This window comes from Filicampus tigris, chromosome 5 (assembly GCF_054856515.1).
Source record: "Filicampus tigris isolate MCC_2025a chromosome 5, RoL_Ftig_1.0, whole genome shotgun sequence".
Taxonomy (NCBI): Eukaryota; Metazoa; Chordata; class Actinopteri; order Syngnathiformes; family Syngnathidae; genus Filicampus; species Filicampus tigris.
In genome coordinates, this window is record NC_141221.1 from 19685607 (window position 1) to 19973964 (window position 288358).

The 288358-nt window shown below is 41.1% G+C and overlaps 7 protein-coding genes and 1 long non-coding RNA gene across 24 annotated transcripts in view; 4 read left to right on the forward strand and 4 right to left on the reverse strand.

The window, feature by feature from the left end:
• LOC147147696 (transmembrane protein 132D) overlaps positions 1-38565 on the reverse strand; it is a 39315-nt gene extending 750 nt beyond the window's left edge. The window contains exons 1-10 of one of the 3 annotated variants that reach the window (XM_086029768.1): positions 38397-38565; positions 34624-35308; positions 26849-27725; positions 19577-19714; positions 14330-14516; positions 10701-10844; positions 5185-5390; positions 4744-5008; positions 1528-1719; positions 1-1439 (exon numbers count right to left, since the gene is read on the reverse strand). The exon at positions 1-1439 is cut by the window's left edge and continues 750 nt beyond it. In XM_086029768.1, coding sequence (XP_085885894.1) covers positions 120-1439; positions 1528-1719; positions 4744-5008; positions 5185-5390; positions 10701-10844; positions 14330-14516; positions 19577-19714; positions 26849-27725; positions 34624-34696 — 3402 coding nt within the window. In that variant the 5' untranslated portion in view covers positions 34697-35308; positions 38397-38565 and the 3' untranslated portion in view covers positions 1-119. Of the gene's footprint in view, positions 1440-1527; positions 1720-4743; positions 5009-5184; positions 5391-10700; positions 10845-14329; positions 14517-19576; positions 19715-26848; positions 27726-34623; positions 35328-38396 lie in introns of all 3 variants that reach the window. The other 2 variants (XM_086029769.1, XM_086029771.1) reach the window with 2 other exon arrangements.
• A 27532-nt stretch (positions 38566-66097) lies between these two features.
• On the reverse strand, positions 66098-83160 carry LOC147147697 (uncharacterized). The gene is made up of 3 exons (XR_015086928.1): positions 82773-83160; positions 82599-82635; positions 66098-66519 (listed from the first exon to the last, which is right to left on the reverse strand). It is a non-coding gene; the product is annotated as an uncharacterized LOC147147697 (long non-coding RNA).
• Positions 83161-92494: 9334 nt separating this feature from the next.
• Positions 92495-95565, forward strand: fzd10 (frizzled class receptor 10). Its single transcript, XM_086031700.1, has one exon. It carries the CDS (start codon positions 93131-93133, stop codon positions 94880-94882), a length of 1752 nt encoding a protein of 583 aa, XP_085887826.1. The 5' UTR covers positions 92495-93130; the 3' UTR covers positions 94883-95565.
• Positions 95566-122519: 26954 nt separating this feature from the next.
• Positions 122520-140506, forward strand: piwil1 (piwi-like RNA-mediated gene silencing 1). 2 transcript variants are annotated; one of them, XM_086029820.1, is made up of 21 exons: positions 122520-122686; positions 123129-123237; positions 124925-125027; positions 126555-126683; positions 129204-129418; positions 129505-129626; positions 130027-130107; positions 130388-130585; positions 130706-130814; positions 131763-131886; positions 132042-132159; positions 135853-135967; positions 136033-136220; positions 136305-136377; positions 136516-136716; positions 137701-137804; positions 137876-137946; positions 138027-138180; positions 138262-138387; positions 138496-138643; positions 139895-140506. In XM_086029820.1, the coding sequence occupies exons 2-21, from the start codon at positions 123154-123156 to the stop codon at positions 140009-140011; spliced, it is 2580 nt and encodes an 859-aa protein (XP_085885946.1). In that variant the 5' UTR covers positions 122520-122686; positions 123129-123153; the 3' UTR covers positions 140012-140506. The 2 variants fall into 2 exon arrangements, with proteins under 2 accessions (XP_085885946.1, XP_085885945.1); XM_086029819.1 differs by lacking the exons at positions 122520-122686; positions 123129-123237 and having other exon boundaries at positions 124830-125027.
• A 35-nt stretch (positions 140507-140541) lies between these two features.
• rimbp2b (RIMS binding protein 2b) lies at positions 140542-242741 on the reverse strand. Of its 2 annotated transcripts, XM_086029816.1 has the most exons (29): positions 242691-242741; positions 242474-242605; positions 220285-220422; positions 187258-187341; positions 182155-182244; positions 179788-179910; positions 178007-178111; positions 174279-174329; positions 174013-174033; positions 172582-172783; positions 171091-171239; positions 170636-170715; positions 169368-169477; positions 168412-169284; positions 163312-163463; positions 159263-159928; positions 158833-158982; positions 157953-158120; positions 155744-156490; positions 154643-154751; positions 154003-154128; positions 152236-152417; positions 151710-151878; positions 151526-151588; positions 149634-149737; positions 148003-148029; positions 147437-147508; positions 144526-144660; positions 140542-141862 (listed from the first exon to the last, which is right to left on the reverse strand). In XM_086029816.1, exons 1-29 carry the CDS (start codon positions 242691-242693, stop codon positions 141704-141706), a joined length of 5190 nt encoding a protein of 1729 aa, XP_085885942.1. In that variant the 5' UTR covers positions 242694-242741; the 3' UTR covers positions 140542-141703. The 2 variants fall into 2 exon arrangements, with proteins under 2 accessions (XP_085885942.1, XP_085885943.1); XM_086029817.1 differs by lacking the exon at positions 174013-174033.
• A 1891-nt stretch (positions 242742-244632) lies between these two features.
• Positions 244633-252304, reverse strand: stx2b (syntaxin 2b). Of its 4 annotated transcripts, XM_086031235.1 has the most exons (11): positions 251901-252300; positions 251756-251830; positions 251590-251689; positions 250636-250710; positions 250467-250543; positions 250169-250277; positions 247075-247148; positions 246812-246949; positions 246444-246554; positions 246100-246213; positions 244633-245968 (listed from the first exon to the last, which is right to left on the reverse strand). In XM_086031235.1, exons 1-10 carry the CDS (start codon positions 251928-251930, stop codon positions 246118-246120), a joined length of 885 nt encoding a protein of 294 aa, XP_085887361.1. In that variant the 5' UTR covers positions 251931-252300; the 3' UTR covers positions 244633-245968; positions 246100-246117. The 4 variants fall into 4 exon arrangements, with proteins under 4 accessions (XP_085887361.1, XP_085887362.1, XP_085887360.1 ...); XM_086031236.1 differs by lacking the exon at positions 246100-246213; XM_086031234.1 differs by lacking the exon at positions 246100-246213 and having other exon boundaries at positions 246444-246949; positions 251901-252304.
• Positions 252305-252811: 507 nt separating this feature from the next.
• adgrd1 (adhesion G protein-coupled receptor D1) lies at positions 252812-287001 on the forward strand. Of its 3 annotated transcripts, none has more exons than XM_086032007.1 (25): positions 252812-253184; positions 253286-253322; positions 254598-254714; positions 257277-257399; positions 257504-257680; positions 259390-259647; positions 261928-261995; positions 263061-263210; positions 263301-263351; positions 264365-264488; positions 264748-264855; positions 265715-265790; positions 266789-266930; positions 278165-278238; positions 278826-278949; positions 281271-281374; positions 282772-282883; positions 283017-283170; positions 284160-284226; positions 284434-284500; positions 284667-284758; positions 284861-284987; positions 285056-285097; positions 285245-285337; positions 285426-287001. In XM_086032007.1, the coding sequence occupies exons 1-25, from the start codon at positions 253131-253133 to the stop codon at positions 285519-285521; spliced, it is 2637 nt and encodes an 878-aa protein (XP_085888133.1). In that variant the 5' UTR covers positions 252812-253130; the 3' UTR covers positions 285522-287001. The 3 variants fall into 3 exon arrangements, with proteins under 3 accessions (XP_085888133.1, XP_085888134.1, XP_085888135.1); XM_086032008.1 differs by having other exon boundaries at positions 254598-254690; XM_086032009.1 differs by lacking the exons at positions 252812-253184; positions 253286-253322; positions 254598-254714 and having other exon boundaries at positions 257278-257399; positions 259390-259434; positions 259548-259647.
• Positions 287002-287650: 649 nt separating this feature from the next.
• ulk1a (unc-51 like autophagy activating kinase 1a) overlaps positions 287651-288358 on the forward strand; it is a 16549-nt gene continuing 15841 nt past the window's right edge. For 5 of the 8 annotated variants that reach the window (XR_015086887.1, XM_086031362.1, XM_086031363.1 and 2 more), the window contains exon 1: positions 287921-288358. This exon is cut by the window's right edge and continues 34 nt beyond it. Coding sequence is in view for 7 of the 8 variants with exons in the window: in XM_086031362.1 (XP_085887488.1) it covers positions 288303-288358 (56 nt within the window). In the remaining variant the exon portion in view is untranslated. The other 3 variants (XM_086031358.1, XM_086031360.1, XM_086031357.1) reach the window with 3 other exon arrangements.

Here is a 288358-nt window from a genome sequence, read left to right on the forward strand (position 1 = left end):
CAGGTAATGAAGAGAGTTGCTGTTTATTTCCATCCCATGTTTGTGACAGTGAGTCAACAAAGGCATTGCGGTGATCAAAGCCACATTTCCCGCAATGTGAGGTCTGATCAGACTCACTATTATACGCCGTCCCTTGGCTCTGCAATGGGTACTTGGGGTCCCTCCTCACAACAGTCTTCCTTCCCAACCCAGTGGATGCCATGTCCATTCTCCCTTTGCGGGAGGTGCGGCGAATGCTGGTGCTCCAGTGTGGAAAAGGTGGTGAAGTGGACTCGCTTCCTCTTGCTGGTTGGTGAGTGGAGGGACTCTGTGGGCAATGCTTTGCTCCTGAAGGCGCCCACACAGCTAATTGGAGAGTCTGTGACTGATGTTAGGCAACTAGGCCTTCTGGACAGTGGAGTAGTTTTCTCAGGCCCAATGTCTATCACAGTGGTCATAGTTTGCGAGTCTTGTTGAACAGGACTTCCCGGGACACTCATCACTAGTTCAGCGTCTGTACCAAGCCACACCCAGTCATGCCTGTGACCGGTGGGCTCCTGGCCATGTGACGGAGACTTCTTATGTCTGAACTTAACAACATATGATATACAATTTACAAGAAATACCACAATGGCCAAGCAAAAGACCCCCAAAAGAGCATACATGCCAATCTCTAAGTCTGAAAGGGGTCTGTTTGTCAACATATCTTCCTCACCACTGATCTCGATCTCCACTGACTCTTGTCCAGGCACAACAATTTTAGTGGGAAAATTATTGGAGTTGACCAGGTTACCAGGAGCTTTCACAGTACTTGTCAAACGAACACTGTCCACTATCATATTGTCAGAGCCATATGCTTTACTGCTGTCACCGGGGCCGCTCATCATACTGATATTGACCATGCTGGTGGGACTGCTTCCCGAAATGCTTGGTTTCCCCACTCCCCCGAGGCTGCCGCTGGTCATGAACGTCCCTTCTGTCGATTTGATCGTGGTCTTTGCCAAGGGCCTCTCATCTTTCGTCGATGTCGTGATGCGTGATGAAGGAACCTGTGGTCTCCTTTGCTTCCTGTCACTCTCCATCTCTTCCCCATCGTTTCTGAAGTCCCCGCCGTTATTCTTTTTTTCTGTGGTTTTGCTGACAGTGCTGGTGTCAGAACTTGGGCCATTGCCGTCTGGTCGTCGACTTTTCACCTGAAACTTGACCTTAAGACTGCCGTTGCCCACAGCTACAGTGCTTTTACGTTTGGACTTCTGGCAGGCCTCACAGATAGACATTTCCACCCGGACAAGAACTCCTTCGCCCTCTCCCTCTGCCACCACAGCTGGAGGGGTGCCACGCACTGACACCACGCCCCGATCCAGGGATGACACTGTCACACGGTAAAAGGCGGGATCATAAATGTCAAGCGGTGTCTGGCTGCCATCACTGAACTGGACCCATGCGCTGACCATGGCTTCCTAATGCGAGAGAAAACAAAAGAAATTGTCATTGTGTTTTGGAGCAACCATTCAATTATGGTGGAGTTAAGTCGACTGAGAATGTTACCTGTTTGGGCAACTTCAGAACTTCCTGTGTAGTTGTGGTTGCCAAAATTGCCCTGTTGCTTCCTGGGCTGAGCTGGAGGGACATTGAGAGACCTGCAACCATCTGGACCCCCAGTTCAGTAATGGTCACTTTTTCATCCGTGACTTTTACTGTTGTTTTTGCCAAGATTGTGTCAGAGAGTGGAGAAAACACCTGTCGCAAAACAAAACAGAGTCACCAAAAAAAAAAGTTTAATGACCAGTGTGTTTCATCAGACTCAAAATGTGGTGTGGTGTAAGTTCTATTCAAGGAATTTTATATTGTCATACCAAAACATGTTTACACATGATAAGGCATGAAATCTGATACCCACTTTAGCCCAGTTAAGTCCCAAGACTTGTGAAATATCAGTAAAATAATAAAGATAAAAAAAAAAAAGATACTTATCTAAATGCGTGTGTGCAAAGATGCAAATGTAGCAAGGATGTGGATGCAGTTGTATGTGGTACAGCCAGGATCGAGCTTTACAGTTTGTAAACTTTTAAACAGAATGAGGATTACGTCAGTTCAGGCAATATACAGTTGCTTACTTCATGTTTAGTCAGTGAGATGCCTTTGAAATGAATAGTATCCTCAACCATGAACGCAGGACTGTATTTTCACCGCCTCTTCTAGGAATGAGCAACTATTTGGTATGCATAATCCCAACTTTGTAATTGACTTTACATGGTCTTGTCTGCTCTCAGCGTCCCCTTTTAATACCATTTGCATAAGCCACTTTGACAGCTGTTCAGGCTGGGAATGCCGCCCTACTAGTGAGCTTACTTTTGCTTTCGCCATTATGTAAAATATATTGGTATAGGCCTACCCTAATTGACGGTTTTCTTTGTCCAGTTTAAAAAAGACGCCAGAATTCCTCTGTTTGAAAATGTTTCTCAATAGGCCCCACAGTGCTTCAAACCATGTTTTCTCTTGAATGTGCTTGGTCAGAAGTATTCAGGCCCTTAGCAGTGATCTTTATATGACATTTCAATTTTTCTTTTTCCATAAATTCGCAAACATTTCTACATTTGTTTTTGTCAAGATGGGGTGCTGAGTGTACATTAATGAGAAATCAAATTAACTTTTTTGATTTGGGCAAATGGCTGAAATGACACAAAGTGAAAAATTTCAAGGGGTCTGAATACTTTCCGTACCCACTGTAACTTTTTAACTTTGCGTCACAATGCTAAAGTCAGTTGGTAAGTCAGGGTAGCATTTCACCCTGCTTGGCCGTTGTCGCGCATTGCTACAATGTCCACCGGATTCAGCTGCTTTAGCCAGGGCTGGGAAGGTGCATGAGAAGGGTGCAGGACGAAAAATCCCACACACACCTGTTCCACGGACAGGCCGTGTGGGGGGCCATGTCCGCCCACCAAGATGCCATAAAATCGGCAAATAATATTCATAAAATGGAGTTCGAATGACATAGTACAATAACACAACGGTTCCACATGAATACAGTGAGTTGTGGCTTGATGATTTATCTTCAAAGAGCAAGTGAGCAAGACATCTTCACAAACTGTTTCACTTTGCCACATCCAATATGGCAGCGCCGTCGACTCAAATGGCGTCTATGTTTATGTACTGTCAATGTTGTCTAATACTTATCGGCGGTTGTTGCAAAAGGTGTCATTCAAGACTGGGATGGCAGTGCTGCGCGAATACAGTACAATAGCTATAGTAGGGTTGAACGATTTATCGTTTTGGGGTCAAAATCGCGATCTCAAACAACGCGATTTCAAGATCGTCAAACCTGCGTTTTTTCTAAAGGGCTGTTATCCCTCCGCTCACCAATCAGCGGCATGCTACTGTGGACGCGTCACACTACCAGCTTCAAAGTGGTTTAAAAAAAAATAAAAGCGCTGCGTCCACGTCCCACTCCCGTTGTCACCCATACTCCCGAAACTCATCTCTTTCGCAGCTGCTTGGCAGTGCTAGTGCTACCTTGCCTGCTCCGCAGCAGCGCGGACTTCATAAATATCTTATGCAAGTCCTTGCGCAGCAGCATCAAGGACCTGCTTGATGCTGATCCTTTCCTCCGTGGTTACAAATAAACTACACAACTAAAAAGTAGCGATTTTGCCGAGGACGCGCTAAGTATGCTAATTGCAGAGTCGGGAAAAACCCAAAATAAATGCTTAGGTGTACAGTAGACTTTTCAAAGTAGTCTGGTTAGAACTGAATTTGGGCGGGGATCCATCAGCTATGAACAGAAAATGTGTATTACAGTTAATATGTATCCAGACAGTGCTACATTAAGCAATTGAGCACATGCTCGAATACCAAAAGACGCTTACAGGTGACGTCAGCCATGACAAAGAGCTCGATGTAAAAATAATATTTTTTGTGTCAGCAATGGTATTTCTTTATATTTATATTTGTAAAATACGGTGTAGTTGTTTTAATTTGTTGAATAGTGTAGCATATTTACATGAAAATGCAAAATGTATATATTATGACACATAATTGCATATTTATACATGATGGAAAGTAGTACAGTAGGTCTTGCCTTGAACCATTTTAAAAACCTTGAAAAAGGACAGCCTCCTCACAAAACCTCTTTAGTGTATTTGCATTATTAAATTAATAGTTTTAATGTATTTGATGGTATGATGTCATTTTCTGTCACATTTGTAAATGTTAATGTATGTTGTGAATATTGCGCTGAAGCTTGATTTCAAGAAAATCACACATCGAATGGAAATCGCAGTATCTGTCAGAAAAATTTTAATCCAATTTTTTTCCTAAAATCGTTCAGCCATAAGCTATCGGATGATCACAAATATGGAGCAAAATACCTGTCGGTACGGCCTGTAGGGTCTTCATGATACAACAGTTTAAGGCTGAGGTCTGGGGCTGGGTCTGATCCCACCAAACGCATCCGCTTTTTGAAACTAAAAATAACTCTCCATAATTCGAAATCCATCCAGTACCTCATGATTTTAATCTGCATGTTTTTATTAAAGAAAGTCACTTAAAAAGAAGTAAAATCAACCAATAAGAATCAAGGTTTATTTGAATAAATGAATCCCTTGCCTTGCTGCATTACCCCGACAACAATATTGAAATGTAGTTTACACTGGTTTCGCTGGCCTAACAGACAAGTCAACCACAATGCTCACGCAGTGCTCATGTGTTCTATTTTCCCTTACCAGGAATTCACATTTTTTTGGTTTGATGCTCAAGCATAGTTACCTGGATGGCAGTGGTCCCAATGTCTCGGCCTGATAGCACCCTCCCCGCCTGCAGCCTTGCCACACGAGGATCTTCCACCTTCATAAAGTATCTAACAAGTCTTGTTACATCCACCTGCCAGTCAGAGCCTAGGAAATAGGCCTTCGAGTCCCGAGGGTCCCCCTGCTCGGCCACAAAGTGGGTTAGCACACGCACCAGGGCGTGCTGAAACTGCAATGTGCAGCCCCTTCCCTTCTTTTCATCAACTTGACTGTTCCAGCCAGATCTGAGACAGAGAAACACACCATCTATGAGATAATTGACTCATAAGTTCTCATCAGTCAACCTCACTGTTCTTTGCTGGGTCAGAGGGCAAGCAAAAGCAAAGCATATCACAATGATTATTTACATCGGGGAAAGGAATGGTTGGAGGGCAAATCGAAAAACAAATGTGCAACCCACCTCTTGGAAGATAGTATCGGGACCCTCCAGCTTTTGATTTGGCTCAGCTCTGTGTCTGACACCTCTATTTGCAGGGGGAGTCGGGGCATCCAAACATTCAGCTCAAGTTGAGCACTGAGGTAGCTGTAGGTAAAGTTTACTACCATCTTGACTTTGCCTTTTGTTTCCTTGCCATTTACAAAAACATAGTCACACCTGTCAGAGACCTGGAGAGGAAGAGAAATTGGGATGCGTTGTCATTTTCGTGTCCTAGATTATATCAACAAGTTCGCCCAGGTACATTTTTGTGAACTAACTGCATCCACAGTCAATTAGGCTGTCAATGAGGGTTATGTTAGTCATGAGACGAAATAGTCTCATAAATGTCAATATTTGAACAAATGGTCGATGCTCCCCACACCAAATGTCCTCGTAGTAGTTTCACACTGCATGTGTTACGGTAGCGATGTCAGTTAGCTGCAATAAACTACTGTGATGATCACTGCTCCAAAGATTTAGGAATATGCGGCATTGCAATTTGATGTTAATCAAAATATCATGTGATAAAGCGCTCAACATCAGTCCTTCACAGCCAAGTGCATTCATTACACAAACATTTCAAAAGTGACCTTGGAGAGTTTAAGCTACTACAGAAAGATCACATGGACAATCTAAGACATGAATCAGCTTTCCGCTGGTCCTCTCAACAGCCACCGCTCACAACAAACAGGATAATTATAACGCCGCATTTAAATTCAGTCACCAGCCTCTGGAAATGCACACAGGAGTGGAAAAAATAATGTGACTTTGACTGATCGCCTAAGGACGAATACAAATAGCAAATCTCGCTCTTATTTGCACGAATCCGGCACTTGGCGACACGATGTGCTGCCATGTGCACATGTTATTTTTGAGAGGATCATCAGTGCATTTCAGAATCATCCTGCGCCCGTGTCCACAGCTAAAGCTTTTAAATGACCACGTCACCCTGCCATGGCCTAACTTCCTGACAAATAATCTCATGCATGAATTCCATCCAAACAGTGCATTTACCGTGTGGCAGTGATGGAGAATTCCTAATGCACGCATGGATCAATAGACAAGAACTGAATTGTTTTCAAGTGTTTCAAGCTGTATGGAGTCTTCATATTTGAATTAATTGTGAGTGCAGTTCATCCATATTCGAGACACTGTGTTAATTTCTTCTTTTCAATGAGAACATCATCCAAAGCGTCACGCTTAAACTGAACTTCGAGCCATGTCCAAATAACACTTCAAAACATCATTTGAAATGGGATATATTTCAATGTGGCAGCCGCCCACTCTTCTTAGTCACAATCTCATTCTGTCAACAATAATAGCACCCAATGGGTTTTTCTGTCATAAATTGAAATTTGTTTTTACATTGTATTTTATTTTAACTAACACTGTAAAGTATCATAATGTGTGTTCAATGTTGCCCACTCGGCATTCACTGCAGCCTGATCATCCTGGAAGGGGGATTCCCCCATCTGTGGTCCCTTCTCAAGGTTTCTCATGTTTCCCCAGATGTTTTTTTTTTTTTTTAGTTTTTGAGTTTTTCCTTGCCCTCCTGGGGGTTAAGATCAGTCGTTTATATGCTGTCAGCTATGGGCATGTGAAGCCCTTTGAGACTTTCCTGTGATTAAGGGCTATAGACATAAATTTGACTTGACATATTTTCAGGAATCCCGGCTCCGGCCACCCTGTGTGGAGTTTGCATGTCCTCCCCGTGCCTGCATGGGTTTTCTTCGGGTACTTCGGTTTCCTCCCACATTCCAAAAACATGCTTGGTAGGTTGATTGGACTCTCTAAATTGCCCCTAGGTGTGATTGTGAGTGTGGATGTTTGTCTCTGTGTACCCTGTGATTGGCTGGCAACCAATTCAGGGTGTCCCCCTCCTACTGCCCAAAGACAGCTGGGATAGGCTCCGGCACGCCCCGCGACCCTTCTGAGGATAAGCGGTATTGATAACGGATGGATGGATGGGTATTTTCACGAGGCAGTACAGACAGACTGAAAGGCATGCTTTCAATGATAATTATAACTCTAGTTTTTACTGAAAAGAGACAAAGGTTACATTTGAAACCTTTAAAATGATGTTCTATTATTCTGCTGTCTGTAGCAATTGGGCAAATTCACCTCAACCCTGATAAATTGATGAGTCACACCATAAAGATCTTGACTAGTCACAAGTCAAGAAGATTTTACTGAAGTGTAACACATGATTTAGTTGCCAGTTGATATTTTCATTGTTGTATATTAATTTGGGGATTGCATATATTGATTTGTATTTATCATTTTTTAACATGCTGCAATAATGTGTTGTGAGTATATATTTATTTTTATCCTGCTTAAATACCTGTTCCTTTTTGAGTTGTTTTGTTACGGCGTATTTCATGAGCAGAGAAGAAAAGAGAGCTGAATTAGAGCGAGGCCATTCATGTCTGAATAAAAGACACAACGAAATATTGTCCTGCCATGTCGGTTCTCTTTAGCAAGGAAGACGCCAGAAGAAATGCATATACCGATGTAGGGGTGACAGATCAGGTTATATAAGAGCTACAAAGCAACTAAATAATCCACAGGTACACAGATATTGTCAAAAGAAAAAGTGTGTGTTTTATATTACGCAATAATGCAACACTGACAGAAACAGCGGAACTAAACACAGCCAGTGGGGGAACATTATGGTGGTTGTTGCGGGACGCTATCGCGAAGCTAGCGTCATGTAACAATGATAATATCTGCAGTAGGGAAATATTTTAATGTGGAAAGCGGAAACAGTGCAAACGCCACTGAATAACAATTATTACAATTCCTCATGGCTCTGGTAACAACCAATCACGAATCACCTGTTTTCTGAAGCTGAGCCGTGATTGGTTGTTATCTGCCCTGAGCAACTGTGATGTCATTTTAGGTCAACAGCAAGTGACACCCCACCGAGATGGATAAAAACAGGCGGATTTTGCTGCGTAGTTCGTATTCCACAAACCCAATATTAATCAGAATGTCAAGTTTAGACAAGCTACATAGAACATATTATTGTAAAGAAGCTGTTGGGGTTGACTTCCACTTGAATACACTGCCGAGGTATCGGAACAATACTCTGTATATCAGCAGATCCTCAAAATCAGGTGACTCGTACTCAGGTGCAAAAAATTGTGATTGGGACATCCCTAAACACAACACTCTTAAGACTTGACGGACACAAAATGCCTATTTCTCTCAAATACAGTGTTTACAAATAAATCTAAGCCCTTCTCTTGTGCTGAGATAATCCATCCACTTTGCATATATCATATCAAGATGTGCATATCAAAATGTGATTAGACGGCATGATTATTGCACAGGATGGGCCAATCTGTTTCATCACACAGACCAATGCCACAAGTTTAGAGGGAGTGTGCAACTGGCATGCTGCCGTAGGAATGTTCACCAGAGGTGTTGCCCCCAAACGGAATGTTCATTTATTTTTGCCATAAGCCGTCTCATAATGTAGTCCGGCACTTAACCGTTTTGCTCATCTGCATGCTTATCATCCTTATCGGGGTCTCGAAACTGCAGCTTGTTGTCATAACCAACTTGAGTGGGCACACACTCAGATACTAACTTTGGATAAGTGCTCCCTTCATGGATGAATCCCCGTTTTCACTGTACTGGGTAGATGGCAGACAGCCTGTATGGCGTCGCGTTCACTGACGTCAATATTTGGATGTGGCCGCCCGTGGTATTGGAGGGGTTACGGTAAGGGAAGGCGTATGTTATGCACGACGAACACAGGTGCATTTCAATGATGGCATTTAAATGCAGAGATACTGTGATGAGATCTTGAGGCTCATTGATGTGCCATTCTTCAACAACCATCACGCCCCCATGTCGCAAGGATCTGTACACAAATCCTCGAAGATGAAAAAGCTAATCTCAGTTTCTGCATGGCCAGTGTACTCAATTGACATGTCTCCCGTTGAGCATGTTCCACATGCCAAAGTCAACAACCTGAACTCTTTGTAGCTGACGCGTTGCCTTGTGTTAGGCAAAAAGTAGTAGTCATATGATGTAACCCGCCTGACCCCTCCCCCTCCCCCCACACCAGCAGAATACAACTACACGTTTTAGTGTGGCCTTTTATTGTGGTTAGTGAGGTATATTTTAAGACAGACTAATACAGTTAGTGTTCGATTGCTCTTATCTTAAAATGCAGTGTCCGCGGCTGTTGCTGACTAAGGGGGAGAACAGGAGGCCCACAAGGGCGGGTGAATATTTATATAAGCATTGTAAACTTTCCTTGGTCTTATTTGATTCTTCCCAAGGTGATAAACCCCAAGGGGGGCAAGCTTGGGCAGACTTTGTGACACCAACAGGACATGGGGGGTAGTTTATTTCCCCTGGAGACTTTGAGGGGAGACAACAAAGGAATTTGCCATTTGGAGGTAACCAATGTATATGTAATAACTTAGTTTGAATATTCATCCCGCTCCCTACAAGAAGGGAGACGCAAGAAGGGGCACGAGCGCGTGCGGCAACTTCTTTGACATCAGCTGTATTGGGCTTAATAAAATCTTTTTCCAATCAACTGATTGTTGGAGAAGTCTTTTCCTCATCAACTCAGCCTGGCTTTGTGTCCTCTCCGGAGGGACGCATCGACGGACCTGCTCTTCAAAAATAAAATACACGACAGTAGCATGCGGCACAACTGTTCGATAATCATTCTGTCCAATCAGCATCTTGATATATCACACCTGTGAGGTGGTTGGATTATCTCGGCAAAGGAGAAGTGCTCACTAACACAGAGAGAGACAGACATGTGGTCAATAATTGAGAGAAATTGGCCTTCTGTGTAAATACAGTAGAGAAAGACTTAGATCTTTGAGTTCAGCCCATGAAAACCTGGGAGCAATCACAAAAGTGTTGCATGTATAATATTGTATAATAATATATCTTTTGTGTGTACGATATATTTAATTCTGTTGAGGGAGACAGTCAACATTTGCCTAAGGTCTGTAACGCATTTTTATCATCAAAAATGTACAGTATGTATGCCTTAGGCTGGAGTCTATTGTACTTCTTTAATGTAATTTTTTGACATTCTGTGACCCCGCAGTCATGGGCCCTGACTTTCAATTCCATCAGTCAAAAAAGCTGGCTTTTGGCAGTCAGCCATGCCCAGGTTTCACAGGATAAGAGGGAAAAGTCACAGGATGAGTGCAGTGTGGCAGACTGCAAGGTAATTTGTGCTGAGCGATTTAGCTCAGCGCCTGTTCATTGTGGACGAGATTGATGGGTGAGGCTGTTGAAGCCCAACTAACAGTTTGTTTTACTGAGTGGAAAAGAGATGGAGAGAAGAAGGTGACTTTGGTAGAACATATTTGTCTACTGTTGTCCTTGCTGTCACACACATGGCCCACCACTCCCGTGAGTTTTGTGTCAGCGAAGAAATACATTAAACCATAGCTCTGATTAACACCAAATAGTTTTTATATTTCAAGTGATATTCCATGCGTGTGAGTGACACATACCTTGAGAACGTCTTCATCAGTAGAGCTGCATTCTGTATATTCAGAAACATCGGTGAGCAGGCCATCCTCCTCCACAGCGACCGTTCTTACAGGCATCACCAACTTTTTTCCGGTCAGGATTGCAGTGTTCAGGATCTCAGTGTCCTGCAGTTGAAACAATACAATAGGTCTGATTTTAGTTGAGAAAAAAAGGGAACACTGTCTGGTACAATAAAGCTGAGGTTTGTCATGTTCAGCCTGCATTGTCATTGTCCACCCATCCATTATCGATACCGCTTATCCTCACAAGGGTCGCGGGCGTGCTGGAGCCTATCCCAGCTGGCTTCGGGCAGTAGGCGGGGACACCCTTAAGCGGTTGCCAGCCAATCGCAGGGCACACAGAGACAAACATCCGCACTCGCAATCACACCTAGGGGCAATTCAGTGTCCAATCAACCTACCAAGCATGTTTTTGGAATGTGGGAGGAAACAGGAGTACCCGGAGAAAACCCATGCAGGCACGGGGAGAACATGCAAACTCCACACAGGGAGGCCGGAGCCGGGATTCCTGAAAATATGTCAAGTCAAATTTATGTCTATAGCCCTTAATCACAGGAAAGTCTCAAAGGGCTTCACATGCCCATAGCTGACCTCTGTACTGTGAGGCGGGCGTGCCAACCAGTCGACCACCGTGCCGCCGCATTGTCATTGTATTGTGAATTAAAAAATAGATGTACAGTACACCCTCCAAAGTCAAATGCTAAATTTGACTAATTTAATGTAAAGGATGGTGCAAAAGCTGTTAAAAAAATGAGCAATGTCATCTCGTGTTTCCAGAATATGGGGGAGGATCTTAGCGTACCACTTTATGATTGAGAGAAACAGTTAAAGAAAATATCAAATGATCAACATGTGTTTTGCTTTTTCTTTGACTTTTTTTCTGACCCGCACTCCAAAAGAGTAAGTCTAAATGAGGTGTGTTAAGAAGAAGAAAAACAGTAAGAATATAAACCAGAAATTACATAATGTAAGCAAACTGATGTTCAGAGCAGAATGACTCCAGTTCTGCTTTGTTAGGTATACATCGCCTTCCAAATTATGATGCAAATTATGTTTTTCACACGGTGGTTGACTGGTTAGCATGCCGCCTCACAGTTCAGAGGCCATGGGTTTGAATATGGCCCCGGCCTTCTTGTGTGGAGTTTACATTTTCTGCCCGTTCCTGCGTGGGTTTTCTCTGGGTACTCCGGTTTCCTCCCACATTCCAAAAACATGCACGGTAGGTTAATTGATTGCGCTAAATTGCCCCTAGGTATTGTTAGTATGTGAGTTTGTTTCTCTCTGTGTGCCCTGCGATTGGCTGGCAACCAGTTCAGGGTGTAACCCGCCTACTGCCCGAAATAGCTGGGAAAGGCTCCAGCACACCCATGACCCTTGTGAGGATAAGCAGCTTGGATAATGGATGGACGTTTTTCTCAGACTTTTATGGTCTGTGCAAATGACACTCAGCATAATTTTCAAGTCATAAACAGTTCAAGAATTATTTTAATGTTTGACAAAAGAACTCCCAATGATAACTGTCCAAAAAAAACAACTGTTTGTTAAAACTGTTCCAAATTTGTATGCACAGCAGGGTTTCAAGACATGTTATGGGTTATAAAGAACTGAAAATAGTCATTTGTTTTATTTTTGAGCCGGAGTTCAAAACATGACTCTGCTACCTCCCTTGCTGATGTTACAGCCTTGTAAGGTTGCAAGGCACTCATCAGTGAACAATCTCATGCTGCAAGGAATACCTCTGCATCATTAGCTGCTGTGGGCATAAAAGGGGAGAATTTTAAGTCAGTTTAAGTTTTGACTGAAATAACTTTGAATTTCAGCAAATACAACCTCCTAATGCTGCAAATTCAACAAAGTACTATTTTCAGTTCTTCACACCATATGTCTTAATCACTGCTGTGGATATTAATTTGGAACAGTGCATTCTAATAAAAACTATCATTTTATTTTCTGGAAAAAAAACAACTAATGCCGGTATCATTGGGAGGTTTAAGTGTTGACGATGCAATGTTGTTGGCTCGACAAGCATGCTGTTTTTTGGGTTTTCCTGAAAAGTCATGGTTTTGGAAATGCGGTGATTCCGTCCAGAAGCAATATTGACATCATATTGGGAGATGTTATGATAGGCTGTGATGTAATAACAACCCATTCTATATTGTCCAATTCATGTTTGTCTTTCAAGCAATATTGACATCATATTGGGAGATGTTATGATAGGCTGTGATGTAATAACAACCCATACTATATTGTCCAATTCATGTTTGTCTTTCAAGCAATATTGACATCATATTGGGAGATGTTATGATAGGCTGTGATGTAATAACAACCCATTCTATATTGTCCAATTCATGTTTGTCTTTCAAGCAATATTGACATCATATTGGGAGATGTTATGATAGGCTGTGATGTAATAACAACCCATTCTATATTGTCCAATTCATGTTTGTCTTTCACACTTCCACTTGGCAATAGTATCTTTCAGCACATTCAATCATAGCAGTAATAGGGATAGGGAATATGAATATTTGGAGTTAAAGGGCACATTCGTTTGGCGGTAATACATCTTGTTATTATCTCACTGAATTAATGCCTGACACACATGCTTGTGTGCAGTCATGAATAATCAAATTGAAGCAGATGGATGTGTGTCTTTCCTGTGTAAAATCATGCTGTCTAAATGGAGTTGAAATAATTGTTTGGCGTGTGTGTGTGTGTGTAAGTGCGCACGTGCATGACAGTTTGAGAGTAGTGGAGCGTAGCTGGATCGGTCGGGTTCTATGAATGATCAGTGAAATTCCCCCAAAGGACGGAATAAAGCAGATGGATGCTTGTCTCTCAACTGTAAAACTGGTCTAAATGAGGCAGAAGTAACTTGTCTTTTTTTTTTTCTTTGACATTGCAATATAGTTCAAAAGCAGATGTAGAGCCTGTAACTGTGTGGCATTTGGCATTGTCAAGGATATTGAAGTACTGAAAGCAAATCACATGTTTGGTCCACCGCCTGAGGTCAAATTCTAATCCTTAATGGATAATATGGACTATGTCAAATTCACAAATAGGGATAACATCCTCATAACTTCAGGTCCCTCAGCACTATTACAGTAAAATGAAGCAGACGGCAATGTGAACGTGACCCACTATGGTCACTGGCCCAAATGACAAATAGAGCAGGTTCAATGCCACTGTCACTCAAAGTTGTGAAAATGCCATGTTATTCATTCAAAATTTTGAGATTTTATGGATTATTTATAAAGGTAGCACGATTGAAGCCGAGCACTAAAATAGAAGCACATGAAGCATCTACTGCACGGAGCGGATGACCACATTACTGCATGTCTGAACACAAGAAAGACATCAGCTAGCTGTCAGTCAACAACACAAGGTCATTCTTTGCTTAAAATAGAACCCATTTGCTGAACAGTCCAAAGCATAGTCAGTCAGACAGGATTGGATCAGAGCAAAGTGCATTTTATATTTTCATGTGCTGACACTCAAAGGATGCAATCCAAGCTTTGGAATTATTGCAAACGTTATCGCCAGTAATATCAACACCGGTTCATAATGTGACATGCAAGCTGATGCCGACTCACCATTATAAGAGGGGCCAGGCCAACAAAGTCTCTCTGAGTGGTGTAGATCCTCATTGCTCCTTCAGTCTTGGCTGTATTTTTGGATGGGAGCTCCAGCTTCCATATGATCACTTGACTGTTGACAGGGCTGTTCAGATCATCAACCTCAAAATCCATCTGAAGTACCTCCAGCAGACTGCCTTCAAGTCTGAGAGGGGAAGCACGGGTCTGGTTAGGTTAGCATATATTTTGACTGTAACTCAACAGAGCTCAGACCTCCACCCAAAAAAAACAAAAAAATCATATTTGTGCTGGTCCATCTGCTCATTACTTAGCAGGCTATTTGTAGTTAATGGAAGTTCCATTATGATTTTTGCAGGTGGGTGATTCCATTGATGCCAGAGTTATGTGAACTGGTCAAAATGAATTCCTGTATCCACACCTTAATACAACTCCTTACCAAAATGCAATGTGTCTTTCCTACCTTTATTGTTTTACTATGCCTATGGCAAAACATTTAAGTAATTTAAGCAACACGGCAAGTGGTTTTACACAGGACTTTCTTTTGGCGATTCACTTTGTTTCCTTAGTTGCGACTGTGTAGCAACAGAAAAGTGCCCACATCTATTTTGGATCCATTTATATTGTTTGACCACTGACGTGTTAGCAGAAATTCCTATAGGCGCATTCGAGTATAAGAGTATATTCTGCATGTTTAGCCTTTGGCTTTTTGCTCTGTCTGGATATGGATCTATGTTTTTTTTAGGTCGCTAACAGTCAAAGTAAAATGTACTGTATGTAATATTATTCATTGCCAAGTGGTTTTAGGTCATGATAAATGTATGTTTTTAATGTTCATAATAAATCACTGCCAGTTCTGTTCTTCATAAAGAATATAATGAATGTGTGAACAGTTCATAATGAAGGCTACTCTATCAATACCAGGTCCTGAGGAGGAAGCACATTCCTAATTTGGGTCTTAATTTTTTTTTTTTTTTTTAGCTTAAGTATGGTGGAATCTTGCAATATACAATCAATTACACCACTTTCAATGCATTTAAAATAACTCAATATAGTGAGCTATGTGACTAAAAGAATAAGCTTTAACAAAGAGCAAGAAACATGATAACTGAATACAGTAACATTAGAGCTCGGAAATCCACGTTCACTATACGTTTACCATTTCACCAATTCCAAATCAAATCGAATGGTTAATAATTTTACTTGTACAGGTTACGTCATCGTCCCTACGTCCTTCTACATAAAATAATCGTCCTCCGACCCCGTTCGTCCTTGTCTTTTTAAAGTCCTTCCGCCCTTACATTTCACCAGTCGCCCCCCCGACCCCCCCAAAAAAACGTCTGTGCATGACGCAGCGGGAGCAATGTGAGTTGATTGAATTGTTTACAACTGTAACTGTTAAGTGTCAAACAAGATTGCATTTTCCTGCCAACACGACCACCATTGGTCAAGACTCCAATTTGATCCTAATTATAAATAGAGTGCACTTATACAGCGCTTTATCTACACCACAGGTGTCAAACTCCGGCCCGCGACATCATTTTGTGGCCCGTTAAGGCAAATCTTGTGTGTTGACTTGACATGTTTCTTTCAAATTGAAGTTAACACTGCATTTGAGATATTGAACGCATTTGTTACCAATCCCTCCTTCAAAATATCTTGAAAATAGCTGAACAAACTATTCACTGGCTTCTGATTTCAGAACTAGTTATCCATCAATTTGTTTTGTATATGTGATAACATAAAGCGATCATACATTTCTATGGGTTACAGTGGCAACGACCCTCCGAGGGACACCATGAGTATGATGTGGCCCGCGACAAAAACGAGTTTGACAGCCCTGATCTACACCACATGTTGGCCAAAGCACTTTACCAAGCCTCATATTCAGTTTTCTTTTCAAATCGGCGAGTACACTGGCACGCTAACACAGCTGCGTCAACCTGCAGGAAGGTTTTCCATTTTCGTTGAAAATAACTTAACCTCCAGAATCCCTTGCCGTACACTTGCCAACGGCAGAACCAAATGTGTTTTTTGCTTTTGGTAAAGTTTTGAATCCATTCTTGTTCTGCCTTACCCACTAGCTAGCACTAAGCTAACCTGGGAATGTTCGTCTCTGCGGTCCAAGTTTGCAAACTCCCTTTGTGCTACGACACGTCAGAGGCCAACAGCAAAGTAAACGGCCTAAATGGGCTTTATTGACTGACGCAATTTAAGGCTCATTAGGATCCTCCAAAGGTAAAGACTTTGGCGATACAAGTTATTGGTGATCCATATAAACTGCAAAATGATGCTATTCTGTTGGCCCTTTGGATAGATTTTGTTACAGAGGAATATATGAGGACAGTAGCAAAGCATACTCTATGCCTTTGTGACCTTTGTATAATGGCTTCTCGTGGATGTCATCCTGAATGGTTACTTGCTATGGATTCAATTTTCTCGTGTGGCAAACTTCCCTATTGTCTGAGGCATTTCTGGACAAACAATGAAGATGAAAAATGTACTTATAATGGTTGATGAAAACATTGGCTGCATGCACAGAGCAAAGTCTCATGCAAATGTGGTCCAAGGTTGTTTGTGGGATGGGGGGTGATCACAGTAATTACTATTGAAAAATAAATATTGTGAGGCAGGGGGACACTTGACAAAAATGTTTTTTTAATTTCATGAATGCACATTAACCCCAACCCTGTAACTTTTCTTTCAAATTCTTAATAATCACAGGCAGACCCACAGCACTGTTGTTTTCACCAAATGAACTCTTGATGGGCTGGCCACCGGCCTACTTTAGAATAACAACATTATGATAAACACCAGTGATCATTTGTTAATCCTCCATTAGTTGCAAACTCAACAACAACAACTGCAAAGCTTTGGATCCCCATTTCTTCTCACTCTATGATCCATTGTATCTGCCTCTCGTAAAGGAAAAACATGCAGGGTCTTACTATAATTGAATAATGTCAACATATTGAACCAAGACCTGGTATTAAAAGATAATGTTGATACTACTGAAGTATCAAAACAAGAAAAGCTATTGACTTGACATAAGCATGCATCCATCCCCTTAAGTATGCATTAACACAGATGTGTATAACATGGGCTTGAGGCTGCTTTATTCACATTCTTTGAAGCTTGTAGCGGAGCGCAAAGCAGCCACAGCATCTTGTTTATGGTCGGTGAGTAGCTGTCCTTAACAATAAGATCAAACTACTGATGTGTGGGATGAATAAGCTTTAAATGCAAGCATACAGCAAATGCATTGAGAGACATAAACTCAAGGGAATTCCATCTGTGGTGTTAGTGACTGTGGATGAACTCTGCAGGGGATCTGTTGGTTTTATGACGGGATTAGTCACCATGAAATATATGTTAACCCATAAAGAAGTTGTGGTAAACAATGTCTTTATCCATGCCTAATGGAGAAAAAAACAGCGTAACGTAACGAGGTCAAATTGGCAGATAATATCTGTGAAAGCTTGCGGTTGCCTTGACCTGAAAAATGAGAGTTTGACAAACATGCATGAAAAAAAAAACTGCTCTAGCTGTCCATTTTCATAATCCTTTCAAGGTGTTGAATATTGCAATTTCTTATTCTTTTGGCTTCCTGCGCAACTTGTCTTTCCCCTTTGTGCCAATCCTTCATGCACAGATTAGACCTTCACTTTTGAAAGTATTTCTCAGAGACAGAATTAATCTTGCAGTTTCAGTTGAACCTCAGCAGATTTCTCTTGGGGGAATACTTGTAAGCTTGAATGAGCTCGCATGAATAAAAAATGTGAATACTGTACATACAGGGCAACGCCAGTAAGATCAACATGATTCACATTCAGGAGCATTTGGTGTGGAACAATTAGTTCATATTGTTCCGGATTTTTACCAAGACTGCCTCAAGGTTTGGCCACATATGAAAAAACAACAAATGTACATTTGAATAAACTTTCTGTTCAGGTAGCTAGAGCTGCACTCAACTGCTGTCTGCTTAAGTCAGAAAATGTGTGAATTGTGGGGGGCACACCTGGCCCATATACACTCACTGCGTGGCCAACGGCTGCAGATGCGTCCCTACTACAAGACGACAACGGCGGAATGTCGGCATATCATATTAATTAGTGGGAAAAATGAGATCAGCTCCAGTTTCTTCACCTGTGAGTTGCATTTCCACATGCTGGTGGGTTTGGAGTTGAAGCGCACAAACAATACAGTCATAATAATGGGCAGCGAGTTCGATTTTTTTGTTTTTGATCTTGCGTGTGCCACAAACATTGAGTTGCTTGGCAACCTGTTCAGCTTTCACTAGCTGTGCACCTTCTCCTAATCATTCAGTCATGAGCACAGTATTCTGTTTGCATTGCTTGCATTGGATTTATTAAAAAGTGAATGATAAACCACACGCTAGATGAGCCGCAGGCACGTCATTGGCGAGGATCAGTATAACTTCTGAATCCGCAAGTTAATTTCACATTTAAAGTGTGACACGTTTTCCAAATGGATCTCTATGGAATTCAGGAAAATTCCACGATCCAGAAATTAGGGCCATCCTCAGACTTCAGTGAATCATGCCTCTTCGTGCTTGTGCACAAATTTCCAGGTTAGGCATGGTGGGTATGTCTGAAGCCTAGATGGGAGAATCGCCGTACCTTGAAAAGCGCAAGAAAGGCGCTAAAGAAATTGAGCGCAAATGGGAGAATATGCCCCTGCGTGATGTTAAAATGCAAGTTAAGTACCGCTTGTAAGCTGTTCAAACAACCTCACGTACGTATCATTATTGCTCTTCATAGTAGACGGACTATACAAAAGCATTGGGGATTCGGAACAGTACTTGATTTCCCCTGAAATAGCACATAGGCATTTTGTGTTTTTGTAACTTTGAGGAGAGTTTCGAGAAGGCCGGGTGTTGTTGTAGCATGCCTGTGTACCGGTCCTCAAAGCAGGTTTTATAAAAGAGGCATGCTTGGACAAGTCTAGCGTGGAAGAACCTCATCAAACATCTTTGGAATGAACTACAAAATAGAACCTCCTGCGACAGTATGATTTTGTGCTTCGCCCATGTCAGGTGGGACAGGTGGTTTGTCTTCTCCACCACAGCTGCCAACAAGCAAACAGTGATATGCGCCGCAAGAGCTACAAGAACTGCTTTTATGCCTGACACAGCTCTTCACAGATTCCCTTTGGACTGCTGAAGTGTTTCTCTGTTGAAGCAGGTCATAGATATTCAGGCAGAGTGTGAAAAATAGACAGACTTGCCTTTTTCCAGGTATGGGAGCCTTCCTCTGACAAATAACAGAGATGGCTCCATCTGCACCCGTATCCAGTGTGATGTCCCACAGTAAAGAGTTACTTGGTGTTGCAGTACGAAAGGTCACACCGTTCTTTATTGTTGCTCTGTAAAAAAAAAATTAAAAAAAACAACAAAAATGGAAAGGTCAAGAATGGAGTAAATAACAATGTCCCACATTGAGAGCCAATGAAACACAGGCACCATTAGACTCTGTTTTTACATTAAAATGACACTTTTATCAATGCCATAAGCAACATTTAATACTATGTGACATCTGGAGTGGAAGTAGCAAAAATCACTTGGATGAGTATGATGTCCATTATGCTGTTTTTTTCTGCTAAAAATCTTTCCCCACTAAGCGGGAGTACCAATTTTACAATCAAGGCCAGGGGTTGTGTGCTCTAAAGCAGTGTTTTTCAAATTTTTTTGAGTCAAAACATATTTATTTCATTGAAAAAATCCCGCAGCACACCACCAGCTGAAGTGAAAAAAAGCTTATTTTAACAATCCATCCATCCATTATCTATACCGCTTCTCCTCACAAGGGTTGCAGGCGTGCTGGAGCCTATCCCAGCTGTCTCCGGGCAGTGGGCGGGGGACACCCTGAATTGGTTGCCAGCCAATCGCAGGGCACACAGAGACAAACAAACAACCACACCTAGGGGCAATTTAGAGTGTCCAATCAACTTACCATGCATGTTTTTGGAATGTGGGAGGAAACCGGAGTACCCGGAGAAAACCCACGCAGGCACGGGGAGAACATGCAAACTCCACACAGGGAGGCCAGAGCCGGGATCGAACCCACGACCTCTGAACTGTGAGGCAGACGTGCTAACCAGTCGACCACCGCGCCGCCTATTGTAACAATATAAGTGTTATATTGTTTATATAAGCATTTTTTTAACATTGAAGAATGACGTTATATTATAACGTATTGAATAGGAATTAAATAACTACAAAGAAAAAAGTATTTTATAATGTTTCGTATTGATACTTACTCAGTGTGAAACATGGGCCTCTTTGGATAACTGATTCTGGTTCTTCAGCCATTTTAGTGCTTTTAGACTAGCCTTGTCTTTCATCTACAGGCAAACCTATGTGGTTCAGCTCTGAATCTTTGAGATAATTACTAAGTGCTGATGATCGCATTATACCTCTCTAAGTAGGTGTAATCTATGCTAGGAGCAACAGCAATTATGGTTCAAGTATGGCTGTAACAAGTCCCGAAAAAGTAGAGACAGTGCTTCTTGAAAACACATTATCTCTCAATTTAAAATATTTAACGTAACCTGAAGATGTTTTTATGCTGAGTTTCTGTGCACAATTGCGAGTTTGTGTGTGACACCATCTGCATATTCAGCTTTACTGCACTCTAAAGGCGGTCCCAAGTGGCAAGTAATCTTGGCATGCAGGCGTCTGCTGTATCATCACACTGTGAAATGACGTTGCATGCTTTCATGCACTTCAGGAGAGCTACTCCTAAGGCTTCCCTTTTCTCAAAAAAAAAAACACTGTTGGCTGGCTTTGTTTGTATCTTCCAAAAGTTGTTATTAAGCAGCTCACAGGAAACTAGAAGCAGTATGTATTTCATATTTGATCGAAATGATTCAATTGTGAAATCAGAAGAAGTATGTTAACATCAATAATTGTATTACTGTAGTGATCATTTGTCAATACTTAAATATTTTCCGAATTAAATATATAGTATCATTTTGGGGATTACTGTAATCTCTTTGGTGTGTGTTCCTGACTAAAGTTCAACCCTCTGATACAAGCTTTCACATTGCAGGGTTAGAGAATATCAAGCATCACCACTGGGTATTATTATCACTAATCAAAACAAGCTCTGGCAGACAATGTGTGGTCTGCAGCCAGTGACAACACTGGCAATGTGTGTTTCTCACACAGTACGTTTTTATCTGTACACTGACCAAGTTGTATCAATAGTGTGAGTGTTGTTAATGTTGTTGTCAATGGTAGTTGTAAGAGCCAATTTAATTTAATTAAGATTTGAATCAAATTTATAATAGTTTAGACTTGACGATAATATTTAAGTGGGTATTTGGGTAAGTACTGTAAATAGAGCTTCCTGTGAGACAATTTACTTTACTCATCTGGCGTCATATTTTTTTTTTGTGTTAGCTTAAGAAAAAAATAAAGCATGCCATTTTCATAGGATGTTAGACTCGGTGTGTAAGAAAACCAAGGTGGCGTTCAAGCCAGGCCTAGCTGTGTATTAAGCCAAAAGGAACAGGATTTCATTAATAAAAAGCGACAGCAACAAGAAGACTTATCAGCCCTTTTTCCCACTTTCTCTCTCTCTGGGAAGAATAAAATCCCCTGTGATTTGAGGAGGGGTTTTTTTTATGAGCGGTGGGGAGTAGGAAGCAGTGTCCATGGCGTTGGTTAGTGGGCCCCGAGGAGGCGGCAAGCAGAGGGAGGCACCAGGGCAGGCAAGATGGATGGCCGTGGAGACTGAAGCTGACAGTGTGTGAGGAAAAACAGCTCTCAGGTGCTGCACCTGCCATCCATCTCACTTCTGACCAGGCAAGGCATGAGTGGCACCTTGTTTCACCTTCTATCTTCTCAAATACAGAATTTTGAAATAGTGTAATAATGTGCACGCTCACACACTTGATTTAAAATACAAATAATCTTTTACACATCCTAATGGTTTTTGACAACCGTTTGTTTTCCCTAATATACACTTGATGATAAATGTTATGTTATTTTAGATAAACAGTATTATGAAATGCTGATAAATAATTTGTTGTTGTGTAACATTTCAGATAAATAGAACAGCCCCACTGCGAATACATTTTTTTTTAAACATGACAGTTTGGCTAGCCAAATAAATAACTAGTCAATAAAAAATTTAATACAACTGAATACAACATGGATCGCTCTCATTGTACAAATGCTCAAAAAGCATTTTCATCACAATTTCAAGATGCTACAGTGGGTTTATAATTATTCTCACATCTACATAAATTATTTGTGGTCCCCATCTCTGGTTTTGTGAATGCATCACTGCAGGGCCAGTCATGTAGACAGTAAAGAACAGATGCAATTATTTATGCAGGCAAATGTCCAGTGTTTAGCCAGACTGATGGCCAGCTATCAGCATCGTGCTTATCGTTCTTATGGTGCAGTTTAGGGGGTTGAGTACCAGTTTATGCCAACATTGCTGCCAGATGGCAGCCACCACAGCACTAAAAATGGTTGTAAAAACCACATTTGTCACATAGATAAACGATTAGGCTTCCTGTAGGAACAGATCACTCACACAATGTCATGCCACTTGATCGCCATATATGACAATGATGCCTTATTTTAAGTAAAAGCCGAACGACCATTACTAATTAGTGACTAATAAAGGAGGACCAAACGTGCAGAGAAAGGACTGTGAGTGTCGATGACGTCATGACATATTAACGAAAAAACGTAGCAAGCAATTGACTGAATCTATTTTGAAGTTGTGAAAAAAAACGGAAAGGAAAATCTAAAATAAAATTTGTTTTTGTCATGGCTGTAGTATAGCTGTACTGTTATTGTCATTTCTTATTTTGCAATACAGTACAATACATGGACAAAAATTGATGGTATCCCTCTGTTCACGAAATACAATAGTAAAATAATAATAGTAATAATCAATAACATTTTAATGAAAGCGAACGACATTACTTTTGAATTGTGGTTCAACAGTATTATTTTAAAAAATAAAGCAGAAACAGGTCTGGAAAAAATGATGGTACCCCTAGAAAGGTTCAGAGCGACATGTTCAACCAAGGTGCTTCCTCTAATTAGCATCACAAGTGTCTTAAATCAGTTGCTCCTGATGCTGTGTCATCAGTAGGTGAATGGGGAGTCAGTGTGAATCACTTTGAGTGCCTTGTTGGTGGAAAAGCACCATGCAAGTGAAAACCCATTTACCATTTCAAACTTGTAAGCAGTCAGTCAGCCTAATGAAATGGTGACAGGCAGTCACTGTGCTCTTTGGTGACAAGGTATGTAAACACCAAACATGGACCAGAAGAAGCAAAGGAGAGTTGTCTCAGGAGATTAGAGAGAACATTTATAGACAAGCACTTAGGAGATAAAGGCTATAAGACCACCTCCAAGCAGCGTGATGTTCCTGTGACCACAGTTGCACATATTATTCCAAAATTTAAAATGCACGGGACTGTCGCCGACCTCCCTAGAAGTGGCCACAAGCATGGAATTGATGACAAATTGAAGCCACTGATAATACAAATGAAGAGTCCAGAACATCCTCCAAATAAAGGTGAACTCCAAGGTCAAGATACTTTGTATATCAGTGTCAGATCGCACCTTCTCTCATTGTCTGGGCTGGAGTGGACTTCATCGAATACGACCAAGAAGTGAGGAAAGAAGGACACCACTGTTAAAAATGAATGTCATGAAAAAATTGGCAACTGCATGTTGACAAGCCACAAAACGTCTGTGAGAATGTCCTCTGAAAAAAAGATACAAAACTGCAACATTTTGGCAAGGCATATCAGCTCTATGTTCACAGGTAAAAATGAAGCATACTAAGAAAAAGAACATGGTCCCTACTGAGAAACATGGAAAAGGCTCTGTTATGGTTCAGGAGCTGCTTTGCTACGTCTGGCACAGAGTGTCTTGAATATGTGCATGGTACTATGAAATCTCAAGACTACAAGGCATTCTAGAGAAAAATGTGTTGCCCGGTATCAGAAAGTTTGGCCTCAGTCGAACATCATGGGGTTTTACGACAGGAAAATGACCCAAATAAACATTTAAAGACAACCCAGAAGGTCTAGAAGCAAAACATTGGGTAAGTCGGAAGTGGCCTTCTTTTGAGTCCTGATCTAAATCCTATTGAGCATCTGTGGAAGGAGCAGAAACATGTCTGGAGAAAGCACCCTTTAAACCTGGGACAACTGGAGCAGTTTACTCATGAAGAGTGGGCCGAAATACCTCCTGAGAGGTGTTTAAGTTTCATTAAAAGGTAGCCTACTTATTGTGTCATCTTCCAAACCACTTATCCTATACAGCGTCGCGGGGATGTGCTGGAGCCTATCCCAGCCAGCCTACTTATTTCTTTTAGCATTATTTTTATTTCATTAACAGATGGATACCAACAATTTTGTCTACACGTCTAAAATTGTAAAATATTGTTGATACAGTGCAAATTAAGATACTTTTGCTTTAAAGCAGGGGCTTTGATACTGCTTCCATAGTCGTGTGTGTGTGTAATAAAACAAATGGATCAATACATGCTGCCATTCCCAATTGAATCAAGTTACTGACTACGCCAATAATTTGCAAGTGCAGGTGCAGATGAATAATCATACCCTCTTGACCTCTCACCTTCTCACCTCTCCTAAGCATGTGATCACACCGAGATGGTGGTAACTCAGAAATGATTTATCTTTGAGGATGTATTGATTGTTTCTTCCACTAACTGGTAGGACCCTGAAAATCATCCAGAAGCCAAAATAAACAGGCTTTGGGATCGCTATGGTCCCACCAATAATATCTGCAATAATCTGAGCGCTTACGGTTTACAACATCCTTTCTGAAGTAGCTCACAAGTAAAGACAACCCTTTATTATGCAGCCTCACATGATCCAAATGCATACATAAAATAAACCAGTAACAGAAAGCATAAGTGACTGAAACATAAAATTCCTTTCACACCACCTGACAGATCGTTATTCACTTAAACATGCAGATGGTGTTTGGAAGGATAATAGAAACGTCTTAGCAAGTTAGTGTTGGTGGCTTACAGTGTGATTTACTTTGATACGGACAACAAAAGGCATTACATTGCCAATGATAATTAGCGTCAAGGTTGTATCTATTTAAGCTAAAATGGGTACATCATCAAGTTGCATCATGCCACCTTTAAAAGTGCAACTTTGCGTAACTAAGGGTAGTAGTATCTACGAGCACTTTTGTGATGGTGGGCCATGATGACACTGTGCAAATTGTGACTCCATTGCACAAATTTAAACCCCAGTGGCCAGCAGTCAACCTTTTGATGTCAAATTGGCAAATAATAGATTTGGTAAACAGAAGATGACTTTAGCGTGAATTATGTCATATTTGGAATAGCCCAGATCTACATTAACACCATAGTCACATTTTTGTAAGGCTGTGTATTGTAGTACTTATCTCTTTTTAATTTTTGCCAACATTTTGACATTACAACAGTCCATGCTACACTTTGACAGCAACTATTTATGGACTGTTTGGATGTGTAATTGCTGTACCTGTAGATAAAGATTACTATATGCAAGAACACGCACTTCCAGGCTGAATGTCAAATATCCATCTATTTGCAAGACAACTTCAATGTCTAAGGTTTGCTGGAGCCTATCCTAGCTGCCTACGCGTGAGGAGGTGAGTACACCATGGACTGGTTCACCAGTTGATCACAGGGCACATATACACAAAGAACCTTTCAAAATCACATTCGTTCCTACGGACAATTTAGAGTCTTCAACTAACCTAAAATGTCTGATTTTTGGAATGTGGAAGGAAAACCCAGGTAAGCACAGGGAGAATACAAGTTTGACACACGAAGGTCTGCGCCAACATTCAAGACCAGAACTTCTGATTGTTGATTAATCATGTTGAAGCAACGAACAGAAAAATCGCTGTTGAGTAGCTTTTCAGTCTCAACTCGCTTGTGGCCTAAAGAAGAACAACATGATGTCTGCTATGGGAAGTTGATATACAGTAGACATAAGCAGACCTTCACACTGGCTTCTACTTTGACAGTGTTGTTGAAACAGGAGCCCAAGGCATTTTGAGAAAACATGAACTGATTATTTGTTGTTAAATTTTCCCCGTCGTTGATCAAAGAAATGCAGTCAATTCCAATAATATATGTCAAAGGGATAGCTTGTTTAATGCAGGGTAATGCAACCCATCACGAAAGAAATCCAGGTAGAATGTGGATTAAGGTTCTTAGTGGTTGATCGACACAACTAATTGCTAAGAAGTCTTGTGTGACACTGGACAATGTAAATCAGTTCCAGTTGTTTTTCTGCATTTGATTATCTGCCTGGTTTCCAGGAAGGAATCTGAATTTTTATTTTCCAAGAAATGCCTGATTTAATTTCCTCTAATGTTCCGTAGTTTTCAAAGCCCCCTGAGGCTTATAGATGAGCGCACATAATGACCGGCTCGCTTTTTTTGAACATTAGATGAGCTTTTGAAGTTTCAACAGAAACCACGGTTCTTACCTAAGAGTGAAGTTAGTCAGCTGAGCAGAGCTGGCCATGAGGATGTAGAAGGTGGCAATGTCAGTCTTCTTCAGTGGTTTGGAGGACGTCCGTATGACGATGGAATTGCCAAGTTTGAGTCGAGAGACTGTGGCCATTCCTTTGGGCACCTGCAGGAGACGCACGCTGCCGATCCTCTGCATGGGAGTGACGGGAACATATTCCGCCTGCTGTTGTGAGCTTCCCCAACGACTCCCTTCCAGCGTGTTGCACTTCCCGCTGACTTTGGGCTGTGCCTGGTAGTAGAGCTCTACAAGATTCCCAGCTGATGGGTCCTGTTTCTCCCTGCTGGTGCTTTCAGAACCCGGACCAAACCAGCCAGGCAAAGGTAGTAGCTCAGCCATGCAAGTTCCCCTCTCACCTCCCATGGCACAGGAACATCTCACCTCCTGGGTTTGCCAGAAGGCATAGACTGTCACACATGGTAGCTCATCCTCAGCTCCTTCCTCCCTGTTCCAGTCCCTTCCTGCTACGTAGAAGAGCACCCGCACTTTGGGCTTGGTGGAGAAGACCCGAGGCGTTAGCACAATGGCCTGAATCTTCCAGTTGAAGGTGAAGGCGTCAGGGGCATTGAAGAGCTGCACAGACTGGACCAGATCCAGAGGCACACGCTGCTCCGTGGACATGGGGCCGTAGCTTGCGTTGACAGCCGGCTGGCGGCTGGCTCTCAAAATAACAAAGGGCTGCGTGTTACTCTGCATGCTGAAATTCCTCATTAGGTCCTGCCCTGCTTCTTTTAAGAAGAGGAAGTCAGCTTCCCGAACCTCATAGCCGACTGGCAAAAAGATGGGGAAAGGCGCTGGGCTCTTTGTGTCAGTTAGCTCCTTATTGCTGAAGTCTAGAAGGTAAAGGAATAAATACTGTAAAAGTGTGTATCACAGCAAATTACATCTTAGCAAAAAAAAAAAAAAGACTATTCATCTAGTTCACAAAGGATACGGCCAGGACTTTATGATTGCAATTCCAAATAGCCTATAATTGCAATAATGTTCAAATGGATAGGGAATAAGAACATTTAGATTTGCCAAAAATGCCTTAAAATGTCTCCAAGTTAATGTTAGAACAAATCAAAACAAAGAAACTTTGTTTGGCTTCATGGACCAGCATTTTACAGGATCTTTGCTAAATATTACCAAGGGACCAATTGCCGTATATTACAGTGATAACAATGCGTACACAAAGTAATTCTGTTAGAATGTCATTTTCAAGTAGGCCTAAACATTTTTACTTAATGTCGAAATTGTATCCATCAAGTAGGCTTGTTTGCCTGTCATTTTGCTTATTTGTTCTTTCTTCTCTGCTGCCCTAGTTTCCTCTCACACAGACAGACGTTCTGCTTGCTCTTTGTGTTTGTGCGCGTGTGCGTGCGTGCGTGCGATAGGGTTTTGGGTGGGGCCGCTGGAGTAGGGGGTCGGTTGAAGGTGGGATCTGATACATCTGGCTCAAAGATGAACTTCATCATAAAGCTGGATTAAACAGCTTTTCAGATACAGTTAGAGGGCTGTGAATAGCCAGCAGATCAAAAGCAAGCAGTATCGTATGAAGGCCAAGCTTACGTGTAAATAGGAATAAAATATAAACGACAAATGAGCTGATAAAATACAATACATAGCACTACACGATATATTGTGAATTACACGCCCAGGTCACAACTAAGTATCTGGGTCACTGGGTCAGTATCGCTGTAAAGTGTCTTTGGTGTCCTCATCAAACTTAGGCAGTCTTCACGAAAACGTAGCAGAATAATGCTTGTGATTCTTCTCATTCATCCAGCTCATTTCATTCTCAGGGCATTGAATGGATTGCATTGGGACCGTTCTGGTTGTCTTTGAAAATGTTTCGCTTCTCAGCCAAGTAGGCTTCACCAGCTCATGCGACAAGGCTTGGTTAGGTTGGCACAGTCCTGAGAGTTTTTGAAAATATGTTTCATTCATATTATATAGCACTGCAAGACGTTGGAAAAACATGCGATACAGGTGTTGAATTTGCGGTATAGATATTATTGCAATAGTTAACATGTACCAAAAGGGATGACATTTTTATTATCTAATCGAAGAAATGTTTTTTTTTCATGACGAATGCCCCAAGAATCTGTTGGATGGCGATGTGCATTTAAGGTTGTAACTGATTGGTCAAAGTCAGATAAAAGCATACAATTCCATATGAAACTTAGTACATTTTCGATGTATTTCATACCTATATTTTTTTTTCATCGGATGTACCGGTACATGATTTTAGCATGTTACACACACTGCTCTGCTAACTACTGTGTGCATCACACTAAATCCAATTAAAAAAAAATCCATAGTTTTATTTTCCACAACAAGTTATTTAATAGAATTTTGAAAATGTGCATTATATTTTCCTAATCCTATTGAACATTTTGCATATGCTACTGAAATTGCTGTGTACCCTGTCATTATCAATAATTTGTCAATATTAATGTATAATTGCATAATTTGAAAAGTACAGCTTTGGTAATGGTTCTCGAGCACCTAATTAAATATGGGATATGTTCATGTTTTGTGGTGTACGGTACATGGAAATGTAAAATCTACCCAGATTTTCCATTTATTAAATAAGTAGGGATAACACAGGATTTTTAAAGCCAACCTTTTGAGTAAAAACAAATCAGTCAAGCAAATATATGATCTGTTATGTGATCTGCTTTTAGTGCTTAAGTGTACCCTACATTGCGCATTCTCACTCTACGTCTGTTCTGATAGAACCAGTGTGTGTTCAGTTGATCATTGGGGATGATTTCCTTACTTAGTGAATTAAGGACAAAAACACTGGTGTTTACTCTGTAGATTATCATAAAATGGACGAAGCAGCACGAGACATGGTATTGCATTTGAAACACAGTATTAGAGGCACTCACACCCAAATAAATCACAACGGCGCTGCATTTGAATGTATCACCTCTAAACGTTGCGCAAGGTGCATGAGTAGGATGTCGACCTATGAACAAAAGCGTGAATGAGCGCTCAGATCTTTTCTGTGTCAAACTCAGTCATCACGCCCCTCCAAGGAAGTTGACATTTAAGTAGTTCGTATTCCATAGTGTCCTCTGGTTTTCACCTCGACTCACCCAAAAAGCCTGCGACGGCGCTTGACAGTTCACAGGACACGCCAGCACTGTATGTGTCACCCTGGTGACAGCCCAGAAGCCTTTAGAAGAGCACAATGGCTTCTTTTCCCCATGCTTTCAACCTTGCTGTGTGTGCTTGACAAAGTGCAAGGAAACAGAGAAGGAAGCTAGAAACAAGGTTGTCCTGACTTAGCCCAACAGGCCCCCCAGTGACAGATGTGCAGTTTAATACCAGAGTTGGCAGCATCTCTGGCCAGAGGAATATAAACTGGATCGAGAATGCAGTGCAACAAGGTACTTAACATGCAACCTCGTCCCTTTACAGCCTGTACATGCCCTTCTCAGGACTTCAACTATTTTTAAATGCACGGAAATTACAATATTAATCTTATGACCATTTTCAAAGTCCCCCCAAAGAGGTATTTATCATAGGATATGTAAGATTAAAATGCACTATTCCTCATTGCCACTTTGTTGAAAATTTGGAGGGTGAGCAAATCTTTTCACTTTATCACCATGCGAGTGCTGCTTTCAGCTGACAAACCTGCGAGCAAATATGTTGCCCCAGCTGCTCCGATCTCTCATATCTGTCATATTCAGAAGCTTCCTCTTTTCCTTGGCCTAGTCAGAAAGAATCCGTGTTGCCAGTTACAGCAGCATCTGATAGATAGCCACCTCTCCCGTTTTGCACAGCATAACCTTCCCCTGGGGTGAAGAATATAAGCTGATACTTAGACCTGCATTCAACTTCTACAGATCCCAAATGAAAACGTGACATGGACAAAATCAAATGCAGAATCATGTAAATGTGAACTGGAGCAGACAGTGCAGAAACTGAGCTTCAGTTTGGTACTGTATCTGGAGCTTGTTTGTCCTGTAACAACTTGACTGCTACAGGAGTTTAAATCTCTCCCGTCCCCAAAATGGGCGTCCGTCCCAGGGATACCCATCTCTGGCAATAGTATTGCGTTATAAAGCAATCTTAAATATTCTCGTGATGTCCCCTGGAGGGCTCCGTAGTCAGGCGACCGACGTTGGCAGCTAAACGTTATCATGGTCGACATTTAAACAGTTGTAAATAATTCAAACCACTCATGATATTCCCAGCCGCTAAGTGGATGTGAATAGGATATTAGAGAGCTAATGAGCTTTAAATAATGTTTAGGAACTATGAAACCTCTGCTGTTAGCATCTCTCGCACCACGTCATGCATGGACACTTTTTTGGGGGGGAATGGACTGACGCAATGTAAGGACAGAAATGTTTTAAAAGGACGAGTATGGACGAGTCGGAGGATGATTGTTTTTATATAATAAGGATGGAGGGACAATGACGGAAGGGTGCCCAGGACTGAGGGTGGACCGGCAAAATAGGGTAAAGTCTAATCTAATCGATGATTGAATGATTAGATTTTTGTCATTTCTTAATGTTTTATTTCTCTTTCTGTAATGCTTTTGATGTTTTATGTAAAGCACTTTGAATTGTTTTGTGCATGAAATGTGCTATACAAATAAACTTGCCTTGCCTAAAGTGCCCTATTATTATAAAGTGACTATTGTGTTTTATTGCAAAACCTTTGCGGTATAACACATTAAGTTTTCCGTTTTTATTGTGTATTATTTTGCAATAAAATAATTATTGTTATGTTATTTTAGGAGGAAAACAAAAGACTTCCACTTCTGGGTCGTAACTTTTAAGTGTGCGGAGATGCTGGCGTGAGCATGAATGATGGTTTGGAGAGGTTTTTTTATGCCCTAGAGAAGTCCCACACAAGGACATACTTTTCACACAAAGGTATACGTTATGTACTAAATTTTAACAGTTCACAAAACAAAATTGCCATCCACCTTTTCCTACACCCCATATATACTTTATCCCGGATTGCACACGCAAGACAGGCTGGGCGTTTCTGTCAGTTGTCTGTGAAATGGGCGTCCTGTGGCGTAATCCATTGTATTACATGTGTTAAACCACTAGAGAGCAGTCTATGCCTGTGAGTACTATGTTACTTCAGGGAATGCACATGAAAAGAAAAAAAAAAAGGACTCTACAGTGTTGTGCGGGCTGTTAAAGGTAGCTTCGTGGTATCACAGAACTCTCTCCCTCTGTCCGTTCGTTCCGTCCCCAAAACGGAATGCCCATTTCTGTAAATAACATTCCACATTAACAGTAGAAACTAGTTTTGCATTTCAGTATAATTTGCCTTAGAGAGGAAAATATGTTAACATTTCAGTTTCCTTCTATACATTTTTTTCCTTCTTTTCATTAAGTAATTTTCACATTGCCATAATTCCGTTAGCCTGTTTGAATCTACAACCTTGAATCAGCATTGGGAATTCTAATGAGCCGTAATGGCTTTTAGCATATGTGGCAAACAGCTGGCACTCACCAATTGACTCCCAATTGCATCATTGAAGACGAAGGGAAATTTGTTTTCAAAGCTAATACAGTAGATAGATACAAATACGCCTTTTATGTTGTCAGTCAGTCATTTTGAGGACTTGCAAATCGTAATGCAAAGATGCTACAATTCTCCAAAGAACGTTTCTTCCGAACAGTGGTGGAGCCAGAACGTGGAAAGCCTTGAAAAATCATGGTGGGCCTGAATATTTCTCTCGCTGAGCACAATCCTCCTGTCCTGACATATCATGTTCTCAAAAAAAAATGGCAAACTGAATAATATGAAGTTCAGATCTTCCTTAGAAACCCACAATTATGCCATTCTTAATATTCAATAAAATATAAATCAGAATAAAACTCAAAGAATAATGTAATAATAATTTACTAAAAAAAGGTCAAACATATATTTTTTTCATGAATCTCACTGGGTGGGCAGTCTGTCAGTCAATCCAGATGGGCCTGTGCACACCCAAGAACAGGCAAAAACCATTTTGATTTGACGCTTTCTCACTCCACACATACTGGGCACACCCAGGCCCACCCATGGCTCCGCCCCTGTTACCGAACAAACAATTATGTTATTAATCAAATGTTCCTAGCAGATGACATATTATTTTAGATCATCCAGTTCTGAAATCTTTTCCTTGCTTTAGCTGCAAACTGAAGAAAATCATTATAAAGCAGTAGTCTCTCTCTGTATTATGTCATCCAATCCATTCTCCTCTCTAGACCACTGTCAAGCTGTTTGAATTTGGGAGACAACCGTATTGTCTGAATGCACATTACTCACTAAAGTACATAATTGTAATACACAGATCTTCATGCAGTATAAATGCAGCTGTATCACAAATTATTCCAGATTTTCATAGACATTTTCAGTTGACAGGGGCATTGTTTAATGTAGTAACTTACATAAACTGAGGGTTTTTTCTATTAATTACGACTACCTCACTTAACAACATAATTGCGGGAAAATATTGGAAACAGCTCTCAGTATGATGGAGTGCAGAAAACTAGATCACAACAATGAATAAAATATAATGATAAAATATTTTTGATATTATGACTGAACATCTACATCAAAAGTGATCATAATCATCCTAAAATCTCTTGTACTGGATCTAATCAGGTTGTGTATGTAACGTGGTTGTTTGGTGTTTATGGTCGTTTATATGAGCTATTGACATAACAAGTAGTTATTAAAAAAATCTTGGCCTGACTTTTGAAGTACTAAATTTTATCTGACTTGTTATTGCCATAAATTATGAATCATGCACTGACTGTCTTGATGTGTTCAAAAGAAAAATATTACAGAAAGACTTTGCAGCTGAGAAAATTAATGCAATAGGCTACAAGCCAAGTCCTCTAGAATCATCAAACGTCATTTGACAGCCTTATACACTCCACGTATTTATCTTTTTTACGTGCTCTAGCAGGTGCTTTATAAAATCATAAATAAGATGATGTACTGTATACGGTACTCACACAGCATGCACCCTTGGAGGCTGCAAAGTGAGAAGCTGGGGAAGATAAACACCAAGGGGGAGGGAGGCTGAGTGGGGCTTAAGCTTGCACACCGATTGGTGGAGATTGTCGTGCCCAATAAGATTGTTAAAGCTGATTTAGGACAGAAAATATGCAATTTTTCATTGCATTATTTTATGGCATTAAATCCATATAAATTAACCCAGATTGCACTGGAGAACTATCTTTTTGCATTAGCCTTTGACTTTGTGATTAGCCTTTTTTCCCATATGAAAGTGGGTATGGGTATGGGCACATGTTAAATACGACGATACAGTGGAAAGTATTACTACCCATGGGGAAACGGTGCATTATACATTAGGCGTGGTTTAAGTTGCAATACATTAAATCTTGCGCTCTTTTACTCATTCCATGCTAAATGTTTTATGTGCCATTATAGCTTTTGCTAACGTGTGACATGTGTAAGGTCGCTGAAATGCTGTATCACTGCAGAGAGATGTAAGTTTGTGTCACAAATGAGGACATTTATCTATTATTTAGACTTGTAGCGGAAGATGGTTTTCGGCTTGCATGGCAGATCGCTAGCTCCCCCTCATTCGCGAATGTGCACAAAATAAACAGTTCATTCACGCCGTTGCTATTATTTGTCTTTTTGCTCCATTTTCGAAACCCAGCCTGTAAACTGTTGGAGACTTAATGAATAGTGTCAACGGTTACTGGATAATATTTATTTGATAAAGTTTGCGCAAAGGAGTCTTACCTTGGGCGACAACTGTTGTCAAGGTGGCAAATATCAGGTGTAAGATCCTCCAGCGGAGACGGTTACAGATCATTTTGGCACCCGCGCCGGCTCTTTCTTCGACAGAACTTTCAAGCCTCGCTAGTTCGCTCCTGCTTCAGTAAATTGTGTTGCTTGTTTGCTCATCCATGTCTACATGCGATGCACTGAATGCCATCACACCTGTTGTGATCCTGCGTTGCGCAGGTGACGATAAAGGAACGTCGAGATGCGCTCATCCGTGGCTCCGCTGTGCGTAAAAGTTGCGTGGAACGAGACTTGCAAATGGCGCTCCTTGAAGTGTCAGACCAAGACTGACTAAATCCTTGGATTTAAAAAGAAATAAATACGATTGTTCCAACACTGATGTTAAACCTCGAAGACAGTTTCTTTCTCCTCAGGTGCTCCAGATTGGTCGGGACTCTGCGGAGCTGCTTGCAGATCAGCGAGTGTCTTGAACTCAAAGCCCGGGGCACTAATGTCATCATCATCTGTCACTGTTCATCCACCCGGGAATCCACGGCCACTGCGCAGCTGGTAGGATTAACCCTGCGTGGCTTGACTGCATGGCGAGCCAATCGTGACGTGGTTCTTTTCTTCTCTTGGGAGATCACACGTTAATGAGGCTCGCTCCCTCCAACCAAGCCGCTTCAGTTTAGCTTCCCCACTGACTCAAATAGAAGAGACTGATTAGAAATTGTTACGACAGGTCCTCTCGAATAGACATTCGGCTTGTTGAATTACTGTATTGCGGGCATGTTTGTTACATATAAAAAATGTTGTCCCCATCTTTACAGCAGGTCAGTAAATGTTCGTTGAAATTGTTTTAAATTCATGCTCATTTTTATTCATTCATTATCCATACCGCTTATCCTCACAAGGGTCGCGGACGTGCTGGAGCCTATCCCAGCTGGCTTCGGGCAGTAGGCGGGGGACACCCTGAATTGGTTGCCAGCCAATCGCAGGGCACACAGAGACAAACAACCGCGCTCACAATCATACCTAGGGGCAATTTAGAGTGTCCAATCAACTTACCATGCATGTTTTTGGAATGTGGGAGGAAACCGGAGTACCCGGAGGAAACCCACGCAGGCACGGGGAGAACATGCAAACTCCACACAGGGAGGCCGGAGCCGGGATCGAACCCACCTCTGAAATGTGAGGCGGACGTGCTAACCAGTCGACCACCGTGCTGCCGCTCATTTTTATGTTCTCGTCAATTCCGCAATTTGACTCAGAGATGCTCAGACTTTTTAAAGTTGAATTGATGGTCGGTTGTTTACATTTACAATTCCCACTGAACTCACTCTCTGACCATGAGCAACGTTTGGGTGTTACTTGGTAATAAATACATATCAAATAACTAATAATAATAAATATGATAAATACATTCCACGTTCTGAATACAATTTCATTTGTTTTCAATTAACTATATAAGAATGCCTGATTCGACAAATAATGGATTCGTATCAGGGCCGGCACAGGTCATTTGGGGGGCCCTATAAGCAAAATGATCCCAAGTGCCCCATATTTTTGGCATGCCATTTAGTCACAGCTACTGTACAACCCACACATGCAACCCATACAAAGATTTCACAGTCATATTTTGCTGCACTGCAGAAGAAAGTTCAAACTTCTCAACTCAACTGACTGCATTCGGTACTTAGAGTAGATGGTGCCTCATTCTCAACCATTCTCATTCTAAAATAAGAAAAGAAAAAAGATGAGATACTTTTTTTCTTTCAATTTTAAGCTTGTAATGAAGTATCAAAACTCACATAAAATAAGATGTTTTAAAGTCAAATAAAGGAAACTGTAATAAAATACAATATAAATGGAACTAGTTCACAGTCTCACAATGTACTGTGTAGTCACAATCACCGGTGCAGAGGGGCAAATAAGGGGTGAATAAAATTTAATAATTAAAATAAATATCACAGCAGTCATATAGTAAATAAACAAGGTATACATACTGTAAATGAGAACTTTAGTGCTTCTAAGAACTTCGCATTCTTTTGGTGCATATGGACTGGAACAAATATATTGTGGGTGATTTCAGAATTGGAGGACATTTTACGTCCCACCCATCCCGGCGGCCCTCGTGAGGATAGAGCGGTATAGAAAATGGAAAATTTTAAATAATCCACATCCAAAATACTTAAACATGCAGTTTTTGACTTCAGTTTTGGAGTAAATGTACTTGTCCTGAGACCAAAACTAGAAAAGAGAAAGAACGCTTGAAAATTGTTTAAAAAATACCAAATAAGTCTGGCCTAAAATGCCATTTTTCTCTTGCCCCACCAAGCTAATGACCAAATAGAATCTCAAATAAAACTGTTAAAATAAAATTAAAATTTCATTTTTGGGGTATATTTTGTTTAATTTCTGCATTTTGTAACTGAGAACATTTGTTTTAATAACTGAAATATTTCAAATAACCATTATTCAGGCGGCACGGTGGTCGACTGCTTAGCATGTCCACCTGAAAGTGCAGAGGACGTGGGTTTGAATATGGCCCCGGCGTTCCTGTGTGGAGTTTGCATGTTCTCCCTGCGCCTGCGTGTGTTTTCTCCGGGTACTCCGGTTTCCTCCCACATTCCAAAAACATGCATGGTAGGTTTGTTTGTCTGTGTGTGCCCCGTGATTGGCCGGCAACCAGTTCAGGGTGTATCCCACCTACTGACCATAGGCAGCTCGGATAGTCTCCAGCACGCGCGGGAAACCTCGTGAGGATAAGCGGTTTGGATGATAGAAAATTTAAAAATATATATCATTCATGGAACATGTGTCCCACAACATGCACGTTACCCTGTGACCATAACCTTTTTAGCATGGTAGAAGAAAGCAGTAAATCACACAATAGCTGGACTTGACATCATCAGTTTTTCAAAAGAATGGGTAGATCAAAGGTATGCCCTCTTTTCATTTTTTTGTAGCGTTAGCCTTGATTCAATGTCTCACTCTACCTCATGCAACCATGTTATGCATATGAGCAGAATAAAACAATTCTTATTTTTCTTTACTTATTTACATAATGTCAAAAACAGTTGTCTATTTTTAAAATTTTTCTTATATTTGCGTGAATGGTGTTTTCACGTTACAGACATGGCATTAACCAGATTTTTAATTTTTTTTAATTCCAAAATTCGACATACGTGTTTTTCACAAGACAGCGACGATAAGTAAGTTTGTCCTCTTGGTCAGCAGCAATAGCAAGCTAAACAGCTTGAGAGAAAGCTTTCACACCGATTTGCAACCCTTTTCCTGTGATTAGGGTTGCACTACAGGGTTGTTCTTATTATTATTGATGTATACGTAGCAGAAAATCTGAAAAGAATGTTTATTTTTCAAGAATTTTGCAGCCCAAATGTCCTCCAATTCTGGAACGACCTTTGTAGACTACAACTAGAAACTTGAAAACAGTGGCTTTCAGACCAAGCAGCCCAAAGAACTTATGAGTTCCTGGTAGCCTGGTTGTACAAGCACTTGTGTGTGATTCACTAGTTTGCATTCACACGGAGAGATAGGGGGCGGGGTAGTTTATTCAAATTGGATCACTTAAAAATGTTCCATGTACCAGACATGAATTTTGGTAGCAATTGGTCACCGTTTTCAGATGCTAAAGTTTTGTTAGAATCCGCAGACAGGCAGGCTGACAACTAGCTCCCGCAGCTAATACCACTGCAGCTGTCCAAGCAGCAAGTAGTGTTCGGCTGCTAAACAGACGAGTTTGCAAGGCAAAATCGGATTCTTACCTGCAGCCAGACACGGGGTGTCACGTGAGGAGCAGAATTTGGACACACAAAAATAGCAGGGCTGGATGCAGATGGCATGGGGGAAATGGCGAAAGTCTTGATGTTCTGACAAAGTGTCACTGAGCATGAGCCACTCAACTTCAAATTCTGAAAGACAGCAGGCCACGCCTGTATAACTGCCCAAACATGTGTGACACAATAAAGGATCATAGCAACTGCATTGAAACTGACAACATACAGTCACATCTAGTAACAACAGTTCACAGCAAATTCATAGGGTACATTTTACTCTCAAAAGACTGTGACAGTAAATGTTTAGAATAAATGTTATACTGAAAAGAACTTGGAGCATTATTTTCCTTGAAAAACTTAGCAAAGTGAAAAATTCACTTAGAAATATTACAAGGACAATGTGCAGAATTCATAGCGCCATTTAGTGGTCAAGGAATAGAATGCAACAACCTAAGATGGCACAGTGCACGCACTACGGTGCCTCCGAGAGACCACGCGTCATCACAAACGACTTCTACTATTCCCTCAAGTCATTAAGTTAGTGCATTGTGTTTGTTACACATGCGGTAGTCATGATGCTTCGGAACTACGTTCGCTAACTTTGTCTCCTTCGAGTATCCGTAGCACAAAGATGGCAGTGAAACATGGCAGCCTACTGTAGGGGAGGCGAGCCCTATGTAATATAATTAGAGATTACTTCATCTATGATTGTATAAAAATTACGTTGAGGTGATAAATCATATTTTTTGCATATTATTGAAATGAATAGTGGGTTTTGAAAATGAATGATCATTGAAAAGTCAAACCATTCTACACATTGTCACTTTAAGTAAATTTTACAAGGAGAGTTTTTGAGTAAATGTTACTTGCCTAGTATCAGTTTAAAAAAAAGTCACTCAAAGGTCAAGGAACGAACCTACAACCTTCAGGTGGTGAGAAAGAATACCGGTCAAATTGTATGCTTAATTTCTATAGGTGGAAACACCTTTTCAAACATATATGCCGTACATCGCGAATTTGTACGGCCAATTTCAATGTTATCCGTTCCTGTTTTTGTCGAAAGTCATCCATCGACAAGCACTTCACAACTGTATCGTTCCAATTACACGTGAAAAGTTTTGAAAGAAACATGCACTTTCTACAAATGCTCACGGAAGCGATGGAAGCGAGGTCTGTCAGGAAAACATAACGAATTAAGGTGAGAAAGTTACATAAAATGTATGTGAATAACATTTCTTAAGCCTAGACTTGGGCAGTATGCTGACGTAAATCAATCATTAAACCCGTATTTAAATGTGTTAATTGAAGATTAATCATCAGACAAATTTGAAATATGTGCAAAATTATCAACTGAAGAGGTTTCACTAACTCCCTTGTGTGGAAAATGTTACTTGCGTACAAAACCTCATTTGATCATAATCACACTAAAATGATTGTAAATGTACATTACATGTTTTCACATGCTCCTTCCAACATTATTTTGAAAATGTTATATAATTGCCACTTGTAGTTACTTCACAGTACAGGCTGATGATGTGAAATTACATTTTAACAAGGCATGCATTTGGGGAAAATGTCACGTGCTAAAGGTTTTCGCTTTCTTGTCAGATCTGTGAAGCTATCAACATCCCATCCCCGTTAGTGACCACCCAGCTATGCGAAGATCCCCGAGAAAGAAAGTCATCAATGGAGGAGCCATTCTGAGTGATTATCAGCTTCCCAAAAAATATTTAGCTGCAGTCTAACGGAAAGAAGAAGCACTGAGGAGCCACATTGAGAAAAAGACTGTTGCCATCATATTTGATTGAAATCTAGATGGTGAGAGATGTGTGCTATCCGTTTTGAATAAGAAAATACCCATTTGTAAATATCTGTTGAGTTTTCAAACATCTTTCGTAAATATCCACTTAAAATTTGTAGAAAACGTTAGTTTGATTGTAAGCAAAACAACCTTTGTAAGATTCAGTACACCCCGGGGTTGACAGGTATCTACGAAAATAGGGCCCCGGGTGTCAATGAATGTGAATAGCGACCAGTCCAGGGTGGATCCCGCCGCAAAGACAGTTAATGCTCGACCCTAATCAGGCTAAGCAACACAGAAAAAATATGAATGGACAATAATGAGAGTCCCAGAAATTGCTACGTGCTATCCTGTGTGCCTGTTTGATCTCCTCCCTCCCACTTGCAGCACTTTGATAAACTGCAGCAGCAGCCTTTGTGCGCTCAGGTTGCCCAGTGCTCTGAAGCACTTCTGTTGATTTACCTCTTACCTCCACACGGTGGCACATACACATATTTCTATCAATCCATTTTCCATCCACTTATCCTCAGAAGGGGTGAGCTGGAGGCCACCCTAGCTGACTTTGGGTCACAGGAGGGGTACACCTTCAACTGGAAGCCAGCCAATGGCAGGGCAAATATACAGTAGACAAACAGCATTCACAATCACACCTATAAGAAATGTTAAAAATCGCCAATCAACCTAAGAAGCTTGTTTAAAAATGTGTTAAAAGCTTGTTTACATGCCAATTTCACTCTGTGAGGTAGTCATAATAATCACTCATCCACAGTTTGGATATCGATCTGATTTTTTTTTTTGCAATGAGACTGTAGTCTGAACCGCCAGGTCGCATCTGACATTGACGTCAGGAGCCCAAAATGCGCTCCACGCGGGTGTGATAGCCTTACCTATAGCAAACAGGTACATTTTTCTTGCTACTGTGTGTAAGTAAGAAAGGTCCTAGTCATGGAATAATCTGTCAAGTGAATCATTTATGAAAGTGGTGAAGCTTAAGCTGTTTGTGTCACCTGATGTAGCACATGAGGCGAATCACTTACCAGGAGTGTCACGCATTCCTCCATCATTCTTCATTATGCAACACTGTGGAGGAGGGAAAAAAAAAAGTATTTTGTGACCTTCCTTCTTGGAAGAAACATCCACACTGACTTGCAAAGAAAACATGTTAAAAGCAGACTATGTTATCAACACAAGACAGCGAAGCAGACAGCCTCCGGATATGTGCAAGTTGGTGTGTTGACACAGATGGATGTCACAGGGGGGATGCGTAAGTGTAGGAAAAGTAGCCATAAACTGGTGATAGATGTGAGTGCCACACGGAAGGCAATGTGTTTTTTCAACGTGCATCATTCTTCTGTTTGATCCGTGGATGTAGCATCTGCTTCGGTGCATTTAGCCACACACAGCTCTCTAATGTGCTCATTGTCATTCTCCAGAAAGAAAACTCAAAGTCAGTTTGATAAAATATGCTCTGACCCTTCAATATAACGTGGTTGCTATAGCTGGATTAAAATGTTGCTTATTGATTGACCTTCATTGTTGTGGCTCAGTTCTTTTTCGATTAAATCTGCTAATTTGAAGTAATGCTTTCATTTTATTGCTCCAAGGTCTATTCGTACTTTAATCGTGATCCGACAAAGATTTTTTTCCTTAGACATAATGTTTAATACATTCAGATTCAGTGACTCATTTAACCACCATTCATTGTTGTATATGCATTTCTAAAAGTTGGCTTGCTCTCAAGCAAGACCTCTTTGAGAGCTTTTGTGCATGCAATTACATTTGCATGACTCTGCATCAAGGGCCTGCCCCGCCGGATAGAACAAATGGTGCTGTTTTTCTATTTTCTATGGTGGCCCGTTATGTTCAGTCATGTGCAGGGCATAACCCTAGATGACGTAATTCGTTTTTGTGAAAAATGGACTGCTCACCTGTTGTTCACTGAATGGGGCGTCAAGTGGGATGGTCTTCATATCGAGTGGCAAAAGTATGGAAACGTATTGCTGCCACTCCAGAAAAAAAGGTCAAGGTCACTTAATAATATTGTTTGTTTCACACTTGATGAGATAAGTTTCACATATTTACGTGATATTGAAATGTGATAAGATATGCCTTATAGGACGTGTTAAGTTTAGCTACCACATTCGGCAGAACAAAAAGCAATTTCTTCCAGTTCAGGGGCCTCATGCAATTTCCACACACGGACTGATGCTCCGGAAGCTGAGCGGAATCCAACGTGCCAATCAGCAACCCGAAAGGCTGACCAATGGAAGCGCTCCCTGGACCGGGCGTCTCCGCCCATCCGTTCAGAGACTGACCTCTCTCACGTCCGCTGCATTGACATATAAACAATGACCGCTGTTAAATAAAGCAATTACAGTACAACTCTCAACTCGCTCACTTTGTCTCGTTAAACACATACGTGTGCTGGCAAGCGGCTCGTCAAACCGTTAACCCAGAAGTGGGTGCCCATAAGGTAATCAGATTTGAATAGTAAATAAGCCAGCTAATGAGTTTTAAAGAAACCTCTGCCATTAGCATCTCAATTGTTCTGTAAATGCAGTAAATATAATTTTTTTCAATTTAGATCGGTGCGGCTTATATATGTTTTTTTTTTGTTTTTGTTTTTTTAAAAAAAATAGAGTGGGTGCGGCTTATAGTCCGGAAACTACGGTAACGCGAATGGCATTGTGTTAATATTAAACACTCACACTCGGTCTTCAGCTGCATTCTGGTTGCTAAATAAACTATGTACGCATTGCATTGTGAAAGAAGTAGGTGCTGGGTAGTGGCATACAGACGCATTCCTCACCAGATACCCAAATAAAACAAATAAGAATATAATAAGGATAAGAACAGCATTTGCCAAGTCACACTACACCCACTAAATCTTCAGATCAACCAGACTGCACAAAACTGTATTTGTGCTCGGCAATTAGATATGTGCCTCTATCTCCACAAGGATTTATTTGTTCTTTCTCACCCACTAAACCTTCAAAAAATGTATCTTCCTCAGCCTACAACGAATAATGAGCTCTCTGCTTATGTCACTTCTTTCTCTCTTTACTGGGAGACTATGTTCTTCCGTGGATCCAGCAGTGATAGACACATTTGATATGCGGGAAGCATTCTACCTATTATCTCCACAGAGTAAATGGCTTTTGCGTCCTTCACAGGCGGGAGGCAACTGGAGGTTTTTCTATTATAGCAGCCGCTGCAGGCAGCTCCCAAACATTAATGGCAAGTCTGGAAAGGTTTAAGGGGGCAAAGCAGAGGATTGAACTAACATAGCTGCTTTGAAGTACCCAAGAGCCTGATGGTCAAGGCTCCTCGGGGGAACATGTTGACTCTACACTAATATATCAATAACAATGTGTTTGTATCGGCTTTGAATTGGAAATCGTTCAAAATGTTGAGGGGTCACTGATGGTGTAGTGGTACACACGCCTGAGTTGTGTGCGGGCAGCGTGGGATCGGTTCCCGCTCAGTGGCGGTGTCTGTGTGTGTGCCCTGCGACTGCCTGGCGACCAGTTCGGGGTGTAGTCTGCCTTTCGCCCATTGTCAGCTGGGATAGGCTCCAGCACCGAGCGGTTAGGAAGATGACATGACATGACATGACATGGTAAAATGTTAAGCACCATATTATGTACTTGACTCTTTTCCAGCTTGCACAACCCTCTGCTGAAAGACACACAATCCACTCAAATGTATCTATGCAGCACAAATCAAGTCATTTTTCATATTCCAGGTTTGATGAGAGAAAATGTGAATGTTGACAGCTTTACCACGTCATGATAGCATACACAATGTTAAATGCCAGTGACCGACGCTGACGCGAAGAGATTCAGTGGTGAAGTATGGAGATTGTCAAAAACCTTCTTTGTAATCTGAAACTGGAACTACGGCAAATACTTGGTGTGTTTGGGGTTGCGCCGCCAGATTTTCCCGCCTGACATAGTTTTATCATCACCGCCAGTTTAGTTTGAGTGAATGTCGAGCTGAGTAAACTGACGGCATGCTATTCATTTCCCGTGTCAAAAGAGCATGCCGAAGCCATAAATCCAAGTAACAGATTGTGCAAGCGATCATAGACTTCTTAGTCAGATAACAGGAAAATAGACCATCCATTATAGCCTCACGGATTGGAAGTCAAACTGCATCAGTTTCCAAAAGAAACACTAAATGGTAAACTATGCTCATTTGCAAATTAAGGTAGTACGCAATGCTACATCTACATCAAGGGTCACCTACTCTGGTCCTCGAGTGCCCCTATCAAGCATGTTTTGGATGTTTCCCTCCTCCAACCCACCTGATTCAAATGATCAGGACCTTTATCAGGCTTATGAAGCGCTTGCTGATGATCATTTGAAATAGGTGTGTTGGAGGAGGGAAGCATCTAAAAAATGCAGGATAGTGCCCTCAAGGACCGCGATCTACATCTACCAATTAACTATTTGCGGCCCACCAGTGTTTTTTAGTGGCCCGCTGCATACCGGGTATATAAATATACTTTTGACATGGCCTTCAACCCGATTGGGTGTGGGCGTTGAAAAGGTGGGGGGTTTCCACACCCACATCCTTCATGGGTACGACACACCTGAAAACTACTACGACAACAACAAATGATCAATTTGACTTATAGGGGTTTTCTAGACATTAGGTCTGTTAAAGTTATAGTGTTAACCATGTAGATTAATTTAAATTTGAGAGAGACATTAAAAGAATCAACTCAGTTAACTCAGTTTTATTTACTTCCAGTGGCAGCTTCTTTCTGCTCACTTTGCAGCCAAACTTAGAGGAGATTCAATCACAAAGATGGACGTTTACATAGTTTTACTTGAAAAAGTTGCTTGATGGCTCATTGTAGAATATTGCAAAATAATTTGCGCACTTTTCAATTAGAAATTCCAATACCATATTAGTTGTACATCTTTGGTGTATCATTCAACAATTGTATTTTACAGGAAAAAAATTGTATTCAAGGATCAGAGAAAGCTATTAGAACAGACTTTGAATCAAAACATACTTTAATTTTTTTTCCATATTAATTGCAAGATTTTACTCAAGTAAATATTGGTTCCAAGCTTTGTAAAAAATTGTAGTAAATAGTCAAATATGATTAATTGAAATTAATTATGGAAAATCTGTGATTAATTAGTTTAAAAAATCATTTGACAGCACTACTAGATATGCAAAGAAACAATTTAAAACTAAAATGATAACATTTTTCATAACATAAATAGATATTTCAGTTTCAGAATGTTTTCCTCTAATGTTTTCCTCTTCTGCCGTCTGTGTCAAGGTCTGATTTGTCAACAGATAATGATTAAGAGCCTCAAGTAAACTGCTTTAAAAAGTGTTATCTTATTACAGATTGTGAAATTCTTCACTGGACCGGTGTGGATCTATTTTAGTGGGATACAGGGAATGCGAGCCACCACAAAGCCATGAAAAAAAAATCCAAGAACGTTTGCCTTATCACTTTAAAGTGTAAGTCAACCCCAAAATGTTCTTTACAATGATATGTTCTATGCACCTCCACGAGTCTAAACACAGCATTCTGATTAACGTTGTGTTTGTGGAATACTGTATGAGTTACGCAGCAAAATTCCCCCGTTTTTAGCCATCTCGGGGTGGCCATTTTGCCACTTTCTGCCAACTCAAAATGACAGTTGCTCAAGGCTCAGGTAACAACCAATCACGGCTCACCTGTTTTCTGAAGCTGAGCCAGGTTACCTGACCCTTGAGCAACTGTGATGTTATTTTCAGTCAACAGCAAGTGGCAAAATGGCTGCCCCCTGAGGTGAACAAAAAGAGGTGGATTTTACTGTGTAACTCATATTCTACAAACACAGTATTAATAAGAATTTAGACTAGCGGGACTGCATAGAACATATTATTGTAAAGAAACATTTGGGGTTGACTTTCTCTTTAGGAGAAAGTTAAAAATAACTAAAGAAAAAAAACCTGCTAGAATAAATAAAATGCATAATTGCTTGATTGATTGGTTTTAGCCAAGTGGCCCTTGCAGCCTTCGATTTTTCTGTATTCGGCCCTCGGAGGAACAAGTTTGGATACGCCTGAGTTTGGCTGATCTCCCTTCCAAGCAGTTCACCTCATGTGGAGCTTCTTCGTTTCGACTGGAGTGTTATTATGATTGTTGTTATTATGATGATGATGATGATGATGATGATTATTATTATTATTAAAACCTTATGTGCACAGAAAAATGAGGGCAGATTCGGAGTCAGTGCAAAAAAATAAATCGGGAAAAGTTTACTTGCTTTTTTTGTGAAATTTTGTTGACCAATGTTATCCTTTGGTTTGGTTTTGGAGTGTTCAATTCTCATTCCCTCAAGGCTTGATTGGATCCATTTATACACATTGATTTTGAAATTGATACATCCATCCATCCATTATCCAATCTACTTATCCTCACAAGGGTCGCGGGAGTCCTGGAGCCTATCCCAGCTGTCTATGGGAAGTAGGCGGGAAAACAATATGTTTGTGAGCCAAAAGAAAAAACAGTGCCATCTGGTGAAAAAGTGAAATTTCATTTCAGGCGGCCCCAAATCCCTTGCAGTGCCTTTGCTAATCCAGCCCAAAGTGGGCTAGGAGAGACACGTGTGAATACCTCTCCAGTGGGGGTCAGGACGAGTTAGCCAAATCTCCACCGGGCGATATGCGACTTCTTCGCCTGCTATCGTGTGCATATAATCGGCAGTTTGTGCCACTTTCTGACCAGGGACTAACGTGGGTTGAAGTGGGAAACAACATGATGGGAACTGTCATCTGTGTCCCATCAATGTGGGCTGCCAGCATCCTGATAATCCCTGGAGTAATACCACCACTACAACGGAGACATCAGATTCACCGAGGCAGGACAGGGATGTGCATGACACACACGAGAGCGTCTTGGCTCTTAACAGGGTGACAGCAGCCACTTCTCATGAAAATTGGTGCTCACGCTTGACTGGGTCTTGAATTGATGTTTACATGTCTTGACAAATAGGGAAAAAATGCATAAATCAACTCAGATGTTTAGAATTGAGAAGGGAATTGAGTCACCTCTTGTGATGTGTGTTTAATTCTTGTCATATGCCTATTAAGATGACAAGTGTTCAGAGCATCTCTGCAGGAAAAGTCTTTTCAGAAGAAAACATCAAAACGTTCAACTTTTCAAAGGAATTTTTCAATGTGTTTCACCTCTCTTCTCCCTCAGAGAAGGTAGGCAAAACAGGAAAAGTCTGATGTCACCTCTGTGTGTCTTCTTGGCGCTGTCTTAAAAGACACTTGCAGATTGTTAAAACATTAAAAAAGCTCCTCACTAGAATGTGAAAACTATAGTCTTTTTGGACCTAATGAGGACCATTTGACATTTCGGTTAAGCAAAGTTATAGAAACCTCTTTTACACCAAAAGCAGAAAATGTCTCAGGCAATTATTAATTTTAAAAAGTACATTGTTTCCTCACAATGATTATATTTCATTCATTATCATCTCGTTAATTTCAAGTCTAATTGTCTGGAGGGGGAAAAAAAATCAATGATGCAGTAGATCCGAATGAAGTAATGCAGCCCTAGAGATTATAATTGTTACTTCTCCCATTAATCTCAGTCATGCATCATTTATTTTTATACTATACAGTAATGTCCCAAAACAAGGCTTCCAATAGGGTTTCTCAAGGAAAATATTAATTTGGCATCTGTTCCCAAGAGGTACCAACACGTTTTTTATGGAAGTGTTATTAGTGATAACATCATGTGGCAATGGAATATAAAACAGTCTGGATACAATACAACAAACAATTGGGGATAAGACAAGGAGTTGCAAGCTGAAAGGCATAAAAATAAATGAACCCCAAATAATAAACAAAAGGACACTTACACAGGGTAATCAAGAGTTGTCATGCGGTGCACCTCTGCAGAACCAGAAATAAATGTAAAGTCAGCCTTGTCTGTTCAGTGAACTAAAGGGCAAAGATAACGGGTTATTTAAGTGCAAGGACAGTTAAGACGGGCAGCAAAGATATTAATCCACTGCCAGAGTGGCCTATAAAGGCCACCCAAAGAACCTATGAGGCTGATGAGGTTTATGGAGGGGTCACTGTAAGTGAATTGCAACACCCCATTGGTTAAACATTAAGGTCATCCTGGAACCAGACTGTCAAGTATGAGAGGTGCTAAGGGCAATGTTCAATAAAACATGAGAGTAATCTTCTCACCAGGAGTAAAAATGCTTTGCGGTTCAACTCCTAAGCAGCACAAACAGATTTCCCCTGTGAGCCAAAAGGAAGAGAAAAAAACATGGCTGCTCATTCACCACGGTTCGCCATCGGATTTACAGCCAATGCCAAAAGTAGTACTGGAAATTGGTCAAACCATCACATGGAATATGACCTCTGACAAAGCTTATCTTGCACACAAAAAATGTAGGAGTCAGAGATGATAGTGTGTCTGCTACAGCTTCTCGTTCTGCCTCATTAGCTGCGGATATTGGATGGGTTATCTCACTTTCAAAGACATTTTCAGGTTGGAGGCTCTCCTTCGAGGTTGCAATAGAAAACATTACATTTTTTTTTCTGGGGGAGACAATCATGCCTGAACATCCCTTTGAATAGAAGTAGCGAGTATATGCCTTTTTGCTTCCCTCTACTGTGCTGTAAGTCTGCTGTGTAGCAATGGAGGTGCGTCAATGACAGCTCCATCCCGATTTACTTCCGCGGGCCATGAAATGAGGAGACAGATGATAAGCTTCTCGTCCATGCTCCAGGAAGCACAAGAAAGCTGATGGAATGAATCCTGATGGGAAGCCCTTCTAAATACATAACATTATAATGTGCTGTAATATACACAGCGCACGGTCTGTTTATGGATCTGTATGAAAAGATTCAGTGTAGATGCACATGCATGCGCAGTTTGCGCACCATTGAATGTCTGCTTCTATGTGAAGCTAAAAAAATCGCCTAAGCAGAAACCGCATTGCACACTGTAAATCTCTTGGACCTCCAGTATTGCAGTATTCTTAAAAATAGTCTACAAGACCAGAGGGGCCTCATATCTTCCAGCTACATTCAACTTTGTTGATAGGGCCAAGTTGTTGGAATTTCCTGGCAAACGGTAATCAGGTCCAAAGGATTAAGAGGAATATTCTTGTTCCAAAAGTCCCTCTTCTTTCATCTCCAGAGGCTGGTTTAGTTGACGACCCACAACCAGAATTCAACTTTAATTTATGCATCTTTCTTTCTTCCAAGCTCACAACAGCATGACAAGCAGGCTGAGCAGTTAGTCAGCCGTGTTATTAGATTTTTTTCTTCTTACCAGGATGACGGTGAACACATGAGGAGTTTTTAGGGCAGGCACCATGGCAATCTAACAGTGCAGGTGAATGGACAGATATGACACGTGTGTAATCACGTTATGTCATACAAATAATCAGAGGAAACGTGGAGGATGTCTGAATAGTCACGAGGGAAGCAGCTGCAGTCAATGCCACTATGCTGCCATCTTGTGGTCGAGTAGCTACTTGTTCAGTCTGCGTTGGGAAATCAGGTGCGACGCAGTTGTCTGACCATGTTCATCTTGCGTGTCTATGTGTTCACAAATAGCCATGCACATTATTATACGTCAACATTTAGTCTTAACATTAATTTTCCACTACTTACCCTACTCAGGGTCTCGAGTGGGCTGGAGCTCCCAACTGAGTGTGGTGGAATGCTTATCAATTGAAACATATACGCATATAGAAAAAAACAACCTATAATACTTAGGCTTGTATGAGCAGTTTGGATTATTCAATGGAGGAGAAAACATCCACATACAAAGGACTGAGCCACGATTCAAATCCAGAACTTCTCGACTGTGAAACAGAACACAGACTTCACCACCTCCATGTTAAAGCTGTAGTGATATGAAAATATCACACACTGAGTGTGAATGCTGATAAATGCTGTGATGTCATACGATTGATACTCGTGTGGATTATTATCGTCATCTTTTGGACTTCACTGAATGAATCAGAAAACAAAGGTTTTGCCTTGTTTGGAGAATCTTTTTTACCATTTTATTATCCAGAGAACACAAATAAATGCAGATGTTACCTTTCTCTGCACATTGTCTTCCTCAACAATATGTGCCTCAACTGAGAGTGTAAGTACCTTATTTCAGTATTTAATTGCGTTCCCGCACTTCTGACCGTGAAGACCCGAGCCCTACCGTGAAAAGCATAAATGTGAGGTTTACAATTGGTTATAGATGCCATAATATGGCAGCAAAGCATATTTGCAACAATGCCATCCATTCATCGATTTTCTATCCCACTTACCTCAGCTGACTTTTGGAGAAAGGCAGGCAACACCCTGGATGGGTCAACAGTCAGTCAAAGTGCAAGGTTTTACAATGACCGAATTTCTGACTCCACATCAGATATTTGGGAAGTGTCTCATCAGCAAGCTCTGCAGGAGCCTGATAACGATCCTGATCATTTGAATCAAGTGTGCTGGAGTAGGGAAACATCTTAAGCATGCAGGATAGTGGTCAGAGGTGGCCATTCCGTCTGACCATCACTGATAGATGCCCGTTTTGCTGACGTTAGACAATAGATGGCAAACTTGGACGTCCGCCTCACAGTTCAGGGGTCGTGGGTTCGATCCCGACCCCGGCCTCCCTGTGTGGAGTTTGCATGTTCTCCCCATGCCTGCGTGGGTTTTCTCCGGGTACTCCGGTTTCCTCCTACATTCCAAAAACATGCTTGGTAGGTTAATTGGACACTATAAATTGCCCATAGGTGCGATTGTGCGTGCGGATGTTTGTTTGTCTCTGTGTGCCCTGCAATTGGCTGGCAACCAATTCAGGGCGTCCCCCGCCCACTCCCCAAAGACTGCTGGGATAGGCTCCAGCACTCCCCGCGACCCTTGTGAGGATAAGCGGTATAGATAATAGATGGATGGATGCATGGAATACACAGCCAATTTTACAGAGAAGGTCTTGTGAATTAACTCATTCTATCCCAATGACATTTCAATATGTCATTTCACAGAGAGTCTGAAAAAGTCTGGTACTGAATGAGTTAAGTTTTGCATTTGTATTTTGATTTTTGGAAAGAGTGATTTTAATAGGTTGTGAAATGGTATTTTGCCGGCACACACTCCATTTCAGAAGGTAGCAGACAGACAGTAATGCACCAAAAGTTGTTTGCCAACCGCTAAAACACAGAAGAAGAAGACTAATTTGAAGGGAAAAAAAGCATTCTTTTACTGTAATGGGTACTTTATTTCAGTTTGCAAAATGACGAGGAAATATTTTAATCACCAGGATTTTGCCTTTGGGCATTGTTGCGGGGCTGCCTCCCAAGCAGTTGCGTGTGTAGCTTCGGCGTGAGAGTGAGCTAAGACCTCATCGAACACCGGGGCTGTCTTGAACGTGCGCATCATCGCGGAGCAGCATGTGCTTTGTGTGGCTGCGTTGAAACGGACCATTTCGGCTGTCACGTTCCAAATTGGACGGCGTCCAATAGGTCGAAAAACTGGGGCCATTCCTCATCAAAATATATGTGCACGTCTCCTCATTCCCACTTCAGTGTCTGTAAATATCCTGACTGGTGTTAAATGCCTCGCTCATCCTAACCGTGATCAGCAAACAAGCAGTGTATTTTTGTATTTTTTTTTCAAGCAATGAAGCAGTGTGCGCTCATCCCAGCATAAATCTATGTAGCTCTGCTCACTTCCACATTTCCTCATTCTTGTATAAATCAGCCACGGAGAGGTTAATCCTTTTGATATGTTAAAGTGGTCATTAGTAAGGATGTCCACATAAATTTTGGTGCCAATAAATCACCGTTTTTGGACGTTATAAGCAATGAAAGTACAATGATTTCCAATGGAGGGTTTGTAATCGGTCCCTCCAGTGACTCCGACCGAACAAGGTTAGAATGTTTTTTGCCTCATTACCAAGAGGTGTTATTCATGGAGTCACTTATTTCCTAATTTCTCCCAAATTTATTGATAAAATAGAAAATGACAACTATTTTCATTTTCCAGATCAAAAAACATATAAAACGAACTTGCAATCCCGGCCCAACCATCCCTTTAAGGTAAGCAAAACTTTGAAGTAAACTTAAGAGTTAAAGCGGCAACAGGCTCCAAATCAACAGTTCAATAGATTGACAAATAAGTGTAGGCAATGTGAAATGTCAAATGTATGTGAGTGTAAAGTGTTGGAGCAACAAGCTGACACATTATGGCTAGGTTCACACCGCAGGTCTTAATGCTCAATTCGGATTTTTTAAAAAAAATCATTTATTTTTGGCAGGGTTCATATTACATGATAAATGCGACCTCGATCTTGTCTGCTGTATGAGCACATGCGTCACCAAGGTAAGTAAATGTGGTCCAGCGTGTCGGGGCACTTATACCTGTACAGTGAAGCAATTAGGTAGGATGTAGAAATAACTATACAGTATTTGGGGAAAATCACGAGGCGATGCTTTAATATCTCATTTCATGGAGACCTCACTAACTAGATTCGATCCCCTGCTGCCAGCACTTTCCCTCTGCCACTTTCGCATTGGAAAAGCTCGAATACGTATCCGATCTAGGACCACATATGAAAGCGACCCAGGTCGGATTTGAAAAAAATTCAGACTGTCATAAAAAAATCAGATACAGGTCGCATATGGGCAAAAAAATCCGATCTGGGTTGCATTTGCCTGCGGTGTGAATCTAGCCTATGATGTACATAGTACACTCCATTTACCATTTTAATCAAATTCAGATGATGGATGTCTGGATTTTTCATCTGTTGGACCTTTATTTTTTTTTTTACCGGATTGACGGACTGGCGGACCTTTGATTTTTACTGACAGAAGTGTGGTTAAAATTACATGACGGACTGACCGACAGATTATTACAGTTTGGATGGGCTTGGAAAATAGACGGCTTGACAGATGAAAGACGGGTGCCCAGGCTGCTGACGGATGACAAATAACGGACCGTGAAACTTTAGTAAAATGCCCACCTCTGATAGCGGCCCTCGAGGACTGGACTTTGACACTTGTGTCAAGTCAGTGTGAGGGAAAGAGGACTGTTGGAAGATGATGTTTGTGTACAACAAGTATAGCAATTGGGTAATGGGGGTAACGAGATGCAGGTGAGGGGAGACACTCGTGAGCAGGTGTGCACAAGACAGTGGGGAGGAACAGGGAACACACACACGACACACTCAAACATGAAAAGCTCAAGGTCAGGTTGAACCTTTTGTGGTTTCCAAATAAGACAGCTTGCTCTCGCAGTTGTGAGGTTTGGTTTCAAATCTGGGCTCTTCTGTGTTGGGTTAGCATGTTCTAGCTAAGCATGTTAGGTTAAATAAGGACTAATTGTCCAAAGGTCTTAATGGTTGTTTGTCTATATGTGCCCGACTACAACTGATTGGCTGTGTATCCCGCCTCTCGACTTAAGTCAACTGGGATAGGCTCCAGCTCACTTGCGACCTTAATGAAGACAAGCAGTGTTGAAAATGAATGCAAGGATGGTTTCCAAACAATCCTTGTTGGAAGCGTGTCTCAATGACTGTGTCAGGATGTTACAATATTTATATTTTAATCGTGCTACTTCTACGTTTGATCAAGACAGCAAACCAGCTGTGCGAGACTACAGACAGATTAACTCAAGATTAAACACAATTCTCAGTCAGCAGCCATATTGAGCATAATTGGATTTGAATAGGGTGCTCAGCAGTTATTGTTATAGATATTGAAATCAAAGCAGCACCAGAGATATTTTTGTTGAGAACAGCATCTTTAGGCAGGATTACAATCTCGAAAAAATAGACCCGTGATGGACAATTGCTGTTGATTATTTAGGCTATGTGAACTGAAATTTAAAAATAAACTTCTAAACCAGACTATGACCATTTTGCCAATGTAATGACTCACCTGTGATACTGTGACATCATTATTATGTCACTGTTAATGTCCATGATAACACCTTTGGTGTTCATCCATTTTCTAGAGCACTTGTCTTTATTAGGGTCATGGGTAAGGCTGGGTAACAAACAACAAACAAATAAATCCATCCATTATCTACACCGCTTGACCTCACAAGGGTCGCGGGCATGCTGGAGCCTATCCCAGCTGTCATCGGGCAGTAGGCAGGGGACACCCCGAATTGGTTGCCAGCCAATTGCAGGGCACACAGAGACAAACAAAGACACACACTCACAATCACACCTAGGGGCAATTTAGAGTGTCCAATCAACCTACCATGCATGTTTTTGGAATGTGGGACCCGGAGAAAACCCACACAGGCACGGGGAGAACATGCAAACTCCACACAGGAAGGCTGGGGCCGGGATCGAACCCACGACCCCTGAACTGTGAGGTAGACGTGCTAACCAGTAGATCACCGTGCTGCCCAAACAAATAAATGAGTCTTTATTTCAAACATATAAAACAATAATATAAATAATATTCAAATTAAAATAAAGTATACATTTATCTACAGGGGGCAGCACAGTGGTTGACTGGTTAGCACGTCCACCGCACAGTGCAGAGGTTGTGGGTTTGAATCCGGCCCCGGCCTTCCTGTGTGGAGTTTGCATGTTCTCCCCATGCCTCGTGAGGATAGAGAGGTATACAAAATGGAAAATTTTAAATAATCCACATACAAAATACTTAAACATGCAGTTTTTTATTTCAGTTTTAGAGTAAATGTAATTGTCCTGAAACCAAAACTAGAAAAGAGAAAGAATGCTTGAAAATTGATTAAAAAATACCAAATAAGTCCGGCGTATCCCCTAAAATGCCATTTTTCTCTTGTCCCACCCACCCAATGACCAAATTGAATCTCAAATAAAACAGTTAAAATAAAATTTAAATCTAATTTTGGGGTATTATTTGTTTAATTTCTGCCTTTTATAACTGAGAACATTTGTTTTAATAAATATAATAGTTCAAATGACGATTATTCAGATGGTCGACTGGTTAGCATGTCTGCCTCACAGTGCAGAGGACGTGGCTTTGAATCTGGCCCCGGCCTTCCTGTGTGGAATTTGCATGTTCTCCCCGTGCCAGCGTGGGTTTTCTCCGGGCACTCCGGTTTCCTTGCACATTCCAAAAACATGCATGCTAGGTTGATTGGACACTCTAAATTGCCCCTAGTTGTGATTGTGAGTGCGAATGTTTTTTTGTCTCTGTGTGCCCTGCGATTGCCTGGCAACCAATTCGGGGTGAGCCCCACCTACCGCCCGAAGACAGCTGGGATAGGCTCCAGCATGCCCCGCGACCCTTGTGAGGAGAAGCGGTACAGATAATGGATGGATGGATTTATCTATTGGTCAAACAAGGAAGAAAATAAACAGAAATAGAAATTAACAATATGGTAAGGCAAAGTAGACTTACATGCTCGAAAGGGGGTAGGATGAAGTATAAACTTATCTAGCAATACCCTTTACATAAGATTCTACTTTTCCTATAATATTCAGTACAGTATTCAAGAATAAATAAATAAGTACATAAATAAAAATAAACAAGCTATCATTACTACAATTATACAATACTAAATATGAGGTTATAAATAAAACCTATAACAGTTTTGAAAATTACAAAGAATTATACCAATAACTCTAAACAGCTGCTGGACATTTAACATTCTAAATACTATAGGACATTGTGTATAAATATCATTAAAAATGTCTTGCTATAATATAACAAAATGACATTACTTTTTAAACAATATTATATGAATAGGAATATACAGTACAAAGTACACATGTGCATGTTATGTTGGCTTTCCTAAATTTCTATAATTTGTGAAGATGATGTCTTTATATTTGTTTTTAAACTGTCTTATGTTAAGGCTTTTCTGTACATTTATTCTTCATGCATTGCAATGTTTAACTCCATAAATGCTAATACAAAAGCTCTTTTTTGTTATGCGTGTATAGCGAACCTTAAAATTTAGTTGTCCTCTCAACTTATAGCTTCCCTCCCTTTCAGGAAACATTGCCTGCATATTTTCCAGTAATAAATTATTTCTAACTTTGTAGATTATTTGGACAGCTTGAATTCAATTAGATCAATGAATTTAATAATTTTGGACCGCATTAATAAATTCTTAGTATGTTCATGAAAGGTTATATTGTGTGTTGTTCTGATGGCTCGTTTTTTAAGAATGCAAAAATGCACAATGGTTGTAAAGAACTCTTGTATATATTTCCCCTTAACAGTAATTCAAATATGGTAATAGAATATCATTGAATTATAAAGAATATGAAGTAATTTATAATTCAGGAAGTATTTCGCTTTGAATAGAACAGAAATGCTTCAGATAATTTGATTTGTGTGTGTTTTATATGTGGTTTCCAGCTAATTTTGTCGTCAATAATTACCCCTATTACCCTAAATGTATTTTCATATACCCTTTCTAAATGTATACCATATATCTGTACTTGGATTGATTCAGATTTTTCATAGTTTCCAAATATCAGGATTTTAGCTTTATTTACGTTCAGTGACAAACCACTTTTTCTAATTTACTCATCCCTACAGTCAACAGTGACAGTAGTTGCTACAGGCTATCCCCAGAAACCAGAATATTTGTTTCATCTGCAAAAAGGATGCATTTAATAGATTTTGAGACATTAATTACAAATGTCATTAATATATTTTAAATAACATTGGTGCCAGTATTGACCCCTGTGGGATGCCACACACAATGTCCAGGCATTGTGACTTAAAACCATCCATGTCCACAAACTGTTGCCTACTCTAGAAATAGCTCCTCACCCATTTCAGAACAACCCCTCAAATCCCATATTGTTCTAGTTTAGTTATTAATATTGTATGATGTATTGCATCAAATGCTTTTTAAAAAAATCAATAAACGTCCCAATCACATTTTTTTTCTTGTCTATTGAGTTAGTAATTTATTCTTTTAGTACTGTTAATGCTAGTGCTGTATATCGATTTGCTCTGAAACCATACTGACTATCACTGAGTAATTTGTTTTCTATAAAGATACTTTGTTTTGTCACTGCTAAGGTGAAAACTGTACTTATGTATATTAATTGTAAGGGAGCTGATAAAACTTCACCCTAGTTGGACAGATATTGTAGTGCTATTCTTCTTCTTCTTCTTCTTCTTCTTCTTCTTCTTCTTCTTCTTCTTCTTCTTCTTCTTCTTATCATTATTATTATTATTATTATTATTATTATTATTATTATTATTATTATGAGCTAGCTGAGGGTAAAGCAAGCGATTTCATCATTTCCTTCATGAAGCCTGTGACAGGGTGGCATCGCACACTCAGTGGAATTTTATTTATTCCTGTGCTGCGCCCGGGCTACATATCAGCAGGTCACTCTGGTTTAGGCACCAAGAAGAAGAGCGAGGCGTCTGATTGATAGAGAAGAGTTATCTGTGTTCCCTTCTCTTTTTTCACTTTTTCCCTCCTCCTCCTTCCCCCATCAGGGCCCCTGCTACAGCCGATTAATCCTCCCAGAGCAAAGGCACTGGCAAAGATTTCATGTTCCATCTCTGACCTGAGAGTGCCAGCTCCCATCTGCTTGGCTTTGGCATGCACTCATCTTGTTAGACTAAACGTTTTTGAATATTACTGGAGGATTAAATCCAAAAAGATTATCATATAATAGTACCTGCTGAGCATGTCTCTGTCTTCGACCTGTGGAAATGAGAATGAAATAAAGGCCACCACTAGATGGCAACATCGTATCAAGAAGATTTCTTTATTTATTTTGCCTCACCATGTTTCCAGTCACTTTATTTTCCAGGATTTAAAATTTAATTCAGATTATGACTTGAACTGCCACACTTGGTTTGGTTAAATCGAGTTATTTAAGTTATTAAATAAATAAAATGGTTCAATCAGAAAGTCAATTGTCAAGAGATTATGTTAAAAAAAGAAAAAGAAGAAGGGGAAAAAATAGAAAATAATCCCATGTATGAAGATCAGTAATAGCTGTTTTGCAATTTGCCAGGCCTGGAGAAGGGCACTGCAAAACAGTTCACCATCATTTTGTTCAAATAATATGCATTAAAACCTGAATTTACTTAAAGGGATCATCCAGCCGAGACGATCCATTTCTCAATAACAAGCTCAAATCATGTATTTTTCTTTAATCAAGAAAATGGTATCATCTTGCAATTTAACTTTTATCAATTTATTTTGGAGAAATCAGTATAAACCGAACAAGTTCAGAACCGCCCCCAAGGAATGAGCAATTTGGCCACAACACCCTCCCTTCCCTCCATGTCTTGGTGTGACGTCACGGCTGGGACAAATTACATTTGTCCATTCAGTCATTGTAAATAACATCGCTAATATTGTCAAAATAACAGGGATCAATCGGCCCCAATATGTATGTGAACATCTCTTCTTAGGCCCACTTCAACCCATGAAAACATCACAAAATGATGAGCCTTTCTTTCCATGCCTGACCTAAAAGAGCAAGAAATGAGCAGACTATGTGCAGTGGAGGCGCAGTTCCTATCACGTCTGTCGTTTTATTTCATAAGTCAGCAAGATATTCAAACAGAAAGGCTTTTTCGTAAGATAAATTGCTCATAGGTTGTTATAGATTACATTTAAAGTGTTAGCTTGATTGACTTTTTCTCTGAAGTACACTGCCTATCCAAAAATGAGGTGTTAAACGGCAACACTCACACATTGGAATCTGGTGCTCTGAATCTTTCCAAGTCCAACTTTGACATTTTGACTTGTATTTGTCTGAAATTAACGCACAGCAACGTTGCTGTATCTCTGGCTGGACAGAATTAACACGTTTGCCGCAAAGTGATCTCCTCAGGAGCATGCGAGGCTCCTGGCTGTATGGCCGGCGGTAGCAAACACGGCCGAAGGCGGACACGGACCTTCTTGGCTGCCCGGATGCCCTTTTCTTGTCTTTTCAAAGTTTATCCATCCATTAGCATTAAGCAACATCCAATTAATCACTGTTTCAGACACGAGGTGACAACAGTACGTGAGAAATCAAACCAGGAAACAACATACCTAACAATGGTTGCCTCCCCGCTATGACGTAGACAGCCTGAGATGGAAAAAAAACACGTACCAAAAGGAGGCATGCCAATCTGCGGCTTTCGTCACTACAAAAAAGCCCACAAATCACTACATATTCTTTTCGGGGGTGAATTTTAGTGCTGACATAATTTTTATATACAGACCTATTATATCAGTGCCGATGTTCAGCCAATCAAGTGTTCCTTCAAAAATAATTACGTCCAAGATGGATGGTCACTCAGTAACGCACCGACTCTCTGTACTTTTGGGTGATGTCATAAATTCATTTTTTTATCGATGGTGTTGCTGTAATTCTACAAATGACCACAGACAAATTCTTTGTGCAATTTTAACATCCTTGTCCATTATGGCCGATAAAGATTCATTCATTATCCCTACCGCTTATCCTCACAAGGGTCGCGGGCATGCTGGAGCCTATCCCAGCTGTCTTCGGGCAGTAGGCGGGGGACACCCTGAATTGATTGCCAGCCAATCGCAGGGCACACAGAGACAAACAAACATCCGCACTCGCAATCACACCTAGGGGCAATTTAGAGTGTCCAATCAACCTACCAAGCATGTTTTTGGAATGTGGGAGGAAACCAGAGTACCCGGAGAAAACCCACGCAGGCACGGGGAGAACATGCAAACTCCACACAGGGAGGCCGGGGCCGGGATCGAACCCCCGACCTCTGAACTGTGAGGCGGACGTGCTAATCAGTCGACCACCGTGCCGCCCATTCTGCATAATACAAATTCTTAATTACTTACAAATCGTGGTTGATGCACGCACATTTGAGCATATTTCCATCCATCCATCCATTATCTACTGCTTATCCGAGGTCGGGTTGCAGAGGCAGCAGCTTCAGCAAGGAAGACTTCCCTCTCCTCAGCCACGTCTTTCAGCTCTTCTGGAGGTATCCTAAGGTGTTCTCAGGCCAGTCGGGAGTCTCTCCAGCGTGTCCTGGGTCGTCCTCGGGGCCTCCTGCCGGTGGGACATGCCCGGAACACCTCACCAGGGAGGCGTCCATGAGGCATCCTAATCTGACGTCCGAGCCACCTCATCTGGCTCCTCTCAACGTGGCGGAGCATCGGCTCGACTCTGAGTCCCTCCCAGATGACAGAGTTTCTCACCCTATCTCGAAGGAAGAGCCCGGACAATTTCGGCGGCCTATATCCAGGGTCTTGTTCTTTCGGTCATGAACCATAGTGACCATAGGTGAAGGTATGAACGTAGATGGACCGATAAATCGAGAGCTTCGCCTTTCGGCTGAGCTCTTTCTTCACCATGACAGACCGATACAGAGTCCTCACAGAGCATCTCACGCTCCATCCTACCCTCACTCGTGAATAAGACCCCAAGATACTTGAACTCCTACATTTGGCGCAGGATCTCATCCCCGACCAGGAGAACTCCACAACATCCAGAGCCTATAGGAACTCCGGGCGGAAATCATCCAACCCCGGGGCTTTTCCACCGAGGAGCTTTTTAACTACCTCGGTTACTTCAAACCCAGACATAGGCGAGCCCACCTCGGAGTCTCCAGGCTCTGCTTGCTCAATGGAAGGCGTATCAGTGGAATTGAGGAGGTCTTTGACGTATTCTCCTCACAACTTCCCGAGTCGAGGTCAGCAGCACCCCCTGTCTCCACTATAAGTGGGGTTAATGATGCACTGCTTCCCTCCCCTGAGATGCCGCATGGTGGACCAGAATTTCCTCGAAGCCGTCCAGAAGTAATTTTCCATGGTAATTTTCTCGCTGAACTCCTCCCACCCCCGAATTTTGGCCTCAGCAACCGCCAAGGCTGCATTCCGCTTAGCTAGGTGGTGGTTCCACGGGCCAAAGCGGCCTGATAAGACACCTTCTTCAGGTTGACAGCATCCCTTACCGCCGGTATCCACCAGAGGGTATGGGGATTGCCGCCGCGACAGACACTGACTACCTTACGGCCACAGCTAGTAACCAGTCCAGGATGTACCCTGAAAAAATGGTAGGTTGAGTTTGTTCAACTTTATTTCACCAAGTGGTTGCAGAAAATAATATCATCTGGATCCAAATACATTTTTAAACTAGGTGTATAGTCTATTTAAAAACATTATCTGGATCCACATGATTTCATTTTGTCCAACCACTTGGTGAAATGAAATTGAGGAAATTCAACCAAAACTTTTTTTTTCTGTAAATAGCCACCACTCACTCAAAGTCATCTGAGATAGGCTCCAGCATACAGTATCTGCAATCCGAATGGGCATAATTGGTATAGAAAACGCCCAACACCAAGACTATCGTACATTAACTGCTACTGTCTGTGTTTTATGTTTTTACACCATGCTGCCCGACATCATGTAGCCACAACTACCGCAGAACCTTCTTTTTTTACACTGCGTGTAAAGGTTGGCGTTTTACTGCCTTTTTGCACTGGCTCAAAGGAAGGGAGACGAATTCGTCAGGGCAATATTCTGTCGTCGGTAATAGTATTAGAGACATGACAGAGGTGGGGGACCAAGTTGTAAACTTTCACACCCGACACTCAGTTCAGTCCACGCTGTTGTGTTGAATGCCATTTTTGTTGTCGTGAATTTTTTTACGTCACCCCAGATGCTGGAGCTGATGTTTCCACACATGAAATTAACTGAATGGTGGTTACCATGTCGCTGTGTGGAGAAGCTGTGTTTTATATAAATGGTGGACCTTTCGTTATAGATTTGATGCAGCGATTTTCTGCTACCTCTTTGCAAAAATAGACACAAAGAGTTGAGTGTATTCTGACAGCTTCCTGAATGAATGAATTCAAATGACCACCAATCACTCTTGATTTAATCTTCACTACCTTTCAGTCTCCATTTGAGCAACTCATACGAGTGTTTGAGCATCCTTGGGCCTCTATAACCCAAAAGCAGCTGACCAGTGAATGCCTCCAGCTCGCTGACTTCAGTCCTCTTTCTCGTGGCATTTTCTCCATGCTCACCAGAGCCCAACGGTGTTCGGTGAAATGTAACAGCCTGTTACATCTTCAAGGCTTGCTTTGCTCAAAGTGTAGCCTCATGTCCTGCTGACCCTGTCCACCTGAGCGTATACTAAGTGAGGCCTAGAAACTCCCCAAAGGGTTTTTATCCCTTTCTCTCGAGCATCAGATCAGAGTTCTCGCCTGCGATTGAGGTGAGTATTTGGATCAGTTGTATCTGATATCTATTGAAGCATAGCTGGCTTTCTCCTTTATGGCTTTGCTGGTCCACCAAAAGGCGTTTTATCTTGTGTTCCCCTCCTCTCTCCAAGAAGATGAGTGACACATCAGAGATAGCCTTCAACTAATCCTATCCTTTATGCTCTGTGAGACTAAGCTGTGAGCCTGTCGTCCTTTCACACTTTATTTGCTGCCGTTTGAAATCATACGAAATGTCATGCTCAGCATCAGATGAGGAGCTTGGGGCCTTTTTAAAGTTCACTTTTACAGAAACACAAGAAACATATACATCAAAGCATGCAAAAGAGATACTTGCAGTTAAATTGTTGGAGTGTCTCCAGGAAAACCCTGATTTAAATACTAGCTACATGTCTTTCAAGAAGAGACTTGAGGAATGTTTGAATATTCAAACATTACTATCATTCAAAATAATTATACTTTCAAAAAACAGACTCTTTATGATGGCTCAGGCCAGTTGAAATACATAGGGAATGCAAGAAAACATGACTGAATCCTTTGCAAGTAGGTTTGCAGTGTTTCGAGTCTAATCCCATTTTATTAAAAAAAAGAATATCTTTGTACTTTTACCCGTCCATTTTCCTTACACCGTATCCTGATAATGGTCAGGGAATTTGGGTCTATTCCAGTTGCGAGAGACCGAGAGACTAGCCCTGCACCGGTCACAACTAGCAATCACACTGTACCAAGGAAGAGACCATTCACACTCACATGAAGACCATTAATCACTGAGCAGGAATTGATCCCATGCTGGCTGTGAAAGTCAGCTGTGTGTACAACTACTTTTTTAAAAAATTTTAATAATTTTCTAATGTTTTTTGTTTTGTTTTTTGGGGTGCTATAATCATTAACATTTTGTAAAAAAAAAAAAAAAGACCAAAGAAGTTATCTGACAAGCATGTCTAAGTAATACTGCTGTGCTGTAGTTTATAATCTCCAGCAGGTGGCGCTAGCAGGCTAGAGATGCCATCAACTCACAGTCTGTGCGAATGTGGAGAGCTTTACTTGCATCTGCAGAGCTTTACCTGACCTCCCATTCCCCTTAGCTGCACACACCTTGTCAGCAGGTTGGGCCTTATCTTTCTCTGACTGAACTGAGCCATGCAGTGTACACTTGACCTTGTTCATTATCATGCACCAGACTTTGTTTTTACCCACCCCCTCTCGCTTTTGTGTCCACCCTGACTTTCCTTTTCCACTCTATTTGAGCAAAGATAAGAACAGAGTCTGTTTACTCAGCCACTGTCAGACACATACGCACTCTCACGCTCTCTCTCCTTTATTTACCAGTGAAGCATTGTGTTTTACCGAGTCCCAAGCCATGACCTTCCATAGGTATAAGGCCTAGTGTTCAACAGTTGACGCATTGATTTGGAGTATAATAGATCAAATCATGTTCGGTATTGAATTTTGCTGAACAAACAATGACCATGAGAAGTAGTATATACCCGGTACATGGAAATGCTTCCTATTCAAATTAGCAAAAAGATCTGACAATAATAAGAGAACCGATTCATGCTTTTTTAAATTTTTCAATACTCCAAACTAGTTTTGTCTCCATTTTTACTGCCATAAGGAGACATATATTGTTTTGTTTTGATTTTTCTTCTCTCTCTCTCTCTCTCTCTCTCTCTCTCTCTCTCTCTTTCTCCCCGAAATTTGGACTCACAGTACATGCTTTCTATGGACAGTAATGACAAGTGAATAGCTTCACCATTTAGGTAAGCTAACCATTGTGGTCGGCATGAGTTTCAAAAACTGTTAAGGTGCAATCTGAGTCCGTTTTTCGGGCACAAACATTCGCCAATGAAATGCTATTGGGTGCCGACCAGTCCAAAGTGTACCTTGTCTTGACATCTGAAATAGGCTCCAGATTAGGCTAATGAGGACAGGCTGTATAGAAATGAATGGATGGATGATTTGAAAACAATAAAGGACCCAATTTTCAACACACCGATGAGTGTTTACATTTCTCTCCTGGTTGAACCAACAACATGCTTGTCGAAACAGCTCTATTCACTTCAATGTCTTTGTGCTCATCAGACAATGTGACCGTGAATGGATCATTTAGGAGTCTTAAGTGTAGGTGTAGGTACACACAGCTGTGCACTTTTCAGAATTGCATTTGCTTTAACACAACCATATAAATCAGCCTTAACCTTTCAACGAACATAAACGTGCCAAAATTCTGGACAATAATCAAACACATAATCTGCACAACGTAATCCCTAAATTGTTTGATGACTTAATATTTGGGGTGTATACAGTACTCGGCAATAGAAGGGTGGCAACAGGTGAAATATGGTTTTAAGTCTTTATATCTCTATTAGAGGTGGGTAGTTAGGTCTATAAATTGTTTATTATTAGGAAGATTAGATAGATAGACACGCACATACTTTATGCCGTTAAATATTCATACACAAGTAAGTTAGAACAGTTAATGATTGATCAAGAATAACAAGATGTAATTTAACAGTATAAAACAGTATTTTCTGTTAAGCGTTGGTGATAGGAATGTGGTGCCGATCTCCACCGCTTGACAAAAAATACATTCTGGTTCTTTATTAATCGCTAGTAATGGGAAAATGAAGCTTCACATTTGCTTCATGAACCAGTTGTTTTATTTTTTTTACTCCTCTCAATGGCACTCTCTCAGCATTTTTCCCATAATGCCACTGGGTATTGACTTGCGTATGCACGAGCAAAAAAAAAAACACTTTTTTTTTTTTTTTAATTAGGTAAGTAAACATTGTCCGTCTATTATTTTGTTATCTGCCCCCCCCCCCCACACACACACAAAAACGTCATAGTCGAACAGATTGCGCACTATTGCGGAGAGCTAGGACTGTATGGGAATTTAGGGGAGATCGCTGGAGCACCTCACCCACACAGGCACTCAAGTCTAGCCAGACACAGCAGTAAAAAACAGCATTTTTCTTTGTCAGGAGGAGTAGACCAAACGGTATGCAAAAAAGAAAGGAAATGGCTAACCTCTTCGATGGAGGCAGTAGCCGGCAAGGGATTGGGATTGTCATCTGTACGACCATATGTCCAGGGCCGCCTTTACCTACTCATCGGCCCCGGGGCTAACCTAGCATTTCGCGCATAGGCTTTTTTTTCAGCCTTGGTACCAAGGCTGAAACGCGTAGGCATTTATTTTCAACTGGGCATGGTAAAAATAAAGGCCTGTTAATTCAGAATCACTTTGAGTGCCTAATTTTCCTGTTTTTGAGATAGATATTGTATTTTGTTGCACACCTTAGAGAAAAGCAGATCACTCACTCAGCTGAGCGAGATTTAGGCATCAATTTTTTCTCCCACTATTTTCTCCCGTAAAAAAATGATGATGGGTTGGAACTTTGTTCTCTGTGTAAGGAATGATGCAGTCAAGTTTCAAAGTCGCCTTTGGAATTACAAGACACATATCCTGCCCATAATGCAAGCCTTGATAACTGTCTATCAAAAAGTTCACAGAGAGCGTGAGGAGGGATGGCATATGCCTTTGATTCTAATGCTAAGAGCATAATTTATGTAAGATGTTTGAATGGCTTTTTGGTAAGAATAGATTAAAAGAAAGTTTCATGTCAGAGGAGCCTGAAAATGTGCGTGCAAAGCAGTCTTTTCAAAACTCCTGGGGCAGCATGTGGGTTGATGAACAGGGCGGGTGCAAGCGGTGATTAGCTCAAGCCATTTATTGCTCTAACAACAGTGTGCCAATCATGGCAATCCCTTGAGTTTTCCTCTCTTTTTTTGTAAATATGAAAGACCTTGTCCCGACAGTGACTTCAAAGGTGGCAGCGGCAGGCCTCATACCAGGCCGCGGAGTCTTCGTCAACCCTTCCCCTCCACACATCAAACCCAAGTTGACAAAAGAAGCTCTAGGTGGCATAATGAGACGTATCGCTCCTTTCAACTATGTGTGAAGTGTGACAGTCACTGTCTTCTTGTGGCTTGTGTTGACATTGTGGCCTGTGTGTTAGGAGGTGACCAGACGGTCCAGGCAGTCTCCCTCTTCTTGGATCTGAGCCGCCAAGGGCACCGTCAAACTCTGCAAGCTCCTTAGGTCAACAGTCGACTCTATCTGTGCACACACACACATGCGCAAGTGAAACAAATGGATGTATATATTGGTGTTGCACCCTCTCGAGTAGATTCCTGAAACTTAAAGAGCTGTTTACCTCAAAATTGTTTTTTAGCAGAAAATTGATAAAATCTAATCATTTTGTCAATTCATCTTCATGACATACAACATTTTGGAGCCCGAGGCTGTCGAAAAGTAACAGTTTTTGAAAATGGTTTAATATAATTTCCTTCGAAACGTCTTTAAATGGAAGTCAGAGTGCATGTAAGCCAAGACCAAAAATGTAAACACAAACGATTCCTGGCAATCAACAAAAGTTTAAAGCAGCTGGCTTTTGAATGGCACACGTTCACACTGCTTGGCACTCAACTGCGCTTGAGCAAATTTGCTCACAACACTGCATTCATAGAACTTTCACTCATTTTTGAATCATTCTGAGTCATTCGGTTTGTTTTTAGAGTGTCAGATGATGGTGATATCATCAATATTTGGTAGAAGGCACAATCGCATTCATTAAAGCACTGATCTATGGTGCAGGCCCATACATAAAACCAAATAATACAAGTTGCACACCTTTCTCTGCAAAGAGTTAGCGCCGAATATTTACACTTTGAAATGGTTCGTTATTGATTGATTAAGAAAATACAGTATCTTTACCACACTCCAATATTCACATGCACGCACAATCAAGCGCTTCATGCGATCCTTTTTGCACAAAACGCTGTAACATCCTAGCCCTTGCCAATGATACAGTTCATCCTATTCTGGTGTGGCGAATTATGACAGCCGTGTATTCACAGCCTCAAGTAAACAGCCGAGTATGAGCCTTGAAAAAGATTGATTTTTGTTTTCCAAAAGCAGCAAAACCTTTTGTTCCAGTGTGCACATCATCATCCAAACTCAACGACATTTCAAGATAAGAATTCTCAGCGATGATGAACTCAGAAAAAAGTGGCTGTAGAATTTGTCGTGAGTCACAACACGCAGACCCAGTGGAACTGTAAAAATGAAAAATGGGCACAAGTTGAATTCACCCAAACATTTCGGTGTTTTGAGTTCAAACCATTTTTAGACATCCCCAAACTGTGGACTTCAGATCATCAAGCATCTAAAGGAACAGGAAGCAGTAATCAATAGGTCTAGTAGTCTTTCGTCAGCATTGTGACCACTCCGCATCACATTTTTGGGAGGTGATGAAGACTATTATCAGTGGATTAGGAGGGATTAAGATGTCTGATCATATTGCTCTAATTCCTCCTCGCCTGTATCCGACATATTTCCCTGGCCTTGACCAAGATCCTTTTTAACCCATTAAGGTCGGGAGCCCATTACCGCGTTTCTACCATTAGCGCATTGTTGCGTCTTTCTACCTCAGCCGGAAGAGCGTATACATCTTTTTTTTTTTTAAACCAATTCTCTGTCTCTTAGCCAATGAAATGCATCACAATATACACACGACGGTTTAGTGAGCCTTAGGAGGATGTCTGGAATTTTTTGCAGATGATCGCAGGAGCTATGAAATAAGTAATGACATTGATATAGATGAAGCGCTTGTGGACTTTGAACCAGTGGAACCAGTTGAACGTTATATACGGTTAAGATATACGTTTGTAAACAATGACGATATCAACGGCTTTGTAACAGAATAGATGATGGTAATTACCACAATTTATTTTTAAAATTAAAAATAGTGCTTCTCTTACACTGACACTTTCTTTTTACATTTTTGATTGAAACAGTAAATAATAAACTCAGGCCTGTGTGAAAGCCATGTCTAAGATATCAAAATATTTTGGAATGATGTTTCTATCTGCTACAGGGGCTGAGTATTAATTATTTTGGAGGTGTTGAAACTTCAAGTTTTCAAGGGTGATTCCAAAACCGACCTTAGTCTTTAGAGAGATGTTTAGCCAGGCGCTTTAGGCCTTAATGGGTTAAAGCCAGAAGCCATGCAATGCATCTTTCATATGACTTTAAGGTCAAAAGTCAAAGGGAAGTTCAATGAGCTGCATGAGGCTGAGCCCTGACTATAAGACAGCTATGAACGGACAGGCAGGATGACATCTATACTGCAAATTGATTTGATACCACAGTAATAAAATAAATGTCGCAGCTGCCATAGTTTATGATCCCCAGAAGCACACGAAAGCACGAGCCATCATATCCACTTTCTGGTCATCCAAATCCATCACATAACGCAATTAGACGGGGGCATTACTCATTTAATATGTTTTATTATCTTGTTCCTCTCAGTTTTAAACAGTAAACTTGGGAGTTTGTGGTATCAGCCATCCTGTTGTCTGTGGCCCCCGAATTACCTCAGAGCGTGCAGTGCCTAGCACGCTGCCAAAGATGGAGGCGAGTATTGTTTTCATGACAGAGATCAATGGGTGGGTGAATATGCTTTAATTCTGCAGGAGCTGCTCTCCCAGGCTAATAAATGCAAGCCTCCCTGCTGACTGGGCTGTCGTGCTGAGCCCAGCGGGGGTTTGCCTTTTTGTGTTCCTGTGCCCAAATTATGGAACCATCAATACGCTGCCTGGAACCAGTCAATAGAAGCCCGCTTTGTGGCTGAAGGGAGACCAACTTCAAGGCTGATCAAAAAAGGGGGAAAGACTAAGCTCTGACACATTTACCAAAAAGAACGAGGATCAAAATGCAAAAGCGTTAGTTCAGACTTACTTGCAAATTCCATATGATACATATGAATGGGGGCGCCAGATAAAATCAAGGGATCCAGCCAAACCAGTTTTAAAACCAAATACGTCAAGTTGCACACCTTTCTCTGCAAAGAGTTAGCGCCGAATAGTTACACTTTGAAATGGTTCGTTATTGATTAAGAAAATACAGATTCTTTACCGCACTCCAATATTCACATGCACGCACAATTAAGCGCTTCATGCGATCCTTTGTGCCATCCGCCATCAGACTGTACAACAGCAATGTGGGCCACAACCACTCACTACACCCATGCCACTTCATTGTTCGAAAAAGTTGTTTCACGTATATGACAGTGTCTTCTAGGTATTTTTTTTTAATCTATTATATTTATTTTTTAAACACTCTGCTATGTGCTGCTGTAACGGCTGAATATTCCCTATGAGATCATTAAAGGATTATCTTATCCTATCTTATTTGACTGAACTTTGCCTCTTTAATAAAAGTTGAATTCTGCTCGCTGATCCGGAGGTTGTCATACACTTTCCTTTGACAATGCGAAGGTGATGAACACCGTTGTTGTGCACGAGTATTTTTCCGTCTTGCCTTACTGCTGCTTGTAGCATCAAGTGAATTATTAAGTATCCGGCTTCAAATAGCTTGTAAAACTCTGTCCTCCTCAAAATATGAAACTTTCTTTCCCTTTTCCTCGCACTTTTATTATTGTTGGCTTCTCAAATATCAAGTTGTCTCCGGATTTTCAAACGTATTGAAAAATAAGAGTTTCCCCAGCTTGCAAGCGCATTCAAAGAGCGACTTCTTCAGATGTGCCACCTTGCAGCGTGGTGGTGGCTGTGCAGGAACAGGATCATTCAGATATGCTAATGGATCAGCGGGGTAGCTCGGAGCGTGGCTTACCCCGCTTTAAAAGACAGCTGCCTTCTCCCTTTCTTTTCATGCCCTGCTCTCAGCCAGCCTCTCTTTTTCCCACTCGACACTGATAGCAGGTTGAAATGTAATAACCATTACATTTCTACTAATTAGGCAGATAGAGCAATTAGCCGGGTGCATGTAATTCCAGGTTGTGAAATATGTTTGACAAAGGGAGTTCAGACGATGAGTTTGGGCAGTCATCTGATGTCGGCACAGTGTAATGATATCATGCTCAATGCGGAGAGCTGTACATAATGGAGCCAATGCCCACCGGCCCTCCCCTCAGCAGTCTCCCTCTGTGTCAGCGCCTGTATATGAACCATTGGCTCCGCTGAAGCCCCCAGTCCCACACTCTCTTGGGCTATCTATTCTCTCCAGCCAGAGTCATGCTGCGCAGGAATCCTGGGTGATTGGGTTTCTTTCAGGGGCCTTATAGTCAGTCATAAATCGGAGGGGATCCCGCCTGGCCCCTCGCTCTCGCCCCTAACCCTGGCTCCAGCTGGCAGGGGACGATTGTTGGAGAGTCGGGGTCATTGCGGGGTCGCTCTCTGTGGCGCTTCTTAACTCTCCTTGCCTATTTTTTTTCCAACCCCTCCTCTGCACTATACCCCCTTTTTTCTCTGTCTCCTGGCTGAGGTTGCTAGGGCTTGGTATTTGCTTTTTAGGACCACGTTGTAATTACAGAGAAGCTCTACTCCCACTGCCGCCTCTGGCTCCTTCTACGCTTTCACTGCTGATCGGTGGTAAGAAGCTGCCGCGGCCATCTCCTTCACCACGACAGGCTTTTATATTGCTTCCTCCCGAGGCACACGTAGAACGGCTCCGTTCACGTATGTCATATCATTCACACAAAAAGGAACAGTGGAGACCTAAATAAGTGCAAAGTTCACAAGCAGTTGCCAGGTTAGAATGTGATGGAAAAGCTAGTGCTATAACCATGTTTCCATTCAATGGTACAGTTATTGCTGTTTGCCACGGCAACGTTTGGAATGCTACACCTTTATCTGACGTGCGCGTTCACTGTGGGGTGATTTGGCGTATTACCGATGGCAGCATCACAGGATGTAAATAGAATGAATCATACCGGCGCAACATGATGTAAACTGCCACTGAATTTGACAAAGACACACTCCTACACAACAACACAAAGACCTCCCTGCATCATGATTCATTGCAGTAGATTTTTAAAAGGGCTCATTTTGCGATGTTCCCGTTGTTAGTTTAGTACCCTTTTCAATGTGGAAATACAAAACATTAAGAAAAAAAATGATCCTGAGCCAAACTGCAGTGCTTGATAAAAAAAAAACAAAAAAACTTTTGATGTATTTCCCTTGAGTGTTTAAAAGTTTCACATACACATATACATCTTCATAATCATCCTCATCGAATGCTGCATTCCAGACTGCAGGATAGTAGGAAATAGCCCACTTGGAGCTTCCGAGGTTTGACCTCAAAGCGTTCCATTCAAAAGTAAACAAAAAACATTGCTGATGACCTTGATCAGCAAATTGTTTAGTATTAGAGGTCAAAATGATGTACTCAAAAGCCAGAAGTATAATTAAAAAGTAGATTACACAGAGATCTGAACTTTTTTTTTCTTTTTACCAAATTACTTCATGCAGTGGCTGAAGCGTAAGAAACTGGCCAGCCATGCCATTATGATCACTTGCAGAATATAATGATATGCAACAGTGCTGTGAAAAAGTTCTTGCCCTCTTCTCAGGTTTTTTTTTTTTCAATTAAGATAATCAAATAAATGCAAATATCAGACAAAGATAACCCAAGGACTTAACATAAAATTCTGTTTTTAAATGGGGAAAAAAAATATTCAAAGCTACCTGGCCTACTTGGTGTTGAATCATGAATTGACTGCGGCTAGTCACATTTTTTGGAAAGCTTCAATTTCACTGACCACACCCAAGCATGATTACCTCCAGACATGTTTAAACAAGAAATCACTGAAGTAGAACCTGTAACAAATTGAAGACAGTCAAAAGATCCGAAAAAGGTTTTTTTTTCTGATATTCACATTTGTTTGATGATCTTAAATATTAAAGTGAGGAAAGTGCAAAAACAAGAACTTGAGAAGACGGCAATTACTTTGTCACACCACTGTACCAATACAAATATTCTGCCTTTACAAAGGTAATACTGCTCAGTTTTGATTGACACTGCCAGCACTACTATGGGATATTGTTATGTTATTGTTACTAAATTTTTACTTTTGTGCCTAAAATTCAAGGTTGGGGGCCACTGTGACCCTAGTCAAAAAGAGAAAGTGAGTCTGGAGCCCTGTGTTATCACCAAAAGTACAATTGTTTGGACTTTTCCAGCCATGTAAATGACAATTACTCTCACAGATGAGACTTTTGAAAGCGTGTTTTGGTGGATAAAAAGCAGAACAGGTTGCCAAAAGGGCATATGGAATCATTTGTGTAATTGTTCAGCTTGCTGTCTTATTTTTTCAGCGGTAGACGACAAAACAGAGCGGTCACAGCTGCAATTGTCTTTTGTGGGAGATTACAGCCCTTTGCCAACATCTGGGATCATAAACTAAACTACCAAAGTGACCAAAACACAATGACAATATTGTCATTGCACAATTTATGAGTCCCATTTTATGGCATTTGCAAAATTGGCTCGAATTCAATCATGTCTTTAATAAACCTACCAAAAAGAAGTCTAATGTTCAAAACACAGGATATTACAGTGGAACAACAGCATACATTTAGATTCCGCAGCAGAAAATAAATGTACTGTACATCTTCACATTAAAATTCAGTCTGGAATTAAAGGATTTTATCAGCATAATAAATCCTTCAGATTGAGCAAATCGTTTGAGGCCATGCAGAAGCATTTTTATTGTCTAACACACTTCAAAGAGACTATAACTAAAATATCACAAATATGCACAGTGCTTTATGCTATATAGAAGAATGACTTGTCTTTCATGCCTATGGAAAAAAATGGAACAAACGAAACGGCGTTCCCTGTGAAATGGGATACGGGCATGGTGGATCCATTGTTCTATTTCAGTTTGCTTGAATCGGTGCATGTTGGCTCGTTTTTGCCGCACCATTCTGACTTCTGACAAACAGCATCTGTACCAGGGACGCCACTTCCTCCCACGAGGCAGATGGGAACAAACCCACTATAATCACTTCAAATAAACAGGATGCCATTTATTGTTTGCTCCACCAATTGAAGTATGTCCCTTGGTAGTTAATGAGCTCTTGATTAATCATTTTAATGTTTTGACTCATTACATGCCAGTAGGGAGAGATTAAATGATTGGCATCACACAAATCATATATTTAAGCTATACGTGCATGTTCAATATAGAGCACAGGTGTCAAAGTCAAGGCCCGGGGGCCAGATCCGGCCCGCAACTTAATTTTATGCGGCCCACGAAGGCAAATCATGTGCGTCAACTTCACGTTTCTTGCAAATAGTTTTCACTTTTAACAACACTGAGATATGAGATACTGCCATGTGTTATTTGTTACCAATCCTCTGCCATAAAATAAATGAAAAAATAATTGAACAGTTAATTACTTACCATCCAAAACTACCTATCCATCAATTTGTTGTTTGCATGTAATCATATCAGGCGATCACACATTTATATGGGTTCACAGTAATGTGGCCCCCGACAAAAAATGAGTTTGACACCCCTGATATAGAGGGTCCGTTTATCCTGTAGCTCTACTGCAACCACATATGACTATTACAATGCATCAGAATGTCAAATTAATTCAGATGTAATCAAAGACTAGACCTTCAACTTCGGTGCAATTTTTAAAATTAATTTCTTTTAAAAACAAATGAATGATGGCCATACATACATTTGAGGTTTTCAAAAAGCACGGTTGATAAAAATATCATATATTAAAATTGCAGGCTGTTACATGTATGCCAAAGCAACGATAACCTATTACCAGAGCTGGGCAGTCCGTCCCGGGGCCGGACTGTTCGGACCCTCCGGCCCACCAAGGTATAAATATACAGTTTATACAGTTCACATATTGTGCTTTATAACTATACTTAAACTAAACATACTAAAGCTTTGGTAAGAAAATGATCACGAGTGGCGCTCACGCCACCAGGTCCATTCACTCGAATGGATCAATTTGAATGAATGAGAACGATATTGACAGATATCGTGCAATGGGAGGATAGTGTGGAGATAATAAAATGACGGGATTTGCTCTCACTCACTCAAATGGACCCTTTCAAGTGAAGGGAGCCAGACGTGTGCACTGCTTCACTATTTCATTCATTGGTACATACAAAATTGTGAATATGGTATATTATTTTTGTAAAACACAATATATGTGTACTATATATACTGCATTTATTACTTGGTGGTGGGTGGCTCTGTCTCACTCGCTTAAAACCAGGGAATGTGTGCAGTGGTGTTCTTTGCACATCGCTTAAAGAAACGGCGCTCCTCAACCTGCATTCTAGGACCAGGTTGGAAGCGGTTCTGAGGAGCAGTTCCACTGAAATCGCACGGCGTCTAAAAAGTGTAATGGAAAAGTGACCACACAGGGCAGAATCAGGCTGTTTCGAGGTAGAAGCAGTGCAAGGAAAAAGGGGCTTTGGTGTGGGGGGTTGTGATTATGTTAGCAAGTCCCACTGCTTTGTAACATAGGAGTGGGAGTGCAGAATGGCTGCAGACATGATCAGAAAAAGGCAGATAAAAGATGTGCTTAGTTGTTTAATTTCCCACTTGATGGGTGGGCAGGCACACCAGACAAACAACTATTTGCCTACAAGAAAAAGTGCCCTTGAACAAATATTTGTGTGGGCCCACCCCTTTGATGATTGTGACTGCTTTTACCATGCTCAATTGCTCATTTTTAATTGACACTGGGAATCAGGATCATGCATTCTTGTTTTACAGAACAACCACAGTCATCAATTCTAACAGTGATTGTTTTTATGTTTATAAGAAAAGATGAATCGTGTGGATTTTTTTTTTTTAATTTCCAGTGATTGTGCTCGTGTGCCTAATACAAAACAATACAATACAATTCAATACAATTATATACTCTGACTCTCGAAAATGTTATGCTTTGTTGTCGTTGCTGTTTTTTTTTACAATTTATGGTATTGAAGCGATAGGGTCCCCAAATGACTACTCATGATATCATGAAATTGTGTTATTTCTCTCAAAAACTAGGCCTGTGAGCAAACAATCTTAATGAGATATGTCACACAGATGTTGTGTGATGTCCTACTGTGACAACCTGAAGTGATTTATGGAGTTGTTTTTGTGCTAATTATCCAAATGAATTCGGTTTTGTTGCAGTCATCCAAACCTCCTGTGGGAGCTGGAATATCAAAAGTAAAGCCACGTTTTTGGGGGCCCTCAGGGAAATGTCACAAAAAAAAGACAGAACAAAGAGGGTATCAAAACAACAAACCAAAACTCTTAATACAGGCGCTGTAGATTTCAGACTTTTATTTTCTGTAATATATAATCTAGTTGGTGGAATAGCACATCCGCTTCACTGTTTTGAGGTCCAGGGTTTGAATCTCGGCTCTGGCCTTCCTGAATGGCGTGTGCATGTTCTCCCTGTGCTCCAAACACACATTGCACAAACGTGAATGTTAGGTTAACTGAAGACTCTAAATTGTCCATGGGTATGAAAGTGAGTGGGAATGGCTGTTGTTCTTTATGCGCCCTGTGATTGGCTGGCAACCAGACCAGGTTGTACAAAGATTCTTGCCCAAAGTCAGTTGGGGATTAATTGACAGAGAATCACATTGTCCATAAAGAAGGATTACAACAAAAAGTTGTAGTCTCAAGCAAAGCTGGTTTTCGTATTCCATCTGAGTGTTGCTTTGTTTCCTGGATAATTCAATCTCTCCCTAAGCTTTCTCTTGTCTCCTCTTGGTGGCATGGCTGCCAGTGGAGAGTGTAGCAGCAAGGCACCCACACCAGGAAGAAGCCACATCTTTGCTTTCTTATTGCTGTCTTCTGGACTGAATTCTTTCTCGCTCCTGTTTTGATCGGCACTGTGTGTTTTACCTCTTTTTCTCCGTATGAATGCTAACTTTTGAATTTCAGGTTACATACTGTTTGTTTTTGTTGTCTTATTATCTCCTTCCATTCTCTTTGTACTGTAGTATGGTCTTTTCTTCCTTGTTTACCAGTTTACTAATTATTACAAGAAGTGGGTAGTAACATGCTTCATTTAGTTTGTAACATTTCCTTAAGTAACTTTTTAGATAAATTGTAATCGTCAGAGTATTTTTAATGCAACATACTTTTTACTTTTGCTTGAGTACACGTCAAACATGAAGACAACATGACAACAATCTGAAATACAATATACCGTGTATAGGGTAATCCTGTAATCCTTATCATCTTGAAAATATTCTAATAAAACCCAATTGACCGTGCGGCACAACTATTTGGTTTTGTCACACACGGACGCACGATCGTGAGTGCAAGGTAGTCTTCAATTGAATACGTCACATGCCGACTACATATTCCGCAAGGGGCGGATCTTGCAGTTTATCTGCACTTTGCGCACGCCAATCTCATGCACCGACGCCAGCGAGTCTAAATCTACTTCTGCAATGCCTAGCCTTGCATGATCTTACACCGCCATGATTTTAATGTAAATGAGGGCATACTCACCCATAGCCTGTGAGTCTGCTATGTCCCAACCCACGGCGCAAATGACCCTTTTTGCTCATTTGTACCAGTACAAAGTCTAGGTAAATACAAAAAACTCCACCCATGCGCACAGTTAAGACTGCGCTTTGTGCTACACTTGTGCTAAGACAAAGAATAGGGCCCTATAGGACTTTGTGTCATCACACAGTTGCACAAAGTTTAAAGTGTTGTGGTCACAATACAGTAATGGAGGTGTAGGCAGTGGGACAAGACAAGTTCAGTCTGAAATGGCAGCTGGCGTTTGTGTTTCATCTCTGACAGATGCTGAGATGTCAGGGTGATCTATTCCTTTTCCATTTGCCTGCAGAGGAAGACCAAAGGGATGATGATGTCATCAGGAATGTTTTGGGTATCAGAAACTGTTGACATCTGTGTAGTGCTGTCTAAACAGGGTGAGAACTGACATCTCTCTGTAGTTCAAGCAGATAAGCAGTGAGTAGTGGAAGTCAACACCAATTCAACTGACCCTCCATCTCCTTGGGAGCTGACCCAATACTACAATTATAAATAGGAAGTGCTGTCACAACCATGCAGGATTCCTCCAGCCTGGCCAGAAAACCAAAGCACCTCTATCTTTCACTGCTTTGAGCGTTCTCTTTCACCACTCCTCCCTCTGTGGTTTTGACATGTAAGATGGTAGTTCAGGTTCAGGACACTTCCATTCCCAACTTTTGCTGAATCTCTTTCATGTTGCTGCCACAATCCTTCTGATATGAACATGGCTATGCGGGTGAGCCTGGCAACATGAAAGCAGGCAGACCATTGACAAGAAGCACGTTGTCACCTAGCGGTGTGTTTCATTTCGCTTCTCCACCATAAGGTTATAAGGCTAATCTCGGATCTATCCTTGTTTCTACATGCAGGGTAGGTTGGCCGAATGGGGAAAGTTGATTTATCCCTGAAAAGAGCCTGACATCATACCAGCGCGACACAGTGCTTTTTCTGAAAACCTCCACCTTTAGACCTCTTTTAAAGGGTTACATGATTACTCTCCAAAATGCCATTATTGTTCAAACATACGGACAAAAATTAAGTCTTTCTCAGTTTTTTCCTTTGGATTTTTGAGAAGAAAATGGCAACATCTTCAGTAGTTGGTGGTGTCATTTTTTTAAAGAAACACAGCACATTTTGTTTGTCCTTCCACATTTAATCTTAAATTATATTTTAAATCTTCTCCTTTGTCTTTGTCAAGATAATCAGACTTTGCCTGGCCTAGTGTCAGTGAAATCAAGATACACTTTGTTGGTGAAGTGCTGCAATGTGAAGTAAATTCTGAATAAAAAGATATCGTCTTTCCCCCAAAAATGAGAGGGCGGGGGGGTTTTCAAGTATGTGACTATGTTTGCACAAATCATACGATTCCGGTGTTATCTTCAAAAAACGTCCACTTTGAGACCCATTCTCCAATGTGCATTTTCAGGCTCCAGGTACCGTGAAAGATCAAAACAACACAGATTTGATTCTTTTGCAGTTGGAAACTATGTTGTATAAACAGACCCTTACTCAGATACTTCAAAATCACACCATCATACCACACAACAAAGTGTAACCCATATATGAATATGAATTTAACACATGCAATACATAGCTACAGACAAAGGGATGTAGTTTCATGAGTTATTTGATAAGATGATAAAAGTGTAATTCCCCAAATGATTCCATTCAATTTGCTTTGGAGAATAAATCAAAGCATATCAAACAGGATGTAATGAAGTTGCCTGTCAAACATCTTAGTTTGGGACAATTTTGGGCTGTCTAAGTGGCTTCCTTTTTTCAGCATGTCAAAGGGTTCCTCATTTGATCACTCGGAAAGCATGGAGACACAATGTGAAATCTCTAGGTATTAAGTTGGGTATCTGTGTCCGGGACACGTCTTGATCACCACTTACAAAGAAGTCAAACAGCCATTGCACTTGCAATAAAAGCCTGAGAGGGAATAAAGCCTACCAGCACATTCCGTAACTGGGTTACCAACAGCTGTCGCTTTGACTTGGCAATAACTTGCATTCGTGAACGCAAAATGTTTTCTCTCGAAAAAATTTCCAGCGTGCTTTTTTTTTTTTTTTTAACTCATGAATATGACTCCTATTTGACTTCATATTTTTCCCCCAAATTACTTAGATATATTTTCAAGTTAAGCAGTCACAACACTTGGCCCACATACTTGATCATGCATTAATGTCACAAACGCACTGTGTCGTGAGGAATGAGAATGACAAGTTATTCAGTGCTGTTTTGATATTTGAGCCCGAGGAACGCCTGCAGATACAGTGATCCCCTGTCTGAGGAGGAAACCTCATAGATGAGGTAAGACCGCTTACAGCAATGAAACAATATCTGAAACAGATTAAAAGACTTTTTCCTCCGCGTGATTCAGGTCCTTTTCAGCTCACCCAGGTGTTACTCCTCACAACAGCGAGGTGAGGAGAGCAGGATGGATATGCAATTGCAACCTGAAATCTATTCTGGAAGCGCAAAACAAAGAAAGTTCATTTTTGTCGGTTGTTGTAGCCCCCAGTGTCGGCTGACAGACATTTGAGAATTCTGTTCAGCTGTCTGACAGCTCGACTTCATTGTTCTTCTGTGGTAGAAGATTGATGTGCAAGAATGTGCAATGATCCAGAATAAGAAAATTACATCAGAATGACAAACACTCGTGGTCTGCAGGCACTCACTCTTCTATTTTGTCTTTAAACATGTTCAGGTTTCAGTGTGAGGAAGTCAGTCCCTCCCAGGGCGCCGAATCCTTCATACCTTGTTGACATCCTGGAGAATGAAGGATCATAAATAACCCTTCATGTCTAAATTTGACTTCAGTGAAGCCAATTGTATTTGCTTTTGTGTTTTTTGCTGGAAACACTCATCTGAGGCAGTTTTCTCTAGTACCCAATATGCTGATTATCTGCTGTGAAGCAATGAGACTAGTGATCCGTGCCTGCTTCTTTGTGCAGCATGAAAGCAAATCAAAACAGCCATAGAAATGTCTGTGGACAATGCACCGTGAATAATGTAAACAAACTTCAGAGAGGTGTGCTGCTCTTGTGGTTCCTTTAAGTGGAAGTCAACCCAAACATATTTTTTCAAGAATATGTACTATGCAGGCCCACTAGTTGAAACAAGGCATTATGATTGATATGAAATATGAGTTAAGCAGCGAAATCCACACGTTTTTAGCCCTCTCAGGGGCGGCCATTTTGTCACTTCTGTCAACTGAAAATGACATCACAGACCCTCAGGGCTCAGATAACGACCAATCGCGGCTCACCTGTTTTCTGAAGCTGAGCTATGATTGGTCGTTATCGGAGCCCTGAGGGTCTGTGATGTCTTTTTCAGTGGACAGAAGTGACAAAATGGCCGCCCCCAGAGATAGCTATAAACGGGTGGCTTTTGCTGCTTAACTGATATTCCACAAATGCAATATTAATCAGAATGCCATTTCAACTAGTGGGCCTGCATAGAACATATTATTGAAAGAAATATATGTTTGGGTTGACTTCCCTTTAAAAATTCATCTGCGAATACAATGACAGCCTTACACAAGAATCACAAAACAATGCTGTTCCCATGCTCATTCCCATGATTGCCAGTCCAAGCTCTCCTTGTTTTTCCCCACCACTTGATATCGATGAAAAACGACCAGATCACTTAGATCTCAGCCGCTTCTCTGGAAAAGCTGTCTGTTCCTGTTGATTATGGCAGTGTTTTTCTGTCTGTATTGATAGCCATTTCCTCCTTCCCCGCAGCAGCTTCGAAGTCTCCGTACCGACGCTCAGCACAGCACAGCTAGCAGAGTCCCACCGAGTGCAAGCATAGGAGGAAATCAATAGAGAAAATATTGCTGCAGGCTCGCACATTTTTATCTTGCTTTGAACGAGTCAGCTTTAATTTTACTTTGATCTCCATTTGCTGCTTTTGGGATAGCTTGGCTGCACATAGAAGCATTGGGGAGGTGGTGGAGGGGGGTCTTCCACCAGGGCTTTTATACAAAAGACCCCTTCAGTTGAAGCCTTGATTTTGTGTCAGTGTCCATTTGCAAGGACTAAAGACAGGAGGTATCAAAACAACAACTACTCCAGGACTTGTGCTGATCTACAGCCGATCAGAGCAAACCTTTGGGCAGTGTTAGCCTGGGTGCACAATAAAGAGTTTCTTAATGCTGCTGTCTGAAGCAGCTCAGTGGTGATGTGTGCTAACAGGTTGACATGACGCACAGCTGGCGCTGTTCTCAATGCAGGCACAGTGTCACCCTCCTTCCCACCCGACCTCTCTCATCCACACATCATTAGATGTGACACACAAAAGGAATGATGATATTATAGCATCACCTAAGGCCCACGGAAGACGCCCTTGGTTCATCCTTTTCAAACCAGCGAATTCTTAAAAGAGAAGGTGTTTGGGAATTTGTTTCTCTTTTATACAGCAGAGACAAAAGGGAAGGATAAATGACCAGGGCAGAGAAAAGACCAGCGCCTTGCTGGGGAGAGAGGGAAGGGTCTAATCTAATTTGGATGGAGCAGGATGTGTGTGTGTGTGTGTGTGTGGTGGGGGGGTTGTGGGGGTGGGTGTGAACATGTGTGTGTGTGCAGACATGCATGGCTCCACCGCACAGTGTGAGGGGACTGTGGGAATGGGACAGGAGGGCCATGCTATTGAATGGCGCCTCCAGAGCCAGAAGCAGTGGGGAGTCTCCCCTGACGCGCTGATTCCGGCCGGCCACTCAAAGAGGGATTAGACCAGTGAAGGCCTTCCTGATTAACAATTCACACTCAAGTACCCCCACAAGGACCTTGGGTAATAATATTGCCATCAGTGTCCTTCACCGAAACAGACACTAAAAATCTTTCAGCCTTTCTGACTTTTTTTCCTCCTCGTTCATGTCTAAAGGCCACTATTCACTCTCGTGTTGTGTGACTCTGAAGAAAAAGTCACCAAACACACATCTTCACTAGGGCTGGTCTAGATTTCAAGCATTTTTTTTAAATCACAAGTTGTAAAATTCAACAACTGCCCCTCCCTGGAAGCCCTCCTCTCTTCATTCTTCTCTTAAATGACCATCCCATGAAAAAGTGTATCAAAGCAGGCTTGACGTAGACCAGCTTGGGCTTCATAACAAACAAAAACCCATTGAAACAGGCTTTCTTGGCAAGCAGCCTCTCAACCCTATCATGGCCCACCGTCGCCATAATTACACTAATCTATAAACACTTACAAGGTTACAATAACGCTGACACTTCCTCTTATTAAGCACAAGGCACAAAGAATGAGGTCAAAGGTTGAACCTTCCATTGATGGCTGTGATGTAACCTTGTGAAACAAAGCAGATTGGCAAAAAAGGGAAATAAAGGTTGTGAGACAAATTAGCCCTCATTAATAAGTTTGTTTATTGAACTATTTAAAACACATGAGGATGAATACTGCAGGCTTTGATGTAGACAGGCCTCCTTAATATTTAATCACTTGACTCATGCATTTCCTAAAAACATCTGACCCTTTACTAAAACGGGAGCTCCTATTCAAACTGACACTTCAGACAGACATTGCAGGCAAAAATATATTTATGGCATAATGCAAAATCATTTTAAATTTCCAAGTGTGAAAATCTGCATTAAGACCAAATTCTCACTGAAAAATAAACACTTTTCAATCCGAGCCTCAAATAGATGAGTGGGAATAGGGGAGAAAATAACAGATTATGCTGCTAAAGGGGATCATCCTGAGCTAATGCTGAACGTGCACGATCAGGAGGCAGAACAGGATCTTTGAACAATGCGCGGGGCATATGAACAAATAGTCTCACCTCCAGCTGAGTGTGTTGTTTCTTCTCATTGTGCACCCTGAAAGAGAAGAGGAGGGCCTTGGTTAAGAAGATTAGAGCCCTACCCCACCCGTACATTTAATCAACACGGCCTTTCAATGGCGCTAACAATACCAAACATGTCCAAAATGTCCAACCATTTCTCCCATAGCATACCTCACATGCTGGAACGGAGGACAAGTCATCCAATAGGGGCCAAGAGAACCATGATCAATCTTATTATGCACAGGGATGGCATAAACAGATTTGTTATCTTCAAAAAGCACGATGCATCACTTTTAGAATTGTCACAATCACTGTGGACTCTTTGATATCACTCTTACTTCAAGGCTTGAACAAACTGCATCAGCTCCAGCTCCTTTTACAGTATTAATCAAATTCCCTTAAAAACCTGAGGAGCTTTGCTTGCTCGCCCTTCATTTCTTTCATCCGTGGTTAAATATGTAAATAAAATGTCTAAAGTCATTCTTCAAAGGGGAACAAAAGAAAAAGGGGTCGGAGGGAAAAGACAGCCATAAAATTCCTCCGATTCTCCATAACATTAGCCAGAGGGGGGCCGGCTTCCAGCTAGAGCCTAGCAGCAGGGGAGCGAGCAAGCTCCATAGAATCACAGATTGCAAATCCCACACACAAAAAAATAATTTCAGCTTCACCCATCAAAGCCCACCCCCTTTCACTTTATTAGTTGCAGAATTATCCCACATTTACTGATTTTCTGAGAGATGGGCTACGTATGTTTGCCCCTTCCCTCACTGTTGTGGTTGTAAAGATGAAATCATGAAATCAACAAATCATGACAGCGACAGTTGTATAGGCTACATATGCTAAAGTCTGAAAAGGCAGCCTTGACTCATGTTTCTGTCTATATTTCAAAGCCATCATCGCCATCATGACCAGGAAAACGGTCATAGAGAAAAAGAAAGAGGAATGGAAAAAAAAGATGATTCATTATATTAGGTCTTCTTAAAAAGTCTGCATGACAATGTTATGCTGTCAATTTCATTTTACCAGAGCATCGGTAATAAAGACAGATGATAAAAGAAGATAGATTTCTTATACAATGTGTCATGTACATTTGCCAGAAAGCCAGATGATGAGTAAAATTACTTCCCTTGCCCCAGGGACATATTTCAATACCTATTGTTTAACACATGAAAGTACTTTCTACACATCAGCTATATGTGAAAGCTCTTCTATAGAGCTGGGACAACATAGCCATGTCAGCTGTTGTCCTTTTGTGAGAGGTGACATTGACAAAAGCTATATAAGTCATTATGATACTGTCGCATACGACCAAAACTAAATGGGTTGCATGGATTGAAAAATTACCACATGGCAACAAATTAGAAGTCCATCTATTCATTCATCCATTTTCTGACCTGCTTATCCTCGCACGGGTCGCAGGGGTGCTGGAGCCAATGCTAGCTATATGTATACAAGCATGCCACAACGATAAAATCAATACAATCTAATACATGTTTTAAAGTGTGGGAAATAGCGGTGTAGAATTCCTTTGTATCATACTGAGAGTTGTTAATACAGTTTTGGTCCCTCTAATGTAGCTAAGATATGATAGATAAGATACTGTATATTGACAGTGCCAAAAATAACCAAGCATTATTTTCATCATGAAGACTGTTTTCATACAGCTCCAGCTACAGGATAGGCGTGTCAGTAAATTTTGACGGTCTGTCATTCGTCATTCGTCAGTGGCCGGGCATTATTTCAAGTTGAATCAAAACTGTAATAGTCAGTCAGTCACTCCATCGTCGTTTTTAACCTTGCTTCCGTCATTGATAAATTACAGTTCATCACCACTATTTTAGGACTGTCAGATCATCGTGTTCTTCTCCTCCATTTTATCTACTCCGGTCAAGAACCATGCATCGTACCGTGAAAACTAAAACAAAGATATTCCATGGTATTACAGTCAATATTTACAATCATCTCTTTGACTCAGACATTCAATAATGAACAAAATAAAACATACCGCGTGTGCCTTGTAACCCAACTGTAGATAAATCAAAGATAATAAAAGTCCATCACATGGCATTAAACTCTCGACTCTTCAGCGATCTCTCTCTCTCTCTCTCTCTCCGACTCTACTTGCGGCATACTGTATGTGACCCAAAGTAATTGTTTACAAACTATTGTCAAACCATAAAGGTTTATATGCAAATAAATACCCATAAATAAATTATTAAACTCAAACAGGGATTGTAGATTGATGTTGTCATGGCAGCCACTCAAAGGTAATACAAGCCCCAGCGCATCTGCAATGTTGTGTAGCGTAACTGTGTTGATATTTGACTTTAATCAAATCCAACTTGAAACATAAAGCAGAAAGTGCACATTTTTGCCGAGAGTAATAATTCTGACAGACACACGGTGCATTTCTGACACGTATCAATGATGTGACGTCATCTTTAGCAGACGTCTCCAGCAAATGACGACATTGCGGAGACTTATGGTTGCTTGGCCAGTTTAATGGTTAATTACCTCCAATTGGTAACAAAAGTTAAAAAGACAGAATTGGAAAGATATCCACTTCATGTCAAGGGGATATAATGTTGGTGTCTGAGGCGTAGACTTCTACATATTGACGCCTGCATACAGCTGCACCCCCCTTGCCGACGTGACCGTTCCCATTGGCTAATCAGGTAAGTTACCCCAACACATTTCTACCTCCTCCCGCCTAGCTCCGTTGTCATCTCCCTCCTCGATGGAAATTCTGGTGGGAGGTGCTAGCATGTAAACAGAGGCACAATGAGCAAGGACCAAGGAACCTGTGATAGAGGAATGAGATGAGCCCATAGTTATAGCAGTCAGCTTGAAGCAACCCCTGTGTATTTTCACCCCAACGACCAAACACACATGAAACAGGCACCGCATGTTTCCATCAGTCAGCGAAACGGGAGTCCATCAGTGACGGACTGAGGGTTAGGGTTATTGGTTGTAAATGAGCTAGGTTTATTTTTCTGATGGAGATTGAGCTAAGTTATTAACACCAACAACTGGATGTATCTGTGCAACACATGTGCTTGGGAGACCATGTATTGTTTTCACACGTGTATTCACACCCCGTATATGTTGCTGCTCCACACGCTGAGCCTGAACAGCTGAAATGCCACCAGTAAGATACATTGTGCTTAAACCATTTAGGCACACTGGAGCCAGGTTTCTCATCTTGCACCAGCACATTGTTGAAAAGCCTCACAAAGCACTTTAGGTACTCTTGTAAAAATGCACTTAAAGCTTTGCTGCTACATGTGATCAGTATTTCATAGCCACTGAATACCATGGATAAATCTTGAGGCTGAAAAGTTTTTACAAGGTAATGTGAGTGAGGTCTGGAGGATCTCTCATAAACATGCACAAAGCAGAAGGCGTGTACCACCCGAGTTCTGACACACCAAGCCTGGCCCTGCACATGCAGTCCTGACATAAAACCACCTCTTTATAGGGCTCATGAAAGTGATGATATGTAGTATTTATTTTACATCTGTTCTTAGGGAGTTCCAACCCCAACAGAAATTTTGTTTTAAATGGGCGATTAAAGTCAACTGTTTCATTCTCAAAACAAGCCCTGTTTTGTCATTGGCAGTGGGCTGGAGTTGTCCATTGATCTGTTGCAGGACACAAACTGCACTTGAATCACCTAAATCAGGGGTTGGCAACCCGCGGCTCCAGAGCCGCATGCGGCTCTTTCATCCTTATTTTGCGACTCTGCGTGACTTGGGAAAATAAATTATAAGTGTCCGATTGAAGTGCATGTTTTTTTTCTCAAAAACGTGCATCATGTCTTCTTAGTAAGTCAAAGTTTTTGTCCATTTTCATATGTGGTCCTAGATCGGATACCTATCAATTTTTTTTTGCAATGCAACCGCAGTCTGAACCAGGGTGCACACGAGTCAAAAGGATACTGTGGTCTACCGTATCGAATGTTGCAGTCAAATCCAACAAAAAACAAGACATATACAGTGTATAGTCTCCAGTGTCATTTGCCAGGAGGATGTCATTAAAAACACGTAACAGGGCTGACTCTGTGCTTTGCATCTTCTTGAAGCCTGACTGGAAAACCTCCATGACATTATGTTCATCCAAGAAATATTTTAACTGAATGCAACACTTTTTCCAGAATTTTAGAAATAAAATGCAGCTTGGAAATGGGTCTGATGGGACAGCACACCTTGTTCAAGGCCAGGTTTATCAAACAGGGGGTGCACTACAGCAAAACAGGCTGCTGTTGATAACGGCCAAACCGATTCACCAATACTCGGAAGAATCTCCTTACGGAAGTGTGAAGGTACAGAGTCATAAGTGGAGCCAGATGGCTTAATATGGCAAACCACATCCTCCAAAAATGTGAAAGAAACCGCCTCAAAGATCGAACACTGCAGAACAAGGGACGTGGACAGAGGGGTCAAATGTGGCATTTGAAACAAGAGCCGTAGCTTTATCAACCTTGCCAACAATAAACTACAAGAATCTATTGCACATTTCAGGGGACAGGTCCGTGCAAATCGGTTGACGGGGCTTCAGTTAATAGTCAATTGTTTTAAATAAAGCATGTGGATTTTGGCGATTTTCCTGAATCAGACTTGACAAGTGGTCTCTCTTGGACTCCTTCACCTTTCTTTGCTAACGACGCCAGCAGTCTTTTAGGATTTGATAAGAGACCTGCAGCCTGTCTCTTTTCCACCTGCGTTCAGCTCTGCGGCATTCCTGTTTAGCTGCACGAGTACTCTCATTAAATCATGGCTCTGGTCTAATTTTTTGCTGCTTCTTTTTTAATGGAGCCGCAGAGTCCAAAATATTAAGGCAGGATGAATGGAACCAAGTGCTGAGTTCCTCTGTGTTTGAAGAGGGAATACAAAGCCAATCAAAGGCATCAGAGAACCGACTAGCAGTGAGGGGGTTAAAAACACGGTGCCTGCGCTCACTAGCATTAGCTATGACAACTCTGGAAAACATAACATGAAAGGGCACAGTCATATGATCAGAAAGCACATTGTCCAATACTTTCAAATTTGATTCCGATAGCCCAAAAGAAAGGACAAGGTGTAAAGCAAGGGTCACCACGTCCGGTCCTCAAGGGCACCTATTCTGCATGTTTTCCATCTCTCCCTGCTACAACACACCTGTTTCAAATGATCTGTATCGTTATCAGGCTTCTGAAAAGCTTGCTGATGAGCTGATCATTTCAATCAGGTGTGTTGCAGCTGGGAGGGATGGAAACCATGCCGGATAGGTGCCCTTGAGGACCGGACTTGGTGACCCCTGATCTAAAGTATGTCCTTGCTTGTGAGTGGAGCCAGACACGCACTGCACCAAATTGAAAGAGTTAATGAGTCTTAAGAAGTCCTTCGCCAGTGTTTTTTCAGGACAGCACACGTGAATATTAAAGTCCTCCATAAACAGGATGCGATCACATAGCGGCATGAAGAGTAGAAAAGTCATTTAGAAACTCCTTGTTGTATTTGGGAGGACGGTAGATGACAGTCCAGAGCACAGGGACTGCACTGGGAACTTCAAAGAAAGTGCTCTCAAAGCTGGTGAAAGATGTGGCAAATATATGCTGTTTACTTTTAAAATTAGTTTTTGAAAACAGTCGCTGTTCCTCCACCATGGCTTGAAGTTCTCAGTCCGAGTAAGAACATGCAGGCGGTAATGGTTCAAGCATTGCACTCATCGGCGCCAGTCCATGTCTCCTCAGGCAGAGGAAATCCAACTCATTGGAAAGAAATAGCTCCCTCAGGATAGACGATTTGTTTGTCAACGACCGGGCATGCATTGTGGAGGCAGCAGCAGGTGCGCATGTCACCTCTGATTGGCGGGCCCTGGGAAGCTCCTTGAGAAGCTCCTTGAGAAGCTGGGCGGCGGCACAGCCGAATCTCCTCGGTGCAGCCGACAACGGGTATAAGCAGGAGCCAACGGGGTCCCGAGCGAGCCATAACGGAGTACATCCTTGCGTCCGTGAGCGTGCAGGGGACGAAGCGAGCATTAGCTCCCTTTTCCTCACCAGGCTGGCCACCACTTTTGGCACGGCGCCGCTTCCGCCACGATATCAACAGGCAACGTCCTCTCCCAGCCGTGCTCAAATGCACCTGAACCTCCAACTTTGCACCGCAAGTCCAACAAAGATTGGTGATCATACACTAGCAGAGTGTTTGTGAATGAAGCACCACTCACCAAAAACAGTAAAATGAGCCGGATTGTCAAGAGGGTCGCCAAACATACCGGCGCACTGCCCGCCATCTTGACAAAAAAAAAAGTATGCTGAGTTTAATTTGACATAGATCGATCCAAATATCGATATTATCAATGCTAAACAAGTACTTGGATCGGATCGATACTATTGACCTGGGATCGATACTTCGCTCAAAGTGCCGCTTCCCCCCCCCCCCCTCTTGCCCAGCGCCTCCTGCTACTCTGCCTGAGTGAGTGACTCAGGCACACTTTTAGCCCCTCCCTGACACCACAAATTTACACAAACTGAATATGAAAAAAGCTCACTCTACAGAGAGCAACGAGCTGAAAGCGAAGTTGAGGGATGAGTAGGAGCGGGGAGATCCCCAAGCCAGAACACCCCCGCGGACACAGAGACAACGTACTCTGGCAGAGGCTTTTCAGCCCAAAAAAATTAACAATAGTTGTTGTAGTAGAAGTATTTTATTTTCTAAAGTGTTAAAGATTTGGACATTCTATTGTTTACTCTATTTGCACTTTCTGACTTTATTTTCAAAATATTGTGCAATGGAAGGTATTGTATTATAGTTGTCAACTTGACATTGTTATCTTTATATTATAAAAAAACAATATACAAACTCAAGGGGGATCATCAAGTCCAAAGTTTAATATGTTAATAGTTAGGATAAGCAGTACAGAGAATGGTTGGATGGATATTATGGTTTGGGATAGGTTTGCACTAGTGTTGTACAACCTAATTGCCTTGTTTTGAGAGTTGTTTCACATTTCCAATATGATCTGCATATGATCAGGCCAGGAGTGGCTACTCTAGATTACATGGACAACTCTCAGTGGACCGGCAGCTATTCTGTCCCATGCAGAAATTTCCTCCAGCCTGCAAGACAATTTTGAAATCAGCAAATAAAGCACATATGTCAAACGTAACACTAGGACTACGAGAGCAAACATTTTGACTGCTTCAAACTTTTACTATTACGCTGCATTTATAAATATAAGATGCTCGTGGCCTCTTGACTTTTTCGACTTTTAATTCTGTATATATTTCATTGAGATGGTGCAATTTTATGGTCTTAAATAATATAAAAATAGTTATGAGTCCTACTCCTTTAACTACGCCGTGCCAGTCCATTTGACGGCTCTACTTAATCTTACACACGTTGCGTTGGGACGGATTTCTATAGTAACCAGCGGTTGCCTTGAAAAACGCTGCAGCTCACAATGAGCAATAAAAAAAAAAATCTTATAGAACAGATGAGGCGTTACATCTGCTTCAAAATACTGACGAGTCTGAGAATGAATTGCTTGACTGACACACAGCTAGTCTGAGTAAAAAAGTCACCCTGGTGAGGAGGAGAAGGAGCCATGTCGTGTGTGGTAAAATAGGCTGTTAGATGTGATAGTCATGACGTTGTGGGTAGTGCAAGCCCCACAATCTAAATAAATAAAATAATGATCTTATGTGGCGCTTATTGACATAATTCCCTGATGCGAAATAAAGAGTTCTGGAGTGGGATCGGGACGGAGTTGTTTTGTGTACCGTATTTCTGTTTTACTTCCTCTTCTTCAAAGTGAAGTACAGCCAATCAGAACGCCATATGCCTTTCACCTAAACAAAGAATCCTGAATTTGTTCTTTTAAGGCGAATATTTGTAAGTCGGACTTACAAACATTTCTAAAAAATAATGACCATAATGATAAATGTACACAGGTATTTTAAATCATATGACAAATGTGAACTTATCTCATGACACAATTAAATCTGCGTTAGGCATTACATATTACATATGTTTGGTCCTCTGTGGAGAGATTTAAGAAAACACATTTGTGAATGCCACATTCTTCTTGAAAAATGTTTTAATGGGTGTTTGATTGAGGCCCATAGACCTGACTATTATCCCAATCAGCTAATCAATTCATGTATCATATTTGACTGCGTTACAATGCCTCATTATAATGTTGATTATCGTCACAGTTCAGCTATTATGAAGTGTTTTTAAAAAATATTATAATGAAGTACTCATTGGGGAGATGTTGACGTGCCACACAATAAGGACTGTCACGTGAATATTTGACACTCCATAAAAATCTATAGCAGACCAGCAGTTATGTTTGCATTTAATTGCTTTACTGATGATTTTCTATGGTCTGAGTTCCACAATTGAACTTCGTACTAAAATTTGTAAGTCATACTTAAACGAAAATAACGACTATTCTATTCTATTCTATTCTATTATATTCTACTCTATTCTATTCTATTCTATTCTATTCTATTCTATTCTATTCTGATGTATTGACTCCAGGTCACTAGTATGAAAATAAATTGTTCATGCATTGTTGTATTCCTTCCTTCATTGACAAATACAGGAACTGACTGAAGGTGGAATTTCTCAAACAATAGGCCAAATTAAACAGACATCTGCAGAACAACAGTTTAAAGATATCTTTAAAGGAATACAGACTTGTACATTTTCCCACAAACAATATTCTGTCTAGTGAAAAATGCATTGTTTTATTTTATTTACATAATAAATTTTATTTTTTGATTCAAGCAAAACAAAATGAATGTGCTTGTTTTGTGCAGCCCTGAATTGATACAGTTGTACTACAGACAATGTGATCGATATTGAATGTGTGTGCACCTATTTTCATTCTGTATTGTAAAATCATATCAAGTGATTATGTTTGAAGGAAGTTGATTCATATCTCTCAGGAGAACAAAAACATACCTGTGAAACATGCCTGTGTTAAACTTTTGAAGCTTCACTTGGACAGTTCTCAAGGGAAATGCACAAGGAAATACACAAGTTTTGTATTATACGAGCCCTTTTAAATACATGCATGACATTTGTATTGCATTTGTATTTATGACATTCATTCATTGCAAGTATCAGTGTCCAGGTATATGAAACAGTATGCATTATTCTTTCTAAACATCTGCATTCAAAGCCCACAGCACTGTCACGATCTACAGTAAAAAAAAGACAATATAATGGTTATTGACCAACTTCAGATATAATAATGCTGAAATTTAATTCACACTATAAGAGATGTATTAATTAAATTGATTATTGTGGTTGTACTTTGCAGTGGTATTGAAATACATATAGCTATGCTGAAATGTTTTTCTAATAGTGTACTTATTTACAAATAATCTATAATATATAATAATGTATATGTTGTACAGTTCTTAAAAGTTCTAAAGCAAACTATACAGATATTAAAAACGTGGTTGAATTAAGAATCTCAGACCTGATCAAAACCTAGCAATTTTATCTTTAAGAGCTCTTGTACTGGCACACATGTAACATTAAGTTTTCGGCGCGTGTATAATGAATACATAATACAAAATATAACGCGCATGAGAAAACCAGAAAGTGAGAAACACACTGTCTCTTCAAGATGACTAAATTCTGGTTTAATGCGGGGTTGACGCGGTGCTTATTGGAAGCAAACGTACGGTGCAATATTTAAGGATTCTTGTTAAAAAAAAAAAGCCCACATATTGAACTGTGTGTGAAGTTTGTGGTCGAGCACATGCAAACAGAAGAGGCTGCAGGGCCGTTTAAATGCAGTAATGAACAAGCTGTTCCACACGATTAGGAAATAATCCGCGTGTCAGTGTCATCTTTCTTATGCTAAGTGGCTGTCTTTGAAGGCGGATCTTTGGCAGGTTGGACCGGGACCAGCTCAGACAAGCGCTGCCACTAAACGCATCATCAGCCCGCCTCCCAGGAGCACAGCCATTCCACATTAGTTGTGGCAGACGCGTGATTTTATCACCGAGGATGTTTATTTGAGTCGGACGTCACTGTGACCAACCGGGGGAGAAAAAAAGAGCTGGGGAGGCGCTCTACTTGTAGTGTGAGTGAGGCTCTTCCAACTTTTTGCGCTGGGACGGAAAGCACGCCGCTGCTAGACAACGTCGGACGGAAAAGTCGCATGAAACGAGGGGATTCCGACTTTTGCAGTGATTTCTCTTGGAATGCGCGGCCAAAGCGATTTTTTTATGCACACATTTGAGGCTTTTGGAGATTAACGCGATGGAATGACTGAACCCGCATGCTGCAACTCTTGAATCACAAACAGCGCGCCCGACAGCATGGGCTGCAACGCACGCTTCCTTCTGCAAAACTCTATTTTTGGACCAGTGCGGGATTTATGTTTTTATTGAAGTTTGGTGGGCAAGGTGGTCTTGCAACATTAAGCTGTGTAAGTTCAGCCACTCTGATCTGGTTTCATAAAACGTGTATAAGATAACCAATGATGGACAGTTTTTTCATTGTTTTTCAACTCAAGTAGTAAGGATGTGTTCAACTGCAATCCTGAACCTCACGCTGTTCATTTTGCTGGTGCTGTGCATCACCGAAGGCTCAGCCATTAGCTCCATTGACCCAGACTGGCCAGGAGAGGGGAAATGTCAACAAATCAGCATCCCCCTGTGTAAGGACATTGGCTACAACATGACTCGCATGCCAAATCTCATGGGGCACGACAACCAAAAAGAAGCGGCCATGAAACTGCAAGAATTTGCAACGCTGATCCAGTTTGGATGCCACAGCCATCTCAATTTTTTTCTTTGTTCGCTTTATGCCCCCATGTGCACCGAGCAGGTGTCCAACCCCATCCCCGCTTGCAGAGTAATGTGTGAACAGGTCAAAGTGAAGTGCTCACCTATTTTGGAACAGTTCAACTTCCCCTGGCCGGACTCGCTGGACTGCTCACGGCTACCCACCAAAAACGACCCCAACTACCTCTGCATGGAGGCGCCCAACAACGGCTCGGACGAGCCTCCCAAAGTCTCGCACACCCAGCCACCAGATTTCAGACTGCATCGCCCCCTGAATGGAGCAGACCTGCACCCGAAGGACACCGGCAGCAGGAAGACATGCAGCAACCCTGGCAAGTTCCACTATGTTGAGAAAAGCGAGTCGTGTGCCCCGAAATGTTACCCCAAAGTGGATGTGTACTGGACTCAAGGCGACAAGCAGTTCTCCTTGGTATGGATCGCCATCTGGTCCATCCTGTGCTTTGTCTCCAGCGCTTTCACCGTGCTCACTTTCCTCATTGACCCCCAGCGCTTCAAATACCCAGAGAGGCCCATCATCTTCCTCTCTATGTCCTACTGTGTTTACTCTGTGGGCTACCTCGTCCGACTTTTCGTGGGAGCTGACAAAATCGCCTGTGACAGAGACAACGGGGTCCAGTATGTCATCCAGGAGGGCCTGGAGAGCACCGGCTGCACTATTGTGTTCCTGATCCTGTATTACTTTGGCATGGCAAGCTCCCTTTGGTGGGTTATCTTGACCCTCACGTGGTTTCTGGCCGCTGGCAAGAAGTGGGGTCACGAAGCCATCGAGGCCAACAGCAGCTACTTCCACCTAGCGGCGTGGGCCATCCCAGCCGTGAAGACCATCATGATCCTGGTGATGAGGAAGGTGGCGGGAGATGAGCTGACGGGTGTGTGCTATGTGGGCAGCATGGACGTCAAAGCGCTCACTGGCTTTGTGCTCATTCCTCTCTCCTGCTACCTTATCACGGGCACTTCCTTTCTCCTGTCCGGCTTTGTGGCCCTCTTCAACATCAGGAAGATCATGAAAACAGAAGGGGAGAACACAGACAAGCTGGAGAAATTGATGGTTCGCATCGGGGTCTTTTCTGTGCTTTACACCGTCCCGGCCACATGTGTCATCGCTTGCTACTTCTATGAGCGACTCAACATGGACTACTGGCGCATGCTGGCTACGGAGGACAAGTGCAAGCACAACAGTGGACAGGAGTCTGAGTGCCTTTTGACGACGTCCATCCCCGCCGTTGAGGTCTTCATGGTGAAGGTCTTCATGTTGCTGGTGGTGGGCATCACCAGTGGCATGTGGATCTGGACCTCCAAGACCCTGCAGTCGTGGCAGAACGTGTTCAGCAGGAAACTACGGAAGAGAACGAGAAGGAAGGCAAGCAGCGTGTTCACCAGCAGCCGGCCATACATGAAACCTCACCCGTCTCTCAAAGGGCACACTACTAAGTATGAACCCACCCGGCCCCCTCCCACATGTGTATGAGCTGGCTCTCTTCCTGTGTATAGACCCCATAAAACACTTTGAAAACCCTTACCATGAGACATTTTATTCAAGAGCGCCATGATGTATTTATGCAAGCGGCACAGAATATCATGCAACGTGTTTGTTGTCGTCGTTGTTGTTGTCGTTGTATCTCAAGCAACAAGAGCTGCCTTTGTGAAAAAACAAACAAACTGCTTCTCGTCTGTTATCCTACTGAGGATCCTGGTGGAGAAAAAAAATGTGCTATTTCAATTATCAGAAAAGGAGTGGAATAACCAATTGAGCTGTGCCATGGGGTTATTTGAATAATGTGCAATAGATGTTTTGCCTCCACGCGACAAAAACACTTGTACTGTGGAAGATTACAAACGAAGAAAGGACCCCAGAGACAATGGAGGCAAATGGTCAGAGATGAGCGTTGTGTTTAGAGGCTTTTTAATGGAAATGGACCGGCAGTGTCATATATGTTTGAACTAGGGCGAGAACAGCTGTTGAAAAGCAGCCCAGACCTTCTCAACTGCCTTTTGTGAGGCAAATCCATGCTGTAAATTAATTAAGCACTCTGTATTGAAAAGTTGTTCATATGCGCTATTGATGTTTCAGTTGCCGTTTTATAGCACAAGAAAACATTTGTATGTATTTCTAAAACTGCAGATTTTATTAAAAAAAAAAAACGTTCTAGTTTTAAATGCTGGTCAACTTTGCATTGTGTTGCAGTTGAGTTGTTATTGCTATGGTCTATCATCCATTCATCCATTATCTACACCGCTTATCCTCACAAGGGTCGCTAGCTCCCACAAAAAAAAAAAAAAACGTTTTTGTTTTTGCAGCCTTTGCCATGGTTACACTAGCAGCTGAAAGAAGAGTCCAAATCATTTATCTTACTCTGTGCCGCTATGTCAAATGTTGCATATTTTGTTACAAATATTGATCTGTCACTAAAGAAAGAAGCAATATTTTATGATGCTACAACTAATCAAATATTAAATTACCGCTATTCACTCAGTGGCCGCAGCGTTGGGACCAGCTGCAATGACATTAGAAACAAGAGCTGTATCTAAAATTCTGCCTTACCAGGGACAATAATATGCAGTTTTAACTGGTGCCATCTGGACATTTTTAATGCAACTCTGCTTATTGTTGTACTTGTAGTTTGCAAGGTGCTGTGATGCGCTGTATCATACTGAGAACTGTTTTTGTATTTATATGCGGTATTTAGTTCAGACTTAGCTCTATGATTCGGAGTAGTCCTGCACCACCTCAAGCTCAAACTACAATGTATAAAATATTCAATGTATTATTAAAACCTCCAAAACTGAACATTATTATACTATATTTATAAAGGCCGATTTTTATAAAACTTTTTGTATTGGATTGTATCAGATTGTGCAGCTGTGGCCAAGTGAGTATACATTACTGTGTTTCTGTAAGATATTAAATTCGTTTTTAATCAATAAGGAAAGTTTTGTCATGCAGAGCTAATTTAATTCATTTTCAATAAACACATAGCGTTCAAACGATTGTTTTGTAAAATCGAAACGTGAAAGGTGAAGTGCTTTCGTTTAGAATGTTCATTTTCAACATTAATGTGCGTCCAACCTTGTGTGTGACTCCTGGTCCAGCACATACACAACTTGGTTTCAGCCCATTCTCGCCCTCCTCTCTTGAATGCGTTGGTGTGTATCAATGAAGGGGCTTGTTCAATAATCCAGCTCTCATTCAGTACAGGATTAGACAGTTTGAACGGGTTGACTTTGAAAAGAGGATTGCCGCAAAGCCAAAATACAAAATATCTGTCATCTCTTCCCTTCTTTATCAGCAAAGCATGGTGGCATTTCTAAAGACACATCTGGTTGGGTTTTAAAACAGCTATTATTGAGCGAATATGTTCCTAGCATTAAGAGTAAACAGAGATGTTGTGAATTCGAGGTGCATGCTCTAAGAACTACAACACACATTAAATCACTTAATATTCTAGGAAAAAAATGCATGTGAAAAAAAAAATTGGGGCATTTAGAAAAAAACTCTTACAGCATTACTCATTTCAAATCTATTGTATGTGAGCGTTTAAAGCTTATGTTGCATGCAGTCCTGTTTTTGGTACAAGAGAGTTTCAGAAACCACATAATGCTTTTTATTCCTGAGGGCATTCAAGTGCCTGCATCAACCCAACCTGTTTTTACAGTCAAAAGCACATGACTCACAACCCCAATGTGGCTGAATCAAAGTACAGCAGTGCCTATTGATACTGTAACTTGGCGGGAGGTGGGGTGGGGGCTTTAGGAGAAAAGGTGAGCTCTTCTGAGAGCTTCTACGAAGGCCACCTGGATAAGAGCCCCCAAGGTGTCTAGGAAGGCTGTAAATATAAGTGACGGTTAGCGCGCCCCCCCTCCAGGGTTCCTTCATCCATGTAGGCTTCACTTTTTTTCTTCTCTCTTCAAAGGGAAGAAATTCTGCTCAGAGCAATGGCAAAAGTATTGCTGTTGAGAAAGGTTTTCTTTTTTCTTTTTTTCTTTTTTTTCAAAAGGGGGCTGTCACAGTGTGTACTGTATGTCTTGGTGAATTGAATTTTGAAGTCTAGACCTTATTTTATTAGATCAGATGTACTTAAACATCCATGCAAAATGTTTCCCCCCCGACATTTTCTTTCACTCATATTGGTCATTACATTTTTATTTCTGAATGCTTAAACTCTAACAGTGAATCTATTGCAATACCACTCACTGAGTTTGCAAACCTAAAAGCACAAACGCTGCTTTGTACTGAGTTTGCAAATTTATAACACACATCTCACTGCTTTATATCCAATGTTCAAATGATCAACACACTCCTTAAAACTATACACAAAATACATCTACATCGTGTTGTCCCTCTGAGTCATTCCTTGATTGATTGCATGGTCCACTATTGTTGCTATAATGTCATCAGTAATTATATTTCTTACTCTTCTTCCTCCTTCACTTTCTTGTCCTCCTCCTCGTCTCTCTTTTGCTTCTCCACCTCCATATCTTCATCCTCGGCCTCCCTTTATTCTCACTCTTCCTGCTCCCTCCATTGTACTTCCCACGGCAGCTTACCTGTGGCTTATTTATAGCGCTCAGGCTGATTGCAAAGTGAATTAATCATCTACAGTTTTCTCCTGTGACTGTGTAGCCAGACTGTTGGCAGAGTAGTGTAAATAAATGTGTATAGTTTTGCAAGGAGTGTGTTGATCGTTTGGACATTGAGTGTAATGCAGTGAGTTGTGTGTTACAAATGTGCAAACTCAGTAAAAAGCAGTCTTTGCGCTTTTGGTTTTGGAAACTCTGCGAGTGGTTTTGCAACAGGCATTAATAGTTTTAGAAATTGTGCTACAAGAATCAATGTTAGGGTTTAAGCATTCAGAAAAAAAAAACTGTAATTCAGACCATGAAGGAAATAGACACAACAAATACTCTTGTGCAAAAGTCAGACTGGCAAAGTAGCTTCACCAGTTCTTTGAACTGTGCCACTGCGTCGTCAGTGAATAGACACACCTATTTTCCGCTGTGTGTTGCCATAGTATATAAGGCTGTGTAAATTGCCTTTGTCTGCTTCTGTTGCAAGCAGCCATAAAGTTCGCTGACACAGACAGTGACGTAAATCACGCTGCTGGGATGACTGGCGTCTGAGGCAGCTCCTCTTTGATCAGACTTTTTGGGAACGCCCTTCGTCCTCATCCTCAGCTGCTACAAAAGCACCTGTTTACTAGTTCAAGCCTGTCTGATTTTGCAAAGCTGTTCCGAGCCTCTCAATGTCATAGACTTATACATGACACGCAGACATACACACAAAGGAATTTGACTAGCGCTTGGGGGTGGGCGGATGACTTCTTTGAGCATATGTGCTGCTAATGTGCTCGGCCATACTCTTCTTCACGCTTGTCTTTAGAGACAGCTGATCTTAATGTAATTCTGTCGCCTTTCAGAAAGTTCTTCCTGATTTAGAGTCAGAAGAAGAGACAGAAAAGAGTTGGTGCATCAAATAAAATGGTTTGTTTTCTCGCTGAAGAGCTATTTGTAACTTGGAGAAAGATGGGCATAGAAAAACTAGAGTTAGAGGAGCAAGTTTCATAGACCCAAAGAGTTATCAAAGAATGCAATGAAAGCTCCCTCACATCCCTCAAGTTCTTCTGGTGCACAAATCCAGATTTCAGAGGATTATGGTTCAAGCATGTGTGGGTGGCCTTCATCTTCAGAACTGATCTGTATAGCAACGAATCAAGGGCAACACAAGTACTGTATACATGCCCGATGTGCTGCTACAGCTGTGCCTAATAGTACCCAGAAACACACACACACCCCCCCCCCCCCCCCCACACACACACGCCTCAGTGTGCCTCGTTGCTCATCTACTGTTGAAGGTGAGAGCAATTACATAAAAACGGGCAACAATGAGATCTCCTCGTTTAAGTAGGGGGCAGGGAATTTTTTCAAAAGCATAATGAACTGCCTTGCGGGCACTCTGTTGATCAAACAAGTGTTTGATAGTGGCTTTGGTTTGAAAGACGACTGAATATATTTATTTGCATGTGCTGACTTTGAGGAGAAGATCAGGCAGATTAGTGTTAACTGATGGAGACCTGCGCAAACGGACCCTCCCCCTGCATACAAGCGGGCCAGCGACACACTTCCTCCGAGGACCAGTTAGTCAGGCTGAATAAAACATCAATACGCCGGCAAGTTCTGCTACTTTCCACTACGAGCCAGACGATGCCTTTTCATAGCTCGTAAGACTAATGTGTCCCCTTTAGATACATGCTATATATGCTTACGTGTACAGCAAGGCCAAAAAGTACACAGAAACTTTCATTGGTCATCTGGAACAACTGAGTGGGTTGTCTTTTTTTTTTTTTTTTTTTTTTTTTGTCAGAACAACTCGCCGGAAACCGTTGGAACTCCACACTACATATAGTGCACAGTATTTGTATTAATCTGCCAAAACAACAAGCCCACTTTCACTTTCTAATGTGATCCAATACAAGAGATTGTATAAATAATTAGGTCTTTACAAATTGTCAGACTCAGCCCTGACACCATTAGAGATGGAGGGATTAATTAAAAAAATGTTGAGGAATGTAGTTTGTAGTAGTATACAACTGTTCTGCATCATTGAGAGGGTGTTTCAAAAACGGTTACAGAAAGAAGGTTTTGAAATACAAGGTGTCCCAAAAACTGACTATACATTATGCTTCAATTTTGAGATGTGTTGCCATCAGCTTTTGACAGCTTAGGCTTTGCCTTTTTTGTAAGCATTTCACTCCCTTGCCCATGGCTCGCCAAGTGACATTGGAGCAGCATTGCAAAAATGCTGCCTGGCAAGAATTTTGTCTGTTCCTGACTGAAGTTCAGCGCCAGTTTGACAAGCTTCATGACCATCACACAGCTTCAACGAGTAGTACATTTTATGCTATCCCTAGAATGTTCTTCGAAACAGGATCCGTTGTTGACAAACCACATGGCAGAACTACTGCCACCACTGTTGAAAACAAAAACAACAAACTCCAACTGCAGGTGTTCACGCAAAGCCAGGGAAAGTCTTTCCAGCGGGCTTCATGGAATTCAGCATCAACAAAAGGTCAATTCAGAGGATGCTTCAGAGAGCGATAAAAGTTTACTTGCATTGAATACACGTTGTTCAAAGACTTTAAGCAGAAGATTATGATGCTAATGAAGACCCTGTACAGTTTTTAAAGGGATGTCAACCCAAACATATTTTTTCCAGAATATGTTCTATGCAAGCCCACTAGTCTAAATACTGCATTCTGATGAATGTTTCATTTATGGAATATAGCAAAATCCCCTCATTTTTAGCCATCTCAGCGGGTGGCCATTTTGTCACTTTCGTCAAATGAAAATGACATCACAGTTGCTCAGGCTTCAGGTAATGAACAATAATAGCTCACCTGGTTTCTGAAGTTGAGCCATGATTGGTCATTATCTGAGCCCTGAGCAACTGTGATGTCATTTTCAGTCGACGTAAGTGACAAAATGGCCGCCCCCTGAGATGGCTATATTTTGCTGCTTAACTCATATTTCACAAACGCAATATTAATCAGAATGCCTTGTTTCAACTAGTGGGATTGCATAGAACATATTCTTGAAAAAAAAAAATTGGGGGTTGACTTCCACTTTAAAGAGCCTTTTTTTTTTGTAGTTTGATACGACTAAATGCTATTCGTTTAGCTTTATTTTCAAAACCTAGGCAATCACGTCCATTAAACTTTAGGTAGCATTTGATAGCCTTGAGTTTCAATGACAGATAGCATCATTCTACAGATGCATGTATAAAAAGCAAGTTGGTTATGAGGCGAGAGAATCGAGGACGGCGCTTCAGCATTATCTGCTACCTTCGTAAACCGCTCGACAAAATGATGGCAATCATGTTGATGATGAATAATCTTCTATTTAGGGGTTGTAGAAACCAATCCTATGCAGACAAAAATAACCATCTCAGTTCATATTCTCAATACATTATTATACACATATTTATAGAGCGACTTGACATGAAATCACAATCATGTGTGTAATTGCATTCAAAAATGAGAGCAAATCTGTGCGCATGTGCCTGCATGCTGTGCTTGTGACTGCCAGCCAGTGACAGAATTGATGGTGACATAGGGAGAGCGAGCACAAAAGACAGTCTACACGTGCACGCATTTTTAAAAATCTATTTTATATGGGTTTTTTTGATAGTGAGAGTGTAAAGACGGTCATGAGCTAGGGAAGGATGCACAGGAGGAGAGATCGATGGCGGATCTCCCAGTGATTGTGAACACTGCTGAGAGAACGTGCCTGCGGTTCAAACACACGCTCAGCAAACTAAACAAAGAGTCATGTCGCAGAGGGAGATCACATGAAAGGAAATAACACAAATCAACTGTCACATAAACTTGGGCACAACGTGTTGGCTGAATAAATGGAATGCAGACGTTTGAGATTCACTCGAGGCAATGGACAGTGACAAACCGCCATTGATTAAATTATTGATTTATTGTTATCCAGTCAACAAAACACTGCAAACAAACAAAATCATCAACAATATCACCTATATATAAAAAAAAAAAAAAAGCACTTTGATTGACCAGCAGGCACTGCGGTAGGCCATGTTTGTATATAATTATCATTCCACACCTGAAACAGTGGAGACAATGAACAATGCCGTGTATCTAGTCTACTTTTTGTCGACAAGTCTTTACAGAAATAAGAATAAAGCATTCCAAACCACCCAGGGAATGTGCACTCAGTTTGATTTGTTCTGTCGTGACATTGCCTTCACACTGTACATTTTTATTTGTACTGCTGCATTTAACAAAGTGAACACTTATTCATTTGCAAAAACAAAAGAAAACAGCAAATAAAATAGAACAGAATACAATTTATTGTCCTTGTTGCAGAAACAACAGCACTGTCAAAATGTACTTGTGTAAAATATACTATATTATCATACATTAGACATAGAATCTTCAGTGGTTCCCATAGAAAATTCATTTATTTTTCAAAAGTAGAAAACACAAGACATTTAATTAAAGTGGAAGTCAACCCAAACATACTGTTTCAAAAATATGTTCTATGCAGGCCCACTAGTTAAAACAAAGCATTCTGATCAATATTGCATTTGTGGAATACAAATTAATCCACTAGTTTTTAGCCATCTCTCTGATTGGCTATTTTTGGAAATATATTTTTTCAAGAATAACGGATGGTTTCATGTTCTATGTAGGCCCACTAGTCTAGACACGGCATTCTGATTAATATTGCGTATGTGGAATATGAGAAAGCCACCTGTTTTTAGCTAGCTAAGGCGGTGGCCATTTTGTCACTTCTGTCGACTGAAAATGACATCACAGTCTCTCAGGGCTCAGGTAATGACCAATCATAGCACAGCTTCAGAAAACAGGTGAGCTGTGACTCGCTATAGGAGTAACACCCTACCAATAGAGTTAATGAAATGGCGAATGATTTTAAAATCCCAGCATGACATTTTAGAAGGCGCGAAAAGTGAACGTCTCCCAAGAAAAAAACATCTGCTTTAATTCAGAGTTTTTGACGATGCTTTACATTTCTCTATTACTGCACAATAGCAGCAAATCACTGTAACTGGCAACTGCATTATTCTGCTATCCACTGTTATTCACAGTATTTTTTTTTTTTACTCATTCAATTAATTTTACTGCATCATCGCCTGACAATTCTCCATGATCAATGAAGACACAGCTGTGTGTCTAACACTACCCTTTGTAACGAACCCTAGCCACCTACCACAAACAGTATTTGGGGGCACTTTACATTGGAAACACAATAAAACCAAGACAGTCCCGAGATATGCCACACTGCTCATAGGACCACACCTTTGCAACCTAAACCCCGACCGCGTGATCAACATCAAATTAAACCACAATACTGCTTGAATGAAATTGGTCTTTAATCAGCTACCGTATCCGTCAGTATCCACTTACTCAAGTCAAGTGTTTTAAAAGCCATATTGTAACACTTATGCTCTTTGTCAGATGGCTTTCAGGTTGTCATGAGCGCCGCATTGTCTTTCATGTCCTTTTTTTCAAGTAAATACAAACTGGCAGGCAGAAAACGAAAATGTTTTAACATACAGAATTCCAAGATAATGTCTTGAGTTTGCTTTGAGCTTGCTTAACACGGCCACAGGACTTGAAGCAATTTAAGATCAGGACTGAGGCACATTCTGACTTTACAGTCGTGTTAGGCTATCTGATCCCAGTGCATGTGATCATTTGAGCACTAAAACAAGTGGATTGCAATGACACAAGACTACAGTTGCCTCAACACCAGTGGCGGGCCAGAATGTCTGGTGCTGATAAGAATCAGGCCAATGGTAGCTGGCCTACTTATCTACACATACGGACAAAATTGTCTGTATCCTTCCGTTGAAGAAAGAAAAGTTTGTTAGGGTCGCTGAAGAAAGTTACATAAATATTTATTGCTAATTGGTGAAAAACTAATGTTTGTGGTCAATCAAGCTACTGGAACATTGGTGGTACCATTAACCTCATGTTTTGTTGCACATTTTGAGGCAATCACTGTAATCAGATAGTTTCTGTAATGCTCTGAGACTTGTGCAACTGTCAGCAGGTATCTTGGCCCACTCCTCATAAGCAAAATGCGCTACAGGTTTGATGAGTATCCTCTACAGACTGCATGTATCAGCTCCATTCTACAGACATTCATTCATTCATTCATTATCCATACCGCTTATCCTCACAAGGGTCGCGGTTGCGTACTGGAGTCTATCCCAGCTGTCTTCGGGCAGTAGGCGGGGGACACCCTGGATTGGTTGCCAGCCAATCGCAGGGCACAAAGAGACAAACATCCGCACTCACAATCACACCTAGGGGCAATTTAGACAGTCCAATCAACTTACCATGCATGTTTTTGGAATATGGGAGGAAACCGGAGTACCCGGAGAAAACCCACGCAGGCACGGGGAGAACATGCAAACTCCACACAGGGAGGCCGGAGCCGGGATCGAACCCACGACTTCTGAACTGTGAGGCGGACGTGCTAACCAGCCGCCCAAAACAAAACCTTGTCTTCATTTATTTTATAAAAACACTTTTGCTCATAGGTCCACTGATAGTGTAGTGGTACACACGCCTGAGTTGTGTGCGGGCAGCGTGGGATCGATTCCCGCTCAGTGACAGTGTCTATGTGTGCCCTGCGACTGGCTGGCGACCAGTTCGGGGTGTAGTCTGCCTTCGCCCATTGACGGCTGGGATAGGCTCCAGCAACTCCCCGCGACCCTGTATAGGATAAGCGGTTTGGAAGATGACATGACATGACTTTTGCTCATTAAATAGTTGTAAGAAAACAATCAGCGCAAAATGTCTGGCATAATTCCTTGTTATACACTGTACCACGTATAAAATAAGAACATTCTTATTTTATACATGGTACAGTGTATAAAATAACAAGGCACCCTGCCTTATATTGCGTTCTCAAATCCTAAATGGCCATATTAGACATTAGGATTTTTTTTTAATGGGCAAAAGTGTTTTATAAAATAAATGAAGTCAAAGTTCTAATCATCTTTTTTTTCCTTTTTTTTCTTTTGCTGATCCGAAACACAATCCGATCTCTGACTCAAAATCCGTGACCGATCTGAACCGTGACTTATGTGATCCGTTGAACCACTAGTGAGTACCAAAGTCAATCTCCTGGTACTAATGTGAGTAGCCTAACCCATGAAAAAAAAGGATGTGCACCCCTGTTAATATGGGAATGTACAATGAATGTAAGCATTGTATGGACAAACAACATATAATAATTTTGGGGTGGAATAAACAAGTACAATTGATTCACAAAGATGTTATATATAATATAATAGATTAATAATACTTAAAATTAATAAATGATGAAATGAAAAATAGATAAAGAATACACACACAGCCTTACATTAACTACAAGTTCAAACAGATATGCATCATTTTTACTGTACAGGCAGTCGATATACTACACTTAAACTATAAATATAGTAAAGGGTAAGTGGACAAATATGTGAAAATGTTCTGCTGAACTGATTAAAGGTGAGCTCATTTTAAGCCTCAACTATGACATGTCTTGCTCTGTGTTTTACTCTTCAGTTGTCAAAGACGTTTCTGCCAAGGCAGAAAGCTCTTTGCCCTTGGCAACACATAGTGAATATTCTGATTGGATAACAATAGAATATTCTAAATGATAGATTAATAAATATATTATATATATATATATATATGTATATATATATATATATATATATGAAGTAATTGCAAATATCACTACTTTATCTTGAGGATCAATACTTAAAATTGAGCACTATGGATCGGAATATCAATATTTTGGTATCAATAGGCCCATCCCTCGTTGAAGGCAGTCAGGTCGGCCGTCCCCGCCGATTAGGTGTCCCTTATTTATTTTTCAGGGAGTTGGCAACCCTAATTCTGACCTTAACCAGAACATTGACTGCGTGTGAACATAGTCATTGTCACTTGCCAAAGCTCCAATTTTGTCTCATCTAGCCAAAGGACATTCCAAGAAGCTCCTCAAAGCTTTGTGGCTAGTCAATATGCATTTTTGTGAATTCCAGTCTTGTCAGTTTCAAATTTACAGTCTTGTCAGTTTCAATTTAAGTGACTCTTTCAGTGTTTTCTTTCTATAATGGAAGGGTACCAACAATTATGGTAGTAATTAGTGGCACACACTGTAGGAGATCACTTAAGGAAGGAAATGGCCTGACATGCCATTTGGGTTATTGCAAACCCAGCTACAGTATTTTATGTTTAAACATCTTTAATGCCACATTAACTACTTCTAGATGAAACACTGAGTGGCAATTTTGTTTCAGGGTGTGTACTAATGATTACCCATTTGTAACAAAAGCTGTCATAGTTGGAGCTAAATATAACTGATAACTGCCTCAGATTAGGTACAACACTTTGAATGAGTGTAGCAAACAAAACAATTCCATGCTTCTGTTACTGCCTCTTCAAGGGAATAAGGACTCCTGCTGACACCAAGTAGAGAAAGCAGACAAAGACAACGAATGTTCTATCAGGAAGCACATGAGTATTTGATCAAGCTCAAGAATTAACTGATAGGCAGTGGCAGCCCGTTACCAAAAGCGGCTGTCATTGATCTAATATGTTGTTCAGATTTGTCTTGTTTGTGTGAGTGGCAGCTCATTTGATGACCATCTGTTGTCTTTAACATTTACATTAGCACGTTCATTCACAATATTTTTTTTAATACATTTATTTTTTACCATGTTTGTACTCCTGTGACTCGCTGAGTCAGTTTTTTTATGCAATAACTAAAAGTTAAAACATTTAGTTTATGATTCATAAATATTTTTAATAAAAAAAAACAACATATATCTTACTTTCAAACACACACCACACACCAAACAAAATTAAAATTAACTATAATTAAAATTCCAAAACTATAATAACCCTAATGTAGACCTGCATTTAGGTATTTGTTTCATGTGTCTATGATATTCCTACTGGGAGTTATAGGCAGTTTTGTCTGTGTTTTTTTTTTTGTTTGTTTAGGGGGAGCTAGAGTGCACCTGATGGTTTTTTTTGTTTTTTTTAATGGTATCGCAATTTCACCCATTCCTGATGTGTGTGTGGTGAGTTTGGTGAGTTTGACATGTGTTAAAGGGGCAGTGGCGTAGATGATGTAGGGTTGGTTATGGTCTATTGTCTTACTTATTTCTAACATTTTTTGCATGTGCAATATGGGGCCCCTTTCACCTCAAAACCCATGTGGAATACAGCACAGCTATGCCACTCATGTGATGTGTCTCTCTATAAATGTGAATTCGAATTGGCATAATATGCACATTTGTTCCTCTTTCCATGTTATCTCTTTTATTTACATCGTGGGTGTATCTTGTGTGCCCTCTCTTTTACAGTTCTATTGTACGCAATCTGTTCTACATTCTCTGTTGATAATATTTATTGCAAAGGTTAGTGTCACAACCCCTGTTTGTGCTACTGCATACCTGATTAATATGACTAGAGTAGAGTAGTTTTGTACTGAACTGGCCTGAGTGAATCCCTGAAAAGGGTGTTTTCATATAATGAGGTCGTGATCATCATAAAATTATTGCACAGCAATGTCAAGGTAAAGCAATTCTACTTTCAAAAAATCCACAACTGCTGTAGTGTGGAGCAGTACAGAAAAAAGATTCAATTAGAGAATTAATAAATGCTCACATTATTATTATTATTATTATTATTATTATTACTGTATATATGCAGCAGAAAATAATAACATATATATATATATGTATATATATATATATATATATATATATATATATATATATATATATATATATATATATATATATATATATATTATTATTATTTTTTTTTTAAATATCATAATTGTGCAAACTGCTGTCATTCATTGTCTTTTTTTGTAAACTACAGCCTTAATATGTAAGCCCTCGCAAGGACAGACATTGCCTCTGGCCCACAAGGATTCCTATTTGGGATTAAGCCCTCTGCTTGACAAGGAATGAACCGAAGTAGACTTCAAACTGGAAACAGGAACGTACTAGTGCGGATGAAGTGCTGTTTAACTTTGCTCAATCAAGCCTGTTGGATCTAAAAGCAGCAATAGGCTAGAGGCAGGTCGGGGAAGGTCAGAGAGGACAGCCAGAGCTTCTTATATGTGACTGAGACACTTTTGAGGACCACTGCAAGGGGCACTAAGTCAGTTCATTTATATTCAAGGATTTGACCTGCAGACAACAGCGGTGTCAGTTAGGTTAAGACAGCTGTGCCTTGTTGCATTGTGCCCTTGCCGAAAAAGGCAGTTGGGCCCCCGGCCCCCCTGCCTTGCAAGGTTGCCATAGTGAGCAAATGAGCCCAATAGCATTTTGTCACACTCATGTAGTGGAGCATTCTTCCTCTCGTCCTCCTTTTTTTTTTGTGTGTGTGTGTGACTTTCCACCAATGCTGCTCCACCAAGAAACTCCCAAGTAAAACGCTTTGGTCAAATGACAAAGTTTGCTGTGTCGAGTTCATCCCTGTGCATATACAGTACAAAGAGAAGCAGCCTCCCAACATGGAAGCGCTGCCCTTCCCAAAACACGTGGCAATTATTTTTCCGCTCTCTGTTGTGGGATTTGAGTGGGTGGATTGTTTCACCATTTATGCTAAAAGCCAAACACGACACCAGGATGTGCTTCTTTTGAATCCTGATTGAAGTCAAATTGATGAAATTCAACACAAATGACTGTGGTTCAAACTTGGAAGAAATAGCAAGTGGAGCCCAACTGCAACGTTTCTAAAGAGAACTAAGTGATTGACGGTATGCTTGTTTAGTGTCGAGATGTCACAGAAAAATGTTCCTCGGGCCATTTTCAAAGAGAAGAGACTGAAGGGAAAATTGCAGCTGCATTTCGTAGTCAAACTGGCGAGTGGCTGTTCTCAGGTGCTAGGGCATGTTGGTGCCTCACCAAACATGAGTGCGTTGGCTGCTGCTATTGGCTCTGTAATTACAGGCTAGGCATAAATCACAGAGAGGTGGGACACACAGAGAGAAGCGTATGGCCCCGGGGGCCATGTGGGTCATGATACAGAGAAACATTCTGCTCCCTCCTGAATCCTCTCTCCACTCGTCCCTAATGTTTCAGCTTCTCCCTCTCAAACCAACACAAAATCCCCTTTTGGAGCTGTAACCTTTTTATAGCTGTGTCAGTCAGACAATTCTGAGTACTTTAATGGCTTGTGTCATTTCCTCATTCCACAACCCTTTTTACCTATGGGTAAAATTCAATTCAAATATAAAATGTTACACCTAAATGTTCAATCCAAATGGATGAATCTAAATATTAATATAAATGATAACTCTCTGAATACGGTGGATCTTGAAGTTACAAATAACAATTTTACAAACTTATCAAGTTACATGCAAAATTTTTGCAGAAAAGATGCTTCTTGTTACATTACTTCCATGTTTCATTTTGCAAACCGTCTTAACACGCGTGAGTGGCGGAATTGTGTTGTTTCTCGCGAATTGCGCCAGTCCATCAGTCGTCAGTCTGTCACTCTGTCATCTTTATTTTAACTGCGCTTCTGTCATTGCCAATTTACAGTTCATCACAACTATTTTAGGACAGCCAGTAAAATATTTACAAGGGTAACAACACCCAATTTCATTCATTTAGAGAAAAAAAAAGGGGGAATTCTTATACTAAGGTCTTCCCCCTTCTTCTCCCCAAACTGACCTTTGTAGCTGGGGTACCCCAACTGGTACATGTTCCTCTTGAGGAAGAACAGCTTTTGGAACCTGTGCTCTGGCCAGGGTGTCCCTGTTTTGATCTGAGGATGTCAAACATCCACAGCAGCGCAGCTAGGGGGTTGTTGTACTTGATAATCAAGTCTACCCACACCTCCATATGCTCCTTGTGGAAGGGGGCCCAGACAAGGGCTTCTGTCAGTACTGATGGACTGCCCACCACGACAGATGTTTTCAAATATTTGAAAGAATTCGGTCTTTGTATACATTGTAACAGTCTTACAGTAGATGTTAGAGTTGAGCTCAAATGCATAAAGCCATGAAGCAAAAACAAAAGGGGTTGCATTCATATGCTCAGTATAATTAAGCCTCATTTCTTCTTGCTTGGTGATCGTGTTCTGAAAGAAACTGAAATAGGCGAGCAAACCACCTGAATTCCATGCAAGAGCAGAGTGACCACAGTCTCATTTTGCAAAATTTTGCACTTCAGAGACTGGCAATTTTTCACCTGTGCCTTTCACACAAAACCCAACAAAGGGGACATTTCCACAGTATGTCTCTGTTCACTCACAGAGCAATATGTGGCAACGTCTCCGTCAGCATCCAGTGGTTTCTATGTTACGATACAAAGGCTTGGGCCTTTTGTCGAAGAGCAGATTTTTGACCAAGACATGTCTATGTGAGGAAACAGCAGTTTTTTTGTAGTTGGTGTTAGTTCATTTACATCTCTTTGTTGCGTGTCTCTGCCCTGAGGCAATGTTGGTCAGACTTGAACTGGGGCCAGTGCTGTTCAATGTCAGGGCCTTGGCTTCATAGAGTTATAAGAACGGATCTTGTGTTAAAGGATCAAATTGAAGATTTTAGAGAACAAAAAGTTCTATAACAGTTAAAATGAGAATAAACCCATTATTACGATATCTCCCATTGAACTTTAGACTGTGTAATTATGGGCAGCACAGTGATAACTGATAGTGTAGTGGTACAGTGGTTAAATAAAATATCAATGGACAAAGTGTCAAATTAACAGCAAAAATTTAATCGGTTGTGAAAAAAGTATTCTCACTTTGTACTTAAAGGGAAGTCAACCCAATCAAATTCTTTTCCAGAACATGTTCTATGCAGGCCCACTAGTTAAAACACGTCATTCTGATTAATATTGTGTATGTGGAATATGAGAAATCCACCTGTTTTTTTAGCTAGATCAGGGGGTGGCCATTTTGTCACTTCTGTCGACTGTACGTGACATCAGGGCTCAGGTAATGACCAATCACGGCTCACCTGCTTTCTGAAGCTGAGCCATGATTATTTGTTATCTGAGCCCTGAGCAACTTTGATGTCATCTTTAGTTAACAGAAGTGACAAAATGGCCTCCCCCTGAGCCAGCTAAAAACGGGTGGCTTTCTCATATTCCACGTCATGGACGTCATTTTTAAAAATGACAGACAAAATACAAAATGAAAAAATTAAAATGAATTGTTATTGTCAATTACGTCCGCCTCACAGTTCAGAGGTCGTGGGTTCGATCCCGGCTCCGGCCTCCCTGTGTGGAGTTTGCATGTTCTCCCCGTGCCTGCGTGGGTTTTCTCCGGGTACTCCGGTTTCCTCCCACATTCCAAAAACATGCCTGGTAAGTTGATTGGATACTCTAAATTGGCCCTAGGTGTGATTGTGAGTGCGGATGTTTGTCTCTGTGTGCCCTGCGATTGGCTGGCAACCAGTTCAGGGTGTCCCCCGCCTACTGCCCAAAGACAGCTGGGATAGGCTCCAGCACGCCCCGCGACCCTTGTGAGGAGAAGCGGTACAGATAATGGATGGATGTTATTGTCAATTATATACAATTTGATAACTTGACAAAAATATTGTTTGGTTATCTTCTGGTTTTAAAATTTTCGCTTCCTATGAAACCAGGGGCCTCAATGTCAACTTTATGCGGGGGCTGCTGTAGATTCTGAGTTTGTCTGAGCCGCATCATGTATTTCACAAAAAAAGAGTAAAATTAATCCAATCTACTCAATCTTTATTAATAATAGTTCAGAACATGGACAAGATAGACGACCCGGTCCTCTCTGTCACCACTCCTGGTACTTTGCATACCCCATCAGCATGCCGAGTTGAGGAATGACATTTGATTTCTTGAGCACCCGCAACTTTCTCTGTGCATTCAAGACATGTTGGGTTCCCCCTGTGCTCAACAAATAAACTTTCCATCCCATGCTTTCCTTGAAATTGGAGGTTCTCGCCACCAAGCTTTCTCATGATGGCAGGTTTTCAAAAGACATGACTTGGACTGGGTGAAAGGATGTCTTTTACTCCCACTCGGTGTCACTCAGAATTACGTTTCGTTACGTTACGTCACTGCATCGTGTACAAACCAATAGAGTTTTGGAATGGTATATGTATATACTTCTCATCCTACCACAATCAAAATCACTCCATCTATCATAGTGTAATTTATCGGGATTGGTGTTTTGGACAATGATAACTGGAATTAACACAATCCAATAATAACCAGTCTTTATTGTGTGTGTAAGGAGTAGAAAGTACAGGTATTTGCATTAAAATGTAAGGAGCAGAAGTCCAAAGTAGGCTAAATAACTAACTCCTCCGCTCAAGCATGGATAGCCCAAATTTCTGCAGGTAACAAAGTATTTTTACTTCGTTAATTGACACCTCTGGTCTTTCGCCCAAAGTCAGCTGGGATAGACACTGGCTTCTGCCACTCGACTAATGATCAGTCAAGATGGACCATTGGACCCCTCCTCTTGCCTATAATGCCTCTTTTCAACTGCACAGTATCTAAAATCTACCATGTACTATTTATAGCATCTGGTTGCATGCATGATGAACTCATACCACAAAGGTGACATAAACCACTGCTGGTTTCTCCTTGGTCAGACATACGGGAAGTACTCAATTTACGAACGAGTTCCGTCCCAACGTTGGCGATGAAAGCTGAATTTCCGTGTATGTCGGATTTCACCATTAAAATTGAAATTTACATCAAAATGCTTGGTGTTAAAAAAACGAAAATACATTGAAATTAAAATATAAGGTGCTGCACTTAGCATTACTGCTGAGAGGTGGATGGAGAAGGAGAGGAGAGCGAAAAAGACAAAGATACTGCCGGCGCGCAGACAGACACGATCGAAACACTCTGCCCATGCTCATTGCTCAACCGCAAGAAATACTGGTCTTTGGAGTCCAGGAAGTGCTTGTATGCGGAGGTGCGGTGTTTGTCACACAACCACCGTAAATACATAAGCAGAGGTAAACAAACTCAGAGACGCAAAACAAAAGCACTCTTTTAGAGCGAGGAGGAAACCGGCTGCTTCATTCCTGCGGTGAGTGACATGAATAGTGTTTCATTGACAGTTGAAAGTAACACGCGGAAATGACGTACATTTCAGTCACGTGCATCGACGTCACAGTGGCTTATTCAAATGCCGGACCATCTCTGTCTGCTCATTCATCTAAATGGGATATCCAGAATGTTTCAGAAATCTGAATTTTGACCTTAACCCGAATAACTGCATGTATACGTAGTCACTGTGGTGCTGGGGACAAAAGAGAAAAGGAAGAGGTACAGGCGTCATAAAGTCGAAACATCATAAGTTGCGTACATCGTAATTCGAGGACATTCTGTATTTGTCATCGCTATAACCATACATGCTAATGATAATGTTTGATTATGAATTACTGTGAGATTTGTGTGAAATTTCAGGGGTTATGTATTGCAAGATGACTGCAAGGAATATTTTCAATGTTGTGTTTTTTTGGTAGACTTGGTGTGTTCAAACATTAGCCATCCCTGAGCCTTTTTCCTTGCAGTGGGGAGGTGTCATGGCAGCATGGGAAGAAGGGCTTTGCTGACCACAGCAGTGTCCTGGAGAGGCAGAGCACCACACAGGCAGCCCCAATAAGAATGCCATGTGATCTCTGGAAAGTCAACAAGGCTTGGTCCACAGCTGGGCTTCAAGAGAACACAGAGCCCACACATAGCAACACCCTCCTGCTGTGAGAAGCCTAGGAGACGTGGGACTCACAACCAACATTAGATTCTATCCAGTAGAATTCTACCCTATGAAATGCAAGAGGACAGAAGCGATCTCCCACAAATCGGTTTTCATGCCCTTCCGATTTTTGGCACCAGCTTAATTTTTGTTTTGATATACAGTATGTTCAAGTCTGCACAATCTTTTTATCGTTGCGGTGCTGCTTTAACAAAGATGCGGCAATTTTTTAACCGTAGGTCTGAAAAATAATGCATTTGGAGCGTCTCCATGTGTATAGCCAAAAATTAGTATGTCTCAAAGCTCCCCTTATTACAATCTCTAGTTTGTGCTGAAGTGAGAAAAAAAGGTGAAGATGAAAAAACAGAAAAGGAAAACAGGGGGTAGTTATCATATAGTAGGAAATGTGAAGATTTAATTTACTCAAACGAGCTGCCTTTTGCATCAAATTGAAATCTCATGGTTATGTCTCTCCTTTTCCAAAGCAGTGGCTTTGAACAAAGGTGCAGGAGAAGCATCACTAGCAAAGAATATAAAAAGCACAATGTGGGAATAAAACAGGGGGGAGTTGAGCATCAAAGGCAACCAGGCACAGCAGGACTGGCATCGTTGTGAACTCCCAACTTAGGACACTCAGCATGCTCTTCACCAATTGCCCCCTTTAGATCAGTCCTGGGCAGTAATTAAAACCATCATTCCCACTGCCTCAGTATCTCATTAGCCACACGACCTTAGGCCTTCATCCCTGCTTTTCCAAAAATATCACTCCACATGAGCAAAGATGAGACCCTCACAACCAAAACACATCTGTGAGTATAAAGCCACGCACACATGTACAAAACGCATACCACAATTGTGTTTAACCCAGTTAATAAAATATTATTTTGATATATACGTAATAAAAATAATAATAGATAAAAATCTGAAAATGCATAAGGATGCCAGTTGGTTGACGTAACACTGTAAGACACTAACAAAAAGGCCTTTTTAGCCCATCCCAAGCCTGAAAAAAGTTGGTCCCACAAAATGTCATTTGTGTTGACTGAGATGGTAGCAGTAGCTCATGATTAAAGAATTGGAACCAGAAGTTTACAGTTTTATGTAGACACAGTACGGACCAAAAAAGAAATGCCAGGTTTTGGAGGGATGTTAGTCTGCATCCTGACTGCAGCGCTGCCTTTGACAAGGCCCGCCACTGCCTCAGCTCATGGACACAACACCGTTTGCACATCTAGGTTATGTCCAAATTCCTAGGCTTTGACCTGAAGGACAATTTGCAGGCTTGGACCTTCGAAGCTTTGGGAGGCTCCTCCTCATGTAGCCTTCATGGACCCCATAAACCGTGGCGTCTTTGGACAGGCTTAATAGCCGTGTGCAAATTGTTACGTTGCCTCCGCCAAACGCTGAATATGTTGGCCACATGATGTAACTAATTTTAAGAAATCAAGCTCTCACCTAGTTCTGGGCCCTTCTAACCCTAACCATCTAGTGGTATTACAAAGTATAAAAAATTAGGTATTTGACGACACACAATAATCAGGGACAACAAAGCAGTTTTTACAGCCAAAATGTACATGTATTTTGGAGATTGTATACAATTATCCCTCCAGTATATCATCAAATATTAATTACTTGTATTAGGTGCATGGCAAAAGAATAATTGAAATCCTTTTTTTTTATCATACCAATGTGACCAAAAAGTGCATGCAAAAAGGAAGAAAATGGTGTTCAGGTTTTGTAAGAATATTAATAATAACTGACATTTTAAAGCAGAAGTCAACACAAACATATATTTTTTCAACAATATGTTCCTAGCAGCCCCACTAGTTGAAACACGGCATTCTGATTAATTTTGCGTTTGTGGAATATAAATTAAGCAGCAAAATTCACTTGTTTTTAGCCATCTCCGGGGGCGGCCATTTTGTCTTCTGTCGACTGAAAATGACATCAGAACTGCTCACAACGACCAATCATGGCTGACCTGTTTTCTGAATCTGAGCCGTGATTGACTTTCGCTTTAAAGACTTCAAAAAGTGAGCAAGTGATGACCCCTTCTTTCTAACTCAACAATAGAATGCCCTGTGATCAAGATTAAAGTGTACATCAACCCAAACTTATTTTTTTCCAGAATATGTTTTGTGCAGGCCCACTAGTTGAATCAGGGCATTCTGATTTGTGGAATATGAGTTAAGCAGCAAAATCCACCCGTTTTTATCCATCTCAGGTAATGGCCATTTTGTCACTTCTGTCGACTGAAATTACATCACAGATGCTCAGTGCACAGATAACGACCAATCATGGCTCAGCTTCAGAAAACAGATGAGCTGTGATTGGTCGTTACATGAACCCTGAGCAACCGTGATGTCATTTTCAGTCGACAGAAGTGACAAAATGGTCGCTGACGGAGATGGCTAAAAACAGGTAGTTAACTCTTATTTCACAATCACAATATTTATCACAATGCATTAATCAGTCAATTAATCAGAAATTTCAACTAGTGGGTCTACATAGAACATATTCTTGAAAAAAATATGTTTGGGTTGATTTCCCCTTCAAGGTTTAAGAGCAATGTTTGAACATGTATCCAATACGAAGAGAGAATGTTGTTGTGGTAATCACTACAATTTCCGGGATGAGGAACAAAGCAAAAATCTCCATTTAAAAAGGCTACCTAAACGTTGTTATGTGGGCTCCGTTCATTTGTGAACAAAAAGAAAAGAGCAACATGTGCATGGAACTTTGTGCTTGTATTGCGACAAACCACCAGAGAACGTTACGCCCGGTGCCATATATTGACTGATTGAATTGTCACAAAAACATCAGGTATGACTTCATGTGTGTGGGAGACACAACACTTAAGTATTAGTCAGGCAACAAGATGTAGTTTTACCTTATTCTGAAAAATTTATATTTGACGTGCGTTTAGACTAGTGCTGGTCAATAGTACCGTAACCCAAAATAAGTTAATTTAATTTAAGTTAAATTAACTAGGAGGATTGGTTACCAGTGTGAAATACTGGGGTTGATATGAAGAACACTAAAGATTACTGTAGTTTTAACCGAACACGACCAACTTTATTACTTTGTAGATACTGTTACTGAAGTGACAGAGTTCAGAAACTAGCTAAAGGTGTGACCGTACGTTGTTGTTGGCCCCCCTTTTTTTTTGTTTTATTTTTTTCACCCTCCTACCCTGCAACATTAATAGGAAGCAGGATTGTAATGTAATGTATCCTACCACATTGTTGAATTATGTGACTGTCATAGAAAGTGGACTCACGCTAACAGTTACCATGTACGGTAAACAAAATACCGGTTCCGGTTCATTCAACACACACGTTTTTTCAGTGTAGTACTACATTGAAAAAAATGATGGTTGAATTTACTCAATTTTATTTCATCAAGTGGTTGCACAAAATAAAATCATCTGTAGGAAAAGTAGCATTATATTTACCAATGTTTGCATTGTCCTAATTATGTTCCAAGTTTTAATACCTTAACTCATTTAGATGCCAGACATTTTGAGACCCTCTATTACCCTAATGTTTGGAAAATATTTTAAAATATATACATAAATTCCTAACATTGAATGGCTGGACTGTGAAAAGACAAATAAATATCTCCTTGGCAGTGATTGAGTTAAATATTGATTGATTAACAGAAAAACACGTGAAGGTTGGAGAATTTGATGATGCAGCTACCTTGATTATTGAAAAAAATTGCTATTAATATCAGAAACTGCAATACTTGTATTTGCTTGGAATCAGTTCCACACCAAAATCACACACCACTAACTACTACTACTGTTTCTTCTTTCTATCTTCTGGCAGTCTGGATGCTCTGTGGCAACATGCTGCTTCTCACAGGTCGGCCATGTGTGGTGTGCTGTGTCAGTCATCATAAGTACAACACACACCTAAGAGCAGTATCTATATCTATATCTCTATATCTATATATCTATATCTATATCTATATATACATATTTATTGTATAGTCTCCCATTTTAAAAACTGGTCAAAATGTTTATAATCATTGTGTGTGTACACCACCTTAGGAGCTAATGACTGTCTCCTTAGCCCCATAAGGAGGAGTACGCAGTAAATTACAATACCTGTGTTTGAGTGGACATGCAATTATATCATGTGTTTTGGCACTGCCCTCATACGTTCAAGACATCATTCTTTTTAACCGTTTACTTAAAACTACAAATATAAAAAGCGAAGAAAAGTGCAAGATAACTTGAAAGAATAACCCCACCAATAGCAAGGGCGTTTGTTCAAAAGGGAACAGCCGACATAAAAACTAATCAGATTTGCATTGTAGCAGCAGCAAACATCCAGCAGTGTTTGCCACTACGAGACATTAAAATGAGGACAAACTGATACATTTGAAGCTCTTACGCTTTCAGTATCAAAGGGAAGATTTTGAAGTGGGTGAATATCTGTTGCAGTGGTCAGATTTAGCACTTTGGCTGTAGATAAAAGGAAACCCGTCTTCCATGTTTAATTCAGTGTGAACCATGACTAACTCATATGATACTGGCCCTCTGAAGTCAATTGAAGACTTCTTCAGTCGTGTACTTTAAAATGTCTTTGTATCATGACAATGTTAAGCTCAGGGAGAGGGTCAGAACAATATAGAGAATCACAGGAGGTTCATTTCGTTCTTTATTAGATTAGTTTGACAGTGTAGCAGCAGTGCGACGCTATCCTAAACCTTAATCCATTGCATGTCATTAACCTAGTTGGCATAGCTGCCAGGCTGTTTAGTGTGTTCGCTGCAAGAGAGCTAATGGAAAAAAAGGATGTCATTAACAGCATCATTTGTGCTTAATTCAGGGCCTATCAGCCTTTTACTTCAATAAATTCGATCATGAAGGGCAAAAAGATAGTGGGAGAGCATGCAACATTGTGATTCATAGTAGAAGCCTTGTAAGATTTGGGTATTGGGTGACCGCTGACCTTTCTTTGCCACACGGATTTGAGGACGATAAATGTGTATCTATACCTCATGTCACAAACATTGATACATTTGTTGTGTTTCCTCCTCAGTGTCATCATAAGTTAGTCGTTATTAAAAGGCAAACGCAAGCAGGTTCTCAACCAAATTCAGCTAACTGACTCTCTCCGCTGTGTTTCTTTGAGAAGCCTTTGATGTTAGCAGGGGGCTTCTGCACTTGCGCTGATGGTAACGAAAGATACTTTCAGCGATTTTTTTTCTTTCTGGCAAGCTTAATGAAAGATTAATGGGTCTGATATTTCCCCTTGTTTATAGAGTATTTTATTCAGAAAATAAGCCATGGTCCTTAGAACCTGTGAAAGGATTCTTAGTCATGAGTTTGTGGCCCGGTGAAAGTCATGGTCATTTGCTCCAAAGACAATGAGAACGTTGACTGTCATCTCTCTACCTTTAAACCTGTACCCCAGCGAGCCGCGAAGGTTTTGCAAGTGTTTGTGATTTTTCGTCACTTTTCTTTGTGTCGCCTAGAATTTTTAAACAAGTTCAAAATTTCCTTGCGACTGTTTGCGACCTGTTTGTGCACGTTTGGCGAACATTCTTTGAGACCATTTTGCGACCTTGAACAAACACTGATGAAAAATCAACATCCGCTACCCTCGCAAATACTCGCAAACCTTCGCCGCAAAGTGGGATACGGCTTTTAAATGACGAACACTGGACCTTGCGTCAATAGATATTTGCTGCTGCCTGGAGAAATTTGGCATTATGAAATAGGCCAAGCAGTTAACGTTCAAAACTTAGTGGATTGTGGAGTGAACTGCTGCTTCAGCAAAAGGTGAAGGTAGGACTCTCCAATATCAAATGAATTGTAAACTTGTGAATTTCTAGAAGGTCATGGATATACTATGGATTTCCATTCCTACAGTGGTGATGCAAAATTTGTACGTAACTTTGAATGTGCCCGAGTCTGTCACCAACAATTACAACATTCTCAAGTTATACACACATATCTCTTTGTTTATCATCATAGTTGCTTGTTACTGCAATACTAGTGTGCGATACTACCAAAGACAAATTCCTTGTGTGTTTTACATAACTGGCCAATAAAGGTGATTCTGATTCTGACAACCTGTTGAGATTTTTTCCAGCTACCACGGAATTTAAACGGTTATAGTCTTGCGTCTCAAACATATAGAGATGTGCAGGCATATGAAAGAAGCTTGATCTACTGGAATTTGATTGACAATTGGCAGTTGAAAAGGGTGTGGTTTCCAGAGCTGGGCATTCGTCTACGCTTTCGTCCGTCTAGTTCTCGTCTATATTTCAGATCCGCCCAGTAGGTCCGAGTCAGCCGAACGGCATTGAGAACGGACTTTACCAGTACCACGTCACATGCAGGTGCCCCACTCCTGACACCCAGCCAAACAAAGAAAATATAGGAAATAAAACAGTGTTTTATACCTCTCTGTCCCACAGGTGCAGTGATATATGCCTCGTTTTGTTTTTATTACACACTCTAAAAACAGTTGGGTTAAAAATAACACAATTCTGGGTCAAAAATGGACCAATCCACAACTTGGGGCAATTTGACCCAACTTTCTTGGTTGTTTTTGCAGAAAACAACCCAAAAAATTGGTAGTTTTATACAAAACAACCCCCCAAAAATTGGGTGTTCTGTACAAAACAACTTCTAATGTGAATGCAATGCGTCCGTGATGTGACACGCATGCGCACGAAGAGTGTGTGTGTGCGTGCGTGCATGCGTGATTTATGCCTGGCCTTCCTTACATGGTTACGCCTTTGTATTTTAAGAATATGATATGTAATATGTTATGCTTATTGCTGTGATTATCATTAGCAACAACATCAGTGGTGAAGGTCACAAGAAGAGGGCTTATTGAGGGACTGGCTGACCTCAGTGATGGCAGTGGCCGTGCGGAGGTGATGTTGGTCTTGAAGGAGGAATAGGAGGAAGATGGGTGGTCTTATTGGGGGCACGGCGGGATGGTGGGAGAGAGGAAGATAATTGGAGGAAGCAGCAATAACTAACCAGCTAGTCGACCACATTTGCCGCATTTTATGTGTCCCACGAAGGCAAATCATAATATGTCTTTTTCATGTTTCTTGCTAAAACATCACAATTGCAAACTGTATTCACTTTTGATAATTTTAATACATTGCCTTTTATTTTGAAATCTTCCTTTCAAAGTAGAGAAATATTGAAGAATTTTTTTTTTTAATTTATACTTTTTTCTGATTTTAGAGTTAGTTATCTATCAATTCGCTGTGTATAAAGTGTGTAATAATATGAGGCAATCATATATGGGCTCACAGTTACAATGGCCCTCCAAGGGAAAACATAATTATGATGTGACCCACAACAAAAATGAGTTTGACATCCCTGATGCATAGTATCAGAGCTGGGCATCGTCTAAGCGTCACAGAGTTCCCGTCTGCACACAGTATTTAAACGACCCATGTGGTCCCATGCAGTCCATCCCTCGTCGGCGACAGCCAATCGGCGTCGAGAACGTAATCTTCATGTAACACACATGCGCCGCACGAGCAGACAAACCGCCAAAGAAAGAAAGAATATCAAACAAAAACAACTCACACACACACACGCACACATGCACAGCGTGGTGATTGATGAAATAAAAACAATATGGGGCACATGCCATTGCGTCTATGGCATGGCAAGGTACACAATGTTTAATTTTTCATTTTTTCCTTACTCAGCCGTGTGTCAGGAGTGTGGAACCTGCGTGGGTCGTCGTACAGGTTAAGTCCGTTCTTGACGCCATTTGGATAACTTGGATCAACTGGCACCACGTGGGCCATGGGAACTCAGTGGCGGTTAGGCGATACCCAGCTCTGCATAGTATATTAAACAAATTATGAGACCTAAAATCACCGTCACCGCTCGTTGGTTAGGATTCAGGAATTCACCATGAGATAGGAGAAAAACAATGTTTGGCCTTCAGTCACGTGCACTGGGTGTGTCTCTATTGCATTTCCGGGCACAGTATGTCCCTGATTTGGGCCACTGTAGTGGTTACCTGTTCATCACTGGACTGTGTCAGTGGCATTGCATGTCTTGCCAGTTAGTAAACGTGTGATTATAGCAGGACCTGCAAATGCACCAATGCATATTGTATTCATCATTTTTGCAGTGGCTCTTGGTGTAATTTACCCTTGATTAGAAAAAAGTACTAGATGAAAATGTTGTGTTGTCCGTGCATTCTGGCTGTCCTCATTCAGCAGGTAAACACAAACAGAAGATGGGCCTCCTAGATGTGAATCTATTGTCACTCAGATTGCAGTCATTTAAGTCTTGCATTCATCTTCCTCAAAATGCCAAGTTCGATTTCAGATAGTGTGAACACTCTATAAAGCCAGTTATGAATAACTATAATAGGCTAAATGGAATAGTATCATTTTATTTATTCAACATGACTACTAAGGAAGGCAATCATCAACTGCCATTTCCTCCATGGAGCAAGATATAGCTGTACATTTGAACAAGTCTTATTAGTCTCACTAATTTTTTTACAAAATTTGTCAAATCCATTTTTATTACTACTACTACTAAGAATAATATTACTATTCAAGAAATAGTTTGTGAATTACATTAATATTATCATACTATAATATTAATAAAACATTCATAAAACATCCAGTTCAACACATGGAAGCCAGAGTTCCTGTTTGCGGCCGTGCTTTGCTGCCCCCAAGTGACATAAACTCAAACTGCACTTTCACATAGTTAAATGGATTACTGCGCTTAAAAAATAGTTCTAAAAACAATGCAGAAATAACCTTTTACAAGCCATCCACTAACATTCCATTTGAATGAATCCAGAATGACTGTATTTTTATTTGCGAAGACAGTCGTGATTAATGTGTTGAAAAGTCGTTTATTGTACTTTGCACGCGGAATGATTTTGTGAGTTAGTAGGCCAATTTGGCAAATGCGCCAGATCGATTAATGCAACTTGAAAGAAGGGGTCCTCAGAAATTTGTAATCGCCATACTGAATACATTTTTTCTGTGTAAGTATGCGAATCAAAATGTATATGATGTATCATAATTTTGAACATAACTTCTTCATTCTTGCTATGCGCAGCTAATTATAGCAAGATATCAACTTCGAAAAATAATTTGACCTATTGTCAATCAACGCAAATTCAAGTAAAAATGTATTGCGTGGCCTAATAAAACTGTCAGCTACTCATGAAATAGATATTAGATTAGATATTACATGTCCTCACTCGTTCTTGGCGTGGTATTGACTTAAATTAACTAAGGTTAGCAGAGTGAGCACATGGTACGGACGATCACAATCAGCAGGTGCTAATCTGGGCATCACAAACGACGGCTGGAAGGCTCGATCGACTAAATATCATTTTGATCGATACTCGTATTTGGCCATTTCGAAAAAGTGTGTGCCGTGGACTCCTATGCTGATGAAGAGTAACTTTTCATATTTTTAAGATATACTGAAGAGGATTGCGGGAAAATGGCCAGTCGCGAAAAAATGCCCACTCGAGCACGTTCCAGATCAAGAGGCAGGGCACGTGGCCAGGAACCGGCGGCCCCCGGGGTAAGTAAAGTTCAAATGTGGAGTAATTAGGGTGGTCCTAGAATTTGAATTTTGTGGGACCTCGGCTCTGCTGGCGTGATGCGAGTTATTTACTATCTCGTGTCCTGTATGCAATAGTAAACTTGGCATTTTGTTGTACTTTTCAAATATGTGGGGAATAGGGAGTTTAGCCAGGTTATCCCATTTATAAGGAGTTGGCAAATAATTTTTCATAGGGGCCATGTGAGAAAGTAGAGCGGTTGTCAAAGTCCATGCCAGCATTCTAATTTCAATTGATCTCCCAATTTAAAGCATTCAATTGTATTGTTTTAATAAGATACAATGTTAAATGATCATATGTGGTTTATTATATTTAGAAAATATATTCTGAGCATACATTAGAATCATATTTACAGTACATCATACAGTGGACCCTGCATGCTCTTGCGAATTCACCTATTTCCAGTTTTTATTTTCCACCAATTTTTTTGGGGGGGTTGGGTGGAGCCTACACCTATTGGCGGTATATGCAGTGGCCCTATTTTCAGAGGATAGGGACCGGAATTTGACTGTTTTAAAACAGTCTTCCCCAAAAATGCTGTTAAACCACCATTATGCTTCCTACATGATGGGGAGGCATGGGAAACACACAAAAAAAAATCCACAAATAGGTGAAGCCACGGGTGCTGAACTGCAAGTATCATGGGGTGTACTGTACATGTACAGTATACACACACAGGCACACACACACACACACACACATATATATATATATATATATATATATATATATATATATATATATATATATATATATTAGGGCTGTCACTTTAGCGCGCTATTCTCAGCGCTAATCCAACCCCATTTTGACGCCGTCAATTGTTTTGATCGCGTGATTAAGGTTTCCATAGCAACCAGCGGCTGCATTGATCAAGGCTGCTGGTCACCACGATCTATACATGTATATTAAAAAAAAATCTTTAGAGTAGAGGAGGTGTTACACCTGCTTCAAAATATTGACGATGAGGATGAATTGCTCGGCAGACGCATGCATGGCTGTGTCCCCCTTAGGGGTGGCCACCGAGATCCCGGAATCGAGTGGAATCGGTTCCATCATTACGGTTCACCCAGAAACGTTCAGATTTTAGAATGTCGGTCCTAAATTTCGATTCCTAGTTAGCCGCGCGGAAGAGCTATTAACGAAGTACGACCGATTAACAAAAAATATGTGTGCGTGCATGGCGCGCATCCTCAGGCTCCTGCCGCCGAAGCTGCGTAGCAATAGCACGTTAGCTCGTCCCCATTCGCGCTTGGCTCGCTTCGTCCCTGCCGGCAAGCGTGGGCAGCGACGGCGACTCTGAACGTGCGCTGGGCCTACCCACGGATTTCCACAGCTGCAGCGGCCGCTGGACACCGCGGTGGCAGCAGTCGCCCTTCCCGGGGTCGGTGATCCTGCCCGGGCCGGCCCGGCCGGCTGATTCGGATGCATCTGATTCGTCAAAATCAGATACAAAAAACATGTAATGAAAGTATTAATGTATTGCATATCTTTGCTATACTTGTATTGCACGTACCATTATCACAATGGCAATGTCTTGCGATATATTGTGCAGCACTAATGGAGAGCGACTCCAAACGTCACATGAATCGAGGACTGTGCAACTGTCATGGCAATTGTTCAACTTCTCATCCTCATTGCCCTTGCAAGAGTCTGTCACGAGAACCTGCACCAGAAGTTGCAGCAAAAGAAGAGAGTGGGATGGTTGGTCGAGGGAGGCAGAAGAAAAGTCTGGCACCTTTTTCTGAAGAAGGTAAGTTTTCATATGTCATGTTTCTATTACCGGCATAGTCTAATTGCTTGTTTCAAATCATTCAAGCCATGTCTGGCTGTTGAATTCAAATGTATGCTGAGCTCAGACTACACAAACGTAGTCCGATTTGGACCCGACAGACGCCACGGACAAACGTTCACTTGTTGTGACCTTTTTTTTTTTTTTTTTTTTATTCCTTTTTTTGAGTTGCGTTAAACAGTCCATCATTCCCTGACTAGCATGCTCAAGCTCAGTGCGCATATGCTCGTTGTTCCTGTGAAGCCAAGCTTCGGTTAATCATGCTGAACCTAATTGTGTACCCTGGTCCTGCATGCCCACAAACCGTTTCCCTGTTGTTTGGATTGAATCTTTTTGTCCCGCCTCCCCTAAAACCTGCCTTCAGACTGTATGTCTCTCTCTCTCTCTCTCTCTCTCTCTCTCTCTCTCTCTCTCTCTCTCTCTCTCTCTCTCTCTCTCTCTCTCTCTCTCTCTCTCTCTCTCTCTCTCTCTCTCTCTCTACATACACTAACAATAAAGATCTCTTAATGAAGACAATGAAATCTTTAAACACTCAGCAGCAATAACCTATGACACACCTAAGTATTCAAGTTAAACACAAGTTGTCATTACAGTACATGTATACACTTTTTGTGATATAAAAAGATACATACAATAACAGTTACAATTATTGCTAACTATTAAAACTCTTTTTATAATGAAAAAATACAGTAACTTTAAAAAGTTTTCATGAAATTGTATACACTTTTTAGGCATTGAAATCTTTGAATGTTCAACAGCATTTTGTAACGAATTGGGTTAGTTGTGTTGTGGTCGGATTTGTGTGTTGCTGAGTTGTGATGTTTCCGAGGTTCATGAATGCACCGTACGGCAAGCGAGTGAGGCAGCGGAGAAAGAAGAGCGCGAGCAGTTGTACTTGGATGAATAAAAACGTGATTATTAAACTACGTCTGACGGCGTGTTCCTGGATGACGCTACAATATGATAAATCTCGCTGTTTAAGTTGAACGTTTTTGGTTCCTCGTCTAAGGAACATTCACAGTCGGATGATGCCGTGCGTGTTAGACGTGCTACAGTATCTGCAACAGAGCCGCCAATCTCATGTAGCAATGTCAGCACACAACTTTGGGACTCCTCCACGTACCTTTCCCAATATATATATACATGAGAGGACCTTAAAAAATAATCCCCACAGTGGCAGTATAAAAAAAGTCCACTGTTGCACAGGGAAAACTGTTCCAATATTAAAAGGAGACACATCCTCTGTTGTACATTATCTTGGAGCCGAAGAGGGTATATATTTATTTTTTTAAATCGCATGCTGACTCGCAATAATATTGAGGGAAAATAAAATCACAATTATTTTCTGAAATTATTCAGCCCTTGTGACCATCGTAAAAAAAAAGTTGTGTTGTCTGAACTCTGCATTAATAAGTCGTTAATTCTTGAGAAATATGCTGACAGCTGTGTTGTATGTGCTTTTGTTTACCTTGTCAATTTATATTGTAGCTGCTCTGGAGATCTCAGCTGGATTTCATCAGGTGAAGATAGGAGAGAGAGGTGGACGCAGAAGAGATTTCCATGATGCCGGCATTAACACCAGGCAGACGATGGAGCATGTCCAAGCTTCAAAGTCTGGTATGTCACTATTTTTAAAGCTCACCAATGTTCTATTTCATTATTGATATTTTGACTGCAGACTACTTCACATACAGTAGTATTTCTCCGTGGCTGGCCAGAAGGATACTGAATGTGTATTTGAACTTGAAATCCTGTCTTTGCTTAAAAGTTTGTCTTGTCAAACTTGGAATCCTTTCTAGGCTAGGCATGTGGACTTGCGTCTAGCTATCAAATTCTGTTGCTGAGATGGGACGCTCCTCCATATTTGAAACAATGTTATTCCCTCGGCTGCTGCCACAGAGTCATGTGATTGAATCCTGCCTGCTGATTTGCAGAATGAAGACTTAACACTCAAACTCTTCCTTTGCCATTTATGCACACTGATTCGCTGAATGAGTATTTTATCACTTCCTAATTTGGAGCCAATCAAGGGACCTGTTAGTTTTTGAACACGTCAATTTTTGAGACAGTGTTACTGTAATTAGGGCTGAATTATTAATTGCATTCGCAATATAATCGCGATTTCTGAAAACGCGATTATGTAATCGTGAATGCTGCGGTTTAAATGGTCATTACTTTATTGACAGAAGAGGGGGATTCACCGAACGCTAAGCTAACGCTGCCGCAGTTACAGCATGTTTGATCCTTTTCACCTTGCATGGTTTAAAACTACCCTCATGTGGGAAAAAGGCTCACAGTGTATGTCTTGTAAGGCTGAACGATTTATCGTTTTGGGACCGACATCGCGATCTCGGACAATGCGATTTCAAAATTGCCAAAGGGAACTTATCCCCCTCGCTCACCATTAGCGGCATGCTACTGTGGGCAGGTCCAGCGCCGAACTGGTTGGCTACGTACGCTGTCGTCCGTACTCCCAGAAGTCATTTCGTTCGCAGCTGCTTGAATGCTAAGCGCTAAGTAGCAGCACGGTTTTTATTTATACTATATGTAAGTCCATCCAAAGCAACAAGGAGCTGCGCATCATCTCCTCCGTTGTGACAAATAGACGACCCCACTAGCAAGTAGTGTTTTCACCGCGGAGGAGAATGAGGGCTTGCTAACTGTGCTAATGACGCACCGACGTCGGTTTTGTCAAGCTCAAACCATTTACAGACTACGGACGACGTGGTATTGTGCCTTGCTATTATTCCCCGCTGGACACTCCTCCATACTTGAAACGAAGCGGCTGCAGTGCGGATGCCCACTGATTCGGCGAATGATTATCACTTCCTCCTCCTCTGCCGTCAATGCACCCCGATTCACCGAATGAGGATTTCAGCATTTCCTCATACTTTGCGGCCATCGACTGACTTGTTATGCTTTTCGAGGCAGTATTAATACTCCATCCATCCATCCGTTTTAGACAACAGAACTGACAAAGCAAGCAATATTGCCACGCTTGTCTCCCTCCCACGACGTAGACCGCCGAGAGTGAAAAAATAACAAGCCGAGCCCCAAAAGGGGACAGGCCAATTCGTCGTAAATCTAATCACAAAAAAAGCCCTTAAATCACTCCAGAGTCTTTTGGGGGGGAGGGGGGGGCATTTTAGTTCTGATGTCATTTTTACATGCAAACCTATCATATAAGTGCCAATGTTAAGATCATCCAAGTGTCACTTTAATTTCTATTTCTATTCCTTGACTAAAAAATCGGCACACATGGGTTGCTAGATGAAAATCCCAGAGCCCTTGAAGTAATAGTTTGAATAATTAAAAAAAACTAGACTCACCGACGGGTATGCACCACAGTTGTTCCACTAACCACTAACCGGTCCTCTGATTACTTGATACTCGACCTACGCTGTTTTGACTACGATGCCTGAGTCTCGTCCGCCATTTTGTCTGCAGCCCCATAGTGTCTGTGTGTATAAAAGAAAGCAGGATCTTCTACCAATGCTGCTCCAGCCAAGAGGAAAGCCATTTCGATGGAAATGAAGCTGGATATCATCAAAAGGTCGGAGAAATACAAGACTCCGACGAAGTTTATTTAAAGATTTAGGGAGTATTAAAGCGTTGATTCTGATTTACGTGGAAATGCGGGTTATGGCGCCAGCGTAGGAACGGCACCCATTCGTAACCCATGGAGCGTCTATATAGGGACTCCACACCAAAAATTTAGAACTGAAGAAGCCTTTTGGATTAAACGGGAAACGTTAACAAACAAGAACAGCCCAGTTGCTTTACTCAATTTTTGTGGATTACCATGACCTGGATGACTGAGAATCTACTTTGTACCCAGACAAACCTACCTGGCCAAGGCGCACACAGCAGGAACAGCACACACTCCAAATCAAGGCATACACCAGGGACAGTACAGGATAACTGACGTAATAATCATGTGACACAACGAAATTCGTTGCCAACACTTAGCGATTTGTTGTTGCAGCCCAAATATCAAGGTTTAACAACATGTTCCGCATGTTTATCTTCTTACCTGTAATCTTTATCTGTAGTCTTTCTGAAATGAGAGCTACTGCGTGATGGACTTTCTCTATGGCTTTATAAAGTATCCGTCGGTGTGCATATTGACTTTTCCAGGAACAAGTGGCTCTGCTATTCAGTTGTCAGCCAACTTCTTCCGCATCCTATCCCGCCCTCAGTGGGTTCTGTACCAATACCATGTGGACTTCAATCCACCAATGGAGTCGCGTCGCCTTAGATCAGCCCTCCTATTCCAACATGACCAAGTCCTGGGCTCCGCTCACTGCTTTGATGGAGCAATGCTGTTTCTGCCTCAGAGACTTCATAACAAGGTAATGGCTGAGACTCATTGTCCTTGACATAATAAATGGAACAGTATTGACAAATTTGTTGCACACAATGCATGCCATCTGTTCAGGTGACTACATTTCATAGTAAAACGAGGAATGGAGAGGATGTGCAGATAACGGTGGTCCTGACAAATGAACTGCCTCCAACATCACCAGTGTGCCTGCAGTTTTACAACATTATTTTCAAAAGGTCAGCTTTCCATTTTCTGTATGGTGTAACAAATGTCATGCAAGGCAGAAACATTTTTAATTTTAATCAAAGTGCCCGAATTACTTGAAGATTCGTTAAACCTCTACGCAGCTGACCAAGTTCTGAGTCTTCTAATACAAACAAAATATGCAGTTTTAGTATGTTTAAAAAAAAAAAAATCGAGTGATGGCCGCATCATGTTTACGCACTACGTCATGCAGCGCAGGCTTGGCGTGTGATGTTTTTAAAGTGACAGTAACCACACCATTGTTGTATTTGAAGCGTCCTTATAAGTCCAGTTTTGTTTATATCGGACTGATAAATGTGCCGTTATTTTCCCCTCAGTATCTGTCCCATAGTTAGTGTCCATCGCTAATTCCTTTGTATTTTTCTTCTACAGGATTTTGAGAATACTTGGCATGCAACAGATTGGACGTAATTATTACAATGCCAAAGATCCACTCAACATTCCGCAGCACAGGTATACGTTGCTTTGCTTCTAAAACACTATTAAAAGCCTTTTGCAGAGGTATGTAAATTTAACATGTTTTTCTAGCATTGGGTTCTCCTGAATACTCCTTTTCTGGGTTATAAAAGTGAATATGAAAACTCCTTTTCTGGGTTATAAAAGTGGAGGGAATTCAGAAGTGTTTTATATTAGATATCTTACCAAATATCTGATATGAACATGATTCGGGACCTGATGAGCTCATAAGAGTCACTTAACTTTAACAAATGGACTTGAATGATTCAACCCACAGATTGACAATATGGCCAGGCTATACCACAGCCATCTTGCAGTTTGAGTCATCCATCATGCTGTGCACTGATGTGAGCCACAAGGTGTTGCGGAGTGAGACTGTTCTCAACTTTATGGAGAACCTGAGGCAGAAGTGTGGACCACAAAACTTTAGTGATATCTGTGCCAAGGAGCTTGTAGGAGTCATTGTTCTCACTAAGTAAGAAGCGCATTATTTTACGAAACACATGGTATTCTACATGATCAGCCACGTCAGCATGAATGAAATGCACTGCTCAATTGACTGACTATTCTTTTTCTACCCGTCTGTCATTGTTAGATACAACAACAAAACCTACAGGATTGACGACATTGCTTGGGATCAAACGCCGTGCAACACATTCAAGAGAGGGGACACAGACATCTCCTTCAAGGACTACTACAAAAACGTAATATAAACTATTTATGTGAATGCTCTGACTCGTGAAAATGAGGAAAATTAACCATCATTAGGGATGTGCCAAAATGAAAATTCTTCACTGAAACCGAATGTTTGTAAACCAAGGTCAAAACTCCCCCCAAAAATTCTACACTCTAAAAACAGTTGGGTTAAAAATGACACAATTTTGGGTCAAAAATGGACTGATCCACTATTTGGCTCAATTGGACCCACTTTCTTGCATTGTTTTGTACAAAACAGTCTAATTTTGGGGTTTGTTTTGAAGAAAACTCCCTGTTTTTGCAGAAAGGTATGGAGCACCAGTTGGGCATCAATGGTAGCGCTCTAGAGTGGTTTAGATCCTATTTAGCTGGCAGGACTTTTTGTGTTAGCCTAAGTTGCTCTGAGTCCCGCTCTGCCCCTCTGTCATATGGTGTTCCACACGATTCTATTTTGGGACCTTTGCTGCTTTCATTGTATTTGCTGCCCCTGGGTTCCATCCTTTGAAAACATATTTCCTTCCACCGCTATGCGGATGACTGTCAAATCTATGTCCCGCAGAGCAAAAAAAGTGCTGAGGTCTAAGCGGCGCCTCAGAGCCTTTTCTGTTGCCGGTCCTTCCCTCTGGAATGACCTTCCATTAGATGTTCGGCAAGTCCCTTCTGTGTCCATTTTTAAAACTCATTTGAAGACACATTTTTATTCTTTGACTTTTGACCAGATGTGAGATTGACGCTTTTCTGCTGTTTTCCGGTCTCTGCTGTAAATGTTTTAGTATCACTGCTTTGTGTTTTAATTCATTACTGTCACTGTCATTGTTGTTTTATTATTGCTATTTTGTTAATGTAAAGTGATTTGTTACAACTGCGGCTGTTATGAAATGCGCTATATAAATAAAGTTGTATTTTATTGTATTGCATCTTGTTTGTTTATTTCATTCTTTTTGAATTGTTTACAGCAATACGGCCTGGAAATCACTGACAGCAGACAAGTTCTCCTGGTCAGCCACGTGAAGAGGGTTGCTCAAGGTCAAACTCCTGCTGGACCAGCTTTGCTCATCCCAGAACTGTGCTACCTTACAGGTACTCACTATTTGTAAACATCTCTCTGGGACTTAGTCGACACTATTTCCAAATTCAATCCTAGAATTCTTGTGTAGTAACTGTTGAGAGAAGACAATTATTTAAATTGTTCACAAAGTACTTGTGACAAGCAGAAATTAAACTCCTTTGTCAAGGATTGACTGACAAGATGCGGGCAGACTACACAATCATGAAGGACCTCAGTATGCACACCAAACTGGTCCCCGAACAGAGGGTCGGACGCCTTCTCAGATTTTCTGCCACCATAAACAAGTAAGTGTCCACTATTGTCCCACTTGAGATCTGGTTGTTAATATTACAGATGGGTCAGTACTAGGGCTGGGCGATATGACTGAAAAGTATATCACGATATAAATGTTTCATATTGGTCGATATCGATGTGTATTGAATTTTCTTTTCTTTTCTTTTTTTTTAAACTATTGAAAATAATGACCCGAAGAAAAATACATTTAGGTTATTCTATTTTAACATAATTTTTAATAAGAGGTCAATGTAACTATGAAAGAGTGAAATAAAGTGGTCGATATAAAGATAGAATAAACTCCATTTTAAACAATGTGCTTAGAAGGGCTGAGAGATGTCAGTCAATATTGATAATCATTGATTTAGTTTTAAACCTTTTCTGTAAATTACAGTTGACTGATTCGTGTACATCGTTATGTAGTGTAATGTGCAGTTTGTCCTCCACCAGTGCATTATAAATGCTTATTTGCATTAGGTCCACCCCAAAGCAGTTTTTGACACACACATATTTGTCTTCATTCAATGTTCATCCAATGTAAGGGAAGGAATACTCCCTTGCACTGCACACATTATCGTTGACCCACCGTCTTAGGACTACTTTACCTTTTTAGCGGACTCATTATTGCCATAGTCCATTCATAGTTTACTTGCTTGATTTTACCTTAAGTGCGATGCCGGTGTCGGATAAGGCCAACTACTGCTAGCATGTCAAAGACAAGAACTTCTCTACTTGTACACCATGGCTCCATCCACAGGTTTTTAATAGGGTTATTATGCATAATATAATTTCATTGTAAGAGTTGTATGGAGTCGAGTGGTCATTTATTTGAGAGAAGTTACGGCGCTCGCTCGCTGGACGCCAGCACAGCGCACGGGAGAGTTGGGCATTGTTTGAATTTGGACGATTCCGGTTCCGATTCCGGTTCTTTGATTGTATTCCGGTTCCTAATGATTCTCGATTCTTTACAACAACAAAAAAAGGAGTTATTTTTGGACAAATCACATGAACATATCTGTTCTTCAATTTAATGAACTTTTTACTATTGGTACATTTTAATAATTTTTGCATTATTATTTAGTATTATTTTTCACAAGAGCTTTTATTCTTGTGAAGTTCAAGACAATACAATAATGCAGCTGTTACTGAAAGCATGCTACTGAGCACCAATTGATTAGCTAACATTGTCTTGCTTTAGAAAGAAAATATATATGACAAACACAACGCTGCATTGTAAGGGCAAGCAAGGAACGTCTAATCTAATATCTAATCCAAGCAGTCTATGTAACCAAATGATGTATCTGTATGTACATTATTTACGTATATGCTGTAGCTGCGTATGCTATAAGCTAAATGTTATCTGGATATGTGCATTGGTCTGTTGAACTTGTTGGCTCAATGTTGCCATTAGACATACGTAGCCGTTTCTGACTTTTGGGTCATAAGCTGCATCGCGTCAGTTCTATGACTCGGCGTCAGCCAAATGAGCCAGCCGGGCCGGCCCAGCCCATGGGAGGATATCTGGCTATTACCACCATTATTTCAATGTATCGAGTTTTTGAAACGCAACCCGATACCACTCACCAATACCAAGGTGCCCTCCTGTGACCGTTTTACTCTTCAGGAACTAAATGGCATGTAAGGCTGTATCCATGTCAATCCACACATATGCCCATTAAGATGCAATTTCTGTATGGAGGTCCTGTCATGTCTTTCATTGCTCCTTGGCAGTGCTAGCCGCTAAGCTACCTTGCTTGCTGGGCAGCAGCGGGGACTTTATTAATATCTTATGTAAGTCCGTGCGCAGCAGCAGCAAGGAGCTGCGTGATGCTGATCCTTTCTGCCATGGTGACGAATAAATTACCCTACTAAAAGTAGCGCTCTCACCAAGGAGGGGAACGGGGAGTCGCTCAGCATGCTACAGTAATTGCAGAGTCGGGAAAGACACAAAATAAGTGCTTAGGTGTACAGTAGACTTTTCACAGAAGGCTGGCTAGAACCCCGTTTTGTCCGGAGAACCAGCAGCTATGAACAGAAAATGTGTATTACAATTAATATGTATCTAAACATAAAATAAGATGATGGCTACGTTAGCAATTTAGCACACGCTCGAATACCGGAAGATGCTAACGGGTGACATCAGCCATTACGAAGAGATTGTGTCAAAAATATAAATACTTATAGTATCAGCAATGTTATTTGCTTATGTTTGTATTATTTTGTACCACAGAGTACTGAGTTTTGAGATCTACACTGTAATAGGTCACAAAATTATTTTTTTATTTTTATTGAATTCAGCTTTGCAAAGGACATTTTTAAATTTGTTCAATAGAGCAGCATGTTTACATGAAAATGCACATTTTGAATGACAAGAAGCAGAGAAGAATGAATACTTTCTGACCCTTTTTAACAGGAAATACTTATCATTTTACATTCAAATAACCCAGTCAGAAATATTTCCATTATGATTTTTACTAGGGGTGGGAACTATATTCGTTTTTTCGATGCATCGTTCGTTTTATTAAAACGATTCTGCCTTGATTCAGAGTTATTAATAATCAATGTTTAAAGCATAAAAATTCTGTCTTCGGGCAGAAGGCGGGGTACACCCTGAACTGGTTGCCAGCCAATTGCAGGGCAAATTGGATTATCATTTAAAAGAAAATATACTACACCAGGTGCTGTATTAGATTAAATAAAAGCAGCGTTCATTGCTAAGTTAGACAGTAATGTCAATCAGACTATGCATATTGCACTTAAAGTATTAAAATACGGGTTACGCTAAATCAGATTAAGTTTAAATATGTTGTAATATTTTTTTGTTAAAGGGATAAGTTACCGACATTTGTTACAACAAATGCTGCCATTGGCACTTTTTGAAATGTGTTGACACACGTAAACAAGGTTGCCTTGCTACTTTAATAAAAGTCAAAGAGTGAACTATAAATTCTTACACTTTCTTGAGTTATGCAATTATTAAAAAAAAAAAAAAAAGGTACCAGTGTTTTAGATTAACCATAAAATGTAAGCCATTTTAGTGATGCATCGGAATCGAATCGAATCGTAGCAATCGGAATCGGATTGAATCGTGGGCCTCTGAATCGGACTCGGATGGAATCGTGAGGTACCCATAGATTCCCACTCCTAATTTTTACACTCACCATTACTGTCAGTACCAAAATATTCAATCAATACCATGATATGAATTTCAGGCCATATTGCTATGGCCTCAGTCGTGTTTGAAGCAGTTAAGTGTCTCGCAAAAATATGGGTAAAATATTTACATATTTTTTATGTACAAAAAACATGTACATTATTGCAAAATTTAAAACATGTTTTGGTTTAAAAATGTGTATTTACTACATTTATATACTATGATACATAATTGCATATTTATACATGATGGCAAGTAGTACAGTAGGCCTTACTCGAGCCCTTTTAAAAACCTTGAAAAAGGACAGCCTCCCTCACAAAACCTCTTTCGTGTACTTGCATTATTAAAGTAATAGTTTTTATGTATTGGATGGTGTGATGTCATTTTCTGTCATATTTGTAAATTTATGTTGTAAATGTACCGAAGCTTCATTTGAAGAAAATCGCAAATAGAATCGAAATTGTAATATTTGTCAGAAAAATTGCAAGACAATTTTTTCCTAAAATCGGTCAGCCCTAGTGGTCATTCTAGCTTTCACATGACTTCACAGGGATACTGAAGCACAGGGAGAGTTGCACAAGTGGGGACTCCAATTCGACAAGCAACTCCTGAACCTGACTGGCAGAGTCCTCCCACCGGAGAGGATTTTCCAGGAATCAAGATCGGTATAAATGCATCAGAGTATTTTTTCTATCCAGTTCAAATCGATGTTGACAGATTTCTCCCTTAGTATGGTTACAACCCCCGGACAGCTGAGTGGGCGAAGGAGATGCGTGGGTTGCCTGTGATTTACTCTCCTCCTCTGCAAAACTGGCTGCTGCTTTACACTCGACGGAACAACAGGGAAGCTCAAAGCCTCCTGGAGACTCTGTACAAAGTTGCAGCCCCACTTAAGATCTCCTTACAGAAAGCTGTTATGTGAGGGCCATTGAAAGTCTAGAATGACCCATGTACTTTAAATCCAGCCTTTGTCGTTGAACTGTCAGGCTTCCTCCTCTTTAGGATTGAGTATGAAGATCATCAGGAGTCTCTGCTGAGAGCCCTGCAGCACAACGTCAGAGCTGAGACACAGATGGTTGGTGTCAAAATGTTCTATAGTCATTGTACACGATTGATTTACATTTAATTCAGTGTGTTGTTGCTGTCAGTGGGATAAATGTTTTCAAATGTGTCGAAAGGATGACTAAAGCAAAAGTCTTGCACTTGTTTGCAGGTGGTGGTGGTCCTCACCAGCAACAGGAAGGACAAATATGACAGCGTTAAGAAATACCTCTGTGTGGATTGCCCCACCCCCAGCCAGTGTGTTGTGACCCGTACCATCAGCCGACCTCAAGCCCTCATGACTATTGCGACCAAGATCGTGCTGCAGATGGCCTGCAAAATTGGAGGAGAGCTATGGAGTGTGGAAATACCTGTAAGTCAAAGGCATGGCTACTACAAGATATGCAAGAAATGTGTCCAGGGTTCCCCTGTCTGCAAAAGCATTGCCTAATCATGGGACATTAGTCTTGTTTTTCTGCTTGTTTAAGCAGCCTGTGATGGAAAAAAATATTTAGATTGCCCAATTTCTTTCATCTTGTATTGAAGTGCAAGGCTCTCTGAAGCGTTCCCTCTGTAGTAGAGGGGTTAAGCCCCCAAAATAGGCCTTTGACTTTGTCATGATGCAAAGGACTCCTTTGGTATGGGAGTACCTTAGGGTCATGCAAAAAAATATCTTAAGACACAAGTGAGATCATAATTTGTATCAGAAACAAACATCTTTTAGAGGAAAAAAGTTGTTTTAAAAAAAGAAAATTGATGCCTATTTGCAGTTCATCCCTCACATATTCGCTGCTTGTGTGTGTTTTGGGTTGGTTCCAGTTTTTCATCTACTGTCCACACATACAGTATATCGTCGCTGTCCTGTGAAAACCATTTATCTCCATTTAAAAAAAAAAAAAAAAACTTATTTTTACATGAATGCTGTTTCCACATTACAGACATCGCATTGTGAAAATGAAAAGTGTCCAAAATTGGAGATGCGTGTTTTTCGCAGGAGAGAGACGATATATCACATCTGATTTATATCTACATACAAAAGAGGCCAACATGTAGCATTAAAAACAGTGAGATGAATACCATTATTAGCAAAGCAATCTTCCAATACAGTCTCTAAAACTCTACACTACAATATATCAGTTCTAAATCCATATAAAAACTTCAAATCACATGGTACTCACCAGAGATGCTAATGCAGAGCCACCTATGCCTCGGCACGTCTTGTTCAAGCATGAAATGTTGGTTTTGTTTTTCACAATCAATAAAACCACAGTGCTTTGAGAGTCATACAGACTTACATACAGAATACAAAGAGAAGACAAAACCAATAATATAATCCAGTAACGCTTGTTGTGTGCAGTTGAAGCAGCTGATGATTGTGGGTATAGATTGCTACCATGATACTTCTGCTGGGAAAAGGTCCATTGGTGCTCTGGTGGCCAGCCTCAATCAGAACATGAGCAGGTTTGGAAGTAGAACCAAGACAATGCATAGCTACGACCGTGCTACTATGTGTAACATTTGTTTTTGTGAAGATGGTACTCGAAGGTCAAACTGCAAAGCAGAGGCCAGGAAATTATGGATGGACTGAAGATGGCCTTTGCTGGCAAGTTAAAAACCAAATACTGTACCATATGCAAAATTATTGAATGTTCGTGGTACTATCAGCAAAAATGTGCTTTGCAGGTGCGCTCAAAAACTACTACAAATTCAACAAATGCTTTCCGTCCCGCATCATCGTGTACCGCGACGGAGTCGGGGACGGCCAGCTGCACAGTGTGGTCAACTACGAGGTGGCCCAGATCATCGACTCAATCAAGTCCATGGGCCAAGACTACATGTGAGTGTTCCTCTCGGTGACACCTGAGTGAACGTGGCACTTTTGACTGAACCTTTTTAAGCTGCCTCACCATGTGGCCAGGCCCAAGATGAGCGTGGTGGTTGTGAAAAAGCGCATTAACTGCAGGCTCTTTGAGCACAGCAGCGGAAAGATCTTAAACCCACCGCCAGGGACAGTCGTTGATACTGAGGTCACTCGTCCGGAGTGGTACGCTTATTCCACATTAACAATAATAATGGTTTTAAGAAATGTTATGTTATGTTTAAAAAATGGTTTCTTTCGGAGAACCGAAAATGACTTTAACCCATTTGCCAGGTATGATTTCTACATTGTGAGCCAGGCAGTCAACTTTGGAAGTGTCTCTCCAACCCACTACAATGTGGTGTATGACACCAGTGGCCTGAAACCTGATCATATGCAGCGGCTCACCTACAAGCTGTGCCACATGTACTACAACTGGCAGGTAAGTTACCTTCTTTTTGAACTTGTAAAACCTTAACGACAAATACAAACCCCAATTCCAAAGGTTGAGACGTTTAAAATAGGGCAGGGCGACATATCGTTATCATGAACTTTTAAGATATTAACATCCAAATGAGGACGATATCCGTCACGTGACCTTGCCACGTTTGTGTTGCATGTAGAGCTCAGTCCAAGCAACCATATTCCTCCTTCAGGGAGAGAAAGAGAGAGAGACACATTCCAGGTTGTTGTTTTTTATGCGTAAAGCATTTTTTAATTTAAATGTTTCTTTGTATTTGTTTCTGAAGCAGGATGTATTTGTTTGATAGGAACATTTCTTTTGGCAAAACAAAAGCATGAGTTTGTGAATGTTTTGTTTTTGCAAAGCGCATTGAGTTTGTGATTTGCTGGGTGTCATGTTTTGTGCGTTTGGGAGGTTTTGGCATGATTTTAAATAAATAATAGTTATTAAAGATCGATCTATTCAAGTGCCACCCCATTGTAATATTGCAAAGCTTTTCCATAGACAACCAGATTGAAATCAGATGTGACATGATTGACCCAAACTGCCTTTTTTTCCACGGGTAAATTAGACAATAACACCCTCTCAGCCATTCAGGCTTAAGGTAATTAAAGGTAATTAAAAATCCATCTGCGTGACACCTTTCTTTGCAAACATCCCATTTTGTAACAATTGAGAACCGGCTAATAAAGTGAGGCCGCCAATATGTAGTTTGCGGCACATCTTGGCGAATGATGCATGATTGAAAACAAGAAAGGGAGAGATGAACACAAACTTTGTCGTCTTCTCTTCTCCTGCCTTGACACCTGGTGTAGAAAGTAAGTACTGCAGTACAGTGCAGGCAAAGGACACGGGCAGTGTTAAAGGTTCATTAAAGCCAACTAAACTAAACTCAAAAAATGAATGGCCTTTTTTGATTATTAATCGTGGACACCCCTGATATAAACAATGCCAACTTTTTTTGACCCTGCCCCCGAAAAGAATCAGAGTCAAGAATCATTTGGAATCGGAATCGAAACAAGGGACTGTAGCCGGAAACAACTTTATTTGAATTGGGGTTTGTAATAAACGAGAGAGTACTGGGCTCTGTTTGTAGCATTCAAAATATTTTCCAGAAATGTTAATGATGTCAAGCATTCCTACCTCAACCCTCCTGACAGTTTCCATTATGAAGTATACCTATTTGCTTTCTTTGGGATGTCCGTATGAACTATTTGCTATTGTTTTTAGGGGATCATTGCAGTCCCTGCCCCATGCCAGTATGCCCACAAGTTGGCCTTCCTTGTTGGTCAAAGCATCCACAGGGAGCCCAACATGGAGCTGGATGACCTCCTCTTTTACCTGTAGGGAGGAAGCTTGCCTCTTTGGCTGTTTGCTCATACATTGTGCAAACTAGTTAATTGCATGCCGTTTGTAACCTTGAGGCCCTTGTCTGGGCCGTTGAAAACGGAAGACCTCGTGTACTTGTCTCTTATTCTTTTTTGTTTTTTACTTGGGCTATTTCCAAGAAAGAATATGTTCATAGCTTGAACAAAAAACAAAAGGCATCTTTTGGGATATCTGGATTTTACACTTTTGTGCCAAAGTGTTTGACTTTGTTCCACACCTAACTCACTCAAGCTTACCTTTGCAAACCTAGAGGTGGATGGCCTATTATTTGTTGATGAAGGATGCCTGTTCAGCTGTTAAGTTTATGTATCTTGACTGTGGATTGCCTTGAAGTTTTGCTTACGATATGCCTGCTTAAAGTGTTTTTCTTTTTGAAGAACCTTGAATTGTACAGATGCCATCTTGAAAAGTTTTGTTAGTGTTGTCTGAACGCATAAAAGTTGGGAGGAGAAATGTGTCAGTTCTTCTTTGCCAATCAGACATGCAAATGTTACAAAATATCAAATTTATTTAGAAAAGATTGCACATGCACCCACAGTAGTTTGAATCCATCAATATAGGCTGATTATTCGTATAATAAAGCTAGCTCACATTGCAAACTAAAAGGTCTTCACACCATGAGAAACGCTTGCACTGCATAATTATAAAGTGAATGTACAAAAAAGGCAGTTTGAAAATCAAGTATAAACATTTATAAACAATTTACAAAAGAGCAACAGTCGCACAAAAAATGATTGTAAGCAATGTGGACTACAGAAAGTATTGGTCTAACATAACCATAGGTTGACATTTCTGAACAAGAAGTGTACACATTTTTCAGATTGTGTTGCATACGTGTAATCTTTCTTTTGGCAGTATTTGTCAGAGTACATGTGTCCCTTTTGATGTATGGTGATGGAATGAGGGTTTAATGCTATGATGGTCATTGCACTGTTGTTGGGGGAAGCTAAATACATTGGCTTTCAACTGATCATACATTCACTACAGACAGTATAAGGAGTGTGGCTATATATAGATTTACAGTACTCAAATCCCGCATCATCATCTGACTGTCAGGATCAAACCTTTCCAATGAAATGGGTTTGGGTCCAGGATGAATGGGCTCTAAAGAGGTAGCCTTTTGTCAGGTGAACTGTCAATCCAATCTACAAAGGGTTATAAAATACGGAAAGTGCTTATTTTTACTGAGATATATATATATATATATATATATATATATATATGGGGGGGGGGCATTTTGAAGTCATCAGCAAAGGGCTCTTGGGTTAAATGTCGTATCTGATTCCATGGAAAGAGGACATCTACTATAGCCAGGACGGAAGTGATTTTCACGTGATGAACATGGTCACATTTGACAAAAAGTTAAACAAAATAAGGCAAGTACAGTATATGGAAGTTTGACCTAAGAGACGGAAATGGCTACAGAGACCCAGTTGCTTAGACGGTGTGCTTATTTTAATAGGGACATCCCGAGTGGGTAACATGGTACTTGGAAACTGCTGACGAATGCACAGCATACTGACTGCACCGTGTAAAAGCACGCCATACTCCCACTTTCCCCAAGTAACTTCACAGGTTTTGCTACAGTGAAACTATCAGGGAATAAGTGCCACCTGTCCACTGTGCGCCAATAGTAGGTCAAGTTGACTGTTAACAACGCCAAGCTGCTGTTTCTTCCCTTAGTAGTGCAGTCCTTTTGTCTTTCTGGAGGCGTGCATGTCCATTGGGCCCCTGATGGGAGTACAGGATGTGTGGATGCACTGTGAGAGAGCCTGCTCTTCTGGGCCGGCCCCATTTGTCCCATGGAACCTAATGGGGAGACCCGTAGGGGACAATTGAGGGTGTTAAAAAGCCAGCTGTCGGTCACACCGTCAGTGAGCTGAAGTCTCGCTCTAGAAGCACTCAAGAGTCCCTGCTGGGTACAAACACTGCTTGTCTTGTTTCTGTATGAAGCTGCCCGCAGTCAAGAACAAACAGTGGAAGCATCAACTACCACAATTTAACAAGCCATTTCCCAAATAATGGCAGCTCCTTACACAAATACATTTGCCTTTGGAGACAGGAGGGACATCACACATTCACTTGTTAAATACGTACACGCATCTAAAGAGACTAGTGATACAACTGGGTTACAGAGAAATGATCGGTCACGACTCCTTTTCTGTAATCATAAGCTAAAAGGCTTCGTCAAGTTGCACTTTAGGAAGACACACAGTACATACAGGTACAGTACAGTACAGGTACAGAGAATCTGCAAGGAAGAATGGCAGAGGATCCCCAATTCCAGGTGTGAAAAACCTGTGGCATAATTCCCAAGACTCATGGCTGTACTAGCACAAAAGGGTGCTTCTACTCAATACTGAGCACAGGGGCTGAATACTTATGAACGTGGTTTCAGTTTTTCTTTTTTCATAAATGTGCAAACATTTCTACATTTCTGTTTTTTTCTGTCAAGATGGTGTGCTGACAAAATGAACTTTTTATTTTGGCAAATGGATGCAATGACAAGCTGAAAAATGTCAAGGGGTCTGAATACTTTTTGACTGTATATGGACAAAAGTATTGACACCTCTGCATCACTTGTGGCTTCACTTTATCAAGACAATTTGGTTGACACTATCTCAAAGTAGGACTACATGAAATTCTGCTTTCCGGTGAAATTTCCGGATGAACCTAAAATGCACCATAGCCTCTATTGGCAACGAAGCCTCTAAGCTTTTAAATGCAAATGCACTAGTAGTACATAAACACTGAACAGCTGGATATTTGCATTCAAAAGTAAAGAGGTTACAATTTCATCGGTAAAAGTTGTGTATTTTCTGATTCATGAAATTTCACCCGAAAGCTGGATATTCTGTACTTTTTGTGAGTAGTGTAATATGCTTTTTAACTTAGTCCTTTTGCCTACATGTAAAACCAAGTTTTAGCAAAAGAGTGGACGGTACTCTAGGTGTCAAAGCTACAAAAGGGAAGACCACGTCCATAATGTCATTTGGTTTTTACTTCCTGTAGGTGTGATGGAAAGGTGTCCTGAAACTTTAGTCCATTCTGTGACTTTCTTCCTCCAGAATTCCAAAATGTTTTTATGTTCATCAGCCGTCCTCTACTTCTGTGTTTAATGTACGGCTTGCTGTCTTCGAGAATCTTTATCTGAGCACAGTTTCATAATTCATAATTTCCAAGTCTGTGACTGTATTAAAAAAAAAATCTTTCCAATTATTTTCCGATAATGCTTTTCGCACAGAAGTAGGTATTAATATTTTCTTCCTAACCATTATTCTGGAGTATGCCGTTCCAAGGTGAACATATTGCAGTTGCCAAATGTGGTTTTAATTGGGTTAGGACATCTGAGGGACAGGGACAGTGCAAAATTGCCTTTTAGCTTAGAACGAGTTACAGCAGGAGAGTCGTTTGAGGAGACAGACATCGTCATGTACAACACTCGGAGGAGAAACAACTGAAGATACCACACGTCTTGTCTAATGCATTGGCTATGGCTACTTTCACCTAGCAACACACAAGTAGAAACAACATGTTGAGAGTTTTGGCTAACCCGAGAACAACCGTCACCCTGAAGTGATGCAGCATTAGAAAGGAATGGCATACTGTATAAAGTGTACATGTTGCATACCAGAAACTAAGGGTACCCATGTCATCTGCATTAGACGAGGGGGAACGTAATCTTGGTATCCTCAGTTGCTCACTTACGTGACGGAAACACGGCCTTTAAGGTGTGAAATGAACACTCTTCTTCTGTTTTGCCAAGCAGGTGAGGAAAAGAAATAACAAATATATATATATGGTGATGGACTTTCAATAGTTTGCACAATGATGTTAAATTAGAATAGAGAAAAAAATATAAGACTGCACCTATTTTTGAAATCATTGCATACTGTATTTGTTACACAAAAATATCACATTAAAAAAATACTTCCGATGGGAACAGGGGCTACATTACAAGAAATACAACCACCCCCTGCCCCCACCCAAAAAAAAGAATTCAGAAGCATGTACAAAAGTGACTTTTTTTTTTTCTCTAAAGAAACTGTTGGAAAATTCATCCATGTGATATTTTAAATCATGCTGGCCTACACACTACGTGGATATCTTATGTAAAGCAAATACTTAGCAGAAAGAATCAGCTCAAACACAAATAGTGTTTAACTGCTGTTTTTGAGACAAAACAGAACAATTACAAAGTTTACACTTGAATCTAAAATGCCTTAGAAATAATATGTATATTTATAAATGTACAGTTTTACACACTGTAGAGCTCTCGCCATAAACATAAAAATAGTTCTGCCAAGTATTAGTCTTAAAAGTTTTTATTGTCATTGATCATACACATCTATTTACACCATCAGCCAAAATGTCCTTGCACTTTGACCAATGAGACAAAACGAAAGGGGGAAGAGGAAACTGAAGCAGAAGAGTAAACAATGACAGGCCTAGTACTGCGAAGGAGCATGTACCCTTTTGGTCTTTATCCGTGTGGGAGTGTCCTGGGGGTATCGTGATGGTGAGTCTGTGAGAAAAACCTCGACATCATCAGGCACTTCTTCTAGAAAGTTGGAAGGAACAAGACCGTTGTGTCCGTTGAGCTCACCCTAAGGTATAGGAGTACAAGGATGGTGACACTTATTTTCATTTGTGTACTACGCATTAGTAGAATGACAGCTTTTGAGACTGAAATTTTCCGCTCTTTTCCGGTGTCTATTGTGTATAGTGTTTCGTGTTAATTTATTGATTCCATTTTGTTGTATCATGTTGTAAAGTGCTTTGTTACAGCTCTAGCTGTAATAAAATGCACTATATAAATACAATTGTATTTGTATTGTATTGTTTTGTTCACTAGTAGTACCATGAAAATAGACGATTACATAGAGGGAAAAAAATGGGCTATCGACTATGCTTTGTCCGATTTTTTTTTTTTTAAGTATCCCGTTTATCGTTTATTGCCTACAAAATGGGCATCCGTCATAGGCGGATAGGTGGACCGGTCCGTCACAGAGGTGGAACACCCAACTCTCGTATCACATATGTTGAACCGCTTAGAAGGCAGACTATGCCAGTGAGAACAATGTTACTGTAGGGAACACACATGAAAAAGTAAAAATAAATAAATTGTTTCAGGCAGCTAATAAAGGCGACTCTCGAGGAATGCAGAAGTGAACAGTGGTCTTTCTTTTTAAAAGAATCCAACACAACATGTCCGCCGGTGCTTGACCCGGTTAGGAACGATTACATTAACGGAAGAAAGCACACTTCCATCCTTAAAGTCTGTCCTTTAAAAAAAACAAAAAAACTTCTCGTCCTCTATCCTCCATCCCCAAAATAGGTGTCTGTCCGGGACGGAGGGACCGTCCCATCCTTGGGACGGAATGCCCATATCTGCGACCTACCATACACAGAGTTGGGCATTTTACAAAAAAAACTGCGGTCCGTTTATCGCCTACAGCCAGGGTACCCTTCTGCCGTCCGTCTATCTGCCTTTTTGTCCGGCCGGAAAAAATAAAGTAACCGCCTATAGGCTAGTCCGCCTATGATTATGAACGGGCTTTGCGTTTCAGACTACCAACTTTGACAAACTACCACTCGCGCACCCCCCAAAAAATAGATAATTACATAGACGGATAAAAATGGGCTTCCGACTATGCCCTTTTATCGCCTCCAAAATGGGCACCCGTCGTAGGATAGACGGACCGGTCCATCACATATGCGGAATGCCCAGCTCTGGCCATACATAAAAAAAAGTGTCAGTGGTTGTGGTGCCTCAAGGATTATCCGGTCAGGGGTCCCATGGAGAAAAAAAATGTAACTAGACAGACAGTCGTTATAACAGCGCGACATCGTCATTCTACAAGTGTGCTGAATTGTCTTGCTTGTGATGATAAAGAGCATACTATTACAAGCATCTTAAGATACATATTACCAGTAATTAACGAATGTACTGTACTAATGGCTTTCCATTTAAGGAGTTTCAAGGTATGCATTTCCCCCAGTGGAGGGTGCCAGAGAGCTATAGGGGAGGCTTGGCATGAGGTAAAACTGCAAACATTCAGAGCAGAAAGCAACATACATTTATGCAATGACAAGGTGGGGGGACGTACTGTACCTGGTTGCATCACGAGTACAGCCACTCACAGTCTATCACTTACACACACACAAAATCCTTTTGAATGTACACTGGATTAGATTCCTGCTCTGATCAGACTAAATGTGTTTTTATGTGAAATTATAAGAATTTACTGTGATTATCAGAGCCGGGCAGTCCTTCCCTGGGCCGGACCGGTCGGACGCCCCGGCCCATTTTCGGGGCGGGGGACGTTGGGCGACAAATTTTAAAAACTGGCTTGACTAAGCATGGCCAAAAGTGGATTTTAGTCCGGCTCGCTAATCGGCCCTCACGCGTTAGACGTGGTCGCAAGGCGGCCAAATTTCATCTCAGCCTACTCGGTGAAAGGCTTCTTTTTAGGCTTCTTTCTACTGCCGCGTCGGCGCGAGCGACAACTGCCGCATTGATTCACGTGACAGACGCATTGTGCTGTTGGCGACAGGTCTGCAACACATCCCTCGCACCCATCAGGAACTGTTGCTGCTCTGATCGGTCCATTATGTCACATTTTGCGATGACATACAGTTTCCCACACGGAGTGGAGAGAGAGGAGCAAACTAGTTTGGCAATAAAATTAAATGCAGAGTCTAGTCCCTTTATGGTTGTAGCCGGTACGATATCCATTGTTGTCGCTGTCCTTTTGAAGCAACGTCCCCCGACTTGGAACTTAACGGTTTCAAAACAACTTGTGTCTGGGAGTATATTAAGCTGCGCGCAGCACTCAAGTATGACGCTGCCACATCAAGGTGGAGTTCATGCACTTCTTCTGGCGTCTTCTACTTCCGGAAATAGGCCGTAGCAATCCTGTTGTGTATAGTTGTTTGTTGGTATGCTTTTATTTTGTGTGGAAAATAAATAACTTGTTGAATGCGACTTCTGGACGTCTGTTGGACCCAAATAATTATACAATATGACAAAACCAACCCCAGGGCAATGGAAGTAAGCACACGCCGTTGGGTAAGTAGTAAAGTACCAGTGGCGCATTTTGAAGCGTGTCCACAGCGGGTTCAAATAGTAAATTAGCCAGCTAATGATCCTTAAAAAGCTTCTGCCGTTAGCATCTCTCCTGCGGCGGCGTCAATCACGGACACTTTTTTTTGGGGGGGGGGGGGGGGCGGAACGGGGCGGGGGCCGACAGGAAGGGTACCCAGGTCAACGGTGGAGGGTCGCGGCCGGCAAAAAAAGGGTCAAGTGCCCAGCTGTGGTGATTATGAATTTTTAAAAATGGCAGTAATGTTTGAAATGGAAATGGAAAAACAGCTACTTACATAATAAAATCCATCTTCATCTATTTCCCCAAAAACTGTGATGACATCCCCAGCACAGAAAGTCAATTCAGCCTGTCAGAATGAAAAATCAGAACACATGAAGCCTATCATGCATGTCAGTCTAGACCTGGTTAAAACAATACTATTTAGGGGGGGGATTGGGAAGTGTGTGAATTGTGTCCTCCAAATTAATGTGAAGCATCACATTAATGGAGACCAGTGTCAATTGGACTGGACTAACTGAAAACATATGTTGGGACAATTGAAGAGAGGGTGGCAGCACACCGGGCACATCTCTTCTGTGGCATCCTCTAGGTCGGACAAACAAGCCAAACAGTCATAGTACAGTATGCGGTGTATGTACAGCATGTCGCAGACAAGTTGACACAAAGACCACAGTGAGGAGGGGAGACACTAGCTCGGGGCATTGTGGAGCGGTTTGTTTTAGTGACCGCCGTGGACGCAGAGCTGTGAACGCCACCATCTCCTTTGGACCCCAACACTTAAGGGAGGAAAACACACACAGAGCAGACAGCAATGCATCCTCCTCACCCTCACTCACTCACCTCGTCATCTAGTCTGTTGCCCTCATACTGTGTCGGTGGGTGGGAGTGGCAATAAAAAGGTGAGAGTAAGTAAAAACCAAGGGTTGGAAAAAACAGTTTGCAAAAAACTTTACCCTAACCTTTCTAAAGGCAGATTGATTTGTGAGATTACAAGTACCGGTATGTCATTTCACAAATACATATTGCCAAGCTTTAGACTGATGCCGTTGTGGAGACACTACAAACCAGAGGGACCAAGCGGCGCTTTTGAGGGAACTGTAGGCAATGTTAAGCAGAGCACATCGAGCAGTTTGATCAGGAGCAGACACGAATCTGTGACACTGCTGCCTGTTAAACTAACATTACAGCTTGCGACGGAGTTGTTTGTCGAAATCCAATATTAAAGTGTTTATTTTCAGCACTTTCCCAAATGGATGCTACAACATAATCTCATGTCTTCCCGAAATATATTAGTTTTACCAAAGTCCTGAATTCTTCATACTCCGGCCAAATGTTTATTTCTAATGAAAAGAAGGTGCCAAAAGACTGTAAAAGGTCATCTAACGTTTGCCATATATATATATATATATTTTTTGTATGTGTTTACATCCCAGCTTGTCAGACAGATTTTATATATATATATATATATATATATATATATATATATATATATATACAGACACACACACACATGTAGTTAAACACATTTTGTAAAAAAATAGTTTGTACAAATTTTAGAAATTGTTCTTATGTTCATTGAGCTATTGAATGGGTTGTACTCAAATATACTGAGCACTGTATATATATATATATATATATATATATATATATATATATATATATATATATTATATATGTATATGTATAAAGTGACGCTGAGTATCAATTAAACAATATTTTCAAACAGCTGTACAGCAATACTGAGCTACTGAAACAAGTACATTTAAAATGAACCCTGAAAGGTCATGTGTGATATTACTTGACTGACGAAGATGACAATGAAGGACATTTTTGGTATAATTTAAGTTTGGTTAGTTTTATAAATGAAAGACGTAGTGCCCGTTAGTTTTTGTTTTTTATAAGCATTTTCATTTTTGTTTCGTTGACCAAAATGTTTTTTCCTCCAATTTTAGTGCTAGTTATTTCATTAATTTTCCATATCTATAACATCCTTGGTTGAAGGAATGCCTTTTGGAGGCAACATTTTTGCGTGATATTGACTATTGAAAATCTGGTCCAAAACACCTTCAAATTAGAGTAAAACAGGAGAACTTGATTATTCCTCAACATAGCTCCTTTGGTTTTGTCTGCTCCTCGGCGAACCAGTTTTCTGAATTGCTGTCATTTTCACATAACATCTACCAATTAGCTCGTACGAGCCAAAATTCCAAGGGGTTCTCCAGGTCGCCGCGTCAAAATTACCGTGACATTTCAAATGGTGCACTAAAAATGCAATTTAAATAGTGCAAATGGAGCATTACTCACGAGAAGAACGCTCTGTGCAGCAGAATACTCTAGGTCATGTACTTTAGTCAAATAATTTTTTTCCCTGAATTTATTTGTTGGGGTGTTTGAAGGGTTCATTCCATGCTTTTATTCATTTATTTATTTTTTAATTCCAAGATGGTGGCTACTGTGTAGGAGGACAGTACCTCAATGTCAATGTTTGGGGAACTCTCTCTTGGGTCGTAGTCGTACAGCGCTACCATTCTGCGGGTTGACATTGGATGCTGACGGCCACTGCGTCTGTTCCTCTCTGTGAACAAGTCATTCAAAAAAAGGAGTGGTGTGAGACAGACATTTTTAGTGGGATGTAAATTTGCAGCGGTGGGCATCGCCTAACTGCCACCGCGTTCCGTCCTGCATATTTAATCAACCACGTGGTACCGGTCCTCGTCGGCGACAGCCAATTGGCGTAGAGAAGGTAATCTTTTCGTCACAAGCAGGCGCCGCTCGAGCAGACGCGCTGCCAAACAAAGAAAAAACATCAAACAAAAACAACAGACACACACGCACAGCGTGGTAATCAGTGAAAAAAAAAACAGTTCCACTGTTTTATTTTTTATTTTTTCCTTACGCGGCAGCGTTTCAGGAGTGCGGCACCTACGGGTGACGTGGTACAGGTTACGTGCGTTTTCAACGTCGTTTGGCTGGCTGACTCGAACCGACTGGGACCACGTGGGTTGATTAAATAGGCAGACGGGAAATAGGCGATGCCCATCTCTGTAAATTTGACCACACTACAGGATCTCAATATCTGTAAATAAGTCAATAATGCTATCATTTGTGATGGTATGACTTTCAAGCTTGTTATTATTATTATTATTATTATTATTATCATTAGTTGTACTAGTGGTAGGAGTAGTAATATTGCAGGATGTGTATCAAATACTGGAATGGCTTAAGAACAAAAAAATGGAGTAATGTGTCCATCGAAAGTGTGCAAACCAATTGGAGGTCATGCATACAGATGTTTCAACAGATTTGAATCATTATCTCCTGCCTGCGATAAAAATGTGAAAACTATCTTCACTGCACTGTCACAGATATATTTTTTAAATTATTTCCTCAAGCATACAGTGGTACCTCTACTTACGAAATTAATTGGTTCCGGAAGAAATTTCTTAAGTAGAAAAGTTTCTAAGTAGAGACACGTTTTCCATGTAAATGCCCTAATCCGTTCCAAGCCCCCCAAAATGTTTTATAAAGCATAACAATGCATCAAAACGTAACAAATACATGTTACAATAACATTATTGCACAATAAATGAGAATTGTGCATAATGTAAAAAACAAACAACAGAGTAAAGAATAAACATGATGGTCATTTACCTTTTAATTGTTGACCTCTTTGGTTCATGTTCTCTCTCAGAAGTGTTTTTTGCCTGGTGTTTTGTAAACAACTGATTTAATAACGAGGTGACTGTCGATACATTACGTTCATAGTCTTAGGCGAGATCAACCAAACGCATCCCTTTTTCATACTTTTCTATTATCTCTTGCTTTGTTTGTATGGACCGATTTTCTTCTTTTTTTTCTTTTCCTCGTTTCTAATTCACATAAAACTATTGGAACACCTCATGGCCCGAGGGGCGAATGACGAGGACACTGCATAGACATATCTATGACGTATATATCTATCTACCTGTCTATCGACACACATAGACACATATGGTAGAGGTCCCTCTTAGCCAATGGGATGCCAAGAAGATGCTAGGTAATAGCCAATGGCAGAGCAGCTATGAGCATGTTGCATTCAGGAAACTCTGGAGCTGCGAGTAGCAGCCCATACTGTATTTTTACCTTTCGTATCCTGAAATTTCTTTCGTAACAAGAGGCAATATTTTCCTGTTGAGGAGTTTCGTAACTTGAAAATTTCGTATGAAGAGACGTTCGTAAGTAGAGGTACCACTGTGTATTTATTCTATATACAAGATGTATAACCTGATGTCAACAACTTCAGCTAAGCTTCAGGCATCTTTAAAAGGAAGACAATAGTCTAAAATTAAAAGATTAAGCAGGAAGCAGCAGACAAGACACAGACCTCGCTTGGACTTTCTGGACCTGCGATTTATTGTCCGTCCATCTTTGAAACGATCACAATTTACTTCACAGGAAAGAAGAACATACAGAATGGGAAAAGTTGAGGAAAAATAAAGGAAAAGGGTCAGCAGCAGAGAATCAAACAAGAAACAACATCATGGTGCCTCTGTACAATGTTTCCTCACCTAGCTTGTCCACAGGAGTGTTGAGTGGGAGAAAGCCCTGTTTGAGTAGCTGGCCCATCATGTTTCCATCCTCTGTTTGGATTTCAGAGACCATGTTACAAGGAATCAAACCCACTCGGTCTCGGATTTCTGCCCTGTAGAAGCCATCTGTGTCTTTATTTCCAAACACCTAAAGGGAAAAGATAGATGTAAATATAGGTAACGGATGTTATGATTATTGCCAGTTCACCAGTTAGAACATCTTTACAAGACTCCAGAAACTTGTGTCCACGTGGGATGTGAGACCTTTACAACTTCAAAAGATGTCATTATATGAAATCAAAAGACACCTTTATGGATGTAAATACAAGTTGTACACCATTGGTTACATGTAGGAACAGGAAGGACAGGTTAGACTTCGGCAGAAAACTTCCTATACACTTTTGGGCCTGACAGATGTTTGACATTTGTCAGTGAAACACTCAGAGGGCAGGCATAGATAGACAAAGTGTGAGATCTTGGTAATATCTTCAGGCCAAGCCCTTACCTTGATGACCTGGCCCTCCTTGAAAGGAAGCTCCTCGTCAGCAGCGTCAGGGTTAGGAGACATGGAAAGCGGGTCGTAGTCAAATAGGGCCACAAAGACACGTGTCAGCTCGTCCGGTTCGGATTCCTCAAAGTAATCCATCGCATGGCGCCCCCGCCCGTGCCTGCGTCCGCCATAACTGTCTGAAACAGAGAGAAGGCCTCTGCTGCTACTACCGGCCGTAAACAGCCACACGGGCTGCAGTGGCCATGATGTCTGTTTGTTAGACCCGACAAGGGAGGATATGACATGCACGAGCCGAATGCCATTAAAATGATTTTTATTCAATTAAATCTGAATTTGAGGATAACAAATGATTCGAATGCATTTCACGCTGCAAGCTTGACTCTTTCCTCGCACATGCTCAGCTGTGTGCGTGACATCACAGGATGCAGAAAAACATGTTACTCAGCTTTTGGATGAAGGGAAAGTTGATTGAGGTGCTGATATGAGGACAAAACAAGAAGCAAAGCACGGATGCTCATTGCTGTTTCACTGCCTTATCTCACAAATGGCAAGTCCAAAGCATGCCTTCCTTGATTTGGACATAATGAGGAGAGCATTCCTACATCCAATGTTGGTAATATCATGCTTGTGTGCCATGTGTGAAAAAAAACTGGAAGCAAAAAGGGCAGCAGACAACCATTCCAGACACAGAAAACACTTGAAATATCCTAAAAGGCAAAGGCTGTATCAAGGCACTGGAATGTTTGTTTAAAATATGGCCAATATGTACATGGGAGAAGTGGGAAGAAAAGCACTGGACTACTTCAGAGGAACTAAAGCCCTGCCACTGGTTCAGGCATGTTGATGACAAATCAAAGTAGATTTTTGTACCGAACACATCAACTCTGTGGACAGAAAGAAGACATGGGAAGATATCGAAGAGGACACGTTGCCGTTTTTGGCCTTTTAGGTGTGGACAGACCTCAGGTCTACAGACAACCTACGCAGACAGATCAGTACCTTCTCTTCAACTCCCGTCACCCACTGGATCTCAAGGTAGAGGTTATTAGAACCTCCAAGGACACAGCAGAGAAAACACCCCTCCGGTCTCACATCAGGGATGCTCTTACTAACCTGTGAGTAAACAAACTGTGCCTTTGTCAAATCCGCTAAGAGAAGACGAGCCACTACACCCAAGCCTGAAGACAGAAACAAGAGGCGGAATGTGGTGGTCCCATACGTGGCTAGCCAATAAATAGAGCCATAATTAAGTAGAGCGGCTCCACACCTCAAATTGAGGACTGAAGAAGCTTTTGGATTGAAGTTAAAACGGCTTCAACAAACAAGAACAGTCCAGTTGCCATGATTCAACCTTTGTGGATTACCATGACCTGGATGACTGACAATCGACACAGACATCGAATATCTTGCATTCTGTGTCTTGATAGCTGCCTTTTACAGTTCAACCCACACATGAATTACCAAAAGAAACTAACATGGTACACTGCTACGTGACGACTCTGTCTTGGCATCCATTCTCCAAGTAAACTTCAGTCTCACTGAATTGTGGTGCAATACAAATCTAGTGTATGTTTAAAAAAAAGGCATTGTATGAAACTGAATGGTGATTAGGAGGAGTTGCAAGGTTTGGGTTTCTTGGGATTGAAAGAGTGCAGGTGGAAAGTGAAGTGGCCGATGTTTCCCTGTCCGTTCATTCAGTTATCCTAAGTTAGTTGGGTAAATGAACTAACTGAACTCTTGGTGAGAATCTGCTCCACATACCATATTGATCCTCTGAGGACAAAGTTGGCCATATCCTTCGCCGAGCTACACTGCCATAGTAAACATCCTCCTTGACAGGTGAGATGTTCCCCTCACTCCCCTCACTGTTACTGTCCATGGTGATCTCTACAGAAGACACCAATCACAGCATTATGGACAGAGATTCTCCACACACACACACACACACACACACGCACGCACACGTTGCTCCATCAGACGGCCCATTCAATCATGCTGGGAGAGTTGGGTGAAGAAGTCGTCCTAAGGTGAAGGAAGGGTCGGGGAAGTGGAAAACACAAGGCAATGGGGACTCCGTTTTGAGTCATGTAAAACAGCAATGCTTGTGCACTGTTGCAGTGACGACTTGTCAACATGTTGACCTACTGTAAACACAGCTTAGGGGTGTAACTTTCCTGCAAAACTGCACATGAACATTTGGCCAGTCCAGCTCATGACGATGTACTGTATCTACAGGGTAAGCAGACACCCGACATAGGGGCCACGTGACGTTAATGCGCTATGGAAGTGATGTACAGCTCGGCTCACATGAGGAAGGGAGACACATGGTATTGATCGCAACAGACATCAGTGGCCCTCTAGGTGGGGATGGGACGTCTCCTCATTTGGTGACCTCACTAACCAATGGAAGGGATGGGTCGTCGCTGAGGGGGGGTGCCGATGTGAACCGGCCTCCGCCCTGTATGGTCCAGACGGCTGGCATTTCCATGAGATGGTGAGTTTCCAATGAGCTTTAGAATAAGAAAAAACAAACAGTTACAACAATAAGGTACCTACATCATGGGGGAAAAAGTTGTCATTTGAAACAATAAAAACGTAAAAAAAAAAAAACAATCCCACAAGTCTGTCAAAACAACTAAAAAGCCATAAGAGCAAATGATCGAGTCCATTTGTCCTTAGGAAGGCTAAATTATAGAAAAACCAAACTATAAAGAAACAAGTAAATCAAATCAACCCCCAACATTGCACCATGGATTGGGGTTAGTACGGCCACATGTTCAACTAAAGACCATTTGTTTGGTTTGTTTTGTTCTGTGCATGTCAGCTCCATGACAAGAAACAAATGATTCACAAAGGTGTTGCAGAAAATAAGTCAAGTTTTGCATTATCTTGAGGATGGTTACCGTGACAACCAACACAGTACAGTATAACAAAACAGTTTTGTTTTGTTTTCTTGTTTTTTTTTGGGGGGGGGGGAATAACAAGCAAAAGAGTTAAGGTGGACTCACATAATTAGGAAATACAGGAGGATAGGAGCGTATCTTGTGTGTGCGTGTGGGTGTGGGGCGGGGGTGAGATGAGATTCTGAATTAAAGCTCTGAACACATAGTTGTGGTGCAAGACTAGCAAGTCATGAAATAAGACTTATGCAGACAGAAGGCGGAAATTAAGCACGCTGCACGGTGAAGCAGCTTAGCAACTGCTGTCCTTTAAATGGGACCGTTAGCCATAAAGACATGACAACTCAAAACTTGTTAAAATGGTCTTTAGGAAAATGAAAGTTTGTCTGTGTATAAAAAAAGAACACCTGTCAGTCAGAGAACAAGCAAAGTAACACACACAAAACAACATAAAATCAGACCAACCATGAAATGTACTCAGATGAAACCATCAAATGATGAGAGAGGGGATAATCATGACGAAAAACACACAACATTCAGAAAGGAAAAATGGCTGCAGCTTGCTGATTGTAAAAGTGCAGCAGAAAGTGCGAGTCACACACCAGCGATTGGTCCCAGTGGAGCCTGGACAAAGACTGGGCCCTAGCCTCCCTGTGAGGACTGTAATAGACTCTGTCCAGCTCGTTCAGCCTGGCCTCACTCAGGCCCCCCTGCCGCGAGAAATTCCGTGGCCCAAAGTGTTCCCGGTTTTTCAAGTCGCCGGTGTGGACTGACTTTGCGGAGGTCACTGGAATGTCAGCAAACTCCTCCTCTACACTGCACTGGCGCGTCAACGTTCTCTTACGGCCCATGGCTAGCGCTCGCCTTTCTACCGGACCTTCGCAGTGGATGATGCGCATGGGTGCTCCGTGGGTGTAGTAACCTCGATGACCCCTGCCCAGAGATCCTTCTTCCTCACTACCGCAGTCCAAACCACTGTCAGGACTCTTGGTGTTCTGGCGGCTGGGCCGAGCCAGGATACGGTCGTCCGCATTGTAGTAGTAGCGGATGTCGGCGAAGCGAGGCGAAGAGCGCTGGCGCTGCAAATGGCGAAGGCTCTTGCCGGAGGTGACGCGGTTGTGCTTGTGACCGTCATGGCTGTACGTCCTCCGTGAAGTGCGCGGTGTTCCCGGCCGGCTGCCGTCCTCGAAGCATAGGCGCTGGCCCAGGTTGTCCACGCCGTCTGTCTCTTCCTCCACCTCCGGAATGCTGTGAAGACGCTTGCTACGGAGCGACTTCTGCTTTACTACCTCCCTCTGGAGGTCCCAGCAGTCTCTTTCCTCAGCAAGGTCTTGACGCTTGTAATACGCCTCCACGAGGCAAAGTTCCGCACGTTTTCACAGTTCAGTGAGTCGGTTCAAAAGGTTCAGTTTAGTGTTTTGGAAGGGGAGTTGAAACGGGTTTGAAGGTTTTAACACAGGCAGGAAACAACACAACATGTGAATAGAATAAATGGGGGGAAAGACAAAATAAAGACATAATTAGTTATTTGTGGCAATAAAGCAACTCATGCAGACTCATTCCGTGAAAAGAGGAAATGGCATGCTCTGAACAGGAATCTGTGAAATGCTGGAGTGATAGCTGACAGACGACGTGGACACAGAGGTTAATGTAGGTTTAGAAAAGGGAAATTTGCTCATGAAAAGTGTGAAATACTCAAAAGGAAAATAAAGGTGGTGGGTTTACTTGCGAGGGGTAGAGAAGAAAGAAATCACAAATCAGTTGTAATAATAAGCCATAAACCAAAGAGAAGCCGAGGGACTAGAAGTGCCGCTTAGGACGGTATGCACATGTTTAGTAACCATTTACATTTGCAATGTATTCAAGCAATTCCACCTGCGTTGTAACTTTTAACAGACAGCAATAGACTACCTCATCCTAGTCATTGTAATTCAAATTTGTTTAGCGTACGTGAACTGTAAATGGTAAATGGCTTTCATTTCACTTTTCTAACATCAAGGTGCTGAAAGTATTTTGGGACAAAGGGGATATGTCCATCCGCAACACTTACATACAGGTAAATGGCAATGACAAAACAATGATGACATTTGATTTAAAATAAACATAAAATAAATACATAGATGAATAGGTTTCTTGAATCTCATATTATTATATACTGCACTTTGATTCTAAAGTTGGAGCACTTTTACTTCTGACAGCATGTAACATGACAATGTGTGACCATTATGGTTTTACATCCACACAGAACAAATGAAGACAGAATTGTACTGACAACCACTGCCAATAGTAAAAAAAAGTCAATATTAAGACATGAAAGACATGAGCAAAAGTGAATATTTACATTTAAGTGCTCACTTAAATGAGATTCCCATGTGCACATGATATGCCATGACCCTTTGCAATTGTACATTGGTATAATTTTGCTGAGATACATTTACATATGTACTGTACATATCACCCAAAAAGTCTTAAACTAGCAAAACACAAAGCACGTCAAAAATGCAGTGCAAACCCAGAAATGCACATTCTTTTAGTATTCAGCCTCCGTCTGGTAGCATGCTGTACAGATTATTGTATGTAGTGTAGAGGCAGCCATTCTCATAAACTCAGCCTTGCATTAAGCAGAACTGTAAGGGGAGGGCTGGGTTAATTCAGCTCAATTAAGGCAGGAGCACTCAGCCAGGCAAAGGCCACTGCCGGCCTGGTTGTAAAAACCTTGGAAAGGTGATGTCGACCCGACCGCCCGCTAGCCGACCATCCCACCGTCTTTCCTACGCAGTGTCACTACAGACCCGAGGAGTGCAGTTGTACCTTCAGAGAGTTGTGAGAGTTGATGCTCCTTCTGCGGCCCTCTTCTAATTGCATCTCAGAGTAGAGATCTTCCTCATCCTCCTCCATGATGTCGGACAAGTCCGATCCCCGGCTGCTCTCTGTGTAGTACTCCTCACTGTGGCTGTAGTGGTGGTGATGATGATGGTGCTAGGAGGAAACATGAAACAAATGAGTCAATATTTATTGGGGTTTTTTTCCTAATCTTCCTTTCCAGTTGACCCTGTAGTTAGGAAATAGACTTTGCCTTCGAGGGATAATATGCAGGATAGTCTGTACAAGTCGATGTGCACTGCGGCAATAAAATGATTGAATAAAATTTAAACGAGACAGTTTATGAAAATTGACTTTTGAATTGCTTATTTGAATTGCTTATAAGTAGTTGGCTCTCTGGAGTCTCAAGTCGGTGCTGTCTGACCATTTCTGAAAGTGTGTATGGGAGCGAGCTGTTCTGCCCCACTGTTACGTAGAAGTCTGGCTAATTTACATAAATACTGTTCAGTATACGGTGAAGTTAGCCAGTGGTGGCTTTGTGCATGTGCCACCTATTTGCGCAGGCATAAACAGATCTTGCTCTGGAGGGAGTCTCAAAGACTCCAGAAACCTCTACTAACTGTACCAAAGTCACTATATTTGTTGACCATTGCTTTTTAATAAACAAATGTTGCTTGAGGGATGTAAAAGTCGACAGATCTAAGCAGGCTCGCTTCATCGCATGGTCGAGTTGTGCCACCCACGGTCATGTTAAGCAAAACCTTACACTCAGACAGAATGACTTTTAAAATGTGTGTAAGTGAAACAAATGTGTAATGTCTCATAATACTCTGTACAGTCAAAAACACAAGGCTCAAAGTGCTAATACCTGTCTGCCCAGTTCAGAACCTCGAAGAAATTCATCAACCGAAGCCCCTCTTCTTCTTGCATGAGGAGAATCGTAACCGTCCTCTTCATCATCAGAGTTAAGTGGGTGTAGGGCGTTACCACGCTCGCTGAAGATGTTCCTCTTCTCCACCTGATAAGAGATATCAGGTCATGCTGTGTTTCAAGTTGTGTGCTTTTTTTTTTTTTTTTTTTTAAATGTTTGAATCATGTTCTTTGTCCTGTTCGGTCATGCAATATGGGGAATATGTATGCCTTCTCACGCTGCAATTGTTTTGTTGTGACACGGGGTGGGTTGGTTAGGTTGATATACTGTATGAGTATAACTGTTACTAAATAATGTTTTAACCTTGCTAGTGTAGTTCAACCAATAATTCAGTTGCAGATGATTGACAGTGAAACTTGTATCATACCCTGTTGCCTTCAGCAAACACTCTCTGGGCAGCTTCCCTGGCCATGGCCTTGGCGATAGTGTTGGGAATGGGGACTCCCTGAGGCTGCGGCAGGATCCTCTGAGGAGAGGGCGAACGCCGTGTTTGGAAGGCCGGCGGCTCCAGGTTGGGTCCGCGCATCGGAGGCAGCGGGGAAGGGCAGCGTTCCCAGGGCGGGGCGGGTCGCATGCTGGCCTCGTGCTCTTTGGTTTCTGGCTCTCTGGCACTTATAAGAGGTTTTGACTTGGGCACAGGCTGGCGCTGGAACTGAGGATTGGCGTGGGGCGAAGGGTGACAGATGGGCTGCGAGTGTGTCTGTGCGTGGGGCAACGTGTGGGGCTGAGCCCGAGGCAGAGGCTGCACCTGTGGCTGGGGATGAATTGGCGGATATGTGGATGGATAAGGAGGATGAGTTTGCGGGGGAGTTGGATGAGACGGTGGATGGGGCAAAGTGTGTGTTGGCCCAGTAGTTCGATGCGACAGACGAGGAGAGCCTAATAGATTATGTGGGATGATGGCCACAGGTGAATCCTGGGACTCTCCTTGAGTTGATAACGTCCTTACAATGACCTCCCTGGCCTCCAGGCATTGGATTCTGTTTAACTCCACCGTCACATAGTCTGCTGTGGGGTACAAGACCTCCGCAATCTGCAAAAAACAACAACAGCATCAACGATTTAATGTGCACATTGGTGCTCTTGTTAAATCCATCTTTTATCTTAGGCAGGTGGTTAAATTAAAGCTTCTCTTTTCACAACCACATTTAGAAACAGTAATCCATCCCTTTGTTACATCTCTGTTGGATTGCTGTAATGCACTTTATTTTGGAGTCAGCCAATCCTCCATCAAGCGTCTCCAGTTGGTCCAAAACGCTGCTGCTCACCTCCTAACTGCAGCTCATAGGAGGGAACACAAAATACCAATTCTGGCCTTGCTTCACTGGCTGCCTGTACATTTTAGCAGAGATGGGCATCCCATGGTCAGAATGGGCCGGCCCGGACGGTCGCCCATTTTGGGGATGGAGGACGGCGGATGAGGTGTCTTTTTTAAAAAGGACGGCCAAAGCATGGACGGAAGTGGGTTTTCATTCGTCCCTCTAATCATCTCTAACCGGGTCAAGTACTGACTGAAGTGTTTGTTGGGTTATTTTAAAAGGAAGGACCACTCTTCTAATCTGCGATAGCACGGAGCCGCCTTAATTCAGTGCCGGTACAACACTTTTCATGTGGGTTCCCTGCAGTAACATTGCACTGCCCTCTAGTGGTTCAACTCATGTAATACCATGGATTATGCCAAAGGATATTTCACTGACTGACAGAAACACGCCCAGCCTGCCTCGTGTGTGTAATCCGGGACAAGGTATGTACTGGGTGTAGGAAAAAGGTGAATAGCAAATTTGTTTTGTTAACAAACCTTATCCCTTTGCATGCGAAGTATGTCCTTGTGTGGGACATCTTTAGACCATAAAAATCTCTACCAGCTCTGTCGTACACTTAATCGACCCGGACCTGGAAGTATTTCGTTCGCCTCCTAAAACAACATTGCATTATATTGCAATCATTTTAATTGCAAAATAACACAATAAAAACTGAAAACTTAATGGGCTGTAATGCACAAAGTTTGCAATAAAACAATAGTATTGCATTACAAAGCAATCTTAAATAGTCTTGTGATGTCCCCTGGTGGGCTCCGTAGTCTGGTGACTGACGGTGGTTGTCTTGGCAGCTAAATGCTATCATGGTCGACACTTAAACAGTTGTAAATACGGTAATTCAATCTAGTCACGATACTCCCGGCCGGTAAGTGGATGTGAATAGGAAATTAGCCAACTAATGAGCTTTTAATAAGGTTTATGAATTATGAAACCTCTGCCAACAGCGTGATGCACGGACGCTTTTTTTTGTGGGACGGACTGACAAAATGTAAGGACTGAAGCACTTTAAAAGGATGAGGACGGACGGCATCAAAGGACGATTATTTTTATGAATACGGACGGAGGGACGATGACGGAAAGGCGCCGAGGTCGTGGACGGAGGCCTGACCGGCAAAATAAAGAGTAACGTGCCCATCTCTGCATTTTAGAGTTCATTTTAAGGTTATTTCCTTTGTCTTTAAATGGTCTTGCCTTCAGTGAAGGGCGGCTAGCGGGGGCTAGGTGTGGCCGTGTGTGTGTGTTCGTCGTTCTTTATCATACCACCCACAGTTTGGGTTTTATGAAATAAAATTCCCACATATCCAGAACAATGGCCGTCAGACTCATAATCACGCAGAAAGAAATCATCTAACATTTTGCTGAGCTAAACTTACTAGACAATGCCATCTTCTTTGCCTTTGCCTTTGTGTCATAGCGTACGTTTATCTCATGCACTGATTCGCTAGCTCACACCTATCAGACTGGTCAATTGTCACAGACAGCCATCGCCATTTTGCATACTATGATCAATGGCTAATTCATTCAAATCATATCATAAAAGCACAATGACACAAAAGTCTCCTAATTCTTCACAATTTGAAATGTTGCATTTTACTTTGTTCCCGCTTGGATTATGAGTGTGTATGCAAGATTAGTATATGTGTGCATGAAACCCTTTCTGATGATGGTATGACAATGACTTCTCAGCCATGTTTGCGTGCTATTGTATGAAATTACTGGTTTTGATTGGTGTTGACTGTAAGAATTGAATGTTCATTACTTGAAAAAGATAATTGTAGAGTTTGCATTCAGATCAATGGCCACAGTGTGAAAAGGGATGGCCTTGGCCACCTCTGACCACCCTGTAGCTCCGCCCTGTCCACCTCTGCCTTAGGTCAGACATGACTTCCCCTTTAACTTCCTGCCCATCTATAAAACTCGCCTTAAAGAGGAAGTCAACCTAAACATTGTTTTCAAGAATATTTACTATGCAGGCCCACATTCTGATTAATAATATGTTTGTGGAATATGAGTTAAGCAGCAAAGTCCACCCGCTTTTAAACCATCTCAGGGGGTAGTCATGTTGTCACTTCTGTGGACTGTACAGTTGCTCAGGGCTCAGGTAACGACCAATCATTGCTCAGCTTCACAAAACAGGTGAGCTGTGATTGGTCGTTACCTGAGCCCTGAGCAACTGTGATGTCACTTTCTTTCGACAGAAGTGACAAAATGGCCACTCCCGGGTGGATTTTGCTGTATTCCATAAACGCAGTATTAATCAGAATTCCTTGTTTCAACTAGTTGGGCCTGCGTAAAACATACGCTTGAAAAAAAATTGGGGTATTCTTTGGCTTTCGACATGGCACGGTGGTCGACTGGTTGGCACGTCAACCAATACGTTTCCTGGTTTGATTAGAATTGGTCCTCTTCATGTTTTCATGACATCATGAGCAAGACTGCTCCTTACAAATTGATCCTCGCCATTGCCGAGCTTTAAATAGGATGTATAGAGAGGGAAGTGGCCAGTGAGCTTACATAAAGTGTCGCCGAGTGTCATCAGCAGGATGAAATATAGATATGGCGAGACTAAAGGACCACATAAAAGGCATAAATACTTGGAAATTTTCATGGCTCAAAGAGCTGTTGTGAAGTTTGTCTTCCAGCTCCTTGTTAGACAACAGCAACGTGTGCAAAAAGATCGGAGACACTGAACAGTTCAACTGTCAAGTTTATAGTGCATATTAGGTTCATCCTGAAATTTCACCCGAAAGCCCGATATCCCCAACTTTTTGGGAGTAGTGTATGAGTGTCATTTACCAAATATAAGTTTTAAATGATACATTTTTTTGTTATTAAAACCAAATATCTGTATTCAGTTTGACATAAAATATTTCAAGAATTAAATCCATCCATCCATTATCCAAACCGCTTACCCTCATATAGTGGAGAAAAAAAAAACACGTTATATATGATGAACGTGCTTTTTGAGTGTTTTTTTATTCTATTTTATTTTTTTATTTTGGTTAGATATTAACATTATTTCCTTCCTCCAGAAGGTGGCAAAAGAGCACTACTAAACAATTCACATTAGCACACATGAATAACAACAACTTGGTACCTTTTGTCCCTTTGTGCATACAGCATAGCCAATTACACTGGCACCGTTGGAAGTACCAGCTGTAGTCAGCGGCGGGGGCTTCCATCTAACCTGCAGAACCCCGGGTGTCTGACCACACTGGACCTGAACCTCCTGCGGAGGGAGTGGGGGCCCTGGGAATCACAAGCAGGGAGATAAATAGTCTTAAAAGAGTTTAACTAACTGACGTGTTTAACTGAGGCGAGACAAATTCCACAGTCCTCAAGCCTGTAAAGTGGCCCACCAGAAGACTGTTTTTCCTTTACTCTCATTCAACCATCCATCCATCCATCCATTTCTCCATTTTCTAGATTACAGTACTTTAACTGTTCAAGGCAGTTCGAGCCGATACATAATGACTATGGGTCAAAGGCAGACTATATAATATATCGTCACCAGTCAATCACAAGACAGACACCCGTTCACACCCACATTCACACTGTTGCGATCACCTAGTGGGGAATTAACCCACAATGCCTACACGGAGGTCAGGGAAGTGAAGCTCTGCACCATTAGTGATTTATTTCTTTCCAACATCCATCCATCCATTATCTGTACCGCTTATCCTCACAAGGGTCGCGGGGCGTGCTGGAGCCTATCCCAGCTGTCTTTGGGCAGTAGGCGGGGGACACCCTGAACTGGTTGCCAGCCAATCGCAGGGCACACAGAGACAAACATCCGCACTCACAATCACACCTAGGGGCAATTTAGAGTGTCCAATCAACTTACTACGCATGTTTGTGGAATGTGGGAGGAAACCGGAGTACCCGGAGAAAACCCACGCAGGCACGGGGAGAACATGCAAACTCCACACAGGGAGGCCGGAGCCGGGATCGAACCCACGACCTCTGAACTGTGAGGCGGACGTGCTAACCAGTCGACCACCGTGCCGCCTTCTTTCCAACATGTATCTTATATTTAATTCCGCACTGTAACTGCTGTTAAAATATAAAGTGCTATATTTTGCCACATAAATGTTACATATTGATATAATTTCTTTACTATCATTACTCACAAAAGACTCCATAATAAACTTTAAAAAATAGATTCTGCACAAAATATAAACGCTGTCATTTTGGCAGGACAAAAAACGTTAAAAACAAACACTGAATCACCATTGTCCCGTTCAAGTAAGAACTAAAGTCCACTCAGTTCGAGCGGACGCTCGGAAGTAGTTGCATAACTGTTGGCTGGCGAACAAACCAAAGGAACTTTGCAAATTTATGCTGGACCTGAGAGATGAACTAGCTTAACGCTGAGCTAGGAAGAGGCTAGTACACCACAACCTGAATGTAAAAAGGGACCAAGATGAAAAAAAATCTAGTTTGCCAGTAGCCAGGGTACTGCGCAGGATCATGGAGGAAAACCTTTCGGTGGGTTGATACACTGCGTCAACCCCCCAGTGTAGGCTACACTCCGATAGGTTTGAATGAGATAAGCTAATGGCTTTGTAAACGTATGATGAAGATAAAGCACTATTTACTGTAAGCGCACTCCATTGATCAGTTTTGATCAATTAGAATTTTGACATGTGTTGCACTATGAAGTGTTTTTTGGCAAAAGTAAAATGAGTAGCTAACCCATTCCCAGAGCTGGGCATTTCACTAAAAACTACAGCGTGTCTACAGCGTGGGTACCCTTCTGTCATCCATCATTCGCCTTTTTTTCTCGGGGGAGGGGGAAATAGTACCCGTCAATAGGCCGGTCCGCCTCCAATTTTAAACGGCCGTCCGTCGGCGAGTCCGACTAAACTTTCAATAGCAACACCCACACCCCCATCCCCCTCCAGCTGGACGATGATTCAACAGAAATAGTGACTCACTGCACTTTGGAAGCCTGTTCACAGCCTGGTCCCTCACTCAAATCTGTCCCCCAAGTAACAACAACTCACTATTTTCCTCCTCGTGCTTGCCGCGGCCATCGTAACCTCGGCCCGAAAAATGGACTAATGACGGACTGCAGACGAATGGCGGACTAAGGGTTTCCGTCTTTGCTTAATCCGCTATTTTAACATTTTTCCCGTCATTGGTCAACAGTCAGCAAAACGGGCGTCTATCAGTGACGGATAGACGGACCGGTCCGTCACATAGACGGAATGCCCAGCTCTGCCCATTCCAGTTGATTCAGTCATTTGGTCACCAATGTCAATAAGAATAGTGAATGCAGATTTGGGGTGCGAGTCTAAGTCCAATTAATATCTAACCTCACCAGTTTCGCACATGTAGCTCATCAAGTCCTTTTCATCTAAGGGAGATGTAAATTCACTTGGACATAATGGTGACTGATAAACGCTAATTTTATCACCGCTCTTCATTGTAAGTCCTTCGCCTGCCAATATCGCTCCAATCCCACCAGCATGGCGGCGTAAAGAAGTGCACCCAGGGAGCAGTCAGGTGACGTCTGGAAGACTGTGTAAAAAAACATCCATTTAAATCTTGAGGAGACATAATGCTGGACAACAAAGTGAGGGAAAAGGCCATTTTACAACACTTCTCAGACAGCTCAAGCATTCTACAGAGTTAATTGATTTGTACTCAAGCTTATTTTACCACTTGAATCGGTTAATAACATGTAACAATAACAAAGTGATGACATACCAATCGTATCTACGTGTATTGATGAAAAAAATGTTCTTATTAAGTAAGGCTATGTATTAAATTGACCATATTTGTTTAGACAAGGTTTCTTCATAATGCTGATGACTTAAGTATTAAACTAAAATTCAGGACATTTTTATATAATGAAAAACAGTGAATTAGAGGAAGTTTCCAAACTTTTGACTGGTACTGTACATGTACTTAACTTACATCAATATATTATTAGAGTAGTAGTTTGGAGTGGTGTAGAACTGTCCATTACAATTCTAATATTTTGGTTGTTAAGATAAGAGCAGATCCTCTTTTACCCTAACGATTGAAAAAAAAAAAAAAAGAAAAAATATTAATATGTTCCTGGGATTGAATGACTGGACTGAGAAAAGACATCAATTCGTCTTTGTCAGTGAATGACTTAAGATAGATGTTAAGATGAAGATTGGATCTCTTTACATTGTTCAGGTTGTCATATTGTAGAAACACTGACCGGCCAGTGTTATTGGCAGTGTTCACATGATGCTTTAGTTGAGGTGAAACAAACGTTTTTAAAAGCATACACAGGCCAATAAAGTTGAGAAATAAAGCTTTCTAAAAGCTTTAAGAGATGTGCTTGAGTGAACATTATTATGCTATAGCACGATGCTGCAGTAAAATGTGCAACATGCACATTTTTGTGGTTATGCTGTGTAACAGGAGTTGGAAAGGTCAACTAGAATTCAGCCAGATATCAGATTGGTGGTTTAACCAAAGACAAAGGAACACAGTTATGTCCACAGTCTGTCAGTGATGCATGTACTCTGGAGTCAGAAGCACAAGATGATTAGATGCACTTAGCAGTGCTCGTCTGTATGAAGCTACACCGGAGGTGCCGACACATTTCCACCCACAGACAAAACACAGTCTGAGACCGGCGGCTACTGCTGTTCTATGACTTTATTTCAACTTGTGATATTTAAATTTCTTGTCAGAACAACAAATAGCTTCTCCAAGAGCACTAAATGGATTATTTTGCGCAGTTACTTCCATTAATCCCATCCACAGACACTGAATTTATGGCAAGAAACTTGAGGCTGCACTTACAAATAACACATTTTCATTTGCAAAAGTGCCAGTGCTAAAATTAATCCTGTAACCGTTTGAGGAAAACACACCGAGTTTGAAAGTCTACACATAGTTCGGCCAGACACTCCTCAATAAAAGTCGTTCACTGCATAGGGAGACTATTTTAACCGCCTCTAATTAAATTGTTCAATGGACGGATAATCTAATGAACTCTCAGCAGGTTTTCTCATCAGATACCAACAGAAAAAGCACAGCGTGACGCCTCTTACGATGACCCCATCTCTATTCATCATCTTGTCATTTCTGTGCAGCATCCTGATTTTCAATCAATTAAAGCCATGCCGCAGCCTCCCTCTCCTTACATCTCCAATAACTCCGCCTACACACACACACACACATCCCCGAATTCATTCATCTGATGCCTAATTGTCTGCTTTCATGTGTTGTATAATTTTAAACACTTGGTCCAATGAAAAAAATAATGAAAATCTATCCATCAATTTTCTATTCCACTTGTCCTCATTAGGGCCGCTGGTGACGTGGAGCCTTTCACAGCTGACTTTGGACCAGAGAAACCTTAGACTGGTCATCTGCCAAATGCAGGACACCTATTGACTAAAACATTTGCATTCACATTCACTCATACCGTATGTATAATAGGGTCTGATTTACGAAAGATGATGCATGCAAAAACAGGTACAAACGTGATTGGTCAGGCAAACAAATGCGGAAGCTTATCTACTAACAGGGCACATTCAAGTTTGTGTCTACCAATTATGCAAAAGTGCCAGACGTTTCCTTTTTCAGGTTATGACAGGAGTTTCTTCAAAGATATTAATTTAGTATGTACAATGAGATTCATCAAACCTGACATGAAGTGCGACATTTGCTTTTGCTTCTTTAAATATTGAGTCTGATAAGCAGGTGAAACCAGCACATAAAGCACAGCCAGTGAAACACATGACAGGCGACCATTAGCCCTTATCCACTTGTGCAAACATTTTTGGAACCCAAAAACAAATTAAAAACAAAAAATATCATGACATACTGCCTATTAACCAAGGGCTGAATTGGATCCAGCCACAAGAAGGTGTCATATCACCTGTCAAAACTCCTTTTAACTCGAAATGTTCGTTTTATGCATATTAATATCTTTTTTTAAAAATATTTAAAAGACCACAGTTTCAGTGACATGAATTTTTGTTTTTTTTTGCTTTGCTTTTCATGTAACGTGCACAGGAAGATTACAAGACTATACATTTCAAGCACAGCACAAACGGCAATGTGATTCAAACTACCATCCCAACTTGTTCAAAGTTATAGTACTATTATACAAAAAGTTGTGTTCGTGATAGATGAACAATTACTTGGGTATCCCGAATGTACGGTACGGTTGGTTTTATAGTGAATTCATTTGCAGGCTCACCTGCAGGTTGAGTGCAGAACTCCACAGAGATTTCCCTCTTGTCCCTCTGCTCAGTCGGAAGCTGCCAAGGCACCTGGTGCGTCTGTGCCACAACCTTCACTTTGTAAACCGTCATGGGCTTCAGGTTGAAGAATTGGTATTTATACCCCCCAGCCTTTATCATGTCGTACTCTGCGCCATTGAGGAAGAGGGTGTGACTGTAGTTGCTGTTGCTGGGCATCCAAGAGAGCTCAGCTGAGCCCTGCGTGATGTTGTCCACCCGCAGGTAATAAGGTGCCACCACCACATCTTTTCCCACCAGCAGTGTGCACCGGAGCTCGTCTGACAAGCCGCGCTCAGTAACGCTCTGCACGGAGATCCGGTAGGTGTTGGTTGCGAGATTGAGTTTCTCAATAAGGGACTTAGTCCTGCCCCCGTAGGGGACACTCATTCGTATCTCCTTATCCACCAAGACATTGTATCCACTGATGGAGCCCCAGCCGGGAGGAACCACAGGTGGGTCCCAGCCAATGATGATACTCTTAGCCAGTTGTTTAATCAGGTTGATGCGGCGAGGATAAGGCACAATATTTTCACCGACCTCGTCAATATTGACATCTAAGGTTCCCGTCCCATTGCTGGAGGAGCCCAGGAGGTCCACGCCCAGGCTGGCGCTGCTGTTTGGACAGCCGTGTTTACTGTCAGACAGCAAGCTGCCTAAACTTGTCTCGATCCCCCTGCTGACCCCCAGTCTCTGAGGTCCCAGGCTACTGTGGTTGAGGTTGCCAGGTTCTTTAGCTACTGAGTCCCTGTGTTGAACGGAGGTTGTCTCCTCCTGTATAAAATCCACAAAATTGGAGGGGACGAGCCCACGTTGGCCATCTAGGAGCTCTCCTGAAATACAAAACGGGAAAGAGACGGTTGGCAACGTGGGTACGGTTGAGAAAGTGGAGAATAAACTATATGAGGCACCAGACCTTCATAAAAGCCATCCTCATCCATTGTTCCGTAAACATAGAGGTACTTTCCCGCCACCAGGGGAAGCTCTGCTTCTGGATGTTCATTTGGCCCATCATAAGGATTGTAACTAGCACAAAAGCACAAAACAGAGAATCTTACCCTGTTTCACATAAATGGATTGGCCAAAACCACAATAACATTTCATGTAAAACGGTTAATTGATTTAACGATAAAATCACATAATTATCAATAAAGACACATCATGGGTGAAAAAAAGAACATTTTACCTATGCTATTACTGGCTTGCCAGGTCCAGTTATTAGTAATGTTTACAGTTTACAATGTGTTCCCGGCAGACACGTAAACCATATTTCAGCCCACTAGGAAAAAAAAATTGGAAAGACGCAACATGGGGTGGGGCGTTCAGTGTAATTTAACTGTCGTCACTTTGTGCCAGACTTGTTGCGCATTTTGTCATGTTTTGTCAAGTTTCTCGTGGTGACCTACTGTGTACTGAAGCTGTTTCGTCGTGTTCAAGCACGCCATATCTTGGCATGTGACGGTTTACAGACCTGTAAACATGATGGCATGCTTCAATCAACTTTGATCTGACACGGCTAAAATCGTATAAATCATGATCATATGTTCCAAAGCTGGCCAGCGTCCACGTTTAAACTCTCAAGGCCCTTGACAGAATGTGAAAAACATGTCAGACCTCGAGCAGAATGTGAGACGGGTGAGGGACCCCATCAGAACGTGACGGGCCGGTAGGGAACATATGGGCATCCATGGTAAATAGGGGACTCAAATGCACTGTGCCTTTGATACCGCGACTTGCAGATATATGCAGAAAAAAAATGGCCAAAATACCATGGCTCACTGTTATTCGGTCAAGCAGGGCTGCCGTGGCCACTGGGAACATATTGTAAATGTAGCATTAAGTGTTTGACAGGAATTTGTCCCGTTTGTGTTGTGGTGTTAAGCGATTGGCAAAGCAGAAATCTACTGTTTATTAGATTATATCCAAACAGCTAAAGTTAGACTACTCCTACAAATGTATTGCAAAAATTAAAGAACTAACGTTTTAATGAAGTCAATGAGATTTTATACATTGATACAGAGGCAGGCAGGCAGTAATGATGATGTGCTAACCATAATATTGTTTTCTTTGATTATGTTCCGTTTGTTTGTTTTTTCCTTGTACAATTGTCGGTCTTGCCTACGTTACTATGGCCCTATTGTTATCTGCAAAATCTCAGAATGTTTTTTTGTTTTTTAAACATACCTGTAGCGAGCTATACACAGACGGACCTTCCCCGTAAACCGTGGTTTAGACCTGGTGGTTGAACCGAGCTCTTTGTCCATCTAGAGAAGAAAAATGCAGTTCTTTGAAAGACATTTTCAGGTTTATTAAATAGGTCAATCAGTGGGTAATAAAGTAATAAAGAAAATAACTAAGCTGGATTGTTAAGGCTAAGCAGCCTTTACAACCCAGCAGGGGCTGCACACGCCTTTTCCAAAATATGGAAACTAGAACTACTGTGGAGATGCCAGTTTGCTGCGCTGGAATTGCACTGAATGTGGAATGCATATAAGGAAGGCAAACTAGTTTGAAGAATATCTTTCTCCCTGTGATTTAAAATAAAAAAAAAAAAACTCTTCCACGATGTCGCTCTCCTTTATTCACCATCTAGCGTCTACATGTAGCTGTACAATATTCAAGTGAACACTATCAAAAACCTCGGAGAGAAGAGTTCTTGCTGAACTGCTGCCTCGACTGCGAGTAAGGAATGTCGGCTTGACGGAGAGAAGCTCTGGTTTGTCTCCACTGGTCTGGAGTGGACGAATGAACTCCGATATCAAAGATCTGCTTGTCGGAGTCTCGCTACCTGTGGATCAATCAAAGCATGGCATCATGCCTCATATCCGAACAACAGAGCTGAAAACAAGACAGTAAAAAAATAATAAATTCCATTCAAGGTCGAAAGCTATACTAGAAATGTGTCAATTAGCCAATCAGACGCTGTATGGCATTTACATGACAGTGATTAAAAGTATACAGTTGCAACTTTTTTCCTTTACACTAATCTTCAAGTGGTCTTTATAAATGGAATTCAAATGGAATTTATAATTTGAATAAAAACTACAACTGAGATTTTATGTGATTTATGTCGTTTATTTAAGCACTACAGCACAACAACATAACCTAAATGATTCCCATTAATGCAACTGCTAATACAAGGTTTTCAAGCAACAAAATGTCCACATTTACAAGAGGTTCAGTGAAAAATTAAAACGTTGGATGCTTTACATTGTTTTTGCTTGACTTTGAGCACAGTATTTGCACATGCACTCTAAAAACAGTTGGGTTAATAATAACACAATTTTGGGTCAAAAATTGACCGATCGACTACTTGGGTCAATTTGACCCAACTTTCTGGGTTGTTTTTGCAGAAAACACCCCCAAAAATTGGTCTGTTCTGAACAAAACATCGCAAGAAGGTGGGTCAAATTGACCCATTTAGTGGATCGGTTCATTTTTTTACCTCAAATTGTGTTATTTTTAACACGGCTGTTTTTAGAGTGCAGCAGAGCTGGCTATTCCGTCTACGTGATGGACCGGTCCACCTATCCGTCACTGAGGGACGCCACTTTTGCTGACTGTTGACGAATGACGGGAAAAGTTTTAAAATAGCCGGATTAAGCATAGACGGAAACACCTTTCTTTAGTCCGCCATTCGTGTGCAGTCCGTCATTAGTCTATTTTTTGTGGTGATGCTTCGATGGCCACGGTGAGCGCGGCGATGAACAATAGTGAGTTGTTGTTGCTTGGGGAGCAGATTTGAATGAGGGACCAGGTTGGGAAGAAGCTTCCAAAGTGCAGCAGGGGGGTGGGGGGGGGGGTTGGTGCTACTGAAAGTTTAGTCGGACTCACCAACGGCAAGTGGTTTAAAATAAGAGGCGGACCGGCCTATAGTCAGGTACTATTTTCATCCACCCGGAAAAAAAGGCGAATGACGGACGACGGAAGGGTACCCACACAGCAGACGAATGACAAGTAATGGACGCTCAATTTTTAGTAAAATGACCAGCTCTGGAGTGCAGTATGATCGCCCTTCACAAAGAAACCCCTTTTACAAAAGACCTAAAAATATGCCCCCCAAGTCTACCTGTTTTAGATTAACCTTCCTTTTTTTTCTGATCATAATAATGATCATATCTGAATCCCACCTTTGCCTATGGGGGCTGCCAATCCATTTAGGAGCTGGGACAGAGATTTGTTGGGAGAAGCAGGAGATTCACACACTGTCAAAGGTTCAGTGCTGAGGATGTCAAACCCCGCTTGCAGACGAAACTTCTCCAGCTCTTTGGACAGCAGGTTGAACTGCTCGCTCTGATTCCGACATTTCTCCTCCAGCTCACGCACTTTGGCCTGATGGCGGTGAGGGCAAAGAGGAGTGGTATGAGTCACAAACAAAAATATTAGGAAAGGACAGAGGGAACAATTGGATTGGAAACACAACAAATGACAAGTAAAAAAAAATCCACAGGTTGGAAGACACCGAATAATCACATGCTGAAGAGCACAACACTGTATGCAGGTACGTACATTTTGCCACAATATGTGCAGTACAGACAAAATGGGTGTTACTGCTGCTGTCTAACAACATTTCAATATAATATGCATACTGTATGTGGAAAAAAAGTTAAATCATTCTTTTTAAATCAAATGACAAACAAATGGCAAACCATTCTTATTGTACTTCACAATGGGAAAGCAAAAAAAAAAAAAAAACTATGTGAAGCAGATGTGTTGTGAATGCTATTTTAACCACCATGTATTTTGTTGTTGTTGACCATACAGTGATGCTACTGAGGTAGTTCCATGCTTGCTGTTATATACAGTACCAACATTTCCATGGAAAGATAAGTACTTCACACCAACATACACCTGTGGTGAATAGGCACGAGACAACACATGCACGTGCAATAGTCATTGATCATATGCATCGTTATTATATAACTGAGTGGTTGGTTTATAGGCTTTCACTTTGACCAGGCACTTCATTAGATACACCATAAGAATCTGATAAGATCCCCCAATAATCAAATTCTTTTTCCAAAAAAGATGCTGTCATCCTGATATCGATTCAGCTTATTAGGTGGGCAAAATGTTTGGATACAGCTGCCAGAATGATGCAGTGTACCGAATGTTGCGGCATGTGAGGTGATTGACGTCAGCCGACCATTTTTTTACTTGATGCATGCTATGAAAGTTTTATTTGTCAAATCTTTTCATCAAATATTAAGGTAGATGGGCTGAATATTTCTCTGTGATCAATGCAAAAAGAAGTCTTGTTTATAGTGTCAGTCATTTTTCAGAGCCTTGTGTGTGAGTGTGCTTTGATGGGGGGAAGAATGCGAAGTGGGTGGGCAGAAATGGCCCCAGAGAGGTATCTCACAAAACCAAAATCCTCTGAAATATAACAATTATATGTGTTTATGTAGACTTTACTGTTCTAAAAGTATGGTTGGATTGCGCATTTATTTCGGCACTAGCTGTAATGTTGAGCCACAAAGAACAAAGAATAAACTGAAGTGCCTCCACTAATAGCACAGGAGAAGATGTTAAAATATCCAGGACATCAATAGATGAAATACCTGCATGCTGTCCAAGTGGTTCTAAGCATCAATGCACACAGAGTAAAAGAAAAAAAAGAGAGAGAGAGAAAAGGAATCAGTCATGCACATAATAAAACAAATCGACCATTAACCTAAATGTTAAAAAAAACAATGAGCACAAGTAGGATGACTGTTTGCTAGTTGACCAATACAGTGGGTGAACAGAGCCTATCCCGCAGGAATTTATGAGAACTACACAAAGAACAGACTGACACAAAGCCCCGCCCCTCAGTCCAGAAGCTCACCTCTAAAAGATGGACAGCGCCCTCATGTTCCTTTTTAGCCTCAACCTGAGCCTGGAACACACATGTATAGTGCTTGAGATCAGGTCAACATGATGAGTTAGTTTTCTAGTCTTTGGTGCTGAGGGAAAAAAAATGACAGCCAATTCGTTGCAACAATTTTTTACTTTCTCTGTATCACATAGCATTACCGTCATTCTTGATGCTATTACTTGGGGTTTCACCACACAGTATTCACAAAATGAAGTACCTGTATGTTTTCTTTGGGATTGATTAATGTAAAAATACATAGAACAAGTCCACGCAATCCATGCAAGTTCAAAAATACATTCACTAACCATAATGTTAGGCACACTTGTAAAGTAAAGTATAACAACATAACACTTTTTCCAAGAATATAATATAATAATATGTATACATCTTCATCTATATAAAAATGCCAAATTTGTGATACAGATCTTACAGGCTCTTATTAGACCTAAGAAGGTTTCAATGAGTTTACTAGGTTCTCAATTTCTCTGGTCAGAATAAACCAACGGGTTTTTGAACTCAGTCTATTTTCAAACTGGAAATGTGTTCATGAATGAAAACAGGAAGGAAGCTTGCTGTATATGTGAAACACAGCTAATAAACATCCATGGTTTAATTTTGTAGACCACTTATCATGTTCAGGGTCATGGAGAGTTGAAAGCCTTTTCTAGGTGACTTCAGGTAAAAGGCAGATTACATAACAGACACATAGAGTAAAGAGAAAGACAACCATTCACACTCAAAGTCACTGATTGGGAATTAAACTAAGGATGCACCGAAATTAAAAATCTGGACCAAAATCAAAAACGAAAAAAAAAAAATGTTTCAAAAGAAAGAAATTGTAAGACTGTACCTTGAAAATACCATCCCCCAACTTCACATTAAAAAAAAAAAGGACTGGATCATTTTCTTCACTTTGCACGGATGTGTGTCTACAGCTGTGTTCATACAGGTCGATTCTGATTTTTTTTTTTTTGTTGTTTGGGGATGGGGGGTGTTCAATGGGTTATGTAGCCTCTGAATGTTTATTTGTCAGTGTGAACAGTACAATTCCGTTTTGTTCAAACCCGACCCAGGCCTCTTTCGTATGTGGATATAAATTGGATATGTATCCGATGCGACTGCAGTCTGGTTGCTCAGGTCACGCTCATCCAACCTATACGTCGTCAAAAGGAGATAAATGCCCCATATATTGGACAAAACAGACAGGCGCCTTAAGCAAATGCAGACAAACAAACAGAAAACAGTCAGTGGCTAAAAGAAGGCGCTTTCGAATTGTGTTTTGTGTGCATGCGTGTCACTTCACCAATGCGTTCCGTTCACATTACAAATCACATTTGTTGTTGCAATTTGGCTCTGGGCTCATTTCTCCGCAAAGGTGCGAGTAAGTCACATAAGTGCAAGTCACAAATAAGTCTCAGGTTGTAACCTCCATTTTCTCAGGCAAGTCCCAAGTCACTGTGGAGAATAATCAAGCAAGTCGCCACCAAAGTCAAGCCAAGTAATTACTTCGGTCAAGCAAGTTGTAAGTTATAGAATTTTGCTCCGTAAAACATACGTTGGTAGTGATAAAATGGATGTTGTGATGACGCAAGCATGTGCCGACAGCCCGCTGAGCTGAGCAAAGTTTCTACCTTGACATGGAGAATTCCATCACCAGTATGCAACATAATTGGTTGATTTGCCATATGGGATGGGTCAAACTCAATTTGCTTTGTTGCCACAGCCAAACTGCACACGGGTCATTTGCTACCATTCCAAGCTTTTGGTTCAGGCTGAACTCCAATTCAATTACTTTGTTCACACCTGACCAAAGACGACACCAAGGGGACAACAAACTAAACTTCAATTACAACAGATTAAATGTTCCATTTTTTTTTTCGAGGTTGGAGTTATTCCGTTTTTCGGAGCATAGTTGACCCTTTGCATTCCAGCACCCTTTGGCTGAATATAAAAACCATGTGCCTGACAGCACTTCCCAATGCACACTTGTTAATACACGTTGCTGAAGGCCGGTTGGTCTTGATACATGGGACTAAACATTTTCCGGATGTTTAATTCTGCTGCGCTTTACTTTTTCTATGTATCTAAGAGAAACAAAAAGGTTCTACGATTACATACTAGCCATGACAACGGATTTAGCTGTGGTTTCTATTTCTTCTGTAATGGTAACAAGAGCAAATCAGTAAACATGTTGTTCTGGCCGTTGAAGCCTTAAAGAAGGTCATTTGTCAACAAAAATTATCCCTGACAAAACTGGATTTGTGTTGTCGGTGGTGTTGTGCTCGTGTAGCCAAGCAAATGATGGGGTAGTTGCAAAAAAATCAGCTGTTAATGAATAATGAGTCAGAAAAGAACATTTCTTTTCAGAACAGGGAACATCTGCTGAGAGAAAATATGAAAGCGTACGTTGACTTAACACTTTCATAAATCTATTTTGCAGGCAATTAATTTAAGAGAATGCAGAGCGTCTGAAGGCAGATAAAGCAGTAATGAGCTTCCGCTAATGACAGAAAACGCTGCCTGCAAGTGGCCGGCTGTGAAGTCAGCGCAGCACTAGAGCAGCAACACTGAGCTGCACACAGAAAGAATTGGTGCCAATTCTTATCACGTTCACACTATCAACAATCTCAGCCTTTGCTCCACTCGCTTTGACATTAAAGTCGGCTCCAGTGCACAAAAAAGAAAGGCCAAGTACCAAAAGGGCCTTGGCCAGCACTTTTGTATAAGCAGGGCTCTAAAAGGTGTCATAACTACTTTGCAATTGGGAATGTGTGATTTGCTTGTTTGTGACAGACAAGAGTGCTTCTGAAATGTTATGCTGCATTCACACCAAATCCGTTGAGGGCGTTTCTGGCGCGGATGATGTGTTTGGAGCGGTGGGACGCGGAGCGAAGCACCGAAAATCCGCCCATTCGTCCATTCGGCACGGCAGAAAACAAATTAACCTTTTTCCCTGTTCGTCTCGCGGCAGCCAATCAGCATCGGGGAGTCACTACTTCGTCACACGCAGCGTCCTGTACACTCGGCGGGTCTTGTGTGGAAGCGCAAAATAGAGGAAAAGATTATCGAGCCACATGGCACAGCCAGCTACCAGTAGAGGGACAAGAAAAAAGAGAGCAGGCTTGAAGAACCGTGAGCGAGGAGCTCATACCACGTGTTTTTACTTTCTTTCGTTTTTTTCACAGCTGTTGAACGTGACCAAGACGGCAATATTGTTTGCATTAGCTTTAGCACAATGTCGGCCACTTGATTGCGATGTCGAAACCTTTTTTATTTTGTTTTACCGGTCGTCATCTACTACCAAGCCAAGCCCCTCCCCTCTCCGATGCGCGCGAATGAAGCGGCTGCGGCATTCAGGTTTCAAATTTCCCGCGGTCAAACGCCACCGAATAACGCGGAGCGGAACGCTCATCCGCGATCGGTGTGAACGTAGCATTACAGGAAGGATTAGGCAGGGAAGAGAGAGCTGAGGGATTGGGTCACAGTGACCAGCTCTAGTAGTGCCAGGGATGACAAATGGTTGGAAAGATGCCTCGTGAGAGGACTCTTTCAGTTGACTTTCTCTCTTATTGTCATGCGGCGCAGCCTCGGAGAGCAGAAAAGCTTGTTGAACCCCATCACTAACGCGGACTGAGCGAACAAGAACACCCGCCAAGAACTTTGCAGCTTTTACCTTTGAACGACCTGACTTCTCTTACCTTCTGAAGCAGGTCAATCTCCTGCTGCTTTGCATTGAGTACAGCCAAGGCCTGCTCATGCTCCAACTCGAGCTGCTGCCTCCGCTCCGCAGCCTCGCGCATATGCTGTGCGCAGGGGATGAGAGGTTGGGGGACCAGGGAGGGAGGGAGATTGCGTGGGGAGGGCATAAAGACGGCTAATGTTAGTGGTACTAAGAGCCAATACAAAGTGCATCCCCGGTCTTCACTATGCATTCCACTCAATACAAGTGTTACATGCCCACCCGCATCACGCACACGCACACGCACAAGCTGGTTAACAGTGTAAAGTGCACCGAGCTAATTGACACCCTGAAGGATGAGCGCAACATAGACTACAGACTGCAGTTCGCTCATAAATTTAGGTGTGAATGCTGAGAGATGCTGTTTCCAAGCCAGAATGCCAAAAGAAAATCATTAAGGGTGATCATGTTTGATTAATACAGCACGTCGGCCTGCAAGAAGTAGAAGGATGACGGCAGAGCAATCTTTTTGATGCCATGCTGCGGCATCCTCGTCGCGACATTTCCTTTCTGTCCATAAACGTGTGCTTTGCCTTAATGTCGAAAAAGTCCAGAATCATGGAAGTGAAACCCTACAACGTATGAGCCGAGAAAAGCAGCAGCTCACTCGCCCTGAATAAGAAGCGCATTTTGCTCTTAGACTGAGAGATGACACTGCTGTTGAGCAGGGGAGCAAAAAGAAGCGGCTGCTTATCTACAATGGCATTAGTGTAAATGCTTGTCTAAGACTATTGCTGATGGTACTCCAGAGGTTCACATAGCTGACTTGTGCAGCTGGCGGGCTTTCTCAATGACCCTGTGAGCCACTAGCAATCGGTCCGTGGTGTGGGACACCTTTCGCCCAAGAAATCTCATCTCTCAGCATTCCCGCCGTTTATCACAGCAACCACTGCGTGACAACAGTCCATACCGAGTGATCGGCAGCAGTAATCGGATCAATATTTACACCAAGGTACAGATGGATGCGGATCGAAAAAAAAAACAGCAAGTATGCTTCCCCTTTTAGGTAACACAATGCCTGTCAGAAGTCTCATTACTGGCAGTATAAGTTGTATCTTCAGAGCGGAGTTGGGTTACATGAAAAGGGTGAGCAAATTCCAAAGTGCGCCTCCTTGTCTGTGATCATCCATGACTTCAATACAAAGCACTGAATGGAGCTCAATCAGTACACCTGCTGTCATCCATTCATATGCCCCGTCCAGTGAACGTTTGTGACACTATAAAGTGAAAGAAGCCAATGACACATGCGTGCCAGGAGAAGAAGCTCAAGGACAATGTGTGTGCCGGTGACATTGTCATCATGGGGGTGACCCGGTCTTGCTATTCCACTCCGCCTCATGCATCAATCGCATTCCGCACAGCTGTGGTCCGATAGCCAGGTGAGCATTCAAACGTATGTACGCATCGAACCAATGGAGAAGCATTCAGAAGGGGCTGAACAACGCTGCTTCCTGGAAAGACACACCTGTGATACCTTTTAATTCTAGCGGGGGAGAGGGGATGGGGAAAGCATGAAATATTGGAAGAGAAGCGAGAAACGGCCAGCTTCTACTCTTTCACCGCTCCCGGTCAGACATTCCAGCACGACACTAGGAGGCAACAGACACGTCAGGGACATTAGACGACGAGTACAGCATAAGACAGCCAGAAGGAGGTCGTTTAGCACGTGAAGGAGTGGTGTTCTCTTCAATTGGGAACCTGAAGAAGATCCGCTCGTAGCCACTGAGCTGCTTTTCTCACCTTGAGCACCTGCTCTAGGTTCTCCAGTTTGCCTTGGAGCTGGTTTCTCTCCCACAGGGCTAAATCTCTCTCCTGCGTCACAGCACCGAGCGTATCTTTGAGTTGGGCATACTCAGACTTCACCTGTGCACACAAAACAAGGAGACAACAAACACTGCTCTCGTCGGTTTTGTTCCTAGATCCTAATTTGGAAGTGCTGTAAAAATGCATTTGTCAACATTTGATCAAAAATGCCATCCAACATATTTCAAGAGCAAAGCATATTTTAACCCAGACACTTGAACGCACAACCTGTCTACAAATAGCCTTACACAAAACACTGATTGCGTTTGAATTTTGCACCGTTGTGAATCCAACATTGAGTAGTCCGGGACGTACGCCGCCTCTCGCTCTAGGTCAGCAGACTACAAAATAAATGGATGACTGTTTGCGCACACTCAAATGTTTGCTTATACTTTATATTCTTTCTGCCCTTGAGACCCCCAATGAGTAACAAGGTGAATGGTTTGTGCGGCCATTCTAAGAGCAGCCACGAATTCCTAATCAGTCCTAGTGGAAAAGTAAATCACAAACAGTAGCCGATGAGTGTGTCCTCCCGGTGGCTGTCTGACCAACATGTGGCCCAATCATAGGAATGGCTGCGGCTGGGTGATTATGGAACAATTATTTTGAATTATTATTATTTCACAATGAATAAAAACGATTATTCATTGACTTCAAAACGTAGTATTTACTCTATTCAACAACCAAAACTCAACTACTCAAAACTATCATCCTAGACTCATTCCCATTCCTCCGTTATTGTTGAACACCCTATTCTTTTTGTCCAGTAGAAAAATTTAAGCGTTTTCATTCTGCTGCAGAAACATCTTTACTGCATTGCATCTTAGCGCACATTCAGACCGTGAATAAGCACCCCCCTTGTCTTTTTATCGTATTTATCTTATTTTGCTGTTCTGTTTTTAATATCACAAGTCTTGGGACTTACTGGGCTAACTTGGGATCTCGGGTACAGTAGTTTGTGCCACGTCAAAAATTCTGTGAATCGTTGAAAACTCAAATTTTAGTATGACTTGATTTAGCAACCAGAAATTAAATTAGTAACACTATAAAATATGAATTTACCAAAATAATAGTTATAAAAAAAACCAATAAATTAAGGTAACTATTCCTGCTGCACGCGCATGGCCTCGTAGGAGCAGTGTGGTGCCGTGCATGCATGGAGCACACACTTACAATGAGATAAGAAGAGTAGTAGAAGAACGCTGGATGGAGTTCTATTAATATAACTAGTTTTTCACAGATCGGAAAAAATATGTGTCTTTGAGTATTGTTTTACGACCTTTATTTGGAGGAATATCACTCCGGAGGTCGATGCTAATTTCCCGTTAACATGTCAATAGGATTTCACATTGACTTTAGCATTAGCACTGGCAATGTTTGTTGAAGCAGTATTTAAATACAATTTGTCTAATTCTAACATCCAAACTTGTACACACACACACAGTGCCGTTCATGATTAAATTTTAATTTATCGCCCAGCCCTATAGTCAACTTAACACATTCATGTTCTGATCCATGTGGTACCAACGTGTTGTAATCGAGTCCCAGGTGAGCTGCTCTTTGCTAGGTTTCGTGTTTTATTCAGCAGTTGATGGAAATCACACCACTAGTGTGGAATCAAGGCCTGCCAAGTGCTTTTCTCCTAATCAGCCACGCTGACAACAATTCAGGGGCAGCTGCCCCACAGTCCCGAGAGGACATCAATAACCAGCATCCCACTCTTCGGCAACCCCAACAGCAACTATCTGCCAATAAACCCCTTCATGTAATTACCTTACTGTCCACTGAGACTGAGCTTTTTTGTTGATTTAGTAGCTGAGTTTTCTGTACTCACTGTAGACGACTTTTAAGGTCATGGGGATGAAAGAGATGAATGGTTTTTATATAATCAGAGGATCTCTTAGTGTCCCACATCAGACAGTGGGGCACTATTATTCCAAAGTGCCCGCCAGCCCTAGAAAACTTTGTCCAGAACCATCTTAAATAAATTGAAATTTAGGAAGGCAGATTTATATGAAATTCTTAAAAGAATACTAAAAGTGACAAGCTTTCACAATCCCCTAAGGCGGTGTCACACATTCCATAGTGGTGTTAAACTCTTCCCATTCTTTGTTAAAATCCAATTGCAATAAATGATTTGAAATATACAAAGATAATACATGACACTTTTTTGGTGGGGCGGGGGGGGGTTGCGAGGTAACTATCCAAAATGGCAGACTCTCACTTTGATGCATGCAAATTCAAAATTGGCTCATTTAAAAGCAGATGCGACAGCAAGTGTGCATCTTGGTTGTCGCTCCTTACCCTCTCATACTCAGATGATTTATGACTGCCGTTGAAAAATTGGAGGCTTAAGTGCGTGTTCTCCTGGAAAAAGTCTTGAAGCTCATTCTCCTAAGCAGAAAAAGGCAGAAGAAAAATTGGGTTTAGGCCACCAAATAAAGTGCAGTGAACTCACACGCAGTTATTAGTGCTATATACTGGCGGTGGAGGCACTATTGCTCATCTTCATCGAATGCTCAATGTTTTCTCCTACCCTTAATTACGTTATTGTGTCCCAGAATGTTTTATATTGTCTGACATAACTTTCGGGGACAAGGATTGGCCAAGATGGTGCCCTCCTCGCCCACAGAGAACCTTCTCATGCACCATCACGTGCCCAATGTGGATAAGCTGTTTGATTCCGCAGATTGTTCTCCATGTCATTTATTCATGAATTACCGCCGTCTTGTACAATACAAATAAAGATCATTTAAAAACAAGCCAAAAACCAGCAAAGGTGGAGTAATATAATGTGAAGTCGCATACGTGATCTTGACATTAAACAAGAAGGCGCAGTGAAAACTGATATTTTTCTTACTTTGTGTTTTGGAAACATTCCGTTGAAAATGTGATCAAAACTCGTTGTAATTCAAAAGTGGCTGCAAAATGGCCTGAAAATGTGTCGTTTGCCCAAATCATGTGCATGCAAACACACTGCCTGTCCAGGTGTTCCAAGTGTATTTTCAATGTTTTCCTTGCTGTGTATTTGAGTTCAGAATATGAATTATGGCACCATCGGGTCTTTGCTGGTCATAGGAAAAGTTCACTTTGCAGTCCCGTGCTCTGCCTTTGATGGATGGATGCATATCCTCATTTAACAAATGTTGCTACTCCAACGGCAAAGTGAGTGTTTTATCAAAGCTCCACTTTTAGACCTCTTTTTCTCCAAAAGTGAAAGTTGTGCCGCTTTCATACGACACTGTGGGAAGAAGAACTAAAGAATGCTCGGCTGACCCACTGGCTTAATTGATTGTGGTGGTACGCAATCGCTGCTAAGGTGAAATTTGGAGGACTTTCTACTCTACAAGGCGACGATGCCAGACAGGTTGCAGTTAAAGGTGGAGCATGATCGCTGAGTGTTTGGCACATATATACCGTATGAAATTATTGGACAAACCCTCCAGTCCTGAGCTTGAAAACTAATCAACACTCTAAAAACAGTTGCGTTAAAAATAACACAATTCAAAAATGGACCGATCCACTAATTGGGTCAGTTTGACCCACTTTCTTGCATTGTTTTGTGCAAAACAGACCAATTCTTTAGGTTGTTTTGTACAAAACGACCAATTTTTGGGGTTTCTTTCTGCAAAAACAACCCAGAAACTTGGTTTAGGGTTAGGATTAATTGACCCAACTAATGGATCGGTCTATTTCTGACCCAGAATTTGGTTCTTTTTAACCCAACTGTTTTTAGAGTGTTAAACGTCAATGTCTGTGCAGCACTGAATTTAGGACTGTGCGGTGAGTGAAAATCTGATTTATTTTTGGAGAAAGAATATGATTGTGTGAAGCACAAATAATGTTCATATATGAGCATGTTCCTGCTGCATGAAAGCATGACTAAACTAAAGCCTGAGGACAGTATTACAGTATGTACACACTGACATCGACGATCTGCTTTTCTATGAATTGAGGAAACCAGAATTTGAATTTAGCCGGTATTAAGTTAGCCTTTTATAGCTTCAAAATCTCTTCATAGCCATTGATGCCTCAATTTAGAGGCAACATACAGTGCAAGTTACATGCGTTTTCACGTTAAATTCACAAACGAAAACAGCGATGACAAAGACCATATAACGAGAGATGTAAGAGCAAGCGGCCTTGCTGTTTGTTTGCCCTTTTAAGCGTTGACACAGTTACACATTGTCATCTTGTGTAAATACACGTTGAGGGAGCAATGGCCGGGTTATCTCGCAAAATGGCAATTGTATCGAACCTCCGCGAGTCTCCTGGGATTACTTATGTAAGGCTAACATATTTGTGTCATCTACTGTAGTCTCTATAATCACATGAATAATACATGTGATGCAATTAGCGTGTTGGTGGAGTTGCTCCTTATTGTTTATTGAAGTGTGGGTTATGTCTAGACATGGCCTGACTCAGCTTGGTGGACCACAGATGTGTGCTTAATGTCAAGCAGACTGACGGATGACTCAGTGGTGCCGTTTAACACAGCAATAAAGCAAACACTCGGCTCGCTCTCTCCCTCACTAGATGCAGCAGCCTCATCCGCTGATGCTCTGTACACACATCCTACACACATAAAAACTATCCTTATTTATCCATTGTCTTTACCCAAATGACCAGAGGAGTCTGTCTGTTAGGCACTCACTGTAAAATGTGCTCGATCATAAAGCGTAAAGCCAAGGCGGTGCAAAATTACAGCGCATCTTCAAATCTACTGCACGTAAAATCCTCGGAGAGAACTGCGAATCTTCAGATGGAGGCAATTGAAGTGTACTTGTGAGGATAAAATGCATGCCGTGAGGCTCATATAAAAGCGCTGCCAATCACACTTTTAACAGAAGGCGTTGTGTTTGCAAACAGCTCGCCGTTGAGGGGAAGAGGAACGAGACAGCAGGCCTCCAACACCAGATAGCAAGCGCAACGTGACAGCACGGAGACGCTCTGCACTCTCGCGACTTGTTGACTTTCTGCTGTCTGCCCTCTATTGATCTTTGATTAGCACAGTACATATTCAAGTGTCACTTGCAAAGTTGCCATGGTAAGAGCTCAGACATGCTCAGCTGACGGACTAGAGTTGTACACTTAATTCCCAAGAGGGTGGCGGTACCAGATGCTTGTATTTACTGTCATTCACACAGACACAGTAGCTGAACTTGCCTGCGCACACATGACGTCAGTACTTGCAAGAATGCATTAAATAGTTCACATTTCTGAACTCTACATATAGTATTACATCAGAACTCAGACTATGGTGTATGTTATGCACATATTATCAAATCACATGTCACACATTGCCTCCAGGAATTCCTCCCTTGGCCCAAACTGCTTTCATCTTGTCTGGAATGAAATGTTGCATCAACTCTCAAAAAAGCAGAACATTCCCATTTTCAAGCCATGCGGCTGACCATAAACGCAACAGCTTGAGTCAAAGACCCACAAATCGAACAAAGTAGAGGTGCGACAATGAATCGAGAACAAATCAATTAATCGCAAATTATTTATGATAATCGAATAATCATTGAGATACCTTTTTTTAATTTTAATTGTCCAAATGCTCTGAAATTCAGGTTCTCACCAGTAAATATTATCCAATTTCTGTAGTCCTCCATGAAAGCAGACTGATTATCTTTGTGTTGAATCAAAATAAAACGTATTACATATTTTAATGTGTGTGAATATGGCTGTATGCATCTTCAGGTCAACAGAAAATGTTAGTCGGTGTCTATAAATCCAGTACTGCCTAGATTCATGTGGGACTTTTGTTGTCAAGGTGATGAGCTGCTGGCATTCCCATTTTTTTTCGAAGCAAATTGCTTCTGTACTGTATGTCCACAACACTCTAAGAAAGTGTTTCGAGAGGATGACAAAAGAAGAGAAAGACAGGGCAAACTTGAGTTTGCACTAAACAGGAGGTGACTTTACTGTCAAGTTGAAGCGCTCTCAGTCATGTTCACTGCTCTGGTGTGTGTTTGTGTAGCGGTACTCAAGGCTCAGTGTAGGAGGAGATAAGTGCTGCTCTGGAGAACAACCCGCCATTGCCATTTGGGGACAGTTTGTCCTTTGGGTGGGGGTGGGGGGGGGCGCTTTGCCTGGCCTCGGTGGGCTGACAATGGGCAGGAGGGGAAGTGCTGCTGTGGGCTGAGAATGCGAGCGTAGCGCTGTAAGGAAAATACTGTTAATGGAGTGCTTATTTGTGGAAGAGAAACATACAAAGAGAGCTCATCAAAAGAAGGGGGCTTGAGAATACGAGGGGATGAATTCATAAAGTGTTATTTAAATGACTGCTAAATATCCCCCAGCTTCTTTCTTTATTGGAACCTTCTCACTCCTGGTTATCCTCCCGTGCTTCTCCTGCTTCCTCAGGTTAAACAAAATGAACTATCATGTACGGGCACTGAATATGGACTTCCACTGTATAAATGTAAACAACAGCAGCAAAGTCAACCACGCTACTATGAGGCTGTTGGGACCAAACTTTAGGATCCACTATTGGAGCGTTAAAGCAGCAGTTAGTCGCCTTCTCTCTTAAACTCGAACATAAAGTGTCTGGGCCAAATACACTTTATCCACCGTGTAATATAAAATAATAATAACGGAAAAATCTTTTATATCTTATCTGCCTTATGGGATTGACATAACTGCAGAGGTGAAACCCCCAAGATCATTGTGTTGTTAAGTCGTGGTGGAAAACATTCTTCACGGTAACATTCCTCTCAATAAAAGCCATCCAACTGGCCAAGGTATATAATATGAAGTCAGAATGGAATGTTGACAATATTTAACAGTCACTATCCAGTCCATATGTTATATACACTTACAGTCACTCAATAATAAAGTACACCTCCTACATAAACAATTAGATGAGAGGGGCTACTGGTGCTCGGTTTTTCTCACTTTTTAGCAATGGACGTAAAGCAGGTCTAACAATTACATTATTGGATTATACTGTATATTATTTCGTACTTGACCAATGCGTTTTAACACAAAAACTGCAAAAGTCTATATATATATATATACTCAGCCGCCACTGAGTCTGAAGGACATTTTTGCTCACACCATGTCCTTCAAGACATAGAAATACATGTATCTATGACATCGATGACCGTACAGACTACACTATTGTGATGCTATAAATAAGCCTTGAGATCAATTTACTAAACACAAAAAGCAAGAGAAAACCCACAGAGAACAGCACTTGCATACAGCTTGTCTGGTTCGTGGCATCACACACTCCGAGTTAATTGCTACCATTCGTCACATTCTGTCGTCACCACCTGAGAATCAAGCCATCGTTACATGGGAATGAAACTCATTTTATCAGAGGGGATATTCAAAAGCCCGGAATCATGTTTTGCCTGCGTCCTTTTACTCTAAGGCCGGGGCGCTTTCTTCACTTACCAAAGTCTGACATGTTTGATTTCTTTTCTTCACCTCTGCCTCAAGCGCTTCACACTCCTTTCTCTTGGCACTGATCTCCGTCTCCTAAAGTAGAGAGAAGAAAACATCAGAGGGCTTCTGAGGGTCAAAAACAGACGCTTCCAGAGAACGGGGAGTGAGGGCAATGTGAAATTCAGTATTACCAAATAAGTTAGGGAAGCAAAGGGCAATACCATGGAAAATTAAAACTCCGCACAATTTCTTCATGTTTATGTCGTGTGACTTATTTAAAGGCTTTCCACCACATGTAGGCCTGATGTAGACTGCATTCCCCTGCCACCTCACCAAACATGAAGTCACAAAGCCAGACTGCACCTAAAATCCGCCGTTGAATTCATTTCATCAAGTGTTGGCGTGAGCTAAAGTGAAACGTCGGTCACCTCTTTCCACAACATAAATCTGCCTCACTTTCATATGGATGATGACTTGCTTAGTCTGTGTCAGCACCATATGCTTTTCTCGGGAGTGTGCTGCAAAGAAAATGGGATGTTTCTATCAAACATGACTGCGTGTTCATTCCTACTCCAAGGGGGCCACAGCCACACACACACACACACACACAAATGCGCGCAAGCACGCAAATTCAAATGAATTTTAATGGAAGGCACCGCATCTGTTTATTCCTCCTTTTGCCCTCTGAGTGCCGGGTACATTTAATAAAACAGGGAGCATTGGGGTCAGAGAACAGGGCGAGGTGGATGCATGAGGTTTAAGATGTTCTATAATCCTGAGGAAATTCCCTTCAGGCAACCAAGGGATAGATAATTCTTCTTAAAACATCATCAGTCATAAGTGCATTATACATACGCACATCCATACATACACATATGGACTCATGTAATTGTTTTTCTCTTTTGATTCATTTAGAGGACACAGAGTTTTGTACAATGTAAGGCAATAGAGTTAGAGGGCAAAAAGAGCTCATTTTGTTGAGCTTTTAAGGATTAAGGCTTGGGAACTGGGGAATGTAAAACATCGTTATTAACCTGAATTAAATCGAACTTGAATTCAACGTAAATGCAAAATACGATTGTTATGATGACAGATGTTCCTACAACTCAGAGGGATTATAACCAGCTAAACAACACAATCTAATCAAAAAGTACCCATGTGTACACTACAAGGTGCCATTATATTGAGACTAAATGACGGAGAATTACACAGTGCCTCCACAGACCGACAGCTTGTCATCTCCCATGTGGGCCGGCTTCTAAAGTGAACAGTTTCCACAACCAGACGGCATCATCATCATACCAATGTGCACAATGAATCTCGTACTCACAAATATGTCCACAAACACACAGCACTCTGCTTTCGGAGACACGATTGTTCCAAACACATTTGCCAGTGCTCAATTAAAATTCCCTCTGATGAAAGATTCAAATGGCTGCCATTGTGAGTAATGAGCTCCCGCCTAAGTGAGGAGGCGTTTGCTGAACAGCAGATGAAGATGGATGAGGAAGACCATCTCCTTAAACTGGATCAAGCTGGCGCTAATGCAAATAAGGTACACAATGAGAGTGTACAGTAGACCTTTACACATAGCGTAGTTATCTGAGAGCCATCTTTTTTTTTTAACTACAAACATGTTTGCCTGCAGTGATTAAAAAAATACTGTTTTTGAGATACAGGAAAAACAACAGGAAAAAAATCCAAAACAGACACACGCATACGTATATATATATATATATATATATATATATATATATATATATATATATATATATATGTGTATCTCAAAAACAGTATTTTTTTAATCACTGCGGGCAAACATGTTTGTCGTAAAAAAAAAATGGCTCTCAGATGTATCTCAAAAACAGTATTTTATATATATATATATATATATATATATATATATATATATATATATATATATATATATATATATATATATATATATATATATATATATATACTGTAGTTCAGGTGTACAGCAACATTTTGTTAAAAACAAAAAAAAGGTGCAATAACAGTTAAACTCAGGTGGGCTTCCCCATCCCAACATTAGCCTCTTCTGATTTTCAGTAGCTGAGAAAGCCTGGTACATAATAATCACAGGCGAGCAGGGGGAACCTCATTACACATACTTTCCTGTCTCTTTCATCTCTTGATGTGTTCAATATGCATAGAGTTAAAAAAAAAAAAGAAAAGGCTAATAATCCTGCCCAGGGCCGATTTTTATTTTGCGCATCTTAAATTTCATTTTTTTCCCCCACTGGGGGTGATTTTGTGATAACGATGGATATGCTGTAATAAAGCTCTCAAACACAGATACCGATCCCCTTTTTCCTGTTTGGGTTTTGACATTTTAACTTCCCATCCAATTATGATACCAAAGTCAAATCCTTGCAGACACAACGTTTGCTTATTACAATTCAGCTGAGATGTCTTGACGCATGAGGCCATTAAAAAAGGGAGCAGAGGGGCTACAAATGCCGAGTTGGCATTCCGTCAACGGGGTCTTCATTGGAGGATTCCCCCCTGTCTTTCACTAATACCCATCGCCAGCTCCACTCAGTCTTTAGTCACGTCTAACTGCTGAATATACAGCACACAGCGCTAGGCCAGACACAGCAGTCAAGTCCGCAACAGTCACTTGTGGTTTGAGATCATTGGACATGGCAGAGTACGTTACATAACCCCTGCAGCTTAGGACTGGGTGTGCAGCCACAGATGCTAACACTCCACTAATGCTTCAGTGTCTATGCATGCGTGCGCGTGTGTGGGTGGGTGTGTGTGCGTGCGTGTGTGTGCGTGTGTGTACATCATGAGGACTGACTGATTCAGAGATGTACAGGAAGACAAGAGCAGTAAAAAAAATTAATCATTTGAATTTTGTTCCCTTGAGTAAAAATCTACAAATTTATTTAATCGATTAATATACTATAGAACAAATAAATTTTAAAAAATGTAAAAATAAATAATCAAACTTCAGCGATAGAGTCATCTGAATGTGTTATTGGATGTCTAATGCTAAATTTGAATATGTGATCTGGATTGAGATTTATTATGGTTTACCCGGGACAGTCCCGGTTTTGAGCCTAGTGTCCCAAGTCCAATCGGATTTCACCAGCCCCGTTGTTTTGTCTCACTTTTACGCATTGGTCCCGTCCGTTCCGTTTTGTAAAAAACAAAAAAAAAACAGTCAGCAAGCCAATTATTTGGGCCATGTGCAGTGCCCTCTCGTTATATTTCTCTCTTGTGATACTCATATGACTCCTTCAGTAGTTCAGGTGCCTCAAATAAAAAAAATAAAACAACTGCCACCATATACATAAATTGACATCATAATAACTTAATAACTTGCGGTTTCTTAGTGTCCTAGAATAGCAAGTGAATATGATTTGCATTGATTGTTGGTATGAACCATGTAATAGCAATAACAACAACCATGTAATAGCAATAACAATGCCGAAATGTTGAAAAGACAAATCAAGCAAGTCGTCATGCCACAACGCGGACCAACTTCAAAATAAAAGCCATTGCATTGGCGTCAATGAAGTATTTGGTAAACATATGTTTGCAGCCTCTTAGACATGTCAAAATGACACCAAATAAACTGTTATCGGAGTTAGAAAAAAAAAATCATCTATTTTTTTTTTTTTTTAATTTTAGGTACTTGAATTACTGAAGGAGTCGTATGAGTATCACAAAGTGCAAGAGAGAAATAGAACAAGAAAGGGTACTGTGGGCTCATGTGAAGTCCTGGTACGCCATAAAAACTCCTGGTACGCTAAAAGTTAAATTTAAGAAGTGCTAGTACTCGGTACCACTGCGTACCAGCCCACTTAAAGCACTGGCTAGGAGGTGTGTTTTCGTCATCCCAGAGTGAGAACTGCTTCCTGCTTCTGTGGCTATGAATTAGGGCTGGGGAAAAAAAAGTCAACCAACTTGGTTGTGTTGACCACAAAAATGGGTCGAAACAAAAATACATGATTCGAAACATGTATTTAATGATTTAAAAAAAAATTGCGGCACCCTCAATGAATGTTTGGCCAAAGTTGGTCCAAGTCGATAGAAGGAAACGCTAACGGAAGACCATTCGAAATGCTAGGCGGACAGGCCTATAGGCGATTACTATTTGGCCAGACAAAAAGGTGGATAGACGGATGGCAGAAGGGTACCCGGAAGGCGATAAATGGATCGGGTTGCGGGCAGAATTTCTTGTGAAGCTATGCAGCAGTCAGTTAATAGAACAGGAGAACATCCTGCAGCAGCAGGAAGTTGAGTATCCTTGTATACTCTTTGTCTCCATTGCCCCCTTTCATTCCATACAGCCACTTCCTCTATCAGCAGGGTGTGACCTCTTAGAGCCACCGTACGCACGGCCTGCCTACTGATGTGTTATTACTTTATCACACTTCAACGGGACAGCGCATATGCAGAGGAGGCAAAAGAACAGGAGCAGCTGTAGCGTAGAGTAGGGAGAATATTGTCGAATAGCAGATAGTGATCATGTAGGAGGAGGCAGAACTTTGCCACCGCGATCAAATGCCTCGACGAGAGGGAACAATGAAAAGGAAGAAAGGAACGGAGCAAAAAGAATAAAGTGGGAGCTGAAGTTGGAATAGAGCTCTAATTTGAAAGAACAGAGTGTGTACGCGGCTCTCCGGGGAGAGGATTGCAAATCTGATAATCCCATTGAATCAACACCAAGATGTCAGATGAGACTTTGCCTTAATAAAGAAACTAAACATTGACTCACTGTGCCACAGCAGACTGCTACAAAGACATGACTGGATTTTACATTTGCCTATGTAATGTGTGATATGAAAAAGATCATACTATGATCTGACGGGAAAAAATATTTGCATGTATTCATTTATTTTTGCTGCTGTAACTATTTTGCTGACAGAAGGTCCACTGAGAACTGTTGACGATTGCTTCGGCAGCCAAGCAAATGTTGGGAGCCCATTGCTGCACTCCTGCCCACACACAGACAGGATTACTCATCCTCAATTGGGCTCTCAGGCCAAGCTTCTGCAGATGGTCATTAAGTTCACTGGGTAATCTCCATCCCCCATGACAGAGCACTAAACTACACTTGTTGTAAAACTCTGCATCACCTCGGCAAGCTTTAATGGTGGCTGATGGCTGGACAAAATACATCTGAGAAAAAATCAAGTGCGCTGAGCATGTTTGTGTTGAGAAGCATATTTATTTCTTTTTGTACAGTAAATACGAGGAACGCAAGAAATAAAAAGTGGTGTGCTTCAAGTCTCAAGCAAGTCCCAAGTCACGGTGGAAAAAAAAATCAAGCCAAGTCCACTCGCCACCAAATTTCAACCAAGTCAAGTCAGAAAATCTTGCTCAGTCACCACATATGTTGGAGTGATAAAACCTATTTTTCATTTTTGTCACTAAAAATGAAATGAAAAACAACAACTTATGAAATTAATGTCTACACTTGAATTATTTTGGAAGAATGTTGTTAATGTGGTGATGAATAATGAAATATGCTGAATGTGGGAGTAAACATGTATAATCATCAGACACAACATATGTTGTTTTTGGTGCCAATCTGCTACCCAAATCTAATTAGTGTGTGTAACTGGGTGAATGAAAGGCATTAACTTTATGCACTTTGTAGGTTCATGCTTTTTGAAGTTGAGTGAAGTTGACGGTGCATTAGTTAACGGGGGCGGTGCCTCATCAAATATGGCAGACACGCTTACGACCAGGAAAGTATACTGTGTGGACTCAATGCTTCGATATCAATGTTTAAGGAACGATCGGCGATTTGAATTGCATAGTTTCAAGATTACAGTCTCCATGGTGTCTAATCTATTACTTTATTGGCTTCTCAATTAAATGTAATTAATTCAAATGAATGATCCTCGGAGTTGCTCCCATTGCTACTGTTTGGATCCTCACTTCACACCAGGTGACGCTGCCTGGGTTGCCAGGTTGGCTGGAATGAAACAAAACCCCTCTTTTTCTTTCTTGCTTGCTTTCCTTCCTAAAAAAGGCAGACTGTTAAAATGTGGATTTCAAACTATAAACAAGATGACTTGTAAAGTCATGTAGTTCAAGTCAAAATCAAGTCAAGATGTTTTGGGCTAGCAAGTCGCAAGTCCTAAAAATTACAACTCCAGTCGGACTCGAGCCCCCCACCTCTGGTAGTGAAAATACTCTAAAGAAGGGTTTGCTAAACTTTTTCACCTCAGGGCCCATAGTAGAAATACAAAATAATTAAACCAGTAGTGAAGTCATAATTACAGTAACTATTTGTATGAAAAACACTTTGGGTCCATGAATATAAAACAATCAAATGAAAAACAGAAAGTATGTTGGTAACCAAACGCACATTCTTATGCCATGTGATTCTGTATTCACACACTACAATGCAGCTTAGTTTCTTGAGCATCTTTGCCTGGAACCGTACAGTGAACACTTCAAAAGAACAAGAAGAATATTTTGTTTCTTTGTAGTTTCATCATTACAATGTTATTACAAGCAATTTTACTATAACAGCATGTAGTCAGAGAGAAACAATTAACAGTGATTTATATCGGTGCAAAAATTGCTAAATATCTACAGTATATACTGTTAGCATTCCAGCTACCTCATTGTGCTTAAATCATATTCAAAATTAGTAGCACTCCTGCCTTGAAACAATCCACCAGTGATGCTTCAGCTTCAGAAAATAGGTGAACAGGTGATTGGTCATTATCTATGATGTCATTTTCAGTCAACAGAAGTGACAAAATGGCTAAAAATGGGTGGATTTTGCTGCTTAACTCAAATTTAATATGAATCATATTGCCTTGTTTCAACTAGTGGGGCTGCATAGAACATATTTTTGAAAAAACGTTGACTTCCACTTTAAAAAAGTCCAATGAAGCTGAATAGACTGCTGATACAATACACCCAATGAACTGCATTAAAGCCTCCACACCGTATGACTATCAGACAGAGCTTTCAATAAATTGCTCAACAAAATATTCAATCATATTTTGCGGTCATTACCAAAAGGTTAATGGAATGTGGCACATGATAAATGAATAATAAATTAGGACATTCCATAGGTCAGACTAAAGAGCAATTGGCCCAGCCACATGTCAGGAACACAATAATGTGACATATTCAACAGTGTGGTGTTGTGAAAGACACAATTCTTCAATTAATTATTTTCTTTGGGGACGAACTCCGCAATCAAATGGAGAGTACAAAGGAGCACCCGCGTTTTCCTTCCTTCTGTCATGACTAGCCCACTCACATCTCCGTGTTTCTCAGTCGGAGGCGGGCACAGAAAGACACTCTCCAAAACATGCTATGATCAAATTAATTGACAGTCAAGCAGCCAGCTTGGACCACAACCAGGTAAGCTGATTATTGCACACACATACACACACGCACACATGCTGTCCTATTTGTTCCGATCCAATGTTATCACAATGCCCAATCACTGACCTATGGAATGTTAAGAGGGATAATTATAAGGTCGACACGACATGATGACCAAAACTGCTGAGCCAGAGCTGATTATTTGTAATAATTTAGAAAATAGTCCAGAAACTGGATTAGCACCTTTGATGTCAATGTGGACGTGATCTGAAGTGGCAATGATGGTACAGGCTGTCTGTTCTCTTTTTCTTCAGTGTAAAGATCACTTGTGAAGAATGTGATGAGGGGACCTTTGCAAACACAACCTCCTAATTTAGCATCTTCCCACACCTGTAGAACACCCTCTATTGGTGTCATCAGCTATGGTGGCTCGTCACCCACTTTGATGTTGTGCCAGAGCCAAAGACTTCGAGTATGTTGCCTCATCCTGCAAGAGGGAGCAACTTGATACAGGAGATGGCGGCTCTCTATTGCGTTTCCATTCAATAAGAACACTTCAACAGCTGGTGACCAATTAATGTGCTCTCCAGATGGCGAACCAAACTACAGTGAGCACACCTTGACTGCATTCCTTAAAAATTTCTAAGCATGAATGTGGAAGCTGGTTTTGACATTGCTCCCTTTGGCTATACCATAAATGTTTGCCGAGAGCCGAATGACGGACATGGGAAAGACGAGCGCATTACCTAAAATGGGCTGTCACTATGTAAACACACCTGTGTGTAAAATGGTCAGAAAGACCCACAGTTACACCGTTCAAGTGCGGGTAAATAAATCCTATAGGTCTCATAAGGGGAGGCAGGTGGTGCCCAGGGGGAGATAAAGAGTAAAGCTTTTGCCCCACAGGGAGTTTGGCACAATCACTACGGAAAATGGATCCCTTCACTTTCCATCTGGGATGACATTAACTAATGCTTCCAATTCACAGGGCTTCGCAGGTCTAGTCAAGTGACAAAATCAGTGCGATCGTTAAAAGAATATACTGTGGTTTCTATCTGAATTAAAAAAAAATGTTGTTGTTTTTTAAGAAAACTATGGAAATAGAGATAATCCATTCCAAAGCAAAACTGTTGCATAACAGTGGACTGTCATTAAAAAAAGTATATAAATATGGTAGCCACTGTTAATGTCAAGAGTTTTTTATTCATATAATTGATTCAAAATGCACTATTGGTATATAAAAAATATAGTTTGTGGACCTTTTGATTTCTTGGCTATTCTATTTGTCAAAATTAGTGAAATGCGTAAATATGCGTGCTGATCTGTTTGTTTATGTTGAAAAATGAGTTGAGCAGTTAGAGTTTATATATTTGATGGTTAGCTGATATTTGATGGGGCCTATGAGTAGGTAAAGGCAGCCCTGCTGTTGGCCAGTCCACACCTGATACTGGAGCACAGCTCATTAATACTGGGACACGTGCCCCAGTTAAAGGCATCTGGCAACGCCACTGCTGCTGCTAAAAGAAAAGGTGATGTAACACAATGGTAAACACGCCCCTGTTCCAGCTCGTTTGGAAAGTGTTGCAGGCATCAAATTCAAAACTAAGGAATATTTGTAAAAAACAAAAACGATGAAGTCAATCAGTTTGAACATAATGTATCTTGTCTTTGTAGTGCATTCAATTAAACATAGCTTGAAAATCATGAACAAATGAATGTATTGTTTTTATTTATGTTTTACACAATGTCCAAACTTCATTTGATGATCAAATGATACAAGGAGGCAACACAATCGCACACCGTTGCTGCTTTACTACAGTAAATGTGACACGGGTTGTAGTATCACATGCAAGATGATGAGCGCATACAGTGGGTTGTTTGTCTGGAATGATAGAATCCAGAATTATCATATAAACAGTGTGGGGCAGAAAGCTGCTGCTTCATGAATGTCAATATCCTCGCTTTTCCACATCCAGGGATAAGTCACAAGCTGCAAGGACTTCTACACATGCATCCTGATTAACTGCAGAAACGTAAACACTCCATGTCAATCACTTGACTCATTTCTGGGCCTTTTTCCGCCCAATTTGATTATTTAGTCAACTATTCAAATTATTTGCATTCTTTTTTGTTAAAATTGATACTGTGAGTGTGGGGCCAAGAAGTACAGGTTGGGATCTGGGTTCAAATGTCAGAATGGAGTTACATGTTGTTACTGTGCTTGCAAACATGTACTGTATGTTAGGCTCACTGAACACTTTAGTTGATGTCAATATACAGCCGGGGTCAATTTTCAAGGAAATATCAAGGGAGTATAATATTTGGGGATTTTAATGATCATTTGAACCGTTCTTTTTGCAGGGTGATTACACATCGTACATCTGCAATGATCTTTAAAACCAGTAATTGTGTATACAAGTTTGAATCCATTGTCAGATTTTCTCTCCTCCACATAGGATCATTAATTCATTCATTCATTATGCATTCACTTAAATTGTTTAGTAAAATGTGTTTGGGAGCCATTTCCAAATAACTTTATATTCCAAAATCATCAATTTAAACAACTGTTCATGAGGACTGACAAGAAATATGTCTACTAGAGTCACAGTGATGCTTTCAAACCTTAGAAGACCGCACCAGTTGTTAAGCATCGTGGTGATGGCAGCTTCATGCTTTGGGTGATGCAATGATGAAATAATTAACACATTCACTGCCAGACATTTTCAGACCCGCCTTTTACCCTAACGTTTGAAAAAAAAATAGGAAACATTTTTTATAAATGAGGTTCTGGGATTGAATGGCTGGACTGTGAAAAGACAAGTAAATTCATAAACGGCAGTGAATGAACTAAGGAGGTATTATCTCCAAATTCCCCTCAACAGCTAGACCTCATAAACGTGTAAACAACTGGGTGCTGCAACAGAACAATGATCGAAAAACTACACTGGTTTTGGACTGGATGAATGCGGGCTAACATAAAGCTTCTGGAATGGCCTTCCATTAGCCTAGACCGCTGTCCAGGTCTGTGCCAAGAAACCAACATTTAAAATGAACTCAACCAGTTCTGCCGGAAAGAGTACTCAACTATCCAGACAGAATTCCGCCAGAAGCTTTTTGATGCCTCTGAAAAACATGTGGTCACAGTGAATCTTTGAATCTTACTGAAGGACATTTGGCCAAATATTAGTGGGGCATACATATATATACAGTATATATTGGTATATCGGTATATATTTGAGCCTGCGGATTAGAATAAAGCCAAAATTTAAAAAATAAACTTCGGCACCTAGTCCTTGTTTTCAAAACTGGCTGAAAATATATACTGTACAACAGGTATAATCACTCTACCCTGGAAAGATAACAGTCCCGTTGACTCATTAAAACCTTAAACAGGAATTACATTCTAATGCCCATGATGAATGTTTGAATAGTTTTGGCCGGATATGTGGCTGCATGTCTGTCTCTATATTGAACATCAGGACTGCGATTGAGAGGTGACTAGTGGTGACTACATACTCTCACTCTCACTCTCAAGACTCAGTGGGGATGGGTCCCAGCACTCACATGACCTTGAATAGCGTAAAAAGTGAGAAATGGATGGATGGGTTGAAGCAAATCTGCCTCGTAGATTTATTGTTAAATGAATGCTCCTCCATTATTATCATTGCCATCTGCTCGCTTACTGTGCAGACGCTTCCCAGATGCAATCACAGGAAATTCTGAAATGCTGATACAGATTCAGTTGAATCCTCTTGTCTATCCACTGAGCAGCTCCTTGTCTCATTTGAGGCCAACGTGAATTGGGTATTCTAGAAAATGAAGTGGTTGTGGGTTAACAGAAGCAGCCAACGAAGTTGAAGCGTATCAACTTAAAACCAGTCACTCATGTGTCGGTGAGTTTTTTTGTACAGACCAGATCAGGCACCAGAAGTTGCCAATATGTGCCCCTTGGGTCTTGGGAGTAAGCTGCCTACTGCTCAAACACTACAATGTCATAAGTATTCCATCATAGAACCTATGAAACCTCCTTATTAAATTGACTTCTGAAATAACAACTTTGCTCAAATGACCGTTACTCGTATGTTATTATTAATAATGAATGATATTCAAGTGGATGTTGTATGATGAACAATGTTCTCGTTAGCATGCAGTTGTCGGTGCATTATCATTGGCTTGCCGCTTAATCAGGCTTGGGCTCTTTTTCTATTTCCAGAAGAGTGCCGCTGCCCTGGTTCTTCGCCGCCAGTCCTATGGGCCCACCGGTTTGAATATTTGAAGACTAACGACAGTCGGAATAGCCAGCAAAGGGTAACCGCAACTTGTTTTCGTACTCTTGGACCACTCAGACATATGACATCACTTTGTTGCCCGGACTATTCATTTCTTCACCGAGCGTGATAGTCCGGCGACGGCAGCAGACGGGTGAGTCGAAAGTTGTCTGGAAATTGGCTGATTCGAAGACAAGATGCCAAAGACACGATAAGCGATTACCGTAATCGACTTCAGGCTTGCAACTGTGATGATGTAAAGCAGTGAAGTCAACTACGCTGAAAAAAATAGTGTGTTGAATTTACTCCATTTTATTTTGTCAAATCCCCGTACATACTGCAATGGCAAGTTGAAATACCGGCAGATTTTTTTGTGTTTGTTATTTATGTGAGGAGGCTCAATGTTTTTTCTTGCCCGCGGCCCAAGGGGGTCTAGAAATGCCCCTGCCTGCCAACACCTGCACAGTGCAAATAGACACTTTGGAGTCTGAGCCCAATATCAAGTGGCAGCCCTCCAACATATGTGACAGCAGCGAGGCATTCCTCCACATTGGAGGATGTAAACAGCAGCTGTCCTCCTATCAAGGAAGGTGCAACAGCAACATGCGAGGCTTCAAAGGACGAGAAGAGAGACAACTGAGGAGCTTCTTCACGCACTTATGCAGTCTTTTTTTAATGGTGGGGGGAAATCACCAGCGATTTAGTATCTTAGGAAGGAATCCTTCATCCTCGTACTTGAGATGAAAATCAAATGATGTGCCTCACATTGTTTTACATGCACAACACGTGCCCTGGGCATTTCGGTGTCTTGCTCAATAGGGCAATAAAGCCTCAAATATAGCAGATAATCAAGAAATAAAATACTCCACACAAAAAGACGATTTACAAGGGACAATTTTGCCTCAGAGACACAATGACGGTTTGGTGTCTTGTATTTAAACTTAAACATCTTGCTGTTATCCATGTATCCATTTTCTATACCATATGTCCTCATTAGGGTCATGGCTGTGTGGGGAGCCTATCCCAGCTGACTTTGGGTGAGAGAAATGCATTCATGACCTGGAAATTGTCGAAGCGGATATGTTTTTGAATGCGCTTGTGACCAGGATCACACAAAAATGTGTGAAGTATCACTTTGCAATTTGATGCGAGAGGTCATCGTTCTGAGATTAAGAGATTACCTTGTGGTGAAAATGTGGTCAAGGTCAAAAAATAATGTCGAAATAATTTTGGGGCAATGACTTCTCTTGTGATCTCATTATTTGAAGTCATACTGAAAAAAAAAAAGAACAAACTGGAGGTCAGCATATCGAGCCTGATTCTAGTCAAATGATGCACAGTGCAAGTTAAGTATTTGGATGTGGAATAGTTTGGGCCTTGCTGACCCTGAATTACAGTTTAATTTCTTATTTCATTCGCTGCACAAATGAATGTGACAACTGATGCTATTCTACTGTTACTGCACAAATACTGTATAAATAAATACTGTACAATAAATACAATGTCCAAACAGCCATCCATCTATGCACCGCACTTATTGCACTTCAAAGTCTGTAATCTCTTTTATCGTCCCTTGACTCCCTGTATTTGATTTGTGGATATTTGCTCATTTGCTTATGTTTTTTAATGTTTCATTGTGGAGTTTTTACACAGAGTACTTTTTTATTTAACTTCCACAAAAGAAATACCCCCGTATTAACCAAGACTAAAAGTAAACTAATCAAAACTAAACTAAAACAAAGCATTTTCAAAAATATCAACAAAAAGAAACCAAAAAACCTGTTGTGAAAATTAATTAAAACTAACTGTATTTGGATAGACCAAAGTCAAAACAAAACTGGAATGAAAAATCGAAAACTATTACTCCACAGAAACCTGAACCTCAAAACTGTCCAGCAGACATGCTCACGACTCAGCCACTGTGCTGCTCGCACAATTTTTTTTTTTTTATGTATTTCTTTTCCTGCAGTGATATTTTGGCTGATCAGCACCTTGCTTAAAAAAACAAGATGCAAGAAAATTGGTGCAAACTGTGCTGTCAAGATTTCACTAATGATCCCGTGATGTAAAATACATTCATTATTGAAGTTACAACGCACATTTTGGTCACATTATAAAAGCTGTTGTATAAGGTAAGCGTGTCAGATGATGCTCGCTTCTCATTGAGCACATTAGAGGTCGTACAAAAATACTCTGACCACACGCCTTACTATCTTGCTATCATGCTATATCCCATTACAGATAAAACCACAAAAGCAGGATGCTCCATGTAGGCAAGATATGCCGAGCTAATGCAACGTGCGCTCTTCATTGTGTACCAAATGTCAAATTATTAAGTAGCAAAACAGCTCCACCGCTTTTCCTGTACTTACATAATGTACACCAACTCACAATACACATCCTTGGGTGGTGGAAGTCAGTCGTTAAATAAACCTTTTCTATTCAAAATCCACAGATAGAAGCCAACATTTCACATAGTGCTTGTGTTGTGAAAATATTTTGATGATTTGATCATTGTATTTATAATTCAAGGCACATTTAAGCCTCTTCAGAACCTGCCGAAAAAACAAGATCACATGGCGCCTGGAATACAATCTTCTATTCACAGTGGAGCGCCGCTGACAACTAAGGGCAGCTCATCCTCTCTTCTTGCGCTGGCCTCCACTGACCTGCCTTCACACTCCAGCAAACCGGGGCGCACGCCAACAGCAACACATGCAGGCATTTACTGACTGCCTAAAACATGACTGCAGCAATTTGGTATGCACACAAATCAGAGCACCACGCTTTCTGCTTTAAAAAGATATGAAGAGGGGATCAGGGCAAAACAGAATACGATGAAAAAGGGGGGAGGGGAAATGAGAGGGAGTGTGATTGGTAACTGGCTGCCATTCCGGCCCGGTGGCCCTGTAGCTGATGTGCAGCGTTGCGTAATGGCTCTGCATGCATTCAGTAAGAAGTAATGCAAACGGCGCTGAAGCACATGTACAGTAGCTGATGAGAGCACTCAGGCCTTGTGGGAAAGCAAAATTATTTCCAAGCGCACATGCATACATGGGATGACGCTGCCATGTTCTGACACAGTGTGCTAAAAATAGCTGTTTTTCAAAACAAGAGCAACAAAAATCAGAATGCCAGTCAAACCCAGATCGGCACAAGGCAGAGCGATCAAGCACCTCTCGGTAGAGAGCCCAGCTATAAAATGATGATATCATGAAATCACACGATAACGTAGCCCACCTGGCACGTGTGTGTGCGCGTATGTACCTTGCCTCACTGGCCTCACATCTGCACACGCACACACGCATCAAATGAATTAAAGCAATTAAGAATCTGCATGAGCAACTTTGCAGATCTGTTATGTAATGCTTGGCCTGTGGGGGTGTGTGATGAGAGATGGCGGCAGACAAGCCTGTTGTGTTTGCTGCTACACATACATGGCCATTAATCACGCTCAGGCTCTTTGCTCTTTTTCTATTTCCAGAGAAGCGAAAGCCTGACGGCGGCCGACCTACGGCACTACAGCGGCATGTGCAGGCCGGACTTCGGCATCACTGCAAATGTCACACAATGTTAGCTTGCCGAATGGCGGGCAGCCTGCAGTGACAGAATCAAGAAAACCTATAAATGGCACCAAATTATTCAAGGCTGCGATGTTGTATGAACGTCTGTTAATCTGATACACTCGAGCAGAAAAAAAACAACAACAAACAAAACAATGATGACCTCTAAGTATGAAAGCCCACGCACTCAAGAGCCACCTTACTTCATGAAAGAATTGGAGGCCCGATGCAAAAAATACACTTGAGGGCTTAGCAAAGCAAAAAACAAATATGGAATATTGGGAATACTGATGAGTACTTGTATAACCAAGCACAGTGGCACAGACAGAACAGGTAGAGTAGGAGATATAAACAGATATGATGTCTTTGGGAGCAACATAAAATAATGCATCTCTTCCCCTCACTCTTCCTCTCTCCTCTGTGCAAGAGAAGATTTCTGCAGGGTGTGCTGGAGTGTGAGTCATCATCAGTGCACACAGAGAAAAAAAAGGAGAGTCATTCTTTAAGTGGAGGCCTTATGGTAGCAATGCAGCACACAAATACTATACACCCTGCCTTTAAAAAATTCATTATGGTTCAATTCCAACACAGATTAGAAAAAAAAGCAGCACAAGGACACCTTGCTGGTTCAAATATATGTACCGGTAGTCAAGTGTTATGTAACAGTCAGTCAGCACAACTGCTCCAAGCATAACGTATGACTGTGGCATCAGGCATGACTGTGTTGGGCCAATGTGTAGCATTTGAATAATAAGTGACTCTTTAATATGCTGGTTATCTCTACAATGTTATCAACTCAATAGGCCTCGCTGCATTTAAAGGAGACGTATTTAATCCGGCTGCGGCGAGGCTTCCATACCAAGTTGAGTGTTTCGTTCCAAATGGGGGGGGGGGGCCAAAATAGACGATTACCTAGACGGAAAAAATGGGTTTTTCGACTATGCTTAGTCCTACTGGTATCTCCCTCACACAGCCACTTTGGTGTCCTTGCATTACTAGATTGGAGTAATATCGCTTAATGTTTTGATGTTATGACGTATTTTTCTGTCATGTTTGTAAATGTTACTGTACATAGCAAATATTTCACTGAAGCTTGATTTGAAGAAAATGGTGAATTGAATCGAAATCACAATATCGGTCAGAAAATCTACAATTGATTATATTCCTAAAATTGTTCAGCCAAATGGCTTTGACTTCTCTTTTCATTGAAAGAGGGGCCAGGGGGTCGGAAATCGGATTTTTTTCACGATGTATTATTATTATTATCATTATAACTATCATGCATGCAAACAACTGTTATTCAAAACCCTCTTTCGGATAAAAGCCTCAGACTCAGTATCACGAGCGTCAATACTCAATACTTTAAATTAATTCCACACAAATGACACAATTTGTAAACATTTACTCATTGATAGACATCACACCATTAATGCTGAAAAGTGCACTACCTTGAAAAGATCTCCTGGCACTGGATGGCAATCTAAAGGCAGCAAATTATGATGTCTTAAAGTTGTCATCTTGCATATTCAAACAACCAATAGCCATGTTCTGTAAACATTGCAAATGCATAACTGTGGAAGGTCGGGTTAGCAGACTGACCTGCGTGAAGTTTCAACCTGTTCATGCTCTTTATCAGTACTGTCGCAACAAAATCTGGGCCCTCATACTTTAATGTCATGAATGGTTGATGAACGTCAGGGTGCGGACGGTACCTCCCTGTTTGCACTCCACATGCATTCTTCACTCAGCAAAAGCCAACCACTACCTGACATTACACTTGTCACAAATCACACATACCAGGCCGGTCCTGTTACTGCAAACCTCTAAACTGCTTCATTATTACAGATACACTATACATACAGCACTTGAATGCTCAACGTTATTGAACTGATTGTTATTTTGTGTTTCTTCCAGAGTTCCAACTCCGGCACCAGAAATCAATTCAATTCAAAAGCGTGTTTCACAAATTTTCAAGAGACTGAAGACAAAGACCAAAACATATCTTACTAAAGCATATTTACATAAGCAGTTAACAGTAAATGTTTAAATGAAATGATCAATTAACCCAAGCATTGTTATCATAGTCCAAAAGTTATTTTGCTGTTACCTTCTCCCACACAGAGACGGTGCAAGACTGAAAGACAAGTTCCCTCATATCCACACAAGTACAACGGGCAGGTCTTGAGAGGTATGTCCTGGCGGGAGTCAATGTGGTCACAGACGAGGGTCATGCACCACATTAACAGTGTGCAACCGGATCCCCGAGACCAGCTCAAGTCCATGACGCAACCCGAGCCTCCTGATTAAATTACTGCACGCAAAGCACCACTCTCCCAATAAAACGCCATTAAAGACTGGAGCTGATATGCAGTGTTGGAAAGTAAATTAATATGAACTCAAGGCCAGCTCAACACATCACATTATAATCAGGTAAGTGTTTAACAATAGTAGCAAGAGAATGTAAAAATGTTTTGTGTAGCTCCAAGCAAGGTTGTTTTAGTTAACAAAAACTAAGGTAATAACTAAAACTAAAATTGAAAAAACTCAAACTAAAAAAAAAAACTTCTCTTAAAATAACAAAAATAGCTGAAACTACAGTTTATGTTTACAAAACTATCCATCCATTATCCATACTGCTTATCCTCACAAAGGTCGTGGGGCATGCTGGAGCCTACCCCAGCTGTCTTCGGGCAGTAGGCGGGGGACACCCTGAACTGGTTGCCAGTCAATCGCAGGGCACACAGAGACAAACACACATTCGCACTCGCAATCACACCTAGGGCCAATTTAGAGTGTCCACTTAACCTACCGTGCATGTTTTTGCAATGTGAGAGGAAACTGGAGTACCTGGAGAAAACCCACACAGGCATGGGGAGAACATGCAAACTCCACTCAGGAAGGCCGGGGCCAGATTCAAACTCATGACCCCTGCCCTGTGAGGCGGACGTGCCAACCAGTTGACCACCATGCCGTCCCGTTTACAAAACTAATGAAACCTAATTAAAATCTAAGTGAAAATATCCTTCATTTTCATCTTTTCCAATTGATTTAATGAGTGTTTGTGGGTTGATTTTAAACTGCGGCACGGCTGTTAGCCAGAAGGAAAGTCGAACAGTCATCTGCATGCATGCATGCATGCATGGATGGATGGATGGATGGATGGATGGATGGATGGATGGATGGATGGATGGATGGATGGATGGATGGATGGATGGATGGATGGATGGATGGATGGATGGATGGATGGATGGATGGATGGATGGATGGATGGATGGATGGATGGATGGATGGATGGATGGATGGATGGATGGATGGATGGATGGATGGATGGATGGATGGATGGATGGATGGATGGATGGATGGATGGATGGATGGATGGATGGATGGATGGATGGATGGATGGATGGATGGATGGATGGATGGATGGATGGATGGATGGATGGATGGATGGATGGATGGATGGATGGATGGATGGATGGATGGATGGATGGATGGATGGATGGATGGATGGATGGATGGATGGATGGATGGATGGATGGATGGATGGATGGATGGATGGATGGATGGATGGATGGATGGATGGATGGATGGATGGATGGATGGATGGATGGATGGATGGATGGATGGATGGATGGATGGATGGATGGATGGATGGATGGATGGATGGATGGATGGATGGATGGATGGATGGATGGATGGATGGATGGATGGATGGATGGATGGATGGATGGATGGATGGATGGATGGATGGATGGATGGATGGATGGATGGATGGATGGATGGATGGATGGATGGATGGATGGATGGATGGATGGATGGATGGATGGATGGATGGATGGATGGATGGATGGATGGATGGATGGATGGATGGATGGATGGATGGATGGATGGATGGATGGGTGGGTGGGTGGGTGGGTGGGTGGGTAGGTAGGTAGGTAGGTAGGTAGATAGATAGATAGATAGATAGATAGATAGATAGATAGTGAGAGAGAGAGAGAGAGAGAGAGAGAGAGAGAGAGAGAGAGAGAGAGAGATAGAATATACATCAAAATAACACTTTCAAGTTGCTCCTTGCCTGGGGCCCTAATCTTCATTGCTCTATTTTCCATAAACATTTATTTTCTACTGTGATTAGCTGGGGATCAGTCCAGAATGTCAGCTGGGATAGGCTCCAGCCCACCTGCAACCCAGGATGGATTTATTGTCTCTGAAATTTAAAACAAAACGAAACAATAACTGTCCCCACCCCCTCCCCGCAGTTAAATACACTAAGGTAAAGAAAAAACCCTAAAAGAGGTAGGCTGTTGTTGCTCGGTGATTTTGCTGGCATTGGCACATTTGTGACTTTGATATAGAGGGGATTCTGAGGTGGCACTAATTTCACAGTCTTAAAATAGCTGAGCTTATTTAAAAATAGTGAAGCGGAGAGATGCCATCTAAGTAAATGACCCAGAAAGGAAAGCTTCCCCTGGTGAACTCCACAGAAACCTCAGAAGTGAGAGCCATCCCACGTCTCACATCTTATAAGCGGCAAGTCACAAGAGAGTAAAATTAAAAGGCAACAATGAGCTCAGAAGAAAGAAAAAAAAAACACTGGACAAAATGTGAACAGAAAGCAACCTTTGGCTTGGACCAAGTGCATCCTAAATGTGCTGCATGTATGAGTGGTCATTTTATCAGTCAGCTAATCTGCCTCCATGAGAAGCTGTCAGACACCATTGGCCTTTCATTCCAGCCAGGCAGCAATCTAATTAAGGTTACTACACTGAGCACAAACGCCCACTTTCTGATTACTGGACAAAGCTTTTAAAACAAAGCAGGTGACTTGATCAAATACGATACACTACAGTTTAATTTATATAGCGCATTTCATAACAGCTAGGGCTGTAACAAAGCACTTTACAATACAATAAATAAAACAAAAACAATAAAAGGCTGTGGTACATGTATTAATAGATATAGCCATGAATAATATATACTATATAAATCAAATATAAATAAATAAAGCCAATAAATTGACATAAAACACTATATACAATTGATATCAAAAGCCAGAGAATAGAAATGTGTCTTCAAACGGGTTTTAAAAATGGACAGAGAGGGGGCTTGCCTCACAACCAATGGGAGGTCATTCCAAAGGGAAGGACCAGCGACAGCGAGGGCTCGATCCCCACTGAGGCTCCTCTTGGTCCTTGGCCCCTCGAGCAGCTCCTGGTCCGCAGACCTGAGGCTGCGGGAAGGTGCGTAGGAGTGGAGGAGCTCGGAGAGGTACGCCGGGGCAAGGCCATTTAATGATTTAAACACAAATAGGAGAATCTTAAATTGAACCCTGAAATGCACTGGGAGCCAGTGAAGGGAGGCCACAATTGGTGTTATGTGCTCGATCTTCCGAGCTCCAGTTAGTAGGCGGGACGTTTGAGGGAGGACTGGCTGACTCCAAAATAAAGTGTATTGCAGTAATCTGGCCAAGATGTAACAAAAGCATGGATGACTGTTTCTAAGTGCTGATGGAAAAGGAGGGGCTTTACCTTAGCCAGCTGTCTAAGGTGACAGAAGCTCGACTTTACAACAGCGCTAATTTGCTGGTCCAATTTAAGATCACTGTCCATTTTAAAACCCAAGTTTGCGACTGTTGGCTTTAGATGTGAAGACAGGGGGCCCAGGTCAACAGGGTGGGATGGAGACGAGCCACTGGGACTGAACACCATAACTTATGTTTTTTTTTCGTTGAAATTGAGGAAATTTAGTGACATCCAGTCTTTGATGTCCTCTCGGCAGGACAAAAGTGGTCTTAAGGAGAAAGCCTCTTTTTTGCATAGCGGGATATAGATTTGACAGTCGTCCGCGTAGCAGTGGAAGGAGATTCCGTGTTTTCTAAGGATGGAACCCAGGGGCAGCAAATACAATGAGAACAGCAATGGCCCCAGTATAGAACCCCGTGGAACACCATACGATGGGGCAGAGCAGGCCTCAGAGGAACCTAGGCTAACAGAAAAAGTCCTGCCAGCTAAATAGGATTCAAACCACTCTAGAGCGCATCCACTAATGCCCACCTGATGTTGCAAGCGAGTCAAAAGAATATTGTGGTCTACCGTATTGAAATCTGCAGTCAAATCCAACAGAACGAGACATACGTGGTCTCCAGTGTCATTTGCCAGGAGGATGTCATTGAAAACACGTAGCAGGGCTGACTCTGTGCTATGCATCTTCTTGAAGCCTGACTGGAAAACTTCCATGAGATTGTGTTTATCCAAGTAAGAGCTTAGCTGTGTGTGCAGCACTTTTTCCAGAATTTTAGACATAAAAGGCAGCTTGGAAATGGGTCTAAAATTTGATAGCACAGCTTGATCAAGGCCAGTTTTTTTCAGCAGGGGTTGCACCACAGCATGCTTAAAATGTTGGCGGACCACACCAGAAGACAGGCTGCTGTTGATAATGGCCAAAACCGATTTTCCAATCGTCGGGACAATCTCCTTAAAGAAGTGTGGAGGAATGGAGTCATAAGGGGAGCCTGATGGTTTCATATGGCAAACCACTTCCTCCAAAAATGTCAATAAAACCGGCTCAAAGGAATCGAACACTGCTGAACAAGGAACTTGCACAGAGGGGTCAAATGTGGTGTTCGAAACAAGAGCCCTAGCTGTAGCAACCTTGTCAATGAAAAATTGCATGAATCTATCGCACATTTCAGGGGACGATTCCGTGCAAGTCGGTTGACGGGGCTTGAGTCAATTGTTTTAAAGCACGTGGATTTTGGCAATTTGCCTGAAACAGACTCGACAAGTGGTCTCTCTTAGACTCTTTCACATTTCTCTGGTAACGACGCCAGCAGTCCTTTAAGATTTGGTAAGAGACCTGCAACCTGTCTTTTTTCCATCTGCGTTCAGCTCTGCGGCATTCCTGTTTAGCTGTGTGAGTGCTTCATAGCTCCATTGTCGAAAACGTGGAGGTGTCACATAAAATACATAATACAAAAAAAGTGCCATGCAGATACAGATGCTGATCTGAATGTTTTTGTGTGTGTGTGTGTGTGTGTGTGTGTGTGTGAGCTCTTTCTACCATTTTCAGGCTGAAGTCATTGATTTCAAAGAAAGTACTGTATTACATATATGATTCATGTGGAGGAAAACTGGCAAGCTTTGAGATCAGCCTTGTTTTGTTGCCATAAAAAAGTGTGCTGTCCCTGTTAACTAATCACAATTAAGATTTGGGGGTTCATTGATTGAATTGAATGGTATAGATGGGCCTCTGTGGATGAATTCCTGTACTCCTGCCGTTGTTTTTCCTTTACTTTTTTATTTTTTGTGGTAGTGGATGGTGCATTTCAGGACTACAGTCAGTCTATTTTGCTCCGATACTTAAAATAACAAACTGTCACCATAAAAGACCGTAAAAACGTCATTAACTATATCCATAACTTTCAAGCAGCATAACACACTTAAACAAAACCTAATTAATAATGATAACAATCATACAAGAAAAAAGAAGTTAAAACATAAAAGGAGATAATCCTTTCATGCTCACTGAACTGAGATCTTGTGACATATGGTACAATGATGATGTACAATGTCACAGGAATTTTGGGCACCTTTTCCCCTAAATTATTGGTCAAATTGAATCGTACGAGTAACAGTGTTTGATTTTAGAGATTCACTGTAAGTACATTTGGTAACCACCTCTTTAAACTGATCTTAGCTCCATAACATTTTAGTGACAGGCATCATAATTGATTTGCATTATGTCAAAACAACACAAGCACTCAATAATTGTCTTTTTTTTTTCATCAAGTAATTAAAGTCAATGAAATAAGTAATTGGTGATCATTTTATCACTTCATCTTCATCAGGAGATAAAGGCACAGGCACGCAAGTTATATATACACAGTATGATTAGTCCATCTCTAAGAGAGAGTGAATCAATATTTATGCACTGACTATGTCCATAAACACCATCGCTCAGCAGTCCAAAAATCAACGTAATGTATCCATATATATATATATATATATATATATATATATACATATACAATACTTTCAAATTAAAGGTTGCCTTGCCCTCTGTTAGTCAGACTAATTTTGGCGAAACATACTCTGTATCATAGTGTAAAAATAATGACAGCTTATCTGACAAAAAGGGATTATAGAAGCTGTCACAGGGGCCAAGAACAAGCTGGATTTTCAGGATCTGGCTCTGTGTGGAGTCACGTACATTATAGATGAAGCAGTGGAGAAGGGGAGTGTTTAGTGTAGCACTATCAGTTACCAGAAGACCAATCTAAATTCCCCCCCCCCCACCATGATCAACCTACAGCGTGTTTCAGTGATGCGGGGGCAGAACAGCAACAAGCTCAATCTTCCCTCTGCCTGCATGCTGCTACAAACTTGGACAAATCAGAATACATTTTAATATGGAAAACTAAAGAACTGTCAAAGAGAATCTCATAACACCATATGATTTTGTCACTTTGCTAACAGGCTTATGAAAGTCAGATGAACACGTTACGATCTTGTTAAAACCGGTTACATTATTAAAAGGGCACATTCATTGTGTGAGGCGGCAAAGCCCGCCTGTAGCAGATTGAAATGTTAATAAGATCAATGCAGTGGCTGCAGATTGAGAAATTAGGCAAAGATTTAGTTCTGGAATCCTGCGTATGGGCAAAAGATGATTTAGTCCCATTGTATCACGCATGCAGTCAAGTAGGTCAAAAGACATCGGATTCTGCAAACCTGTGATAAAGCCATTAAACAGCCTGGGAACTACTATTTTTATTGTAGTGCTTTTGAGTCAAGCATAATAATATGCTTTACAGCAAGTGTCACCAACGTAATCCCCATGGGCACCAGGTAGGCACTCTCATGAGTAGCCCATGGACTTGTTCTTAAAAAAATTTTTTTTTTTTAAAAAACCATCAGTGATGGGACATTGCTGCCAGCCACTGAGGAAAACAGAAAAAGAAAGTAGCCCGTGGACTTGTTCTTAAAAAAAAATTTAAAAAAAAAACGTCAGTGATGTGGGACATTGCTGCCAGCCAGTGAGGAAAACAGAAAAAGAAAAAAGATGGCCAATGTTTAGGGTTGCTTTAAACTGAAAAAGGGCACCATTAAAGTTTAATGTAATTATTGCAACCAGAGGTTGGGGGAGCTAGGACAGAAAACATCTATACTGGAATTTGTGCATGACGTGCGACTACGAGCTGGCCCGGAACTACAAGCAAAAAAGCTAACATGTTGGTTTTTTATTGTTTTGTTTGTACATGACTATTCAATGGAATAATTGAAAGCATAATCAATTCTAAAAGGTTTCGTTTTTGACAGCCATACATGGAACCTTACAATTGTTTGTGAAGTATTTCTTTAAGGAAACTGTTTGTCTATTGGGACTTGATGACATTTTAATTCCAAGGGAATTGCATACATACTTTTTGTTGCAACTCTTTATTAATTTGGTCAATCAGTCTACCGCATAATTTGACTGCTCCCTCAAATGTGTTTTGCAACATTGATTATAGAGAAGAAAAAATAATGGTCATAAGTACAAAGTGCAGATGGGGATGACTAGTGTAAAACTCATCACCTCTATTACTCATAGTGATAACTGTTACCATAATAAACTGATTTTTAGCAAGGAAGCAACAGGTCAGGAGCGTATTGCAAATATAAGTTTAAATATAATTTAAAACAAAGGCAGATTAATCTACTTCTATTTCTTTTCCTTAAAGCGGAAGTCAACCAAAATGCATTTTTTTCAAGAATATGTTCTATGCAAGCCCCCTAGTTGAAAGACACCATTCTGATTAATTTTCGTTTGTGCAATAAGTGTTAATCCACTCGTTTTTAGTCATCTCTGAGCCGATTGGTCGTTGTGAGCAGTTGTGATGTCATTTTCAGTTGACAGAAGCCAAAAAGGCCACCCCCAGAGATGGCTAAAAACGAGTGAATTTTGCTGCTTAATTTATATTCCACAAACGCAAAATTAATCAAAATGCTGTGTTTCAACTAGTGGGCCTGCTGGGAACACATCTTGAAAAAAATATGATTGGGTTGACTTTACTTTAAGTATTATGACACAAAGCTGCTACGTATAACTTAGTGTAAGTGCTAAGTGTAAAAAGGCTAGCACTAATGTATAGGCTGAGACCTCCACTAGAAGTTGTTCAATCTAGATTATTTCCACCTCTGTGCTAAATTTTTGGACCTAGTTGTTTGACCTCTGATTCTATAATGTCAAAGTTCGACAAAAGAGGCAGTCTCAGCCCTATTGTAAGCCACTCTGCACCATCAGCCTGCTCAGTCCCAGAGGGAGGGTGTTCTTCTGCCCTTGAGGGGAACATTGTTCATGCTTTTAATTCCCTGCCACTCGTCTGTGTGATTTCTAGTTGGCAGGGTGGCCTTGTTTTTTATAGCTAAACATGTCACGTTGCATTGGACTATTCATCCGTCCTACAATGTCCCTTCAAGGTGTTTTGCTCGGATTCCATCATTATCTTCATTTTTCTTGCAAACTTTCCAATTTTGTTGGACACTTACGGCTTGTCATTATGACGATTTTTTTTGGTGTTTTGGTTGGAAGTACAGCGGAATCACTGAGGTGGACCGCAACTATTATGGGATGCTGGTCAACCACAGATTTCACACTGAAAATAATGTGATATTAAATGAATAAATGGAGAAGACCAGGTTTCAGGATTAATTGGCAAAAAAATCTGCATTGCTTCCACTGCTATTATAAGGATATGCCGACCGGCCTAGAGGCGATTACTATTTGGTCCGGCTGGACAAAAAGATAGGCGATAAACGAACCGGAAAATTTTAGTAAAATGCCGAGCTCTGATGATTACATTGATGTATGCAAACCCACTTCTATCATTCCTCAGTCCGTCTATTTTCAAAGTTGTCCCGTCATTCGTCAATTGTCAGCAAAACGGGCGCCTGTCAGTGATGTATAGACTGACCGGTCCGTCAGTCTGATGAAATACCCACCTCTGTGTTTTAGCATAGTAGTTATTAAAAACCTCCAGGAATTCAATGTTGTCACGTGATTTTGCCTTTGGGCAAATTACTGTTTAGTGATGAAGTATTAGGAAATCTCCTGTGAAGTTGTGACCAAGTCTGGAAGACTGATATCAATTGGATACTTTAAACAAACAAACACACCAAAAAAGACAGATGAGTGAATCGTGTGGGGAGTCCCTGGGTCAGTCAGCAACATTTGAGCATTAATAAAGAGGGGTAATTAAATTAGTGGATCGGTGGATGCCTGTAGTGCGGGTGCCACACAGCTTTAATTTCATTACAAGTGATGTAAACATGAGGTTGTCGCCCCAGCACAGCAGAACCTCCCACATCAATAAATAAGTACGACACGTACATGTGCACGCAAAAACATGGGATATGGCCCAAACGAGGAAATTTAACTGCCCCATAACGTCAGACGTATTGACATGGTATATTTTATGATCCATTAATGAATGAGATGGAATTGCTGCACAATGTCAATCAGTTGTTCATCTTGTAAGCAAACCACTGTTCAGTAAAAAAGAGATAGATGAGAAACCCTTGTGTGAAAACTACATAGTCCCGCTTAGACCTCTGAATATTAATAAACTCGAATAAATTATTAATCTGGGCAATTATGCTAGCGTACAAAAGAAGAGATGAGATAACGTTAACTCGAGTTGTGTTTGTTCAGAAGAACATTTAAGACCTGACACCGTCTAGACACTGTTTAGCCTGAGAATGACAGATTTTCCCTGTCTGGCTCGTTCATATTTATGATCATTACTAAAATGTGTCTCTGTGATGATTCACACCACCAAACCAAGTGTGGTCTAACTAAATCCGCAGGTTCGACTGTTGACCTGCTCTCTTACATGAATAGCTATGAGGGTAGAAGTTAACCAGGGAGGAATTGTTCACATCCTTTTTAAATTCTGCCTCTTTGACATCGTAGCTGCAGCAAGTGACATGTTCAAGAGGCCGAACGATAATTGGACACTTCTTTAGTGAAAAGTGTGAGAGGAGACAAGCAGAGAAGAAGAGAAGATGTAGTGACTGGAATACCGGTAGTCATCAGTCATCACATTGCAGTAAATATTCTCACTTTGTAAATGAGCTGGATGAAAAGTAAACACTTCTGTGTTCATCAACTCCAGTCTGCCAATTTAACTTCTAAAAGTGTATTCCTTCTTCATCGTATTTTCTGTCTGGAACAGCAACATTGCTGTTTTGAAAATGTCAGGAAGATATTAATGATACGGGGGAAGTTTATGACGGAGAACAGTTCAGGTCCTATGGTGGTCATGTAATCCCAATCTACATGTGAGTTGGAATGTCTCTAGCCAATGCTACCTCAGCCGATTACATAGACGGAACAAAATGGGCTTCCGACTATGCTTGGTCCGACTATTTTTTTCAGGTTTTCCGTCTATTGTTTATCGGCTACAAAATGGGCGTCCGTCATAGACGAATAGGCGGATCGGTCCGTTACACAGGCGTAATGCCCAGCTCTGTGAAAAACACTTCTAGGCAATAGATATGAAACAATCAAATGACATTAAGTAATAGTAAATACAGTGATAACTAAGCTTGCCTTCTTGTGACACACGACGACATTTTCTTACATCCATCCATTATCGAAACCGCTTCTCCTCACAAGGGTCGCGGGCGTACTGGAGCCTATCCCAGCTGTCTTCGGGCAGTAGGCGGGGGACACCCTGAATTGGTTGCCAGCCAATCGCAGGGCACACAGAGACAACCATCCACACTCACAATCACACCTAGGGGCAATTTAGACAGTCCAATCAACTTACCATGCATGTTTTTGGAATGTGGGAGGAAACCGGAGTACCCGGAGAAAACCCACGCAGGCACGGGGAGAACATGCAAACTCCACACAGGGAGGCCGGAGCCGGGATCGAACCCACGACCTCTGAACTGTGAGGCGGACGTGCTAACCAGTCGACCACCGTGCCGCCCCATTTTCTTACACAGTTTCAATATGTAATTGTGTTGCGTTCGTTCTGCACATTGGAATGGCCAGGTGGTGTAAGATTGAATGATTAATGGGTACTTCAACTATTTTATCTTGCAAACCTCTACAGTTTTCCAGAATAACATCTTTTATTTTTCTCAACAACTATCTGTAGGTAACAAAGGGTCACGTTGGACACAAAACTTTCTCAGTTAAGACCATTAAAGTGATACCAGAGGTATACATACTGTAAATAGTAGACAACATAGACTTCATGTAAATGGTACAGACAGCCGTGTAGGAGGAGACCTTTACAAGGTTGTCTCCGTTTTGATGACTGCATCTCCATCATAGAACAACAGAGCTGCAGGCTAATGGTGCTTGCTGAAGACGAGCTTCATGCTCTGTCAGTTTTTCATTACCACTTCACTCAGTCCTCCAGTACGTAGGACTATGCAATATTGGTAATTACTGACAGTACCCCAGTTTTTCAGAGTCCATAATCATCTATTTTTCCACTTCAGGGAACTAATAACATCACCTCCAACCCATCCACCCCCTCCTCAATACTGCTGTTTTGAGCAGCCCATTTCCCTGCTGACTGAGGAGACGAAAAAACACGAACATAACAGCACAGCAAGATGCATTACGCTATCCAAAAGATACTAAGCAACACCAAAAGGTACACTGTACAGGGGTATAGCTTTCTTGGGACAATACAGTACTTCAATCAGAAAAACCTCAATGCTAATCCTCTCAAACTAATACTTGTGAGTGTGTGTGGGTGTGTGTGTGGGGCGGGGGGGTGCGCGTGTGTGTGTGTGTGTGGGTGTGGGTGTGGGTGGGTGGGTGGGGGTGTGCGCGTGTGTGGGGGGGTGTTAAAATTGTGTTCCACCATTATTCCATTACCATTATTTAGTTTTAACCTACCATATTTCAGTCTAAATTCACACCGTGGAGCTTGACCGTGGCTAATTAAGGGCAAGAAGAAACGATGCGGCAATAATGGCATGACAATGCCACAGGGATGGCGCTACACCGGGGCTATGGAGGATTATAGCTCTGTCAGAAATACGTTAAGCCCCTCCAGGATTTTATTTGATACTCTAAAATATAATTATCAATGATTTTCTCAGCAACCCCTATGTATCGGCCCAGCCCCCCTTTAGCCCCGGAAGAGAAAAAATCCTGGAGCCGTCCCTGCAATACCAGAACATTATAGTACTTCCAGTCATCCAATCAGGTTACTTCAGTTTCATCTCGAGGAGCATTCAATCGGATTACGGTATTGTTATGACAAACAGTGTTGGTTTTGTTGACAAAAAATGTTCGTCATGAGTTACAGTCAACAACCTTTTTTCGAACTAAAATGAGACTATAGCTAAATAAAAAATTGTCTGTGAGGACTATGCCTATGACGATTTGAATTGACAGTTTTGTCAATGAATAAAAAAATGAATTGGTTGCCAGCCAATCGCACAACAATTCACACTCACAGTCACACCTCGGGACAATTTAAGGTATTCAATCAAACTACCATGCACATTTTTGGAATGAGGGAGGAAACCAGAGTACTTGGAGAAAATCCACGCAAGCACAGGGAAAACATGCAAACTCCACACAGGAATCCCACGACCTCTGCACGTAACGCGGACATTCTAACCAGTCCTACACCGTTCTGCATACAAGATCCAATCAGAACTACGTTTTTTGGAAGAGGCGGGAAGTGTTGACGAGAACCAATCAGAACGATGTGGTGAAGGAAGTTACATAGCCAGATTGAGATGGGACCTGAAATGTGTGTTCAGAAACACAACCAATTTGAAGAGATAGTTACAGTCCAGTCATCTTGAAATTCATGCACAGGTGAGCATGTAAAGTAATTAAAAATAAAAAAATTTAAAGTTCACTTTGCATAAATAAATCTGCTAGTCCTGTGCTTTTGCTAATACTTCTCTGCATTTGCTTTCAATTAAGGCTCTGATAAATCACTCTGTGGATTGAGGGCTCATATGCACATTATGTACAAGAGATCAAAGTTCACGGGGCACATCTGTGTCACAGTGCCAGACACTAAAGCTTATTATATTAACACATGTATTGGGTTTTCTTCTAATCTAGGTCAGTAATTACAAATGTTACACCCAGTACCACCTAAAAAAAAAATACTTTGCTCTCCAAGTGCCACCATTATAACCATTGCCAGCATTAAAATACAGAAGTATACTAGGCCTAAGTTTCAAAAATTTGGCAAGGGATCCACAGTTTGAACAATAACACTGTGGTTATGTGGTGTATTACAGATAAAAAGATGAACTATACCTAACAATACTTGAAAACAGTTCTAAAAGATTAATTGCAAATGTATTGCACTTAAGTAAATATAAAATAATTAATTTTACAAATGTACTATCATGGATTTAAAAACCTTAATTAAGACACCTTAACATTATGCATTTAATTCAGCGATTTTTTGTTGTTGTTGTTCACATTTGAAAACCGTAGAGGGAACCCACATATGGTGGTACAAGTACCACACTTTGAGAACTTCTGATCTAGGTGAAAGTATTGGCTTTCCGAAGCTGAAGGGAAAGTTTATATATTACCACTTACACCCTTTTTATTTTAGTTGACTAAATCTACTGTAGTTTTTGTTAACTAAAACCCTCTGCCATTTCATCAACTAAAACGAGACTGAAAGGAAAGCAATTTAAATGATAAATGATTGAATGACTAAAAGAAATGACTAAAACTAAAAATGTGAATAAACTGAATCAAAATTTGCTGATGCCCATGATACCTACATAGTCCATCATTCCATAATAGTTGTATCTTAACACTGCAAGGTAAAGATGTATCAGTGAAGTGCAAAGCACTTACTAAGCATCCAGTCTGTCCCTCTGCTGCTTACATACGTAGGTGTGATGTAATACACTACATTATTAACCTCACTTATTTATTCATGCCTTTGTCACTGGAGTTGCCTGTTCTTTCTATGGCGATATGCCGTAGGTGAGGAAAATAAAGGAAAAATGTCTTTTGTGAAATGAATGAGTTCATAGTTGTGGTTTTAAATCATACCACGGCTCATATGATTCAGATTAGTCCATGAAAGAGATGCAGATGAGGCCTGACAAAACGTTGACAAGCTAATCATCAAGTAGTTATATAACAAGCAGGTGGAGAATTTATAAATAAAACTCACACCAGCCTCTTTTTTGCCAACAGTCACAGTGAGTGGTGCTAAGCTCACACCCATACAAGCCACAGCTGGTGCAACGCAAGATGGCTACACTGTAAAAGTTTCAAATATCGGGCTTTGACACTTGTGAAAGTCTTGCAGAAAATGCGTTTCTAAAGCCTAACTTGGGCTGAGAACCAGGGGAAAACATACAAGGATAACATCGATGGAGGTGTGAGCCTTATAGTGGTAATGTCTCTTTCACATGCATTCTTAGAAATAGAACTGGGAAGGAAAAAAATGCTCACACATACAGTTGTTTTTCCATATATGCAGGGGGTCATCATTATTGTGACACTACCTTAAAACCAAAGTAATTAGTTCCATTCTGGCAACTCTCTTTTTGTCCCAACAATGAGTGTAAACAGATTCATATTATCGCAGCACGAGAAGTAGACAAAAACACAAGCATACATTACATACACCACTTTGCAAGTATTACCCTGGGGTCTAATCGATTCTGCTCATTCATATTGAAGCACAGACATCAAGGAACCCGAGAGAATTGCAAGCAGCCTGAACAAAGCCTGATGAGGACAAGGACATGTTGTTTCTGTTTACTGTCCATTGCCCTTCAACAACATGGCCACTGACGTCCCATTCAAATCAACACCACGATGTCACAATGTTAGAATTCGGGCAAAAATTTTCACCGATACATTTTCAACCGATACTGCATAAGAATATAGTGACAGAGAGTACTATCAAAAGAAATAAAGCTCACTGTTTTTCCAATTCTATTTTTCCATCAATAATGATGCACTTTCTATGATTGGTCTTGCAGTGTTCACATCGTGCACAGTAGTTATCTTGAAGCTCCTCCCACCATGGTGTCCACAGCAAGTCCCTTACATAATTTGTTTGTCACAGTTTTCTTTTTTTTTTGTTGCCGGACAAATATCCAGGCTTGAGAAGATTGATCAGTTAGGTGTTGAGAATCGAATCGGTATACAGCTCATGTACTACTACATGACCATTACATGCAGTTTTCACCGTGTAAAACAAGTTCTAATTAAATTCATGTTTGGATTTTCTGAGGCTAAAGCAGGAGTATTTCCCTTGTATACAAATCAATATCCATGATCATGGCAAAATGAGACAATACGAAGCCCAATTAATTTCAAACATGACACTAAGTAGACTAAGTAGATTTTAGACCAGATTTAAGATCAAATCATTAAACAAACCCAAGATGGGATCATGAAGGTGTGACTGTACATAAGTCAACACACAACAAAAGGATGGAAAAATCTAAACGAAAACAGCTTGTTGACGCTTGACTGCGCAGGGAACATTATGTGGAAATAAATGTATAAGATTGCAGAAGCAGCAATCACTTAACAACAATTGCGCTATAACGCAACTGCTTCCGTATTTGAAGTACAATATTTACGTTTGCTGTGTATAGCACTTTGGTAATACAGCAGCAAACCACCCCCTGCGTGTCATTGATTCCTTTTATGGTGACCATGTCAGGACACACCTGTGTAATAATCATGATCTTTAATTATCATTTTTGTGCGTCAAAACTTTAAAAAGTGAAGCAAAAACAGTTATTACATTTCTATTTTTGTTGTGTCAACATTTCCCCTAGGATGGACCCTTGTCCAGCCCGGCATCAACAAGCTTGTATCAACCTCTCATAAAGTGAGCTCACCAGTAAGCTCTGCTTTAGCCTTTGGCTGCTCAGGGTCTCAGGGTTGAAGCTCAGGGCTGCACGGTTCTTCTCTAGAAGACAAAGGTTGTCCAAACGCTGTACACTGGGAAGCTGCAGTGGCACCACCTCATTTCTTAGCTGGACCAGGAGTGGGGAAAAAGGGGACAAAGTTGAAAATAAATCAATAGTTCATTTGTATATTCTCAGGAAATACATTTCTTTATTCTTAGGCTGCTTATCACTGACAAGGTACATTTGTTATTTCCCTAACATGTTTGTTCTTGCTTGAATTCAAATACAGTAAAAGTTCACTGCTGCTGCAACATCCCACTGATGATGAAAAAAAATGCGTAGGTGAGTGTTTGCTAAGAGCCAGCAGGTGGTCTGAGAGGACAAACACATCTAACAGCCACACTCATGCAAACATTCCTTCATTGATGTTTTCAAGGACTGCCTAGAAAGACTGATGTGTCTCTCCTGAAAACAGTTAAAAGTTCACTTTTACAAGTCTGGAAGCAAATTACTGAAACATTTTACTTAACACGGAAAAAAACTGTCACTTTTTTTCTGCTTGTTATTTGTGTATGTCATAAGACATCAGTTAATTGGGATAATGGATGGCTACCTTGTTTACATCATGCTGCACAGAGCAGTTTTCTCTCCATTTTTAATCACACATGCGCACACAATTCCAATTTAATCTCAACGCAATCCAAACAGGAACATTCTATCCCCATATTGTGCCACTTATCCAGAAATGCTGATGTAACATCTGTATTATTAGCATGTTGGTATAATAATAATGCAACGTTTCAATTATTCACAACTCCAGTGAGGTGGAACATGCATTGTTTGTGCCATAGTGGCAGAGGTGTAACACAACTCAAGCGTGGCGGGCCAACTCTGCATGGAGCTAAAGTCTTGACGTAGCAAACATGGAAACTGCTGGGCCACAAACAAAACAAAAAGATGTCATGTTACTTGCTCGGCTGCTACCATGTGACAACGCCACCACCACCCGGAGGGTGGTTCTGCAGCTAGTCTGAGCTTCCTGTACAACCCCTGCTGGTGTGACTTTGGTCTCTTTCCTGGCATAGAGGACCAGAAAATAACCTTTTTCGTCCATGCCATCCATTAGTAATGACTATTAATGCAGTGTTGCTGCATGTGCCCGCCACTTATGGGAACGAGCAAAGATATTTTTAGGTGCATGTCCCCAGCTGTACATGACCAACTCAGGGCCAATGGGCAATTAGTGTTTGTCTCTCATAGCAGAAGGCAGTGCCGTAACCTTCTTAACACAAACAGGCATCTGTGTCCGTCCTGTCATGGAGCTCGCCACAAGGCACGATTCCTAAAGCTCTGCATTCCTTTTGAGCCCCTCAAACTTCATCATATGTGCTCAGGGGTTCTTAACTGTAGTATCTGGTGCTATTTAATCTAGAAATCTACCAAAACAAAATTATGGTGTTAAGAGTCCTGACACCATCCTCCTCAACCATCGTGCAAATGTAGACAGTCCGGCTCCTATCCACCTTATTCCTGAGGGCTCTCATGGGGAAACGATTATGTGAGCGATGTCCGGTAAGAGACTTTAAGGAAGAATTTTACTATTTGTTAGAGAGCGGTTTAGTTGAACGTTTTTTTTTTCACCCCCTTTTCAAAGCAATCATAAGCCCCCATTGCATTGAAAAATATCTTGCGTGGCTTGGGAACTTGTTGCGCTGTTGGCGGTTGTCCAAACAAATAGAAGAAGTTCAATCTGTGACTACAAGAGCAATGTTTTGAACTGGCTGCCCGGACGAGGATGAGATAATGTTGTTGTGATAAACATTAGTTTCCAGCGCTTTGTCGGGGATGAGAATCACAGATATAAATGGACTGAGAATCTTTGTTTGAAAAGACTACCACTTCAACGTTTTACCTGTACTGCTTTTCATTTTGTGGAGAAAGACACAACACGGGCATTGAACTTTGTGCCATTGTTCTTGCTGCTTGCATTGCGAAAAGCCACCGGATAAGAGTCGCCGAGTGCCAAGTATCTTTAAAAATGGTGTTAAATGCTGCTAGTGCCTTTTCTATTTGAACATGAAAATAATGGCCTGATTAAAGTTGACTGTTCATGGATGAGTGAAAAGAGAGTTTTGACATGGGTGGAAGCACCAAAGCCGATGAAAGCACAGTTTCCATCTCAACTTGCCCACTTCGTTAAATTCTATAACGCGAGTGGTACGTTGTCTGCAGTGTCTGAGTTCTAGAGGATCGAGGAAGACATTTTGATGTGCAAATTTCAATGATGCCTCCATCGCTGGCCTACTCAAACATTTACAATGGATCCAAGCAAGACCATTTTGTGCTCTAACAGGAAAGGCTAGTTTGTGGTCTTTACGCCATTTATAATATGGCAGGCAACTTTCTATATCAGTGAATTAATTATTCCGTCCTTCAGATATTTACATTCCATTGTTGCTTTAAATTTTTATTATACACTATGATACACACGATTTAGCGAACAAATATAATAAATCAGTTTATGAGCCCTGACTGCCTTTTTATGTTATTGAAGTCAAAGTTGTTTTTTTTCATGTAATTACTTGACACCCCTGGCCCTTGAAGACTCTGCATGGAAGCGGTGGATTTGGAGAAGGCTTGAATAACCCCATAGAGACTTCTATGATAAAACAATGTAGCATGCCCTATCACACCACTAACGAAGATAAATCATTGCAAATGGAATAACAGCAGCCACCACATGCAGTACAGTAGAGCCCAGCTTTTCCCTCTAATCCACTGTGAAATTCCACTTCATCAGGACATTAGGATCAATTACACCCACGCATAAACACATAGCATTGACTCCAGAGCACATTAGATATCAATAATTATCCCCAAAGTTAAAAGTGGGTTGGAGCAGCAAGTTCCCTTGTATTAACTGCCCTGTTGTACATGTGGAGCCCTGACTGCCAATAATATGCTATCAAAGAGTGCAATTAACCTCCAACAGGCAGTGTGAAGGGTGAATCTCGGACAAAGCCGGTGACGTCAGAGGATGCTGCTCGTATTGTTTTTGTGGTGTGTGTGAGACACAGGTCATGGTTACCCATCAGCATGGTTTACAAAAGCAAAGAGCAAAGGGAATCAAAGTAAGTATACTACATGGCAACCAATGCACAAAAATGAGGACATGCAGTGCAACCTGTAAGAAGACGCGGAAAAAAAAAACAATACAACTTGAGGTTGTGAATTAACTCAGCATTGTCCAGACAAAAATACTTTTGCGCTTGTTTAAACTTGTTTAAAATGTGAGAAACAGAAGTTAGTGTGACATGTTGTCAATAAAGTAATGATAGACCAATATTTTTTTTCAGGGAAGATACCAATACTGATTATTATTAGTCAACGAGGTTGATAACCGATACTTGAGCCAATATTAACTCTTTCACTGCCAATGACATATTTATTTGTATTTTCACAGTCCAGTCATTCAATCCCAGGAACTTAGTATTTATATATGTGTTTTTTTTATTTCAGGTTTTAGGGTAAAAGAGGGTCCAAAAATGTCTGGCAGTGAATGAGTCAATATGCAGAAAAAAGGGAAAAAAATTGGCGTCAAATTTTATAATAATAAAAACTCTAGCTTTTGATTGTTCACGTGTTTATTAAACAGCTTTTGTGATTTGCAATATGGTGAACTTTTTTAGTTCTTCTCAAATGGACAACTATTTTTTTAAATTCAAACAAAAAGTGCACAGAGCTCCCAGGCTCAGCAGCATGTCTTGTAAAGTTGAATGAAAACATCCAATTAAATAAAGTTTTCCCAATATTCAATATACTGTAACAGAAATCTTCACATTTCACATATAACTTATTATCTTTGTTTTAAAGTTCAAAAACAAAAAAGTACATCGTAAATGCAGCCACTGGCCAGCAGCGAAGTGAACATCTCCTCAACATGTCTTCTCTCCGCTGCTTGTTGTGGGTGTTCCTTTATTCTTGTGTGTTTCATATGCATCAGCCGTCTTCGTCATACTGGCCTTCTGTGGCAGAAAGTGGTGAAACAGGCACAACCATTATTGACTTTCCCTTGCAGTGCTTCCCTATTATCTTCTGCACCAACTTTAATGTGGCTTACAAACACCAGAGGGGGGCATTCCGTCTGACCGACAGACTGGTCCATACATCCATCTATCTATGACGGATGCCCGTTTTGCTGACGTTAGACAATAGACAGGAAACTTAAAGTAAAAAAAAAAAAAAAAAAAAAAGGGACTAAACATAGATGGAAGTGGATTTTCTGTGTAATCATAAATGGCCTGGTCAAGTCCGAATGGACGTCACAGTCCATTATTGACAAATGCCTGTTTTGCTGAAGAGAGAGGGAAACGCGACCCAGACTGCATTGACTGTATACGTACAGCAGGTAGGAGGAATCATCAGTTTCTCAGGATGACTAAAGTAGTAATAAAGTTGCTTTGAATACAAATACAGTTTTCCATAGAAGTTCATGTTAGTTGAGTTTTACATTTCTATTTTTTATTTTAGCAAAAAGTTGGGTTAGGAGGTTGTGAAATGGTATTTTGCCGACACCCACACTCCATTTCACCCCACACTCTATTTCAGAAGGTGTCAGTAATGCACCAAATGTTGTTTGCCAACCGCAAAAAGACAGAAGATGAAGTAGAAGATGAAAACCACCAGGATTGTACCTTTGGCAACAATGTGACGTGGGATTCTGGTTAAGGTGAGAAAAACTTTAAAGTAAAACTTGTATGAAAGTACAAAGCTGGTTGAGCAGCAAGACGACACATTATGATACAAAGCGCACTTCATTTACCATTTTAATCAAATCGGTTCAAATGATGGATGGATTTTTCATCTGTTGGAACTTTTTTTTTCCTGAATTGAACATAATGGATTAACCGACAGACGATTACAGTTTGGTTCGGCTTTAAAAAATGACGGATTGACAGATGACTGACCCAGACTGCTGATTAATAATAAAAGACGGACCAGCAAACTTTAGTAAAATGCCCACCTCTGACAGACACATACAGGGACTCACACACATCCACTCACTGACTTCTTACCGGTACTTATATCCCTTCACTGACTTCTTACCGGTACTTATATCCCTATCATTGTTATCAGCAACCTTATTTCAAGTAGTTAAACCGAACCTCTCTCCAAAGCCATGCGGTTGATTCAGCAAATTAGCGGCTGGTTGGAAGCTAGCTAACCACTCCCCATTGACTACTAGTGGGGGGAGGTAGCTTTATTTATAGAGCACATTTAATACACAAGCTAACTTATAATTGCTGTAAATTCAAGTGATTAACACTACAGGCATGCGTAGAGAGACCTAGGTCGAGCAGAGCTGCAGCTTCGCTTGTGTTTATATAACATTAATGGGCTCATAGTAACGTCACAAGTAGTTGTGAGTTGTAGAAGAGATTTATTACAATTTCGGTAATGTCTGTAGAGTTTAATTTACCTTCGCTCACTGGACCATCCATCCACCCATCCATCTGTTCACAATATTTTCTTCTCTCCCGGTGTGTTAGTCTTGAAAGGCAGAGCAAACTCTCGGGGCAACAAGCTTTCACTGCTGATTGGCTGTTACCCACTGAATGAGCAACCAATCAGATGGTGCTGTGGGCGGATCAATGCTGGAGAGAGTCTGAGTAGACAGACATGCGCTGTGGCTATCAGAGCCAAAATAACTCAGTTTTTAATTGATCACATATTGGACGTCGGATTAATAAAAAAAGGCCAATGCCGAATCGCCAAAATGCCAAATATCGGCCCCAATAATCGGTCCAGCCGAGCTATCACTAATATTCAAAAGAGTTGGGCATTCCGCTTATGTGAAGGACCGGTCCATCTATCCGCCGATGACGGACGCCCATTTTGTAGGCGATAAACGAAAGACAGAACCTTAAAAAAATAAACGGACTAAGCATCGTCTATCATCTATTTTCGTGGCAAGGTTTCCATTTCCGGTTGGCCGCGGCCGAGGCTTTTTGACAGCTTCAGGGTCCTAAAAGGTGACACATTTAGGCTTCCATGCCACGGTGAGTCTTTTGTTTCAAATAGAGCTCAGCTGGGAGGGGGTGGGTGTGGGTACGTAAACAGAAGCCCGTTTATAATGATAGACGGAAGGGTAGCCTGGCTGCATTCGGAAGGCGATAAATGGACCAGAACATTTTAGTAAATTGCCTAGCCCTGCTATTCAGCAATGCAATTTGGGAGTTTCTGAATAATAAAGTGCTGACTTGGAGCCCATCACAACAAGGCGTCATTCCATATCACCTAGGCAAAACTCCTTTCAACTCTTCTTTGCGTCTTGGTCATTTCAACACATGGTGACAATTGGCGCTGTACTCTCTCAGGATAGTGTTTTAGTTAGCTGTCTGAAGTTCCAAACCCAAAGTTACACAGGATTGGCAGATACGTCCAATTACCCGTGCGAGTTACTGTGAATCAAACAGAACGTGGCTTTTATGTTGCTGCTAGCATTCTCTAATTTATCGAAGCAAAGTATTTCTCAGTAATATTTCTTGCCTCTTCCGCTAACATCTAACAATTGCATCTCTACAAACTTAATTTTGTTCTTGCAGTGCTCTCCCAAATGTTCCTTGGTCAAAGCTACTTAAGCACAAACCCCTCTTTTAAATAAGGTAGTCTCCCCTCTTTGACACCTATTGCCAGCAGTGCACGCAATTACCGTATTTCCGGACTATAAACCGCTGCTTTTTTCCAAGGTTTTGAACTTATATAAAGGTGCAGCTATTCTGTGGATTTTTCTTCCACCGCTAGGGGTGCTCTAAACGGAATTAGAATAACAAATCAATGCAAAGAAGAATACCCTACTTTTTCTTTAGCAGATAGAACACGGACGACAAATTACAGTTAATTATTTTCAAAACCTCGCCCCTTCATCATGGAACCTGTTATGTATTGATGACACCATTAACAGGATGTGACTGCAGGTGAAGGAGTTCAACAGACGAGGGAGCTATGCACTAGGTTATGCATTAGTTGGTATGTGGAAGTAGAGCAATAAAAGGTGGACATTAACTGATAAACTGGAGTGTGTTCAGTTATTAAATGTGGGTCAAAATCCAACAGAACCCACACGAAGAAGTTCGTAGTTCTGTTCCGTTTTAATCAGCAAAGTTGCTGCCATGTTAAAAGGCACTGTTAGGAAAGAATCTGTTCAGATACATACATACATGTATATTTAGAGTTCAAAATTTTAATGTTCTCAATCCTAATACTTCATTTGGAAATTTGGAAATATCCCATGTTTCAACATTGTGGAAACACGTGGGGAACACCCATTGCGGTTCTAGATGGACTGCACCTCAGTGCAAAAAAAACTACCTCAGGCACAGTTTTTATATTTTGGTACAGAAAATATTGAGAGCACAGACCTCAACCGCCTTTAGGATGAACTAAAAAATGGATTGGTCCACAGACCGACTCCTAGATTTGTATAAATAATTTTCAGAACGGTGGAAGCTGTTGTGCAAATGAGAGAAAAAAAATCATAATTTCTTCCCATTTGTTATTTTTATTTTAAGTACTGTTGTTCATTTAACATGCACCAACATACACATATGAGCTTTGTAAAAGTCAGTAATTTCTTCTTATAGCAAACCCGTTAAATTGATTATTCTGACATATCTAAACAATTACAATGGCAGCATCTCTCTCACTACCCCATCAACTCTCCAATCAGTGTTGTCCATCTGAGGGAATGAGCAGGCCTAATCAACTCCAGAAACATCAATTATGAATGTCCTCAGATCCCTGAGGTGACCTCTGGCACAGTCAGTACCCAGTCCGTCCTGAACGTCAGACAGACTGCAGACATGACACCTGGCACATGATATCAATTTGCACTACGCTTGAGCTTGAGCAGCATTTGTGCAAAACAAACATGCACTCAGTGTAAACAAACATGCATTTATCTGTTGTGTTGAAAGGATGGATGCTAAGGGTGCATGGATGAAGAAACATGTACAATTATGTTAAAATGGGTTTGCGTAAAAGATAGAGGCATTGCAAACCAAGGCTTATTGTGCTAGTGTTAAAGCCTTGCTTACGTTGTCATGCATGGGGCAATCCAACAATCCGTCGAAGTGACATGGCTGCTAACGATGATAATGCACTTTCACTCTGCTGTCATGGAGCCTTACAGAAGGCATCTCTGGAGTCATTTCTCAGTGAAGATAGTGTTATGTAACATTGTGCGCTGGCCCTGCTGCTCATATCACTAAAGCCTCACACTGTGGGTCACGTGCCTTAACGAGACCACATTCTGGCGCCAGCAGCAGCAGTGTTCCAGCTGTTACTACGACCAAGCTTCAGTCACTTAAGACCACACTCAGCCACAACCCATACACACACACACACACACACAGATACAACATCCACTGATCCGCCATGTTCAGCCCTTCTCTTTCTACTCGGAGCTCTCCAATAACAGGAAGATGGTTTTAATGCATCGTTTTGCATTGGCTACATATGTACAGTAGTGCATTTGGAATGAAACCAAATGAGAATTATGCACAAATGTACAATGGATGTGCAACGACATTGACCCTATTCCATTAAATCCCGCCTGTATTATAATATGTGATAAATAAAATAAAATGTAACCTTCACTTACCGTTATTTTTCTAGAATAACACATGATTTTTTTTTCCAAAATAAATAATTCCAAATCTAGGAGGAGTATTATACACAGATACATGCAAGATTATAAACATTTGTCACATTGTCTAGATGTTTACCAGTATCTAGGTGCTATGGAAAAGTTGTCTTTTTATTTAAATATGGTATTTAAGCATCTAATGTAACAAATTTAAAATAATGACCTAATTTTAACTGCTCATCAAGAATCACGATGGCCCCACAAGTGGATTTGTCCCAAAACGGGTCAGGGCAAGTAACAACCAAACAGCCGTAAAAAAAAAAAAAAATCTAAAATACAATAAACAAAAATATGTCTTATCAAATATTATGTTATTAATAAAACTGGGTTCCCCATACGGCAAGACGTTCTTTCCAAAACAAGTCTTTTTCGCAATGTCGCCATTTCACGACGCTCTCGCCTCTGACACATTCGGTAAACATTGGCGCATATCCGGGACATTGTGCTGTTCTTTGCTTTTGTGATATCACGTTGCACGTGAGAGGGCTTCATCTCACAACAGGAAGCATTGACAATTCTGACAGAGGCTCGACTGTTGACAGCCAAAACTGTTAGCAAGGTAAGAGAACTTCTCTTTACACAAACAAATACTGTATGTCTGAGCAAAAAAACTCCCAATCTATCAAATTACTAAGTGTATAATAATAATAGTTAATGAACCTGAAGAAATTATGGTTGTTAATGCACAATTAAATATTACACATTACAAGCATATTTATTTCCAAATTTCCAAGTAAATGGCATGGATATGTGGGTGACACGTGTTAAAGCCCAAAGCCAAGAAGTGCAAGCCTTCACTGAGACATTACCACAGTGGATAATAACATCAGGTTCACACATGAAGATGTCAATTCATTGCCTTTTTTGGACTGTGATGTCAACATCGGAGATGACAGGAGCCTTCATGTTATGGTTTACATAAAACCCACACACACCGACTATGTTTATATGCAGTCAATACCCCTTTCAAAACCCAAATATAAGTAATATTTGGGTCTTGAGAGGCCATGTAAACACGCGCAAAAACAAAAATATACTCTTATCGAGTTACCCCTTTTCCAACCCGAATATTTGGTCATAAAGATGCATTACATATTTACTGCATTTACAGAACGATTTTGAACTGTAAATATACATGTATGTACCTGAACAGATTAGTTCCTACAAGTGCCTTTTAACATAGCAGCAACTTTGCTCATTTAAACAGAACAGAACCAAGAGAAAATAAAGTACTTATCTTCATTTCACTGCCCGCTGTCATTCCAGTTTGTCAATTAACGTCCTTTTACTGCTCTACTTCCACATACCACCCAATGCAACGCCTAGTGCTTAACCTAGTGCATAGCGTCCTCACCTGTTATACTTCTCCACCTGCAGTCACATCCTCTTAATAGCAATTGTATTGTATTGTATTGTAATTCCGGTTGGACCACCCCTAGCGGTGGAAGAAAAATCCACAGAATAGCCGCACCTTTATATAAGCCGCATGGTTCAAGACCTAGGAAAAAAGTAGCGGATTATAGTCCGGAAAATACGACATTCGTTGTAGCGCCGCCGGGCATTGTACTTTACTTTCTCCACGGCATTATCATGTAATTTTTTTGTCTCTACGGCGAAAATGACACATAGACATGTGTATTTTAGTTTGTGCATCTGGCGCCCAACTCGCCGGGTATACACAAGCTGAGGTAAACAAACATGGTGAAACTGAGAAGGCACAGAACCACACTTTTGGAGCGGGAAGGAAACTGATTACTTTTTGCCTTTGGTGAGTGACAAGCATATAATATGTTTTATTGATGGTAGAAAGTAAAAAGTGGAAATTACGTCATGATGTTATCTGAACGTCGCTTGTTTAGATCGGGATATTCCAACTGATCACAATTCCCACGTATACAGGAGTAAGTCCCTCCGCTCACGCATGTAAACTGGTTTTCCTGAATGTTTCAGAAACCAGAATTTTGACCATGACCTGAATATTGACTGCATGTAAACATAGTCACTGACCAGTACAGACTCTTTGACTCACACGACCCAGTGGAAGACGAACTGGGCGTTATCGAAACCCAACAACTGAGCTGATAATGTGCCAACCATCCCGCAGCCCAAAGAAAAGGAGCATAGGCATGTGACTGAGGCCCTTAAAACCTGTGATTACCCTAGCCGGTCATTTATGAAAGGTAGATCTACCTGCAGAAAGGACAAGAGCAAGATGGATGAGAACGAAAAAAATGACAGATGCAACAATGTTGTCATTCCCTATGCACCACGTGTCAATCTGACAAACTCAGAAGGATTTTCAACCAACACAACATTCCAGTATATTTCTAACCTGGCAACACCCTGAGACAAAGACTGGTAGACCCCAAAGTCCGGACTCCCCAGACTCCATACAGAGGAGGTGGCCACATGCAATGCCATCCTCTCATCCATCCCAAAGAGGCTGAATAATTTTGCCTCTAAAAGACAACAAAAATACAGGCTCCCGTGACTGTAGATTCAGCTCCACTATATTTTTTCAACTGAATGGAATATTAACGAGGGAGTTACCACCCAACAACTTATTGACAGACAGGGGCCTCTCTGTAAGCCATCTTAACGTTGTTTTGCATTTCAAAAGAATGATACCATTCGTGGTTGGGGCTTGCCTCTAATTTGGAGCATAAATAGTTGGGTTTGCCACACCAACTTTGGTGCAGTCCTAACCGTGCCTTGTTGCTTCCACAGATGAAACCTACTTGAATGAGACGTAAAACGTCAAACCAAACAATCCAGTTGCGATCGATTCAATGCCCTGAGAATGTGTAAAAAACACAAAGAGAAAACAAAACAAAAAAACACACACTCACAAACACTAGCTGTATGGATAAAAAAAAACCTTGAGCCAGCTTTCTGAATTTAACACATTGCACCGATATATGCTTCCTTCCATCCACACACTCCATTCAAGGCTCTTTTTCCACACCAACAGCACCTTATTCAACTTGTTTCATTGTAAGAGTTAAAAATATGAACATCTTTCCTTTGCACAGGGATGATAAAAGCCACTTGCTAGCAGCTCGGGGATAACCTGCGAGATGATGAATGAGCATGTGTGCTTGTCAAGGTGGGCAGGAGGAGCTGCAGTCTGAATGGGAGGCTGTCATCAGAAAACGTGATCATATTTCAGGTATATGTCCAGACTGACAAGCATGAATTGTGTAAAGTGTTCGTATGCATGACATTGGGTTGCAGAACCACCTACAGTATATCTGCCAACATGCACACAAATAACAGCATTCTCTCATCGTAATCCACATCTGTGTACTCCTACTACTCAGATTCTCTTGTGGCTGTCCTCCATAGTTTTATGTTGTGGCAAAATGCTGACCGTGCACAAATCTAATAATTACAACATTCATAAGCGCACTTCTCCCCGGTGATTCTCTGCAACCTACAGTGTGAAATTATAAGCAACACAAACACTCAATAACCTGTTTTTGTGACCCACAAACAACATGAGTAACCTGAGAATTCTGGATTCAATCATGTTCTTCTGGTTTGCACCATTGATTTGACAAGTTAAAATGTATAGCTTCAATTTATTAATGCAACTTCTCTTTAGACTTAAGAGAGAATGCCTCTTGGCAGGCGAGGCGGTCTCAACTGGAGCTGGCGCTAACCCCCCCACCCACCGCCCCCCCAAATCATGTTAGAGCATCTATGGACATAAATACAGCCAAGTACTATTTTAACGCCACGGCATCATAATTTTAATAAGAAGGATCACAAATAGAATAACCAAATCCATATTGCATACAAATGAAATACAATGTCCTCTAGATCTACTTCAGCAAACCTGGTTTATACAGAAAAACAGGCATATTGTAATGTTGGACAGCCAAGTGAAAGGCAGAAGAGTAATTTCAATGATCTTAACCTTTAAGAGTGTGCAGCAAATCTGCGATTCTGCAGCACAGCAAGCGAAACACAACCCTGGATTGTAGAAAGAAAAAAAAACACGGCTTGACAGCAGATGGTAAACGGTGCCATACCTTAGCAGCAGCACTTATATGACCAGTGCCGAGGCAGGTGCTTCCCACAGGGCTCCAAGGACAGAGACACAAGCAACAAAATGATGTCTATGGCAGCTCTGTAGCATAAAATGGTTCATCAGTGCACGGCAGCAAGAAGCACAGCCAGGCAGTGCACGGAGAGAGAGATACGGAGAGAGCGAGAGAGTGAGAGAGAGAGAGGAAGAGTAGAGAGGGAGAGAGCCAGCCATCCAGCATCATTCAGCTCACACTACCACAGTTGTGCAGCAGAGCACACACATCAACACGCCCCCTTTCTCCCTCTCCCTCTCACTCACTTTCTCCGTCTCTGACACTCTCTCATGCATTTAGTCACACAGACTCAAGCACGCAGGGGTGCAGAGGCAGTGCAGTACACAGCACCACTGAGCAGTACTCCATTACCGGGATGACTTTCATCTTCCTGAATTGCAATTGGTCCTTCTCAGTCTTACATTCAGAAGTCACACAATTTTGTGAATTTAGCCTTCCATCCACCTTCTATTGTAACAGCCACTTATGAGCAGCCATGATTGGGGCTCACAAGGTCGTTTGAGGTTCTTCTACTTCCCCATCAGTCTTTAATCCAGTTTTGCTACAGCACTTCAGAGATTTTTATTGGAAGCTTAAACACGGACTCTGCCTGGCTTTGTCAAGGGTTAACATGTCACACCTATAGTCCCTAAGGGGTCAGCCTGACAAAATCTCATTCAATGGACAATGAGCCAACCTGATCAGCTATCACAAACAATTGCAAAAACAAAAACAATCAAAGATAAGGAAATTAAGTGCAAAAGCGAATTAAGAGGGATTATTTGGAATATCCAACTTTTTCTCCCCACTGTGGGGCAAAGTGGAGGAGAGCAGTGCACCATGACTGCCCTCTGTGGCCGATAAGACAACTGCATTTGTTGTGGGAAAAGCAAGGTGAGTGGCCCAAAAGAACAGAGATGGGCGCTTGACCCTTTTTTGCCGGTCCATCCTCCGTCTGCAACCTGGGTACCCTTCCGTCCTCGTCCCTCCGTCCTTATTCATAAAAATTATCATCCTCCGACCCCGTCCGTCCTCGTCCTTTTAAAGCGCTTCCGTCCTTGCATTCTGTCACCCTCACCCGTCCCCACCCCGCCGCTGCCGCAAAAAAACAAAAACAAAACCTCTGCACTCAAACATTATTTCAAGATCATTAGTTGGCGAATTTCCTGTGCACATCCATTTACCTGCTGTAAGTATCGTGAGTGGATTGAATTGTTTACAATTGTTTAACCGAGATAGCATTTAACTGCAACACAAACCTGTCGTGATGTGGTGAAGATGATGATGATGATGCCGAATGGAGCAAACCACGGGACATCAAGAGAATATTCAAGCTTGAGTAATAACACAATACTATTGTGTTTTATTGCAAAACATTTGCGTTTTAACTTAAGACGTTTTCATTTTTTTTTTTTTATCGCAAAATAACACAAGGTTATTTTAAGAGGAAACAAAGACTTCCACTTCCAGCTCATTTAAATGTATACGCCGGTAAGAGATTTTTACGGTGTGTCCCACACAAGGGCATACTACATACAAGCAAAGGGATAAGGTACAAAATGTGAACAGTTAGTTAACAAAACTATCCCGGATTACACACACAAGCTAGGCTGGGTGTGTTTCTAAATGGCGTCCTGACTCCTGTGGCATTATCCATGGTATTACATGTGTTGAACCACTAGAAGACACCATATGCATGTGCAATGTGACTACTGGTAAGCACATGAAAAGCGCTTTGCAGGCAATTAACGAAGGCGGCTCCTTAGAAGAGAACATGCAGTGACTGAATATTTATTTGCATTAACTTTAGCACACCTAAAGCTACGTACTACTCCAGCAGGGGCCAGTCAAGCGACATGCTGACGTCACTCGCCGGTGTGCTGACTCTAACACTGCTTGCTCTACTGGGTCTCATCACTTGTCGTACTAATAGAACTCGCGCTGTATCTCATGTTGAAAAATCACCTGCGCAGTTGGGTAACTAGTGGCGCGTTTCAAGTGTTCCGAGTCAATTTTTGTCATTTGCCCATTTCGCCGAGTAGGTTGAGATGAACTTTGGCTGCCTCACGACCACGTCACACACATGAGGGATGATTGGTGGGAAGGACTAGTCCGATCCTTTTTTGAAACGTTTCGCCCCCCCCCCCCCCCCGTCCTCCGTCCCAAAGATGGGCATCTGTCCAGGACAGAGGGACAGACCGTTCCGGCCCAGGACGGACTGCCCAGCTCTGCAAAAGAAATATGCTTTCCTTAGAGTGGATGCCTAGCAACCATGAGCTTACCCTCCCCCTCCAGCGGGACCCTCTTAGCAGTCTAGTGTATAACATACAGTGGTCGTTTATCAGTAGATGATCCACAACAACACACAAGCTTGATGTCAAGCGGCTTCTGCCTTGTAAGTCTTACCGAGTGGTTCCAGTTGAAGCTGCTTTCTGTACCTTCAATGCACAGCCTAGATTCGCTAACGTTTAACTCAATATGAACCCAAACTAAAAAAATAGAATAAAAAAGTCAGTCAATAATAAACTAACAACTGTCACGTGAGGACTGGGATTTACATACGCAGACCTGACACGGAAGATGAAGAATAAAAAGTCTTTATCAACAAAAAAGTAACAACAGGTCAAGACTGGAAGAGAGTTTGCATCCTCACTCAAAAAAGGTCTGACGTACTGGCAACGTGTCACTGAGTAACTCAAACTTTTACCCTGTAAGACTTCAGGCCTATATGAAATCATAAAGGGCAACGCATAAAAGGACTAGAGCAACTGCATAGCAACTGATACATCACATAACAACCAGTCATAACAGTAACGCCAGCTCCCCACCCCCTCCCAAATAAATTGAAGTATAAAACAACAGGAATTAAAGTAACTAAACAAACACTAGGAAACCTGCTGTAACTGGATCAAGACAACAAACAAACAGCAATTAGACGCGACAAAGACAATGATCCAACAAAGTAAAAAGAAAAAATACACCAAATACAGACGAGACAACGAGCAACACTGGACAAGGCACAAAGTGTATAGAGGAAGATGACGGGGTAACACAAAGGATCAGGGTAAACGAGCACAGGTGGACATAACCTGCTCGTGAGTTGGACTAAGACAGCAAACAAAAACGCAACAAAAACAATAGACCAACAAAGACTGAAAGAAAGCAAGGAACTAAATACAAACTGATGAAACAAGGAACGCCTGGACAAGACACAAAGTGTTAGAGGGAGTTGATTGAGCACTTCAAGGGATCTGGTAACCGAGCACAGGTGGACACAACAACCTTGATTGAGTAACTCAAGGGATCTGGTAACCGAGTACAGATGGACACAATAACCTAACCAGACAGACGTATAAAAGTATCATGAGGAAAACATGAAACTAAATTCAAAACCAAAACCAAAATCAACAACAGATCGGAGAAGGCCAGATAAGAGGTTCCTGGCGGAACCAGTCCAGTGGGTGTCTAGCAGGCCAGATGAGGGGAACTTGGCAGGTCCATTCTGGTGGGCGATCCGGAGGCCAGATGAGAGGGTCTTGGCAGGACCAGTCTGGTGGGCGATCCAGAGACCAGACGAGAGGGTCTTGGTGGGGCCAATCCAGTGGCCGTCCCGAAGGCCAGACAAGAGGTTTTTGACGGAACCCGTCAGGTGGGCGACCCGAAGGGCAGATGAGAGGTTCTTGGTGGGGCCAGTCCGGTGGCCGTCCAGGAGGCCAGAAGAGAGAATCTTGGCGAGGCTGATCCAGTGGGTGTCCCGAAGACCAGACGAGACTTTCTTGATGGGGCCGATCAGGTGGACAACCAGAGGGCCACACAGGGGATGTAGGCACCCTCAGGCCTTGTGCCGTCCTAGCATAATCAAAGGGCAGCTGCAGAAGTTGCGCCGCCGGAGCAGAATCACAGGGCAGCCGAAGGCCTTGCGCCGCGGTAGCAGAATTCAAGGGCAGCCACAGAGGTTGCTCCACCACCGCAGAATCAGAGGGCAGCCGAAGGACTTGCACCACCGTAGCAGAATCCAAGGGCAGCCGAAGAGGTTGTGCTGCCGGGGCAGATTCAGAGCCTCATGTTGCTAAGGAGCCAGGACGGGGAACGGCATTTGCTGAGGTTTATGGATTATGGATTATGGAAGTTTGAATACATAAAAGAAGGCCGACCCACGGACGACCCACGGCCCTCTATGTATTCAAACTTCCATATTTCAGTGCCAGTAGCACTTAAAATGATTCTGATAGTTGAGGAGAAAAATTCAAAGTGTTATCTTCTAGAAGAGACCAAAACTATGCCAATACTCCAAATGGTTCAAGTACAGCATCAAATTTACTTTGGTTCACCTTTCGTTCAGGTAAAACTGCCAGGTGGAATGGCAAAAGGTTCAAATTCAGTGGGCAACCTCAGCACACGCTGACAACCCCCACACTCTCTGCCCATGCTTCTAAGTGCCATTTTTTGCCGGCCCCAGCGCCCTATGATGGTGACCAAGGTGCTTGCCGTGCCTTTTTGGTACAGTGCTCGCTGGTTTTTGGCCAGCAGCCCCTGTCTTACTCCACTGAGGTAGCTAAGATCTCTTATCTCATTGGCTGTTTCCGCGGCTCTGCTTTGTATTGGGCCACAGCTGAATGGGAGAGGCAGTCTCTTGTTTGTGCATGCATCATATTCGGCATTCACGGAGGAGATGAGGAAAGTTTTTGATCATCCTGTCCGTGGGTAGGGAGGCTGCCAAGCGGCTAATGTCATTACGGCAGGGTCCTCGCAGTGTGGCTGAATTTTCAATTACCTTCAGAACACGCGCAGCTGAGAGCAATTTTAATGACGCGGCAGTCCAGGAAATCTTTCGGGCGGCGTTAAACGAGGCTCTAAAAGATGAGCTAGCTTCCAGAGATGAGCCACCTAGCCTTGACCGACTTATTAGTCTTGCCATAAAGCTTGATTGTCGTGTCCGCGAGTGCCAGAGGGAACGTTCCAGACTCCGGTCACCAGCAACTACGCCTTCACATCAGCGTGCTTCTGCCTTCCCTGAGCCACAGATCTTGACTACCGCACCGCCCTCTGGCGGTGACTGTGAGCCCATGCAGCTGGGGCGTACCCAGCTCACAGAGGATGAGAGGACTCGCAGACACAATGCCAATTTATGCCTTTACTGTGGAGGAAAAAGGCACTTTATAGCCGATTGTGCTCTCCGGCCCGGAAGAAGGGTCTATTGGTAAGGACAAATTGATTAATCTGACCTCCAACACCGCCTGCTCAGTGCATCTCAAGCTCTCTGCTACTCTTGTTTGGAAGGATCTGTCAAATCCCCTCTCTGTTCTTGTTGATTCCGGTGCAGATGACAACCTCATAGACAGCAGCCTGGTGCAGCAGATGGGCATTGATCTGCGATCGCTGTCGACCCAAATTACAGCCCGAGCTCTCAATGGACACCTTCTTTACAACATAACTCAGGAGACTGTGCCAGTTTCCCTTAGACTGTTAGGGAACCATCAGGAGGAAATAGGTTTCTTCCTGTTTAACAACTTACAAGTCCCATTAGTTCTTGGTTTACCATGGTTGAAGATCCACACCCCTCACATAGATTGGACAGGGGGTAAGATTACTTCCTGTTTGAGGTCAGCTGTGGGGCCTGCCAGCATACCTCAACTGCTCGATCAACCGGATCTATCTCTCATTCCTGCCTGTTATCATGACCTTGCTCCCGTTTTTAGTAAACACTCTGCCACGTCCTTACCTCCGCACAGACCATATGATTGCGCCATTGACCTCAAACTGGGTGGGTTGTGGCTAGTGGTCGGCTATATAACATCTCGCACCATGAACGAGAAGTAATGGAGGATTACATTACTGAGTCGCTTGCTGATGGAATCATCCGACCCTCCTCTTCCCCTGTGGGGGCGGGATTCTTTTTTTGTGGACAAGAAAGACAAGACCCTGCATCCGTGTGTAGACTACAGAGGACTTAACAGCATTACTGTCAGGAACAGGTACCCATTGCCACTCATAGACTGCTTTCACACCACTCCTCGGTGCCACCATTTTAACTAAACTAGACCTTCGTCAGGCTTACCACCTGGTTCGCATTAGAGAAGGCGTCGAATGGAAGACAGCTTTCAATACTCACAGGGGCCACTACGAGTACCTTGTCATGCCATTCGGTCTCACCAATGCTCTGGCACTCTTCCAGGCTTTGGTCAATGACGTCTTATGAGACATGATTGGTGTGTTTGCCTCTGTGTATCTGGATGACATCCTGATATTTTCCAGTTCCCAGTCTCAACATGAGCACCATGTGCGGCAAGTTCTTCAAAGGCTTCTTGAGAACAAGCTCTACGTAAAGCCGGAGAGGTGTGAGTTCTATGTCCCCACAACCACTTTCTAGGATACGTCATTGCCGAGGGGGAGCTCCAAATGGACCCAGTGTAGGTGAGCGCTGTAGCTAATTTGTCTAAACCCTGCTCCCGGAAGCAATTGCAGCGCTTTCTTGGGTTCGCTCATTTCTACCGCAGGTTCATTAGGAATCACAGCCGCGTTGCAGCCCCTCTCACCGCCCTCACGTCATCATTGAAGTCCTTCCGGCGGTCCCACGAAGTGGACCTGGCCTTCAACGACTTGAAGAAGCGTTTTGTTTCTGCTCCAGTTCTCATTCATCCTGACACAACTCAACAATTTATCGTCGAAGTGGATGCTTCAGATGTGGGCGTGGGCGCTGTGTTGTCGCAGCGGTCCACAGACGGCAAGGTGCATCCTTGCACTTTCTTTTTGCGCAGACTTTCCACAGCTGAATGCAACTACAGCATCGGTGACAAGGAACCTTTGGCGGTGAAACTGGCCCTGGAGGAGTCGTGACACCTGTTGGAGGGAGCAAACCATCCATTCATCGTTTGGACAGACCATCGAAATTTGGAGTACATCCGCTCAGCCAAACGTCTTAACACCAGACAGGCAAGGTGGGAACTGTTCTTTGAATGTTTTGTGTTTTCCTTATCATATCGCCCAGGGTCCCAGAACATTAAACCTGATGCTCTGTCTCGTCAATTCACCCCTTTGTGCATGAGTCTGAACCTGAACCCATCTTGTCTCCGGCCTGTTTTCTGGCATCCCTTACTTGGGAGATTGAGTCTGTCATAAAAAGCGCCCAGCATGGACAGCCTGAGCCTGGTGGACATCCCAGGGATTGCTTGTTTGTCCCTCCCTCCGTCCGTTCCCAGGTGCTTGAATGGGGACATTCCTCGCCTTTGACGTGTCATCCTGGAATCCGCCGGTCATTGGCATTTCTCCGTCGACGCTTCTGGTGGCCATCCATGGAGGAGGACATAAGAGCATTCGTTTCTGCTTGTACAGTATGTGCAAGGAGTAAGAACTCCCCCAAACCCAGCTCTGGCCTGCTACGACCGCTCCCGGTAACGGCCTCCCTCCTTCGGATGGCAACACAGTGATCCTTACCATTGTAGATGGATTTTCTAAATCTGCCCACTTCCTGGCATTGCCAAGACTTCCGTCGGCCAAGGAGACTTCTGAGTTGTTGATCAAGAATGTTTTTCATCTCCATGGTATTCCCTCTGATATTGTGTCTGACAGGGGCCCCCAGTTTCACTTCACAAGTCTGGAGATCCTTCTGTGCTGGGCTGGGCATCGGAGTCAGCCTGTCCTCGGGTTACCACCCACAAATGGGCAAGCGGCACGCGTCAACCAGCAAATAGAGTCTGCTCTACGCTGGATGACCCACTCGAACCCGACTTCTTGGAGATCCCAACTGGCCTGGGTTGAATATGCTCACAATACGTTGCCCAGTACATTGCGTGGAAACAAACTACCATACTGTACATTTAAGACATTACTCAATAAATAAATGGCAATTATCCATCCTTCCATGGCTTAGGGTTGCAAGTGAGCGTGAACCTTTCCCAGGTATCTTTCCAACCAATCGCAGACAACAATCAATCATACCTATGGTCAAATAATGATTCAATGAATTCCTGCCCACCTTGGAGTCTTGATGCAGCCAAACCTTATAAAACAGCTGTCAAATGGATGTCCAGGGGTAGAAGTCGAGATGCAGGCATATTTGAACTCAGCTGACTGAGTTGTGAGCGCCTGTTTTGCCAATGCCTTGGTGAAGGTTCTCCACTGAATGTTTAGGGGAAAAAAAAGGTTGAAGGTCACCTTCTGAGAAACAAAGTATGTAAATTACACAATAATTTTAAAATGCTGATCATCCATCCATTTTCTACTACTTATCCGGGGTCGGGTCGTAGGGGCAGCAGCTTTAGCAGGGAATCCTATTATTGTCAAGCATTTTTTTGAAGAAAATGAAAAATAGTCTAAAACCATAAATGTCCAGTGTTGCTGTTTTTCTGGTGTTTTAATTCTGTATGCTTTGTTGCACAGCACATGCAGAACCAGATCACACACTTGCAGGCATGTAAGGAGAGATGCTGGAAGGGATGTTGGTGCTTTGCTCAAGGGCACTTCAACAGTAGTCAGAAAGCAGACTAGCATCTCACCAACAAGACAGGCATTTCTTTGTGGAAATTTTGCATGTAGCTCTAAGAGAGAAATAACACTGAATTAATGTAAGCCTTTGTTTGTTTTCCACAACTAGATCTCAGTTTATTATAGTTTGAAAGATTACCAGTCTCCAGGTAAATGAGCAAACATTCTTACACAATTAAACAGAACCCTCCTCTCAAACCAGTGAAAAGGTGGATAAAACGAGGATGAACTCCTTCCCCAGTAAATGTCAAACAGTACTGTAAATATTGTGGGATTTTTATCGACAAAAACATCAAGCATCCTTCCAAAGGGCAACCACACATCACAACTTATTCATGTCAAATTCTACAGTGCCATTACTAAAAATGTGCAACCTCCACATGCTTAGATCCACAGCAGGGAGTCATTGCAATCATAAGCCTTACTATTTTTTAAATTTTTTTTTACTACCCATGGGAGAGGTTTCATCAGAGGTCAAAGTGGTAAGAACCACAGCAATATACATTTGCACCCAGCAGTAACAGCACTTAGACTACAGTCACATGCAAACACTACACACACGCACACACACACAGTATATGACAGACTGGCTGCACTTGGACACTAACAAGGTACTGAGGCTATTTTCAAACCCAGCTTTTACAAATCTTCAAAATTTATAAATTATTACATATTGTCTTGTTTTAGAATATTTGTAATCAGAGCAGTTCATTTTACCAGTACCTAATGTGAATGAATATGAAAACCCCCATACAACAATATCTCAATTAATTAGAGCTACGGACTGCAACATGAGGTCAGATTGTGGCTGCAGGCATCAACAAGTGCAGTTTGTGTCCAGACCAGACGTGGCTGAATTAAAAGCTCGGTCACTGAAGGCTTAACGGTAGACTTGGCTCACCTTGTCTGTGCCTTTCATCCAACTGCTCTTCTTTGCTGGGGGTAACCTTTGTCTCAGGCTCACAACGCACTCCCTCTGACACTGTTTCAGGAGTTTCTCCACCCTGTAAGTCTTCTCACAACCCATTGACCCCTGGGTGAAAGAGAAGGGGTAATGAAAAAAAAAATTGAAGCCTGCTAGCAATCACGTTGCAGATTGACTACAAGTAACAACCTACCATGGCAGGCCAGTTTGCATGCCACCCCAAACGCTTGTCATGGTCAGATGCGCTGGGTGGCTGGATGATGTCATAACTTCAGATTATAAATATCTGTATCCAGCAGGGTTACATAATAAGTGGATGTTGGATTATTGTCGGGACACACAGACAGCAAGGACCGCACAGCTGGCACAAGAATTATTAAAATCAAAAGCAAAATTAAATGTTAGGCCGACATACTTCACTTGAAACATTTAAGATGTGTTATGTTTACTATACTATGTATAAGTGGGCAAAATTGTTCGTATCCCTCTGTTAATGAAAGAAAATATACAGTATAATAATGAAAAAATAAAAATTATGATAGCAATACAAAAAATAAAAGAAAACCATGAAAACTAACCAATGAACATCAGACATTACTTTTGAAATGTGTGGAACCACAAAGAATTATTTACAAAAACAAACGCACGAAACAGGCGGGCCTGGACAAAAATGATGGTTCTTTAACGTAGTGTTTTTTTTTTGCACCCTTTTGAGGCAATTACTGCAATCAAATGATTTTTGTAACTTTCCATGAGACTTCTCCACCTCGCAACGGGTGTTTTGGCCAACTCTTCATGAGTAAACTGTTCCAGTTGTCCCAGGTTTAGAGGGTGCTTTCTGCAGACATGTTCCTGCTCCTTCCACAGATTCAGTTCAATGGGATATAGATCAGGGCTCAAAGAAGGTCACTTCATAATAGTCCAATGTTTTGCTCCTAGACAATCGGGGTTGTTTTTAGCTGATTATTTGGGTCATTATCCTGGTGTAAGACCCATGACGTTCGACTGAGGTCAGGCTTTCTGACACTAGGCACCACATTTCTTCCTAGAATACCTTGATAGTTTTGAGATTTCATTGTACCTTGCATATACACAAGACACTCTGTGCCAGATGTAGCCCCAAAGCAGCTCCAGAACATAACAGAGCCTCCTCCATGTTTCACAGTAGCGACAGTGTTCTTTTCTTGGTGTGCTTTTTTGGCATCTGTGAACATGGAGCTGATGCGCCAAGCTAAAGAGTTTGGATATTCTTGCAGAAGCTTTGTGGCTTGTCAACATCAGATTTTTGAATGACTTATTTTTAACAGTGGTGTCCTCCTTGGTCATCTCCCATAGTCCACTTTGGCTCAAACAACAACAGATGGTGCGATTTGATACTGTGACACTGATGTACCTTGACTTTGGAGTTTACCTTTAATTTCTTTGAAGGTTGTCCAGCCTTTTGTTAGGCAATTGTGTTTTCCAAAGAGATGGGCATCCGTCCATTTTGTGAAGCGGATGCAGGATGAGAAGTTTTTTAAAAAGGACAGACTAAGCAAGGACAGAAGTGGGTTTTCGTCCATCCCTCTATTCGTTCCAAACCACGTCAAGTAGCGATTTAGGTGTTGTGTTGGGTTCTCTTAAAAAGCAAGACCACTGTTCTCTTCTGTGATACCACAGAGCCGCCTTAATTAACTGCCTGCACAACACTTTTCATGTGTGTTCCCTGCAGTAACATTGCACAGGCATAATCTGCCCTCTAGTGATTCAATACATGTATTGGATTATGCCACAAGACTTCCACTCACAGACGACTGTCAGAAACATGCAGTGTGTGTGATCCGGGAGAAGGTATGCATCGGGTGTAGGAAAATGGTGTATAGCAATTTTGTTTTGTTAACTAGCTGTTAGAATTAGTACATATACCGTGTCGGGACAGGAGGATTGTGCTCAGTGAGAGAAATATTCAGGCCCACCCATTAGCCACGTTCTGCCCTGGTCTTCAGGTGCCCTGCATTTGGCTGGTGCCCAGTCCCAGGTCATCTGGGATGCTCTAGCTCACCCTAAAACCCGTGAGGACAAGAGATGTATAAAATGATGAGAATGACATGAAATGTTTTGGAAATGATATTTATTTTTAATAATACATTCCACACAACTTTGATATAAAATCTAATTGATAAGATTTAAACAATACAAATTATTGTTTTACCACAATGAACAAAATGTGGTCATAAAATGACATCAAAAACAGATTTTCACTGGTATATTTCCGACATCACAGTCACAATGAAAAACTACAGTGGGGATAGAGAAGGCACAATTTAGCTTTTGTTGTTGAAGTTAAGTCCATCATCATTTACATAAATGATTATGTTTCACCTCATGCTGAATAAATGTGTCCTTGAAATGACATCAAAATGAGATTCACAGTGACAATGAAAAACATTTTCATTAGAGATAGAGAAGGAACAATTTAGGCTGGGTGGTCGAAGTTAAGTCTACGTAAACTGTTAAAATATGCTACTTTAGTCAATATGAATAATGCTCAATAATAAGTGGAAAATACGACACAAAACCTACATTGCTTCTTTTCAAAATACGATGCAAACAACGTCCTGAGATATAGCACTTACATTCAGTTTACATGACTTCAAGTAAATAATTCATATTCAAAAAGATCAAATGAGCATAGGAGACATTTAGGCTGGAGCATCGGTTTCCTGTTTGTCTCACAGAGGCGAGAAGTAAGCAGGACATCACTGCAGCTAAATAGCACTGTGGCACATAAATCTCACTGTTACAAATGTGTTGTTGTTGTTTTTTGTCTTTATGCTACATTAGGTGGGTGTTAGGGAAAAGGTTGTGTTCCACATCTCGAAACTATAGGATTAGCACAAGATAAGAAATGTCTAACATATTGATTTTAAATCAATCTATTACATCACAGTGTGTTTTGTTCCAAAACATCTGATAGGCTGTCAATAGTAATTGCATCACAGAGAGATAGTGTACACTCAACAGCCACAACATTAGGTACACTTGGACGACCTAATCCAAAAGATTAGATGTATTATGTTGTCTTAAATTAATACCTGTCTCTCAATGTCAAACAAACATTTTGATATTAAATTATTTTCAAAGGCGGAATTTTAATACCATTTTCTATTTGAAACTTGTTAGTTGTACCTAATGTTGTGGATAGTGATGTGTTTAAATGACACATTCCCTACGTACAGATTTGTGCGTCACAGGGTCTGTTGTTACCGGTGCAAAGAAGAACAGAAGAAAACTTATCATACTTGATTGTATTTCTCCCTGTAATGCTGTTATATGGTGAATGAGATGGTGCTGTTGTAAGCTTTATCAGTACAGGAACAAGAGATTATATGGGGTTGTGACCCCTGTAATCCTTCACCCGAAGGCACCAACTAGTGCAATGAGTAAAATCAGGACACCCGCAACTCCACACACAGCAACGCAGAGCAGCTTCTGTTAAACCAAACAAAATAAAAAATTGTGATCTTGACCGGAGGAAAACAATTGAAAAGAATAGGTGGAATAAATGGATGGAGCGAGGGATGAATAGATGGATAGATGACAAGGGGTGTGGATGTTATTACCTCCTGCTGTTATCAGTCTCAGGCAGGAGGTTTGGTTAGTCCAACAGACAAGCCAACAATCAGAGCAATGACAGCAAGCAGGATCAGGAGAGCAAAGGCAAGGATTATATATTTCTGTTAAGCAAAGAATGTGGTGTTAAATGAACTTCAAGCCTGCAGTAAGTAGTGACAATAGAAAAGATATGATAACAATGCCCAATTATGACACTGAGAGAGAAGTATTAATATCAGCAAAATGTTTCATAGTAGTTTGCTTATAGTTGTTAGAGTTTGATTACGTTAGTTTGTTCTCATCAAATTGTGCCGGCTGTGTCCTATGAGTGCAATTATAAAGTAGTGCTTACCCGCCGGGATTTTTTCTGGTATCTTACTGCTTTTTTGGTTTCTTCTTTAGCCCGACAAACGTATTCAGATGCATTGGAAACATTGTTCTCAATGTTATTGACCATTTCACCCTGTAAGAGAGATTATGGATACTTTTATTTGGGCAAATGCATGCAAATTTAGTGTTTTTTACAGCACTGTCAATAACATAGTGACGTAATAGCCATACATCGCTTGTCCTAAAAAGGGTCGCGGAAGAGCTGAAGAGCAAAGAGAGAACCTGTAATGTAAAGTCCATTGCAAGAGAGCTGTGGCTGCCCCCCAAGGTGGATGCCTGGGGCCATTTCCCCATTGGCCCCCACCCTCTACATGCCCCACTTGGGGTTACCTGAGTTTCAACTAGCATTGCCATGTCCATGAACATCGCATGCAGCTCTCTAATGCTGGACTCCAGTCGAATGATGTCCTGATGCCGTGACTCTATCTCATCCACGGCCTGACGTGTGATCTTGGAGTCTGAGATTATCTAAAAGAATAGCAAACTAGCCATGAAGATGATACAACAGTACTTCAAAAAAGCAACAATTTTTCCTGCCGCTAGATGACAATATTACATTGTGTAGCAGTCATGTGAGTTAAAAGACGGCTTACGTCAGATGTGAAGATGGATGGAATTCCACTCTCGAGCATGTCTTCCAGTTCTTCATTGGTGGTCACTCTTCCAGCTAAAATTATTTTAGAAACTAGAGTACCGGTATGTTTGTGACACCAAAATATTCCAATAATTATAATATGTCTCCTAAACTGCTGATGAGGGGGTACTGTGCATTTACTCCCACATGCTAGTACAACCCCAATTCCGTTGAAGTTGGAAGGTTGTAAATGTAATTAAAAACAGTATACAATGATTTGCAAATCATATTCAATCTATATTCAATTGAATGCACTACAAAGACAAGATGTTTAACGTTCAAACTGATAAACTTGATTGTTTTTTGCAAATATTCGTGAACTTCGAATTTTATGGCTGCAACACGTTCCAAAAAAGTTGGGACTGGGACATGATTCAAACTGTGTTCTATCACCATTTCAACATTCAATAAACAGTTGGAAACTGAGGGCACTAATTGTTGAAGCTTTGTAGGTGGAATTCTTTCTCATTCGTGCATGATGTACAGCTTCAGCTGTTCAACAGACCGGGGTCTCCGTTGTCATGCTTTACGCTTCGTAATTCGCCACACATTTTCAATGGGTTACAGGTCTGGACTGTAGGCAGGCCATTCTAGGACCCACACTCTTTAACTCCAAAGCTACGCTGTTGTAACAAGTGTAGAATGTGGTTTTGGGTTGTGTTGCTAAAATAAGCAGGGACATCCATGAAAAAGATGTAAAAAATGTTATATTTATATTTTATCAAATATAAATGTGTTAATTCATCATCAGACTAATTGGTAATCTGTATTAATTTCTGACAAAAATCGGCATTGGATGCACAAAATCTGTAACAGTTGGGGCCTAATTTAAATATTATATTTTGGGTAAAGAGTATCTTAATGCAAAAGTTAGGAAAATACATCCATAAACTGAGTGAGTCTACCTCAGGTTTCTGGTTACATTCGTATATAATACTGCAATATGTGCATGGCTTATCACAAAATGTGTCAGTCTATCAGCGCCACATGGCTTGGGTGGTAAAGTGGTTGACTCCCAACTCGAAGGTTGTGGGTTTGACCCTCAGCCTTAAGTAAGATATTGGACCCCTAGTTGCTCCTGATACTATGTCATCAGTTGGTGAATGAGAAGGCAGTGTTAAAGAGCTCTGAGGACCTCAAAGGTTGAAAAGCAATATACCAGTAAAAAGCCCATTTGACATTTAATTACATTAATAATTATTAATTGGTAGTGCTAGTACTAAAAATTGCCAGTACAGTATAATTTACTTAATTTTAATGAGCAATTTAGTTGTGAAATGTAAGAAAATTGCGGTAACCTTTACCCCATTTATGTGAATTTTTCATAGCTTGTGAGTTAAGGACTTCTTACCCAACCAAAATATAGAATTTTCTTGTACCCAATTAAAGTGGTTGCAAATTGCTACCCTACATTTATTGGGAAGATTTCTATAGTTTGTTTTTAAAAGTGCAGACCACCCATGAACCTGGACAGGAGAAGAGGTAGACAGTGGATCAACGGATGGATGGCTGATACTGTTTAAAAAGATGACTTTTCACTAATGTAATAACAAAAGCTGAGGTTTAACACAAAACACACCGCAATCTGTTTAATCCCACAACAACAGATTAGTGTGGTATTGTTGTGAAGATGCTCTGTGTGCAGCCCATTGAGTGATGAGACCAAGACACACAAACCTGCCTGAACTAACAATAATGTCTCTCTTGTCCTCCCAGTGGCAAGTGCTATGAATAGAATGCTGCCTATCCACATGCAGGTGCAGTTTGTACTTATTTTTATTCAATAAGACAAGGCTTTACTACTATTGCCCAACTGATGAAGGCAAACGTAAAGGCACAAGCGATATTTTATTCATTTGCAGGACATTATGAGTGCAAAATGTTGATAGAAACACAAATTAGCTTCTGATACAGGTGGTGCATGTTGTAAACCTGACACCTGATGTAGGCGTACAGTCATTCTATTTTCCCTCAAATTAGAAGTACCGGGTAATGTGAATCAGTAAAGTGAAGTGAATCAGGGAAGTAAAGTGAGTCAGGCACCTATACATCAGCACTTCACAGAGGAAGAGCTGCTGACACTATATAAACAGGTCCCCCGGCATAACACCCCCCTAGTCATCCCTCTCGTTGCTTAACCACTCCCTCCCTGGAGAGGAAAGTACTTACTAGATGTCACACTCCTTTTGTATAGACTTTTCCACAGAGAGATTCAACCTAACACAGCAAAACACGCCCCATTCACATCTCATTATAATGCAATCCATCACTATAATGCAAAAAAAGGTCACTCCATGTGATGTCACTTATTGTTAAGACTCCGTGACAGCACTGTGTGTCAAAGACAGGTGAAGTAGTGTTACACAAGCCGCCGTGCCCTCTTCCCGTTGTCTCGGTAACACTGACACAGTGCACAGCACAGTCTCCAGTATCAGGCTTACCAGCTACAGTGCAAAGCTTCTCATTAATGTTTGCCGTAGGGCCTGGGGGAGCAGACCTATTTTTCACTATTGTCTGGTCTTAATGGGGAAAAGACCAAACCTTAAACACACACTTGCCACAGTCATTTTAAAGTGGGACATTCAGGGCTTCTTGAAAAAATATGGGGGAAATGGGTTATTTATGTTAAATTATGGGAAAACAGTTGAGGCAGTAGAAGCGCGTGAGCGTTCTCAGCCAATCAACAAGAAAAATAATGAATTTCATGAAGCATAATTAATTACGTGGATGGAAAAATAAGCTTTGGAAGATTGAATAAGCCTGTAAAAGTTGACACCCCAATGTCTGTTTAGCAACAAGTTAGAGAAAAGGAGGAAACCGGTGGCGTCTGTTTCCTGGATCCTGTCTCACAGGGAATTTTTTTTGCCACTCTTTTATCTCTGGACTTGATTTTCTCACATTCACAAATGTTGTTTGGACAACTACATACAGGCAGGGCACGAGCTCGAAAAATAGATGCAATTCAACTAAACACGAGCTCTCAGAAGTATTGATACTATACATGGATGCACTCTGACCTCACAAAAAGTCAAGGGTTAACATTTGTTACTTACTTATCTCCAACTGTCTTTGGATCCGTCCTTTGCTTCGCTCCCTAAAGGAAACTTGTGTCTCATTGTACTGGGTCATTACCTCCACAAACTTCCTGGACAGCACCGTGTGCTAGAGATGAATCGAAGGACAAGGACAGAGGATAAGACTGTTCTTTTCAACCATCCCCATTCCATGTTTATGTAGAATTTCCTGATGTGGGATGAATGTAAACATCCCTCTTTCTACAGTACAGTATTTCGATGAATCCGCTACATGATGTACAGGTTTTGAATCATGAACAAATAACTAAATCCCTACCTGTGTTTTCTGGATCCTGAAGTCAACAGAGGATCTGTTAGTCACATTCTCATCTTTTGGCATGCTTTGCTCCATGGCTTCGGTGGGAAGGCAGTATGGTAGAACATAACACGGGAAATGTTCATGATGTGTACAAAGTGCGTGACAACACATCTGTAGTTCAACTCACATTTTAGTTTTGTTCGCACCACATTGGCATTCCCTTTGATATCATTGGTCAGTGCATTAAGACGATCCTTCGTTTCTAACAACAAGCAGGAGAAAACAGACATCCGAATTTACTTAACAGGGGATGTAAATGTGAAAAATACAGTGAGTTACAGCAAGTATCTGTGCAGTAGCCCTGTGGTAATAGTTCACAGCTCACATTGTCATTCCCAAGTGAGTTTCAAAACAGATGCAAAACATGCTGCTCCCTTCCTCCCATTAAAAATTAAAAATAATGAGTTTCTTAATGTTGTTGGCCAACTGCCCTTAGCTCACCAGAGTGAACTCATACTGAACAAGGACTGGCGTTTTGAAGAAACACCTTCCAAGTTGACAGCAATGAAAAGCGTATAAACTTCAGACATGACGTATACTTTAACCATCTAATGAGATCCAATTCATAAGCTGTGTGAAAAGGTCTCGCTTTTCAAAGGTAACTATGTTCAATTTTGATTGACGGTGTCAGAAAAGTACTGATTCAAAAAAATGTCCTTTATTGTTGTAGTTTACAGTCGTGTGGAACTGCACTGACTTATAGTGTTGTTATTTTGGTTAGTTTTATTTGTAAGCGCATTCGTCGGCATGTAAAAGTATTACATACACCTCACCATATGATGCATTGCAATCTACCAACACAACATACATACAAATAACAAATTAACATTATTCTGAACATGTGTATCATAGTGAAAGCAGATTTTTTAAACACTTACAGAGATCTGATACGTTTACTGACAATTTCAATGTGTGCATATCACGTACTTATCATGAGAATTACTCAATAAGTATCCAACTATACCATTAAGACATGTATAGCACCTAGGGGGGAAAGAAGCAAGGGAGTTGCTGCCCCAAACGTCAAACTGCATTGATATGGCCCATGTGAAAGTGAATCGGACAAACAAAACGCACTTACTGTCATCTGGGTGGGGTGCAGACAGGATCATGCTGTGCATTTTCTTCACGTCTTCCACTTGGTCGAATATCCTATCAATGAGCCCTCGAACCTCCTCCACCTGCAAAAGGCAACGTTTTTGGATTAGTCGAATTCGTGACACACTTGTTAGATTACAGCGACTGACCTTCCGGAAGAAGCCCTCCATGAAACCATCTCGCTCCACTGCGACTGCAACATCTTCCTCTATCGATGTTCTGCTCTGTAAGAGCGACAAATGAAAATCCAAAGAATTACCGAAAGGTTTAATTGAAGCAATAAAAGACACTTACAGCAGTCAGCTCAACCAGTCGATCCTTCATCACAATGGCCAGCTCGTCTCTCGAACAGTTGACTTTATTCTAATAAAAGAGTCTGGGGGTCATCCCTTGGGGCTCCATGTGTGGCAGGTTTTCGCGTTTAGACGCTCGATGAGTGTCCAACGAAAACATAAAACGTACCAGGAAATCAAAGAGAGAAGTTACAATTGGATCATAATCAATGATTTTGTCACACGGATCTTCACTAACTCTTCCTCGTAAACGCCTTTTTATGTCCCTCCCCCGAGCGCTCTCTGGAGATGACACAAGTCCAATCTCAATCAAACAGGCAATACACTACAGTATGCCCAAACCACTATATCACATCTGAATCTCTATATCAATTTCATATTTCTTTTCAAATAATTGGCAGTAGAACTGCCATGTATACTGAAAGTGAAATAATACAAATACACGCGACGTTCACTGTCAGAAGAGTATAATAATAGATGCGAGACTCAATGATCAAGACGGCCACACGGTGTCGCTGTAAGACAACATATGAAAAACGGGAACATCAATAAGAATGTGAAGGTTGGTCTGATTTTCCCTCAATGGGAATTTTGTTCACAGTTGCTTTTTTAAACACGTTTAGAAGATTACGCACTATATTATTAACATTTTATTGGCAGATAATTTAATAACGGCAGCGCCTTGAAACTAATAAGCTAATTGCTGTCCTTCTAATTTAATGAAAACCAAACTATTCAACAGAGCAGCTTTTACGTAAAGATCTAGATCCAACCATGCAATTTGGGTGGAAGTCCGTCCCGCCATCCTGACGCACAAATAACGTCATCTACTCACAGCTCCAACGCCCCTCCTCACAAGATCCAAAAATGACGTTTTCCCTTCCAACGTTCAGTCCAACAACTCAGTGAGACTGTAGCCTTCTCTTGACCACACCAGAACGTCTCCTATATGTATATTGGAACACTCCTTACGGATTTTTTTTTTTTTTTTTTGCAATTATTATTATTTTTTGTTATTATTATTATTATTATTTGACGTTTCTTTTTTTTCTGTATAATGAAAAAACAATTTCTTCGATGAAACACTGTTTTAAATTGACATTCTGGACAAGTGGCCTCATCTAATGTTTCTTGGAATAATGGGTGACTTCTGGATTCCTTTCTACTTGTGGATTTAACTTTATAGTTTTTTTTTTTTTTATCATACTCTGTTAGTTGTCCCTTTAAAAACATGGAGCTTTCTTTGGGAATTCAACTATTCAGCGCTTTTGTTTCATGTGTTCAGGTAAGACATAATGTCAAATTGCAACAGTACTTTCATATGATCCTGCAGTCTGCTCCAGTGGCAATGGCCAGCCAGTATCAGTCAGTTTGGTTTCTTTACAGGTTCATACCCAAGTGGTGCAGCACCTGAAGCATCCAGGTAGAGAAATGTTATTTAAATGTTTTAATATTATGTTATTTCTATGTATTTATAACGTATTTGTAATTTTATGTTATTTATAATGTTTTAGATGGATCGATAGATGCCAAACATTGTAACATCAAATGGAAAACCTATAGAATAAACCTTTTTATTCTTGATCGGGACCTTTCATTTAAAACCTATATAAATAATTTGGTCTCAAAACTCAGGGTGACGCTTGGGTTCTACTTCAGAAACAAATCCTGCTTCTCCATCAGGGTCAGAAAGAAGCTAGTGTCAGCGACCTTTTTGCCCATAATTGATTATGGTGATGCGCTATATTCAAGTGCATCATCCAAACTTCTCCAGTCGTTGGACTCTGTCTTTCATTCAGCGCTTAGATTTGTCACTGGTTGTAGTCGTCTCACCCACCATTGTGAATTGTATCAGAAATCAGACTTGCCTTCCTTGAGTGCACGCAGAAATGCACATTGGTTAACGCTAATTTATAAGGCTCTCTTGGGCTCGATCCCTTCTTATCTGTGCAGTATTCTAAATAAGACAAATAGCTGCTATACCTTGCGTTCCTGCACTACTCTTGTTTTATCTGTTCCTCATGTAAGGACTGAATTTGGAAAGAGAGCATTCAGTTTTGCTGCACCTTCAGCTTGGAATGCCCTACAGACTGAACTAAAACTCACTCATCTGATCCCACTTGAAGCATTTTGTTCGATCCCGAGGGCCAAACAATTGAAAAGTGCTTGTGTTTTCAATTTTAACTTGTTGTGTCAGTTATATAGTATATATAAATATTACAAATATATATATATATATATATATATATATATATATATATATATATATATATATATATATATATATATATATATATATATATATATATATATATATATATATATATATATATATATATATATATATATATCTCTTTGGGCAAGAAGAACATATAGACAACCAAGCATTCCCACTCACGTTCATTGATACAGACAAATAAGTTTGCAGTTAACCTATACTGTGCATGCATGTTTTTGGAATGTGGGGCGTAGCAAGAATACCCAGAGAAAACCTACATTGCCTAGACTAGAAAACGTTATTCTGCATTACATAAACAAAAAAGTGTCGGTCAGGACGACGAACATAGAGCTGTTTTGAAGGTTACCTCACTTCAAATTTCAAAAGGGAAGAACCAGGAAAATGACATTTGACTAATGGGATGCATCTTAATTTGTGACCTCTGGAAATCCATGTTGACCCCTGAACTGTTCCTCCCAGGCCTTCAGGTGTTGTCCACAGCCTCACATTATTGGCCTCTTGATGCTGTGGATGGGATCCACGGATTGTGGGACCAGATTGGAAACAGACCAGGTTATGTTAACGGAAATAATATAAGTATGTGTATCCCTGAGGCACCTGTGCATCAGCAAAGTGTCCTTTTCAATTTGAACTATGCATGATCTCATTTGACGATATTTCCAACACAACCATTGTGCTTTTTTAACATGAGCTGTTGTGATTGATTAAAGTGCTTTAACTTACCTCAGGTGTTGAAGAAGCTAAACTTGTGTAATATGATCAATATACAGTAATATCCACGCTACTCAAAGCAGTAAAACCATATTATTATTCAACATAATATTCAATTTCTGACAATTCGATGTTTTTTGTCGTTGTTGTTGTTTGTAGCAACAAGCACATTTTAGCCATGTTTTACATTTAGTAAAGAGATGAAATTGAAGAGGGATCAGGTATAGACTTGAGCACGATGTGTGAAGCCACTCACACACTGAGGAAATTCCTCACTTGAGGAGTGAATAGATTCGAGTCACTCAGCTCAGCATCACTCTGTCTCATACCTGCACACCATGTCCCTCCCATTGTCTTTTGTCTTTCACTGTCTCTTCTGCTATGTGTCCATTTAGGTGTGAATCACATCACTGTCTCTCCATTGTCTTTGTCCAGCTCTCAGAATCCACAAGCACACTGTGCTCCCTTCCTCCCATAACACTTCCTATGTGTATACCAATGACTCTGCCTACACTAACATTTCTGCAACAGTAGGTGAGGATCTGCCCACTGAGACATCCACATGTGCTATATAACACCCATCGTCCTCTGTTGTCCTTTCTGCACACACCTCACCATTTCTCACGGCTCCCTTTGTGCACTCATGCAGCAAATGTTAAACAATATTCTTTAAACTGACCAGTTTGTTGTTAGAGTTGTTAGCAGAGTTACAAATATCATCACCATGGATGTGAATTTTGAAATAGAGCAATCAAAATGTGATTGAGGTGTTTTAGCTTTGATTTAAGACAGAATAACATTTTGAGGAATCACAGACACTTTATGCAGAGCACCTGAGTTTCTGGGCACTCTAATTGGACAAAGTGACACCATAACAAATATAATATACAATATTGTCACTGTCCAAATTTGGTCAGTTTTATATTTTCATATTTTTCTAAATGATATCTACTATCTATATCTATTATATCAGTCACTCCCCATGTGGGTCTGTTATTTTTACAAATTATTGACCAATCTAAAGTGTTGACAATGGCTTGCTCTCAATTGCCGATGCTATGTTAATGTCTCCACAAATATGACATTTTGGTTGCCTGAAAAGTGATAGATACAAGCATTCAGCCTCTGCCTGATGGCAGCGAAATGTAATATATTTTTATTACTCGGGTATGAAATGGCGTCCTATTCGTTTTGTAGCATTTAGATAATGCTTGTTCTTTCAGTATCTATTAAACATCCCATTCCACTAGAAGTGAGGCCACAACACTGCCTCCACCATGTACACTGAAAAAAAATGGTTTGTTGAATTTGCTCAGTTTTATTACATCAAGAAGTTGCGCAAGATTTAAAATCATCTTGATACAGATACATTTAACTAGCGGGCCTGCTGGGAACATATTCTTGAAAAAAATGTATTTGGGTTGATTTCCCCTTTAAAAATGTATATAAATCCAGATGATTCTATTGTGTGCAGCCACTTGACAAAATATAAATTGAGTAAATTCAACACACCATTTCTTTTCAGCGTATACTTTGCTTTAGCTGTTCCTTTCTTTCTCCCTACGCCTTTCTCTATACATCATTCTGATACAAATTGACCTTGGGTAAATCTGTTGAAATAATCTAATTGCAGAAAATAGGAGATTATAGTCTAAAGCAGTGATTCTCAACTGGTGTGTCGGGACAGCAGACAACTCCTTGAAGAAATTACCGTATATTATATAGTATCCGTACTATTTTTATTATGGGGGGAGTTTGTATACTAGAGAGGCGTACGCGTACCAATTTGCCATACGGCCCATATTAGGAAAGGAACAAGGAATATTACTTCATTGTGCTCTAGGTACTAGTTCACTCTGTAAACAAATACAGTGGAGCTCAGCCTCTGGCTGGCAGTAGTAATGCTTTAGGAGTTCGATCAAGCGCTTTTGAGACAGGATTTAAAAGTATGATATGCTGTCCATGTTCTTTTTAGAAGCTATATTTAAAGAAAAAAATGTTATTAACTTCTACAAAAGCGGGTTGGGATTTGGCTACAATATAGGACAATGTGGGTCACAAGGTGAGAACAGTTGAGAAACACTGATCCAAAATAAATAAAATGATGGTATAAAATGATCAACAATTGTGTTACTATTTTCAAGTACTTTTGAGCCCTTGAAAATAGAGGTAGAGAACTCTGCCATAAATGGTCCTAGGCGTATATTTCTTAAATGATATATGGAACAAAGTCACTTTAACCACTGACTGACACTTTATTTAAACTCCATTGTGGTGGTGAATAAAGACAAATTCATAACAACATCATTTCCCAAATACTTCTGGACCGAATGGTAAAGTCTGTTTGCAAAAATACAGTGTGATTAATAGTGTTGTCATTACTATGCCTAAATGCTTAAGTCCATTCTTGATTGACTTTGGCTATAGACATTGTCGAAGGAATGGTCAACAATGGCATTTTTCTGAATGGAGACAACGGTGGTACTTTTCTCCACTTTGGAAGCTACCAGAACTCTTGCATTAGTGACCCTACGCTGTGTGGCCCTGACGGTACGTACTTATAGGGACAACGTCTAACGGAGTAAGGTCTATCAAATCACAAGACATATTATTACATGTTTTATATTTGCATATGGCTCATTTCTTTTTCACAGGAATTACCTTCTCCTTTTTTTGGAAGAACCATGAAGCAGAATCCCGTTTTGCTGTAGCATCCGGAGGTAAGGTCATCTCTAATGGCTTCTCTGTCTACACCAACCCCCTTGGAGGATATGTGGAGTTCTACACTCGAGGCAACAACCACAGATGGAAAGTCAATATCAAAGTTCCAGGTACCACAAACAGGCTGGTTTTCATGCAGTCTTCCTTCATTATCAAGCAAAAAATGTATTTTCATTTTATTTATTGACACAAGATGAAAATTCATAAATGCATCATAGGCTACAGGTATTGCCAATATTAAAAGCCTTGCTAAATAAGATAATGTAGCCCAACTTTAAAATGGAAGCATAATGGTTACAGTACAGTCAGTCACAAGTATTTGTGATTCAGAAACCTGTTTCGGCAAAACGGGATAAAACAAGATGGACATTTAGTTTTGAAAAGGTTTGTTCTCACTGATATCAGATTTTATGTTTTCTGCACAATTGTGTCCAAAATTCACTGTTGAAATATGTGTTGGGTTACAGCGGCTCAGTGGTCATCTGGTTGTCATCCAATATGACGTGGACCTTTCAGGGAAGGATGTCTTGTCAAGGGAAAAGGTCTGAGAGTAGATAATAGCCTTCAGGTGTCCTGTGACGGACCTTATTCATACTCAAGTGTCTCAGTGTATCGTATATGTTTTAAAGGGTGAGAGTTTAAATGGAAATAATGGCTTGGCAGTGACACATGGTTTCAATTTGAACCACAAAGGATGAGATATGATTTAGTTTGACATGTTTCTCAGACAGCTAATGCTCTCCACTGAGACTCTACTGTTGTCAATTAGGGTTGCAGAACAAAGTTTGGTTTTATAAAGCTGAAGTCTGAGAGATACTGACAAAATATGTGCGTGACATACAGATGAACATCTTAGTGTTGGTGAGGGTAGAAAATTGCCTCTGTTATTTTAAACAGTGATTGTATACTTTCTTAATCATCCACAGAGCCTCAAGGGACTCCTCAAGATTGAAGGGATTTAAGGGATGATACAATGATTTATCTCTAGAGGATGATTACTAATGACTCATTTGCCTAGTGTATGACTGTTACTAGTATTATTATTATTATTATTTTTATTGTTTTGCTTAAAACTTCAGGCATGTTCTGCCCTTGCTTGCCTGTTTTTTGTTTTGTTTTTTTCAGAAAAAAAACCGGCTTCATCCCACCTCCAGTTTCCTCCAGTATTTACTTATTTATTTATATTTTAATTATGAAGATTAGACTCATCTATGGGGTTGAATTCTTCTATCTATCCAAGTTCTATACCACTTATGCTGTTTGATGTCCCGGGGAGCTGGAGCCCAACCCATCTGATTTTGAACGAAAGGCGAATTACATACTGAATTGGTTTCCAGTCACACATAGAGAGAGCCAATCATTCACACTCACATTCTCATCGTCACTGAGTAGGAACTGAATCTACGCTGGCTGAATCGAAAACAACAGTGACTAGGGACTTGTGTGTATTTTCTACGGGTACTCTCCCTTGCTTCCACATTCCCAAAACATGCTTCTTAGGTTAGCTGAAGAATCTCAAGGTGTGAATGTGAGTGCGAATGGTTGTTTGTCTAATTGTGCCCTGCGATTGGCTGGCGACCGTTCTGGAGTGTAGAACGCCTCTCGACCGAAGTCAGATGGGATATGCAGATGGCTGGATGGCCACTTCAAAGCACATGGACAATTGAGAATGTTTGGCACGTACCACATTCAAAAGGATTAAATGTTGTCTTGCGAGCTGTCCAACATAGCAGTCCGACAAATTTACCAGCTGAGATGATGAGTCTTGAAGAATGCTAGAAGTGTGATATTTCATGTCATTATTTTTTTTGTCTCTCAGGACCATATTGGACCCATATTCTCTTCACATGGAAAAAGACAGCAGGTCTGAAGGTTTACATAAATGGCACCTTTACTGCTGGTGACGAAAGTGGCAATATTTCTGAAAACTATGGTGACCCCTACCCTGACCTTGTCATTGGAACTGGCAATGACAAGGCCTATGGCCACTATGTAACAGGGGCCTTTGATGAGTTTGTCATCTGGGAAAGAGCTCTTCTGCCCAATGAGATCTTTCTCTACTACAGTGCTGCCATAGGTAAGGACACCACGTGTCAATGGATAACATCATTTGTTTGTGTATAGTATAACTGATTTTTTATTTAGTAAAATATAGCAGTTACCATTTTACAACTGCCAGTTTATGCAGGTAATCTCAGTTTTCAGTTGCTCTAACGCAGTTGTGTCTAAATTTTTATTTATTTACTTTTTGGGCAGTGACAACGCAGTCAAACATAGTTACAAGCTTGCAGCTGAAGTGATGTGTATAGAGTTTATAGCTAGTGCTAATTCTCCATTCCCTCCGGTCCCCTTCCTCAACATTGCAGTACAGTGCAAAATGTAAAATATGGATGGATTAAAAAGGTCATATCACATATTTCAACAATCAGTAATCTAATGTTGCACTTATGTGACAAAACCTTCACTCACTCGCAAACAGCAGTACAATATACAAATGCGATATAATTTTCCTCTTAGGGTCACATACAAAAAAATGGAAGGATGCCATGGCAACATTCTTCATTTTAAATGTATTAACCTTAACCGTGCTCAAACCAATCCAGCAAGCAATTCTATATGGCTTTTTTTATATACATATTCATCTGTTATTTTTCAAACTGCTGCACACAGCCTCTGTTAGAGGTAATAAGGGAAATTATTGTAATATTATTTAGGATTTTGGGTGTCGCGCAGCCCTGTATCCTATTAAAATAGATCCACCCTTGCACTGAGCAGCATCTCCACATTCAAAACCAAAACAAGAGAAATCTGCAAGTAAGTTGCTAATCTTTAATGTACTGTTTACTTGTGGATCAAATTCTCGCTTGACACGGAGCAGAAAGTGGAGCAAACCGTTTTCGCATCTGAAACTAAACGATCTTTATTCACTGCAGTGTTATGAAGACAAATATAACAAATATAATAATAATGTGTGTTTTGTTTGTTTGAGTCCTAGCATATCTACAAAACCTATATAAAATACAAACTTATTAGTACTGGAAGTAGTAGTTGCTATTACATAGTTGTCACGGGCTTGCCTCGTACCGATGGGAGATGTGGGAGTTGCAATCCTTTACTTTCTTGACACTTAAACATTTCACTAGAAGTGATGAGATTAATCCTGAGGTGTATTGGGCTCAGCTCTGTGAGCTACAAAAGTGCAGACAGACAATGTCCCTAAACATAAAAAAAGCAACAGACTGTTGACACTTTTTGAAAGCAAAGATATGTAATATTCTTCAATGGCCTAGTGGACTGCGGCTTAATCTAAAACCAATAGCCACGGTAGCAAGACCCACAAGCAAACAATGGATGAAGGTGGCTGCAATGAAAGACTTGAGAAACAAGAAAATAACTTTTGGCATTCATTGACTGCGAAAATAATTCATCCAAGAATAAAAAAGTATCGTTACATATTTAAAATATTGGCAATGGTCCTAATATGCCATATTTTTGTGAAACCACACAAGATGAACATCAGTCACTTATTGTTTTATTTCAAATCCATTGTGTGCAACTGCGAAATCTGAAAAAAATCTCGAAACCCCACTTCTCTGCCAATAGCTGTTGCTGTTATTTTCAACTTGAGTGCCATAGTGCGCATAGTTCTGCCTTATAAGTGTTACTTTGTAAGTGCTTAACTATGGTGGATTGCATGAGTGAAGGTCATTTCATTTTATCTTCATAACACAGCAGGATAGCACTTGAGTCTCATTCCAATGGAATAGAGCAATTTGTAGATACACATTCGGCATGTATCAATTTTAAGAAAGAATGTATGACTGATGTTTGAGATGATTTGGAAACATGACATTACATTTGAAGCATTTGATTATCTCGAATGACGCAGAACGATCAACCCTCAAATGGGCCCAATGTGTGAAATGCAGCCCTTTATCACAGTATGTGTTCTAAAAACCTGATATATTCCACATATCATTACTCAAACAGCCTGAATGTTACTGTTACAAAACAATATTTTACTTCCACTGAGCACAGATATATGAAATGTCGCATTCAACCAAAGGAGAACATGCAGGAATGGCTCAGACTAAAATACAAGTGTATCCATATTTAGGCATTCTCGGGTAGCTGTTTTTATTAAATGACAACCAAGACATAAAATGTGTCTCGGCTTTGCAGAGGCTAGTGTCAGAATATTTTACTGTTGTTGTGAAAATTGTAACTTTTCTTTCATGACAGAGTATATAACGGTTTCTGCTGCTGCATGATAAAATTGCCTCGCAGCTGGTTGTCTGGTCAGGTTAAATTCAAACAAATATGATAACAATTTTCATTGTTGTACTGAATTCTCCAGGTCATGCTATAGAGTCTGCCACAACACAGAGTGCTTTCAAAGAGCCACCTTTCTCTACGACAACCGTGGTAAGTTCATCATGTGCTACTTTATAGGATTTGGCATCAACACCACATGCCAAGGCTATTTTGCAATGAGATAAATTACACCAAACATAGTGATCTATTCTACTGGAGGAGTCCTGAGTTAAGTTATACATTCTAAAATATCACATTTCTCTTAAAATTTAGACCAAGATTTTAGTTTGAAAAAAAAAGGTGGCGCGGCTTCCCTTGAGTACCTTGAACCTTAGAACTGTTAGGTGGACATTTTGGAATTATTGCCAAAAATATCAAAGTTGGTTCTAAACCAATTGATCCAAACCAACGACAGACCATGGGCCATTTGGTACCTGGCCGCCAGATTGAGGGGATTTTTTTTTTCTTTCTTGTTTCTACCGGGACGTCCCAATTGGGAATATAGCAGCACCCCCACCCCGCCACTGGTGATTATAGTCACTGATCAGGAATATACATTAAAAACAATGTTGGTAACCACCTCCTGACTGATAACATTCATGCCTTTACTCTACATATCACAGTATTTGCTCAATCCAGTATCGCCGTCATAGAGAATGTTGCATAAGGGTTATGTGTAATCTGAATGCATATTTGGTGTTGAATTGAATGTGCCATTCACTTACTGTATGTGATTTTTTCAGCAAGAAACAGATGCAGAATGTCCCACAAAATAACAATTTTCTCAAAAATATTTATTATTAGTGCTTACAATATCTACAAATTAATGATGAAAACACTGAACATTTTCTATTGACCATATTGACACCCCTAACTGTCAACTAATGTGCCTGACTACGTTTGAAACAAAAGAAACAAATAACCTAGTTATGATGACTTAGCCATAAAAAAAAAAAAATCATCTTACAGGGTGTGTGTACTTTGTGACAGCTGCTCAGCAAAACACACAAATGGTACACATACACTATTTAATGTACCTGTCTGAAAAAGACCTGTGCTAGACTGCTGGTTCCCAAACTCAAGAGCTCTTAATGTGTCATGCATTCTGTGTAATTTCTGAGGAACTCCCTGGAAACAGCCTTGTGATAGTAAATGCGATGCTGGTTGCTTCCCCAGAGAGCCATTGAAGTGAGTCCTCCTGTCATCAGCAGCATGCACGAGGAGGTCCGAAGCTCCCAGGATCCAGAGTCGATGCCAGTTTTGGGCTTTCTGAAGGCTCTACCCAATAGGACCATTCCTCATAACACAGCCAGCAACCTCACGCAGGTTTCAAAACAGTCCAGCAATACACAAACATCGTCCAGTCTTGAAGCAACGATGCAAGTTGCTTGACGTCATTCATTTCACTGTACCCAGGCTTTTCTCAAAAATGTGGAAGAGGTGCTGTCCTCCCCTGGGTTACCAGAGGTAAATGAGTTCATACTGTGCAAACGTGAAATCACCAAACAAAACAGCAATGCGATGAATACAAATTCAAGTCATCTTGAGAGATCTTTCATCTATGACTGTCAGAAGGATTTGTACAGTATACGACAGGCAAGAGAAAGTCAAAAATAGCACTTATTTGTATAAAACACCTCCACATAGATGTAATATAATGTAGATGTGTGGCTTCGTGTGCTATAATTTCTAGCTCAAAGGCCGTTTCACATCCAAACATAATAGTGCCCGAGGAAAGTGTGTGGTTTCAGAACACTGAGTGTTCAAAATAAACGTGCTTGTTTTGGTTTCTGCAAACTGAAACAGATGTGCGCACGGAGATTGCAAAAGATAGTCTTCGATAAAAAGCCTTACCTTCTCTGGTCAGTCCTATGCACTTTGAGAAACGTCACTGGTAGCTTTTCATGCCAAGAAAGCATACAGTGCATTTTCAACGTCAATAAAGATGTGACAAACGGTTTTAATTGAAGGCATTTTCATATTGAAGGCCAAGAGTACACACAAGGTAGAACTTGTTCGCAAATTTCATTCACACATTATTATTATACTCATGATACATACTGGAGGTAGGCCACAACTAACACAACTGAGCAACTTTTTCCCAAATGCACGAATGCTGGAATAGTGCCCTAATGTGTCTTTTTCAAGATTTCATTCTACACGCTAATTAGCATTTGTATATTGTAGGTGATTAAACACATATTGTTTACCCGTAAATTAGTAAAGTTAGCATGCATTTGAAAACAATCAAACAACCAACAATTGTATTTTCAGAGCTGACTTATGTAAAATGCTAGAACCCCATCCAAAAACACACACACACGCACGCACACACACATATGGTCATTTGAAGGCTTTGTACGCATCACTCTTGTGTGGACCACATAAGATCATAAAATATGACATTGTTTCATACACCGACATGAACGAATGCTGAACAGTGAGAGGTTGTAAAATGATGCAAGTTTTATTTGATGCAGCAATTCGGCTCTGTGGTCAGCGGTTTGATCGAAACAGTGGACCGAGTAATGGACCACATGGTGGCTAACTTGGAGCCCAGCCCAAACGCCCTCATCTCCCTGGGAGGAACATCATTTGTTGCAGGTCGGTACTATGTCAACTGTCCAAAAAGTGACTCACTGTTTATAGTTTGTGTGGTAAGACAGTTAAAACAAAGGAACATGAAGCATCAAGTTGACATCATTGGTTTGATTACTCAGCGAACAAAGGCAGGTCACAAAAATAGCTCTCCACCTTACTTTCACCAGTGTAGGTCTTACTATCTTGTGGATATAATTTGCCACTATCATATTTGCCACTACTTGCTCTCATGGGTCTCTGTTTTGTCATTGCTGATCCGCAGATTATTCTTTGATGAAATTGCCCCAGAACTACAATTTGCCACATTACCGCTTCCCCACACAGGGAAAGAACTACATATCTGTACCCGGGGAGGCGTTCACCATGCAGTGTAAGTGATCTTTTATGTAAAAGTCACGGCTTCGTGTGGTTGCGTCGGAATGTGTCATGCACTCAATCCTTCACTGATGTTATTTGCCTCTGAATTACTTACTTAAGATTTAAAACTAGTGACATGCTATGGCTTAGAGTGTCAAGGATTGCCTTTGTTTGGCTTTACGGTGTACTGTAGAACTCCAGCTCTGACTTTAAGGCTAGTAATTACTCTTACATTCAGAACGGCAAGAGTAAGAGACAGCACATTTTCTCCACTTTCCTCTGTCGTTAAAAAGAATGAGAATTTTAGAACAGCTATTACAGTGTGCATTGAAGCATGTTGGACTTTATGTGCAGGTCACTTTCCCCTGCCTCCAACTTGGCCACTGCACAAATTGTGTTGACCTACAAAGACACTTAAAATGGTTTCTGAATTTTATTGTTTAAGAAATAATCCCACAGCAAATATGCTGGACATGGGTTAGATGTGAACCAAGGTTGATGGAACAGGGTTAAAAGCCTTTGAATAGAGGAAAAGGAACATTAAGGACTTCCTGCAGTGTCGTTGTTTATCTTTCAGCTTTAAGGTGGGACCATTGTGGATGATATGTCAGATTAGGGGAGGGTGACTCGACCCCCTGCTCTACTGCTGAAGTCACATTCAGGTTTCGCAAGATTTCCGAAAACAACCCCATGACTTGCAGAACTCTCTATTTCACCACTGTGCAAATTCAAAAGTTCTATTTCGAGGCCAGTGTCAGCATACGGCAGCAAGGCAGTGTTAATTAACTTCTCTTCTTCATGAGGATTTTAGCAGCAATGCTTTAAATTCTCCGTCCTCATTTATTCAACTGTGTCCTATTTGTCCTCATTAGCTCAAACCACCATCGTTGGCCTCTTTTACCACAACATGCACAGCTACTACAAAGAAATCAGCCCCGTCAAGACCAGGTAACGTAGCGTGCAAATTTGTCCAAACAACACAAATGTTTCTGTTGATTATTGCAACCATTCAAGCTTCAAGCTTCGTACTTGCCGTGTGGGGGAAATCAGGTCCACTGACTCTAAGGCGCCCTTGTTTCCTGAACAGCTCATGCCTGGAGTCAGGGTCTTATCTGTACTCTTGCCTATCTTCCATCTCGCCACTCAAGCTCCACTGAGCGATACACCCTGCTATTAGCTGTACAGCTCCATTACACCAATCCAAATCTTGTCTCACCCGAAATGCCAGCTGGTGGCGAAGTGGTTGTTTAATTTTCACTGAATGCAGCATAACTGTGATCAAATATTCACTTTTCCCCACAGACATAGTTAATACATTCACATAATTAATTAATAAATATATATTGACAAACAAATAATAATATGTATAATGAGGATAATTCTTTTAATATGTCTCTAGCACTTGCTGCGTTGTTAAAGGGAAGTCAACCCAAACATATTTTTGTCAGGAATATGTTCTATGCAAGCCCACTAGTCGAAACAAGGAATTCTGATAAATATTGTGTTTGTGGAATAAGAGTTAATCCATTCGTTTTTAGCCATCTCCTGGGGCGGCCATTTTGTCACTTCTGTCGACTGAAAATTACATCACAGCTACTCATGGCTCAGGTAACAACCAATCACGGCTGACCTGTTTTCTGAAGCTGAGCCCTGATTGGTCGTTACCTGAGCCCTAAGTAGTTGTGATGTCATTTTCAGTCGACAGAAATGACAAAATGGCCGCCCCCCGGAGATGGCTAAAAAGGAATGCATTAACTCTTATTCCACAAACGAATATTAATCAGAAGGCTGTGTTTCAACTAGTGGGCCTGCTGGGAACATATTCTTGAAAAAAATATGTTTGTGTCTTCTATCCTCTTAAATCAATCCCACTTTATCAATTTCTTGGCCTGGCGGTTACTGTCCAATTTCATTATTGAAACCATCGATTTTTCCTTTTCCTGTAGGATTAATGAAGCTGCTGATTTTAAGGATCATAAAATCCAGGTAGCAAGCTGCTTAATCTCTCTAAACGTGGAGCCATCACCTGCCCTGTCAGTCAACCTCTCCGGGGCCCCTCTCATCAAGATCGTTCTTACCCACATCTTGGTGAGCACCAAACACAACACAACAACTGTCCTCGTTTCCTTTTTGTTGACTCATGTCTAGATGTTCCATTAACTGTGGGTGAGTCAGTTATACTGGGAAACTGCTGTGTTTAGGTTTTTCCAGTATGGCAGATACAGATGTTGGGTGTGGGACACCCAACTTATCAAAGGACTATGGTTTGCCTGTGGTTGCAGTAGATGGATGTCCCTATCTGAAATGTAGCAGTTCTAATTCTGGTGTTGCTTTATGCAAGAAGATGAGTGTAAACCACTGACTTTGACTATTGCAATTGGGCATTTGCTAGCACAAATAGCAAAACCTCTGATGATTTCAATGAGCCTTCTTCACCTTTCCTTCAAGAAGACTATGGCTTCCAGAAGGTGAACTCAGTATGCACATTTGTCCTGCAGCCTTATGGTACTCTGAGGGGAGCAGTCACTTTCTGTTGTGAACAAAAGTTTCCTCACTACTTTGAAGACTGCGCCAGTTTCCATGGAAATAGATTCAAACCCATCACAAAATGTACTTGAAAATGAGGATCAATACAGTATATGGCTGCTTCCCTCAGTCTAAAAGGCGTTCATTTTGTTTTGAGGCGATTTATTAATTGTAAGAGAGCAAATGGAAACAATTCAACTTTGCTTAGCATAATTTGTCTTTATGGGATAAATGTTTATGCAGCAATGATTTGGCATGATCCCGGTGACGATTTTCCCAAAAATATTTGGAGCACACGCTGTGGGGAAGAAGCCTTAAAATCATCTGAGATGTTTACCAGCCTTGTTAGGTGTTTGTATTCTACTGTTGATTTGACCCCTGATAGACAGGTTGCTCATGTTTTACTACAATATAACGCTGTATTAATATCCATATGCTTTTATTATTCAAAATTAAGATTGTGCCAGTACCTTTAAATTTAGCTGGGATCACTTCATTTCCCTCGCAGGAATATTAAAGTTTATTCAATTCTCTATGATCAGCTGATTTAAATGGAGCTGATCTGCATTTGGTGCATGTGGAATTGTCAAGGCAGAGTTGTTTTTCCTCACACTGCTCTGCTGCACAGACCCGATTTAGTAAGATTACAACTATTTCTGGAGTAACATGTGGTAGCTGATGGACATGCACTCAGTCTGCAAGCCAGGGAGGACAGACCTTTCAAGTGGCAGTTTAAGTTGCTCATTATTGTCTGCACAAGTTCCACCTCAGATATTCTCTCATGGCAGCAGTACAGAAGTGTAAAGTTTGTGATTTGCAGCTTGAACGCTTTGTTTATTCTCAGGGAGTTCACAAGCACCCTGCAACTTCATTAAAGCGTAACAAGGTGAATGAATGTGCCAATGGCAGAGATGCATCTGCTTTCTCTTAGACCTTTCTGGTTTCCGTGGTTACAGTTTGGTGGGTTGTCACTCGCATGGCGCATAGGTTTTGGTTCTGGTTACCACTTAACAGATTCATGTCAGGACTGAAATTACTCTAATATAGGCTGATGGTGTGGCCAACCTTTTGTCAAGGCAGGTACAATGCTGAATTCAACACTGCGTAATTGGTGACCTTGCAGTCTTGATTGATGTCACTGTAACAGCGCAATGAGGTCATGCCATTCCCGTAAGGGTCAGTCATGCATTGCATGGCACTGGGCTGACCAAGTTTAGTTCCCAGAGAAAATGTTATCAGGGCTCCAGGAGGCCCACATGCTTTCTCACGCCACTCAGCTTGAATGTTGATTAGAACCTGGCACCGTCAGAGATTTATTAGCACTGCCTGACTTGTTCGGATGGAGGTAGAGTCAAGGAGGTAGGGAAAGGGGAGTGGGCGCCTTTGGGCTCCGAAGTTAAACATTAATGCTTGAGCAAAATCACTAACACCTCCTGCACATCTCATTCTCCTTCCCTCAAAGCGGCAGTACGAAGGAAATAAATGGAAAGACTTACGTACTTCATGAGCAAAAAAGATTAATGGGGTCAAAAATTAGAGGATATGAAAAACAGATTTTGATCCTGTCTTTAGACAGGCGTACAAAAAGGCATTCATTTGGTGACGTCATAAAAAGGCCAAGACAGATGGTGACAGATGAACAGGAGAGGAAAAGTGCAGATCTGACTCAGTATGTCCATTTGTCAGTTTGTAATCTACCTGCACTGATGTGGGAAAGCTTTCTTTTGTACCTTGTTTTCCTCGTTTACCTTTTTTGAGGGAGTGGCACTGTCGCCAATCAGTGAGCCAACGCTAACTCCGCCCTAAATACTGCTGGGCCAATGCCCAATGCAGATGTCATTACCATGACAAGTTGGGGCAAAGCTTGCCAAAAATTCCAAAAAAGCAATTGCGACCGGCGAAGTGCAAGCAAGCCTCGACAAACACAGCATTTTCCCCGGTGGCGACAACACTTCATAAATGAGTGCTCCGATCTATGGCACATGCAGCAGATTGCTAAACACAAATGTTTTGATAACCTCACCAAGCAATCAAATATGTGCCACTTATGTGAAGCTACTACTTTATTGTGCATCAAACAAAATTCAATGCAGTTCTGCTTACTTTTGGCTTTGACAGTGTTTCAGAAAGTGTAGTCCAGTGGCTGGACTCAGTCTGTTTCTTGCAAGTGGATCTTCGTCTAGCCCAGCTGCTAAGCCATGGGCAAAGAAAAACATTGTGGGGATGGTAATTATGTAAATTATGATGTTGGTCGAACTGTTTACTGCTGCTACTCCTTGTTGAGGCTGATCCTCCATTTGGAATTTCAGTTAGAAAAAAAAGCCAAGAAAAGGACTATACAGAGGCCTCTCATGAGGTACACTGAGGTCTCTATGAAATGATGATGTCTTCCATGACAACATGCATCACTGCAAGTCATCTTTTAGAAAAAGAAATACAAAAAGCCAAAGAAAAAAGCAGAACACAACGTTAATTCTTTTGCTACTCAGTGTGCATGAGGTCCTGTGTGACATGTTAATGTCACGCCTGACAATGGTTCTAGCGCTGAGGTTTTAGGCAACTTTAGAAAATTTTGATCAAATAAATGTTAAAGAAGATTTTTTTAAGACATTATCTTCATATTAGCACTGATACAAAACCAGAGGTGGGCATTCCGTCAGACTTATGGACAGGTTTGTCAGTCCGTCACTGATGGACGCCCGTTTTGCTGACATTGACAAAATTTTAAAATAGATGGGCTGACTAATGACGGAAGTTCATCCCTCAGTGTAATCATCACTAACTGCATCCGTCAATGACGCTCCGAGGGACTTCTGACGGACTAACTGACGGACTTAAATGAAGGACTGACAATTACAATTCAGTTTGTCACGAAAAAAGAAAGACTAACAAATGACGGACGGGTACCCTGGGCGCTGACGGATGATGAATGACGGACCAGCAAAATTTTGTAAAATGCCAACCTCAGTACAAAACGCAGACTTATGAAGACCAGGATCTTTGTCATTCTCCGAATAATAAACAAGTCGACCTATTATGGTGGACAAAAACATTAGCATCAAATTTTGAGCAATGATTTCGTCAAAGAGTTCAGTTGTCTTGAAATCAAAAACAATCAACCCATAATCATACAATCACAATAAATACAAAATAATAATACTCTGGCGGGAAAATGGGGTTTAATTTTAAGAGCATGAGGTCAGTGAGTAGAAGGCTGTTTGAACTTGAACAACAATGTTATTTATTTCCAACACACAGTAATCTAACTTAACTATTTTGTTTTGTGATGGCACCTAAACCTTACTCATGTGTGACATAAATCAAGATGTGTGTATACAAACACCACTGAATTGCGTTTGATTATTGCATCCATTGTTGAACAAGGAGTTTTGTTATTGGTACTGACTCTGTTACAAGCACCTCATTTTAACATGTCTTGTCCACCCTAATATGTACTGTATACAGTGAAGCAGTGGCCAATTCTAGCAAAGCTGTGACATCAGGCTATATGATTCCATATGTTCCGTATTCTCAAATGACTCAGCCAAGGCTCAATATGGTTCTACTTACAAAGGCTAAGAAACATTACACTAGGCCTTTATGAATGTCTGTGGGAATTAAAATGAATTCATTCATGGAAAAGTACCAGTTTGTTCATGTAAACTTTAGCTGTGCAAAAAAGGACAAAACATCCATCCATCCATCCATTATCTGTACCGCTTCTCCTCACAAGGGTCGCGGGGCGTGCTGGAGCCTATCCCAGCTGTCTTTGGGCAGTAGGCGGGGGACACCCTGAACTGGTTGCCAGCCAATCGCAGGGCACACAGAGACAAACATCCGCACTCACAATCACACCTAGGGGCAATTTAGAGTATCCAATCAACTTACCATGCATGTTTTTGGAATGTGGGAGGAAACCGGAGTGCCCGGAGAAAACCCACGCAGGCACGGGGAGAACATGCAAACTCCACACAGGGAGGCCGGAGCCGGGATCGAACCCACGACCTCTGAACTGTGAGGCGGACGTGCTAACCAGTCGACCACCGTGCCGCCAGGACAAAACATATTTTGCCATATTTTTTGTAATAGTTTTTTTTTTCATTTTGAACTGAAGGGATATAGTTATTGAGGCCATGCACCACAAATGTATCAAAAACAGCTCCCACAGTCGTTTTATTTTGCCAAAGTTTCCTTACTCACCTCACCGCATGCCTATCAACACTTTTTGTTTCCACCTCAGAAACTGAGCCATAACCCACAGCTGCATGGCTTATAATGTTGTCCCCTAACAGAATGACCTCACTAGAGACCAGTTGTGTCTCACTGCATGCATTTAGATTGAAAGTCCACATACTGTATGAAGATTTAAAGCCAACCCTTGACTGAAAATATGTGCTCTCTGTTCTCCATCATATAGAGTAACCTGAGGCTCTCACATGATATCTTGCGATGAATGGACTGACCTGTGTTTCACGAAATCCTCATGTGCTACACTACAAATGTTTCCCATTTGCTGTAGTTTGTGATTTGCAGCTTGAACGCTTTGTTTATTCACGGGAGTTCACAAGCACCCTGCGACTTCATTAAAACTGCAGTAATTAGACAAAAAGATTATTGCACAAATTAATCAAACCCGGCCCACATTTTTGCCACACAATTAACATTTGCGTTCAAATTCAATTGTGTGGTTATATTTTAAGTGTGATTAATTGATAAAAGGTCACCTGGGCAGATACAATAACGAAAGTTATGTCTATAGCTACAGTTCTGGAATACTGGATGACCGCCAGGACGTCCTGTCGCTCCTCATGTTCACGCGAGAATATTCAGTAGGAAACAAACCTTTGGTGATAGGAACTTATGCCGGTTCAGCAGAGATGGTGAAAGTACTTACTTTGTGTACTTGAGTAAAAGTACAATTACTTGTATAAAAAATGACTTTGGCAAAAAAGTACTCATTCAAATACTTACTCAAGTAAAAGTTAAAAAAAACAACTACAGGCTCTGAAATGTACTTCGTGAGTAAAAGTAAAAAGTATTTTTACCGGATGTTTCCTCCTCATGTTTCCTCCTCCTCATAGGAGCTTGGGGACATGTTAAATGGGATTTTCCGTGTTGAATCTAAATTGCTGCTGGATGTGCAATTTGACTGAGATCTGACATGCAGGCAGATACAATTGTGATATTTTCAAGTCATGTTCAAGGCTTGTGATGTGGAATTGTTTTTTCTGAGAATAAACGTTGCGGACTAACCACAAACATACTTCTGTTTCTAAAGTGGAGAATATTGTAAAAAATCTCTTAACATGTAACTGACCTTCAGTTAAGTTGAAAAAAAAAGTAATTTACCTGTCTATTTGACGTTTCATTCCATCATACAAAAGCAGTCCTCCATAATCTAAAAAAGGAAACTCTTGCTGTCAGCACTCATCTGTCAGTTGTGGTCTCATGTGCTGAATGAACTATCGAGATTGTTTTTGTTTGTATTTTATGGCTTAATCAGCTATGTATGGTTCAGATTTCAATAGGCATCAGTTGCTCAATGTATTGTGACTTAAAGAGGCATTTATTGTCACTTTTGGGTGTTGGGAGTTTTTACCATAGTCAGCCTCTGGCTTCTCACTCTGACACAGAGGCCGGAGAAGTTTGGTTTTACATTATTGCTGGGTTGGAATTATCATCTGAGACAGTTTTTGTGATGCATGATTGTGTTTATTCTCATCCCTTATTCTTTTACCCATCATGCTCGCAGTCTTCCTCAACCAATTACATTATGCATATAGCCAATACAAATACAATGCTCACTGCCACTTTTCCTCATTGGTACAGCTGGTTGGTTAACAGGAAAATGTTTTTACATCCACCCATCACAACAATTTAAAACATTATAATTTTCCAAATTGGCCTTAAGTTCATATGGACTCCATATTACAATACAAAGTTACAGTTCATTTTAAACCTAGGAAGTATAAACATGAAGTATACCCTTTCTTAAAGCGGAAGTCAACCCAAACATAATTTTTTCAAGAATATGTTCCCAGCAGGCCCACTAGTTGAAACACGGCATTCTGATTAATTTTGTCTTTGTGGAATATAAGTTAAGCAGCTAAATGCACTCGTTTTTAACCATCTCGGGGGGCGGCCATTTTGTCTTCTGTCGACTGAAAATGACATCACAACTGCTCACAACGACCAATCACGGCTCAGATTCAGAAAACAGGTCAGCCGTGATTACAATACAGTACGTATTGAGTTATGCCAATAAAACTTAAGTAAGCAAGTCAGTGCTTATTCGTCCACTACGTATGTATGGTCAGTGAGAACGCAACAGAGTGAAACAAGGCATATATCTTACACTGGAATAGTTTCAAGGCACACAATAACAAATTGACACCAAAAGTATAGATAGTGACATTCTGATGATTGTATCTCAATGTACTTCACAAGTTTACTTAATGTGAACTCTGGACCTGTTTAGTCTGTCAGTGACGATTACACTGACGGACGAAAACCCACCTCCGACAGTGCATAGTCCATCATTTTTTTAAGTTTCCCGTCATTCGTCATTTGTCAGCAAAACGAGGGTTCCGTCAGTGACGAACTGATGGACCCTTTGTCAGTACAGACTGAATGCCCACATGTGACAGGTTGGTTCCGCTTGACAGACTGATAATGATGGACAGGCAGGCAGCTGACGGATGATGAATGATGGTACGGAAACATTTTGTAAATTGTCCACCTTTGCTTTTTAGGAATACAACTTTAAGGCATACTACGCTTCTGTATTTTAATGTTGATCATGAGAGTATTACTTAGAGAGTCAAGTATTTTTTGAGGTGCTACTTGATTGTTTGAGAGCAAAGAGAGAGGGCAATGAGAGGGAGAACATTCAAATTCCACTCGGAAAGAAATGAGCCGTGATTTGAAACTTTTAAATGTGAGTCAGATGAGCTAACCACATGCGCCACCATGGCGCTCATATCTCTTTAGAACAAAATCCATCTGTACCACTTATCCTCATGAGGGCCGTGGGCTGTGGCTTTATAACAATAGTTATTGTTAAATAATATTTTTATTCTATTACAGAATTGAATAGAATAGTCAAAACTTGACATCAAAGTAACAGCTGTAGATCTCACTTGGGTGACAACTGCATCAACAAGGACAGCAGAGGTTTAAAAAGTTCTTTGACTCAGATTGAGCATCTTTTCTTTCCAAATATTCTCTATTATTATCCTGTCGCTCATTAGTGTCAAGTCTCTTTTTCATTTGCTCGCCGTTTTTTCTTCTTACAAGGCTCAGAGGAATTTCCACGATGGTGTTTGCTTGCCTTCTGTTGTTAATAAAGAGTTGGAGCAACCAGCTGCACTCTTGGCTGGGACGTACTGAGGCCTTATAGGACACCCGGGAACAAAGTGGTGTGCTTGGCCAGATCTCTAAGTGCATTTTAACACTCACCAGTGACTTTTGGATTTCTGCATCTTTACCCGGATAACAACTCCAAACCACATTTTGGATCTACCACAAACAGAGAGTTGCTGGGGGGTTGCTTGAGAGAAAACTAAGCCAAGCCAAGCAGCACTTTCAACATGTAGTAAAAGTACAGACGGGTGGCAAATTAAAGGCGGATATGTGAAGACTTTGATACCAAAGCAATGAATAATGATGCTTCCATACAGAACCCTGAAAGGTTCAAGTTGTCACAATGGGTGGAGTGGGAACAAAATTAAGAGCAGACTTGCGGGACCTGAGCAGCTGACCCTTGATTAAAACAACAGGAAAATGAACAAACAAACATAAGCAATAATCACTGGGAGGAACAAAGGAATCTGAACCAGAGCCAAGGAATGAATTGATAAAAACCAAACCTTGAGTACAGGATGGGCAAAAAGAGTGCACCACTTTCAACAATGACACGTGTAAACAAGCAAAGAACTTGGAAGGAATAGAGGGAAAAAAATCATTGTAATCGCTCCGAGCAAGAGTTGTCCAGACAATACATACTGTTCAATCCAAAAGGACATATTTTCAACAGTATACTGTACTGTATATGATAGTGCTTTAAATGTAAGCTATATGCCAAATGATAACTTCTAACCACATTTTTTCACATGCATCCATTTTCTATACCATATGTCTTCATTCAGGCCATTCAGGACTGGTTGCCAGCCAATCGCAGGGCACAAATACTGTTTTTAAAATCGCTAAGAATTATTATTATAAATTAGGTTATCACGATTAACAATTTATCCGTAACATAATAAAAAAAAAATTTCAACAAAAAGCAAAAGTGGGTATTCCGTCAGAGTGACGGACAGGTCCGTCAGCCCGTCACTGACTGACGCCTGTTTTGCTGACGAATGATGGAACACCTCTTAAAATAGATGATTTTCATCCATCAGCGTAATCATCACTAACTGCGTCAGTCCGTCACTGATGGACCATTAGTCCGTCACTGCCGGATGCCCATTTTTATTTTTTTTATTTTTTTTTGGGGGGGGGGGGTACTGACTGACGGACCAATGGACTTCTCATCTAATATAAAGGAATAACAACAGTTTTGGGGGGATTGTAGCGTAAGACAGTGGGGCCATGCCCATGAACTTATTTTATTCTGCAGGTGAGGGGCAACAGTTCCGACATGATTCAAACAGCAGACATCGTGCAGCTCTGTGTGCTTTACTTTGCAGGCTACTTTGTGATTCATAGAGAATGATGTCAGATGTTAGGAATAGATGGAGAGGAGTCAACCATTTGCATTTTGGGTTTCGGGGAAAAGTTCCACTGTGACTCAAATGGAAAAAAAAACACAATCTCTATCACATTTTTAGTCAGACCTGTATCAAATTTAATCAGTTCTTCCCCAGGACGTGTGCATCCACAAATCCACAAATTTTCGTTGAAATTGATGATGCTAACTGGTAGACCAACTAACAAGATATGGTCAAAACAAATAACCGTACCAAAACCCAATGCCATCGGACCCACTGAAGCTGTTCTGGCAACTCACTGTGACCTGGCACCTCTTGAAGTCATTGAATGTTTCCTTTATTCAGTCACTTTTTTTTTAAGTTTGAGCATGATTACGCCAAGGTTTTGATTGTTATGGACACTTTCCCACAAGGAACGGTTACAGTGCTTGGTGTGCGTAATTAGTCTTCTTTCATTGCACTGCAATTGCGGAAAGCAAATATAACACTATAAAGTGAAGCTTACAAAGTGCCAATTACAGCCTGGCTCTCTTAAGTGTGATTTTATACACACCAAATAAGAAGGGGGAGCAGATAAAATTCGTGCACTCAAGTGACGTTCCTAAAAGCTTGCTCTTGCGCTCTAATAGTCCACATGAATATCTCTCCATGCAATCATTTGGAGTGTCACAATCGATCTTGATGTGCAGGATGGACATAATGAGAGTGGTCCCACAATGAAGTCAAGGTGTTGCGCTATGCGATGTAATAGGAATGAATCATTGGACAAACAGGCCAGAAAACGGTCTGACTGTCAATTTCTCTCTGACTCGCACTTTTCTAGAAGGACATGGTGCAGACACAGTTCATGTAGTTAATGTGACTAAGTGTTAAGGCTAAGGGAGTAGGAAGAGGTGAGCAATCTCAGTATACATGTGCAGCCTGGTGAGTAAAAGTGCTTTGACATAACAACAGTCAGTTGCTGCGCCCAAGCCATTAGCTCATTCTCTCTAGGGACTCCAAGTTTCTTAATTTGAGTTGTTTTGGAAGGAGTGAATTATATATATTTTTTTAATCTTCAAGGACAGAGGAGATTTTAATTCAATATTTTAATATCTGTTTGGATTTTAATTCAATATTTTAATATTTGTTGGGATTTTAACTCCCAACAACGGTGTTTCATTTTGAGGCTCTGGGACAGTATTTACTTTTGTACTACTCTGTTGATTGGCATTGTCCATATCAAGTGTATGCCTGTCAAAATCAAAATACAATGTCTTCCATAATTATTGGCACCCCCGGTTTAGATGTGTTGAAAGCCTTAAAATAAATTCAATTTTTATTGCATCAAGCTCCGCCTATGGCCATCTCTGTCCCCAGACCACAACCCCATTGAAAACCTTTGGCATGAGCTAAAGAGGAGAGTGCAGAGGAGAAAACGCATCTTGCTGGATGACTGAGAGAGATTGTACAAATTTGAATTTCTGTATTCTCCCATCTTGGGAAACATTGTAGGAGAAGGATTTGCCACTGAATAAATAAAATTGAATTAAAGGTTGGATGTTCTCTTCATAAATGGTCCTGTATTCCATCCATCCATCATCGATACCGCTAATCCTCACAAGGGCCGCGGGCGTGCTGGAGCCTATCCCAGCCGTCTTCGGGCAGTAGGCAGGGGACACCCTGAATTGGTTGCCCTCCAATCACAGGGCACACACAATCACACCTAGGGGCAAACCCCGGAGAAAACCCACACAGGCACGGGGAGAACATGCAAACTCCACACAAGGGAGGCCGGAGCCGGGATCGAACCCACAACCTCTGAACTGTGAGGTGGACGTGCCAACCAGTCGACCACCTATATCGACTGGTCCTATATTATTTATTTAAATAAAACTGAATTCGTTAGATGCTTAAAGAACATCTTAACCAGGGGGTGCCAATAATTATGGAGGGCACTGCATTTCATTCATCCCTGGGTGGACGTTAGCAATATCACCATACTGTATGTTGTATCCTTTAATTTGTTTTTACATCAGTTGGGGAAACACTTTAGAAGGCAAAACAAGCATGTTTAGTAAGTTGTATATAACTTTATCTTTTCAGAGTGAAGAACAGAAGGAACAAGTTTTAAATCAAAGTAATAAAGTCTTCCTCTACTGTGCCTTCCTGGACTATAGGTGAGTGCGTTTGTGATCCGTGTAATTTACATGCAGTATTCCTTCTGACAGCAATGGATTTGTTCTGACTATGGGATGTCTATTTCATTTAATAAGGGAAAATGTGCTTATCCTGAAAAATGTAGGCTACATGCATTACACATGCATTGTAACCATTAGTAGTGCAAAAACATTATTCACAAACTATTAGTGGCATAAACATTGAGATTGCTTGTTGCGTTGCTCGGGCATGATTCATGAAGTTGCCCCTGGTGAATCAAACAGTATGTCTTTTCTTAGTCAATTTGCCACGGTTTCCACATGTTGAAACAAACCACAGAATGTTTTTTTTTCCCTCTATGGGAGTATGTTGTAGTTTTAGTATATGTCTTCTTTTTTGCCTAACTCTCCCTTGGTCCTGAGGTTAAAAAAAAAAAAAAGTACCGGTAAGTGTCCACGATGGGAAAGTGTCCTGGTGAGTTCAGTGAAGACAATTCTTTCTCAAAATAGATCACTGTGTTTAATCTTTGCAAGCAGCAAAACAGCACATAAATAGGTTTTAAGGTCATTTTCTATTGTAACTAACAACAAATGGTCTTCTTTTTCAGTTCCAAGGAGGGGGTTTGGTCCAATCAAGGTTGTGTGCGTTCAGAAGGAAACATGACATACTCTGTGTGTCTGTGCAACCACCTCACCAACTTTGCCATTCTTATGCAAGTGGTTCCCTTAAAGGTATGAATTTAAGTCTGAACATTTAAGTAGCTTGAAGTTTGGTGTGCCACCACACCACTATCAAGTGGAAATGTCTAAAAAGGCCTTAAGGAATACTGCCTTTATGCCCTGTTTCTCTGAACTCTTAAGACAGAGTTGACTTGTTGGGTGTTTTTAGAATGCGCAAATGGCTCATCTTCACATGTTTTCATGTTTTAATGGGTTTGATTTGAGATTACCGTAATGTTGGCATCGTATGTTATTTTATTTTTAGGATTCTTCTGTTGCAGTTTCTGTGTTTATCTTCTGATAACTGTGCATGCTACTGTATCCATATTAACTTATCCATGTTGAATACAAATTAAATATATTATTGACTCAGATGGGATAAGGAAATTTCACATTTTTTAAGGGAATTTGTTTGTATGTCAACATCATAAGCCCAGATAAACAATCATACTACATGACTTTTTTGAATGTAAAAAATAATCATTCTAATCATTGATAAAAAAATGACATACAGTACATGTACATCATATACGCTGTCATTATATTTAATTAGAGCATATCTTTTTGGTTATTATAATTATCTTTCTGCAATGATTGCTGCAGGGGGGGAATCACGTTTCTACTGTCTTATCGTGAGGCATATGATCTCAATTTCAATGTAAGTTTAAGTAAACAAATGTGGTTCTTTGGCCTGATAAATGACAGCAACTAAGCAACAGTTGAATGCTGTGTCTGTTTGTCGACACAGCGAGGACATGGATGAAGAGCAGACCTACATGCTTGCTCTTGGTAGATACAAACACAGCTCCTACTTGAGAGAGCTCATGCAAATTAAAATCTGCTGCACATTAGCAGTTTTTAACCTAATTAGTCGATAATATGTAAACATAGTGCAACGATGGCCAAAAATGAATCAGTTCCGTTTTGGTCTAACTGGAACCACACGTAGTCCTCCCTCTTAATGTTTTGCTATCTGAGAAGCAAAACGCCTCAGAATGGGGAGGGACAAGTCCTGTTTGACTGACATCAGACGATGGGCAGTCGGAGTGGGAAATGAGAGACTTAAAGTAAGCACTGCGTTCGCTGCAAATCACGAGCAGACATTGCTGCTGGCATCACTGATGAAGGATAATGATACACATGTCATCTGCACAGACTTTGCAGGCCTTTGCAGATTTTGCATGCTATGTTGAGCTATTGACAGAGTGTATTTATGTGGAACATGTTTTCAAGCCTCTTAACAAATGTTCCTTTACTTTGGAGATGGTGCACTACTCAGTTAATTGGAGTTTAGTGGCTGATCTTAAAGCCCCATTTGCTCGCCCCCTCGCCCCCCACCACACACACACTGCTCAGGGTAGGTCTATCATAAGCAGGCCTACACAATCACTATGTTGGTTTCACTGTCGTTTTCTAAAGAACTACTGGAGGAAACCATGATTGAATGCGGTTCCTTGGGTCACTACAACGGTCAACGGTCCAGCCCTCAACGACCACATAATGCCTTGAGAGGGTCACTCTTTGGAAACAAAAATGTACCTATCAAAATATGTGGTATACCATCCTAATCATGTTTCGTTGTTCATAAACACACTCATAACCAATGTCATTTCTTTAACTATCTGCATCTAGAGAATGCTAGAATGCCAAAACTTTGTACAGTATGAGCCACTGGAGAATGGCCAGTAACTCCGCTTGTTCGTTTTAAATAGAGAACCGCTCAGTGGTCGAGTACCGTATTTAAATGCAGAAGCCTATTTGATGCTATTCTTTCCCCTTAGTCACTCTGTAATTAGCGGTCTGCCTCAGCCCTCAGCTGCAAGGGAATGTACCACACATCCTTTTTGGGGATGTCTAAGACTGCTCTACTCCGGTAATGACAAGGCACATGTGAAGACAGTTAATAGAGAATCAAACCCAACCTCTTGAAATAGATCAGACTCTAAAATAACATTTTGTATGAAGGCCTACGCCAGTGTATGAATGAAGAAGTACAACTTTGTCAATCTTCACTGTGTACAGCATTAGGGAAAACTCACTTGTACTCCAGAATAATAAAGATGATGATAGAGATGATGCAATATGTATAAATATGTGTATTCATGTATTTTAAATGATTGACATGTTTATTGACAGCCATGACAAAATAGTTCATAATTTAAGTTATTTTATGAACACTTCCTGACCGTTATAGTGGCAACCATACCTGAGAAAAGAATTCCATCTGTTTTATTGTGGGTGTTGCGATTTACGAACTTGTTAACACAATGCTTTACTGTAAAACATGTCGTGTGTGGCGCATTGTAAAACAGTGCACGTGTCTCTGTGCACAGCTCACTACGGGCCACCGGGTGGCACTGTCAACCATTGGCTATGTTGGATGCTCTATTTCCATTTTCTGTCTGGCCATCACTCTCGTCACGTTTGCAGTCCTTTCGTAAGTATCATTATCGTCACTTAGGATTGGTAATACATTTATCTTTTATGCATGTCTGTGTAAACATCTCTTGTATTTCATGCAAACCTCTTCTTTTAATCACTTGGTTTGGGTCACATTAGCCCAGGGAATAAAACTATGTGTTACCAGTACATACAGTAAAGGTAAGTTGAGAAATTGTTACTTTTTTTTCAAAAATTGTATTGTATTGTAATGCTACCCAAATCGGAATATTTTTCATATCCATGGAAATTAGGTATGTTACCAGATATGTGACCCTATAGATTGGATGGAGAGTAAACTGTCAAGTTAAACATGAAGGAAAATGAAAAATCTGCAGTTGGTGACAATCAAGTCCAGGGCGTACCCCGCCTTTGCCAAAAGTGAGCTGGGTTTGACTCCAGCACCACCTTAATAACTACTGTAAATATTACTATAAATATTGAATACTGATAACCTAAAATACCTACCTTGGCATGCTGTTCGGTAAGATTTTAAGCCTACACGTGCACAATCTGTGTTACATTATGCAGGACAATGTTATGAATGAATAATCCATCCTTCCATCTATTGATCCGTCCATCCATCTTCTGTCGCTTAGCCAAGCTTGCTGAGCAACCGGCAGGTGTGCATCCTGATATGATCACGATTCTATCACAGGGCATGTATAGACAGTAGGGCTGGGAAAAAATATAGTATCACCATGTATGTATTTGACCCAACTTTCTGGTTAATTTTGCAGAATACAACCCCAAATATTTGTAGTTTTGTACAAAACAACCCCCAAAATTGGGCGGTTTTGTACAAAACAATTCAAGAAGGTGGGTCAAATTGACCCAATTTGTGGATCGGTCCATTTTTTACCCAAAATTGTGTTATTTTTAACCCAACTGTTTTTAGAGTGATTGCATACACAGAAACAACCCATGCAAAACCTTTGACTGTGATGCAGACATGTAGTCACATGCGCCTTCATGCTGCCCCTGAATAAACAATAAATATTATATCATGATATATAGCATTCAACTCCATTCGATTATGTTTCACTTTACTTCTTTGTTACTAACCTTATTATCCCGACTCGTGTCCTGCTGTTGGAGAAGAGTGCAGAGTTAAATTTTGAATTTGAAGCCTGCTCTAAATTAATGGATATGCAGCCCAAGAAGACATTTACCGATGAATTGAAAAGTTCGCAAACGGGATTTGAATGCAGCTCAATATTTCCGTGCATAACAAAGAGCCATACGACTGGGTGAGACAATTGCCCAATTATTGCCAATTATTATTATTCAAATGTGCATGATTTTAGGAAAGTATGAATAGGAACAAATTCACCACATTTTATGGTATTTATTTAAAGACAGGAATATTTGAGTTCTCCCTTTGCTTCTCTGCAGTTCAGTGAGTACCATCCGGAACCAGCGCTACCACATCCATGCCAACCTGTCTTTTGCCATTCTGGTGGCTGAGATCTTGCTGCTCATCAGTGCCAGCTTCGATCCGGGAACGGTAATTATATACTGTGCAATACTGGTCACTGTGGTTGGTGACTGTCACAGTGGCAGTGATGACAAGACAACAAACTGACAATAACAAAATGGATCATTGACTTTTTGACCCATAATTCTGTCCCCTGTGCCAGCTGCCTTGTAAGATCATGGCTGTCCTGCTTCACTTCTTCTTTCTGAGTGCATTTGCCTGGATGCTCGTGGAGGGTCTCCACCTCTACAGCATGGTGGTCAAGGTGTTTGGTTCTGAAGGCAGTAAACACATCTACTACTATGGCATTGGTTGGGGTAAGTCAGTCATTAGCGGGTGCGGATTCACTAAACTAGTGCCATTCACTTGCAGGCTTCACTCGAAATGACCCCATTGTCTTCACTTTAGGCCTGGACTGTAAATGGTTTTACTGTTTTACTCGTCACCTAGTATAAGTGAAAGGAAAATAACTACATTCATGTTCTATACGTTGTACATCTGTTTTGAATCACATTCCACAGTAACAATTGCCTCTCCGGATCTTACTCTAAAAAAAGACTATTGGATATTTGTATACCATGGCTGTAGAGGAATGCCCCCTTCCCCATGTTGAACCCATTAGTGGCAACATTATGCTTTTTTCCCTTTTTGCTTCCTTTATTCCACCCTGGTAGGTCTTTTTATGTGGCCAAATGTAAATGATACTTAAAAGACTGCAGTCTGAGAGTCTACATGCAATATGTACAATATGCCTGCAGTACAAATTAAAAGTACATTTCATTGAGGCTTTCGAGTTTTTATCTACTAGTGCTGATTATTGTTTGAACGTGGTGTACTGTACAAGGAACCTTTGAGCATGTCAATGAATAACAGTTACTATGGTGTACAATATCTTATGTGACATAACAGTCAATTTGGTCACAGTGGTTGTTAACTGTCCGATAATAATTGGAAGTTATTGCGTCATCTCAGTAATATGTGTATTAATCAGCATCTGGAAACAGTTCCTGACAAATGCACAACAACTCAAGTTTCAACATAGTTTGATTATGTATTGAAATTAATTCAGGTGGCTATAAAGTAGAGGTGGCTATAATAGTAGCCTTGTCTGTGGAAAGGACAATTTGGACTGTATTAGGCAACATTATGGTTGTTGCTTTTTGTCAAACAACTGTCAAGGCTGATAATAGTATTATTATTTTATCTAGTGTTAATGATTCCATGAGCACATGTATCTGAATGTTTAAAAAATTGAAGGTTATTGTTTGCTTCGCTATTTTTTAAAATTATGAATACTTTTTACCAGGCTCTCCCCTGGTGATTTGTGCGGTGTCCATGACATCAGCTTTGGGCAGCTATGGCGAAGTTGACAAGTAAGTGTAATCTGCATGTAAGATGGAAAAATAAAACCTCATTGAAAACCGGAATTTAATTATATTCTCCATCATAGCTTAGTGGCATTGCATCATCTTCATTTGAAGGTTGTTGAAGATTTGCTTTTTACGCAGGAACACTCTAAAATAATCATATATTACAAGGCAACATAACATGCCAGTTTTCCTCTGCCCTTGCTTTCTCAGCTGCTGGCTGTCCCTGAAGAATGGAGCCATCTGGGCCTTTGTGGCACCAGCTCTGTGTGTCATTGTGGTGAGTAAGTTTCAGTCGTTTACATGTGTTGTTTTTTTAAACTTCATTTTCTAACATGAATCTGTATTCCTTGTAAGAGTCTAGTCTATCCCAGCTAGTAGAAAACAGATGTAGGTTTCTTACGTTGTAGTGTTTCTTCATCTCATTTGTCCTTTCTGATTACCAGGTAAACGTTGGCATTTTGATATCGGTAACCAGAATAATATCTCGTATCAGCGGAGAGAACTACAAAGTTCACGGGGATGCCAATGCTGTGAAGTGAGTGTGTCTCTTTTGTCCGTCAGGCTTTTCTGTAGTTGTTATTAAAATACCGTGCAGTCTATAGTTTACTAAAACTAAAAATGTGGTTCGTATTTTAAGGCTCACTGCAAAGGCTGTGGCAGTACTTCTACCTATACTCGGCATCTCCTGGATCTTTGGAGTTTTAGCTGTCAACACGCACTCCTTGCCATTCCTTTATATATTTGCAATTTTCAACTCTTTGCAGGTAAGTCTCTTTACTTTTCCCAAAGTTTTGCAGTGTAAAGTCCTCCTAAAGTTCTCCTTCCTTTGTAGGGTTTCTTTGTCTTTCTGTTTCATTGTCTTCTGAACTCTGAGGTACGTTGCTTAAGATGTGAAATGTTTTGGTCATTTTTGTGTTTTCTTTTGTTAAGCCTCGTGGGAGGCAAATCTCCACACACCCTCCAGCAATATTGAATTTGGCCAGAATGTCCAATGGTGTAATGTTGTTTCCTCTCTCTGTAGGTCAGGGCTGCTTTCAAACACAAGACCAAAGTGTGGTCTCTCACCAGCAGCTCCATGCGAAACATCAATGTGAAGCCCTTCAACTCTGACATTGTGAGACCTTGCGTAACAGATGGGCTAGACCAAAGAGCTGTGCAACTGTTAACTGCCTGAGCTAAATACCCACTCTCCTATCTTGTAGATGAATGGAAACAAGGAGTGTGTATCCCCCACTAAGATGAACACATGGGACAAAAGCACCAACTCGGCCAATCGTATTGACCTCTCTGCAGTGTAGACCACCACAATGTCAGTGTGCTGACGCTAGTGTAGAGTGACATTCAATGACCTGAGTATTTCCACACTATTTCATGTGATCAACAGTGACCTCAGTGGAGTGAAAGGAATGCCAAACGGAGTGACATGTAGCTCCACCTTTAAAGACAAATCCACTCTAATAACTGTGCCTTATTAGTGTCTCATTAATGACATATTGTGTTCCTGCAGATCGGGGTAGAGATTTCGGAGGTCAGTGTGGTCACAGTGATATAGCATTATTCAGTTTCTGACTACAATACTCTGTGCAGCAGAGCGTCTTTTATGTAGACTTGTCTATATGTTCACAGCAGATCATTTGGCTCCAGTTTATTTCATTTGCAGATGTCCAGTTTCTCACAGAATACGATCTCCTGCTTTGAAACGTTTTACCTTGTTCCCTGTTTTACCAACAGGGAAAGTGACCTAATTTCCTTTGCTGTTAGCTCCATGCGTTCAAAACAATAGCACTGAGCTTTTGGAGATGTCACAACACAGTCAACTGCAAAGTAACACACACAATGAGGCTGCAGTAAAATGAACTATGTGTTATTCTGTTATGATATATTTATTTTGTGATTGGAAGATCTGTTTCATGTCTTTTACTATGTGTAACAGCTCAACGGCGAGCCTGTCTGTGTGTGTTTTTTTTCCACTCTTGAAATGAGCTGACTGGTATTTAACAATACCTCATATCTTGGCAAGATGCAGTATGGTATGCTCTCTTAAGAATAACAAATACTTGTGCGTTTTGGACACCGTTCTGTGAAGTTTTACTGTGTTTAACTATTTCTAGAGCGATATTTCATACTTTTTGTACAATGAAATTGAAATGTTGTGTACAAATGGCAGCACGGTGGTCGACTAGTTATCACGTCCACCTAACCATTCTGAGGTTGTGGGTTTGAATCCAGACTCCGGGCTTCCTGTGTGGAGTTTGCATGTTGTCCCCGTTCCTATGTGGGTTTTCTTCGGGTACTCTGGCTTCCACCCACAATCCAAAATCATGCACGGTAGGCTGATTGAGCACTCTAAATTGTCTGTATAGGTGTGAATGTGAGTTTGAATGGTTGTTTGTCTATTTGTGCCTTATGATTGGCTGGCGACCAATTTAGGGTGTACTCCGCCTCTTGCCCAATGACAGCTAGGATAGGCTGCGGCTTGACCGTGACGGATGGATGTCTACAACAACAGAATGCCATAATAGGATTTTTTTTTTATTCATAACTGTGAGAATGACGGGAGATGACATCTACATGTCATTAATCTGTATCAACACTGTACCAACAACAGCTTTCAGAAGAAAAAGAAAAATATTTTTGGACGTGTCTCAGCACTACTCACATGTCAAATTAGAATTTTTATATTTCAGTCATTCAGTTTTTTATCAGACTGTCATTGTTCTTTTTATTATGGTACTACGGTTTGTGCTTTCAATTATCTTTATTAAAATGTTTGAGGAAAAAAAATTGTGCCATATTCTATTACCAACAAAGTGTTAATGTACAGTACATGTGTCCTTTCCTGAAACAACTTGGCTGTGCACAACTGCACACTAATTAGATAACATTCTCAGTGTGGTGGATGTGGAAACGCGTTGACAGCTAAAACACACAAGAAAGTAGGGGTTCCTGTGATATTGTTTTGAGATTGATTATGAGGATTCATCACTTGGGCAAATGCCTGCCAGAAACACTATGCTGCAGGTGCACAGCGGCGCTCCAACAACAGAGACGGCATCATAATATTGTAATGCCCTTCAGTGTGGTCAAAGATGCACGCAGTCGCAGATGCAATCTGTTCTCTGTTTTAATAATAGAACGCAACAAAATAGAACACATTCATACAAGGGCTGCTGATGGCTACAACTCACGCCCATGCGCACTATATACTCCAACTGACTCCATGGGCCAAACTCCTCCCACCCCCAACCTGGCTCGTCCCCTCTCTATGACGTCACTTGCTACTCAGACCCCGGCCTCACATGCACAAATAACAAAGAACAGATATTACACTATGATAATATCCTCTGTGATGCCACATTTGTAATATATACAATTTATAGTCAATATGACGGATGGGTGGATGGGAAATGTTATTAACAGTCATTTATAGGTATTAATAGTCAGGCTCCAGCATACCCCAGTGCTATGCGTAAAGAAATCTGAAAAGACGCATGCCTCTTATTTATTTGATATTCTACAACTGCTTCATTGGTTTATCTTGCCCATAGAATTGAGTAATTAACCGTCGATGCTGGCGAATCCATAATTTACAAGGTGTCAGTGAAGGCAACGCCGTCAAACAGCTGCTGCTGGCTGTGCGCATGCTCATTGGTAACATGAGTGACAGGTTATTGGGAGCGATAAAAGGTGAGGAGGAAGCCAAACAAGTTAATATATGACCTTTAGCGGAATACAGATGGTTGACTGTAGTAACGCGTCTCTTTAGTTGATGTTGTGTTTACTATAGGCAAACGGGGGAACTCGTGTGAAACTCTAAAAGAAAAAGACATTCTCTGTCTGGTTGTTTACCTTCTGTCGCACGTGTTTTATGTTGGGGTTTTTTTGTCCAGTGAGAGCAACGCTGTACGTTCGTCGACGACATTGTCTTAACGCTAACGCCGTGTGAGGATTCTACCACTGGGCATTAAAATGGGATTCCTCGCGTCCAGTGAAGGTTTCGTTGTGCTTTGTGTGTGTGCTTGCCTCGGTGATTCCTCCCGCTGAGCCTGCTTGGATAGGGGCTACGCACAAGGTACCTCATGGAGTCTGTTGGGAAGTTTGAGTTCAACAGGAAAGACCTGATTGGTCACGGTGC

Coding starts and splice junctions, on each gene's coding strand:
- adgrd1 (XM_086032007.1), top strand. CDS start 253,131: ATGGAGCTTTCTTTGGGAATTCAACTATTCAGCGCTTTTGTTTCATGT. Junction 263,211..263,300: donor CAGCCAGCAACCTCACGCAG/GTTTCAAAACAG, acceptor CACTGTACCCAG/GCTTTTCTCAAAAATGTGGA. Junction 284,227..284,433: donor AGCTATGGCGAAGTTGACAA/GTAAGTGTAATC, acceptor TTGCTTTCTCAG/CTGCTGGCTGTCCCTGAAGA.
- piwil1 (XM_086029819.1), top strand. CDS start 124,835: ATGGAGAGCGACTCCAAACGTCACATGAATCGAGGACTGTGCAACTGT. Junction 125,028..126,554: donor GGCACCTTTTTCTGAAGAAG/GTAAGTTTTCAT, acceptor TTTATATTGTAG/CTGCTCTGGAGATCTCAGCT. Junction 138,181..138,261: donor TCCATGGGCCAAGACTACAT/GTGAGTGTTCCT, acceptor CCATGTGGCCAG/GCCCAAGATGAGCGTGGTGG.
- stx2b (XM_086031234.1), bottom strand. CDS start 251,930: ATGAAGGATCGACTGGTTGAGCTGACTGCT. Junction 250,544..250,635: donor GGTGCGAACAAAACTAAAAT/GTGAGTTGAACT, acceptor TTCCCACCGAAG/CCATGGAGCAAAGCATGCCA. Junction 246,950..247,074: donor CATCCATCTTCACATCTGAC/GTAAGCCGTCTT, acceptor CTATTCTTTTAG/ATAATCTCAGACTCCAAGAT.
- fzd10 (XM_086031700.1), top strand. CDS start 93,131: ATGTGTTCAACTGCAATCCTGAACCTCACGCTGTTCATTTTGCTGGTG.
- rimbp2b (XM_086029816.1), bottom strand. Junction 156,491..157,952: donor ACTCTCACAACTCTCTGAAG/GTACAACTGCAC, acceptor TGCCTCGTGGAG/GCGTATTACAAGCGTCAAGA. Junction 148,030..149,633: donor CCCCAAACATTGACATTGAG/GTACTGTCCTCC, acceptor CCACCGACACAG/TATGAGGGCAACAGACTAGA.